Here is a 268,286-nt window from a genome sequence, read left to right as displayed (position 1 = left end):
GAAACATTTAGAAATAACATGTCCAAGAGAATACTGGCTAAATAAATAAATATGGTATGTTTGTGCAATGGTTTGATATAGTGGCATTTAAAAAGGAATAGGTGAGCATGTATTGATATGGAACAATCCCCAGAATTTAATAGATGAAAACAAAAAGCAGTGGGTTTGCTGTGATTAGTATCAATAACAGGAATATGTTTATACTTGGAATACTCATAGGAGGACACCCAAGAAATTAGAAACAGTGTTTGCCTCTGGGGAGGAGACCAAGTTGAGAGTGCTGCTCACTTTTTTACAATTTATTTTTATTTATTTATTTTTTAAGATTTTATTTATTCATGAGAGGCAGAGAGGCAGAGACACAGGCAGAGGGAGAAGCAGCAGAAGCCCAATGTCCCAGGGGCCTGAGCAGAAGGCAGACACTCAACCGCAGAGCCACCCAGGCATCCCACTTTTTACCATTTAAATACTCTTTTGTGTCTTTGGAATTTTTTGCTGCCTGCTTCCATTCCAAATAATTTTTTAAGTCAGTGGTTTCTGAACCACTTTGTCTTATAATAGATTAAAAGCATTGCTTTGAAAAAAAAAAAAAAGATTTTCTTTTTAAGTAATCTCTACGTAGACTCAACCTGTCAACCTGGGGCTCAAACTCACAACCCAAAGATTGAGTCGCCTGCTCTACTGACTGAGCCAGCCAAGTGCCCCCCAAAGCATTGCTTTTTAAAAAACAAATTGTGGTAAAATACATATACCATAAAACTTACCATGTTAACCATTTTTCATGTGCAGTCAGTAATAAATATATTCACATTGTTGTGCAACAGAACTCCAGAACTTTTCCATCTTACAAAATTGAAGCTCTATCCATTAAACAACTTCCCTTTCCCCCCTCCCCAGTCCCTGGCAACCACCATTCTACATTCTGTCCTGAGTTTGCTCTACATAATTCACATCTGTGAAATCGTACAGTATTTGTCTTCTGGTGGCTGGCTTCTTTCCCATAGCAGGATATCTTTGGGGTTCATCCACGTTGTAGCTTGTGTCCGAATGCCCCTTTTTAAGGTCCAGTAATACTCCATTGCATGTATATACCACAGTGGGTTTACCCATTCTGTTGGTGTCACATGTGTGTTGCTTTAATGGTTGGCTGTTGTGACTAATGCTGCTATTGTAAGGAAGGAACGAACAATTTAACTTTTTTCCTCTACCCTCTAAGGTTCTCTGGCGGGGGTCCTGCAAATTTAATTGACTCAAGATAGATTAATCAGGGAAAAATGGTTTCTTAGCAAGTGTGTACACACAGGAGAACTCAGTCATGAGGGACTCAAGGGGTGATTAGAACTCAGGCTTATATTGCATCTTAACAAAAGAACAATAAATTTTATAGAGATGAGACAAAACAAGGTGCTGGGACTGTGTGCTTCTAAGGGCCACAAACTATGGGAAGGTAAATATTTGGGGGAAAATAATAAAAGGTAGGTGCTGCTTAGTAGGTTGTTTTTATTGTTGTTTTGTTTTTTGTTTTTTGTTTTTAGATTTTATTTATTAGAGAGAGCACAAGCAGAGGAAGGGACAGAGATAGAGGGAGAAGCAGACTCCCGCTGAGCTGGGATCCTGATGCAGGGCTCTATCCCAGGATCCTGGGATCATGACCTGAGCCAAAGGCAGACAGATGCCCAACCAGCTGAGCCACCCAGGCACTCCATAGGGTTTGTTATGTGGAGTCCTCTGCACTATTCCTGAGCTAGAGTCTAGAGTTATCTCTGATGATAAAGAATTGTCCTTGGGGGTACCTGGGAGGCTCAGTCATTGGAGCACATGACTCTTGATCTCAAGGTTGTGGGTTCAAACCCCACATTGGGTGTAGAGATTGCTAAAAATAATAAATAACAGCAAAAAATTCTTATGCCAGAGAAGCATATTTTACAGTGTATATTCTGCACCCCTTCACTGTGAACATGGATGCACAAATACTTCTTCAAGACCCTGCTTTCAGTTCTGATTTACACCGAAGTAGAATCACTAGATCATATGGTAATTCTATTTTTAATATTTTGAGGAACTGCCAAGCTGTGTTACATTCCTACCAGCAGGACACAAGGGTGCCAGTTTCTCCACATCCTTGCCAACACTTGTTATTTTCTGGGTTTGGTTTTGTTTGGGGTTTTGTTAGTAGCCATTCTAGTAAGTATGAGGTGGTAATTCATTGTGGTTTTAATCTGAAAGGCATTGCTTTTTTAGTTCTGACTCCGGGCGGCAGCTCCTCCACTACCCCTCTGCTACAGTGCTCTCTCGGTTGCCCTCTGCTACAGTGCTCTCTTGGTTGGATTACGACAAAAGTCTAACAGTGCCCCAGCTTCTGTCCTTGCCCCCTGCAGTCCACTCTCCGCCTAGCAGATGGAGCGATCCTGTTACAAACAAATAAGACAAATTGCATCAGTCTTTTTTCAAACCTGTGTCCCTGTCACTTCACTCTTCCCGACCTCACTAGTGCTCGCCTGCTCTGTCTTGCTCTTACAGTTGTACACGTTATTCTTATTTTCTTCCTTCAGTTTCTTGGGGTTGGTCCTCAAATGTCACCTCAGTGAAGCCTTCCCTGACCTCCCTGCTACCCCTCTTCCGTGCCCACGATGGTACTCTCTAGTATCTTTCTCTCCTTCACTTCCCCCCCAGAAAACTGTTAACTATCCAACAATATAATCTTATTAATCTGTTAAGAGGGTTTTTGTCTCTCCATTTAAGCTCCATCAGGACAGAATCCTTGTGTTGTTCACTGCTTCCCTCCAAGCACTAGCTCAGTGCCTGGCACATGGCAGGTATTTATTTATTTATTTGTTGAATTAGTGAGGAGAACAGCCAGGGCCACGAGGTGAAGACACACACAGAGAGAGAGAGAGAGGCAGAGACACAGGCAGAGGAAGAAGCAGGCTCCATGCAGGGAGCCTGATGCGGAACTCGATCCCGGGTCTCCAGGATCAGGCCCTGGGCTGAAGGTGGCGCTAAACCGCTGAGCCACCCGGGCTGCCCCTTTATTTATTTATTTTTTTAAGATTTTATTTATTTATTCATGAGAGACCCAGAAAGGGAGGCAGAGACATAGGCAGAGGGAGAAGCGGGATCACCACAGGGAGCCCGATGTGGGACTTGATCCCAGAATACTGGGATCACGATCTGAGCCCAAGGCAGACGTTCAACTACTGAGCCTCCAGGTGCCCAAGAAAATGTTATTTGAAAAAAGCATATGAAGGCACCTGGCTGGCTTAGTTGGTAGAGCTTGCAGCTAACATGGGACTCAAACTTAAGATCCTGAGATCAAGAGTTGGAGCATGTGACTCTTGGTTGCTGGGTAGGTGAGTTTGAACTTCATGTTGGGCATAGAGCTTTTAAAAATAAAAATAAAACCTTTTTTAAAAAGCATAAGGAGGGATGCTTGGGTGGCTCAGTGGTTGAGGATCTACCTTTGGCTCAGGTCTTGATCCTTGAGTCCTGGGACCAATTCCCACATCAGGTTTCCCGCAGGGAGCCTGCTTCTCCCTCTACCCATGTCTCTGACTCTCTCTTTATGTCTCTTATGAATAAATAAATAAAAAATATATTTTCAAAAGCATAAGGAAGAGAAAATACAGTACTCTACTGTATTCATCAAAAAAAGCCGGGCAGCCCGGGTGGCTCAGCGGTTTAGCACCTGCCTTCAGCCCAGGGCATTATTCTGGAGACCTGGGATCGAGTCCCACGTTGGGCTCCCTGCATGGAGCCTGCTTCTCCCTCTGCCTGTGTCCCTGCCTCTCTCTCTCTGTGTCTCTCATGAATAAATAAATAAAATATTTTAAAAGAAAAAAACCCCACATATAAGTGGACCTGCGCAGTTCTGTTGTATAGGAGTCAACTGTGATACATTTCCCTTCTGTTAGAAGTTTAAGAAAAAAGTTTGATTTCTTCAATGTAAGTGACCTCGATGAACAAAGCATTTGTTTTCTACTCAAGCCAAGACACTGATCCCACTTGGTTTTCTTACTGAAAGGCTAGAATCCAGGGATCCCTGGGTGGCTCAGCAGTTGGGTGTCTGCCTTCGGCTCAGGGCCTGATCCCCCACCAGGGATCGAGTCCCACACGGGGCTCCCTGCGAGGAGTCTGCTTTTCCCTCTACCTGTGTCTCTGCCTCTCTCTCAGTGTCTCTCATAAATGAATAAATAAAACACTAAAAAAAAGAAAGAAAAAGAAAGGCTAGAATCCATGCACTTAACGGTTACTGGTGGTTGGGGCTAACCACCCGCCTGACTGGACCAGAGTGGCAATAGAAATGCAAAGAGATCTGTTAGGTGAGGCTGGCACCTCTGCATATAGACCTTTAGGATACTAGCTTCTGTCTTTATAAATGCTGACACTCACTCAAATGCAGGATATTTTGCTATTAGCTTGGAGCTGAGAAGTACTGGACTCTTGGTTACCTTCTGGGTCGAAATCACTTTGTTACAATGCATGTAATTTAACACATATCCCCTTGGATTTAGATTCAGTCTTCTGGCTGATAACCCTCAAATTTTTATCTCTAGCTCTGATACTCCCACAAATTCCCAGATTTTAATTTCTGCTGTCAAATTAACATCTCCAATTAACTCTCGACTTTAAAACACCCCAAATGGAACACATTTGTAACCCCTATCCTGGACTTCCTGGGGACTTGGCTCCCCCACTTCCCTTGCCCTCCCACATCCATCAGCAAGTCCTGTCCATCTGACCTAGAAAATATTTCCAAAGTGCCGCCTCCTCTCCATTTCCACTGCAGCCACCTTTCCACGCCTCCTCCATCTCTCACCCTCCTGTTGGAACAGCCCCTAGCCACCTGCCCACATTCACCCTGGCTTCTCTCCTGTCCTCTCCATAGCAATAAACATGATCCTGAAACATAAATCAGACTGGACTACACATGCCCTTTAATAAATCTGTACTGAAGGGTGGCACCTGGGTGGCTCAGTCAGTTGAGCTTCTGATTCTTGGTTTGGGCTCAGGTCATGATCTCAGGATCCTGGGATCAAGCCCTGCATCAAGCTCCTCAGCAGGGAGTCTGCTTGAGATTCTCTCCCTGAGGTGATCCCTCAAGGAAATAAATTAAAAAAAAAAAAAAAAAAACACCTGTGTTTGGTTAGCTCAGTCAGTAGACTGTGTGACTCTTGATCACGGAGTTTTGAGTTTCAGCCCCATGTTGGATGTAGAGATTGCTTTAAAAAAAGAAAAATAAGAAGCCTTTCTGGTATATTAAACACACCACAATGCAAAGGAACCTCGAAAACATTGTGCTGAGTGAAAGAAGCCAATCACAAAAGGCCATATAGTATGATTCTTTTTTTTTTTAAGATTTTATTTATTTATTTATTGATGAGAGAGAGAGAGATTGAGGCAGAGACACAGGCAGAGGGAGAAGCAGGCTCCATGCAGGGATCCTGATGTGGGACTCGATCCTGGGACTCCAGGATCATGCCCTGGGCCGAAGGCAGGGACTAAACTGCTGAGCCACCCAGGCGTCCCATATGATTCCATTTATATGAAACGTCCAAGACAGGTAAACCCATGACAGAGAGCAGATCAGTAGTTTCCAAAGGCCAGGGGGCAGGATGGGTTGAGAGAGGAATAGGAATACATGTTACAGGGGTGAACTTTATGTTATGTGAATTTTACCACAGTCTTTTTAAAAAAACCTACTATAGTGGTGCCTGGCTAGCTCAGTCAGTAGAGTCATGTTTTGGGGTCATGAGTTCAAGCCCCATATTGGGCATAGAGCTTGCTAAAAAGAAGTAAGATTAAGGAAAATTGGGTTCCCTGGGTGGCTTGATCCTGGAGACCTGGGATCAAGCCCCAAGTCGGGCTCCCGGCATGGGGCCTGCTTCTCCCTCTGCCTGTGTCTCTGCCTCTCTCTCTCTCTCTCTCTCTCTCTCATAAATAAATAAATAAAATATTTTTTTAAAAAAGATTAAGGAAAATTAAAAAGCTTACTGTAGGGGTGCGTGGCTGACTCAGAAGAGCATGTGATTCTTGATCTTGAGGTCATGAGTCCGAGCCTTACATTGGGCGTAGAGCTTGCATTTAAAACAATGCTGGAAAAATGAACTATTGGGACTTCATCAAGATAAGAAGCTTTTGCACAGCAAAGGATACAGTCAACAAAACTCAAAGACAACCTACAGAATGGGAGAAGATATTTGCAAATGACATATCAGATAAAGGGCTAGTTTCCAAAATCTATAAAGAACTTATTAAACTCAACACCAAAGAAACAAACAATCCAATCATGAAATGGGCAAAAGACATGAAGAGAAATCTCACAGAGGAAGACATGGACATGGCCAACAAGCACATGAGAAAATGCTCTGCATCACTTGCCATCAGGGAAATACAAATCAAAACCACAATGAGATACCACCTCACACCAGTGAGAATGGGGAAAATTAACAAGGCAGGAAACCACAAATGTTGGAGAGGATGTGGAGAAAAGGGAACCCTCCTGCACTGTTGGTGGGAATGTGAACTGGTGCAGCCACTCTGGAAAACTGTGTGGAGGTTCCTCAAAGAGTTAAAAATAGACCTGCCCTATGACCCAGCAATTGCACTGTTGGGGATTTACCCCAAAGATTCAGATGCAATGAAACGTCGGGACACCTGCACCCCGGTGTTTCTAGCAGCAATGGCCACAATAGCCAAACTGTGGAAGGAACCTCGGTGTCCATCGAAAGATGAATGGATAAAGAAGATGTGGTTTATGTATACAATGGAATATTACTCAGCAATTAGAAATAACAAATACCCACCATTTGCTTCAACGTGGATGGAACTGGAGGGTATTATGCTGAGTGAAATAAGTCAATCGGAGAAGGACAAACAGTGTATGTTCTCATTCATTTGGGGAATATAAATAATAGTGAAAGGGAATATAAAGGAAGGGAAAAGAAATGTTGGGAAATATCAGGAAGGGAGACAGAACATAAAGACTCCTAACTATGGGAAAAAACTAGGGGTGGTGGAAGGGGAGGAGGGCGGGTGTTGGAGGGGAATGGGTGACGGGCACTGAGGTGGACACTTGACGGGATGAGCACTGGGTGTTTTTTTGTATGTTGGTAAATTGAACACCAATAAAAATTAATTAAAAAATAAAAATAAAAGAAATAAAACAATGCTGGGATCCCTGGGTGGCGCAGCGGTTTAGCGCCTGCCTTTGGCCCAGGGCGCGATCCTGGAGACCCGGGATTGAATCCCACGTCGGGCTCCCGGTGCATGGAGCCTGCTTCTCCCTCTGCCTGTGTCTCTGCCTCTCTCTCTCTCTCAGTGTGCCTATCATAAGTAAATAAAAATTAAAAAATAAATAAATAAAAATAAAACAATGCTTATGGGACACCTGGGTGGCTTGGTGGTTAAGTGTCTGCCTTCGGCTCAGGGCATGATCCCTTGTCCCAGGATCAAGTCCCTCATAGGGCTCCCTGCATGGAGCCTGCTTCTCCCTCTGCCTCTGTGTCTCTCATGAATAAATAAATAAAATCTTTAAAAAATAATAATAAGTAAAACAATGCTTAGTATAGTCCTTACTACTATAGTCCATCAAGCCCTGCGTGCTTTGGCCTGTCTATCTCTCCTGTACTCTGAGCCTTACCTGCAGGCCCACTCTCCACAACCTGGCCAGCCCACCTCCAATCATCTGTGTTCAGGCTGTCCCCTCTACCTGTTGTTCTGTCTCCACCCCTACCACATGGTTGGCTTCTTGTTACTCTTTTGGTTTCCACCTTTGAGAGGCCTTTCCTGACCATTCTATCTCTGCATCGGCTCTTCACTTCCTTCCTAGCACTGGGCGCAACATTATTTCCTTACTTGTTTGCTTGGGTTTTCTGTTGGCCCTATTAAACTATGAGGGCAAGACCAAGTCTGTCCTGTATTCACAGAATCTAGATAGCACCTGCTAGTGCAGAGGGCCTCAAAATGTACAGAATGAGGGGCTCCCGGCTGGCTCAGTCCGAGGAACATGTGACTCTTGATCCCTGGATGGTGAGTTCAGGCCCCAGGTTGGGTATAGAATTTCCTTAAAAAAAAAAAAAAAAGTAATAAAAGAAATCTTTTGAAAGCTGTTGAAAAGACATGGTGTTCTTACCATGAGATAGCCTAGTTGACTGACTAGAAGTATTTCATCAAAGATACTGCCTTGTTACTAGGAAAGCACCTGGGTCTGTGCTGAGCCAGCTCCTTTGCAACCTTCCAACCTTATCTTTGGATAGTTCTTTAGTTCATCACCAACCTTCCATGCATTAGCTCATCTTGGCTTTGAATGAACTTCTCCAGGTGGGTATTTCTGTTATTTATACTTTGCAACTATGGAAACCAAGGCTCAGAGAGACCAAATGACTTGCCTAGCTCGGCTGCAGCACTAGAGCCAAATGTGTTCATCTTGTTTCACTTTGAGCAAGTTACTTGGTCTCACCAAGCTCCCTTTCCTGTGTCCCTCCAGTCCTTTCCCATCTACTGGGAATATGCAGCAAGAATCAATAATGCATGAAAATGCCTGGCTGCAATCTTATAAGCCTTTAATCAAGGTGTGCTATCGTAATTTTTCCATGTAATGTCAAGCTGACACTGCCCCGCCAAGGTGGCTTGGAGGGTACTGAGGGCCTCTTTTCTGCTCTCCCTGCAAGTTTCCTGAAAGGCCAGAGACTTGAGTGCTGGAGCTGCGGGCTGGGATCTCAGGGCCAGGAAAGCCACAAAGCCTGGGTCCTTCCAGCCTCTCCCTACATGCTCTTCATACCACACACGTGCTGACACACACAGATCCTCAGCGCAATGGAATTTCCAGCTTGGACAGGGAGAAAGGAATGTATATTGAGGCCCACAATAGCCAGAAAAATAATTCAGCCTGGCTCCATTCCCAGGGCCAGGCATCCCTCCTGTCATCCAGGCCAAAGTCCACACCCAGTCACTTCTGACCAACCACCCAGCCCAGCTGCTCTGTTGCTCTCCCAGAACCACCCTTGGGGCAGGATGTACATTGGCAAGACTCAAAGGGCAAGGGGTGAAAGGGCCAGAGAAGAGATGAGGGAAAGAAGGCCCTCTCCCTCCCCGTCTTCCCCGCCCACAGAGGCTCATCTCTGGGCCCACAGTGCTTCAACTAAGGCCATTTGGGGGCAGAAGCTCAGCTCATTCTACTCCCACGATAGCTAATGGGAAATTAGAGTAATTACGGACATAAAAGCAGTCCCTTAAACTCCTCTCTACGTTGTAGGTGAACTAGGATTGTCTCTGTCTCTTTGTGCAGCCATGGCAACCAGGTAACTTTAAATTTTCATGTTTCTGGAAGCCTTGAGCCCCTTAATAAAGAGCAGCTAATCTTTGTGGACTTTCATGCTCTTATCCATGCAGAACACTCTCTGCCCTGTGCCCCGATGTTTGCCCTTGCCGTTAACTATATATTGTGTTCTTACACATAAGATGTGCTCCGTGACTTTATTCTTCCTTTTAGACACCACGAATGAAAGAAGTAACTCTATAGATTTGAGATTGCTTAAAAACTGGTTTATTAAATTTAAAAACTATCTTAAGCAGGTATGCCTATGCACCTTAATATTACAATGCAATGCTATCTTTTTACTGATTACCGCCTTGCAAATGAATCCATGTTTGACTATAAAAGGGAGATAGAAAGTATGGATGATTTTCTTCTAATTGATACTGTTTTTCTTCAAGACCAACATATGATCTCAAGATAATTTTAATTTAGAGTCTTTAAAATATAATTTAGGTTTTCTAATACAAAATAAATTGTAAGAGTGTAGTGAAGAGGGGAAAAGGTAACCTCTAAAGAGACTTTTAAAAGATATCAGTCGATCTTAATATGGGAACCTTACTTGGATCTCAGTATGAACAAACCTAAAAAATATATAAGTATAAACAAAGAAGGTGGATTTCTGAATAGGTATTTGATGATAAGAGGAATAATTTTTATTGCATTTTAGCTGTTTTATATTGTTCAACAGGAAGTCCCTCTCTTTCAGAGATATATACTAAAATATAAAAGAAAGTATGTGATTTCTAGTAGCTTCAAAATATGGGAAGAGAGAAAAAGAGAGTTTAGATGAAATGTCCTTAGCCATGAATTCGATGATTGTTGAATCTGAAAATAAGTTCATGGGATTCATTATACTAGTCTCAACATTTTTATACATTTGAAATTAATTTTCCATAATGACTTATTTTTATTTACTTATTTTTAAAGATTTTATTTATTCATTCATGAGAGACACACAGAGAGAGGCAGAGACATAGGCAGAAGGAGAAGCAGGCTCCCTGCAGGAAGCCTGATGCAGAACTTGATCTGAGGACCCCAGGATCATGACCTGAGCCAAAGGCAGACGCTCAACCACTGAGCCACCTGGGTGCCCCTCCATAATGATTTTTTTTAAAGATGTATTTATTTATTTATTCATGATAGATGTAGAGAGAGAAAGAGAGAGGCAGAGACACAGGAGGAGGGAGAAGCAGGCTCCACACCGGGAGCCCAATGCGGGACTCGATCCCGGAACTCCAGGATTGCACCCTGGGCCAAAGGCAGGCGCCAAACCGCTAAGCCACCCAGGGATCCCCTCCATAAGGATTTAAAGAAATCGAATACGTACACTTTTATACACACATATTCAATCAATAGAAAAATACTCCTATTTGCATTTTTTTTAAGTAGGCTCTTTGCTCAAGGTGGGACTTGAACTCATGACCCTGAAATCAAGAGTTGCATTTTCTACAGACTGAGCCACCCAGGTGCTCCAGAATACTTTCTATTTTTTTTTTGAAGATTTTATTTATTTATTCATTAAAGAGACACAGAGAGAGGGGCAGAGACCACAGGCAGAGGGAGAAGCAGGCTCCATGCAGGGAGCCCGATGCAGGACTCGATCCTGGGACTCCAGGATCACGTGCTAAGCCGAAGGCAAATGTGTTCAACCACTAAGCCACCCAGGCGTCCCAAATACTTTCTAAACATAAGGTGTTCCTAGCTCATTCTAATGTACTTGTAAAGTCTGCTGAAATGGCCAGTTAGCCCTGTCCATAGCAGAGGATTGGAGCCTGTCAAAACTTAGTTAAAGGACAAGTTTTATTTTGTATTCTTAAGCTCATTACTCAGTCACATCTGAATATCTTATTTTTATGAATGTATAAAACTTTACTATAAATAGTGTTTAATGTCATCTGTTTTCCCCTGATATTCACAGTATCTCTGAGGAAGGTGGACACTAAAAACTCTATAAAGAGGTAAACAGGATGAGTTGAGTGACTTGTCCAAAGTAACACAACCCCAGGGGTGCACTGGGCTGGGCTGCTGATTTCATGGGGTCAACCTAGTGAGAAGAGACTCAGAAAACTGAATAACTGAAAATAGTAAAAGAGTGTACTTGGGCGCGCCTGGGTGGCTCAGTTGGTTAAGCATCTGCCTTCAGCTCAGATCCAGGTCCAAGGGTCCTGGGATGGAGACCTGATTCCAGCTCCCTGCTCATTTGGGGAGTCTGCTTCTCCCTCTCCTCTGCCTGCCAGAGGCTCCCCCTGCTTGTGCACTCTTTTTCTCTCTCTCTGTCAAAAAAAAAAAAAAAATATATATATATATATATATATATATATATATATATAGGAACAGGACCCAAGTTGTATGCCAGGAAACATGTGTTAACGGAAAGGCATTATGGGATGCCCCAGCCTTTCTTTGCAAACCCCAGTTCTTAGTCTCTATGGAACTTTAGGCAAATCAAACTCTAAGACCCAGTTTCCACATCTAGAAAGTGTGATAACAAGACTTGCCTTGCAGGTTGCTTTGAAGCCATCTAGTGAATGAACCCCCAGGGCACTGCAAGCTCTATGTGAGTGCCAGCTGTCATTCTCAATGTGATTAGGTGCTTGGAATTTAGACTACAGCCAGTGTTTTAAACGGTAGTTCTTTTTTTCCCTTTTCTTAAAGATTTTATTTATTCATGAGAGACACAGAGAGAGAGGCAGAGACACAGGCAGAGGGAGAAGCAGGCTCCATGCAGGGAGCCCAATGTGGGACTCGATCCCAGGACTCCAGGATCACGCCCTGGGCCGAAGGCAGGTGCTCAGCCACTGAGCCCCCTGGGCGACCCTTAAACAGTAGCTCTGATCCCAGCCTGTTTCTCATTGAGCACATATGAAGTGAATCCTTGCTTGTGCCAAGCATAGTTCTGGGTTCGGGGATACAACCAGTGAACAAAATAGGCATGGCCCTGGCTCCCACACAGCTTACAGACTAGAGGTCAGCCCACAGAAGCTTGCGTATCACAAGAGGACCTGAAGTAGAGCATCGACAGTATAGAACTGTTACCTCAGTTCTCCCTTGTCTTCATAGATGAGAGAGAAAATGCAGAGCCCATTCCTACTTCAATGACACGAGCACGTCTCACCTCTCCTTGTACTGCTGGGGCTGTCTCTTGGCTCCTGTGAGGGTGATATGGCCGGGAGCTCCATGGAGGACTGAGGACAAGTAGAGGGTATCAGAATGAGGGCAAAGGAAGTTGGATGAGGTACATTAGGGAAATCGATGGATACTCCTAGGTGAGCAGTTGGAAGGAGCTTGGTTTGGGAAAGAATCCTCCATCTAGAAAACAGGCTCACCCTCATGTGGATAGTGGGTGGGTTGGAGGTAAAATCCAAGGTAGTCACATCTCACAGTGACTTAGAGAAAGCAGTGATCCCTTGAATAATTGTCCTTGGAATGTCCTTGGAATTATCCTATGTATCATTCCTGTCATTGGGGAGACCCTGAGGGTGATTGGCAATGTCATCAATGAATATCAAGTCTGTCACATGGGACACCTGGGTGGCTCAGCAGTTGAGCATCTGCCTTCAGCTAAGGATGTGATCCCAGGATCCAGGATCAAGTCCCACATCAGGCTCCCTGCATGGAGCCTGCTTCTCCCTCTGCCTCTGTGTCTCTGCCCCCCCCCCCTCTCTCTGTGTGTCTCTCATGAATAAATAAATAAAAATCTTAAAAAAGAAAGTCTGTTACAAAGGTGTCATATGTGTTGGGGAGCCCACCTTCATGACACAGCCCTCTAAATTCTGCTCCCTAGGCACCCCCAGGTGGTCCTGGAGCTCCCAGAGATACTCCACATGGGTTTTCTTTCCTAGTCACACAAGACAACCTTAGTGAGCTGCTGGTGGGACTAAGGATCAAATAGTCCTAAAGTGTTTTTCATAGAGAACTCCCCCAGTGGGCCTTCACCCTCTAGACCCCTAGACTAGAAGGAATCATAGAACTCGTGATAAAGAATCTCTGAAAGGAATGATTATTTTTGCTGGAGTTACTTTCCTCTTAGAAACCTACTTCCTTCTCATTGCCAACAGGTTTTCCTTCTCACTCTCACTGAGCTAGGAGAAGCTGGATTTTGGGCCAGAAGAGAGGACCTACAGGTATTACTGACATAGGTAAGGACTTAAGGCAGGTCCAGGCAGATTCTCAGAGGACACTCGGTGTGAAGGAGCTAGGCCAAGGACTGGACAAGAATGAGGTCAAGACCACTGTAGCTCTTTAAAGAAGACACAATTTTGTGTTCATGGAACTGTGGTTGAAAACCAGGGAATTGGCCTAGATGTAGAAGCCAGGACCAATGGGACGCCTGGGTGGCTCAGCGGTTTGGCGCCTGCCTTTGGCCCAGGGCGTGAGCATGGAGACCTGGGATCAAGTCCCACGTCAGGCTCCCTGTATGGAGCCTGCTTCTCTCTCTGCCAGTGTCTCTGCCTCTCTCTCTGTATCTCTCATGAATAAATAAATTCTTTAAAAAAAATAAAAGAAGTCAGGACCAAGATGGAGTCAGATTCAAGAAAGAAGGAATCTTGGAAGGTGAGGTGCATCTAAAGGACTAATAGGGGGATGGTTCAGCAGTTGAACGTCTGCCTTTAACTCCGGGAGTGATCCCCTGGGTACGAGATTGAGTCCCACGTCGGGCTCCCTGCCTTGAGCCTGCTTCTCCCTCTGCCTGTGTCTCTGCCTCTCTCTCTCTCTCTCTGTGTCTCTCATGAATAAATAAATACAATCTTTTTAAAAAATAAAAATAAAATTTTATTTATTTATTGGGTGGCTCATTTGGTTAAATGTTTGACTCTGTTTCTGCTCAGGTCATGATCTCATGAATCATGGGATTGACCCCATGATAGGCTCTGTGCTTTATTTAAAAAATAATAAAGGGGCAGCCCGGTGGCCCAGCAGTTTAGCACCACATTCAGCCTGGGGTGTGATCTTGGAGACCCTGGATCGAGTCCCATGTCAGGCTCCCTGCATGGAGCCTGCTTCTCCCTCTGGTTGTGTCTCTGCCTCTCTCTCTCTCTCTCTGTCATGAATGAATAAATAAAATTTAAAAAAATAAAAATAAAAACAAAAACAGGGCAGCCCCAGTAGAGCAGCAGATTAGCGCCGCCTGCAGCCCCTCAGGGCATGATCCTGGAGACCTTGGATCGAGTCCCACGTCAGGCTCTCTGCATGGAGCCTGCTTCTCCCTCTGCCTGTGTCTCTGCCTCTCTCTCTCTCTCTCTCTCTCTCTGCATCTCTATGAATAAATAAATAAAAATCTTTAAAAAAATAAATAAATAAAAATAAATAAATAAAAAATAAATTAAAAATAATAAAGGACTAGGTTCCAGGATTTTTTTTACCATCTACACCTAGCAACCATTCACCTGGCAACTTTTACTGTCTTCTGTTCAGATGGAGTAATCATTAAAGCGTTTGGTGATTAGAACCTCCTGATATTAAGATAATGCTTTTCATTATTTATTGGATTGTTTGATTTGGAAGTCCTCTAAAGCTTTATTGTCTAAAGCAGGGTCAGCAGATCAGTGGTGGCAGCACCCTTGCAGGTTGCAAATGGAGAGTTGCTGTCCTCACTCCTGACCAACAAGCTCGGAATCTGCATTTTTAGGGGTGCCTAGCTAACTGAGTCCGTAGCGTATGAGATTCTCAATCTCCGGGTCATGAATTCAAGCTCCACATTGGGTATGGAGCGTACTTATTTAAAAAAAAAAAAAAGTGCATTTTTAACAATACTACCAGAATAAAATGGACAGATTTCTTCAGGGAGGCCTATGTGATTTACTGTTAGCATTTTGTTTTGTTTTGTTCTTTGTCACCCTACCCCATCCCAACTCAGCCCTTTCTCTGTTGTTGGCATTTTCTTTCTTTTTTTTTAAAGATTTATTTATTTATTTATTCATAGAGACACAGAGAGAGAGAGAGAGGCAGAGACACAGGCAGAGGGAGAAGCAGGCACCACGCAGAGAGCCCGACGTGGGATTCGATCCAGGGTCTCCAGGATCACGCCCTAGGCTGCAGGAGGCACTTAACCGCTGTGCCACTGGGGCTGCCCTTTGTTTTGTTTTGTTTTTTAATATTTTATTTATTTACTCAGGAGAGAGAGGGGCAGAGACACAGGCAGAGGGAGAAGCAGGCTCCATGCAGGGAGCCTGATGTGGGACTCGATCTCGGGACCCCAGGACCACAAGCTGAGCCAAAGGCGGATGCTCAACCGACTGAGCCACCCAGGCATCCCAGGTGTTGGCATTTTCATATGCTGTTGTTGTATAGTCTTTCTGGAGGACAGTTTATCAATATGCATCAGAAATCTTAAAATGAGGGATCCCTTGGTGGCTCAGTGGTTTGGTGCCTGCCTTTAGCCCAGGACGTGGTCCTGGAGTCCCGGGATTGAGTCCCACGTCAGGCTCTCTGCATGGAGCCTGCTTCTCCCTCTGCCTGTGTCTCTACCTCTCTGTCTCTCTGTTTCTCATGAATAAATAAATAAATAAAATCTTAAAAAAAAAAAACCCAAAACCTAAAATGAGACATAATGAGATGCCTGGGTGGTGAAGTCGGTTAAGCATCCACTCTTGGTTTCAGCTCAGGTTGTGATCTCAGGATGGTGACATTGAGCGCCCCCATCAGGCTTCATGCTCAGCACAGAGTCTGCTTAAGATTCTCTCTCTCCCTCTCCTTCTGCCCCTCCCGTTCATGCTCTCTCTCTGAAATAAATAAATCTAGCAAAACAAAACAAAATGTTGAATGTGCATCTCCGTTAACACAACAGTTACATTTCTAGGAATTTGTCGTAGACGTGTACAAAGACATGAAAAGAATGTTCATCATGGTGCTACTTACATAGCAAAAAGTGTAAGCAAGCTAAATAGCCAATGATAGAGGAGTCATTAAGTAATTCAGAAGAAAGAAATTCTACAGGGCATCTGGGTGACTCAGTTGGTTAAATATCTGCCTCAGCTCAGGTCATGATCTCAGGGTCCTCGGATCAAGACCTGCATTGGGCTCCAGGCTCACTGGGGTACCCACTCCTCCCTCTCCCTCTGCCCATCCCCCTGCCTGTACTCTCTCTCTCTCAAATAAATAAATAAAATCTTTTTAAAAAAGAAATTCTATGTGACCATTAATAAGCATGTCGTATAAGAACATTTCTTAGCATAGAAAAATATACATGAGATATTGAGTAAAAATAAATAGGCTTCAAACAGTTTATGGAGTGTGATACTGTTTATACAAAGAAAAACTGTATATGCATGGAAAAATACTCTAAATACTAATTATCTTTGATAGGTAGAATTATGGTGATTTTCTTTGTGCTTTTCTGTTTTCTACATGTTATACAGTGGGCAGTTGTTTCCTATTGTAATTAAGAAAACAACTATTTTCAGGGCCCATGGCTGACTTAGTTGATGGACCATGTGATTCTTGATCTCAGGGTTGTGAGGTCAAGCCCCATGTTGGGTGTAGAGATTACTTAAAAATAAATTCTTAAAAATAAACAACTATTCTCTATAAAAAAGGAAAAAGTGAAGGGAAGGAATGCAATTTACAACAAGGAAAAGTATTCCATTCATGTGGGAAGCAAAAGAAAATGAGAAAATGTTCTCTTTGGACAATTTGTCAGTTTCTTGCCATCATTTAGATATGGTGACATTGTTTCAGATTGAATTGTGTCCCCAAAAAGATTTGTTGAAGCCTTAGCCTCTAGTACCTGTGATTGTGAACTTATTTGGAATAAAGGTCTTTGCAAGTGTAATCAGGTTCAGGTGAGGTCATTCTGCATTAGAGTAGGTCCTAAATCCAGTCACAGGTGTCCTTATAAGAAGAGATGTAGGTACAGAAATCACTGAGAAGTCAAGTGAAGATGGAGGCAGATTTGGAGTGATAGGTCTAGCAGCTCCTTCTCTGCAATTTATTGAATGTCAGCCCTCGACAAAAGGGTTGCTTTTTGTTTGTTTGTTTGTTTGTTTGTTTTTAAAGATTATTTATTTATTTATTCATGAGAGACACAGAGAGAGAGAGAGGCACAGACACAGGCAGAGGGAGAAACAGGCTCCATGCAGGGAGCCTGACGCGGGACTCAATCCTGGGACTCCAGGATCACACCCCGGGCTGAAGGAGGTGGTAAACCGCTGAACCACCTGGGCTGCCCTCGACACAAAGGTTTGAAACAAAAAGAAGAAAGAAGAAAAAAATTAAAAAGGAATTTTAAAAAAAAGGATAAACGAAAAGAAAAAAAAAAATGGAGTGATGGGTCTACAAGCCAAGGATTGCTGGGTGCTGGAAGAGGCAAGGAAGGATCCTCCTCTGGAGCATTCAGAGAGGCCTGTCAACACCTTGATTTCAGACTTCTGGCCCCTAGAATTGTGAGATAAGTTTCTGTTGTTTTAACACCCGGTTCATAGTTCTTTGATGTGGCAACCCCGGGAAACCAATATAACCATATACTGAAGAAGAATAAAATCCTCTTCCATCATCCAATTTTCCCAGTAGTATGTACAATTGCGAATCACTTGTTCTATGAACTAGAAGAAAATCTCTTGAATCTGCAATCTTCATGTTGCTGACAACTCAGCCACAGAGTTTAGACCTCATCGTCACAAAGATTGGCTGAGAGATCAGAACCAGCATCCAGGTAGACTCATGGGCTTAATAAACTCTGGGTTCAAAAAAAAAAAAACTCTGGGTTCTAGAACGGAGAAGGGGACATCTGAGCGAGATTACAGAAATCAGAGTCTTGGGAATATCACACTTCCCAAGTCAGCTTGCTGAGGCTCCTCTGCCTCTACATTGTTAGTTAGTGTTTAGTCAACACTGGTGGAAGGACTGGCCACATTGACAGTTCAGCTTCCTAAACCCATGGCAGCACCCAAAGGCAACCCTCTGTTAGAAGAAGCCCAATAGGCACGAGTTTGACATTGAAGAAAAGACCTGGAGCCCTGGGAGGTCGCTGTCAACAGCAAACATTTATCGAATGATTTATGTACAAAGAGGCAAGGGAAAGCTGGATTTGACTTTCATCTCTGCCACTTGCTAGCTTCATATTTGGAGAACAACTTACCCCTTCCCTCGTTCCCCAAGTCTGGTTCCCCAGCAAGGCCTGGTGGCCCTCCTCCACAATATTATATCCATCAGCACCATATCCAAGCCACCACGACCTCTCTCCTGGACAACTGCAAACGCATCTCTATCAGAACCACCTATAAGTACCAAAGAACCCTAACATGGGGGCACCTGGCAGGCTCCGTCGGTAGAGCATGCGATTCTTGATCTCAGGATTGTGAGTTTGACCCCCGCGTTGGGTGTAGAGATTACTTAAAATCTTTAAAAACAAACAAACCCTATTACAGAAGATTAAATAAGGAACGGGTATTTTACTAATATGACAATAACTATGGAGAAAGACAGTCCAAGATCCCGTTTTATAGTCTGCAGTGTGTCAGCTCCCAGAGCCACATCTGTGCTCCAAAGGAAAAAAAGAGAAGGTCTAGGATACAAGCCTTCTCACTCGAGCTTTGTTCTTTATTCTGGAGGGAAACCCTTTCTCAAATATGTGTCACATGACATGGCCACACCAAGCTGCAAAGGAGCCTGGGAAAGTGAGGTTTGGCTTTACAGTCTGGATAGCAAGGGAAGACAAAGGAGAAGTGGTTGAGTAAGCTAATCTCTAGAATCTCCTTCCTGCCTCTCTGGGGCCATACTTCCTTCCACCAACGCATTTACCACCATCTTTTTAAAAGTCAAATCAAGGGGTGCCTGGATGGCTCAGTCAGTTAGGCATCTGCTTTAGCTCAGGTCATAATCCCAGGGTCCTGGGATCGAGCCCCACATCGAGCTCCTCAATCAGCAGGGAGCCTACTTCTCCCTCTCCTCCCTGCTTATGCTCTCTGTTGCTGTCTCTCTATCTCTCTCTCTCTCAAATAGGTAGAGTCAATAAATAAATAAATAAATAAATGTCAAATCAGACTGCATTAAGAATAGGATTGGTGGCCTACAAAACTGAATAATCTACTTCCAGCTTCCTGGCATTTCTTTCTCTCACAATCCCACAGTGCTCCAAGCATACAGGTCTTTCAGCCCCTTGAACATATCAAGCTTTTTTTCTACCACAGGGCCTTTGCACATAGCAATTCCCTCTGCCTGAACTGACTGGCTCCTTATTTCTCAGGCCTCAGGTTCACTGAGAAGTTTGTCCTGACCACTTTTTTTTTTTTTTAAGATTTTATTTATTTACTCATGAGAGACACAGAGAGAGAGAGAGGCAGAGACAGGCAGAGGGAGAAGCAAGCTCCATGTAGGGAGCCCGATGCGGAACTCCATCATGGGACTCCAGGATCACGCCCTGGGCTGAAGGCAGGCGCCAAACTGCTGAGCCACCCAGGGATCCCTGGTTTGCCTTTTCCTTACTTTATGTTGTACCACTTCAGCATCTTCTTCAATTCCTTTTTTGCTATGTATTGCTATTTACCATTTAAAAATTTTTATTTATTTAAACAATCTACACCCAACGTGGTGCTTGAACTCATGACTCCAGGATCAAGAGCCACATGCTCTACCAACTGAGCCAGTCAGGTGCCCCAACTATTTGCCATCATTTATTTGCTTCATCGGGTATGGATAATATCAGTATGAACGATATTTCTAGTACCTGACACAATGCCTAATACCTAGTAAGAGCTCAACAAATATTAGCTAAATTCTGTTTTGTTTTGTTGTTGTTGTTTTTTTAAGATTTATCTATCCATTTACTTGAGAGAGATAGATAGTGAATGAGCACACAGAGGGAGAGGGAGAAGCAGATTCCCTGCTGAGCATGGAGTATGAAGCAGGGCTCAATCCCAGGATCCCAGGATCATGACCTGAGCTAAAGGCAGATACTTAACTGACTGAGCCACCCAGATGCCCCTAGCTAAATTCTTAATGAATGAATGAATGAATGAATGAGGAATGGTGGCTATTGCATCCACAGCCTCAGGGGTCCAAGAACCAACCTAATTGTATTCTTTAAATCAAATCAACTTAAATCCTACTTCAAGCCTTTATTTCAACAGACTTATAGGAAATTGAATCTCAATCATGATTGGGTTTCCCTCGCCTTCCATTGCTACTAGGTTTATACGATACCAAAGATATGGTGAATGGTCAGTCCACCATGGTTTTTGACCAGACCCCCAAGGTCCTTGACGTTTCGCAGGTCTCTGTTTCTGTGCCATGTCTGGAATCCAGGAATTCTCACCATGGTGGGGGTGAGTACCCCGAGCCAAAGATCTAGACTCCTGGGGATGCCAGTAGGCCTTTCCCCTCTGAGCACTTGCCATTTCCCTGAAGCATGCCAAAGTGCAAACCTAGGGGCCCCTACCCTTTGGTACCAAAAGTTCTCCTTCCCTGTGTCCCTCCTTGTGGCCCTCAAAGTCACTGCCTCTCATTCCTCCTCCTTTTCAAACTGAAATGGTCGAGGCAGCCAGCTTCTGTAGTCTTCAACATAGCCACAGGAATGCGTCTTCCATTATTACAGAACTTGCTTTGTTTCAAGCTCTTTCTTTTTTCTCATGGCCAGCCAGAAAAGACAGACTCTTGGATTCATTAATAAACGTCTTCCTCTAAATTGCATTACCACAGGGAGAGAGGCAAGGGGTTCTTCGTCATTTCTGGAAGTAGAGTGGAATGGGGGAAAGAAGACTGATTTAAAGACACAGGATACTCATTTAAGCACCACCACTAACTTGACAAACGTGGGCAATTCACATCTCTGTGCCTTAATCCTCCATCTTCAGAGTAAGTGAAACCATCTTATTTCATTCATGGTACTGCTGTGATTATCAAAGGTGATTAACTTGCCAGCAGGTGCCTTATATGTAGTGTTAACTGCCATACACATGCAAGGTTTTCTTTTTACTGATTTATCTTAGTAACTCACTTAAACAGATTGATTTCTTTTTTTTTAAAGTTGTTATTTATTTGAGAGCCAGCAAAAGAGAGAAAGAGAGAGAGAGGATGGGGGGGAGGGAGGGTGGAGCTGCAGGCAGAGGGAGGGGGAGAAGCAGGCTCCCCTCTGAGCAGAGAGTCTATATGGAACTATTCCAGGACTTCGAGATCATGACCCTAACCCTTAATTGACTGAGCCACCCAGGCACCTCAATCAGACTGCTTTCTTTTTTTTTTTTTTTTTTTTTTTAAGATTTTATTTATTTATTCATAGAGATGCAGAGAGAGAGAGAGGCAGAGACACAGGCAGAGCGAGAAGCAGGCTCCATGCAGGGAACCCGACATGGGACTTGATCCCAGGTCTCCAGGATCATGCCCTGGGCTGAAGGCAGCGCTAAACCGCTGCACCACCAGGGCTGCCCTCAGACTGCTTTCTTAACACAGCAAAGCATGAGTGTTAAAGACACTTTGCTCTATGCAGCTATTTGACAAGTGCTCAAGGTACAGAAGGGGCAAGATTCTAAGTAGGGAACATTGACTGGACACAGTGCTTTGGTGTAGGGATGGGAGCTTATCTTAGGGGATCCAAAGCAAAGAGGAGAAAGAGGTAGCATAGATGTAATGGGACTCTTAAAATTTGGAGCTTGGGGACATTGCCACTAGTCAGTAAGAGGAGGATCGTTCTAATAAGGGAGTCAAAACAAGGCACAAGTCTTGAAGAGGTAGAGGCCAGGATGTAGAAGGAGTGGGGAACAGGATTGTAGAATCTCAGGCCCAGAGGACCTGGTTCAGGAGAGCCAAACATACTCAGGGTTGGCTCCCAGGGTTGAGTCTGCAGGTCAGGTTTAGACAGAGGGACTCAATGGTGGAGATCAAACCCCAGGCACAGAATGATCACTGAGCATAAATAATGGCGACTATTCTGCTCCACACTTCACATGCATCATCTCGGGTATAGACGAGAGCCCTGTGGAGACAGTGCTGCATCGCACAGCTGAGGAAACAGAGAGGTTCAGAGATGTGGTTACTCTGCTGAGTGGCTGAGCCCAGGACTGTCAGACTCCAATACCAGAGGAAATGGGCATCAGAGGTGGAGAGAGAGAGAGAGAGAGTGAGCCAGGGGTGTGGAGGGAGAAGTGCAAAGCTACGCTGACCTCATCCCTGCCCTCCCTTTCTGAAAGGGGCTCATGAAGGATAACCCTTGCTCACACATGGACAGGACTGACTCTCACAGAGCCAGACAGTTCCTGACACAAGAAACCACTTAGAACAAATCCCAACTCAGACACTCTTTTTGGCGCCTTTCCAGCAATGCTTAGGAAGTCAGCTGCTGGAAAATGCCAGTAAGCTGGAAATTTCTATAAGTAGAGGCTATTTTGCAAGAGGACTGGGTAATAGGGTGGAGAAACACTTATGATACAATGTTAGGAGACGCAGCACATAGGATTACTATTTGGTATAGAGGTGCATAGAGAAATATATCAGAAAGGTAATGGGTTGTTAGGTGCTAAGATTGGATATTTTTCAAAATTAGATTTTAAAATTTATATAATGTACTTGATTTTATTATTATTATTTAGATTTTATTTTCTTATTCATGAGAGACAGAGAGAGGCAGAGACATGGGCAGAGGGAGAAGCAGGCTCCCTGCGGGAGCCCTATGTCTGACTCCATCCCAGGACCCCAGGATCATGACCTGAGCCGAAGGGAGACACTCAACCACTGAACCACCCAGGTGCCCCTGTATTATATTTTAAAAGTACGAATCATGAAAAAAATGGTAATCATGAAGGTTATGTGAAAATGTGAATAATATTTATGAATCAGTTATGAGTCTGCCTTCTTAAACAGAATGTGTAATGGAATCAGGATTATTGTAATTTTTTAAAAATATTTTTATGTATTTCTTTGACAGAGAGAGAGCACAAGCAGGGGGAACAGCAGACAAAGGGAGAGGGAGAAGCAGACTCCCCCTGAGCAGGGGGCCCGACATGGGGCTCCATCCCAGAACCCTGGGATCATGACCTGAGCCAAAGGCAGACACTTAACCAACTGAGCCACCCAAGTGCCCCGAAATTTGCTTTCATACACTGGCTTCAAAAACCAAGAGAGATCTCTGGGTGGCTCAGGTTTAGCGGCGCCTTCAGCCCAGGGCGTGATCCTGGAGGTCCGGGATCAAGTCCCACATCGGGCTCCCTGCATGGAGCCTGCTTCTCCCTCTGCCTGTGTCTCTCATGAAGAAATAAATAAAATCTTTAAAAAGAAACAAAAAACCATGAAGAAACCACAGGGCCAATTCACTATACATAAAGAAGATACTCCAGCACACATTTTCAGAAGCACAGGCATCGGGGGATCCCTGGGTGGCTCAGCGGTTTAGCGCCTGCCTTTGGCCCAGGGCGCAATCCTGGAGTCCCGGGATCGAGTCCCATGTCGGGGATCCTGCAAGGAGCCTGCTTCTCCCTCTGCCTGTGTCTCTGCCTCTCTCTTCGCTCTCTCTGAATGAATAAATAAATAAATCTTAAAAAAAAAAAAATCTTTCTTCTGAGCAAGAGCTGATGGAGCATCTGGGGACGGAGCTCAGATGTTGTTACTTGGACACTTTAGACTGGATTTTGGAGGAGACAGAGGGTCTCAAGGGAGAATGGGGCCTGCTGGGAATGTGAGGGCCTCCAGGCAGAGAGTAGGCACAGGCTGGGCTGTGTGGCCGATGTGGAGTCCCCACAGACCCTGAGCATTCTAGAGACAGCCCTGAGGTACCTGGGACCTGGTTCCAGGAAACCTGACCTGCACAATGGTGTCAGACAAACTGGAGTCACCTGAGAGGCAATCTGCAGGGTGGAATCGGTGTCCTGAGAGGGTCTGGCAAGGGTGGAGTCCCCAGCCAGGACTGGTGGTATCTGACAGTTAAGACAAGCCTTGGTAGCACCATTCACATCTCTGAGCAGTGGCAGCACCAAGGGAGTGGCTTAGGAAGATCTGAATCCCCACCAAAATCTCCAGGAGTCCTCCCAACACCCAACACCCCCACCCCTCCCAGTAAGCCTGTGACTTCTCCTAGATAGGTTTCAAGACAAGCTGGCTTCCAGCCCCCTTCCAATCCACTTGCTGTTCCCAAACCCCTACTAAATGGACCTTTCAGAGCATCTCTGGCTCCAGAGAAAGCTCTGGAAAAAATGAGTTCCTATTGGATTCAAACCTTACATTTGGGAAGTTATCTACTCTCTCTGAGCATCAATTTTCCCATTGGTACATAGAGATCATATCATCTACATTTTTGGGGGCGTTACTGAGAGAACTAAGTAAAAGACCTATATTTCAGTGAGTCTAAGATACTCATTTTCTTCATATGTTCTCTCTGAAATCGGGACGTGCCTTACAACCGATGGCATCTTATATATATAAAACCAACTATCTTTTAGTTCCCCGACATCCCACCTCTGGAAGGGCCAGCAGCACCCCCTGCTGCCCCCACTGGCTCACTCCACCCTGCCCCAGTTTCCAGAGGCCCCTGGGGCTCTGCAGCAGTCAGTGGCTGCGGTTCATTTCACCTGAACTCATGGGACTAGAGGGAGGCAACCCCTCCAGCAGGTGAAGTGCTGATGTCCCCCTCCAGCCCATGACAATGTCTATCTATGTTGGTGTCATATGAACCTCGAGTATGAGCCTTATCCTGGACTTGACCTTAGAATTATGGCACCTTCCTCCCTTTTGAGCCCATGGGCCTACGAATGTTCTTGACATATCTGTTGACCTGATTCTATACCTTCTTGCTTCTTGAACCCACAGATCTTTTCTCAGCTAGTTCAGTGTGCGTCTGTCCCAGCTCCTGATCTCCTGATAATTGTTGCCCCTTCCAGCTGCCTCCAAAGCCAAAAGCAACCCAAGACTCTTTACCTCAGGCATATCCAGATACCCTGCTTCTAGCCCTAGCCCCTCTGCTCCCCTCACCTGGGCAAGCCCATCCTGCCCTCTAGGGCTTTTGAGTTCTTCATTCTTTCACATTCTTTCTTGTTCTTTTTTTTTTTTTTAAGATTTATTTATTTATTTATTCGAGAGAGAGAGAGAAGCAGAGACACAGGCAGAGGGAGAAGTAGGCTCCATGCAGGGACCCCGACATGGGACTCGATCCTGGGTCTCCAGGATCACGCCCTGGGCCGAAGGTGGCGCTAAACCGCTGAGCCACCCGGGCTGCCCTCTTTCTTGGTTTTGCAAAACATTTAGTATTCTTGGCCTCTGCTCCCAAAATGCCAACTGTGCCCCTAAGTCATTGAGACAAGCAAAGAAAAGCCCCCACATTTCTCTTACCCTCTAGGGGAACACTGATACACCTGCTTGAGAATTGCCAGAACAAAGAGAAACTATAAATAGAGTGTAATAGGGTGCCTGGGTGGCTCGGTGGTTGAGGGTCTGCCTTTGGCTCAGAGTGTGATCTTGGGGTCCTGGGATCTGGTACCTCATCGGGCTCCCCACAGGGAGTGTGTTTTTCCCTCTGCCTCTGTCTCTGTGTCTCTTGTGAATAAATAAATAAAATCTTAAAAGAAAAAAAAAAAGAGTGTAACACTAAAAAATGTCTTCCAGAGAGAGGAAGGCTCTACCTAAGTTCAGTATCCCAGTGTAATCTGTAGGCCAGACAGCATTTCTCTGCCCTTTCAGATGATTCTCCATCATTCTCTATCTGCCTTTCTAGCTAGAGGCTAACCTATATGGATCACTTAAAGAGCCTCTCATGTCCCTGGCTTCCGGTCAAGAGGAGCCCAGGCAAGACATCAGAGAAAGAAAACAAGTAAGATCAGCTCCTTCCTAAGGGGTCACCTTGCTCTGGCTGTCCCTCCACTGACAGGTGCTGGCAGAGGCAAACTTCTGTATGCAACTCTGTTTCCAGTTCTGGGAATCCTTCCCTCCTCTTGTCCCTTAAGCCCAGGAGAAGTGACAGTTGGGCTGTTACCAGCCCCAGGAGTACTGGACTGTCCCATGTGGTGTCCTTATGCTATGGCTCCCCTTGAATGAATAGGCTGTTTGTCAAACCTCCCTTTCATGGTCATAAATTTGAGTATGCCATCTGTTTCCTGCTGGAACTCAAGGCCTGTGTTTTTCTGCCCCACATTATTCTGGAACTGCAGATGGGGTCACATGGGGATTAACTGTATCATCTGGGTTCCTTCTTACACCTGCTGATGAGGAAGGACCTCCAGCCACCTCCAAGTCTCAGCCAGATATGTTCGAACATGCCCAGAGGGTATGCATACATGGTCACTGATAAGCTCTGACTTCTTCCTGGAAGCATCCACTGTTTCTTCCACCCTGGCTTCTTTCGGTCATGCTCACTACCAGTGAAGAAGGTGTGGGATCTCATCATGGCATTTTGTCTGAAACCCACAGTCAGGACAATAATACACGGGCACCACCATTTATACAAAATGCTTCACCCCTGCCTTTCTTGGGTGCTGCCCCTTCCGTGATATATCGATCAGGTTTCTACCAGAGAAACAGTACCAATAGGATGGATGGATAGATGGATGAATGGATGGCTTTAAAAAATTCATTGGGACGCCTGAGTGGCTCAGTGGTTGAGCATCTGCCTTCGGCTCAGGATGTGATCCTGGAGTCCTGGAACCAAGCTCCCTGCATGGAGCTTGCTTCTCCCTCTGCCTGTGTCTCTGCCTCTGTCTCTCATGTCTCTCATGAATAAATAAATAAATTCTTTAAAAAGAAAAAGAAAAAAGATTTATTGCCTGGCTCATTCAAAAGAGCATGCAACTCTTGATCTTGGGGTCATGAGTTTGAGCCCCATGTTGAGTGTGGAGATTACTTAAAAAAGAAAAGAAAATGATTTGTTGTAAGAAATTGGCTTATGTGATTGTGGGGGCTGACAAGTCTGAAACTTGGAAGGGCAGGCTAGGCTGGAAACCATTTTTTTTTTTTTTAACATTTCATCTTTTATTAAGGAAAGTTTGTGAAAAATACAGGCTGGAAATTCTTTTTTTTTTTTTTTTCAGGCTGGAAATTCTTGAGCAAGAAGCTCTATGGCGGGATGTTGACACTTCCGGGTGGGACCAGTGTGAGGTGGTTGAGCAGGGCCTGGTACCTCTGGTGGCAACTATGGCATATAATGGCCTTGCAGTGCCTCCCATTGTGATGAGCATGTTCTGGGGCTTCATCAGTGTCTGCGTGCCCTGGTTCATCCCTAAGGGTCCCAACTGGGGAGTCATCATCACCACGCTGGTAACCAGTTACATTTGCTGCTCTCTCTTTGGCTGGTTGCAATTCTGGCCCAAATCAACCCTCTCTTTGGACCACAGTTGAAAAATGAGACCATCTGGTACCTTAAGTATCACTGGCCTTGGGGAGGAAGACCTGCTCTCCAGCGCTCAGTTATCGAGGTCACGAAGAGAATTCCACTACATGCAAAATTAACTCCAAACCCAGACCACCTTCTTTGGCTCACCTATTTTGGCCATCAGCTGCCTCAAGCATTTCCACTACATTTGAATATCTTATTCTACAATACGGTATTTTTTTTTCCTGTCACCTGTTTTACATTTTGATGAATTATATGCCTACTTAACCTAAACTGTGCTGACTCTAATAAAATGTTTATGCACTCGTCTGAGATAGAAGGTGCTATTCTTCTGAGAAATACATTGCTCTCTCCTTAGAACCTGTGAATTTGAAGATGACTGCTGCCTGGTCACAACATGGGAGTCAGCAAAGTATTCAAAAACCGTCTCGGAAAAAAAAAAATCGTCTGGAGACAGTAAGGATTGGGTGGGGGCAATCAGTAGGAGAGCATGTTCAGAGGGAATATCTGTCCCAACAGAATTATACCAAAGAATATATATATATATATATATATGTATATATATATATATATAGTTCTTAAAGGGAAGAGCTATTGGTTTTTGTTGTTGTTTAAGATTTTATTTATTTATTCATGAGAGGCACAGAGAGAGGCAGAGACAGAGGCAGAGGGAGAAGCAGGCTCCATGCAGGGATTCCATCCTGGGACTGCAGGATCATGCCCTGGGCTGAAGGCAGACCCTCAGCCGCTAAGCCACCCAGGCATCCCCCAAAGTATATTTTCAGGATGACTTTCTTATTTCTGCCATCGACTAGAATAAATTATTTTTCAGCTTTCTGTGGGGAAAAAAAAAGAAAAGAAAAGAAAAAGAAACTCTATGGCCGATGCTATAGTCCATAGACAAATGTCTTTTTCCTTAGGCAAATCTCAATTCTGTTCTTAAAGTCTTTCAGCTGATTGAATGAGACCTACCCAGAGTATCAAGGATAATCTCCTTTACTTAAACTCAATTGACTGTAGATATTAATTGCAACACTTTGATTAGTGTTTGATTGAATAACTGGATATTATAGCTTAGCCAAGTTGACGCATTGAACTAATCATCGTGCTGAGGGGCCACCCATATTGATGAGCAGGAGGCAAAGCTGCCTCATGTTTTGTGGCAAACTCAGGGGTGCTGTCTTCTATGGCATGTCCATGTAGAAGTGGGGAGAAGACCACTCTCCCTACTTTACCAACATGCTTTGTCACATGGACAAAATGAAAGGGAATGTCATTATTTCCGGTCCTGTATAGACTTAGTACTAGAAATGGCTCTTTCAGATTTAGTTTGCATTTATAGCCTAGAGACTGAGACAGCTCAGACCAGCGATGCTGGCTTCCAGTTGGCTGGGTTGGGGACTAGACAGCTAAGAGGGACAAACACCGCATCACCCAATGCTTATTCTTTTTTTTTTTTTCTAAGACTTTATTTATTTATCCATGAGAGACACAGAGAAAGAGATAGATAGAGACACAGGCAGAGGGAGAAGCAGGCTCCCTGCAAGGGGCCCAATGTGGGACTTGATCCCCGAACCCAGGATCACGCCCTGGGCCAAAGCAGACGCTCAACCGCTGAGCCACCCAGGCATCCCGAGGCTTATTCTTAAGGCCAGGTTTGTCTGCCTGAACGTAGCTACTTCCCTTCGGATGCATTCTTCCCCAGGAGATAACCCGCTCCACAGGCGACTAGACTCCTGGCAGGGCTTGCCTGCCCAGGCTGCTCACATTCCAAGACCGCAGGGGTGCTTGTACCCCATGGAGTGCCGGGAAGCCCACCACAAAGGGGAAGGGAAGCTGAAAAGGAACTCCAAATGAAAACATCTCAAAAAAGGAAAGACTTGTAAAAAAGCATTAACCAGAGTATTTTTAATCAGAAAAGAAATACTAATGATGACAAGAGAGGCTATGCAACAATCCAGAAAGAATTACATGACAAAATGGCAAATGCTAACAAGGACCCAAAACACACAGCTATAGGGAAAGAGCAGAATTCTTGCAAAATAGCCCACAAATCAACAATGTTAATCCATTCAAATGTCCTACTGGCCGAGTCTCAAGCCGGGTCCTCCTAGGATGTGCCTGTGCTCCCCACCTCCCCACCCCACCCCCCCAAGTGTCCCACCTCTCATGAGGTGAATGCATTCTTTCCATCTGTTTCATGGTTTAAGAGACTAAAGAGTGCTGTTCATACCCGGAATCTTCACTTAACTGCTAAGTATTTGAATGATTACACTTAAAGACAGGTGTGAAAGGATGTATAATTAAGAATTTGTGCCTACCCACACACATCACATTCTCACATATACAATCACTTGTTTTTCTGGAGGGAAGCTCAAGAAACTGTCTTTAGGGAGAAGGACAGGTGGTAAGGAAGAAAGATGTTACTTTTCACTTAGCTATTATCTGTAAACTTTGAATTTTCAAACCTGCATATACATTGAATTTTTCAAAGTGCAAAACCAAGATGCCCTAACATAATTTAGTTTAATTAATTTCACTGACACAATTTAGTTTTAGTTACTACATTAGGAATGCTTGTCATAATTCTCTAAGGAGGAGGAGTAAGGTACATAAGAATTGAGAAGAAAGAGGCACCTGCATGGCTCAGTGGGTTGAGCATCTGCTGTCAGCTCAGGCCATGATCCCAGGGTCCTGGGATCTGGCCCCAAGTCAGACTCCCTGCAAAGTGGGGAGTCAGCTTCTTTCTCTCCCCCTTTCCCCATTGCTCCTGCTCTCTCTTCTCTCTCTGTCTCTCTCTCTCTCTCTCTCAATATCTCTCTCTCAATATCTCTCTCTCAAATAAATAAAATCTTAAAAAAAAAAATTGAGAGGAAAGGAGCACATCACTTTGGGCAGTCAAGATGTTTATATTTAGGAAAATCATCCTAAACGCTACTGGAGTTTGGCAGTGGCTTCAGCAAGATTTTAGATTGTAAGAATACAGCTGGAAAAACAGCTGGAAAATTTAGTGGGAAGGGAAAGATCCCATAGACAATAATAAATGCAAACCAACCAGTAAACATCTAGGAATTACCTTCACTTTGGACATACAAAAGCCACTCAAAGAAAATGCATATTTCTCAAATTTAGCCATTATAAACCAACACTGGGGAGATAGGGCATGTGACAATGATCCTAATTCTGTTTTATTTTTTATTTTTTTATTTTTTTTAAGATTTTATTTTTATTTATTTATTTATGAGAGCCAGAGAGAGAGAGAGAGAGAGAGAGAGAGAGGCAGAGACACAGGCAGAGGGAGAAGCAGGCTCCATGCTGGGAGCCTAACGTGGGACTCGATCCCAAGTCTCCAGGATCACACCCTGGACTGAAGGTGGGCGCCAAACCGCTGAGCCACCTAGGGATCCCTCTAATTCTTTTTTAAATTTTAAATATTTTATTTATTTCCTTATTTGAGAGACAGGGCATGAACAGAGGGAGAGGGATAAGCAGACTCCAAGCTGAGCATGGAGCCTGACACAGGGCTGAATCCCATGACCCCCCCCCCCCCCAAAAAAGAATCCCATGACCCCAAGATCATGAGCTGAAATCAAGAGTCAGATGCTCAATGGAATGAGCCATCCAGGTGCCCCACTGTGACTCTAATTCTTGAAATAATATGGAGCCACAGTATTTTTAAAATAGCAGAAACTTATTTTTTTTAAAGACTTATTCATTTACTTATTTATGATAGACAGACAGAGAGAGAGAGAGAGAGAGAGAGGCAGAGACACAGGAGGAGGGAGAAGTAGGCTCCATGCCTAGAGTCCGACATGGGACTCGATCCCGGAACTCCAGGATGGCGCTCTGGGCCGAAGGCAGGCGCTAAACCGCTGAGCCACCCAGGGATCCCCCAGAAACTTATTTCATATGAAGTTCTTCATATTCAGAAGCTTTATATATGGGATAGTGTCTATGTAATATATAAGAGTGGGCTGCCCTTGCAGGGAGCCTGCCTCTCCCTCTGCCTATGTCTCTGCCTCTCTCTCTCTCTGTGTCTCTCATGAATAAATAAATTTTAAAATATTTTTATAAAAAGCGGGGGACACCTGGGTGCCTCAGCGATTAAGCGTCTGCCTTCAGTTTGGGGTGTGATCCCCCGGAGTCCTGGGATTAAGTCCCACATGGGGCTCCCTGCATAGGTCCTGCTTCTCCCTCTGCCTATGTCTCTGCCTCTGTGTGTGTTGTGTTGCTCATGAATAAATGAATGAATGAATAAATAAATGAATTTAAAAAAAAAAAAAAAACAAGAAGAGTGAGTTGCCCTTGGACACACAGAGTGACCTTAGAGTCCCATCCTTTCAGTGCCTTTCCCCTAAAACATCTCCATGGAACACTGGTTAAAAGCCACTAATAAATATTATCTAACATTTGACCTCTTGCTCATGCGACTTTAAAACTACACTGAGATTAGGGGCACCTGAGTGGCTCAATCAGTTGGGTGTCTGCCTTCAGTTTAGGTTATGATTCTGGGATCCTGGGATTGAGCCCCAAGTCAGACTTCCTCCTCAGGAGGGAGTCTGCTTCTTCTTTGTCTGCCCCTCTCCTGGCTCATGCTCTCTCTCTCTCTTGAATAGATAAAATCTTAAAAAAAACAAAACACTACACTGAGATTAAACTGAAAAAGTCTGGGACACCTGGGTGGCTCAGTGGTCTTCGGCTCAGGGTGTGATCCCAGGGTCTGGGATCGAGTCCTGAATTGGGCTCCTTGTGGGGGGCCTGCTTCTCCCTCTACCTGTGTCTTTGCCTCTCTCTGTGTCTCTCATGAATAAATAAATAAAACCTTAAAAAAAATAAAAACAAATAAATAAACTGAAAAGGTCAGATCTACCATCAGTACCATTTACCTTTGCAGTTTTATAGTGAAATCAAAGCCAACAGCTTCTAGAGGTTTATTTCCAATTGTAGCAACGTGCTCTTTTCCATCATCCTCTGGTACATCTTGCTTTATTTACTTACTTATTTATCTTTTAAGTAATCTTTACACCAGCACGAGGCTTGAACTCATGACCTGAGATATGCTCCACCAACTGAGCCAGGCAGGTGCCCTCTCTCATGCATCTTATAATACACATTGCTTAGGAGTGGCAAATCTACAAGCAAAACCTACCCTGTTTGCAGGGATAAAAGATTCTTTGTGGTGCCTGACTGGCTCAGTCAGTAGAACATGTGACTCTTGATCTCTGGGTTGTGAGTTTGAGCCCCCTGTTGGGTGTAGAGATTACTTTAAAAAAAAATTCTCTTAGTGGATAACAGGAAAAGGGTGCAGAAGATGGAGAGGACTTTGACGCCCTCAAAGAAATCAATGGGAGCTAGCACAGTATTGTGAAGGTTCCCAGTCTATGTCTACTGAAAAATCAACAAAACCAGTTAAATAGAAAAAATAATGAGATTAAGGTTTTATTTATAACAAATATGACTAATCATAGTTATCACTCATGCTATATGAGAGTTGGCACAAATGTAACAAACCATAAACACTGGTACCTAATAGGTACCTCGAACAACTGTGAAATTAAACTCTGATCTTCTTCCCTAACCTGTTCTTCCCCTAGTCTTCCTCACATCAGCTCATGGCAGCTCTCCTTCTAGTTGTTCAGGCTAAAACTTTGGATCCATCCATTTGTGTTTCTTTTCTTTTCTTTCCTTTTTGTTTTAAGATTTTATTTATTTATTTGACAGCTCTTAAGGGAGAGCATAAACAGATGGAACAGCAGGCAGAGGGAAAAGCAGACTTCCCACTGAGCAGGGAACCTGATGTGGGGCTCAGTCCTGGGACCCCAGGATCATGACCTGAGCCACAGACAAATGCTTAACCCACTGAGCCACCCAGGTGCCCCAGTATTTCTTTTTTTTAAGAAATTGTGTTTTTTTTTTTTTTTTTTAAAGTAGGCTCCATGACCAGTGTGGAGCCCAACACAGGGCTTGAACTCAAAACTGTGAAATCAAGAGTCAGACACTTTTAACCAGCTGAGCCACCCAGGCACCTCTTAGAGTTATCCGTGAAAGCTCTCTTTCTCTTTCTTCTTATGTCATGTCCACTTGCAAATCCTGTCATCTGTATCTGCAATATATATCTAAACTCTGACTCCACTGCTGGTTTCACCGTGGGCGGCTGGCTCCAAATTATCACCATTTTCAGCCGGATTATTGAGTGGCCTCCTTGATAGTCTCTCTGCTTCTGCCAGCATGGCACCCTTAAAATATGTCACCTCAGGCCACTCCCTGGCTCAAAACCCTCCAGTGGCTCCCATCTTATTCTGAGCAAAATCCAAAGACTTACAAAGACCATCAAGGCCCCCCATGATCCGGTCCCGTCCCTTCCCCTTGCCTTGACTTCTCCCACCACTCAGGCAGTTCCACACACAGAGGTCAGCCTGTCCAGGTCTGATCCTACCTTGGTCCCTCTGCATTTGCTTCTCCCTTTGCCTGGAACGCCTTTCTCGCAGATAACCCATGAGGTTCATTTCTTCCCTTTTTCAGGTCTGTACTTGAATGTCACCTTCTTGGTGATGCCTTTATCAGAACATCTTTAAAATTTCATCTCTCCCCATTACTCTCTCTCTCTCCTTTCCCTGCTTTATTTCCCTCCACTGCATCAATCACCATCTGGCATACTCTCTATTTTCCTTAATTAGTCTGTTTAGAATGTAAGCTCCAGGGGCACCTTGGCAGGCTCAGCTGGTAGAGCATGCAGCTCTTAATCTCAGGGTTGTTAATTCAAGCCCTGATGTGGGTGTGGAGCTTACTTTTAAAATTTTTTAAAAAGGAAAAAAAGAATAGAAGTTCCATACGGGCAATCAAGAGTTTTATCTGGTTTCTTTGCTGCTATATCCCAAGTGCCCAGGGAAAGGTTTAGCGTTCTGTAGGTGATCAGTAATAATAATAATAACAAAAACAGTATATATATATTTTTTCTTTTTTTAAAGATCTTATTTATTTATTCATAGAGATACAGAGAGAGAGAGAGAGAGAGAGAGGCAGAGACACAGGCAGGGAGAGGAGCCTGACATGGGACTCGATCCAGGGTCTCCAGGTTCACGCCCTGGGCTGCAGGCGGCGCCAAACCGCTGCACCACAGGGGCTGCCCTTTTTTTTTTTTTTTTTTTTTTAAGACTTTATTTATTTGGCAGAGAGTGAGAGAACAAGCAGGGGGAGCTGCAGCGGGAGAAGGCGAAGCCAGCTCCCCACTGAGCAGGGAACCTGATGTGGGGCTCAGTCCCAGGACCCAGGATCATGACCGGACCCAAAGGCAGAGGCCTAAAAACTGAGCCACCCAGGCACCCCCCAAAGCAGCATTTTATTTTATTTTTTAAAACATTTTATTTATTTATTCATGAGAGACACAGAGAGAGAGGCAGAGACACAGGCAGAGGGAGAAGCAGGCTCCATGCAGGGAGCCGGATGTGGGACTCGATTCCTGGACTCCAGGATCATGCCCTGGGCCGAAGGCAGGTGCTCAGCCGCTGAGCCCCCCAGGCGTCCCCCAGAACATCATTTTAATAAGTGTTTCCTGGGAATCCCTGGATGGCTCAGTGGTTTAGCGCCTGCCTTTGGCCCAGGGCGTGATCCTGGAGCCCTGGGATTGAATCCCACATCCGGCTCCCTGCATGGAGCCTGCTTCTCCCTCTGCCTGTGTCTCTGCCTCTCTCTCTCCTCTGTGTCTTTCATGAATAAATAAATAAATAAAATCTTTAAAATAATAATAATAATAAGTGTTTCCTGAAGCTAGTCACTGTTCTGATCATTCTATATACATTACCTCATCCAATCCTCATAAAAAAACCTCGTAGGAGGTTTGCAACCAAACTTGCAAGGTAGGTGTTACCTATGTTTCTGAGATGAGGAGGTTAATGATATTGTTAAGTTAACATAGCTAGTAAGTACATAGACCAGGTTTTGTACCCAAGAATTCTGGCCTCAGGGCCTCCGCTCTCAATCCTTGCACTATACTAACTCTCATAATAAGAAGTAAATTTCTTTTGGGAGAATAAAGACATTCCTGCTACAACCATCCACATAAGTCTTTGTGCACATTTCTATATGATGGATGTAACCAATAACAGTTTGCCCTCCAAAATATATAAGGGAAGACTCATAAAATGGCTTTTTAAAAATTTTTTTTTCATAAAATGGCTTTTATCCAGACTTATAAAGTCATTATTTTTAACATATGGTTAAGAGAGATAAACCCAGGAAAACACAGCACATAAACTGTGAGAAAAGACTCAGCTTTTCCAGCAAAAAAACGTTTGAATACAACAACATTAAGGTATGCTTTAAAAAACGTAAGTTATAAAAACAAAATTTGGAGAAACAAGCTGCCTTACGCAATGGCTAGGTTGTCTTAGAGAGCATTTTCACAATCTATTTCAAGCATTTTAAAATCTTTTTATCCTGGGGCACCTGGGTGGCTCAGTGGTTGAGCATCTGCCTTGGACTCCAGTCATGATCCTGGAATCCTGGGATCAAGTCCTGTATTGGGCTCCCTAAAAGGACTCTACTTCTCCCTCTGCCTGTGTCTCTGCCTCTATGTGTCTCTCATGAATAAATAAATAAATAAATAAATAAATAAATAAATAAATAAATATTTTATTTTTTTAAAGATTTATTTATTCAGAGAGGGTGAGAGAGAGGCAGAGACACAGGCAGAGGGAGAAGCAGGCTCCATGCAGGGAGCCCGACGTGGGACTCGATCCCGGGTCTCCAGGATCACACCCCGGGCTGGAGGCAGCATTAAACCTCTGTGCCACCGGGGCTGCCCAAATAAAATCTTTTAAAAAGTAAAATAAAATAAATCTTTTTCTCCCTGGACCTATGTATTATTAGTCAGGACTCCTTTGGCTGTAGGTGACAGAAATCCAACACAGACTAGCTCAGGCAAAGGGAATTTATCCAGAAGAGTTGATCCTGGATCCAGGAGCTCAAAGTACTTCCCCAGCGATCTGAGCTCCTTGGCTCTCCCTGCCCCTGGCTTTGTTTTCCCTTGCTCTGCTGGGGAAGAAGCCCTGCCACCTCCATGTTAGCAAGCGCTGCATGGCTCTTGTCCTTAGGAAGACTCCCAGGATCCATTGCAATGCCCCAGAATAAATCTACCAAGGTTATATGCCCATTCTTGAGCAATCTCATGTTCAAATACGGGGTTTTCTAACTGGCAAAGACAATGCTGTGTGTTGACCACTGTTTTATTTCTTCCTGGGCACAGAAGACACCATTTCCCAGGCGGCCTCATATCCAGTGGAAGTGTGTGACTAATTCTGGCCAACCAAATATGGCAATGAGAGGTACAACTTCAGAGCTGCTGTACTCCCTCCCCCAGTCCTCCTACTCTCTGCTCCTTAATGGTTGATGCATGTACAGGTCTCATGGAAGGGCCCCAAAGAAGCTCTAAAGAACACTGAAGACACTAGAAGGAAGGAACTTCTATCTAAATTTCAGCTTATAGAAGGACCTTCCTGGGCAGCCAAGGTGGCTCAACAGTTTAGCGCCTCCTTCAGCCCAGGGTATGATCCTGGAGTCCCGGGATCGAGTCCCACATTGGGCTCCCTACATGGCAACTGCTTCTCCCTCTGCCTCTCTCTCTCTCTCTCTCTCTCTCTGTCTCTCATAAATAAATAAATAAAGTATTTAAAAAAAGAAATAGAAGGACCTCCCCATGTCCTGCCTCCTCTACTTCCCAAAAATCTTTATCAAGCAAGGATATAACCAAGAAATAAATTCTTTTTTTTTTTTTAAGATTTTATTCACTTATTTAGAAAGACATACACACACAGAAGCAGAGACACAAGCAGAGGGAGAAGCAGGCTCCACACAGGGAACCCGATGCAGGACTCGATCCCGGGATTCCAAGACCACACCCTGGGCCAAAGGCAGGCACTAAACCACTGAGCCACCCAGGGATCCCCCAAGAAATAAATTCTTAACTGTGTTAAACCACTGAGACTTGTGTTTTGTTGTTACCAATCTACCCTGAGCAAATTGGCTCACACACCTACCCTTGGGACAGGACAGGTGGGGACATTTGCTTGAAAGCACATCCAAACCATAAAGTGGAAGGGATGTTCCCAGTGGAAAGGGATGTGCATCAGACAAAAAAGGAACAGATGAATACCTCAATCTAATTATCTTTTGGTTGCAAATTAGTCCCAAGGAAATAACCCAAAAGGAAACTGAAGTCATTTTAATAAGGATGTTCATTGCAGAGATATTTATAATAGCAATAGATTGGCAATGTCCCAAAAGCTTAAAGCATAGATGCAACAAAACAAAATATGGTCAATCAGTATAATGGACCCCACTGACATAGGAAATAATGTGAAATGACAAATACCAGGGCCCCTGGCTGGCTCAGCTGGTAGGGCATGTGACTCTCGATCTTGGGGTTGTGCATTCAAGTCCCATATTGGGTATAGAGATTACTTAAAAATAAGTCTTGAAAAACGAAATGAGAAATCTCAAGCACAAAAGGATTTCATTCTCTCCTTACTCCTTATAGGGGTGCTGGGGCTTGGATCTTTTCTGACTCCTGATGGACGGGTGGAGTCCCCAGAACTGGGAGCCCAAATCAAGAAGTCCTCACTGAAGCTGGAGAGGAGGAGGATCCAAAAATTCTACTGGAGGCCTGGGGTTCCCACCTGCAAGAAGACACCTAGGAAAGAGCATGAGATCAAGGTTCCAAACTCGGAGGAGAGAAAAGTTTGAGCAGATGAGGATCAAGCTGCAGAAGTGGAGGCAGATACCCTGCGAGTGTCCGAAGATGTTCAGGGCTGGCTTTGGGGTCGGCTGGGCTGGCCAAGTGAAGGGCCAAAACTGGGGCAGGCACCAGACCCTTCCAAGTCCCCTAGACAGGGCACAGTGTCTCTTCACTTACCCGGTGGAATGTCTGAACTTCTTCAGAGGAGTTCTTGACAGAGAGATGGAGGCCAGTCATCTGTTGCCAACATAGCCTATTGTTAGTACCAAATGTTGGTCCCAAGGCCAGTGGGGATTCCATGTTTTCTGTATGCATGTCACACTTGCCCCTTCTGATTTGTCCAGGCTGGTTGTGGGGGTGTGGAGGGTGGTCTGGGGGTAGTAGGGAGCAGTTGAGGATGAGGTAGATCTACAGGAATGGGGAGCAGTGCCATGGCTTTGCAAGAACTGGCATTTCAATTTTCATCACGGCTGCATAGCACATATATGTCAGGAATCACAGTTCTTCCGGCTTACTCGGGGAGCCCCTTACAAGTGGGCAGAGCACTGTGGTAGGCAGAATAATGGCCCCCCAAAGATGTCCACATCCTGTGGCTATGTTATGTTCTAGAGCCAGGCAGGATTAACGCTGCAAATAGAAGTAAGGGTGCTAATCAGATGACCTTAAGACAAGAAAATGATCAGGGCACCTGAGTGGCTCGGTGGTGAGCATCCACCTTTGGTTCAGGTTGTGATCCCGGGGTTCTGGAATCGAGTCCCGCATCGTGCTCTCCACGGGGAGCCTGCTTCTGCCTCTGCCTGTGTCTCTGCCTCTCTCTCTGTGTCTCTCATGAATAAATAAATAAAATCTTAAAAACAAAAAACAAATTGATCCTGGATTATCTGGGTGGGCTCTGTGGAATCACAAGGGGACTTTAAATGTGAAAGAGGGAGGGCAGGAAAGTCAGAGTCAGTGAGAGATTTGAAGATGCTATGCTGCTGGCTTTGAAGGTGGAGGAAGTGGCCATGAGTCCAGAAAATGCTGGCAGCCTCTCGAAGCCGGAAGGGACAAGGAAATTGATGCTCTAGAGTCTCCGGAAGGAAGCAGCCTTCCAACACCTTGAATTTAGTTCAGTGACACCCATTCTGACTTTGGGCCTCCAGAACTGTGAGATAGTAAGTTTGTGTGATTTTAAACCATTATGCTTGTGATGTTTTGTTCCAGCAGTCACAGGAAACTCCTCTCCAGCCTCTAAGGTAAGTGCTGTGTGGCTCCGCTGCATGCTGTTCATGGAGACTCCTGAGCTGTTGGAGCCCAACGGGGTGCTTGTCAGAATCACCAGGGGACATTTATTTATTCTTCTGTTGTTTTTTTTTTTAAGATTTTATTTATTCACGAGAGACACACACAGAGAGAAAGAGAGAGAGAGGCAGGGACACAGGCAGAGGGAGAAGCGGGCTCCATGCAGGGAGCCCAAGGTGGGACTCCTGGGTCTCCATGGGCTGAAGGCGGTACTAAACCACTGGGCCACTGGGGCAGCCCTATTTATCTGTTAGTTAATGTATTTATTATGGAATATTTCAATAACAGAAATATGACAGATGTATAACAAACATCCACATATGTTTGTCACTGGAGAAACAAAAGATTGCCAATTTAGTTTTCCTATGGCCTCAAAAAAATGGAAAAAAATTCTTTAAAAATTGGAAAAAATTGTGTAGTAATTCCCGATATACCCACCATAAGATTCTATAATTTACATTGGACTCTTTATCATGCAACTGTTCATTTCTCCACCCATTTCTCCACCCATCAACCCACCTCGTTTTTTCATGCATTTCAAAGTAAATTACATTGGCCCTGAGTCAAGGCCAGCAGTTTGCTGAAGCTGTTGGTTTAAAGCAGGAGTCTCAAGAAATGTCTTTCTACTGGCTACGTCAGTTGGTAGAAAATGCAACTCTGGATCTCGGGGTCCTGAGTTCAGGGCAGCCCCATGTTGGGTGTAAAGTCTACTTAAAGGAAAACAAACAAACAAAGCTTCCCCAAACATTTCTGTGCAATTTTGTGTATGTGTGTGGTCCCATTTTCATTTCTCTTGGGTAAATACACAGGAATAGATGCACTGGGTCATAAGTAAGTTGTATGTTTATTTTTTTATTTTTATTTTTTTTAAGATTTTATTTATTCATGAGAGACACAGAAAGAGAGAGAGAGGCAGAGACACAGGCAGAGGGAGAAGCAGGCTCCACGCAGGGAGCCCGACGTGGGACTCGATCCCGGGTCTCCAGGATCACGCCCTGGGCCAAAGGCAGGCGCTGAACCGCTGAGCCATCCAGGGATCCCCTGTATGTTTAATCTTATGAAACTGTTACACATTTTCCCAAAGTTGTGCAATTTTTAAAAATTAATGAATTAGCTAATTCATTAATTTTTATTTTTAAAATGATTTTATTTATTTATTTGACAGAAAGAAAGAGAGCACAAGCAGAGCAAGCGGTAGGCAGAGGGAGAGGAAGAAGCAGGCTCCCTGCTTTACTGACAGCACCACCCAGGCACCTTTATTTATTTATTGGTTTATTTATTTATTTATTTATTTATTTATTTATTTATTTATTTATTTAAAATAATCTCTGCACCGAACATAGGGTTCAAACTCATGACTCCAAGATCAAGAGTCACGTGCTCTTCCAACTGAGCCAGCCAGGAGTGTTGTGCCACTTTAAACTTTCGCCAAAAATGTAGAGCTTTGGTTACTCTATATCCTCTTCAACATTTGGTGTCTTCAGTCTTGAGTTTTAGTCATTTTGTTGGCAGTGTAGAGGTAGCTCATTGTGATTTCAGCTTGCATTTCCCTGATGACCAAGTGATGGAGACCACTTTTTGTGTGCATATTGGCTATCCATCTGTCTTTGTGAAGTGTCTTTTCAAATCCTTTGCCTATTTTAAACATTGGATTGTTTTCATTATTGAGTTTTAAGGACTTTTTAAAAGATTTTATTTATGTATTCATGAGAGACAGAGAGAGGCAGAGGGAGAAGGAGGCTCCCTGTGGGGAGCCTGATGTGGGACTGGATCCCAGGATCCCAGGATCACAACCTGAGCCAAAGGCAGATGCTCAACGACTGAGCCATCCAGGTGCCCCAAGAATGTTTTTTATATCCTGGATACATTTTCTTGATCAGATACATATTTTGAGGGGATCCCTGGGTGGCGCAGCGGTTTGGCGCCTGCCTTTGGCCCAGGGCACAATCCTGGAGACCCGGGATCGAATCCCACGTCGGGCTCCCGGTGCATGGAGCCTGCTTCTCCCTCTGCCTGTGTCTCTGCCTCTTTCTCTCTCTGTGTGTGTGTGACTATCATAAATAAATAAAAAATTTTAAAAAAAGATACATATTTTGAGAATATTTTTACTCAGTCCATAGCAGAGTTAAAGTGGGTGGTACGGCTGTGTTTCTTGGTGAGCAGGGAGCAGCAGAGAGAGTTCTCTAGAGCTTGATTGATGTATTCCACCAGGAATCCAGAGGTAAGTTAGTTAGGGTACCTGCTTCCCACCATGATGATGTGATGGCCATGGGCATCAAGGCGACCATTGATCTTCAGCAGCACTGCTGTTTATTCTCAGTCAGAGTACCTGTGAGTCAAGAGCTGATGGACTTAAGTGGCAGTTTTCAGACCACAAGGTCACCAAAAGTCCCCTTGAATGGTCATGTTCAGGATTTTGAATGATCCTTAATGACACGCTGAGTGATGCCATGTCTGATCTCAACCCTGATGTGCAGTATCTTGCTGCCAGGGCATTGATGGCTGTTCAGGAGGAAGAGGATCCAGTTCATTCCTTACCTTTGGGTGGACTTGAATTTCAGCCAACTCGGTGATGGTCCTGCAGAATTGCTTAGACAAGCAGCAACAAAGCTGGCATGACTTCAAAGTTCTCAGGTCATGGGGCTTTGGAAATGGGGCTTTCCTGCCATCCTCAGCTAATATGACAGGATATCTGCTAGATAGTTTAGGCTGCTCAGCTAGCAAATGTGAATATCCAACTCTTTGAAGACTGATAAGGTAGGAGCTGAACCAAGTGAGTTCCAGGCACTGCTGGCTGCCAGGTGATAGGAACTACCCTCCCTAAAAATAACCTGGCTCAGTGGCAATGTCTCCCCTAGAAAGTCACATACATTAGCCATCACAGGATTTCTTCACACAGTGTCACATAGAAGTCACTTAGTCTGGGGACTTCTTGAGGCAGGCTGGATGGGATGGCTTTGAGGATGTAAAGTTATGCTGGTCTGGAGGAAGGCCAAGGACAAGTAAGAAATAAAGAGGAATCCCTGAAAGAAAACACACAGTGAGGCTGATACAGGAGGAATCCCATCTCTTTTCTGAGGTCACTTGGGGCAATCAGAGTGGGAAAGTAGATTCTTGATCACTAAGAAACCCCAGATTCTATTTTTTTTGAAACTCCAGATTCTAGAACTACCTGGGGTAAGGTATTCCTAACCCAGGAGTCCAGACCCTTTGCCCTTTATCTTGCAGATACACACTGCCTAGAATGAACATGTCCAGGAATATCAGTCTGGCTCACAAAACTACACTTCTCAGGATTGGCCTGGAGGTGGCGCCCCTGCTGTTGGTCTGGAACCACTAGACAGAGACTCAGGCGGGTCTGGCAAATGGATGAGGATGTCACCCAGTGGAAGATGCCCAGAGGGTCAGGCTATTTCCTTCTTTCTTTCTTTCTTTCTTTCTTTCTTTCTTTCTTTCTTTCTTTCTTTCTTTCTAGAGAAAGAGCGGGGTGGGGTGGGGTGGAGAGGTAGGCAGAGGGAGAGGGAAGCGGAGAATCCCATGCAGTCCACAGAAGCAGAACTCGATCTCATGACCCTGAGATCATGATCTGAGCCGAAATCAAGAGTCCCATGCTTAACTGATTGAACCTCCCAGGCACCCCAAGGCTAGTCTCTTTCATCAGCTCCTGGAAAAGAACAGGGACATTGCCCAAGCCTAAGACCCCTGCCATATCTTCCAACTGCTCAAGACTTATCTTGAAATCTGTTTTTAAATCCATCCCCTCAGATCCAGAGTGATCTGGGCTTTAAATACTACAACCCAATTTCTTTGCAAAACATTTCAAATATAGCCTTACCACGAATCCTTCCATGACACACCTTAAACATTCTCCTGATCAAGGGGTGACTGGCTGACTTAGTTGGAAGAACATGTGACTCCTGATTGTGTGGTTGTGAGTTGGAGTCCCACATCCGGTGTAGAGATTATTTAAATAAATATAACTTAAAGAAAAAAATTCTTCTGACCAAAATGCAGTCTGAGTGTTTAAAGAGCAAAGATACATGTGACATTCTCAAGGAAAGGATTGCAAGCAGGGCTAGAGGAGCCAGTAATCCCCTGGCCAGCCCCTTCCTCGTTATGTTGAGTCCAGGGTCCTCTAGTGGAGGGGTCAGGAAGGAGGCAGAGCTACAGGAACTCTGAGGCCCCTTCTTTGCTGAATGGGATTCAGTTTCTTCATCTCTGGGCCACTGTTCTGGCCAAGGGATCTGAGCTCTGCAAACAGGCTGAGGCATGTCTGCAAGACTGCCTTCCATTCCTTACCTCTGTGATCTGCTTCTAGTGTCTGAATGTGGAGAATCAGCAAAGCAAGGCACAGTCCCAAGTAGTGGCTACTTTGAGACTACAGTAGCCCTGGTTGAGGGCAGAGCCTATGACATGAGGTCCAGCCCTCAAGGGCAGTCCCTGGTGTGCATGTGCATGTGTGTATGTGTGTGTGTGCATGTGTGTTCCCAGGGCAGAGCCAAGCAGAGCCTTTCCTCCAGTCTCCATCCGTGGATACACCATCCCAGCTGAGGTGTGAGGAGTCCCCCCCACACACACCCCCGCCCAGGCCTTTTATTTATCCCTTCAGCATTAGCTGGTGATGAGTCCTATGTTCCATTTACCACCTTCCCTTCCCCTAAAAAAAGGTCACTCATTTTATAATCAAGCTAACGTACATTCACTGTTGAGGAAAGCAGATAAATGTTTAATAAAATCTGGAATCTCCTAAGAAGTTGGCTTTGTAGCTTCCTGGCTGAGAAAGCGGCATTCATAAGAGTGAGGAGATAACGAAAATGCTAAATAACTCGGGGTAGCTTTCGATGTCAGGAAAATCAAAATATTCCATTCTCGTATTGCTCGGTGAAAATGATCCGGCAGGAAGATTCACTGGGGCTTTGACGTACCCATACTTGCTCCACTTCGTATTTGCCCAGGCTTCCAGGGAGCAGTGAGGCCCAAAAGAGTGTGATGGAAAGAAACCCTGTTCAGAAAAAAAGCTTGTGGGTGGGCAGCCCCGGTGGCTTAGTGGTTTGGCGCCGCCTTCGGCCCAGGGCATGATCCTGGAGACCTAGGATCGAGTCCCACGTTGGGTTCCCTGCATGGAGCCTGCTTCTCCCTCTGCCTGTGTCTCTGCCTCTTTTTCTCTCTGTGTCTCTCACGAATAAATAAAATCATTAAAAAAAAAAAAAAAAAGCTTGAGGGTAACTGCCCCCTGGAAACTAAATTTGTCTTCTGCTGCCAGGCCAGCAAGGGCTGCGAATCCTTGAATGGTGTGCCCATGGAGGGGAGGATCAGAGGCGACACTGTCACTGTCCTAACACTTCGAAGAATGGCATCAGGTGTGGCTGCAGGCTGGCTGCAGGCTGGCTCCTCTAGGATGGTGTTCCCGGTGGCCTCGGAGGGCTAGGAAGGAAGGAATAGAAATCACTGTGAGTAGTTGAAAGCCTAAAGACTCTTTTCAAGCAAGCCATACAAGCTCGAAATCTGTGTCTCTTCCCAGCTTGTTTTATTCTTGCCCTTCGGGTTATTATTATTTTTTCTAATCTTTTCATTCCCTTCACTCAGAATGAGTGATTTCCTTATCAGGGTGCTGGGCAATACATTTTTCACAGGTTTCAGGGCACACTGCAAATCTGAAACCATTGTCTGGCCGGCGCAGCTCTCAGCCGTGATCATTTTTATCATCAAGGTAAACCTGATAGCATATGTTTTTGTTTTTTTTTTTCCTTAAATTTTATTCATAAGTGTTGTCTTTTACTGGTCAAATAAATGGTAGCATTTTTGTGACTGTGTTATCCAAAAATAAAAGAGAATTTTAACAATCATCAAAATAAAACCTGTTAGACCATTTCCAACAGTAATGAATTGGTTCCTGAAGATTTGATTAAAGACAAAACTAGGTCAATTTAAGCAGATTCCGAATGAGACAGAAAGAAAGCCCATGGGTTGGGGGGGAGGGGGGCAGGAAAGGAAGGTGTAGAATCATAGACACAGTAAAAGAAAAAATTCTAAAAGTATAAAAATCACAAAGAAAATCCACAAATCACCTTGCATATTTATTCTGTCTCTCTGTGTCTGTCTCTCTCTAAATGTTAGAAATGAAACTAGAAACCTTACTAATGTATAATAATAGTATCAGGGTTGCCTGGCTGTCTTAGTCCATAAAGGATGTGACTCTCAATCTCTGGGTGGTAAGTTCAAGCCCCACATTGGGAGTTGAGTTTACTTAAAATAAAATAAAATAAAATAAAATAAAATAAAATAAAATAAAATAAAATAAAATAAAATAAAATAAAATAAAAAATATATATATATCAGCTGAGAATAACTTTATTGCTGAAAGGCTGAGAAGAACTAGTCAAAGCAGGCTGGAGGCATGGGGACTGCTGGCTGGCTTGGTCCATAGAGCATGCAACCCTTGGTCACAGGGTTGTAAGTTTGAGCCCTACTCTGGATATAGAGGTCACTCAAAAAATAAATAAATAAATAGATAAATAAATAAATAAATAAATAAAATAATTCTTAAGAGATATTTATAATTATTTCCCCATTCCTTGTACTACTTATATATTTCTTTTTTTTTTTTTTTTAAAGATTTTTATTTATTTATCCATGAAAGGCAGAGAGAGAGAGAGAGAGAGAGGCAGAGACACAGGCAGAGGGAGAAGCAGGCTCCATGCAGGGAGCCTGATAGGGGACTTGATCCTGCGATTCTGGGATCACACCCTGGACCGAAGGCAGATGCTCAACCACTGAGCCACCCAGGCGCCCCTACTTATATATTTCTTACTAATTTTTATTGAGATGTAATTTCACATGCCATCACCTTTTTTAAAATTCACCTTTAGCCTTTTTTCCTCTTTCGGGGACGGCGTCCGTAGGCGTTTGACTGCCCTACAAAATACAGCCTCTAACAAAACTAGGCTGTCCCGAACCCCTGGCAATAGAATCGTTTACCTTTATACCAAGAATGTTGGGAAAGCGCCAAAGTCTGCATGTGGCGTGTGCCCTGGCCGACTTCGAGGAGTTCGTGCTGTGAGACCTAAAGTCCTTATGAGATTGTCTCAAACAAAAAAAAAAAACCGCCTACGGTGGTTCCATGTGTGCTAAGTGTGTTCGTGACAGGATCAAGCGTGCTTTCCTTATTGAGGAGCAGAAAATCGTTGTGAAAGTGTTGAAGGCAGAGTCAGAAAGCTAAATAAAAAAAAAAAAATGAGGATTTTTTTTTTTGAGTAATAAAAATCAAAGAGCTTGAAAAAAAATTCACCTTAAAAAAAAAAAAAAGATTTTATTTATTTGTTTGACCAAAAGAGAGAGAGCACAAGCAGGGGGACCAGCAGGCAGAGGGAGAGTGAGAAGCAGGCTCCCTGCTTAGTCCTGATGCAGGACTCAATCCCAGGACCCTGGGATCATGAACTGAACCAAAGGCAGGCTTAACTGACTGAGCCACCCAGGTGCCCTTAAAATTCACCTTTTTGAATAAGTGTACAATTTAGTGGGTTTTGGTGTATTCACAGGCATCACTGCTATCTCGTCCCAGAACATTTTTCAGCACCCCAAAAAGAAGGGTTGTGACCACTGGCAATCACTCTCCATTCTCCCTCTCCTATTTCTGGGCAACCACTAGCCTACTTCCTGTTTTTATGAATGTGCCTATTCTGGACATTTCATATAAATGTAATAATATAATATGTGGCTTTTTGTGATTGACTTTTTTAAAAGATTTTACTTATTTATTCATGAGAGACAGAGAGAGAGAGAGAGAGAGGCAGAAACACAGGCAGAGGGAGAAGCAGGCTCCATGCAGGGACCTGACGTGGGAATTGATTCCGGGTCTTCAGGATTAGGCTCTGGATGGAAGGCAGATGCTAAACCGCTGAGCCATCTGGGCTGCCCTTGTGATTGACTTCTTTCACTAAGCATACATTTTTTAATTGCGGAAAAATATACAAAACATAAAAGCCATATACCATTTTAGGCATTTTATTTATTTTTAAAGATTCATTTATTTATTTTAGAGAGAGCATGGAGGGGAGGGGTAGAGGGAGGGGGAGAACCACAAGCAGACTCCCCCACTGAGTATGGAGCCAGACTCAGGGCTCAATCTCATGACCCTGAGATCAAGATCCGAACCAAAATCAGGAGTTGGATGCCTAACTGACTAAGCCACCCACACACACTCCCCATTTTAGGCATTTTATTTTTATTTTTGTTCTTATTTTTATTTTCTGTGCCTTCTTTTATTTAATACTCATAACAACCCAGTGAAGTGGGTACTATAATCATTCCCGTTTCACATATGATGAAACAGGGATTAAGAAACCTGCCCAGGATCACAAAGTTGCCCCAATACACTCAGTCTTCCGCTTGCTTCCCAAATCTGTTGAGTCCACTATGTTCAGAATGTTCTTCTCCAGATCTTGACATAGATGGTTTCAATAACGTTCAGATTTGAGTTAGAATGTCATCTTTTCACAGAAGCCTTCCCTACCCACCCTGTTCAAAGTAGCACTGTAGGTACTATATGTGTAAAGTAGGTGCATAATAAATATTTACTGAGTAAGTGAAGGTGCCCCAAGGATATTCCCAGCCCCCTAGATTTGCTTCCCCCATTCCCACGGGCCAGGATAGCTTGTCTGCCTGGTTCGAGGCCTTTGCCCCAGTGATACCACCTTCTCTGAGCACATACAAGACAGCCCTCACACATTGAGCTGTTCCAGTCCCTTCAACCCTGAAATAGTCCTTCCCTTCCCTCTCAAGCTACCAACTGATGTCTCTTTTTGTACATTCAATAATGAGTCTGTCTTGTGTCTCTCCTCCGTCATGCTAGATATGCTGGAAGGGGATGAAGGAGATGCAGCTTTACTCTCAAGGGCCTTTCTCCACTTGCAGGGTGACCAGATGTGTGAACAAGCAAATACAACACAGTGGAGAAAGTGCAAAAGAGAGACACACATGATCACTTACACAACACATCATCAAAAATGAAGAGATGCAGGGTGCCTGGGTGGCTTAGTCGGTTAAGCCTCTAACTCCTGATTTCACCTCAGGTGATAATCTCAGGGTCATAGGATCGAGCCCTGCATCAGGCTCCATGATGAGCATGGAGCCTGCTTAAGACTTTCTCTCTCCCTCTCCCTCTGCCCTCCCCCCCCATCCACACTTTCTCTCCCAAAAAAATAAATAGATAAAATAAAGAGATGTATATGTAAGGCTCAAGGGAGCTCAGTAGAGCAAATGCAGGAAAGAGACAATGGGGCTCTGAACAAATCAAAATTAACCATCAACATATTTTAAAACATATGGTGTTGCTGGTTTCAAATTCTGGCTCCATGCACTAGCTATGTGACCTTGGCAAATATTATAACCCCTGAGATCTCATTTCTACCTAGGGAAAATAATACCTAGTCCAGAGCAGTGCTGTGAGGATTAAATGAGATAACATTTCCTAATGTATATACTTAATCAATGATACGTTTAAATTACCGTTGATAAAAATTCTAATTTGTTTTTTAAGTAAACTCTACCCCCAATATGGGGCTCAAACTCATAACCCCGAGATCAGGAGTTGCATGCTCCATTGACTGAGCCGGCCAGCCAGCTGCCCTAATAAACATTTTAAACACAGAAAGAAAAAAAAAAAAAAGCTTTTAGCACAAAGTTGTTTGTGAAATGCTGTTTATAATAGGAAAAATTTTGAAACAAGCAAAACCCTCTTGATGGAACATTCTGCAAGCCATTAAATTGTGAGAATGTATTGTAAAATCATAGATACAAATGCACTGGACAAAATGGTGTATATGGTGTTGTCTTGGCTATGTAAATACATCCCCAAAGTCCCTGGGCCTCTCCAGCCTGTGGGTTTAAATGAGGCTATGTTCACCTTGTACTCAAATTTCTCTGCCCCAATGCCCCCACCTGCTCCTGCAAACCTCTGCAAAGGCCCTAGGGGCCTCAGGAAGTAGCTAGAACATATTTGCTCCTTGTCCCACCACCTCAGTATTCAAAATGTAGGTACTTGATAGACATAGCTACTCTTTTCCAGGCCTTTGCCTTTGCCAACCTCACAAAGGACACCTCCCTATAGGATGACCAACCACCTGGTTTGCCTGGACCTGAGACATTTCCTAGGATGCCAGACTTTTAGTACCCAAACTGAGAAAATCCTTAGCAAATTGAGATAAATTAGCCACTCTACTTCACTGTAGAGGGGATTTCCAAAGTTGCAAAGTCTTTAGGTCCCCAAATAGGATTTATTTTCTCAGCTGGAGCTAGGCTGTATTCCCTCCCAAAATAAAGACTGATGGATTGCACAGAGAACTGGGTGAGCAGAATATTGAGGTTTGAATTCAGGGGACTTTTATCCCTGGTCCCAGGGAAGTAAGACAACTAATCAAAAGGTTACTTGATGGAATGCCTTGGTGGCCCAGTTGGTTAAGTGTTTGCCTTCAACTCAGGTAATGATCCCAGGGTCCTGGGATTAAGTCCTGCATCACATCACATCAGGCTCCCTGCTCAGAAGGAAGTCTGCTTCTCCCTCTGCTGCTCCCCCTGCTTGTGCGTGCTCTCTCACTCCCTCTCTCTCTCTCTCTTAAATAAATAAATAAATAAATAAATAAATAAATAAATAAATCTTCAAAAAAATAAATAAAACCTACAAAACAAAACAAAAGTTTGGTTGAGAAGCAAGTGATCCGACCACAGGTCTGGACAAGAGATGCTGGTCTGAGAACGTGAACTCATGGAGGCAACTGAAGTCATGGTAGTGACTAAGGGATCCAGGAGATCTCTAAGTAGGATAAAGCTTGAAAATAATGCGATTTGAGCCAATAGATGCAGGTACACAAGTCCACGAAAGAAATGAGGGGAGTGGCTAAAGAGATAGGAAGAAAAGTAGGGTTTGAGGTTCGCAGCTTTGGGGCACAGTTTCCTCAGTCACTCCTTGGTTTCCATTTGGCTGTGTCTTATACCAGAAAGAACCAGGGTTAGTACCATCAGATCATTCTACACTTCTTTTCCTTTCTTTCAGTTCCTGAAATGTAAGTGATTCTCCAAGTTCTGTGTCAGGTACTCTTTTCTCTCTATGCTCTCTTCAGTGATTTTTTTTTTTAGACTTCTTTATTTTAGAGAGAGAGAGAGAGAGCGGGAATGTACAAGCGAGCTGGGGTAGGGACAGAGGGGGAGAGAGAATCCTGAAGCCGTCTTTGAGCTGAGTGTGAAGTCTGATGTGGGGCTCAATCCCAGGACCCTCAGATCATTACCTGAGCCCAAACCAAGAGCCTACTGCTTAACCAACTGTGCCACCCAGATGCCCCCTTTCCATGACATTTTAATTTATCCACATGGCCACCATTTTCGTCTCAAAGAAGCTGGTTCTCAAATTATTCCTCTAGTATCAATTTCTCCTGAGCTTCAGTCCACATTTTAAATGATCTCCTGGACATTTTCACTTCATTTCCCCACCCACAAGCCAAATTCAGCCTGCCTAAGATGAAACATGGCAGGATCATAATCACAGACATTAGCATTAGAAAAAACCACAGAGGTGACCTAATCCAACCTGCCAAACCAAGGAGCTATGGCACACACTAGTGCACAGTGAATGAGATCTGGACAAGTGGAGATAGACAACCTCCCAGCCCTCAGAGTGGCAGGAACCTCTGGATCTTTTACCTCTGTCCACTATGGCCTCATCTTCTGATGGCCCTAAGGGAGTGGGGTCTGATAGTGAATAAAAGACCACCATTGGCAGTCAGATGCAGAGCACATCACTGCCTGCATAGAGATGGTGGAGGTGTTTGTATCTCAGGTGCCCAAGGATCCAGAGGAGCAATCAAGTGGAGAGGGAAGTATGAGTGAGTGTGTGTGTGTGTGTGTTGGGGGGCGTGGTGAGGATGTAGGGGGGTGGAGGTTCTGGTGCAGGCAGTTCAGAAACTGTCCCTTTGCATACTTTTGATATAAAAGTATAATTTTGTCTGTGACTGGTGTGGCACAAATAATGTCCAAGCTGTGAGGTGACCATTCTAAAAATGCCTGTGTGTTCTGCAAATTAGAGCCTCATTGTTATTTTGAAATACTAGCTATGAAAAAGTTTGATTCGGGGATCCCTGGGTGGCACAGTGGTTTAGCGCTTGCCTTTGGCCCAGGGTGCCATCCTGGAGACCTGGGATCGAATCCCACGTCGGGCTCCCGGTGCATGGAGCCTGCTTCTCCCTCTGCCTGTGTCTCTGCGCCTCTCTCTCTCTCTCTCTGTGTGACGATCATAAATAAATAAATTAATTAATTAAAAAAAAAGTTTGATTGGATCTAAAATCCACAAGAAATTTTATAAGCACATTTGTCAATGAAAGAAAAGGAAGAGCTTTAAATATAACTTAAAAATAATTTCTACTGTTGTAAATGTTCCAGTGGTTATAAAAGTCCTTTCAATTTTTTTTATCACCTGCTGCTGCAAACAGTTTCTTGTCAGTTAAAGAGATCACTGTTAAAGAGTCTGGATCAGGAATTGCATGAGCTATTTAAAACACAAAGCTGAGAATATAAAGTTAGGTACTAAGATTCAAGTTGAAGTTTCTCATTTAATAAAATAGGGCTTTGGGGGAAGTGTTGCAAATTCACTACTTAATATCTTCTCTAATGCCATATGTTTTATTTTAATTTTTATTATAATTATCTTTGTGAAGAGAATATATTTTTACCACATTCAGTTTACCCCTCAGACTCCCCTCTTTGTTTCTTAAACATGCTAATTTTTTTTTTTTCAATCTTAGAGTCAGGAGGGTTTTTTTTTTTTTTTTTTTTAGAGAGAGAGAGAGAGACAGAGACGGAGAGACAGAGAGCAAGCATGCATGCACAGGTGAGTGGTGGGAGGAGGGGCAGAGGGAGAGAGAGAATCCTAAGCAAGTTCCACAGTTAGCAAGGATCCCAATGTGGCTGGATCTCATGACCTTGACATCATGACCTGAGTCAAAATGAAGAGTTGGACATTTAAGCGACTGGGCCACCCAGTGCCTCTACCCTTTAGTTTCCAGTAGATGCTATAATTTGAAAGTGTTGGAAAGTACAGATCTAACCCAGCCCCTTCATTTATTTGTAGGGAAACTGGGGTTCCTTCAGGGTTGAGTGAGCTAAAGTCACTGATCACGTCCTTCCTAAACCAGCTCCTATGCCAACTTTCTGAGTCTTGACTGCAGGCCTGTGATCCATCACTTTCTGAGTCACTCAAGTCCAAGTCAACTCCTGTTGACTTCTCTTTCTGTGTGTCATATCTCAATTTATCTCCTCTCCCAGGTTGAACTCCTCCACATTGTGGAGTGAAACCCAGGTCCTCCCATCCTGGCCTTTCCCTGCGGTGAGACTGCACTCAGGCACATATACCTCAGCCTTGGAGCTGGAAGCTAGCAGTGCTATGGAGCAGTGCCCAGTGCCTAGTGTTGGTGTGTTACCAGGACAAGCTGGGCCGTGTGCCAGGCAGCAACAGCCGTGCTGTCTTCACTGGTTTAGTAGCCTGATTTTGTAGCACTTCCTGGCTGCAGAATCAGAGGCTGGTTCTTGGGCACTCCCAAAGACTCTATGAGCTTAAAGCAGACAGTGTTGGTTTCTGTTGCTTACAACCAAGAACCCAACTTGATAAATCTGAACCAGGCTAGTTGTAGGCCATAGACTTTCAGGAAAATGGGGTGGGGGTGGTCAGTGACCATATAGGCTTCAGAGGTGGATGGTAGAGAAAATGCATCTAATATTAAGGTTTGAGATTTAAACACCCCACAGCAACTAGTGGCAAAATAATTCAACAAAATACGTGTCACCTGGAATCAAAGGCAAGTCTTCAGACAAGTGAATGGCTGTAGCCATAGAACATGGAATGGATGTGAGAAATTTGACTGTGGGGTGTGGTGCTTTCTTCCAACAGTGCTGGATACTTGGCAGCTCTCTTAGATTTACAAGACTACATATATGCAAATATATACCACACTTGTATATATGCTGCTTTAACGCGTTTTCTAAATGACCCGAAAGCTTGCTAACATTGAGTAACAGCACAGAGCAAGAGAAGGTTCTTTAGCAGGTCCAGGCTATAGTGTAAGGATTTCTGCTAAGTGGTCCTCATGACCCAGCGGATCCCCTGGTGCTCTGTGTACAGCCACATGCTGGGATGCTCTACAGAATTTGTGGCAAGCCCCCCAAAGAGCATCACTATGTTGTGCTTGTGGTTTTGGAGCAAAGCTTTGCTCTCTTTGGCTAACAACTATTCTCCTTTTCAGAAACTGTTCTTCAATTTCTCCTCAGTCCTGGCAAGATTGACAGCCTGGCCTTGGAGTACCAGGTAACCTCTGTGGCTTATCATAACTGAATATCTGTCCCACCTGGCCATAAGGTGCCTAGTAATGTGCTGTTCCTCAAGAGGACGTGGAATATATAAAAGCAGGCTTGAGCATTTCTTGGAGAAGGCACAGTCATGCAGCTCCCAGTATGTTTACCCGAATTTTACTACCATCCTTCCCTCAATTCATGACCATGGCCTTATGGAAATCTTCGTGACCCAGGTGGCTAAGGAGGACATTTTACCTTTACAAATGGTATTGGCTGGGAGTGGCTGTTATAGTTGCACTTAAATGCAATGGCCTTAAAACAGGGTGACTGGGTGGCCTAGTAGATTAACCTAGTAGGTTAAGTCATGATCTCAGGGTCCTGGGATGGAGCCCCGCATTGGACTCCCTGCTCTGTAGGCAGCCTGCTCCTACAGCCTGCTCTTCTCCTTCTCCTTCTGCTTCTTCCTTCAGCTTGTGGTTTTTCTCTCTCAAATTGAAAGAAAGAGAAAGAAAGAAAGAAAGAAAGAAAGAAAGAAAGAAAGAAAGAAAGAAAGAAAGAAAAGAAAGAAGAAAGAAAGAAAGGAAGGAAGGAAAGAAGGAAGGAGGGAAGAAAATGGTCTTGAAAGGACAATGGCAAGAGGAAATTTCCCAGTGGGTAGAATTTTGAGTTGTATTCTTATGGTTCTCTTTGCCTTGAGAAAGACTCCATACCAATTCATGGGCCAAGTTGTCAGGGACTTTATTTGGTGACAAGGTTTGGGAGAGAGGACATAGATGAACCTCTTGGAGCAGATTGAGAAAGTAAGAGTATTTGCATCCTCTATGACTACTTATCAAAATGCCCCCACTGCTAAAGAAGCTTTAAATTACTGAACGAGAAGACTTACTATGTGGATGTAGGTCTGTTTATTGGGATCATAAGCTCAGGATGGGCTTCTCCTTGGAGAGGTTGACGAGGCTATTGCTATTGCTGAGTGCCGATTTTTCAAACAATTATAATGGATTCTTTCTATCATGGCGGGTGCAGTGAGTCCATCTCTTTGGGTATAGGTTAATATTGAGTTAAAAAAAATTTTTTTTTTTAATATTGAGTTTGGATATCAGAATCCAAAATAAATTTGTAATTTATTTACAAAAAGATTTGCTTTTCTCACCAGTGATGCTTTTACCATCACCATCCTCCTACATGGATTTAATGAAGACCTTATTTGCCATCACAGTATTTTTTTTTTTAAGATTTTATTTATTCATTTGAAAGAGAGAGAAGATGAGCAGGGGAAGGGGCAGAGGCAGAGGGAGATGCAGACTCCCCACTGAGCAGGGAGCTTAACCCCCTGGACTCCTGGATCATGACCTGAGCTGAAGGTAGATGCCCAACCATCTGAGACACCCAAGTGCTCCAGCCACCACAGTATCTTTTTTTTTTTTTTTAAGGTTTTATTTATTTATTCATGAGACACACACACAGAGAGGCAGACACACAGGCAGAGGGAGAAGCAGGCTCTATGCAGGGAGCCCGATGTGGGACTCAATCTAAGGACTCCAGGATCATGCCCTGGGCCAAAGGCAGGTGCCACACCGCTGAGCCACCAGGGCGTCCCTCTATCTTTTCAACAAATAAAATCTTAAGAAAAAAAACATGAATTTTGTGGGTATGCAAACATTAGGTCCATGACAGCATCTGAATAAGGAACTAACTTTACAGTGAAAGGAGTAGAGGAACTGGCTGTCCAGATTTGCTAGCCCTACTGTGGACCCCAATAGCTGAGAGCAGGAATGCTTATATAACACAGCTACTGAGCCAGCTGGAAGACAACAGTTTGAGAGCTTGTATTTTATTTATACTCGGACCCAGCAATTCTGGAGGCGTCTGTATCTTTCTCATGAGTTTCTTTCCTGTTTAAATGAGCCAGTTAGTTTCTGTTGCTTGCAACTAAAAAACCCCAAGTAATACAAAATTATCACTCTTGGGTGCCTGGCTGGCTCAGTTGGTAAGAGTTTACATACATACAAACAAAAATCTCCCTTTGTGCCATCCATTGTAATTTCTTTTCTTTTAGTTTTTTTTGTAAAATGTCTTCCTCCACTACTAGCTTGCAAACTCCAAAGGCTGTCACTAGTATCTTTGTATTCCCTATGGTATATAGAACTCTGTGCTTTTATTTTTTAAAACTTTTTATTTATTTATTAAAGATTTTATTTATTTATTCATAAGAGACAGAGAGAGAGAGAGAGAGAGAGAGAGAGGCAGAGACACAGACAGAGGGAGAAGCAGGCTCCATGCTGGGAACTCGACAGGGGACTTGATCCGGGGTCTCCAGCATCAGGCCCTGGGCTGAAGGCAGCGCTAAACCGCTGAGCCACCAGGGCTGCCCGAAAATTTTTTAAAAAAAGATTTTCTTTTGGAGATCCCTGAGTGGCTCAGCAGTTTAGCGCCTGCCGTCGTTTGGCCTAGGGCGTTATCCTGGAGTCCCAGGATCAAGTCCCACATCCGGCTCCCTGCATGGAGCCTGCTTCTCCCTCTGCCTGTGTCTCTGCTTCTCTCTCTCTCTGTGTCTCTCATGGATAAATAAATAAAATCCAAAAAAAAAATAAATAAATAAAAAATAATTTTGTTTTTAAGCACTCTCTATACCCAACATGGGGCTTGAACTCACAACTCAGAGACCAGGAGTCACAGGCTGTACCAACTGAGCCAGCTAGGCCCCTGGGATGCTGGGCTATAGACAGTGCAGGACACAGGCTGCAAACTTGTAGACTCTGAGCTGTATCAGAACTGCATTTACTTTGGCCAGTATGAAGTTTTGTTTGTTTTGTTTTTATTTTTGTTTTGTTTTGTTTTTAAACCGACACGGTCGCTATATAAAAACCAAGAGATTTCATATGAAATGCACATTCCCACCTTCTCTTGAAGGATTTGAAGACATGGTGATTTTACACCCGTATTCCCGGTGGCTGCCCTTCCTAAGCAAAACACAGGCCCTTCACCTTGACCACTTTATTTACTTTCCTTACTTACATGGTCCTCAAAGGCTTGTAAATTTGCCACTCTTGATGCAATCGAATTACACTGCGTTTACCTGGCAATTAGCGCTTGTATTTTCATTTTTTTCCGTCTCACTTGTGTTCTATCCTTCGAACTAGATTGTAACGAGCCACTTGGTGGACAGAATCCTGCTGACTGTCTTTTTTTCTAAATCGCTTTATTGGTCGTCATATATTCGACGCGTATTACTAGTAAGTCCATGAGACCTGTGAGCTGAATACCGGATTTGGTCCGGCCGCGCCTGACCTTTCATCATCACGATTCGTTCCCTGGGCTGAACCGAGACCTGGTGACTTCGCCAGGTAAAGACATGAAAATTATTTACCAATGGGGCGACCGAGAGGCAAACAACATTTCTAAGTAGATCTTTTTTTTTTTTTTAAGGTGGTAGAAAGTTATCCTTTCTACTGCTTATGGGACATCGGGAAAGTTCTTGCGGAACGGGGTGGAGTGGGACCCCGGGAAAGGTGGGGAAGCCTGGGATGCAGGTGCGGGGGCGTCCTGCAGGGTGTCTGAGGCTTTCCGGGTGCAGATCTTATCAGAGTGACTTTCCCTCGGGGTCTGGCAGCTCAGGGCGTGGTTCCTGGCACAGCTTCCGAGCAGTTGTCATTGGGATCGGCTTTGGGACTCTGGAGCACGGAGCCCTCGGGGCTTCACGTGGCCGGGGGTCGCCTCCGCGGCCCGAGTTGACTTCCCTCCGCGACATCCTCGGGCTCCCGCAGCATCAGTTTTGCCCCCAGCGGGCGGGAGGGGGCCGGGCAGGGGGCCGGTCCTGCCCTCCTCCCGGAGCCGGGCAAGAGGAGCCGCGCGGCAGGGAGGGAGGGAGGGAGGGTCGGCCTCGTCCGGGCTCCAGCGGGGCGGGGGGGGCTCTGCGGAGGCAGCTGTTTCCCATCCCCCCGCCCCCCACCTGTGTCCCAGGGGCCCTGCCCGAGCCGAGCGCCCCTCTCCCCCGCGCCGCCTCCGTGCGCCGTGCAGCCGAGCCGCGCCGCGGCGCCCGGCGCTCCCCGCCCCCGACCCGGCGCTCCCGCGCTCCCCCTAGCGGCCGCCGCGCGGCCTCGCTCCGTCCCAGGCTCGTCGGCGGCGCAGCTCACGTGACCGCGCTCCGGGCCTGCGGCCGCTGTCGGTTCCCCCAGTCACCGAGCGAGAGGGAAGAAACAAGATGGCGGCTGAAGGCGATCCGGAGTGGGGCCCCAGCAATTCGGATTGAGCCTTCTCCCTCCACCCGCTTCCGCCGGCCGGGCCCCTCCCGCCCGGCCCCGCGGGCCTCCCCACCCGGCCCCGGCGCCCCCCACCGCCACCCCGCCGCCCGCCCCTCCCCCCTCCGCTTTCCCTTCTCCCCCCGCCTCGGCTCCGACATGAGGGGCCGGCGGGGCAGGCCGCCCAAGCAGCCCGCGGCTCCCGCTGCGGAGCGCTGCACCCCGGCCCCGCCGCCGCCGCCGCCGCCGCCGCCGCCTCCTCCGCCCACGTCCGGACCCATCGGGGGGCTCCGCTCGCGGCACCGCGGCAGCAGCCGGGGCAGGTGGGCCGCCGCCCAGGCTGAGGTGGCGCCCAAGACGCGGCTGAGCTCGCCCAGGGGGGGCAGCAGCAGCCGGAGGAAGCCGCCGCCGCCGCCGCCGCCGCCGCCGGCCCCCCCCAGCACCAGCGCCCCGGGCCGGGGGGGGCGAGGAGGCGGGGGCGGCAGGACGGGGGGCGGGGGCGGCGGCGGCCACCTGGCCCGGACCACCCCGGCCCGGAGGGCCGTCAACAAAGTGGTGTACGATGACCACGAGAGCGAGGAGGAGGAGGAGGAGGAGGAGGACATGGTCTCCGAGGAGGAGGAGGAGGAGGAGGAGGAGGACGGCGACGCCGAGGAGACCCAAGATTCCGAGGACGACGAGGAGGATGAGATGGAGGAGGACGACGATGATTCCGATTATCCGGAGGAGATGGAAGACGACGACGACGACGCCAGTTACTGCACGGAAAGCAGCTTCAGGAGCCATAGCACCTACAGCAGCACTCCAGGTACCCACCCAGCCCAGTTGCTGCAGACTCCTTCCCCACCTCCTGTGCCCTCCCCCCTGGCTCGCTCCCTCTCTGGTCTCCCCCCTCCACCCCCCCTCCCCCCACCCCCGCCCCCCAAACCGAGGGGAAACGCGACGGCACATCAAGTGGCAAAAAACTAGATTTACAAGAGGAAAGAGGCGCATTGTTCAAAATGGAGATTGCATTGTTGCAGTTTGCAGGCCACACACTCGCTCTCTCTTTCTCTCTCCCCCCCCCCCACCCCCCACAACCCCCTCTTTTTCCTCTTCAGAATTTGTGCCAGTGCAGTGTCTCCACCGGGCAGGATTGAAACTTTGGCACACGCATATCCATTGCATTCGTTTTTCTCCCCTTGTTTTGGTTTGGTTTTTGGAATGAAAGAAGCCTCTTGTTTTGCAGACCTCTTTGCATTTCTAATGCGGTTTCTTTTAGATTTTTTTTTTTTTATTATATATCTGTTCCTTAAGAGGGAATTGAGGATTTTAGACAGATTGTGGCATACAGACACACGCAAAAACATCCTGCTCTTCACACCCCTCGCAGTGTGGTTTTTAAAATTGTGTTAAGGAAATGGATCAGTTGGGTTAGTAGGGGAGCCTTATCTGGTCCCTGCGTGTTTGTTTTTATTCCTGAGGGCTAATGGGCTCGTGCAACAGTTGCTGGTAAATGGCTGATTTAAAAAAAAAAAAAAAAAAAAGAAAGCAAAGTAGGAAACCAAAACAAAACAAATTTGGCAATTCATTGGATTCCAAATCATTTGGGTATAATACAAAAAAAAAAAAAAGTAAGAAACCGCAGCCACATGCGTCTTAACTAATTCGGCCCTTTGGCTTCGCCTGAGAAATACAGTTTCGTGTCACCTGTTGCAGAAGATGTATAGTTGATCGTGCAGACAGAATTGCTGAAAGTGAACTTTTGGACCAATTTCTTAGTCACACGGCAGAAATACACAGGTATTTATTACAGAATGACTTTTTTTTTTTCTTCATTCTGTTTCTAAGCATAAAAGTCTTCTCTGGATCTGTAATGAATTTCTCCAGGGTGACTTCTCTCCTGTTTTCTCACAGAAAGTTTCTCTAGGCTGGTGCCGAGATGCAATATTTTTCTTTTCTTTTTTTTTTAATATACAATTGCTGCTTTGTATTAAATACGTAGTTGCGGATTACTAAATTGTGGGAAAAAGTAACTTGTAGCAATAACCTACAAGATTTTTCCTTTATATTTTTGTTAATCTGGATTAACTAAATTAGATTTCAGTTTTAAGAGCATTTATAAAGTGAAGTTTATGAGGAAATAGGATCTTAAAAAAGTAGTTAAGGTGTGTCACTTGTTTTTAATAGAGACTAGGGTAGTAGAAAAGGTTAAATTTAAATGTTTCCATTTTTTATAAATGCTTAACTGTTTATGGAGAAGTGTATTAAGCCGGCCGAAGTCTCACTTACATTGTCCTAACAGCAAATGCAAAAGGTAATTTTCTTTTTTGCCTGACAGGATATCTGCCTGCCATTGCCCCGTGGTGGGGAGGAAGGGAGGCTGGCAGGAGAGCGAAGGGAATGAATCAAGTGTCAAGTATTTATGTCTTGTGTGTGGAAGGAACTGCACGCCACTTTCCATTTCTTGCCGACTTTTATAGTGATAGTTTTTAACTTAAGAAATCACACGTGGTTCTTGCTACCCAGAATTGAAAGACCCTTAGAGACTGAATTACGCTATCTGAGGATAGTGAAGTTTTTTGGGCTGGACAGAGCTGAGGCAGTTTGGCAGGTCAGTTCAGCTAACTTTAACCTCTTTGAGTGACTAGTGAATAAATAATACTGTGTATATGCTGACTTAAATTACAATTTGTGTTTAGGTTTTTTACAACACGCTTGTATATTTACGTACTTTCATGACGTTTTGTTATTAGTGGTACTTGTAGACTACTTTGTGTATACTTGAATTTAAGGATTATATATCCTTGTGTTAATCTTACATCCCCTGCACTTCCTAGTACAGTGTCTTGCACCTAGCAGCTGCTCATCAAAGATTGGTCAGATAGATGATTGTTGGGTGAGAGCTTGTAATAGATGAAGTTTTGATAATTCCCCAGTGGGTGCCATAGCTCCTAAATATTTTGGCTTTGGGAAACTAAAAATTGATCTTAATTAGATTTTGCTGGTTTGACGAGTGTTTTCAGTAGCAGAGTTAGTGTGTTTTGAGCTGTTCTTTCATATGACTTGCCAGGCATTTTCCCCTCTTTATTGGATGTGGTGTTAACTTGTTGGGTGTTTTACTTTATGAAACACATTATTCCTCAAGATCATGGTAAAAGGGATCATGCATTTTGTGTTCTAAACTTTGAGAATATGTCCACTTGCTAGGATGAGTAACAACAATGCATGACAGTGAGCTGTTGAGGCCAAGTACCAGTTTCATTGGTTTTATTGTCTGTACTTACAATAAAGGCTGGGGAGATGGCTGTCAGGTAAATGTGTATATGTCTGTATGTTTGGGAAGAAAAACCGTTCTGGGACTGATAACCCGGGAGCACAGAAAGAAATGTGATTGGTAGATTTGAATCCTGTACTGTCAAGGCTAAAAAAGGATTTTACTTTATTGGCAATTTAGAACAATTCGATTAATTTTTGTAGACTAGAACATTGGTTTAAGTACTGATATATTAAATTCCTACCATAAGAAATTATTTGAAAAAAGAAATTATTCGTTAGTCTGTTCATCTCTTGAGTGGTTCGTAGGTAATAGGACTTCGTGATGCAGAGATGTTGCTTAATATCATGAGCTTACTTCTCTAAAATCATAGATTTTTTAAAAGTTTATTTATTTATTTTAAAGATTTTATTTATTTATTCATGAGAGACACACACAGAGAGAGAGGCAGAGACATAGGCAGAGAGAGAAGCAGGCTCCATGTGGGGATTCGATTCCGGGGCTCCAGGATCATGCCCTGAACTGAAGGCAGATGCTCAACTGCTGAGCCACATAAAGTTTATGTTTTTAGTAATCTTTATATGCATCATGGGGCTCAAACTCATAACCCTGGGATCACGAGTCACATGCTCCTCAAGCCAGCTGGGTACCCCTAAAATCATAGATTTTAAAAAGTATTTTCTTTTTTTTTTTTTTTAATTTTTATTTATTTATGATAGTCACAGAGAGAGAGAGAGAGAGGCAGAGACACAGGCAGAGGGAAAAGCAGGCTCCATGCACCGGGAGCCCGACGTGGGATCCGATCCCGGGTCTCCAGGATCGCGCCCTGGGCCAAAGGCAGGCGCCAAACCGCTGCGCCACCCAGGGATCCCTAAAAAGTATTTTCATTGGAGATTAAATGTTTTCCTTTTACGGAGAAAAAATTTAAATGGGTTCATAATGTAGTCACAGGACAATAGAAATGACAGTTAATACAAAATTGAAATCATCTAGTTTTGCTTCAGCTAGTGGCATTTGGCTGAAAAAGGCTTTTTTTAATTTTTATTGTTTAACTTAGAGTTACTTCAGCATATAGGTCATATGACATATTTTTTAGGTTTTACTTATTTGAGAGAGTGGGTGTGGGCGTGAGTGGGGGGAGGGTCAGAGGCAGAGGGAGACAATCTCAAGCAGATTCCACACTAAGTGTGGAGCCTGACACAGGACTGGGTCTCAAGACCCGGAGATCATGACCTGAGCTAAAACCAAGAGTCCACACTTAACTGATGGAGCCACCCAGAGGCCCTGTTTTTATGATACACATTGTCAATACATTGTGAAAGATCACATAGAAAATCTGTTTCGAATAAGCATTTGGTGTTGTGACAGCACATTTGAAGTCAAGCACTTGCTAAATTAAAAAAATTAAATCATATTTCAAACTGAATAGTTTTTGCATTTAACTTGTGTGGGACTTCTGAGGTATATATTATACTTAGCTGAATTTTTTTTTAACTTAGCTGAAATTTTGAAATTTGGAACCTCTGATGACTTCAGAAAGCTAAAGTCCTGGGATCCCTGGGTGGCGCAGCGGTTTGGCGCCTGCCTTTGGCCCAGGGCGCGATCCTGGAGACCCGGGATCGAGTCCCACATCGGGCTCCCGGTACATGGAGCCTGCTTCTCCCTCTGCCTCTCTCTCTCTGTCTCTCTCTCTGTGTGTGTGTGTGTGTGTGTGTGACTATCATAAATTAAAAAAAAAAAAATTAAAAAAAAAAAAAAAAAAAGAAAGCTAAAGTCCTGATGTTTTCCTGGGAGAGTTAGTGATTTATGTCCTGTAAGGATTCTGACAGAGGAGAACAGTGGCATAGATGCCATGAATGAACTCTCGATTTATCTGAAGCAGAATTTTTTTCTAAAGATTTTATTCATTTATTCATGAGAGACAGAGAAAGAGAGGCAGAGACACAGGCAGAGGGAGAAGTAGGCTTCCTTCGGGAAGTCTGATGTGGGACTTGATCTCAGGACCCCGGGCTCACAAGCTGAGCCAAAGGTGGACGCTCAACCACTGAGCCACCCAGGCGCCCCTGAATTTGTTACTGGTTTGGTAGTATTTATTCCCTCCAATGTCAACCAAATGTCTTTTTGGTATTTGTGTGATGCCTGATTGCTCCAAGTGAAGGACAAAGTGCAGTAGAGTTAGAGATGGGCAATGGGGGAGTAGAAGGGGAGTTGGTGTGGGTATATGCTTCTTTGATGGCCATGGGCAAGGTGAGGATGGATAGATCAAGGGGAGCAGTATGAGCTTGAGGCACTGATATTTATTTATTTATTTATTATAAAAAAGATTTTGTTTGTTTATTCATGAGAGAGACACAGAGAGAGGCAGAGACATAGGCAGAGGGAGAAGCAGGCTCCCTGTGAGGAGCCCGATGCATTCGTTCATTCAGCATATATTCATTGCATACTTCCTGAAGCTGGACATAGGAGCTAGTAAGATAACTATTGCCTCTGACCTTACAGAGCTAATTGTCCCTCGAAGCCCTGGACATGTACATGGGCAATTATATAATACAGCAAAACTATATTATGGGAAGGAATAGGACTCTACAGGTGTTCAGAGGAGATCAAGATGATTAAATTCTTTAAAATATTAAAAATAAATTGATTTTGATTAAAAAAAAAAAAGGATCACAACCTGAGCCAAAGGCAGACACTCAACCACTGAGCCACCCAGGTGCCCCTGATTTTTTTTTTAAAGTTATATGTACACTTAGTGTGGAGTTTTAAAGTGTGGGCAATCTTAAGTTTCCTGGCTTAGCAAGAGCCTGAATATGTGACTAAGAAATAAGCTATAAAAGTCTGTAGTTGGGCAGTATCTAGAGAATCAGGCTATTACTTTCCGCTTCTCATCTGTAGGGTAAATATTGGGCTCAATCAGTGATCCTCGTTTTTCACTCCTGGGACACCCAAGGGATATGCTATATTCCCATTGGCAGCATGCTGGAGAATGAAACAAAACCAAATCAAATCATGGAGATGCTGTTAAGCCATCAGTGCAGCCAGCTTGCCATTTCCCCCAAATTGAGAGGATGACTGGAGGAGGTGTTTTCTGAAGCCCTCCCTCCCCCATCTATTTCAAACCTATATCATTTGTGAGTATTGGTGATCAATCAGAAGATCCAGAAACAAGTGGAATATAATTTCAGTGTGATGTTAACAAGTTTAGCATAGCTTCTGTACTGCATTATGGATTGGAAGAAGATGAGATAGCTAGTGGGCACCTGGATGGGTTTTGAAGCACTGAATGCAAGATCAACTTCCGCAGGTATTTCAGGTACCTGAGACCTTGACAACATCAGAAGTGTAGATGGAGAGATGAATGCTTAGGTATATGTATCTGAAGAGGTTAAACATGAGAATTGGAAGAAAGCACCTGGGTGGGCTCAGTTGGTTAAGTATCTGCCTTTAGCTCAGGTTATGATCCCAGGGTCCTGGGATTGAGGCTTCTTGTTCAGTGGGCAGTCTGTTTCTCCCTCTCCCCTGCTGGTGCTCTTTTTCACAATCTCTCTCTGTCTAAAGTAAGTAAATAAAATATTTATTTATTTATTAATATATACTTATTTATTTATGTGAGAGAGACAGAGGCAGAGACATAGGCAGAGGGAGAAGCAGGCTCCATACAGGGAGCCTGATACGGGACTCGATCCTGGATTCCAGGATCATGCCCTGAGCCGAAGGGAGATGCTCAACCACTAAGCCACCCAGGTGCCCCAATAAATAAAATCTTAAAAAAAAAAAAAAAGTTGTGCCTCATGATCTGTGAGGGGTAAAGAGATAAATCTGAGGTATGCCTGAGGTATGCAGTAATGAATAGTCTTGTGTACAGTTCATGTTCATCTTCTCTGGCATATATTTGGAGCTATATTGAAATGTGTATGCACAGCACCACTGAGGAAGTTGAAACTAAGAACTCTGATCTTTTCTGTTAGATTCTCCTTTCCTGTGTTCTTTGACTGCAGGAGGTGTGTAGGGAATGAGAAGGTGGTGGTTGTGGTGGGGGACCGATAATTTGGGTGACACGGACAGGAGCCAATCCTAGTAGATGCTGTCTTTGCATTGAATAGATTCCTCCCTTCTTGTTCCTTAGGATTTCCACTTCCCAGGAGTCATCTTCCCAGAAGTATTCCCAGAGTACGGTTGCTTTCCTTGTTTTTTTATTTTTTTATTTTTATTTTTTCTCTCGTTGAATCCTTGCTTATAGTTGTCATAGCCTAACTTTCATAATTGAGCACTAGTTTAGCACTGACCCTCATTCTAATTTTTTCATGCTTTCAGTTCTTTAAAATGAGAAGCTTCAGGAGGCAGGAGATATTTCTTAAAACAAACTTAAACTTGTAAAATGCACTTTAAGATTTTATTTTATTTTAAAGATTTTATTTATTTGAAAGAGAGAGAGTGCTCACATACAAGCAGGGGGAGCAGCAGAGGGAGAGGGAAAAACAGGCTGTCCACAGAGCAGGAAACCCAACTCGGTGCTCGATCCAGGATGCTAGAATCATGAACCTGGCCAAAGGCAGACACTTAACCAGCTGAGCTACCCAGGCATCCCTAAGATTTTATTTTTTTAAGTAATCTCTGTACCCAGCATGGAACTTGAACTCACAACCTTGAGATCAAAAGTTGCACACTCCACCGACTGAGCCAGCCAGGCATCCCTGCAAAATGCACTTTAATAGTTGGGAAATAAAATGGGATGCCTGGGTAGCTCAGTTTGTTAAGGGTCTCGCTCTTGATTTCAGCTCAGGTCTTGATCTCAGGATCGTGAATTCAAGCCCTGTACTTTAAAAAAAAAAAAAAAAAAAAAAGATGGAAAGTCAGATCATACAAAAGAATGAAAATGCATATAACTAAATGCAATTACATTTTGTTTATTGATATATATCAAATTATTTCATGTTTTTCTAGATCCTAAGTTATATTACTCAAATATTGTACCTTGACTGCTGAAAAATTTTTAAAAGTGGTAACAGTAATAGCTAACTTTTTTATTTTATTTTTTTAATTTTTATTTATTTACGATAGTCACACACAGAGAGAGAGAGAGGCAGAGACATAGGCAGAGGGAGAAGCAGGCTCCACGCACCGGGAGCCGGACGTGGGATTCGATCCCCGGTCTCCAGGATCGCGCCCTGGGCCAAAGGCAGGCACTAAACCGCTGCGCCACCCAGGGATCCCATAGCTAACATTTTTAGACATCAGAATTGCTGAGTAGCATTTGGGTGGCTGAGTCAGTAAAGTGTCTGACTCTTGATTTCAGCTCAGATAAATTTTTAAAAAATTTATTTATTTTATTTTTTAAAAAGATTTGTTTATTCATGAGAGACACAGAGAGAGAGAGAGAGAGAGAGACATAGAGGGAGAAGCAGGCTCTTTGCAGGAGAGAGAGAGAGAGAGAGAGAGAGAGAGAGACATAGGGGGAGAAGCAGGCTCTTTGCAGGAGCCGGATGTGGGACTCAATCTTGGATCCTGGGATCATGACCAGAGCAAAGGGAGCCGCTCAGCCCAACCACTGAGTCACAGAGGCGTCCCTCAGCTCAGGTCTTGATTTTAGGTTTGTGAGTTCAGGGTCTGAGTTGAGTTGCACATTGGGCATGGAGCTATTAAAAAAAAACAAAAACAAAAACAAAAAACCAAAGCTAAATAGTTAAATAATTCTCCAGCAGTATTTAATAATTCCATTTTATATTTTTATAAATTCCTTTTTTCTTTTAAATATTTTATTTATTTATTCATGAGAGAAAGAGAGAGAGGGGCAGAGACACAGGCTGAGGGAGAAGCAGGCTCCATGCAGGGAGCCTGACGTGGGACTGGATCCCAGATCTCCAGGATCAGGCCCTGGGCCGAAGGCGGCGCTAAACCGCTGAGCCACCCGGGCTGCCCTAATAATTCCATCTTAAAAATAGCTTTATTGAGGGGGTCCCTGAGTGGCTCAGTCAGTTAAGCATCTCACTTTGGCTTGGGTCATGATCTCAGGGTCCTGGGATTGAGCCCCATATCAGGCTCCCTGCTCAGTGGAGAGTCTGCTTCTCCCTTCCCCTCTGCCCCTCCCTTACCTGTGCACACTCACTTGCTCTCTTTCTCAAATAAATAAATTTTAAAAAGAGGCTTTATTGAGATATACAAACTGTAAATAAAATTCACCCCTTTTTAAAGTGTATAATTCAGTGGTTTTTTTTTTTTTTTTAAAGATTTTATTTATTCATGAGAGGCAGAGAGAGAGAGAGAAAGAAAAGAGAGAGAGGCAGAGACACAGGCAGAGGGAGAAGTAGGCTCCATGCAGGGAGCCTGATGTGGGACTTGATCCTGGGTCTCCAGGATCAGGCCCCAGACCGAAGGCGGCGCTAAACCTCTGGGCCACTGGGACTGCCCAATTCAGTGGTTTTTAATAAATTCACAGAATTGTGCAACCATCACCACTCCTGAATTTCAGACCATTTTTAAATCACCGCTCCCCGTCCAGGAACTCATACTTACAGCAATCACTTACTGTTCTCTCCTTCCCCCTTTGCCATTCCTTGGCAACCACTGCTTTCATTCATTATCTGTTGGTTTGCCTCTTCTGGATATTTCATATAAATGGAGTCATACAATATGTGGCTTCTTTCATTTAGCATGTTTTTTTTTTTTAAAGATTTTATTTATTTATTCATAGAGACACACACACACACAGAGAGAGAGAGAGAGAGGCAGAGAGAGGCAGAGACAGGCAGAGGGAGAAGCAGGCACCATGCGGGGAGCCTGATGTGGGACTCAGTCGCAGGTCTCCGGGATCAGGCCCTGGGCTGAAGGTGGTGCTAAACCACTGTGCCACCAGGGCTGCCTTTTTTTTTTTTTTAAAGATTTTATTTATTTAAGCATAATGTTTTCTTTTATTTATTTATTTATTTATTTATTTATTTATTTATTTATTTATTTATTTATTTATTTATGATAGTCACACAGAGAGAGAGAGAGAGAGAGAGAGAGAGAGAGAGAGGCAGAGACACAGGCAGGGGGAGAAGCAGGCTCCATGCACCGGGAGCCCGATGTGGGATTCGATCCCGGGTCTCCAGGATCACGCCCTGGGCCAAAGGCAGGCACTAAACCGCTGCGCCACCCAGGGATCCCAAGCATAATGTTTTCAAGGCTCATGCATGTTGTAGCATATATTAGTACTCTATTTGAGTAATATTCCACTATATGGATATACTGCATTTTGCTTACACATTTATCAGTTGATGGACATTTGAACTGTTTTTACTGTTTGGCTGTTGGGAATATTGCTCTTGTCAACATTTGTGTATAGGTTTTTGGCTGGCAATGTTTTCATTTCTCACAGGCATATTCTAGGAGTGGACTTGCTGGATCAATACAAGTACAGTTTTATTTTATTATTATTATTTTTAAAGTTATTTAAATGACCGTTACACCCAATATGGGGCTTGAACTCAACACTGAGATTAAGAGTCACATGTCTTCTGACTGAGCCAGCCAGGCACCCTGCAAATACAGGTTTCCCCCCCAATACAGTTTTTAAAAATAATTTTATTTAGATATTTGGTTATAATAGTTTTTTCTTTTTAAAATATTTTATTTATTTATTTGAGAGGAGAGTGCACATGGGGAGGGGCAGAGGGAGAGGGAGAAGAAGCGGACTCCCCTGCTGAGCAGGGATCCAGACACTCGATTCCAGGACTCCAGGATCATGACCTGAGCCATAGGCAGATGCCTAACCAACTGAGCCACCCCAGGAGCCTCTTGTTACAATAGTTTTTTTTTTTTTAATGTTTTATTTATTTATTCATGAGAGAGAGAGAGGCAGAGACATAGGCAGAGGGAGAAGCAGGCTCCATGCAGGGAGCCCGATGTGGGACTCTATCCTGGAACTCCAGGATCATGCCCTGGGCCGAAGGTGGTGCTAAACCGCTGAGCCACCGGGTTGCCCACAATAGTTTTCAAAACAGTTCTTGGGGCACCTGGGAAATCAACAGTATGACTTCACTTATACTAGTCCTTCTCTGACAAATCCTTCTGGAATAAATTCTGCAAACTGACCTAAGGCAATCCAGAAGTCAGAGATAATTTGGAAGACTTACAAACCAGATTTCATTCATTCTAAGAGAACTGTTTTGTTTTGTTTTTTAAGATTTTATTTATTTATTTGAGAGAGACAGATAGCAACAGAGATACCACGAGCAGGGAGGAGAGGGGACTGGTGGCAGACATTGGAGGCATCTGCATATGTTAATAAGCCCACCACAAAATTTTAGGCTATCATGATATATGAAAATCTGAGGAGTCTAGATAAATCTTTTGTGTGTGTCAAGGATCTAGAGGGATGGGCAGCCCCGGTGGCGCAGCGGTTTAGCGCTGCCTGCAGCCCAGGGTGTGATCCTGGAGACCTTGGATCGAGTCCCACATCAGGCTCTCTACATGGTGCCTGCTTCTCCTTCTGCCTGTGTCTCTCTCTCTCTCTCTCCTCTCTGTGACTCTATGAATAAATAAATAAAATCTTTAAAAAAAAATAAAGTGCATATAGTATAAAAAAAAAAAGGATCTAGAGGGGGTAGCATACAGCATAGATTTTTTTTTTTTTTTTTTTTAGGGGGCAGCCCAGGTGGCTCAGCAGTTTAGCGCCGCCTTTGGCTCAGGGCGTGATTCTGGGGACCCGGGATCAAGTCCCAAATCAAGCTCCCTGCATGGAGCCTGCTTCTCCCTCTGCCTATGTCTCTGCACCTCTCCCTGTGTCTCATGAATAAATAAATAAAGTTTTTTAAAAAAATTTAAAAAAATAAAGATATCTGTTTAAAAAAATTTTTTTTTTTAAAGATTTTATTTATTCATGAGAGACACAGAGAGGGAGAGAGGCAGAGACACAGGCAGAGAGAGAAGCAGGCTCCATACAGGGAGCCCAATGTGGGACTTGATCCTGGGACTCCAGGATCATGCCGTGGGAGGAAGGCAAGTGCTCAATTGCTGATCCACCCAAGCGTCCCCAGCATGGAAATTTAAAGTTGAGAATCTGGATAGGACTTCATGAGTTTAAATCTGGGCTCTGTGATGGTGGGCTCTTTGTTTAATATTCAGTGTCTCACTTTCCTCTTTTGTGAAATGGAGATATCATAGTACTTAATTCAGGGTGTCATGAGGGTTAAATGGTTTAATATTGCGAAATGCCAAAACAGTGCTTGCATGTGGTAAAGATTCAACAGGTATTAGCTATTATTATCTTTTGGTTTGTTCCTGATCTGAAGATGGAGAGTCTTTGAAGATATAGGGACCTCACTTCCAGTATAGTGAGATGTCATCTAGGGGCACCTGGGTGGCTCAGTCTGTTAAGCATTCTACTCTTAATCTCAGCTCAGGTCTTAATCTCAGAGTCATGAGTTCAAGCCACAAAAAAGACCTTTAAAAAAAAAATAAAAGGAGGTCATCTGACTCACAAGGTAGAAAAATATTTTGAGAACCACATGTAAGAAAAAAAAATGCATTACAACAGAGCTTTATTTTCCCCCTTTAAAAAGAAATATTAATTTACCCATTTAAAAAGTTTGATTTACCTATTCTCTGACTTACTCCGGAATTAAGGTAAATAATATATTTACTTCAGTTATTCACTGTCATCAGAGTAGAAAAAAGCACTCTTGATGCTTCTAAGTCTTGGTAGTTTGTGTTGCCTTTCTCTGCCTGTTCTTCAACACCAGTTTTCCAGGTTTTCAAATCTGCCCTCTCACTGTCTCCCTCCTTCTCCGGAGAGCTTATCTGTTTTCAAGTTTTTAAAAATTGCAATGAAAAATTATAAAAATAGCACAGATTTACTCTTTTGGGAAAATACACATAACACAAAGATGAAAATGAAAATCTGTAATCTCATCAACCAAAGATAAGTCCTGGGAATGTTTTTATACCATTTCCTGTAGTGTTTTTACCTATATATTTTTAAAAAGGTACAACTAGGGATGCCTGAGTGGCTCATTTGGTTGAGCGTCTGGCTCTTAGTTTTGGCTCAGGATCCTGAGATTGAGCCCCATGTCCAGCTCTGTGCTCATCGGGGAGTCTGGGGATTTTCTCTATCCTCCTCCCCACTTACATGTGTATGCACATGTACAAGCTCTTTCTCTCTCTCTCTCTCTCAAATATTTTTTTAAAGGTACAACTTAGGTTATATTAAGCAAACAGTGTTTTTACTTGATATTTAGGAAGATTTTGGTGTATCATTGTTTTTATCAAAGTGTAGTATATGAACATAGATGATATAAATTAAAATTGTGTTAAAGGCTCACAGAGAACAAAAGCAATTCCCTGCTGTACCTTGTTCTACCCAAGACCTCTCCAGAGGCAGTAGCTTTCAATTCTTGTAGCTGTTTTTCCCCCCACTTGGTATTTACCACAGTATTTTAAAGTAATATGATTATATTTGGTTTATCAGTTTTAGACATTTCTCTTTTGATTTGTTAATGGTAGATGAAGTTAGCCCATTATAATTACTTTTACTTTTTCCTTATCCTTTCATTATAGTTATAGCATGATTCTTGGATAAATGTAGAGGGATTGGTTCCTACCAAGGCTATGTAAATATTGACAATGGAACCAAATAACATGCTGTGATAATGATTATAATAACTAACACTTTTCCTGGAGTTATTGCCTTAGTTTTTCACTTCCTTAATGTTCTGCATATTGAGCCCAGTGCACTATCAAGTCTGTAAAATATCTTATCACTTAACTATTTTCCAAACTCTCACGTGTAACAATTCCATTTTTTTTCCTTGTTGGTCTCCCTTCTGCACCCTTCCCCATTTCTCTTTTCACCTGAATTGATTGCTCTGTAGATCTGTTGAACATTACAGTGGAACTTCTTTTTGCTGCTTCCCCATGTAGATTCTGTTTCTTGAGTCCTAGGTTTTTCCTAATTTACTTCTTTTTTTTCAGTACAACCTCTAGTTGTTTCCTAAGAATGGGTGCATCAGAAATAAACTTAAAAAAAAAAATCACTGTATGTTTGAAAATGCCCTTTGTGACCCTAATACTTGATAGACAGTTTGGCTGGGTATAGGATCCTAAATTAATTAATTAATTAATTTTAAAGATTTTATTTATTTGAGAGAGAGGGAGAAGGAGACTCCCTGCCAAGGAGCCCTGATGAAGGGCTTGATCCCAGGATCCTGGGATCATGACCCGAGGTGAAGGCAGACACCCAACCAACAGAGCCACTCAGGCACCCCTAGGATCCTTAATTAATTAAGTAAAAGATTTTATTTATTTTTTCATGAGAGAGAGAGGGGCGGGGGCAGAGACACAGGCAGAGGGATAAGCGGGCTCCATGCAGGGAGCCGTCCTGGGACTCGATCCGGGTCTCCAGGATCACACCATGGGCTGAAGGTGGCGCTAAACCACTGAGCCATCAGGGCTGCCCAGGATCCTAAACTTAAAAATCAGTTTCACTTGAAAGATTTGCTTTATTGTATTCCAGCATCTAGTGTTGCAGTTGAGAAGTCTAGGGTCTTTCTGATTACTTCTTTTATGTGTGACCTGTTTTTTTTCCTTTCTGAAGCATTTAGGCTCTTTTTATGGTCTCCAGTATGATGAAGTTTTGCAGTGATCATATCCCTTGATGTGGCTTTTTTTCCCTTTCATTGTGCTGAAGGAACAGCACAATGTTCCTTGGGGGCTCCCCCTTTTTAAATTAAAAATTTTTTTTTTTTAATTTTAAGTAAACTCACTGCTGCATGTGGGTCTCCGACTCATGACCCTGAGGTCAGGACTCTTACACTGCAATGACTAGACCAGCCAGTTGCCTCTTGGTGGGTCCTTTTAATATGGAGATTTGTGTTCTTTAGTTCTGAGAAATATTTTTCTATTATTTGCTCATTTTTCCCCAAATCTGCTCATTTCGCTTCTTGAATTTCTAGTTAGTTAGATGTTGGATCTTGTAGACTGATCTTACTAAATTTTTTGTCATTTAAAATTCTTGTCTTTTCTTTTGGTCTGCTTTCTGGGAGATTTCTTTCTCTTCCAAGCCTTCTGTTAAGTTTTTATTTCAGCTATTAGATAATTTCTAAAAGCTGCTTTCTTTGTTCCTTTTTCATAGCATCCTGTTTAATGATATATCTTCTTTTATTTCTTATTCTAATTTTAAAAATTATTGAAGTACACTGTACCTGTACAGTAAAATTCACTCTTTTAGTGGACAGTTTTGACTCTTAAATTTTGGCAAACACATACAGGCACATAACCACCACCACCACGAGTATGGAACATTATCTGGCCCCAATTCCCTTGTGTTCCTTTAGCCAACTCTTTCCCCTTCTTTTCACCCTGGGCCACCACTGATATATTTTCTGTTCTGTAGTTTTTCCCTTTTACTGAATATTATATAAATAGAATTGTATGCTACTTAGCCATTTGAGTCTGGCTTCTTTTACCTAGCATAATGAATTTGAGATTCATCCAAGATGCTGCTTTTATAAATAATTCATTCCTTTTTATCGCAGTTGGTTGTCCATTATGTGGATGTACCACACTTGGCTCACCAGTTCAAGAACATTTGAGTTGTTTTCAGGTTTTAGAGGTTTTAAATAAAGTTGCTGTAAATATTCACCTACAGGTTTTTGTGTAAATACTAGTTTTTATTTCTTTTGGGTAAATACCTAGGAGTGGAATTGCTAGGTTATATGCTATGTATATTTTAATCATATATGAAACTGCCAGGGGCACCAGGGTAGCTGTTGACTAAGTATCTACCTTTGGTTCAGGTCATGATCCTGGGCTCCTGGGATTGATTCCCACCTTGGGCTCCCTGCTTAGTGAGGAGTCTGCTTCTCTTTCCTCCTCTGCTCCCTGCCCCCCCTGCTTGTTCTCTTTTTCTCTCTCTCAAATAAATAAATAAATAAATAAATAAATAAAAAGAGGGTGGCCCAGGTGGCTTAGCGGTTTAGTGCTGCTTTCAGCCCAGGGCCTGATCCTGGAGACCCCGGGATGGAGTTGCACATTGGGCTCCCTGCATGGAGCCTGCTTCTCCCTCTGCCTGTGTCTCTGCCCCCGCCCCCGCCCCCGCCCGTCTCTGTCTCTCATTAATAAATAAGTAAAATCTTAAAAAAAAAAAAAAAAAGAAACTGCCAAACTGTTTTCCAAAGTAGTTTTACCATTTTTCATCCCCAGAAACAATGGGTGAGGATTTAGCCATTATAATATGTATATAGTGGTATGTTTCATTATGGTTTTAATTTGCATTTCCCTAATGATTACTGATGCTGAACATCTTTTCATGTGCTTATTTGCTTGTCTGTGAAGCAGATCTTTGGTGAAGTGTCTGTTGAAATATTCTGCCAAATTTTTAATTGGGTGTGTTTGTTTTCTTGTTCTTGAATTTAGAAAGTTAGCTAACAATAATTATTTATGTTATATAATTTCCCAGAGCTCTTTCCTCTGTTCCTTTTTCAGACCGTCCTCTTCTTGGACATGATGCCCTCTTTTATTTCTCTGAGGGCATTTATTACCTTTTTTTAAACATTATTTCTTTTGTTACCTTAGATTCCATTCTTTTGTTTTTATTTTTGTTTTGTTTGTTAAGTAGGCTCTATACCCAGGGTGGGGCTTGAACTCACAACCCTTAGATCAAGAGTCACATGCTCTACTGACTGAGCTAGCCACGGGCTCCAGATTCCATTCTTTTGTTTTAGTTCTAATAATGGAGGCGTTTTTTTTGAATATCTCATGATCCTTAGCTGTTCTTAGTTTTAGATGTGGAGTGAGATGCTGGATAGTGGGTGGCTGGGGTTTCCCAACTGGTAGGTTTCATTGTGAGGTTATTGGGCAGTGAGCCAACCTTTTCTTTGGTGGAACCCCAGTATTTGTTATTTTTGTGTGTTTTTGTTTTTTACACTTTTATTTTTCTCCTGTAAGTCTGTTTGTTGTCTTAAAGAAAGATGTCTTAAATCTCTTTCCTGTGGCTGGAACTTAGGGGTCTGAGAAAGAATGTATGCCCAGTACTTTGGGAAGGTAAGTGGAGGAAGGTAGCTAGGGCTCTGACCTTAGAGTACATGTCACTAAATTTCCCATTTAGGAACCCTGAGCCTTCTAAGCCCAATGGTCCAGGAGTCCTGGTGCCTCCAGATCATTACCTATATTGTTTCTCCCCTCTGCCTCTGAATGTTCTTAGAATGGAGACTTCTACAAAGTCAGACCTCTTCTCCCAGTTTCCACATTCCACAAATTTACTGAAAATTGCTATGTCTCCTCTCCTCTCTCTCTCTCTTTTGTGGACTTTTTCTCCTTTCTACCACTTTTATTGAGATATAATTGGCATATAAAATTATATTAGTTGTGTACAACATAATGATATAATATAGCAAAATGGTTTCTCTAATAAGTTAATATTCATCATTTAATATAGTTAAAACTTTTTTTCTTGTGATGAGAACTTATAAGATCAACTCTTTAAGATTTTTATTTATTAGAAAGAGTGTGTATAAGTAGGAGGAGGGGCCGAGAGAGAAGGGGAAGTAGACTCTGTTGAGCATGGTGCCCAACACGGGGCTCTATCCCGGGACCCTGGGATCATGACCTGAGCTGAAGGCAGATGCTTAACTTACTGAGCCACCCAAGGGCCTCTGTGATCTACTATTTTGGTTCTTTTTTTAAGATTATTTATGTATTTGACAGAAAGAGAGGGGGGCAAGCTGGGGGGAGTGGCAGGCAGAAGGAAAGGGAGAAGCAGACTCCCCATGGAGCAGGGAACCCAGTGCAGGACTTGATTCTAGGACCCTAGGTGATGATCTTGGGGTCGTGAGATCAAGCTTTGAGTTGAGCTCCGCATTGAGTGTGGAGTCTGCTCTAGATTCTCTCTCCCTCTTCCTCTGTCCCTCCCGCTTGTACATTCTCATTCTCTTTCTCTAAGATAAATAAATCTTAAAAAAAAAAACTTCAAAGAGATAGAGATGGATAAGAAATGGTCCTTTTTAGGGTGCCTGGGTGACACAGGCTTTTGACTCTTGGTTTCAGCTCAGGTTGGATCTCAGGGTTGGGCTCTGGGCTCTGCTGCGCGTCTGCTTGGAATTCTCCCTTTACCTCTGCCTCCTCCCCTGCCCCACTGCCACCCTGTTATGCACACACATGCTCTCTCTCAAATAAGTAAAGAAATCGTCAAAAAAAAATGGTCCTTGTTTTCAAGGTCTTTATTCTTTCGAAGAAGGAATAATAGCACAGTGCATCAGTAGCTCTAGCATAGGGTAGACTATGGGAAGTGCTGTATTTAAAAAGATAAATTAGGGAAAGAAGTTGTATTCTATTACTGGGAGATCAGAAGCAGAGTCTGGAAAAGATAGAGTTTTAGATGTTTTATAAGTTAGGTAGGTTTCTCCAAGTGGAGGTTGGCTAGGAAGAGAAAGGAGGATGTGAATTCTGACAGATGGATAGAGTGATGCATGTTGAGGGGCTACATGTTTGTGGTGTGAGTGTTGAGATAAGACTGTAGAGAAAGGGAGATTGTATTTTGGTGCAATTTGAATAAATGCCAGTCTGAGAAATTCGTACTTAGTTGACAGTTATTGTATGTTTTATTTTTTTATTTTTGTTTTTTTTTTTAAAGATTTATTTATTTATTCATGATAGACATAGGGAGAGAGAGAGAGGCAGAGACATAGGCAGAGGGAGAAACAGGCTCCATGCCGGGAGCCTGACACGGGACTCTATCTTGGGTCTCCAGGATCATGCCCTGGGCCAAAGGCAGGTGCTAAACCGCTGAGCCACCCAGGGATCTCTCCTCATTGAATGTTTTAAAACTGGAACATGTCATGATAAAGCTGATGACAGAAAAGTAATAATCTGGGTTTGGTGTATAGGACTTATTGTAGTAGGAGAAGGCTAATAGGACCTTTTTTTTTTAAAGTAGACTCTACACCCAGCCTGGAACTCCATGCAAAGCTTGAACTCACAACCCTGAGATCAAGACCTGAACTAAGATCTAGAGTCGGATGCTTAACTGAGCCACCCTAGCGCCCCTAGAATATGACTTTTAATAGCTATATAAGGTTCCATTCTAAGGCTTTACCAAAATAGTTAAGCTGCACTCTGTTGTTTGCTATGATTACCTTTAATGGCTGTTCTTTTAGATAAAACCGTGGTTCACATCCCTGATTTTTTTTTTTAAGGCTTCACTGTGTATCACTAATATGCATGCATACATTACATGTAACATACATAATATATAATTTATATAATATGCATATTTTATCTAACATGATGTATCAGTATATTATAAATACAGTAAACGTATTTTCACCAGCAGTATACAAATATATATTTCACCAGCTGTCATTTTGCCAGCACTGTTATTTATAAAGCATCTTTGGATTCAGTGGGTTAAAAGCTCTCTTGTTTGAATTTGTTTTTCTTTGCTAATAAAATATAAAACTTTCATGGCCTCTGATTTCCATATCTGTTTGTAGTCATGATTTCTTTCCTGTATTTAAGTCATTAATGGATGAATACTTCTTGAAGCCTTCCACTTAGATGTTCTATAGGCACATCACATCAAACATGTTCCAAATAGAATTCATACTTTAGTGACCACTCCCAACCTCCCATTTCCTTGCTTAGTGAATAATGACACCCACTGAATTGCCCAAGTCCGAAGTGAGGAAGTAACAAACTCCTCCCTGTGCCTCACCCTGCATATGCAGGAGTGTTACCAGATCCTATTCAGTTTACATATCTTTTAACTTTTTTGTTCTTTCATGCTAATGGTTCCCTAAATCAGGCCCTCTTCATCCCTCACTTGGACTCTTGAAGGAATCAGCTTGTCTGGCCTCCTTTCATTTATGTCCAGCCTTATTATCCTCTGTTGCTTCGTTGATTTGTTCATTTTTTTAAAAAACCAAAACAAAACCTATTGAGTACCTGCTGTGTTCCAGGCACTATCTGGAATGGAGCCGGGAATAAATCCGATAAACCCCTGCCCTGATGTAGCAGGGAAGGCAGCAAGTGTATCAGTAAGAGAAGTATTTTGAATGAGGGCATGTAAATTTGATCTAGTTTGTGAGGGTCAAAGAAAGGTTCCCTGAAGAGCTGACAATTAAGCTCAAAATTAGAGAGGAAAGAGGATTGTAGGCCTTAGGAACATCACGTGCAATGGACTGGTGGGAACACCATCAAGGATTTTATAACAAGTAATGTGATCAGACTGCTGTTTGTTTGTTTGTTTATTTATTTATTTATTTATTTATTTTCAGACTGCTGTTAAAGAGGTATCTTTGGCTATAGAGTGGAGAATGGATTAGAGTGGGATACAAATGGATGAAGGAAATTCCACTAATGAAGTAAACCACTTCTTGTGGTTTACACATCTTGTACTAGGTCGGTGTCAGTGGGAGTGAAGAGAAATAATTAAATAATAATAATTTAGGACTTAGAATGACCAATCTTAGTGAGATTGGTTAGGTGGGATGTAGTGAAGGACAGAAAGAGGTCAGGGATGAATTGACTTCTAAATTTCCCTTATTTCTCTTCTCTTTATTCACAACTTACTTATCTTCATCTTAAATTTGATCAAGTAGTACTGAACTCTTTGTAGTTTCCTCATATACCTTATAGTTAGTTCTTCACTGCTGCGATGATTAACTCTTAGTCACCCAGCCATCACCTTGTCCAGCTTTTACCTTCTCTGATCACTGTTTACTTTTCCCCAAGTAGGGCTAAGTTCTTTTATTTCTCCTTCACCCTGCAGAACCTTGTACACTTACATGTTGTTTAGTTTCCAAATGTTTGGGGATTTTCTAGGTATCTTTTTTTTTTTTAAGATTTTATTTAATTATTTATTTATTTATTTATTTATTTATTTATTTATTTATTTATTTAAGATTTGGGGAGCTAGGGTAGGGGCAGATGGAGAGGGAGAGAGAGAATCCCAAGCTGACTCCCTCCCGAGTGGGAAGCTCCATGTGGGGTGCAGTCTGAACATTCTGAGATCATGACTCGAGCCAAAATCAAGAGTTGAATGCTTAATGGACTGAGCCACCCGGGCAGCCCTCTAGATATCTTTCTGTTACTGATTTTTAATTTAATTCCATTGGGCAGCCCAGGTGGCTCAGCGGTTTAGCGCCGCCTTCAGCCCAGGTCGTGATCCTGGAGACCTGGGATCAAGTCCCATGTCAGGCTCCCTGCATGGAGCCTGCTTCTCCCTCTGCCTGTGTCTCTGCCTGCCTCTCTCTCTCTCTCTCTCTCTCTCTGTCTCTCATGAATAAATAAATAAAATCTTAAAAATAAAATATAAAAAAAAATAATTCCATTATGGTCAGATAATATACTTTGTATGAGTTTAATATTGTAAAACATTTTTAGAGACTTATTTTGTGCCCCAAAATATTGTTGTCTAGGTGAATGTTCCAAGTGTACTTGAAAAGAAGGTGTATTCTATTGCTGAGTGGAATGTTCTACAAATACCAGTTAGGTTAAATTGGTTGCAGTACTGTTAAGATCTGTATCCTTGCTGAGTTTTCATCTACTTGTATTGATTACTAAGAGGAGAGTGTTGAAATCTACAATTGTTGTTATGGAATTGCCTATTTCTCCTTGGAGTTCTATAATCTTCATATATTTTAAGGCTCTGTTATTAGATGCATAAACATTCAGGAGGGATTATTTTATCCTCTAGATTATTTGATCCCTTTATCATTATATCATTCGTTAAGATATTGTACTGAAATGGTTGTTGATTATCTGGTTGTTTTCTTCATGAGAACCTACATTAGGGCATAGTCTCATTCATCTCCTTCTTCCTTCGTGCCTGGCTCAATCTCCAGTATGCAGTAGGTAGCACAGGTACATGAGTATATGAGTTAGAGATAAGTCTCTGGATTCTTTCCACTCTTAACTTCTGTGCTGTCCATTATGGCAGCCACTAGCCACATGTGGCTATTTATTGATTGATTGATTAAAAAATTTTTTTAAATATTTTATTTTTCAGTAATTTCTTCACCCAGCATGGGGCTTGAATTTACAACCCTGAGATTAAGAGTTGAATGCTCTACAGATTGGGCCAGCCATAAGTGCCTCCAAGAACCACACACGGGGGTGCCTATTGTTAGGCATTTAATTATAAAACTAAATATTTAGAAGATCTCTGATAAAATTAAGCTAAGAGTTATAGATGTGGGACAGAAGGGAAAGAGGGGTTACAATTCAGAGGCTTTTGGTTGGGAAATTTAATTTAGTAATTTAAGAATATTCCAGTATTATAAAAGCTTAACAGTTGTCTATGGGATAACTTAAGAGATACCAGTGGAGGGGGAGGGGAAGGATACTGGTGTGTTCCAGTGTGTCTGTTCTCCTTCATAAAACCTCTTTTCAGGAATCTCTGATCAAATTATTTAGCTAATAGTTTTCAAGGAAACCACACACACACACACACACACACACACACACATTTTACACACACATATATATGTATGTATATATATATTTTTTGAGTAGAATTCTTTTGTTACTTAACTGATGTTAAATTGCAACTATGGGACCTCCTGAGATTTGCTAAGAAAGTGAGTGCTTAAGACTTCTCTACTCATGGATATTTTTTAGAACTCACACACTTGGGAGACTGCATGGCCAAGTGATTCATATCAAATGGCTGAGTTCAGTAGGTTCAGTTTCTATATTTTCCTGTCATGGCTTCCTGCTTGATTTCAGTATGTTAACATTGCCTCCTTTTGGGATCTGTTTATAGTATATTCTATTTATGGAACTTAAAAAGTATTTCAGAAATGCACATATTAATCTGTATGGAATTTCTCTTCTTGTCCTTATTCTTTGTAATGCTTTTGCACAGCGATATCAAGATTTGTCTGAGGAAATAGTCCAACATTTAAAATAGCTAGTAAAATTTTAGCACTTTCCATTAGTGCAATTTTAACTGTTCTTCTAGACATTGAAATAATTTCACATACTCCTTGAAGCCTTATTTAGCAAATTACCCCCTTCTCTGACTCATGAACATATTCTGCTTTCAAGGTGTTATGCAAATAATAAAAAATTTAAAAGGTAGTTTTACTATAATTTCAGATAAGTATATGGACTTTTTGGGCCAAAATTATCCAGGTTTAATGCCTTTGATTTCTGATTTTCTGTAAACATAGAAAATTATTTCCTTCCAGATGTATTATCCTTGTTTGAGTTGTGAATCTTCCCTCTGTCTTAGAAGAACTCTAACAGGGCAGCCCCGGTGGCGCAGCAGTTTAGTGCCGCCTGCAGCCCAGGGTGTGATCCTGGGGACCCAGGATCGAGTCCCACATCAGGCTCCTTGCATGGAGTCTGCTTCTCACTCTGCCTGTGTCTCTGCCTCTCTCTCTCTCTCTGTGTCTCTCATGAATAAATAAATAAAATCTTTAGTAAAAAAAAAAAAGAACTCTAACAGTGGAGATTGTTTATGGCAGGGGTCACCACCTCAAATGCCTACAGGGTTCAAGTATGTAAGCTAAAGACTTGAAATAGCGTTTTTTTTTTTTTTTAAATTAAAATATAACTGCATTTGTTGTTTAAATAGAGTCACCATATTGTACGTTATATCCCCAGGCTTATGTGATTTTTAAATTAATTTTTTTCTAGAATCTACCAAAATTTACCAAAGGCTTTTAGTAGGTGGTGGTAGATATGGATTAGGCCCCACATCCTCTTCTCATCATCTTACTGGTAAATATCTTGTGATTTGAGCTTCCAGACTGAGGTGCCGTGGGCTGATTTTTGTTTCGAGAATTTTCTGACTAGGTTAGAATGGAGTTCATTAATGTTTCTTTTTTTTAAAAGAGATCTCCTCCACCCAGTGTGGAGATCATGCCCTGAGATCATGACCAGAACCAAAATCAAGAGGGACACTTAACCCACTGAGCCACCCAGGCATCCTCTTTATTGCTTCTTAGTTTGAGTTTGACCTTAGAAAAGTCATTCTTCTGTGGGCCTCAGTTTTCACATCTGTAAACTGTTGGCTGGACTAGATGATCTAATGGGCAGGGGATTGGTAAACTTTCTTTTAAATTTTCAGTAAATATTTTACACTTTGTGAGTCAAACTCTGTTGCAGCTACTCAGCTCTGCTATTGTAGTGCAAAAGCAGCCATACATAGTAAACAAATGAGCATGGATGTGTTTGAATAAAACTATTTACAAAAACAAGGTGTGGCTGGTCATGGTTTGTCAACTGCCATTTGACCTCTTGGCATTCATTAATCTGAGATTTGGATAATTAGGATAGGAAGAAAGCTTTGAACTTTAACATAACACTTCTGAAAGTCTAGGAAGAACTTTATTTTTGCTTTTCCCATATATATTAGGAAAGAGAGAAAATTTTAAATTCAGAAAATTGCATGAATATTTTGGTCGCTCTTCTTTGGTAACCATCTTTTTTTTTTTTTTTTTTTTTTGGTAACCATCTTTATATGTTTGTGTATATATGGATAAATGTGTAGAAACATACATTGTTAGATTGTAATTGGTTTTGTAAATCTTTTATACAGTAGATTCTTACTATATCTAAATAAAATTGTCTACCAAAATATCTACTCTCATGGAACTTCTAGAGTGCCCGTGGATTTTATTTTTTATTTTTTATTTTTTTTTTAAGATTTTATTTATTTATTCATGAGAGACACACACACACACACACACACACACACACACACACACACACAGAGAGGCAGAGACACAGGCAGAGGGAGAAGCAGGCTCCATGCAAGGAGCCCGATGCGGGACTCGATCCCGGGTCTCCAGGATCACACCCTGGGCTGCAGGTGGCACCAAACCGCTGCGCCACTGGGGCTGCCCGCCCGTGGATTTTACAAGTTAGTTTTGTACTTATCTATCTATTTTTTTTTTGTATCTAATAACTTATTTGTTGATTGAGTTGAATTTTCTAGAAATAGTATCATCTGCAAACATGAGTCATATGCACAAATCTTTTCTTAATGTTTATATCTCCTTTTTTTTCTTTTTTCAAATTGCATTGTCTACTACCTCCAAAACAATGTTATAATGCTGGGCATCTTTGTGCTTTCCAAATTTAATGGATGGATGCTAATACATTTAATTATTATGCTGGCTAGTGGATTGAAACCTTTAATTGTGTTGAGTATATTCACCTGTTTCGCTTTGCTTTCTCTCTGAGATTATTATTATTATATTTTTTAAAGATTTTATTTATTTATTCATGAGAGACACAGAGAGAGAGAGAGGCTGAGACGCAGGCAGAGGGAGAAGCAGGCTCCGTGCAGGGAGCCTGATGTGGGACTCCATCCTGGTACTCCAGGACTACGCCCTGGGCCGAAGGCAGATGCTTAACCGCTGAGCCATCCAGGGATCCCCTGAGATTATTTTTTTAATTAGAAGTAGCTATTGTATTTTCTCAAATGTCTTCCTAGCTTCTTTTGAAATAATCATGTAATTTCTCATCACTATTTGTTCATTTTCTATTTTTTAATTTAGTTTTGGTGATTAAGTAATTTCCTAACAAACATTCCTTCACCCAGGATATACACTTTATTAGCATTCTTTTAATAATCTTTAAATTTTTTTTTTTTTAAATTTTTTATTTATTTATGATAGTCACAGAGAGAGAGAGAGAGGCAGAGACACAGGCGGAGGGAGAAACAGGCTCCATGCACCGGGAGCCTGATGTGGGATTCGATCCTGGGTCTCCAGGATCGCGCCCTGGGCCAAAGGCAGGCGCCAAACCGCTGCGCCACCCAGGGATCCCCTTTTAATAATCTTTGTACCTCTGGCAAATTCTCCTTTGTCATCACCAGTTTAATCTATTGTGCTCTGTCCTACTTCTTTCTCTTTTTATTCTTTTTAATTTTGATCCCAGTATAGTTAACATACAGTGTTGTAGTGGTTTCTGGTGTACATATAGTGATTTGCATACATCACCCAGTGCTCATCATGAGTATACTCCCTAATTTCCATCACCCATTTCATCTATCCCCTCACTTACCTTGCCTCATGTAATCATCAGTTCTCAATAGTTAATACTTTTTTTTTTTTTTTTTTTTTAGAGAAAGAGGAGAGGCAGAGGGAGAAGGGAGAGAAAGAATTTTTTTTTTTTTTTTTTTGGAGAGAAAGAATCTTAAGCAGACTCCACTCTGGTGGGTTTGGAGCTGACTCGGTACTTGATTTCACAACCCTGAGATCATGACCTGAACTGGAATCAGAAATCAGACACTAAATGGACTGAGCGACCCAGGCACCCCTCTTTTGTTTTGTTTCTTAAATTCTACATATGTGTGAAATCATAGGGTATTTGTCTTTATCTGACTGACTTATTTCACTTAACATTATAATCTCTAAATCCATCTGTATTGTTGCAAATGGCAAAATTTCATTACTTTTTATGGCTGAATAATATCCTACTTTTCTTGATCAGGTTAGTTCTAGTTTAAGTAGACCGTATAGATTACTTCTATTCTCTACTCACTCTTCTTGTACTTCCTCTTAGTACACTTTTGAATTTGCAACCTGCATTCCATGTAACTGTTTACTCAGTCTGCTAGATCTGTTAAGGACATAATGAAATGTCTTAAGTCTCCTGCTATAATTTTTTTCTGTCCATTTCTTCTTGGATTTCTTACAGTTTTGCTTTATATAGTTTGATGGCAACTTATTTGGTTTATGAATTCATAAAGCAACTTTTTTATAAAGATTTTAAAAATTATTTGTTTGACAGAAACAGAGTGAGAGAGAGCGCACAAGCAGGGAGAGTGGCAGGCATGGGGAGAGGGAGAAGTAGGCTCCTCCTGGAACTGGGAGCCAGATGTGGGACTTGATCCTAGGATGCTGAGATCATGATCTGAGCCAAAGGGAGATGATTAACTGACGGGGGCATCCAGCCCCGCCCCCCCCCCCCCCCGGCCTTTTTAAAGATTTTATTTATTTATTTATTTATTCATGAGAGACACAGAGAGAGGCAGAGACACAGGCAGAGGGAGAAGCAGGCTCCATGCAGGGAGCCCAATTTGGGACTCGATCCCAGGACTCCAGGATCACGCCCTGGGCCGAAGGCAGACACTCAACCACTGAGCCACCCAGGCATCCCCAGGTACCCCTTATTTAAGGTTTTATTTTTAAGTACTCTACATCCAGTGTGGGGCTTGAATTTACAACCTTGAGGTCAAGAGTGGCATGCGCTCCTGACTGAACCAGCCAGATGCCCCATGCAGCAACTATTTATTCAGTAATCTGCCTTGTGCCAGACATGGTAATAAGTACTAGGATCTGATAAGCAAAATGTAAATTATTCTGTCCATTGGGGAAGCTGCAGTCTAGCAGAAGCATATGTTAATTGAGTAAAAATATAAATATTAACAAAAAATATAAATATTGTAAATGTGTAAAATTCTATGAGGGTGGGATACCTGGGTGGCTCAGCGGTTGAGCATCTGCCTTTGGCTCAGGGCGTGATCCTGGGATCCGGGATCGAGTTCTGCATCAGGCTCCTTGCATGGAGCCTGCTTCTCTCTCTGCCTGTATCTCTGCCTCTCTCTCTCTGTGTCTCTCATGAATAAATAAATAACTTAAAAAAAAGAAGTCATTAATATTTTGGTGGTAATTGAGTCCACTGATAATTTAGGGGAAGTGAGACAATCTGGTGAGGACTAAACTTTGGGGAATGACCACATGTAAGAGGAGTATATGACAGAGGAACTCCTGGTCAAGAAAATTGAGACCTAGGTGGCAGTAGGAAGTTGAAGGATGTTGTGTCCCAGAGGTGTCAGATGTTTTCAGCAAGGCTAGGTGAATTATTATGGTAATTTATATCTCAAGTATCAATTGATGTTTTCAAGTTTTGTCAGTTTTTACAGTTAATAGAGTGTTTTTTTTGTTTGTTTGTTTTTGTTTTTTTTAAGTAGCCCAATTTGGAGCCCAGCACAGGGCTTAAATTCATGACCCTGAGGTCAAGACCTGAGTTGAGATCGAGAATTGGACGCTTAACCAACTAAGCCAGCCAGGTGCCTCTAGTATGCTTTATTTAATCTTGTTATGTATTCAGGCTGTTATCTATATATACTGAGAAAATTAAAACAGGTAATTGAAATAATTAAAAATAAACTTTAGAACAGTTTTTAAGTTTTTTTTTTTTTTTTAAGATTTTAGTACTTTACAAATATTTTATTTATTTATTTGACAGAGAGGGGACAAGCAAGGGGAGCAGCCAAGGAAGAGGGAGAAGCAGACTCCTGCTGAGCAGGGTGCCTGATGCAGGGCTTGATCCCAGGATAATGACCTGAGCTGAAGGCAGATGACTGAGCCATCCAGGCGCCCCCAAGTGTTTTTTTTTTTTTATTAAGTAATCTCTGTGTCCAACATGGGATTTGAAGTCAAAACCCCAAAATCAAGAGTTGAATGCTCTACTGACTGAGCCAGCCAGTGTCCCCTGTTCATTCGTTTTTAAATAATGTATGATATTTCATTATGTATTTCCATTCAATACTGATGAATATTTAGGTTATTTCCAGTTTTGAGGGGGGCTTCTTTAGAGCACATACCTCATGCTCTATCAATTCATACATTTATGTGTAAATATATGGATTTCTTTATTAGATGCTTACATTTTTTTTAAAGATTTAATTATTTATTTGACAGAGAAAGAGAGAGCCAGACAGCACAAGCAGGGGGAGCAGCAGAGGGAGAGGGAGAAGCAGACTCCCCACTGAGCAGGGAGCCTGATGTGGGGCTTGATCCCAGGATCCTGGGATCATGAGCTGAGCTGAAGGCAGATGCTTAACTGACTGAGCCACCCAGGTGCCCCTGATGCTTACATTTTTATTTCAGTTTTATTATTTTGTTGGAAATCCATAGAAAATGTTTTTAGTACTTTACAAATATTTTAAAGAGAGAGGGTACTACATATATTTTAATCTTGTGTTAATAACCTGGTACAGTGGTTATTTGAACTCCAGTCATTATACAGTAGTCCCTAAATGTATTTCTAGACCAAGGCTGTCCAGTAGAGCTTTCTGAGATGATGGAAATGTTCCTTATTTGTACTGTCCAGTGTAGTAGCCACTAGTCACTTGTGGCTATTAAGCACTTGAAATGTTGGGTCTTGTTAAAACTTTTGCTTCCAGGGCTTATATTTTCTTTTTTCTTTTTTTTTTTTTATTTTTTTTTTTAATTTTTATTTATTTATGATAGTCACAGAGAGATAGAGAGAGAGGCAGAGACACAGGCAGAGGGAGAAGCAGGCTCCATGCACCGGGAGCCCGACGTGGGATTCGATCCCGGGTCTCCAGGATCGCGCCCTGGGCCAAAGGCAGGCGCCAAACCACTGCGCCACCCAGGGATCCCCAGGGCTTATATTTTCTAATCTTGTCATTGATCTCCTTTATCTGCTGTTTCTCCCACCTGCACAAAGAGCATTTATTGTTTATTTATTTTTTAAAATAAAGTATTTGCCTGTTTTTTTTTAAAGATATTTATTTATTTATTCATTCATTCATTCATTCATGAGAGACACACAGAGAGAGAGGCAGAGACACAGGCAGAGGGAGAAGCAGGCTCCATGCGGGAGCCGATGTGGGACTCGATCCCTGGTCTCCAGGATCACACCCTGGGCCAAAGGCAGGCGTTAAACCCCTGAGACATCCAGGGATCCCAACTCAGGTGGTTTTTAATAAGGGGGAAGTCTAATGTAAAGAGCACAAGCTTAGGAGACCAGGTGGATTTGTGGGCTTTTTTTTTTTTTTTTTTTTAAGATTTTATTTACTTGAGAGAGTGTGAGTAGGGTAGGGGAGGAGCAGAAAGAGAGGGAAAAGCAGACTCTGCTGAGTGTGAAGCCCAATGTTGGGCTTAATCCTGTGACCCTGAGATCATGACCTGAGCTGAAATCAAGTCAGGTGTTTAACCGACTGAGCTACCAGGTGCCCCTAAGGTGGATTTATGTTTTAGTTTTATCTCTTAGTGATATTAGCTGTGTTACTTTAGACTAGTGATTTAGCCTATGTACATCTTTATTTTTTAATTATTTTTATTTTTATTAAAAATTTTAAATAATTTATTTAAAGTAATCTCTACACCCAGCATGGAGTTCAAACTCCCAGCCCTGAGACCAGGAGTCACATGCTTCACCAACTGAGTCAGCCAGGAGCCCCTCCATATTCATCTTTAAAAGGATAAATGTAGTACCTATTTTATGGAGTTGATCTGAAGATAAAATGAAATGATGCATTTAAATGTGCTTAGCACAATTCCTGGCATATTGGAAGCCCTTTGTGAAAACTAACTGCTGTTTTTCATATTATTACTGTCATGAAAGGATAGAGAATGGAGACAAATGGAATGTACTAATTGGAAGAGCACAACCTTGTGAATAATAACCTTGAAACTTGGTTGAGACACTATACCCACTGATGCTAGCCAGCTACCCCTCCACCCCCATTTTTTATTTATTTTTATTTATTTTTATTTTTTTTTTAATTTTTTTTTATTATTATTTATTTATGATAGTCACAGAGAGAGAGAGAGAGAGAGAGAGAGAGAGAGGCAGAGGCACAGGCAGATGGAGAAGCAGGCTCCATGCACCGGGAGCCCGATGTGGGATTCGATCCCGGGTCTCCAGGATCGCGCCCTGGGCCAGAGGCAGGCGCCGAACCGCTACGCCACCCAGGGATCCCTCCACCCCCATTTTTTAAAGTAAGGTCTACACCCAACATGGGGCTTGAACTCACAACCTCGAGATGGAAAGTCACATGCTCTACCAACTGAGCAAGAATAGGACACTATTCCAGATGAGAGGGGGAGTCCTTGTTGCTTGACAGATGAGTTTCTAATTTTAAAAGGATGACTATGAAAACGATCTCTTGGGGATCCCTGGGTGGCGCAGCGGTTTAGCGCCTGCCTTTGGCCCAGGGCGCGATCCTGGAGACCCGGGATCGAGTCCCACGTTGGGCTCCCCGTGCATGGAGCCTGCTTCTCCCTCTGCCTGTGTCTCTGCCTCTCTCTCTCTCTCTCTCTGTGACTATCATAAATAAATAAAAATTAAAAAAAAAAAAAGAAAGAAAACGATCTCTTTTTACCAATACTGAGTGTCCATCTTTCCCTCAGATATACTGAGACAATATTATATTTTTTTTCTCTAGAAACACGGATTGTACAGAGTGTTACGGGGTTTAAAAGTCTGAAAACACTCAATTTTTTCTTAGAATTAATATGATAAAAATTTATAAGCCAAATTTTGAAAAATTTACAGTGGCATTAGGGTTTTTGGTATGACTTTACCTCTGGACTTCCATCTTACGCAAGTAGTGTTCTGCTGGGTGTCATTAGTTGAACAATTACTTTTTAGTTACCATAATAACTTAAGACATGGTTTGTGCTCTAAGGAAGTTAACAAATGAGCTGGGGGCACATAAATGATCGCCTATAATATAAGTATACTGCAACTATAATGAAGAGCTATACAAAGTGCCAGAGAAACACAGTTCTAGGTGGCACAGGAGAGAAGAGGTGACATTTGATCAAGGCCTTATAAAAGATCAGGGATTTTTCACAACTTCAGCAAATTAAGGCATTTTCTGTTTAAAATCTATAGAGAAGGTGTGTGTGGGGTTATGTTTTTATTTATTTAATTTTTTAAAAAGATTTTATTTATTCATGAGAGACACAGAGACACACAGGCAGAAGGAGAAGCAGGCTCCATGCAGGGAGGCTGATGTGGGACTCATCCCAGGACTCCAGGATCATGCCCTGGGCCAAAGGGGAGGTGCTCAATTGCTAAGCCACCCAGGCATCCTTTGTTTTTGTTTTTGTTTTTATTTTATTTATTTTGTAAAGATTTTATTTTATCTTTTTTTTTAAGATTTTATCAATTTATTCATGAGAGACAGAGAGAGAGAGAGAGAGAGAGGCAGGCAGAGACAGGCAGAGGGAGAAGCAGGCTCCATGCAGGGAGCCCAACATGGGACTTGATCCCAGGTCTCCAGGATCAGACCCTGGGCTGAAGGGGACACTAAATTGCTCAGCCCCCCCCTCCCCTCGCCTGCCCTCTTTTTGTTTTTAGTTAAAAAAGAAATTAGGGTGGCTCAGCGGTTTGGCACCTGCCTTTGGCCCAGGGTGAGATCCTGGAGTCCTGGGATTGAGTCCCACATCTGGCTCCCTGCATGGAGCCTGCTTCTCCGTCTCTGTCTCTCTCTCTGTGTCTCTTGTGAATAAATAAATGAAATCTTAAAAAAAAAAAAAAATTAGAGGCACCTGTTTGGCTGAGTCGGGAGAGAATATGACTCTTGATCTTGGGGTTGTAAGTTCAAGCCCCATGTTGGGTGTGGAAATTACTTAAGAATAAAATCTTTTTAAAAAGAGAAATTAAACAAACAAATGCAGGTTGTGCCCACAGTGTGTATTTTAAAAACCCAGATATGTAGAAAAGGGCCCTAAGCAATAATTAACACTGAGTACTGTTGACCAGTTCTTCCAAAGCATTCGAAGAAGAGAACATCCCTCAGACTCAATAAGGTTAGACTTCTATTATGAAATACAAAAGAGTGGAAAATTTTGCAAGTGCCACGTCATTTTTTTTTTTTAAAGTATCTATACATAGTAACAGTTTTTCTATTCATGTAGTAACATATCTGATGGGCCAGAATCTGTGTTATCCAGTCAAGAAATTCTCTCCCTTGACAGTGCTGGAAATTCATTGACAAATTCTTGTTCTTGGTTCCCCTCCTGGCCCCGAATTCATGCAAACTGCTTTCCATCCTTACCATTTTCTTTTTTGGTAGGCTTTTTAATGTCTTTGATTAGGTTTCAGCTTTCTTTCACATCAGTCCTATTTTAGTCATGCCTCCTGAGACAACCCCTTAGTTTTCTTGCCTGAGTTTCTACGAAAGCTTTATTTACTTTCTGTTTGATAGGGGAAATATCCAGTTTCTCTAAAGCAGTAGTTTTCAAATATCCAATTTCTGTAAAGCAGTAGTTTTCAAACTTCATTGTACAAGGGAATTACCTGGGGAGAAAGATAAAAACAGAGATTATGGAGTTTAACCTGGAGTTCTGTAAATTTTGGTTGCTTATTGGCCCTCTACTTTTAACAGCTTATCATGTGACTTCTGCATCTCTAGTTTTATGTCGGACTGTTTCAGGCAGCTTCTCAAATTTGAATGATCATATGAATCACCTGATTTTGAGAAACTGCAAATCCTTATGTGGTAGACCTGTGGCCTGAGCTTCTGAATTTCTTGCAAGCATCATAGATGATGCCAATCACATTTTGAGTAGTAAGGTTTGAAGGTGCTTTTAGGGATTAGTGAATTTCATTTGGTGTATATTAATTATTGCTTGTCTGGCTCTCAGAGGGTGTAGCCTAAGTTCTAGGGCAGTGGTTCTTGAAGTGTAGCTTCACACAGCACAGTGAGCAGCATTTGGGAATTGTTAGAAAATGCACATTCTGAGACTCTATTCTAGACCTTTTATTAGTTTGATTTAAAAGTCCAGAATAGGGACTCGTGGGTGGCTCAGTGGTTTAGCTCCTGCCTTTGGCCCAGGGCGTGATCCTGGAGTCCCAGGATCAAGTCTTGCATCAGGCTCCCTGCATGGAGCCTGCCTCTTCACCTTTCTCTGTCTCTCATGAATAAATAAATAAAATCTTAAAAAATAATATTTTTAAATCAAACTGTTTTAATCAGAATCAGCTCTCCAGGTGATTCTGCTCTACAGAGTTTGAGGACCACTCTTTGAGGAGTTCTCATTGTAGTTCTCTATTTACTTACATAGGAGTAAAAGCACATTTCTAACATTTGCAAATAATGTAGAAACATAATTTTCTTTCTTTTTTTTTAAAATAGTGGTTGTGACCTACTAAATTTGCTTATTTTTTTAAATTTTTTATTTATTTATGATAGTCACAGAAAGAGAGAGAGAGAGGCAGAGACATAGGCAGAGGGAGAAGCAGGCTCCATGCACCAGGAGCCTGATGTGGGATTCGATCCAGGGTCTCCAGGATCACGCCCTGGGCCAAAGGCAGGCGCCAAACCGGTGCGCCACCCAGGGATCCCAAGACATAATTTTCTTACGTGATTGTGTGAGCTAGCACTTAAAAACTATTTTTTTCAATAAATAATTTCATGTACCTTACTAGGTGCCAGCCACTATTCATAGCAACAAAAAACACAGAGAAAACTCCCTACCTTTAAGGAGATTATATTCTTTTGGTTATGTTAAGTATAACCAGAAGAATATGTTAAGTAGGGATGCCTTAGTGGGTCAGTGGTAGAGTGCCTGCCTTTGGCCCAGGGCCTGATCCTGGAGTCTGGGATCGAGTCCCACATTGGACTCCTTGCAGGGAGCCTGCTTCTGTCTGCCTCTCTCTCTCTCTCTCTCTCTCTCTCTCTCTCTCGGTGTGTCTCTCATGAATAAATAAATAAAATCTTAAAAAAATATTTTAAGTATTACTTAATGTATATGTATGTATGTACATTTACATATCTCCCCATAAAAAATAGATGAAACTGTTTTGCATGGTTTCAAATTGTTTATCCTTTTGTAGCAATTTTTTTATTTCATGGTTTTCTGTTTTTAAGATTGATACATGCTGTCTTATGAAGCTCTAAATTACTCATGACTGCTCTGTAGAACCCTATCAAATGAATGTTCTACAATTTAATCTTTCCTCTATTGATGCATATTTTGGTCGTTTCTAGTTTAATTGGCTGTTTATTTCTGTTTTTTTAAAAGATTTTATTTATTTATTTGGCAGGGGCAGCACAAGCAGGGTGAGTGGCAGGCAGAAGAAGAGGGTGAAGCAGACTCTTTACTGAGCAGGGAGCCTGATATAGGTCTCAATCCCAGGACCCCAGGATCATGACCTGAGCCAAAGGCAGATGCTTAACTGACTGAGCCCCTTTTTTATTTACTTCTTAAACAATACTGAATATTCTGCATATACATGAGGAAAGTTTCTCTAGAGAAGTGATTTTCAAACTGTACTGCAAGTAGCATGTTTTAAAAACTAACAATAGAATAGAAGGTATTAGGATAGAAGAGTTGTTATAAGGCATATAGTAAGAGTGGTGTTTGGTAGAACTTTTGCTTTGGTATTGTGTATACTGGATTGGGATGTAAAATATATTTTTACTTTGGGCCATGAGCATAGAATTAGAATTTGTAAGCTTCTCTATGAGGCTTACATGCACAACCTTAACAGTGAATTACTCTCCAAAGTGGTAGTACCAGTTTGTAGTGCTGTATTGGTGTACTGGTGTTTCCATTATACTACATTCTTCCCAAAAGTGTGTTTAGTTGGATTTTAAAATTTTTGCCCATTGATGAGTATGAAACAATATTCCACGGTGATTTCCTTTTGCCTTGTCCTGATACCTAGTGAGGCTGATGTCAGTCCTTTTTTCACTACAGGAAAATTAATAAAATTTATCTGCTAGATATTAGATCAGTGTTGAAAATGATAATGAGTGTAACCATCAATGGCATATTATAAATACATTTTTATGAATAGTTGAAATGACTCACTATTACTAATGACTGACAGTTGAAGGGTTTATATGGTTTATTTATTTTTTTAAATGGATTTTTTTTTTTTTTTTTTTTTTTTTAATTTATGATAGACATAGAGAGAGAGGCAGAGACACAGGCAGAGGGAGAGGCAGGCTCCATGCTGGGAGCCTGACGTGGGACTCGATCCTGAGGCTCCAGGATCGCGCCCTGGGCCAAAGGCAGGCGCTAAACCACTGAGCCACCCAGGGATCCCCGGTTTATATGGTTTAATTTTAAGTTTTCTCTTTCTACACTCTAATCGGTGCTCAGTTCTGTAAACCTGAATCTTTGAATTTAATATAATGATTTTTTTTTTTAAAGATTTTATTTATTTATTCATGAGAGACAGAGAGAGAGAGAGAGAGGTAGAGACACAGGCAGAGGGAGAAGCAGGCTTCATGCAGGAAGCCCGACATGGGACTCAATCCCGGTTCTCCAGGATCGCAACCTGGACTGAAGGCAGCGCTAAACCGCTGAGCCACTCGGGCTGCCCTGATATAATGATCTTATATATGACCAGACCATCAGTAAGCCATTAGTAGCAGCATTTTATTGATTTGAATATTGTTTTATATATGTGCATAGATACCTGCCCGGTGATTTTCTTTTAAATTATTAAAATAAAAATACATGCACGTGATATTAAAAATACAAATAAGTTAAAAAATTAGGGTTTTTTTCCCTGTCCCCCAGTTCTCAAAAACAACTACTTTAAAAAGATTTTTAGGATTTATTTATTTATTTTAGAGAGAGAGAGGGTGTTTCTAATTTCTTTTCTCAATGGCATTCTTTTTTTCTTTTCTTTTCTTTTTTAATTAAGCTTTATGCCCAATGAGGGGCTTGAACTCACGACCCTAAGATCAAGAGTGTCACGCTCTACTGACTGAGCCAGTCAGATGCCCTTCAGTCCCATTCTATTCATTATTCTTTTTTCTCCATTGCTGGCTTTTTTCTTCACTTAATGTATCTTATGGATTTTTCATTTCAGCATATATGAATTTTACATTGTTCTTTTCAAATGTTAGATTCCATTGTGTAGTTGTCATAATTCATAATTCATTTAAATATCAATGTATATTTAGTTTAAAAAGAAAACACAAAATTTTGACTTTTATAAACTGTTGCATTAAATTTTTTTGTATGTACTTGAATGTGTATGTGCATATCTGTAGGATAAATTCTGGGAGGTACAATCTCTGGGTCAAAGAGTTATGCATTCAGATAGATTTTGCCAAATTGCCTTTTAAAAAATTGAGACAATTTATACTTTCCCAATAATGCTTCAGAGGGAACTGACCTATATTTAATATTAGCTTTCAGAAATGCTCACATTTTCAATATGTATATGATTATAGTCATATTCTGAATAGAAATTGTTTTGGGGTTTCCAACTAGATGTATAGAATGTAGAACTTATGGGCCTTTTTTTTTTTTTTTTTTGCCTCTTTTTCCTTTTACCTCTAATACTTGCAGAAAATGAACAGACTTTAGTTTATTAATACGAAGTTAAAATGAGCTGTTAAAAATCAGATCTGTACAATGGTTATCCAAAATCTTTCAGAATGTATGAAAGCTGATGCTTTAAAATTAGACATGAGGGGTCCATGGATGGCTCAGTGGGTTAAGTGTCCGACTATTCACCTCCGGTCATGATCTCAGAGTTATGAGATGGAGCTCTGTGTTGGGATCCGTGCTGGATGTGGAGCCTGCTTAAGATTCTCTCTTGGGAATCCCTGGGTGGCTCAGTGGTTTAGCGCCTGCCTTTGGCCCAGGGTGTGATCCTGGAGTCCCAGGATTGAGTTACACATTGGGCTCCCTGCATGGACCCTGCTTCTCCCTCTGCCTGTGTCTCTGCCTCTCTGTGTGTCTCATGAATAAATAAAATCTTTATTTTATTTTATTATTTTTTAAAAGATTTTATTTATTCATTCATAGAGGCGCACACACACACACACACACACGCAGAGAGAGAGAGAGAGAATGAGAGAGAGAGAGGCAGAGACACAGGCAGAGGGAGAAGCAGGCTCCATGCAAGGAACCCGATGTTGGACTCGATCCTGGGTCTCCAGGATCACACTCTGGGCTGCAGGTGGTGCCAAACTGCTATGCCACTGGGGCTGCCCATAAATAAAATCTTTAAAAAATAAGAAAAAAAGATTCTCTCCTTCTCTCTCTGCCACCCTTCCCCCCGTCTAAAAAAATAAAAAATAAAAAAAAATAAAAAAAAAAATAAAAAATAAAAAAAAATAAAAAAATAAAAAATAAAAAATTAGACATTAAATGAATTTAGACAGTATTTGTTACTGGTTTACAAATAGATTACTATTAGCAGTGTTTATACACACAGTTATATACACAATATAAACAGTTATTGTGTTTCTCATTTTAAAAAGCCTCCTGGATACAGAGTCGAATACTTTTTAATGAGTACTCCCTTATTTGCCAGTGATAGGAAACCAATGTGTTCGCTTAAGCACATGGGGAATAGTTTTGTTTTCTGTAGCTGGAAAACTGAAGGATATGCTCCCTCAAGGCCTCAATAATTATCAGTACTTTTTTTTTTTTTTAAGATTTTATTTATTTATTAGAGACACAGAGAGAGAGAGAGGCAGAGAGACACAGGCAGAGGGAGTAGCAGGCTCCATGCAGGGAGCCCGATGTGGGACTCGATCCAGGTCTCCAGGATCACACCCTGGGCTGAAGGAAGGCAGTGCTAAACCCCTGAGCCACTGGGGCTGCCCGAATTATCAGTACTTATATCTTACTTCTGCTTCTATTCATCATCCTTATTCCCTTCTTCCTTGAGGGAAGCAGAGATGGTTTAGTTCTGGACAGCTCTGGCCTCCTGCATAGGAAGAAAGGGCTTGAGAGAACTCTCACTTAACATCTGAATATAAAGTCCCAGGCAAAGAGTCTCACTGGCCTGCCTTGGGTCATATCTTCATGCTATTGATGAGAAGATGGACTATAGTGTAATTGGGGGCCTTATAGGGAAAGGAAATTCTCTATAAGAAATGATGCTGGGTAAATACTAATAAAATAAATATGTCAAATTCTCTTTAGCATAAGAGTTGGGTGTTCTCCTGGGGAGATGGAGTAGATACCATGAAAACATAATTATAATATGAACAAACATGGTTTGAAGAAGGCTACAGGAATTCAGAAGAGCCTGAGGAGATTAGAATCAGCTTTTGAAGGAAATGGTAACATACAGAGTTAAATCTCAAGGTGATGGTGGTCTGTTCTACACCTGTTGATTTCTTTCTTCATGAGGTCCCTTGTGTCTATCTTGTTGGTGTTCTCACAGCCAGACTCTGAATCCATGTCTTCCTCTTGTGGTTAATTGCAGAAGATGCCCTGCCTCTGCTCTGTTCCCCCTGTCCTTTTTATTCTATATAGTGAAGCCAGAGAAGTCTCTCTGGAACATTATTCTCTTGTCTGTGCCCTGCTTAGAAAACCTGTAGCAACCCTCATTATTGCCAGTATAAAGTACTGTACAGACTCCTAAACCTAACATTTAAGGTCGTCTACATTCTTCGGGTCCTCAAACCGCTTTCCTACCCAGCCTTTCCTTCTGTGATTCTTTACTTGAATGCTCTTTGACAGCTTTTTGCATAAAGATCTGAGAAGAATGCAAGAACTGTTTCTATAAGCGGGTTGGTTTCCTCAGCTGACTTGTGTTTCTTCTCTTATTCAAGGGAAGTTGAAGTTAGATCTTCCCTTTTACTACTTTCTCGTTTATATTTATGCAGATGAGTCCCAAGTAATTTCCAGGAGACCGTAATATAGACTGGATTTCCCATCATGATGCTTACTATCATGATGATTCTGTGATTTAATTGAATCTGTGAAAACTGGATTTGTGCAGATGGTGTCACTTTTGTGAGTTGTAGGCTCCTTTCTCAAGATATAGATTCACTAGCAGTGACTGGCCCAGGTGATCCCTTGGACTTTTTTCTGCAGAAAGTAATGGATATATTTTTACTTTCTTTTTTTTTTTAATTTTTTTTTTAATTTTTATTTATTTATGATAGTTACACAGAGAGAGAGAGAGAGGCAGAGACATAGGCAGAGGGAGAAGCAGGCTCCATGCACCGGGAGCCCGACGTGGGATTCGATCCCGGGTCTCCAGGATCGCGCCCTGGGCCAAAGGCAGGCACTAAACCGCTGCGCCACCCAGGGATCCCTGGATATATTTTTAGTTGGAAAATCTTTTTGGTGAATGAAGATTTGGGTGTGTATTGTGTAAGTTAAAATACCTTGCCTGTATATTATTTATTTATTCTTGAGATTTTATTTATTTAAATATTTTATTTATTTATTCTTGAGAGACAGAGAGGCAGAGACACTGACAGAGGGAGAAGCAGGCTCCCTGCAGGAATTCCGATGCCAGACTCGATCCCGGGACTCCGGGTTCACACCCTGAGCCAAAGGCAGATGTTCAACCTCTGAGCCACCCCAGGCATCCCAGCCCTTTTATATTTTTAAGCATACATTTTTCTCCTGATACCATATACACCCTTTTAGTTTGCAGATAATGAGACTAAGCTAGAAGTGAGGAGGGCTCAGGAATGGGGGAGGGAGCAGGCAGTTAAGAGTTTACCAGTAACTCAGAATCATGGTTGATAAAAGTTAATTATACAAAAGTGAATTTAGTGTTAATTGATCTTGTTAGAATTATTTACTATATTTAAAAAACTTACATTTCCTATTCTGTAAATATCATTGGAAAGTATGAGAATAATAATAGTAATACAGGCATAACAGTTTAGGAGAAACGTGTTTCTTTTGACAAGTTTTCTTATTTATATAGCAGGGCTTATTAAAATACCTCATAGATTAAGAATTTTTTTTTTAAGATTTTTTTTTTTTTTTAAAGATTTTATTTATTCACGAGAGACACACACAGAGAGAGAGGCAGAGACACAGGCAGAGGGAGAAGCAGGCTCCATGCAGGGAGCCTGACATGGGACTCGATCCCAGGTCTCCAGGATCACACCCTGAGCTGCAGGTGGCGCTAAACCGCTGCGCCCTGGGGGCTGCCCAAGAATTATTATTTTTAAAGATTCTATTTATTCATGAGAGATACAGAGATATAGGCAGAGGGAGAAGCAGGCTCCCTGTGGAGAGCCCGATGCAGGACTCCCACAACCCTGGGATCACGACCTGAGGCCAAAGGCAGACAGCCGCTAGATGACTGAGCCACCCAGGCATCCCAACTCACAGAATTAAGTAAGATCTTTATGCTTGGTACAGACCAGGGTCTCAAGTGTGCTATATATATATTGATACATTTATATACATACATATACATTCTTGGACATCACATCTTATAAATTGGGGAACAGGTGCTTGCAGTGGTTCAACTGACAACTAAAAAACACACACAGTCTTGTCTGTTTCCTCCCTAAGCCTCCCTTTTTCCTTCTCCCAGCACTGGGACTCTCCTCCTCTCTTATTTCCTCTTTCCTTTCTGTCTCAGCCCTAACTTTGTGCTTCACTGTGGAACCCCCCCCCCCCCCCCCCCCCTTGTGGCTCTCAGGAAGCATTTCTAGCAGAGGAAAATGGGTGCTTCACCAGAGAACTAACTTCCTGTCCAGTGTTGAGAGGCATTTCTGTATCGCAGCAGACACAGGATGGGCTCTTTTGTGTCTTTTTTCTTACATGGGGATTTTTTTTCACATTTATGTTCTTCTCAGAGCTTTCATTTTTTTTTTTTTTTTAAGATTTTACTTATTTATTCATGAGAGAGAGAAGGCAGAGACATAGGCAGAGGGAGAAGCAGGCTTCTCCCAGGGAGTCCGATGTGGGACTTGATCCCGAAACTCCTGGATCATGCCCTGAGCTGAAGGCCGACTCAACTGCTGAGCCACCTAGGCGTACCTTTTCAGAGGTTTAATTAATGCAGGTTTTTTTTTGGTTTTGTTTTGTTTTTTATCATGGTTGCCTCTACACCATTTATCCCCTCTAGATAATTCAGAGCTAATTATAATTGAAAATTTTTTACTTGTAGTTTTTAGTATAATGGAGAAACTTTGAATTTAGATTTTCTTTATTCATTTAAAAATTAAAGCTAAATCATTACTTATTGGTATTATTTTAACTTGACAGTTATTAGAAAAATAGAAGTATGCTTATCTGGTTTTTGAGGTATGTGTCGCAATAGGAAAAGCTAGAAAACTCTCAGTTTTTAGAAATTATGTACTGATTTGTGGGGTGCTTGGCTAGCTCAGTTGGAGGAGCATGTGACTCCTGATCTTGGGAGTCGAGAGTTCGAGCCCCACATTGGGTGTAGAGATTGCTTAACTAAAAAAAAATTTTTTTTTTTTTTTTTAAAAGATGAGGGATCCCTGGGTGGCGCAGCGGTTTAGCGCCTGCCTTTGGCCCAGGGCGCGATCCTGGAGACCCGGGATCGAATCCCATGTCGGGCTCCCGGTGCATGGAGCCTGCTTCTCCCTCTGCCTATGTCTCTGCCTTTCTCTCTCACTGTGTGCCTATCATAAATAAATAAAATAAAAATAAAAAATTTAAAAAAAGATGATGTACTGATTTGTAATTATGTCATTTCTTCCTTTATAGGTAGGCGAAAACCAAGGGTACATCGGCCTCGTTCTCCAATATTGGAAGAAAAAGACATCCCACCCCTTGAATTTCCCAAGTCCTCTGAGGATTTAATGGTGCCTAATGAGCATATAATGAATGTTATTGCCATTTATGAGGTACTGCGGAACTTTGGCACTGTTTTAAGGCTATCTCCTTTTCGCTTTGAGGACTTCTGTGCAGCTCTGGTGAGTCAAGAGCAGTGCACACTTATGGCAGAGATGCACGTTGTGCTTTTGAAAGCAGTTTTGCGTGAAGAAGACACTTCCAATACTACCTTTGGACCTGCTGATCTGAAAGATAGCGTTAATTCCACGCTGTATTTCATAGATGGGATGACGTGGCCAGAGGTGCTGCGGGTGTACTGTGAGAGTGATAAGGAATACCATCACGTTCTTCCTTACCAAGAAGCAGAGGACTATCCCTATGGACCAGTAGAGAACAAAATCAAAGTTCTGCAGTTCTTAGTTGACCAGTTTCTTACCACAAATATTGCTCGTGAGGAATTGATGTCTGAAGGGGTGATCCAGTATGATGACCATTGTCGGGTTTGTCACAAACTTGGGGATTTGCTTTGCTGTGAGACATGTTCAGCAGTATACCATTTGGAATGTGTGAAACCACCTCTTGAGGAGGTTCCGGAGGATGAATGGCAGTGTGAGGTCTGTGTAGCACATAAGGTGCCTGGTGTAACTGACTGTGTTGCTGAAATCCAAAAAAACAAACCATATATTCGACATGAACCTATTGGATATGACAGGAGTCGGAGGAAATACTGGTTCTTAAACCGAAGACTCATTATGTAAGTAAATCGGTCTTAATTTTTGTGTGTATTTAATATTAAGCCAGTTTCCATCATGACTGATATAACAGCTATGCTACTGCTGTAATAATAAACGTTTGTGATTTAATGAGTTATATAGTTATTTCCAACTTGAAGGAATATGTACATTAACAGTTTCTTAAATTACAAAGAAAGAAAAATGTATAGAAAAATGCAGATTGCACACAGTGTATTACTTGCCTGGGGTAGGAATTAGAATGTTACAAGGCATATGCCACTGTGGGCCCTTCCCTGGTTATGTTCCCTACAGCCTACCCTGAGGTAATCTTCACCCCAGTTTTGGTGTTAGGATTTTCTTGTTTCTCTTTTTAGTTTTGTTATGTCTATACGTAAAATGGACTGGCAAGAATAAACCAGCTGTCTTATGAAAGGTCAGTTTTGTCATTATTTGTTGTAGTCTTGCAGGAGAAGATGAGCTCAGCAGACTCAGTCATAGTCTGGCTTCTGCTTTTCTGAGGGTTTTCAAGAGGCTGTTCCAGGCAGGTCAGTGGGAAGGTCAGGAGGCAATCTGGAAAAGCAGAGTATTTACCTCAGTCACATGTTGGGCAGGGTTGTAGTGTGGACTTGGTTTTGACATTTTGTAGAAATATGATCAGAGGGAGTGGGCTTCTTTGTATTTTTTAGCTTCTGAAGTCTTCAAAGCCTTCTTTCAGCTCTTGGAATTAGGTCAAATCACAAAATCTGTGGTGGGATGAAATGAAACATCAGAGCAAGGCATGGAGAAGAGACCAGGAACTTCATCAATACCTGGGCAAGCCATGCTAGGGAGAGAGAAGAATCTTACTCGGGCTCACCTTTTTTTTTTTTCCCCTTAAGACTTTATTTATTCATGAGGGACACACAGAGAGAGGCAGAGACACAACATAGGCAGAGGGAGAAGCAGGCTCCAACCAGGGAGCCCGATGTGGGACTCAATCCTGGGACTCCAGGATCATGCCCTGGGCCAAAGGCAGGTGCTAAACCGCTGATCCACCTGGGCTGCCACTTGGGCTCACCTTTTGATTATAAAAATGGTAGATCCTCAGAGATCCTCAGAGTTTTGTGCAGTTGCCTTCTTGCAGTGTTGCTGTTGAGAAATCTGAATCCATTCATTGATTGTATGTGACCGGTATGTGACCAGTTTGGACTTATCTGGAAGCTTACAGAATTTTCTCTTTGCTTGTAGTGTTTTGCAGTTTTAAAGTGGTATGGCCTTTTGTGAGTCTTTTTATCCACTGGGTATGTGGTGGGCACTTTCAATCTGTCAGTTGAGAACTCTTGAAGACTTCCTCTTCTCCTTTTCCCTGCTATATTTACCTTGTGCTATTATTTTATTGAACACTAGACTTCCTATTTTGGTCTTCCGATTTTCTTATCTTTTTTCTCCAGTTTTCCTCTTTGTCTTTGTTCTTCTTTGGGATATAAGTGTGTGTGTGTGTGTGTGTGTGTGTGTGTGTGTGTGTGAGAGAGAGAGAGAGAGAGAGAGAGAGAGAGATGTGAGTATATGCGGTGTTCCTCGATTTTTCTAGAAGATTTCCTTATCTTAGTTTTCCAGCCTTACTATTTAACTTTTCTGCTATCATATTTTTATTTTCTAAGAACTCTTTTGTTCTTAGAATCTTCCTCCTTAAAAAAGTAGTAAAATCCTGTTTTTGTTTCATGGATGTAATAATTTTTTCTTTTTTTCTGAGCATATTAATGATACTTGTGTGTGTGTGAGTGTGGTTTTCCTCCCTCTGTGCATAATTTCTTCTAAGTTGCTTCTTCCTAGGATTTATTTTGGTCTCTTCCATCCTCAGATTGTTCATAATTATCTGGTCCCAATTAACATTATTGGATTATACAGCTGATTGGAAGCTCTGAGCAAGTGGGTAGGCCTTATCAATTTTGAGCTTAACCACTGGGTGATTTTCGTAACTTATTTTGTTGGGCATCACTGATGTCTTATTTTTAGCCCTTCTTCTTGAGCTGGTCAGATAGCCCAGAGGCCTTTGTTTATGTGCTTGAAACATAAAGCTCTGACTGGTGTAGCCACTCGGTGTTTGATTTTCTGTATAGTAGTATCTCGGTTCACACCTGAGTACAGAACTGATGTCCTCTAGTCCCAAGAACTTCAGTGTTACCTCCTTTAGAGATTAAACTTGTTAGTGGCTGAAGGGGACAGGTAGGGGTGATCTAGGGATCTGCTCTTTCCACAGCTGTCCAGCAGTTCTCTGCTGTAGCTACTCCCTTTTCCATTTTCAGTATCTTTTGGGGATTGTGATTATTGGTTCTTAGGATCACCATTTTGGTTTGGGATTGGGCTTTCTTGGCTCTGTTAACAGCAGTTATCTACTTGTCCTTTTGCTTTCCTGCTTCCAAATTGTGTTTGTTGTTTCTGCTAATTTTTCTATCCTTGAGTTTAATGTTTTAAAAAATATTTCTTTAGCAGATTTTTTTCTAAAGATTTTATTTATTTATTCATGAGAGACTGAGAGATAAAGGCAGACACACAGGCAGAGGGAGAAGCAGGCTCCATGCAGGGAGCCCGACATGGGACCCGATCCTGGGTCTCCAGGATCAGGCCCTGGGCTCAAGGTGGCACTAAACCACTGAGCCACCCGAGCTGCCCTTCTTTAGCAGATTTAAGAGGCTTTCAGGAGGGACCAAAATGAGATGTTTGGATTTAGTCTGTTATCTTAATTCAAAAACTGATAAGAGAAAGAGTATATGAAGTTTTAAAATGTATATTTTGCATCTTTTGATTTGGATCAGTTCTTTTTTAAAATTTGTGTCACTCTTTTCTTGCCCTCCGACTTCCCAAATACCTGGTCATGGTGTTTATTGTGCCGTCTTTTTGACCTCTTGCTAAGGAGATGGTAGCATGGAAGCTTTTGTTGGCAAGGTTATTAGAATTGGTGAGATAACTGTAACCATGTATTGGTTTGAAGGATAATGCTGTGTTTCATTTTAAGTGAAAAGTCAGTGACACTATCCATCAGGGAGCCTGATGCTTGTATTTCTCAGACATTCAGCAGTTAACAGGCCATATTCATACTTGGTCTCAAATGCCCTCTTGAAAGGGCTCAGAGTCCTTGGGATGGCTGTGAACAAATTAGGAAGTAAGTTAAATTTATTTTGTGCTCCAATTTTTCCTTCCTGTACTTCCCTTCCCTATCCCACCCTTCCTCATCCATTTATTTATTTATTTATTTATTTATTTATTTATTTATTTCCTCTCATCCTTTTAGATGTTCATTCTCCCTGCTTCTCACTTCTTTTTCTGTCCTGCCCTTTCGGGCCAGAAGGATACCAAAGGTGCTTTGTCCAAATATTCTAGGCCTTGACATCTGTAAGATTTATTACAATATAACTCTAAGATCTAGGCCTAGGTTTTAGGGACCCAAAGGTGGAACTACTAGTAGGTGATGAATAGCCAGCAACATTTACTGAGCACTTAATATATGCCTTATAGTGTTCTAAGCATTTTATGTTTTTTTCATTAATTCTCGCAACAACCCAATAATGTAAGTATTATTATTTTTTTGTAGGTATTATTTTTGTGTTCATTTTTTAAATGAAGAGACTAAAGCTCAGACAGGTTAAATAACTTGCCCAAGACACTGGCTATTAGTAAGTGGGACCTAGAGTTTTTTCTCAGAAGCTGTTTAGAAGAATATTTTCAGTAACTAATTTTATACTGTAGTCTAGTTTCCAGGGCATCATCTGGAGATGTCTGCAACTTGCATTTTTTTAGTTGTTAAAATCAATGTTTGTGACTGGGGTTCGGGGTGTGTGGAGATAGTATAATGACTTTTGCTGTGCCTGGACTGGGTATTTCTGAGATCTTTAGAAATTTCAGACAAAGGGATTTTTTGAAAATATTAGTGGCATTCCAAAAAAAGTTCTAACCGTGATAAATCAGTATTCATATTTAAAACAACACTTAGGCAAGTAGGAGAGAAAACTCTCTAAACGTAGATAAGTGTGTGTGAACCTTTGTAATTACATGAGTCAAAGGACTTAAGAAGTTAGTTACCTTTGAAACCCTGTGGATGGATTTTTGATACATTATTGATAAAATATTTTATAAATTGAACAGTAAAATTCCTAAAGTTCTGTATTTGGCAATACAACTATTCATTTCATTAAGTTTCTTTGAAAGCTTTACCCATAGTCCCTGAAATTGCCTTAAAAATAAAACATATTTTTTAAATTAAGTAAGCTCTGTGCCCAATGTGGGGCTTGAACTCATGACCTTAGTATGAAGAGTTGCATGCTGTACCTATTGAGCCAGTCGGTTGCCCCTGAAATTGCCGTTCTTAATGCATAATAAAGTACACTAAGTTTAGTGAAGATTTGAGACAAATAAGGATGCCTTTTTTCATGTTGTGATTTTTGACTATTTTTCTTACAAAGTCAAATACAAAATTTTAAATATCATTGTTAGTGGTAATTAAGTGTTCCTTGTCAATAATTTGATAGATCAGAAAGATTTAAATCTTTTTAAAAGTTAAATTACTAACAATTTCAGTTTGTTGCCCTCTTGTGGTAGATTACATGTGGACTCCTGGTGAAACTCTTGAAGTTACATAAATTGTTCAGTTGACAGTATGTAGAGATTTGATATATGCTTTCCCTGGAGGCTTAAAATGATGATGAGTCAGTGAACCTACTGCCCAAGGGAGGCATACCTAAAACAAAGTGTGGGGTAATGAACAAATTTTTAAAAAGATTTATGTATTTATGTGTGTGTTTGTGTGTGTGAGATATAGTGTGCATGTGTGCGCTTGGGAGAAGGAGCAGAGGAAGAGGGAGAGAGAAACTCGTGCAGCCTCTGCACTGAACACGGAGCCCAGCGCGGGGGTTGGTCTTACCACCCTGAGATCATAACCTGAGCTGAAACCAAGAGTCTAACGTTTAACCGGCTGTGGCACCCAGGTGCTTCTGTAGTGAACAATTAAAAAAAATATTTTTTTAAAATTTATTTATGATAGTCACAGAGAGAGAGAGAGAGAGAGAGAGGCAGAGACATAGGCAGAGGGAGAAGCAGGCTCCATGCACTGGGAGCCCGACGTGGGATTTGATCCCGGGTCTACAGGATCATGCCCTGGGCCAAAGGCAGGCGCTAAACCACTGCGCCAGCCAGGGATCCCTGTAGTGAACAATTTTTAATTGCAATGCTAGTAGTTTATAGAAACAAAGTTTTTATGTTGTTGCTTGCTTTATTTATTTATTAAAAAGATTTTATTTATTTGACAGAGAGAGAGAGAGAGTGCATGCACAAGCAGGGGGAGCAGCAGGTGGAGGGAGAGAGAGAGAGAAGCAGGCTTCCTAGTGGAGCAGGGAGCCTGATGCGGGGCTTTATCCCAGGACTCTGGGTTAATGACCTGAGCCGAAGGCAGAGGCTTAACTGACTGAGCCACCTAGGCACCCCCTTGATCCCCTTTTATTTGTTTACTACTCATTTATTTATTTTATTTTTAAAAAAGATCTTATTTATTTATTCATGAGAGAGAAAGAGAAAGAGAGGCAGAGACACAGGCAGAGGGAGAAGCAGGCTCCATGCAGGGAGCCCAACATGGGACTTGATCCCAGGTCTCCAGGATCACACCATGGGCTGAAGGCAGCGCTAAACCGCTGAGCCACCCAGGCTATCCATGTTTACTACTCATTTAAAAATATGCTATTTATATAGGTTAGTGAAGCATTTAATAAAATGAAAGGTTTTTACATGAATCTACATGAGAAACCAGAACGCTGAGCAATCAACTTAGTGATCAGTTTTTTTTCCTTTTTTTAAAAAAAATATTTATTTATTTATTTATATATTCATGATAGACACAGAGAGAGAGAGGGGCAGAGACATGGAGGAGGGAGAAGCAGGCTCCATGCCAGGAGCCCAACGCGGACTCGATCTCGGGACTCCAGGATCGCGCCTGGGCCAAAGTCAGGCTCTGCTGAGCCACCCAGGGATCCCCTAGTGATCAGTTCTAATCCAATATATGAGAAAGCCAATCTTTCTTAATTTTGCATTCATCCTATCAGTTCTTTGCTCTAAAATTGGGATTTAGTAAAAGAGGAACTGCCAAATTAGATTAGCACTTTTTCTTGTCACTCTTCATTCTGAATAAAATTACCTTGAACACAGCATTTAAAACTTTTTTTTTTTTCAGGGCACCTGGCACAGTCAGACTCTTGTTGATCTCAGGGTCATGAGTTTGAGCCTCACCTTGGGGGTAGAGATTACTTAAATAAATTCTGTATATCCCATAGTCTCCTGGACATATTCACATAACAGGCACCTCAAACACAGCTTGTCTAAAACTGAACTCCTCACCCTCTCCCCCCTTACCTGCCTTTCATCCATTGATCCCATCATAGTAAAAGCAGCTCAAGAAAAAACTCGGGAATAGGCTTTTGTCCTGTGTTGTTTGTTGTACCTTTTCATTATCTCTTAAATATTGAATCTGATTTTTTCCATTGTCACTATCTTTACGATAATACAAGCCAACATCATCTTGATGAGACTACTTCAGTAGCCTCCAAACTGATTTGTATGTAATTCCCCATTCCCCAGTTCTAGTCTCTGTTCCATAGCTGGATGATTTTTAAAACAGCAGTTTTGATTAGGTCTCTTTTTCCCTCAAGTAGCAAAACCTTCGAATTACTTCCATATGTTCTTTTTTTTTTTTTAAGATTTTATTTAAAAATATTTTATTTATTCATGAAAGACACAGAGGGAGAGGCAGAGACATAGGCAGAAGGAGAAGCAAGCAGGCTCCCTGCAGGGAGCCTGATACGGGATTCAATCCCAGGATCCCAGGATCATGACCTGAGCCAAAGACAGATGCTCAAACACCGAGCCACCCAGATGCCCCACTTCCATATGCTCTTAACAGAAAGTTCACAGTTCCCTAATTTTGTACATTTAATTCTCTTGCTTCCCACCACCAAAAATAAAGTAAAAACCAAATGCAAACATCCAAAACCTTTTTTGGCTAATTTAGCCTTCAAGTCTTGGCCTACATATGCCCTTTCCTAGGGCTTTCTTTCCCTAAACCACTCTCCCTCTTGCACCCTTGAAAGAATTTTCTTTTTAATGCATCTGTTGCACTTGTATTTATTTATTTATTTTTAAAGGTTTTCTTTATTTGTTTGAGAGAGAGAGAGTGAGTGAGAGAGAAGAGTACAAGCTCAAGGGAGAGGGAGAAGCAGACTCCCCCACTGAGCAGGGAGCCTGATGTGGGGCTTAATCCCAGGATCCTGGGATCATGACCTGAGCCAAAGGCAGACGTTTAACTGACAGCCACCTAGGTGCCCCTGTGTTTGTTTTAAGGTAGATATCACATACTTCATCAGATGAGGAAAATAATAGCAACTCTTCATATTGCACCCAGTAGGTGCTGGCAGTCTTTTAAGTGCTTTACCTATTTGAATTTACCTTAATCCTCACAACAGCATTTTGATACAAGTATTGTATCAACCCCATTTTTCAGATGGAGAAGTTGAAGCATAGAGACAATAATTTATTCAGTATCACACAATTAGTAGTAAGTAGCAGAATCAGGATTCAGTCTCAGGTATTCTGCCTCTAGAATGTGTAATAGTAACCCACTTGGACTGCCTGACCTCTCTGTTGCTTTAATTGCTAAATCCATGGCTGTATTAGCTTCTTGGGGCTGCAGTAACAGAGTATCACGAACTAGGTGGTATTTATTCTCTCATAGTTGTGGAGGTCAGAAGTCTGAATTCAGGGCATCAGAGGGGCCACTCTCCTTTTGGAGGCTCTAAGAAAGAATCGGTTCTTGCCTTTTCCAGCTTCTAGTGGCCCTAGTGTCCCTTGGCTTGTTAGCAGGATAATTCCAATCTCTGCCCATCTCTTGAAGGCAATTTAAGCCTTTTTAATCCAGTACCTCCAAATTCTTCCAGCCTTTTCCCATCACTCAGTTCCAAAGCCACATTCACATTCTTAGGTATTTGTTAGAGTAGCACTCCATTTCCCCAGCACCCAAATCTGAGTTTCCTAGGGCTGCTGTAACAAACTATCATAAACAGAATCACTTAAAACAACAGGAATTTGTTCTCTCACAGTTTTGAAGGCCACAAGTCTGAAACCTCAGTGTCAGCAGGATTGATTCTTTCGGGAGACTCTCAGGGAGACTGTTCCAAAGCTCTTGTGGTTGCTGGCTATCATTGACGTTACTTGGCTTATAGAGAGATGGATCACATGAATCTCTGCCTGCACCTTCACATCACCTTCCCTATGTGTCTGTGTGTCCTCCCTTCCACTTACAAGGATACCTGATTTCTTTTTTTAATTTTCTTTCTTTTTTTTTTTTTTTAAGATTTTATTTATTTATTCGTGAGAGAAACACAGAGAGAGACACAGGCAGAGGGAGAAGAAGGCTCCATGCAGGAAGCCCGATGTGGGACTCGATCCTGGGTTTCCGGGATCATACCCAGGGCTGAAGGCAGTGCTAAACCGCTGAGCCACCCGGGCTGCCCCTAATTTTCTTTTTAAAAAGATTTGTTTATTGATTTTAGAGAGTGTGTGGGGCAGCCTGGGTGGCTCAGCAGTTTAGCGCTGCCTTCAGCCTTGGGTATGATCCCGGAGACCCGGGATCGAGTCCCACATCGGGCTTCCGGCATGGAGCCTGCTTCTCCCTCTGCCTGTGTCTCTGCCTCTCTCTCTCTCATGAATGAATAAATAAAATCTTAAAAAAGAAAAGAGAGAGAGAGAGAGTGTGAATGGGGGTGGGGTGGAAGGAGAGAATTTCAAGCAGACTCCCTCCCTACTGAGCATGGAGCCGGAGGTGCTGGACTCGATCTCATGATGCTGAGATAATGGCCTCAAATGAGCTAAAACCAAGAGTCAAATGCTTAACCAACTGAGCTTTCTAGGCGCCTCAAGGATACCAGATATCATCTTAAGATCTTAATTACGCCTGCAGAGACCCTATTTCCAAATAAGGTCACATTCTAAGATTTCAGGTGGACGTAAATTTTGGAGGGATACTATATTCAGCCCACTAATAGTATTCTTTACTGTTAAGTTTCTGTGGGTTTTTTTAAAAATGAAATTTGAAACTTCTTGTTCGTCATTAACCTCCTACTTATCTTGCCTGAGTAAAAGCCAAACAAACTTTAAAATGGAGACCTATAATATTTATGTTTGTTCTTAATTATATTTTTGGTAAATGTTTTCATTCCACCCTATCTTCCTCTGTCACCCTGTGAGCTCCTTTGAGCTGATTAGTGTCTTTAGGAAAGCCAAGCCAGTTTGAGTGTACAGAAGGAATATTGTAGGCACCGTAGGGACAGAGCTTCTATTGAAACCCTATTCTATTTTTTTTTTTTTTTTTAAGATTTTATTTAGTGATGCCTGGGTGGCTCAGAGGTTGAGCATCTGCCTTTGGCCCCGGGCGTGATCCTGGAGTCCCTGGATCGAGTCTCACATCGGGCTCCCTGCATGGAGCCTGCTTCTCTCTCTGCCTATGTCTCTGCCTCTCTCTCTCTGTGTCTTTCATGAATAAATAAATAAAATCTTAAAAAAAAATAAAGATTTTATTTATTCATGCGAGACATACAGAGAGAGGCAGAGACATAGGCAGAGGGAGAAGCAGGCTCCCCATGGGGAGCCCGATTCAGGATTTGATCCCAGGACCTGGGGATCATGACCTGAGTCCAAGGCAGGTACTCAACCACTGACCCACCCAGGCGTGCCTAGAAACCCCATTCTAACTCCAAACCAAATATATATACAAATATATAAATATATATACACACACACACACACACAAATCAATGTTTATTTATGTAGGAAAGCTCTGGTCGCTTTTATGATTAAAGTAAATAATTTTTATTATTATAAACTATGTAAAATGTACCTAAGTCCACAAGTATTAGGACAGTTTTTCATGGGGGTACCTGGCTGGCTCAGTCAGTAGAGCATGTGACTCTTGGTCTCAGGGTCATGCATTTGAGCTCTTAAGTCGGGCATACATATTACTGAAAAAACAATAATAAAACAGCTCTTCTTTGAAAACATTAGCAGTTGTTCACTCTGTTTTGTTACTTATGCTTTTAATGAATTTATTCTTCTACAGCTTGAAGAAGGAGGAAATTGTCAGTGTTGTGTATTACCATTGATGAACAGAATAAAAAATAGTTTTCAGGTGCCACATTTGTAGAGGGACGTTGGGGGGAAGAATATTAGGGTTGTTACAACTGGAAAATGTGCTATAAGAAATGATTAAAGTATTGATCATGCTGGCCTGAAAAGAAAAATACTGAATAGGATTGTAGATGTAAAAGATTTGAAGGACTGTGTGTGGAGGAGGTATTAGGTTTATTTCACATAACTCCAGGAGGCAGAACCATGACTAATTGGTGGAAACGCTAGGTTTGTGTCGTCTCATTAAAAGGAAGAACTTTCTGGGCAACAGGATAGCTCAGTTGCTTAAGGGTCTGACTTTTGTTCTCACCTTATATCTTGGTCTCAGGGTCGTGAGTTCAAACCTCACAAGAACTTTTTTTTTTTTTTTTAAAGGAAGAACTTTCTAAAAGAACAATTCCAATCTAATATGTGAAGTCATGACTTTTTTTTTTTAAGATTAAAATTGAAATTAAGTATTTTCTGTTTAGATAGAAATTATGTAAGTGACAGTATAGATTAAGTCAGCTGTTAGGAACCCTTTCAATAGTATGTGAGTTACTTGAAAAAAGTGGCAAGACTGTTTAATTTTGTTCCCATACCATCTTATTTTCATGTTGAAATCATATGCTTGTAAATTATGTTTTCTACCCTAAAAGTGTTTTTATGTAGAATATTTTTCTTGTTTCGTTGAAATTTGTAGATAATTCTGAGTAAAGAAGAAAGAGCAAATAGTTAAAGAATTCAGCATCTTTTAACAAGTGAATCCTTAAGATAGATTTTTTAGAAAGTAGAGAACCAGACTGGGGCACCTGGGTGGCTTAGTGGTTGAGTGGTTTGCCTTTGGCTCAGGTTATGAGTGGCTGAGTTGTGGCTCAGGATGGGATTGAGTCCCGCAGGAGCCTGCTTTTCCCTCTGGCTATGTCTCTGCTGCTCTCTCTGTGTCTCTCATGAATAAATAAATAAAAAATCTTAAAAAGAAAATTCAAAATTAAAAAAAAAAAAAAGAACCAGGCTGTTCTGTAACTCTTAGCTCATTCAGTCAAAGCTCACTAAGTACTTTCTGATTTGATATTGTCACTTAATTAGATTTTTGATATAGCATTGCCTTTTAAAAGCATTTTATTAGTCTTTTTGATTAGAGGACTCTGACATCTTTAATGGTGTAAATTGGAATAAGACTACTGTCATCACTCAGTCATAAGTCAGTAGAAATAACCATTACAGAGTGAAACAGAAAGCAGATTAAAAAAGATTTTCAGTAATTTTTGTAAAAAGCTTTTAACACAGCAATATAATAATTTCATATATCACTAGATGCTGATTTGAAAGTGGGGAAAATGAGGAGTATCTGGCTGGCTCAGTGGGAAGTACATGCAACTCTTGATCTCAGGGTTGTGAGTTTGAGCCCCACATTGGAGATAGAGATTACTTAAATAAATAAAACTTTGAAAAAAAAAGCAAAGTGAGATAACATTAGTTCATCCTTTTTTTTTTTAAGTCTTTATTTATTTGAGAGAGTGAGTGAGAGAGAGAGAACACATGAGCAGGAGCAGAGGGAGAGGGAGAAGTAGGCTCCCCTGCAGAGCAGGGAGTCTTATATGGGGCTCCAGGACTCTGGGATCATGACCTGAGCCAAAGGCAGATGTTTAACCAACTGAGCCACCCAGGTGCTCCAACATTTGTTATTATTTTTTTCCTTTTTGATAATTTTGATAAGCTTAACCATGATTTAACATGTCCCTCCTTTCTTCAGAATTACTGAAAGACTCATTCCTGGATTTCTGCTGTTTTTATTTACTACCATATTTAGTAACAATAATATTTTATATTTATTCATTACTAGCAATGTGTCTAGGTGCTATAATCTATGCTTTGTTTATTTTAAAGATTTTATTTATCAGAGAGTGAGCACGAGTCGGGTGAGGGTAGAGGGAGAAGCAGACTCCCCACTGAGCAGGGAACCTAAGTGGGGCTCCATCCCGGGACTCCAAGATCATGACCTGAGCCAAAAGCAGATGCTTAATTGACTGAGCCACCCAGACGCCCCTATGCTTTATTTTTTTTATCATTATTTATTTATTTTTTTACAATCTGTGCCTTATTGCCTTTAATTGTTACAGTCACCCTGAAAGAGGTACCATTATCCCCACTTTATCAGCAAGATTAATAAAATAGCTCAGAGACTCAGAGGGGTTGTGTCTTGTCCACGTTTGTATATCTCATAAATACTAGAGCCCATTTTAAAGCCAGATCTTTCTTAAAGTCCAATTCTTTCAACTCTATGAGTTTGCTTTTGAGTAGACAGCAAAGTTAGACTCTCATCAGGTACCTCACACATGTTCCTGAATTAGTTGAATTAGTTTTGAACGAGAGAAGAAATATTGTCATACATATTTCTTTTTTTTTTTTTTAAGATTTTATTTATTTATTCATGAGAGACAGACAGAGGCAGAGACATGGGCAGAGGGAGAAACAGGCTCCATGCAGGGAGCCCAACGTGGGACTCTTCTCTCCAATGTGAATGTTGTCCATAAGAGAGGGAGAGAGAGGAGACATTGTCACTCATTGAGATGGCTTGTTCAAGGACCAGAATTTAGCAGAGCATTTATTTTTTTTTTAATATATTTTTTTAATTTTTATTTATTTATGATAGTCACAGAGAGAGAGAGAGGCATAGACACAGGTGGAGGGAGAAGCAGGCTCCATGCACCCGGGGCCCGATGTGGGATTCGATCCCGGGTCTCCAGGATCGTGCCCCGGGCCAAAGGCAGGCGCCAAACCGCTGCGCCACCCAGGGATCCCAGCAGAGCATTTATATCATGTTGATGGAGATGTTCTAAACTGAATTGTAGTGTTAACCTGCTCTGTACCTGCCATATACTGAACATAGTTTAATATTTCTGGTTAAAATTCCGTTCATATGGTTATAGCGATGATCTCAAAGTTGACTAAAGTATAACCAAGACTGTCCTCCACCAAGTACTAACAGCCTCTGAATTTTGAGGTCCTGTTTCTGTGTGTCATATTTTTAGATATCTTTTTTTTTTTTTAAAGACTAATTTATTTGAGAGAGAGTGTCTGTGTGTGCTAGTTGGGGGAGAGGCAGGGGAGATGGAGAGACTCCCTCCTGAGCACAGAGCCAGACACGGGGTTGGATCTCACAACCCTGAGATCATGACCTGAGCTGAAATTAAGAATTAGATACTCAACTGATTGAGCTGCCCAGGTGCCACCCTCCTCTGTTCCCACTATTAACTCACATCTTATTTTATCATAAGCTGCTGTGGGCTAGGAAGCCAAAATAATTAGAGATTGCTTAACTAAAATGTAAGTAACTTAAGTTTGAGTGAGACATGAGGGGATTTCTTGTGAGCAAATATACTGAGCTTTAATGGGTAGGCTTTTTTTTTTTTAACATATTTTAACTCTCACTGGATAGATGGAAATCATCATATTAGTGCTGTTATGTCTAACATAGAAAGTGTTTTTGTACTTCTTTTAAACAGAGAGGAAGATACAGAAAATGAAAATGAGAAGAAAATTTGGTACTACAGCACAAAGGTCCAACTTGCAGAATTAATTGACTGTCTAGATAAAGATTACTGGGAAGCAGAACTCTGCAAAATCCTGGAAGAAATGCGTGAAGAAATCCACCGGCACATGGACATAACTGAAGACTTGACCAATAAGGCTCGGGGCAGTAACAAATCCTTTCTGGCGGCAGCTAATGGTGAGAGGGAAATTTTGTCAATTTACTTGTTATTAAATTTGAGACAAACTCCTGGTATGAAACCACTACAAAAGAAAATATTAAAATTTCAATTTATATATATTTTAATTCTCTGTATTTTTGTTTTCCCAAGGAATCTTGTTCATCCCAGCCTAAATTAGGGGATTCTATGCATTTTAGCATTTTATCTATTGTCTAGGGCATTACTAATATTCCAGTTTTTTTCTTTAATTCCAGTATCTTATTATTGGTAGTCCTACTTTTAATTATGAGAAACAGTATTCTTTTATTTTTTTTATTTTTTTTTTTTATTTTTTATTTTTTTGAGAAACAGTATTCTTTTAAAAGATCCTCTTTTTTAAAAAATTTTTTTATTTATTTATTTATGATAGTCACAGAGAGAGAGAGGCAGAGACACAGGCAGAGGGAGAAGCAGGCTCCATGCACCGGGAGCCTGATGTGGGATTCGATCCCGGGTCTCCAGGATCGCGCCCTGGGCCAAAGGCAGGTGCCAAACCGCTGCGCCACCCAGGGATCCCCCTCTTTTTTTAAAATGAAACCTTTAATTTTAGAATAGTTTTATAGTTAGAAGTTGCTAAGATAGTACGGAGGTTCCATATATACCCTGCACCAGGTTTCCTAGTATCTTGCATTAGTGTGGTACATTTGTCATAAGTAGTGAGCCAGTATTGATATATTATGATACCTTAAGTGTATACTTTATTCAGATTTCCTTATTTTTACTGATAACCTTTTTCTGTCTCATGATTCCATCGAGGATACCACATTATATTTGTTGTGTCTCTTTAGGTTCCTCTGTCACAATTTCTGACTGTCACAATTTCTCAGACTTTTCATTCCCCCCCCCCCCCCCCCCACCTGACTTTTCATATTTTTGATGACTTTGACAGTGTATTTGTCCTCTCTGGGAACCAGAATCTGAGCTGTGATAGTTTAGGAGCATCCAGCCCAGGTGAATCCCTAGAATGATATCTAATTGTGTCCTTTAACTTGGGATTTTATGAGATGAAAACAGCAGAAACTACCACTGGGTTCCGAAATAGCCAGGAGTATTTTGCATTGTTGTGGCAGGGATTTCAGCGTTGCATCCCGTTCTAATGACTTGATATACCTAACCTTAAAAATAGCATAATCCTTGCAAATTTATTCCTCTGGGTTTTTTTTTTTTTTTAGATTTTATTTATTTATTAGAGAGAGAGAGGGAACATGAGTCGGGGCGGGGGGAGGGCAGAAGGAGAGAGAGAGAGGCAGACTCCCCGCTGAGCAGGGAGCCCAATGTGGGGCTTGAAGGCAGACCTTAACCGACTGAGCCACCCTAGTGCCCTTACAGATGGATTTTATTTTATTTTACTTTATTTTATTTTAGAAAGAGAGAAAGAGAATGCAGAGGGAGGGAGAATTTTATGCAGGTTCCATGCCCAGAACAGAGCCCAACATGAGGCTCAGTCTAACCACCCTGAAATCATGACATGAGCCAAAATCAGGAGTTGGATACTCAACCAACTGAGTCACCAAGTGCCTGGTAGTAGTAGTTTTTGTTTTGTTTTGTTTTTAATTTTTATTTTCATTGAATGGCACTAGGAAAATTGGGAGGAACATGCACTAGTGAGGTTAAGGAATGCTAGCACTTGGGGTGCCTAGCTGGTTCAGTCATTAGAGCAGATAACTCTTGATCCTTGGGGGTTGTGCGTTCAAGCCCCACATTGGGCATAAAGACTACTTGGGGAAAAAAAAGAAAGCTAAAAGAAGTGTTGGCGGTTGAAAATCAAACATAGTGGAGCTATGAAAGTGAGAAATAATATGGCTATAAGAAATAATATGGCTCCAATCAGTAAGTGATTGGAAACTAGATTTTCTAAATAAAAAGTTCTGGGATCCCTGGGTGGCGCAGCGGTTTGGCGCCTGCCTTTGGCCCGGGGCGCGATCCTGGAGACCCGGGATCGAATCCCACGTCGGGCTCCCGGTGCATGGAGCCTGCTTCTCCCTCTGCCTGTGTCTCTGCCTCTCTCTCTCTCTCTGTGACTATCATAAATAAATATTAAAAAAAAAAATTAAAAAAAAAAGTTCTTAAGAAAAAAAAGTGAGATACTTCCATTGATAAGTATAGTGTACTTAGCAAGGGTAACCATAGCTAAGGTAATTGAAATAAAAGCCATAGGTACAAAGATATGAGGAAATATGTACAAAAGAATCCTGGGATGAGTTGGATGATAAGGAGGACAGAAAGCTGGCATGCCTGGGTGGCTCAGTGGTTGAGTGTCTGCCTTTGGCTCAGGGTGTGATCCCGGGTCTGAGGATCGAGTCCTGCGTGGGACTCCCTGCGAGGACCCTCCTTCTCCCTCTGCCTGTGTCTTCTGCCTCTCTCTCTGACTCTCATGGATAAATAAAATCTTAAGAAAAAAAAAAGCAAGCTATTTGGAATTTCTTCCTTTTTTTTTTTTTTAAAAGATTTTATTTATTTATTCATGACACACACACACACAGAGAGAGAGAGGCAGAGACACAGGCAGAGGGGGAAGCAGGCTCTATTCAGGGAGCCTGACATGGGACTTGATCCTGGGTCTCCAGGATCACACCTGAGGCTGAAGGCGGCACTAAACCGCTAGGCCACTGGGGCTGCCCTGGAATTTCTTCAATATGAGATTGTCTTGTTGCTATCTTAGAAGTTCATATAATCATTGGCTCTGAATTCTTCTAGCAATTAGGAATAGAGAAGCTGGGCAGCCCCGGTGGCCCAGTGGTTTAGTGCCGCCTTCAGCCCAGAGCATGATCCTGGAGACCCGGGATCGAGTCCCACATTGGGTTCCCGGCACGGAGCCTGCTTCTTTTTCTTTCTCTCTCTCTGTCTCTCTCTCTCTCTCTCTCTCTTTCTCTCTGTCATAAATAAATAAAATTAAAAAAAAAAAAGAAAAAAGGAGTAGAGAAGGTGAGAGTGTGTAAGGAATTAACTCCAGCCGGCTCAAAGGTAATTATTTTAACAGAAAGATCAGTGTTTTCCAATGATGACTTCACAAGGTTTTTATAATCCTAGGAAACATTCTAGAGATCTACAATTTAAGAAATGCAGATATAGAAAATTTAAACAAAAGAAATGTAAATAAGGAAATTCAAAAATAAAAAAATACCATGATACGTGGCATTAAAAATTGTTTCTTCTTGTTTACAAACATTGTACTCTAGTTGGTAAATTTATTTCTCATGGGGTGCAGTTTAGCAGTTCTGAAATTACTATATATACTAAGGTTGACCAAATAAATAGATATAGATAATGAGAACCAGATTTCTCTTGTTAGAAGTTATAAAGAAGCAAAGGGGCAATGCTTGAATGAACTACACCAACCACCACACATACATAGATAGAGAAATAATATTGGTGTATATATACACAGATGTTAGTATACATATACATAACGTTTTCTAGCTGTTGGCTGAGAGGGTATAGAAATAGTGAAACCCTAATAGTGACAAGTATACCTAGAGTCCAAATCATGTCTTCTAAGTATCATTCTCCAATAAAAAAAAAAAAGAACGAAGACTCCTTACAGAGATGGTAGATTCTAGGATTGGGTCAGGGAAAATATGAGGTGAGCCTGGGGCATCTCGTAGTGCTAGAAAGTAAGGAAATGCTAAATGAATGAAGGAATGAACAAATGAATGACCGAAGTGTGTTCAAAGAATACAGGCTTCATTTGAAAAACCCCCTAGTGGCCAAAGCTGGCACAAATTGGAGCAACAAAATAAAAAATGATAGTATTGGATCAAAACCCAAAGAATGCCATTAATATCTAAGAGTCTGTATTGATATACCTTGTGTTCTACATCATGCTATATACTATCACTCTACCCAAATTGAAAGAGGATTAGAGCCCTTAGGGATTTATTGACTGTCAAAATAGGTATGGGACTTCAGAGAGAAATGTTTTTTCTAAATGGGACTTTGTTTTCTCATTTTACAGTGGAATTGTGTGGTAATAGCTTGCCTCTGGTAAGCCTAATAAACAGCTAATTCAAGTCAGATGTGCATTGGGTCATGGATACCTCGGTTTTGACCATTGTACCAAACTGCCTAGACTGTGGGTCTATGCAGCTTATAGTTTTCCTTGTATGATAGAAGAGATGACAGTAATCTCTATCAAATATCAATTTCAAAAGTTAGACTAATATTCTTTTTTCTTTATTTTTTTAATTTTCTTTTTTTTTTTAAGAAAGAAAGTAGTCATAATTACCATGTATCTTCTAGAAGTGAAGATAAACAAATTGGTTGAGTTCTGTAAGCATTAACATTGTATTGGTAATCTTAATCCTTATTTCATAGTTCTAATGTTTTAACATATTTAATAACTTGTATTGAAACTCTTAAGTGGGTTTGTAGTACTTATATTTTGGGTACATATGGAAACAAAATTTTTTGTTTTTATTATAGAAGAAATTTTGGAATCCATAAGAGCCAAAAAAGGAGACCTTGATATTGTTAAAAGCCCAGAAGAAATAGAAAAGGACAAGAATGAGACGGAGAATAATAACTCCAAAGATGTTGAGAAAAGCAGAGAGGAGTTTGAAGACCAGTCCCTTGAAAAAGACAGTGACGACAAAACACCAGATGATGATCCTGAGCAAGGAAAATCTGAGGGTAAAAAAATTACTTGGCTAGAAAGTAATATTTAATTATTGTTATTTATGAGAACTTCAGTTTTACTTTCAAAATGAAAATGAATCTCTTTATTACTAATATCTATTTAATTTTATATTTCTAAAGAAACCGGGGTATCTTTTCCCCTTGTAATGTATATAATCATTGTAATGATTTTTATGTATTGCTGGATTTGCTATAATATACCCATATCTCTATTTATACTTCCTAATAAGGTGCCAATTCCCTATGAGATTTGCTGATGAAATATCACTATTTTTATACCAGAATATACACTTTTGTATGTGATATGTTCATTTTTATATTAATTACTTAACCATTCTTAATATTTTAAATATTCTTAAATACTCTTTGGATTACTTACTGCAAAAATATCCCAGGTTCTAATTGCTTCAAAATGGCCATCAAATAAAAGCAGGTTTTCTTGGTGATCATTTTTTTAGTAGTTGATTGAATATGGCCATTTGTCCTAAAGCAATTTAAAAGGATATCTTTAAAGTTTTGTTGTGCATTTTACTGTAGAGCCAACAGAAGTTGGGGATAAAGGTAACTCTGTGTCAGCAAATCTTGGCGACAACACAACAAATGCTTCTTCAGAAGAAACTAGTCCCTCTGAAGGGAGGAGTCCCGTGGGGTGTCTCTCAGAAACCCACGATAGCAGCAACATGGCAGAGAAGAAGGTGGCATCTGAGCTCCCCCAGGATGTGCCAGGTACAGAGGGCAGTGTATCAATGCCTCTGTAATGGGGGGAGTCCTTCCCTTTTGTAGTAAAAGCTGAATGTCACCTGAAAATTTAAAGTATGTGTTCATTCATGCTGCTTGCTTACATAAGTGCCATCCCTGATTGCTAAATTGTCACCTAACATTTGAAGTTTGACACATGTTCTTGCAGTTAGTGCTTGAAACTCATCATAATCTCTTCATGCTTTTTAAAGTTCATTTAGCTGGTGTTGACTAATAGACTTATTTGTATAGTTTATCATCAGATCATAGTGGCAAATGTTTTGGTTTTAAGTACTTACATACTAATAGCTCAGTGTTGAATGATTTGACCATTCCAATTCTGTATGTACTAACAAATTAATTTATGTTTGCATGTGCTCGTGTAGTTTTTTTAAACATTTCAAACCATAATGTTATGATACAAAACCATTGTTACAAAACTTTTCTTGCAAGATACATTTTGACATAAAAATGTAAGTTAAACAATAATTCATATTTTAAGTTTTTTAAAATTAAAATTATACTTGAGGTAAGTTATATCACACACAAAAAATATCATGCCTTTTGCTTTTTCTCTTTTAAATGAAAAAGAATTTTTTTTTATTGGAGCTATGTTTATTAAAAAAAGCAAACTAGAAATTTAGATGAGCAAAACAAAGTAAACACTGGTAATCCCACCACAAATCAAGAATTGTAGCCAATACTTTGATGGAAATTTTTAACAGTTTTTTTCTCTATATTATAAGAATATCACATATTTTCCAACTTGTGGTACTGTCATTGTTACATTGTATACTGGGGATTTGATTCTAAGATGTTGGGAAGAAGACAGCATTAATTAGTAGTTGGAACACTTGATTCTAGATCTGCTTCTGCCATTAGGTTTAAATCATATTTAATCTTCCTGTTTTATAACTTGAAGGATTTTGATGACCAACAGTTCTCGTGTGACTACTTTCAACTGAGTGCTTATAAACAGTGCACTATTGCTGAAAACACCAGTATGACATTAGGTTACATGCAGAGATGTATGTATAGGGTCCAAAAAAAATCACAATAAGTTCACGATATATTGTACTTATGAGAAATTGGCTATTAAGATGAAGAAAAGTCTGGAAACAGTGTTATCTGGTGAAATAAATAAAGATAAGTTTTTGATCCTAGAAAAGAATAGACTTGGTATCAAGAGGAAGCTAGGTTGGAAATAATCTAATGGTCCTCTGAGAGGTTGGCCAGGGGACTTGACTTCTCTTTGAAATGTAGGATATTATGTCAAATAAGTAGAAATCATAGTATAGAGTATTATGAGTGAATATTAACAACTTCCTTAAAAGTAGTAATGTTGATATCTATCTGACCTATCAGAGATAATTTCAGTAAGAGTCCTTTATTGAGTAGACTAGAGATTCAGAGATCTATAATTCAGTATAATTCTATGGTTAGATCTCTGGGTCCTGTCCAGTTAAAATATTGCATTATTATGATTTTAACATCTTCATGAGCCAGAATTTGAAAGTAGAGTACTAGACCCCAAAAAAAGGTGAACAAAATTCCATTTTTATTGGAGTTATGATTACATCCTTAGTACGTACTTCTTAAAAAGGTTTTTGTGCTTTTAGATTGATTGATGTTTAATGTAAACCTCAGTCTTACTAGTGGGTTTATATAGTGGTTGGTTGTTTGTTTTTTAAACCAAACACAGTAGAATAACAACTATGCACAGATTTTAGCAGACATTTACTTTTTAGGTTATTTATTACCGGTTTATTAATGTCTCTGAGATGTTTGTTCTTTTGTTATTAGAATAGTTTAAGGGAGAAACTCTTACCTTTGTATCTGACATACACTTTTAAAGGATCCCAGATGAAATAATATGTATAAAAGACTTAGGGTGGACCTGACATGTTGACTCCTTAGTAAATGTTGGATATTATTGTTCTTGCTGTATTCAGTCCGGTCTTTGAAAGAGTGAGAGAAAGTCTAGCAAATAAAAAATAATAAAGTAGGTGAGTTGTATTATACATTTACTGATTCAATAGTAATTAACATAATACTTGGAAGTGAGATCTTTTGTATTTAAGCTTTGTATTCAACTGGTGGTTTTTTTAAAATTTTTTTTCAACTGGTTTTTTAAATGTGTAGGTCACGAAAAATTGATTTAGATGAGAACCTGAACAAGAAGTGTTAAGAAAGCTAGAATGGGAGGAAATAGTAATCATTAGTAGCTGTATCAGAGTGGATGGGGTTCATTAGCAGGATAAGAATGCCAAATAGCTGAAGATGCTATAAACGCAGAACCTGACCATTTAATAAATCATAATTCTCTTGTTGACTACAAAATGAAATCAAACCTAGAAACCTGATAGTCTCATACTTGTTTCCAAAACAATACGAATAGCATTTTTAAAGACATATATTAAACATACCATACCAGTTTTTAAAGAGGAGTTTGGTACACTTGAAATAGATCCCTCATTGTAAAACTTAGAACACTAGTGGGAATATATCAGTGACCAAAATAGACAAAATCAAGGTCCTTGAGGACTTTATTTTCCAGTGGGCGGTAGCCAGGCCTAACAGTAGAGCCCTGACCCTCAGAGAAGACTGTAATATGTCTCTGCTTCCTTCTATTTCTGTCTCTTTTTCTCTGCATTCATTTATTCAACAAATATTTATTGAGTATTTAAAATGGTGCCTGGCAGTGTGCTGGGTACTTTGTGGTATCCCTGAACCATTGTCTGTTCCCACTCTTGTCATTCTGTGGTCACTAGATGAGATATGGTGTTAGAGGAACTGGAGAAGGGGTATTATTCTAGGTAGATGAAAAACAATAACTGTGATAGAAGGCTACTCACTGGTTTTCTTTTCTAAACCTTCAGAATATATTTAGACACCTAATTTAATGACTCAAGCTTATCAGTAGAAGACAGATTGGGAAGCCTTTGGTATGAACAGATGTTTTTTTTTTTTTTTTTTAATTTTTTATTTATTTATGATAGTCACAGAGAGATAGAGAGAGAGGCAGAGACACAGGCAGAGGGAGAAGCAGGCTCCATGCACCGGGAGCCCGACGTGGGATTCGATCCCGGGTCTCCAGGATCGCGCCCTGGGCCGAAGGCAGGCGCCAAACCGCTGCGCCACCCAGGGATCCCGAACAGATGTTTTTTAGTAAACTTTTTCATTAAAGTATAACATAAGGTAAAGTCATAGTTATTAAGTAAAAGCTTGGTAGAGCACACCTGTATAACCACATCATGCCCCCTCTTAGCCACCACTGCTCCTACCCCAACAAAAGGCATTTACTATCTTGACTTCTATAACCATCAATTAGGATTGCCTTTAAAAAAGATAATAAAAAAAAAAGATAATAAATAGTACCATACAGTATGTGCTTTTTGATGTCCAATTTTTCTTACCTGAGCAATATATGAGAGCCATCCAAATGTTGCTTGTGATGGTAATGCATTTTGTTTTATTACAGTATGATATTTGATTATGTATATATATAATAGATTAATTATTAATTAGTCATTTTCTATGTTGATTGGCATTTGAATGGTTTCCAGTTTGGGACTATTGCGAATGATGCTACTATGAATGTTCTTTTACATGTTTTTTTTTATGCTCCTGTAGGTACATTTCTAGGGATATAAATCTAGTTGTGGACTTCCTGGGTCATTCAGTTTGTGTATGCCCATCTTTAACAGATATGTGTAGTTTTCTAGAATGGTTGTACAAGTTTATATTTCATCAGTAGTCTGTAAGAGTTCTAGCTCCTCTGCATTCTTGCTAATATAACACTTGGTATCATCGTCATTCAGTTTTTTCTTTTTCTTTTAGCCATTCTGATGGCATTGTAGGGATATCTTATTGTGGTTTGAACTTGTAGTTCCATGGTTACTAAGGATGCTAAGCACTTTTTCGTGTGTATGTGTGTCTGTGCATATATTTGTTAAATATATGTATATATAGGAAACTTAGTTACCTTTTTTTGGTAAACTACCTGTCAGTTCCTTTGTGTTCTCTTATGTGGTATCTTTTTTGTTTGTTATTATTATTTTTAAATATTTATTTATTTATTTATTCATTCATTCATTCATTCATTCATTCAGAGAGAGAGAGAGAGAGAGGCAGAGACACAGGCAGAGGGAGAAGCAGGCTCCATGCAAGGAGCCCGATGTGGGACTCGGTCCTGGGTCTCCGGGATCACACCCTGGGCTGAAGGCGGCACTAAACTGCTGAGCCACCTGGGCTGCCCTATTTTCATTCTTATATACTATTGCATCCAGTTTATTAATGTTTTGTTTAGGAGTTTGGATTAATGCGTGAGATTGGCTTGTAATTTTCTTTTTCTAATAATGTCCATGTCAGGCTTTGGTGTTTAGATTATGCGAGCCTCATAAAACAAGTTGGGACGACTTCCCACTTTTCCTGTTTTCTGCAGAAGTTTCTGTGAGTTATTTATTCTGTGTGTTATTTATTCCTTATATAAAGGCCTCCCCACCCTTCCCAAAGTCACTTGGTCTTGGAATTTTCATTGTGGGAAAGATTAATTTTAGATTTCATTTCTTTGATAGATGGACCCCTTCTTGGCCTTTTGGCTAAGATCAGGTGCATTTCTTTGATGGATAGTGGGCTATTCATATTTTCTGTTTTCTTATGTCAGGTTTAGTAAGTTGCATTTTTCTAATTACCTATTTCACTTAAATTTTATTGGTGTAATGGCATCATATCTTTTGGTATCTGCAGGATCTGTAGTGACGTTTTCTTTTTAAATTCAGAAATTGGTTATCTGTTCTCTCTTCATCTTCTTACAAAGCTGTTAACAAGTTTTATCTTTTTAAAAAAATAACTTTTTGCTTCGTTGTTCCTTTTTTATTGTATTTTTCTTCTAGTTTATGTTCATGGCTTTGTTTTTTCTTCTTTTCTTTGCATCTTTGTGGATTTTTTTTCCTGTTCCTGTTTTTTTTAAAAACTTTAATGAAGTTTAATTAACACATAAGAGGATGTACATATTAAATGTATGCCACCAGATAAGTTTGGAGATAAATATGCACTCATGAAACTGTTACCACAATCTATGGTATAAATATATTCATCACTCAGCTTTTTTCACCTGGTTTAAAAATTTTTCATTTTTATCATTGTCATTGGTTGCATTAAAAAAAAAATAGATCTCCTCAAAAGAGCATCCTAGTTGACACTAACTATTCTTCTACATTTAGATGAAAATATTATTTCTCCCCTGACTCCTTAAGATGGGTGCTTTGATGATTTTTAGTTTTTAGTTATTTTTTTCTATTCTGCTGTCAAGGATATAATTTTCCCTTTATGTACTGCTATAGCTGCATCCCACAAACTATTATATATTGTCTTTGTCATTCAGTTTAAAATATCTTCTGATTTTCCTTATGATGTAGTTTTCTTTTTAACCCATTCTATTTATCTTTTTTGTTATTGACTTTTAGCTTAACCCACTCTGATCAGAGTAATTGTTGAAGTTTTATGGTTCAGTGTATGGTTAATATTGATAAATGTCTTATGTACACTTGAAGAATATATGTATTTTTAGTTGTTCGGTGCAATATTGGACAATTAATTTTAAAGCTTTCTTTTAAAAAAATTTTTTTTTTAATTTATTTATTTATGAGAGAGACAGAGAGAGAAGCACAGACACAGGCAAAGGGAGAAGCAGGCTCCATGCAGGGAGCCCGATGTGGGACTCGATCCCTGGTCTCCAGGATCAGGCCCTGGGCTGAAGGCGGCGCTAAACCGCTGAGCCACCCGGGCTGCCCAATTTTAAAGCTTTCAAATCTGTATCCTTGCTATGTTTTTTTTTTTCTTCTTCTCTGTAGCTATTTTAAAATTATTATTATTATTATTATTATTAAGATTTTATTTATTTATTCATGAGAGACACACAGAGAGAGGCACAGAGACACAGGCAGAGGGGGAGAAGCAGGTTCCACACAGGGACCCCAATGTGGGACTCAGTCCCGGTTCCCCAGGATCACACCCTGGGCGGAAGGCGTCGCTAAACCACTGAGCCACCCAGGCTGCCCTTTAAAATTATTTTTAACTATTTACTGTGAAAACAAACAAACAAACAAACAAAAAAAAAACTATTTACTGTGGAGTTGCCTTTCTCTCTCTCTCTCTCTCTCTCTCTCTCTCTTTTTTAATTTTTTGCGTTAAATAGTTGGAGACTGTGTAATTAGGTGGACATAATCTTTATAGTTCTTATTGAATTAACTTTATCATTGTAAACTATCCTTTTAATTTTTTTTTTGAGACTCATTTAATAGGGCAGCCCCCGTGGCACAGCGGTTTAGTGCCGCCTGCAGCCCAGGGCGTGATCCTGGAGACCCTGGGTCAAGTCCCATGTCAGGCTCTGTATGATGCCTGCTTCTCCCTCTGCCTGTGTCTCTGCCTCTCTCTCTCTCTGTCTCTATGAATAAATAAATAAAATCTTTAAAAAAAAAAAGGCTCATTTAATAAATGAGAACATGCACGTAAGTGGGAGGAGGGTCAGAGGGAGCATATTCCTTGCTAAGAGTGGAGCCTGATGCATGGCTCAATCTCACAACCCTGAGATCATGAACTGAGCCGAAATCAAGAGTTGGATGCTCAACTCACTTAGCCACCTCATCACCCCATTAAGATGTTCTTTATTTTTAATAACATTTGTAAGCCACAATAGCTTGCTTTTGATTACTGTTTGTTTTGTGTATCTCTTCTAGAATAGGAAGGTTGTATTTTTTTTATAATAATCTAGGAATTTAGAATTTCTTCATCCAGAATATTTTTAGAAATACATCTACTTTCAGGGCACCATGGTGGCTCATTTAGTTGAGTGTCTGCCTTCAACTCAGTTTGTGATCTTGGGGTCCTGGATTGAAGCCTGACATTGGGCTCCCTGCTCAGCGGGGAATCTGCTTCTCCTTCTCCATCTGCACCTCCCCTCACCCATGTGCTCTCTCAGATAAATAAAATCTTAAGAAAAAAGAAATAAATTTACTTTCAGATTTCTTTAGAGGTAAATGTGTATTGGGGCACCTGGTAAATGTGTATTGGGGCACCTGGCTGGCTCAGTCAGTGGAGAGTGTAACTCTTGATCTTGGGATTGTGAGTTCAAGCCCTGTGTTGGGTGTAGAGATTATTTAAAAATGAAAACAATTGGGATCTCTGGGTGGCTCAGTGGTTTAGTGCATGCCTTTGGCCCAGGGTGTGAATCCTGGAGACCTGGGATTACGTCCCACGTTGGGCTCTCTGCATGGAACCTGCTTCTCCCTCTGCCTGTGTCTCTGCCTCTCTCACTCTCTCTGTGTGTGTCTCTCATGAATAAATAAATCTTAAAAAAAAAATTAGGACAGCCTAGGTGGCTCAACGGTTTAGCGCCTGCCTTGGACCCAGGGCATGATCCTGGAGACCTGGAGACCCAGGATCGAGTCCCGTGACGGGCTCACTGCATGGAGCCTGCTGCTCCCTCTGCTTCTCCCTCTGCGTCTCTCATGAATAAATAAATAAAATCTTAAAAAAAATTAAAACAATCTTCAAAAGAAAAGAAGTAATAAATGTATATTATTTCAAGCTATATCTTGACATAAAGTCTTGTCAGAGAACACCGTCATTTTTATGTAATATAATAAATGATATTATGCAAAAGAAAAATTACAACCTTATGTTCTAAAAATCTATGGGAGTGAGAACATGAGAAAAATGGGCAGATTTCATGATTTCATGTTGGATATGATCAGTAATCAGAAAGATTCCGAGTGGCAAATATTGAAGATTAAGCTGAAAAGTTGGCCCATATTTTAGGCAAGGTTAGTAGCCATCATTTAAAAAAAATAAATCTTTTAATATACCTATTCCTTAGATTTTTTTCTTGCATATCATATGTGTTCCAGACATTTCACTTTGGTTCATAGAAATGGTTATGTTTCCAAAAACATGTGGCAAGTGTGCTGTTTAGTATGACTTCTTTGTAGTTAACAAAAGTCTCTCAATTTCAGAATTACACTTTTGTTCTGGATTTTAGATTAGAAACTTTTTGTACCAGAATGTCGAGTTGTAAATTTAGAAGTGGAGAGAAGGATACATGACTTTCTAGCATCTTTTTTTTTTTTTTTAATTTATTTTTTTTTTATTTTTTCTTTTTTTTATTTTTTCTTTTTTTTCTTTTCTTTTTTTTTTTTCTAGCATCTTAAAGTCAAACCCATTATTGAGAATTTGTATTCCAACATAATGCAGACAGCATTGTTTTAAGTTAATGCCTGCAGATTTAATGCCTGGAATCAGTAATAGATAAAACTGGCTTTCTTTTCTTTTCTTTTCTTTTCTTTTCTTTTCTTTTCTTTTCTTTTCTTTTCTTTTCTTTTTTTCTTTTCTTTTTTTTCTTTTCTTTTCTTTTTTTTTTTTTTCTTTTCTTTTCTTTTTCTTTTCTTTTCTTTTTCTTTTTCTTTCTTTTCTTTTCTTTTCTTTTCTTTTTTTTCTTTTTTTTCTTTCTTGTCTTGTCTTGTCTTGTCTTTCTTTCTTTTTTTTTTTCCTGGAGACCCGGGATTCAGTCCCATGTTGGGCTCCCTGAATGTAGCCTGTTTCTCGCTCTGCCTATGTCTCTGCCTCTCTCTCTCTTTCTCTCTCTGTGTCTGTCATGAACTGGCTTTATTTCTATAACTATAATTGCTTTGAAAATGTTTCCATGGACATACTGAAACCTCTTAACAGCTATAAAGTTGAACTAAAAGAACATATTGATTTAACCTATTTCTAAACTTTTTGGGATAATGACATCTTAAAAGATAGGCACTTTAGTTTTGAATTTATAAGGAAAATCCAGTGTGGTGCCTGGGTGGCCCAGTCAGTTAAGTGTCATGCCTTCAGCTCACATCCTGATCTCAGGATCCTGGGATTGAGCCCCAAATCTGGCTCCCTTATCAGCAGGGAGCCTGTTTCTCCCCCTGCTTGTGCACTCTCTCTCTCTCTATGTCAAATAAATAAATAATATCTTGAAACAAAAAGCAATTGAAGATCAAGATCTGTATGTAATTTTAGTTTGAGAGATGACTATAAAACCTATCCTATTTTTACTCGTTTACAGTGTTTTTTGTGTCTAATGAAAAATAGTATTGTAAATACCAAAACTTATAATATTTGCCTTAGGGCTAGAACATTTGGACTTTGAGCAATAAAATGTACATGTTGATAGGTGATACCTTCTTGGTGGTGTTTTGTTTTTTGTTTTTAAGATTTTATTTATTCATATGAGAGGCAGAGACATGGGTAGAGGGAGAAGCAGACTCCCTGAGGGGAGCCTGATGTGAGACTCAATCTCAGGACCCTGAGATCAAGACCTGAGCCAAAAGCAGACACTCAATCACTAAGCCATCCAGGTGCCCCCTTGGTGTTTTAAAGCAGATGCTTCAGATTTCCTTAATTTATAGCCAAATGAAATAAAGAAGTGAAGAGTTCTAGAACAGTTACTTATTCATTCATTCATTCGAGACACACACAGAGAGGCAGAGACACGGGCAGAGGGGGAAGCAGTCTCCCCCCAGGGAATCCGATGTGGGACTCAATCCCAGGACCCTGGGACCACGACCTGAGCCAAAGGCAGATGCTCAACCACTGAGCATCCCTAGAACAGTTATTTAAAGTTTCTTTGCGGGATCCCTGAGTGGCACAGTGGTTTGGCGCCTGCCTTTGGCCCAGGGCGTGATCCTGGAGACCCGGGATCGAATCCCACGTCGGGCTCCCGGTGCATGGAGCCTGCTTCTCCCTCTGCCTGTGTCTCTGCCTCTCTCTATCTCTCTTTCTCTCTCTCTGTATGACTATCATAAATAAATTTAAAAAGAAAATTTTAAAAAAGAAAAGAAACGTCCAAGAGGGATCCCTGGGTGGCGCAGCGGTTTAGTGCCTCCCTTTGGCCCAGGGCGTGATCCTGGAGTCCCCAGATCCGAGTCCTACATCAGGCTCCCAGCATGGAGCCTGCTCCTCCCTCTGCCTGTGTCTCTGCCTCTCTCTCTCTCTCTCTCTCTCTCTCTCTGTGATGACTATCATAAATAAATAAATAAATAAAAATTAAAAAAAATAAAGTTTCTTTGCTTGTTTATTTCTTTTTTTTTTAATTTTTATTTTTTTATTTATGTATGATAGTCACACAGAGAGAGAGAGAGAGGCAGAGACACAGGCAGAGGGAGAAGCAGGCTCCATGCACCGGGAGCCCGATGTGGGATTCGATCCCGGGTCTCCAGGATCGCGCCCTGGGCCAAAGGCAGGCGCCAAACCGCTGCGCCACCCAGGGATCCCCTCTTGTTTATTTCTTATAGTAATCTTTACACCCAATGTGGGGCTCAAACCCACAACCCCAAGATCAAGAGTCAGATGCTCTTCTGACTGAGCTAGCCAGGCACCCCTAGAACAATTATTAAAAACAAAAAAACTGGAGCACTGAGTGGCTCAGGCAATTAAACATTGAACTCTGGATCTCCACTCAGGTCTTGGTCTTAGTGTCATGATTTCGAGCTCTGCGTTGGGCTCTATGCTGGGCGTTGAACCTACTTTAAAAAAAAACAAAAAACAAAAAACAACCCAAATCAGCATTCTAAATTGAAATGAAATGGAGGAAAAACACTTTTTTACTTAAGACAGGTTAACTTTGGACAAACAAAAAAGCTATATTTTATGAGTTTGTGATGGTCCTAAGCTTATCACCTTGAAAGTTTAAATGGATGGAATCTGAGCTAAGTTTGCTTTCAGTGGGTTATTGGCTTTTTTATATGAGAATACCTGGTAAGGGATTGATTGCCTATTCTTGTGTGAAGTACCATTATATCCCTAATAGCAGAAAAAAACTTCTCTAAAGTATTTTAAGATGTGTATAGTCAATCTCTTAAGTTCTTTTTTTTTTTATCTCTTAAGTTCTTATCCCAGATTATTTTTTCTTTTTTTCTTAAGATTTTATTTATTGATTAGTGAGAGAGAATGAGCAGTGGGGAGGGGCAGAGGGAGAGGGAGAGGGCAAGTGATAGAAGCAGACTCCCTTTCCTTTCCTGTTGAGCAGGAAACCTGCCTGCTGAGCAGGAAACCTGACTTCTGTCCTAGGATCCTGGGATCATGACCAGAGCCAAAGGCAGACACAGGAGACCCCCTCTGCCCCCCGAATTATTTTCTTGGTTAAAACCATACTTGGAGTATATTATGTGTAAAAATGTTTTTGTGGGCTGAGCTAGATTAATCACTTTTTTTATTCTATGAGAAAATGCACTCTGAGCTCATAAAGGAGGGAATATATTTATATATTGCTTCATTATTTGAGAAGATGATATTTAGGCCATTATAAATTAGGACTACTACACTTTACAAATCTAGATCTTACAGCTGTGAAAAGAATGGTTAGTGAAGAATTTGGTATTATTTTGAGAGACTTCTCTTGTTCCAAATTTTTCTGAGTTAGTTGATTGTATACTGGCTTGTAGCTAGCAGATGTTAAATTTGGCATTTTGAAATCCTTCATATAAATTTTTTTTACTATAAACATTTTGAAACATACATAAAAATTAAGAGAATAATATTATGACCATACCCACATTGCTATATATCTATCACTTATATAAAAAAATTATCAAGATTTTGTCATACTTGCTTCACCTATGATTTTTTTTAACTGGTTACTTTTTTTCTTTTTCTTTTCTTTTCTTTTCTTTTCTTTTCTTTTCTTTTCTTCTTTCTTTCTTTCTTTCTTTCTTTCTTTCTTTCTTTCTTTCTTTTTCTTTCTTTGCTCAAAAAATGTTTTAATCTTTGACCCTAGATGTACATTGTTAGATAAATCACCATCCTTAGTTGACTATATTCATCACTGGTCATTGGATAGTCCCCCTTAATTTATTCATCCAGGTTTTTTTTTTTTTTTAATTTTATTTATTCATGAGAGAGAGAGAGAGAGAGAGAGAGAGAGGGGCACAGAGACACAGGCAGAGACACAGACAGAGGGAGAAGCAGGCTCCATGCAGGGAGCCTGATGTGGGACTTGATCCCCGGTCTCCAGGATCACACTCTGGGCTGCCCTCATTCGGGTTTTAAGTTACTTAATAATGAAAATAAACACCTAGGCCTGTCACCCCAAACAAAAAGCTAAGTCCTGCTTTGAAACTAACCTACATCTATAATCAACTCCCCAGTCTGATCCTTTGCTTCCCTGTCCCCTACCTGAAGTAGTTGTCACTCTGACTCCTGTGGTTCACTAACATCTTCTTTTGTTTTATAAGGGATACACAGTAGAATCAAGATTGTTGATACCGGAGGTCAAAGTGATTTAACTCACATGCTCGTGCTTCATGGAGTAGACACACATGATTGGCTAAAAACTATATATTTCTTTTTTAGTTGTTTTAAACTTTATTGTAAATGTGTTAGGTTAAATATATATTATTAAGTATATTGTGTTTATGGAATTTGGTTTTTTCACTTTATATTACATTATTAATATAATGTTATGTATTGCTGGAATTCTTTCATATTAATTGCATTGTAATATTCTTCGGTGTAATAAGCTTCGGTGCAACAACCCAGTTGTTGTTTTTATCCCCTTTCTTGCTAATATGATTTTGGGTTGTTTCCTATCACATTATTTTACAGTATATCCCAGACATCATGTTATATCAGTCCTACTCACATCTAAGAAATATGAACATTTTCTTACATAATGACAGTGCAGTTGTCATTTTAATAAAATTGATGTCAGTTCCTTAATATCATGTACTGTTCAGGCAGTTTGAATTTCCTCACTTAAATTTTTCTTTTTTTAGATTGTGTTGTATTTGTATTAACTCCAAATAAGATTCCCATATGATGTGAAATTTGATTTTTTATGTCTCTTGAGTCTGTTGGTCTAGAGTAGTCTTTTCCCCGACTTTTTTCCTCTGTACACTGATGACTTGTTGAAGAATTGTAGTGTATCCTGCTATAGGATACCACATTGAGGATTTGTCTGTTCCCTTCCTTTTAGTGTTCTTTAATTTCTTCTAAAAGCTTGATTCAGTACATTTTTAACTGTTTTTGGTGAGAATATTCCATAAGCTGTGTGCTGGGTACTTCAGATGGTGTAGCATCAAAAGGCTCATGATTTCTGTTTAGTTTGCCTTTATAAATGCTGAAATTGATCAGAGTTCAGGTAGTGACATTGTGAAGTTTCCTGTTAACCTTTCATTTCATTGATGATCATTTCAGAATCAGTTGTTTGTGTGATTATAATATAGTGGTTTTTAATTCTTTTTTTCTATATTTGTTTAACTGAAATTCTCCTGTGACGAATTTTACCTTATTAACTGATGCTGTTTGAATACCTTGGAATGTAGTTAGAGCAGGAATAAATGCTTCATTATTTTTCAGAGTCAGGAGTTGGTATCCACTTATTTTCAGTGGTTCCTGAGTTATGGACTTTTACACAGGGGCATGGCTTTCTCATTTTATGTATCCTTTTGAACTTGTGCATCTCTATGTGTTCAATTTGTTTCAGTCAGTTGTAGTTATTCATTTTGCTTATATTGACCAAGTACCAACCTGTTCATGTTGACTTTTGAGTCCTTTTACCCTGGTAGTCTTCGATAGCTTTCCCTGCTTTTGCTTATGTATTTACCACATCAGACCTGGAATCAGTCATTCCTCCAAGAACTCCTGGTTCCTTTTAGTGGGGAATGATATTTAGAGACCACAATCTGGCTGTCATTGCCTGTTGGCTTTTTTGGTATTAGAAAATACGTATTTTAGAAAAGAAAAATATCAGTTCATGTTGACATTTCATCAGATTGAGGATTGCATACTTAGGTTTTTTTGTTTGTTTGTTTTTTGGTTTTAAACTTGTATCTCTCCCATACATTAAAAGCCTTAGTTCCTAAGAGTGGTAACTTAATTACACATTTACATTGTCCTGATACAGATGTCCATTAATAATAACATATTATTAATGTATGTATTAACATTTTGATGTACACGAATAAGAAATGATTATATATCATAGTAATTTTGTAATATCAATAGCTGACAGTAAGACCACTGAATAGCATTTAAGATTTTTTTTATAGTTCTTTATTTATCCTTATGCTGTATTTCCAGGAAGGCCATACAGTCAAAATACCATGTTCCAAAGTTGCTTAAAATAATTTTTTTCTCTGTGTGGTTATGCAAACAACTTGATATACAACTACGTTAATTTGTCTCAGTTTTCAGTTTTTAGGGATTGCATTTCTAACTTTAAGTTTTAGAAAAATGTACATTTACATGATTCCAAAATCAACTGTGTAAGTGTATACAGAGAGTTTTCACATCCTTTCCCTCTCTAGGTAATCCTTTCCCTTCCTTCCCTCATAGGTAGCCACATTTGTTAATTTTGGTTATTTTTCCAGTGTTTGAAAAATTTTCATAAATAAAGGGAAAATCTGCATATAAGTTTATATTTCTCTCCCCTTCTCACACAAAAGTTAGCATACTATACTACTATTCTGCACTTCTTACATTTAATCATTTATGTGTGGATCTGATGATTTCTCCAATCCTTTTTATGGTACATGATATTTCATTGTGTATATCACCTTTTATTCAACCAGTGCCCCATTGATGGACATTTTGTCCATGGTCTTTTGCCATTCTAAATAACACTGCAATGAATAGCTATATAAAAAAGTGATTTAGTATTTTTGCCAATGTGTTTTGGGATAGATTTCTGGACATGGGATTGGTAGGTTAAGAGCGCATGTGTATATATTGTCAGTTCCTTTGTATACACTTTGGCCCATTTCTCACTCCTGCTGTATTGTGTGGGGCGGTGCGTATTAACAGTTACCTCTTTACCTGAGTGTATTGTGAGTCTTGGATTTTTGCCAGCCCAATAGCTGGGAAGCTCCATATAGTTTTACTTTGCATTTCTTTTGGTTTGAATTAAGTGAGCATTTTCCTATATGTTTAAAGGCCATTTTCATTTCTTCTGTGATTGCTTATAGGTTTTTTCATTTTTCTATCAGGTTGTTAGGATTTTTTTCTTAAAAAAATGTAGGAGCTCTTTATACCTTTGAGATAGCCTTTGTGATATACCACCAACCACTTTGTAATTTAGGTGATTGATTGATTTAAGACAGAGAGAGAGAGAGAGAGAGGCAGGCAGAGACATAGGCAGAGGGAGAAGCAGGCTCCATGTAGGGAGCCTGACTTGGGACTCTATCCCAGGTCTCCAGGATCACACCCTCAGGCTAAAGGTGGCGCTAAACTGCTAAGCCACCAGGGCTGCCCTAATTTAGGTGATTTAAAGAATATCTTAGTGACAAAATGAAATATAGAGGGAAGGGGGCTCTTAATTTCTGAACTACCATGGAAAGATCTAGGCTTTCAGTTCATGGTAGTGTGCATTTTGATACACTTTTAGGAATAGTATACTTAGTGATAACTATTAAATTATTCTTTTTCCCCCCAACCCCCCCGACACCTATTAAATTATTCTTAAAATTTATAATGACTTTAGCATTACCTTCTAGTTAATTTGGGAGCATAGAATTCAAGCAGAAAAACTTAGAGATAAATAATCCTGTTTAATGCAGTTCCTAATATGTTTGACTATTATTTATTTTTTTGTTTTGTTTTTTTGCCTGCTTTTTTAAAAAGAAAATATAAATTTCAGATTTTGAAGGATTATTTCAAAACCATTTCTAAGTTTTGTGGGCTAGTTATATCACTTTAATTTTCTTCTTCAGCTGTGGGGTATCTGAAAGATTGTCTTCCTTATACTAGAAATTAAGATGATAAGAGTGAATTAGAATGAGTTAGACTTTTGAGAGGCTTCAAAAATAACTCTAGAGTGTTGCTTATTAATCTCAGACATTGCATTCTTCATAGATGAGCAGCTTCTCTTTTTTTAAACTCTAGCTTTGTAATGCAGTCCTCCATTAAATGTCTTTTCTGACAAAGTAGTTACTTTTCATGTGATTTCTAATCTAAAAATCAGATATTTTATTTTTCTAGAAGAACCTAACAAGACATGTGACAGCAGTAACACTAGTGCTACCACTACCTCCATCCAGCCTAATCTGGAAAACAGTAACAGCAGCAGTGAACTAAATTCTTCCCAGAGTGAATCTGCTAAGGCAGCTGATGAGCCTGAAAATGGAGAGAGAGAGTCTCATACACCTGTCTCTATTCAAGAAGAGATAGGTAAGAATACACTTCATCCATTAAAGCGAGCTTTTTAATTTTTTTAATTTTTAATTTTTTAAATAAAAGTTTGATGGGGTGGGAAGAATTATATTTTCTTTCTTTTTTTCTTTTTCTTTTTCTTTTTTGACTATAAATAGCACTTGTCATTGTTTTTATTTTAAAAAATGCAAAAGCACACAGGGAAAAATAAATCTTTTTAGTGCCCCCTCCCCAAAGGTAACCACCATCAACAGTTTGGTATGTAATATTTTCTGTCTTTCTCCATGTGGTTACATTAATATATGTATGTTTACCAAAAGGTTTTTTTTTTAATTACTTTTTTTACATAAATGGAATTATTCTGCATGCATTGTTCTGCATCTTGCTTTTTTTCCACTTAGTAATACATGTAGGGGATCTTTTCATGATATGAATTGAATTCATTCGTTTTTGTTTTTGTTTTTTGTTTGTTTTTTGTTTTTGTTTTTTTTTGTTAACTGCTGCATGCTACTCCACAGTATGGATGAACAGTAATTTATTTACTATTTCTTTGTTAGTGGACATATAAGCTGTTAATAGTTTTTTTTTTTTATTACAAATACTGGTGCTATTTTTTTGAACACCTTTAGCATATATCTCTGTGTACTTATGCAGGTATTTCTGGCAGTATAGGAACAGTAAGTGAAATTGGTGGGTCAAATGGTAGGTACATTTTTAAAATAGTGATGACTGCTGCTTAGTTGTAGAGTAAAAGGGATTTATACCAATAATTTACATACATATGTAGTTTTTCATACTCTCACCTAAATTCAACATCAGTCTCTTGGAGTTTTGCTAATGATGAAAAGTATTTCATTTAAAAATTTGCATATCTCTGCTTACTAATGTAGTTGAGTTTCCCTTTATGTGTTTGTTGAACTTTCAGTGAATTGCTTATTCGTATCTTTTGCTCATTTTTTCCTATTGAGTTTTGATAGTTTTTCTTAATGAGTTTTAGGAATGCTTTTGTATTATGGCTATTACTTTTGATTTTATGTATATACTTATATAGTAATTGCATGTTTTAACTCTTCTTGTTATCTTGTTACACAGAAATTTTAATATTTTTATATAGTTAAATTTATTAATCTTTTTCTTTAGGGTTTGTCTGGATTTTGTGTCTTACTAAGGAAGATCCTATTCCAAGCATATACATATGTTTTACAGTAATTTCACATAATACTTCTGTAACTTTGTTTTTAATCCTACTGTATAATTTTGTGTATGGTATGAGATGGAGATCTGTTTTAATTAGAACTTGTTTTCAGTTGCAAGCCACCAAACCAGCTTACAGTAGCTTAAGTGAAAAGGCAGATTAACTAGCTCATATAATTGGGAAGTCCAAACTATCATCAGGCATAACTGGACTCCCAGGTATCAAAGCTTTTCTGTCTTCCTCTCTTTCTCTCCACCTTTTGATGTGCAAATGTTTGTGTGTTAATTTCATTCTCTCCTAATACAGACAGGCTTTTTCCAAGTGGCAGGGAAGATGGCCATCAGCGGTTTGTATTCATATCTTTCCAAGGTCTGTGACCCAAAGGCAAGGCCCCTACTCCTGCTCCAAATCAAAAGCCCTTGAGGAAGGAATTTGAGTGGCCTATCTTGGACATATTGTTCCCACCCCTGTGGCCAGGGCAGGCAAGGTATTATAATTGATGGCTCCAGCAAAAGTGTATGATTGGAGTGGGGTAGGAATGGTTTTCAAACAAAGAGGAATGCTGCAAAGATAGGAAACGAATATCCACAGTTGTACCTTTTGATAGCTCAATACAAACATATTTACTCATTGAAAAGTGCTTCTGCCTAACATAATGCAAAGATCTCATTCACAACTGAAGATTTTTTTTCAAAAACTTCCCAAAATTACCTCTGGTAGTTGTAACTGTATTTAGAACTTCTGTGTGTTGTGTATTATCTTTGATTAGGTCTGGATGTAGCTTCTGTCAGTCTCACAGTCCATGAGTCAGATTATGAATTTAACTGCCTGTCACACTTGTTATCCCGATAGTGGAGGGATGTTCTATGATACATCTGGCTGCCCTTGGTTTTTTGGGAGGATGGCTGTGGATGAGTCGTGAGAAATATATGAGAAGACCTCCTCTGGAGGCCATTCTCTTTAGCAACCTAGTCCTTGCAGACCTACTCTCTGCAGTTGTCAGGAATGGGTTGCTGGGGATTGCTGTAGGTTTGAATGATCATCTGTCCCAGCTTGGCAGGTTTGGGCTTTTTTTCTGGCAGTAGCACTCCCTCACAGATTGCCTGGGTACCCAGCCTAGTACCTAATACCCTGAAACTCTGCTCAGGGTCTCTGAAGGTAGAGCCCCTCTATTTGCTCAGTTAGTCTGCTTTGTACACCCAGTTCTCTAGCCTTCAAAGGAATAAAGTCCTGCCGAGGCAGAATTCTGCCTCCTGCTGTCCTTAGATCTCCAGAGGCTGGGGGAAGGCAGCTCTGTCCTCTTCTCTGGGCTAGCACTGATTCACTCCTTTATAATAGGAGGAATGTGGCCTTTGGGCAGGAGGTGTTAGAGAAGCCTTGTTCCCTTTCTCTACTCTTTTAAGTCTTACCCCTGGGATGAATTTTCTGTCTCCTTTCCCTTATTTCCTTATTTGCAATGTCAGGGTGCCTAACTGGCTCTGTTGGAAGAGCATGGGACTCTTGATCTCTAGGCGGTGAGTTCAAGCCCCACTTTGAGGGTAGAGATTACATAAATAAATAAACTTAAAAAAAAAAAAAACCACCTTAGCAAATGTTCAAAGGATTGACTCTCAGCTCTAAATTGTAGGGCTTCTTTTAAGAAGCACTGTGCCTTCCCTTCTTGCTTTTAGGAAGTCCAGCCAAGATCAGATGCTATCTTAAAAGTCTTTATTATAGGACCGTATAGGTGGTTCCAGAAAGTAGCCACCATCGTTCAGTATCTTGGCATAAAGCTTTGGCATGGGTAGACTCAAGGTCTGAGACCCAAGAGAAAATTGTTAATGGTCTGAATAACTGCTTTGCTGTCATACATTGAAGGTTTCTACCTTTAAAGCCTGGGATGGAAAAATATCTGATACCCCTTATCCATCTTGATTTAGTCAGTGCTATATTTTGGGGTAAAAAAAAATCTTAAGATACTCTGGATTATTTATAATTTGTTGGTTGTAAGTGACGGAAATCCACCAGACTTCCTTAAAATAAGAGAATTTAATTGAGTACAATTGGGAAGTCTAGAGGTAGTGAGTCTCAGGTGCATTATTGGACCCTGAGAGCCAAATGAAGTTATCATGAATCTTCCTCTATCCTCACTCCTCCCCCTCCATGATGAGCTTATTGTCTCATATTACTAAGTTTTTCCCATGTTGTAGGATAAAAAGTAGACAGCCTCTAATCTTTACTCTTTCTGTTCACTAACACAAAAGCAAGACTGGGGTGCCTGGCTGGCTCAGTTGGAAGAGCATGTGACCCTTGGTCTTGGGATTGTGAGTTTAAGCCGCATGTTAGGTGTAGAGATTACTTAAATAGACAACTTAATTAAGAAAAAAAAAAAAAAGCAAGATCCTTTATCCATCTCCAGATTTTAAAAATTAGAGTAGTATTCAAATGGCTTGGGCCTCATAGCCAGATCTGGGACAGTTACCGTGGCCAGGTGGTGATGTGCTCTGTCTGGCTAAGAAGCTGGGTGACATTGTTCACCCAGTATGGTAGGGTATCTTGATTTGTAGCCCTTCCTGAATGATGTTTGAAGTGGAAGAAAAGCATCTTCCTAAAGGAAAGAAGGGGTGTTGGTCAGATAAAATTAAGAAATGTTTCCTGAATTGTCTTTCATATTTTTCAAAATTGCCTATTTTCCCAGTCTAATTCTTTTCTCTACTCAAAATACCATCTTTATATATGATAGAGTATATTTTATAATACAATAAATAAAATATAGTAAATTTTATGTTTGGCCTTTCATTTGACAGTGACAGAGAAATCTTGTTGGCCAATGGAAATTGGATAGTGATATGATAGTTTTAAGAATGTAGAGAAATTTTTAGTCAAAGTGAGGTTCATGGAAAAGCAGTAATTGCTCCTTGGCAGTGCAGTCTGTCACTTTAAAAAATTGTTATGAAAATTTGAGAGGCCTCTATTATATTAAAAAACTAAGTTAGTTGATTTTGCATGTATAATTATTTCCATACATGGATAATTCTAGGTTCCTTAGGTGAAAATTCGCTTGGCATTTGTATTTAAAAGCTTTAAACCATTAGGTATTTAAACAATTTCAAAGGAAATTTTTCTAAAATTAATTATACCCTTACTTTTTATACAGGATCCATATTAAATATATAAGGCAGTGTTTTATTTGTGTGCATTTTGAGTTATGATGTTTGTTACTTATATATTTGTAGTAGCCCTTCATGTTTTCTAGAAGATGAGCTTTGAAACAGATAACCTGGCATGTTTGAATTTTCTTTATATAAGTGACTCACATTAAAGTTGTCTTAAGTAAAACCCTTAAGAATTCATATATTTGCAATGGCTATTCAAAGACTTTTTGTTTACTTTCTGGATCTTAAATGTGCATCAAATAAGAGTTTTGTATGAATAAGATGTTGTTATAAATAACTTACTATTAGCAATTACTTTTGGCTTTTCATCTGATAACAGGTGATTTCAAATCAGAGAAGTCTAATGGGGAAATAAGTGAGTCTCCTGGAGCTGGAAGAGGGGCATCTGGGTCAACTCGAATTATCACCAGATTACGGAATCCAGACAGTAAACTTAGCCAGCTGAAGAGCCAACAGGTGGCAGCTGCAGCCCATGAAGCAAATAAATTATTTAAGGAGGGCAAAGAGGTATGTTGTTTCCATTTAAAACAAAAATCTCTGGAATGTGAAATAATTTTATTTATCATACCTGAAAAGTAGGGCTGGGTAGTTTGTAGACCATTTATTTATTTATTTAAAAGATTTTTATTTTATTTTTTTATGAGAGAGGCACAAAGAGAGGGAGGCAGAGACATAGAGGGAGAAGCAGGCTCCTTGCAGGGAGCCCGATGCTCCTCGCAGGGAGCCCAGTGCTCCGTCTCTAGACCCCGAATCACTCCCTGAGCCAAAGGCAGACACTCAACCACTGAACCACCCAGCCATCCCTGTAGACCTACTTTTGAATTGTATTTTTCTGTTTCCAAGAGTGTAGTGGATAGCAAGATTAAAAGTGGTTAGGTTTATAATACATGTAATACATATTTTGTACAATAGGTATAGTTGTGTACCCAAATTTCAGTTCTTGTGGGGAAATCTGTAATTGGATGGTATATTTTCTTACTATATGGTTAGTTTTATTATATATAATTCTAAAGAGAGGCTTTTTTTCCCCCACATATGGTAAAGAATACACTATTTGTGGGCTTTAATAAAGAGTTATAGATGTTTAAAGATTTTATTTATTTATAAGAGAGAGCACGAGCAAGAGAGGCTGCAGAGGGAGGGGGAGAAGCAGGGAAGCCCCATGCAGGTTCCAACCTAGGACCCTGAGAACATGACCCAAGCTGAAGCCAGACGCTTAAGAGTCACCCAGGCACTCTCCCCCCTTTTAAAAAGATTTATTTATTATTTTAGAGAGAGGGGGAGTATATATCAACATGGAGGAGGGCAGAAGGAGAAGGAGAGAAAGAATCTCAAGCAGACTCCCTGCTAAGCAGGAAGCCCAATGAAAGGCTCAATCTCAGAACCCTGAGATTATGACCTGAGCTGAAATGAAGAGTCAGACACTTAACCGACTGAGCCACCCAGGTGCTTCTAGTACTTCTATTTTTATTTTTTATTTCTTAAGAAGTAATCTCTACACACAACATGGGGCTCAAAGATCAAGAGTCATGCACTTTACTGACTGAGCCAGCTAACTAAGCTCCCTAGCTAGGCCTTACTGTTTCTATTCCCCAGCTATCCAGTGTAGCAGAATAATGCCACAGCTGTGTCTCCCATATTTAAGAATTATTTGCAAGGTAGATACACAAGAATATACAGTGTTCTTTTCTAAACATCATAGGAATTTCTTTAAAGCAGTAGCTTTCAGGCTGGTTTTTCACTCTGACCCTCAGTATGACATTTATTATAGCAACCCAGTACACACATTCAGATGTTTCCTGAAATGGTATTTTACCTTGTTATGCGGGAAGCACTCTGGTATTTTCTCTTCTAGTCTAGTTGATTGTGTTATATTTTGTTTTTTTTAAAAGTTGAATAAGATCCACTGTTGATTTCACAGTTCACTAAAAGATTGAGATAAACTGTTTGGAAACATAAAGTATCCGTGGACTCTTATACTAATGCTGGAATGATAAAAGGAGCAGAAGAAAAAAATATTTTTGGGAATATATTTTTTGGGGAATGAAACATGTGATACCTTTCTTTTTCCCTACCCTTTATATTATAATCTTGAAGTAATGATTGGTGAATGATGTGTACATGTAATTTTGTGTATATATTTGAGATGCATGAAAATACTTCATAATGTCTGACATATAATAGGCACTTAGTAGGGGTTCTTTTTATGGGAAGATCTTGGTTGTTTAATTATAAACAATTAGGTTTAGCTTTTAACTTCACTTAGAAATTTCAAAAGTTCAGTCATAAGATATACCTGAACTTTATATGGAATGATAAATTACAGATTTTTAAAAAATTTTATTCATGAGAGAGACAGAGAGAGAGGTAAAGTCACAGGCAGAGGGAGAAGGAGAAGCAGGCTCCCTGCGGGGATCACAACCTGAGCCAAAGGCAGACGCTCAAACACTGAGCCACCCAGGTGACCCTGGAATGATAAATTACAGATTATTGAAAGACAGTTGATCATGTTTACTTATTTGATATGAATAATTAGGCTTTTTATTTTCTTGGTCAGGTACTGGTAGTTAACTCTCAAGGAGAAATTTCACGGTTGAGCACCAAAAAGGAAGTGGTCATGAAAGGAAATATCAACAATTATTTTAAGTTGGGTCAAGAAGGGAAGTATCGTGTCTACCACAATCAGTACTCCACCAATTCATTTGCTTTGAATAAGCACCAGCACAGAGAAGATCATGATAAGAGAAGACATCTTGCACATAAATTCTGTCTGACTCCAGCAGGAGAGTTCAAATGGAATGGTTCTGTCCACGGGTCCAAAGTTCTTACCATATCTACTCTGAGACTAACTATCACCCAACTGGAAAACAATATCCCTTCATCCTTTCTTCATCCAAATTGGGCATCACACAGGTAAAGGAAACTAAAGTTCATTTGTTGCATGAATATACTAAATATTTGCGAAATGTTTATTCCAGTTGCTCACTTTTAACTTGTTACCAAGGAATTGAATGAAGTCATTTTAGTTAGCAAACACTGAAGACATTAGGGATGTGTATATATTTCTAAGTTACTGGACCAACATTAGCTTTTGAAAAATTTCTGGAAAGCAGAGTCTTCAAAGTTCCAGAACATTATAGAGGGTTTAAGGAGTTGGAAGACTAATCGACCTCTGGGATTCCTTGAGGTATTCAAAATCTGTGATTCTGTGAGGTAGGAACTTCCAGTAGCAGTATATTTAAACCTGCTTAGCCTAGAAACATGTATCCTATGAGATGGAGTCTGAAATTACAGCTTTTGTACTTTTAAGACCATCAAGTGAAATAACTTTTTCCCCCCTTCTTCTGAAATACAGGGCAAATTGGATCAAGGCAGTTCAGATGTGTAGCAAACCCAGAGAATTTGCATTGGCTTTAGCTATTTTGGAGTGTGCAGTTAAACCTGTTGTGATGCTGCCGATATGGCGAGAATCTTTAGGACATACCAGGTAAGTGACATCTGAGCCTTGTAAATGGTATACTGCACTCCCTTTTGGAATATTAATCTATTGGTAATGAAACTTACTGTATTTAAAAGACTATATTACATAATAAACTTAACTCTTCCTGGCCTCATTTTTCTCCTCTATAAGCTGTAACGTGAATAAATATTATTTCTTATTTTTTCAAGTAAAAAGCAGTTTTATTGAATAGAAAGAGCAATCACATATTTTGAATGTTCTAGAATGTTTCAGTTACTGTGTTAGGTACCTGATTTACTTAGCATTGAATGTTCAAACATCATTTAGCTGCTAAGTAGACCCAGAGTTGTGTGACTTCAGATGGTTAAAAAAATTGATAAATGGGGATCCCTGGGTGGCGCCGCGGTTTGGCGCCTGCCTTTGGCCCAGGGCACGATCCTGGAGACCTAGGATCGAATCCCACGTCGGGCTTCCGGTGCATGGAGCCTGCTTCTCCCTCTGCCTATGTCTCTGCCTCTCTCTCTCTCTCTCTCTCTCTGTGTGACTATCATAAATAGATAAAAAATTTAAAAAAAAAAATTGATAAATGCTGTGACTTAAATCTACTTTTTAACTTAAATGTATTTGTTTAACTATAGTTGTCTTTAAAATTATTACTATAAAAATTAATATAAGTTTATGGTAAAAAATTTACATTACTATTCAAGTGAAAAGAATCATTTTACTTCCCTGCTCCTCTAGGGAGTCCATTCTGAAGTTATAACACTGCTATTTTGTTAATATAAATATTGTGTTGCTTCCCAAATCTTTATTTTATAATGAAAAGTTTTTTTGTTTAGTTTAAGATTTTATTTATTTATTTATGAGAGAGACACAGAGAGAGGCAGAGACATAGGCAGAGGAGAAGCATGCTCCCCACAGCAAGCCTGATGCAAGACTTGATCTCAGGACCCTGGGATCATGACCTGAGCCAAAGGCAGACACTCAACCACTGAGCCACCCAGGTCCCCCATGAAAAGTTTTTTTTAAGAAAAGTAGTTTACATCTGCTAAATTTTCATCTGCTAAAGATTGCTCTCAGGGTTTTTATTTGCGTCCCTCCCCCCCTTAAGATTTTATTTTATTTATTTATTCATGAGAGACACACAGAGGCAGAGACATAGGTAGAGGGAGAAGCAGGCTCTATGCAGGGAACCGGGGATCCTGGGACCAGGATCACACCCTGAGCTGAAGGCAGACGCTCAACCACTGAGCCACACAGACGTCTCTTCTCTTCGTGTGTTTTCCTTACATCAGTCTTACAGATACTTTGTCTTCCCCTTTTCTCCCTCCTATTTTGAATGTTACTGTATCTACCGATAGAGGCTTCCACAAGTGGAATGGACTTAATTCTTCCTAGGGTAAAAAAAGGGTTAAGTTCCAGTGCTACAGACTGCACACTAGGAGAGGATAGCTGAGTGGCTGGCATATCTTTATTCTACTTCTTACTGATCTCTTTTGTCAAGGTAGACCAAGGAGAGAGTCAGAGGCAATTGTGAAGTAGTAGTCTTGAGTTTCTGTTGTTCCTTCTTGAATTTACCTCCAGACATACGCAAAACTATTCTGTCCCAACATTCTTCTGTTTAGTTATCATCCTAAAGTTAATGTTGGTGGGCCAAGCAGCTATGTCTCTGATGACATAGATAAATACATTGAGAACTGAAGCTTAGCTAAGTGTCAGCAAATAAACTCCAATATTCAAATTATATAAATTCATTTCTCAATTTTAAACATTCCAATAGAAAATGGAATATGGAATTCATCTTTTTTTTTTAAATTGAGGTTTGTTTGTTTTTTTTTCTTCCTGGCTTATCATTGTAACTGGCCTTCTAACTATGTTCCTTAAAGTTACAAAATTATATCATGAATTGCATTTGTATTAGTATGACACACCTGGTAATATATATGAAAGAACTCTTTTTAATATTATGAGATGAGATAAAGTAGAATGCTCTGAATTTTTTAAAAAATTAGAGACTATGACTCAGAAAAATTAGAGATTAATAATAGGATTCTAACATCTCTCAGTACGGATCAAAAACTTCCAGGTGACCAGTTTCTAAGACTTGATCCTAAGGAACTATTTACAAATTCAACCAGTTATTTTATTCATAAGATGGTTGAACAGTTGCAAAACATTTTAAAAATAGTAAATAAGGATTTTTTGGAGAAAATTATGAATTCTGTTGAAAAGCAACATGAGGTATAAAGGAATACCTAAATAGAAATTCAGCTCATGGGGACGCCTGGGCGTCTGCCTTTGGCTTAGGGCATGATCCCGGGGTCCTGGGATTGAGTCCCACATCAGGTTCCCTGTGTGGAGCCTGCTTCTCTCTCTGCCTATGTCTCTACCTCTCTATGTCTCTCATGAATAAATAAAATCTTAAAAAAAAAAATTTAGCTCATGTTCATGTATAGGAATACTCAGTGTCTTAACATTTTTTTTTTTTTTAAGGATGTGTCTTAACAGTGCTAAAAAGGGTGGGGGTTGGGGGAGACGACTGTTGGCTCAGTGGTGGAGCATCTGCCTTCAGTTCAGGGCGTGATCATGGAGTCCCAAAATCGAGTCCTGTATTGGGCTCCCTGCATAGAACCTGCTTCTCCCTCTGCCTATGTTTTTGCCTCTCTTTCTTTCTCTCTCTCTGTCTCTCATGAATAAATAAATAAAATCTTAAAAAAAAAAAAAACTAAAAAAAAAAAAAACCCAAAAAAACAGTGTGAATTTTCTTCACGTTGTTATGTAAGTTAATTTCAATAGCATGGGTAATTAAAAATTAAAAGTTTTTTATGGAAAAGGGAAATAATAGGGTTTACATTTAAAGGATGGGTCGGAAGACATGTCCTACCAGGTAATAAATCTTATTTGGTAGTTATAATAATACTGTGGTATAGATGCAAAGATAAATAGACCAGTGGTACAGAATAAACCATCCAGAAAGAGACCAGCCCATCTATAATGATGTAATAGATGATAGAGAATAATTTTAAAAAGGACGAATAAATAAATAAATAAATAAATAAATAAATAATAAGAAAGACGAACTCTTAAGTAGGAGGTGTGATGAGGCTATTTGAGTTATCTGTACAGTGGAATATTGGATCCCATTCTTTATATCATACACAGTAGTCAGTTCCAGGTAGAGTAAATCCTAAGTGCGAAAAGAAAAACTTCCAAGAAGAAAATATAAGAGATTATGACTTTGGAATGAATAAAATTTCTTCCTTTCTACCCTTCCTGTTTCCTCCACTTCATTCTCTTCTTCTATTTCCCTTTTCCCCTTGCCTCTCTGTGTCATCCATATTCTTTCCTTTGCCCTCCACTCCCTCCCATACTTTGTTCTTTTTCTTTTACTTTTTAAAAAAATTTTATTTATTTGTTTATGAGAGAAACCGAGATCCCAGGACCCCAGGGTCATGACCTGAGCCAAAGGCAAGACACTCAACCACTGAGTCACACAGGCATCCTTTCTCTTATTCTTGATTTTCTTTCCTTCCTGATTTATTATGTTCTGAATCGTACCAAAGTGTGACATTATTTCTTCCGTTAATAAGCTGTTATCTATCAGATAAGGTCGACTGTGCATATATGTGTCTGAGTGCTGTGACTACAGGTGACTTTCCTTATTTGTGTTAAATATCATGATACATATATAAGATGGTAATGTATAAGCAATAATGGGTCATAATAAAATAACACCTGTGAATTCATCAACCAGTTTAAAAGTAAGAACATTATCCCTATTGCATCTGCTTTCTGTTCACATTACCTTGCCTCCTCTGAGAGATAACCGTAATTTTATGTTTGTGTTTTATTCTACCCTTCCTTTGACTCTAGTTTTATCACATAAGTATAGATCGCATAAGTATAGATCACATAAGTATAGATTGTTTTCTGTTGTTTAAGTTTTATAGTAATGTGTCATCCTAAAAAACTAAGTCATAGACTGGTAAAGGTATTTTAAATTTTTTTATCATTCTATAATCAAAAAAGGGTTAGTATTCACAATATATTCAAGAACTTCTACAGCTCAATAAGAAAAAAAAACGAAACCATTTAGTAATAAGACCAAAGATACAAACATAATTCAAAGGAGACACAAATAGCCAAAACCATGAAAATTTCCCTGGTAAGGTGAGGTAAATGCACATTAAAACTAGAGAATAGGGATCCCTGGGTGGCGCAGCGGTTTGGCGCCTACCTTTGGCCCAGGGCACGATCCTGGAGACTCGGGATCGAATCCCACGTCAGGCTCCCGGCGCATGGAACCTGCTTCTCCCTCTGGCTGTGTCTCTGCCTCCCTCTCTCTCTCTCACTGTGTGCCTATCATAAATAAATAAAATAAAATTTAAAAAATAAAAAATAAAAAATAAAAAATAAAACTAGAGAATATTATTTCATGCCCATGGTATTGTTAAAATTTTTAAATATATTGGTAAATAGGTGATATAATAGAGAATTCTGGAACACTGCTGATAGAAGAGTAACTAGCAAAATGGTTGCTGCAACCATGTTAAAGAATCATTTGGTAAAAACAAAGTTGAAAATGCAATTGTATTCCTCACTCAGTACCCTAGAGAAATCTTACATGTGTACATGAGAAAGCATGAAGAAGTTTTTTTAAAAAGTTGATTCCATGGGAGCAGCCCGGGTGGCTCAGTGGTTTAGTGCCGCCTTCAGCCCAGGACCTACCTGATCCTGGAGATCCAGGATCGAGTCCCATGTCAGGCTTCCTGCAATAGAGCCTGCTTCTCCCTCTGCCTGTGTCTCTGCCTCTCTCTCTCTCTCTCATAAATAAATAAATAAATAAATAAATAAATAAATAAATAAATAAATAAAATCTTAAAAAAAAAAAAAAGAAAAGAAAAGGATCCATGCCCATCATGAAGCGCAGTGCAGAGCTTCAACTCACAACCCTGAGATCAAGACTTGAGGTGAGATCAAGAGTCAAATGCTAACCGACTGAGCCACCCAGGCATGCCAGAATGTTTCTTTTTTTTTTTTTTTTAAATATTTTTAAAAATTTTTTATTTATTTATGATAGTCACAGAGAGAGAGAAAGAGAGAGAGAGAGAGAGGCAGAGACATAGGCAGAGGGAGAAGCAGGCTCCATGTACCGGGAGCCCGACGTGGGATTCGATCCCGGGTCTCCAGGATCGCGCCCTGGGCCAAAGGCAGGCGCCAAACCGCTGCGCCACCCAGGGATCCCCCTGTTTCTTACAATACTTTGTAGTGGTGAAATTTGGTAACAGTTCCAAATGTCCATAATTAGGCACATTTAAGTTATGGTGTGGGGATGCCTGGGTGGCTCAGTGGTTGAGGCCTGCCTGCCTTAGGCCCAGGCATGATCCTGGAGTCCTGGGATCAAATCCCACATCAGACTTCCTGCATGGAGCTTGCTTCTCTCTCTACCTATGTCTCTGCCTCTCTCTGTGTATTTCTCATGAATAAATAAAATCTTAGAAAAAGAAAAAGTTATGTTGTGGTACTATAATGGGCTATTAATATTAACACAGCTGTGAACCTAGGGCAAGTGTCAAGATTGAATCTCATATATGTACAACAGAGTGAAAACAGTTTTCTACTTAAAAATAAATGTAGTGTGATTCTATTTATGTAAAATTTAAAAGCATGTAGGATAATATGTTAAAATATTGTTTGTGAATACAAACATTTGTGGTAAAAGTTTAAGGTAATTCAAGAGCTATATGCTTGAAATCTAAGAAATACACCTCTAAATAAATTACAAATGGTCAAAAAAAAAATGTAATGGAAACTAGAAAACACTTTGAATTGAGTGTTCATGAGAAAACTACATACATTGAAATTTTGTAGGCTGCCCCTAAAGAGTACCCAGGGGGAAATTGGTAGTCTTCAATGCTTACACTAGAAAAGAAGAACTACAAATTAATTGACTAGGCATATGTCTCAAGAAGTCCTTCTGAAGACAGGAAATACCAAGAACAATTGAATATTAAATATTTGATGAAATAGAAAACCTACCTTAGATCCCATTATAATTTACAAACCACTGATGAGCTTATCAGGAAAGAAAAAATAAAGGGGAAAACACAAATCACCAACATCAAAAATAGAAAAGGAGCCTTACCAATCAGTATTTTTGATTCACTCTCACTGGCACTAGGGATTTTAAACCTTCAGAGGGTCCACTAACATAGTATTCAGGCTTCCTCCATCCATAGATGAAGGGCCCACTGGGCTTCTAGTTTTGTATAGAAGGGCTGAGGAATAGGGTCTCCTACCCCCATCTCCATTATTGGACAGTAGGGAATAGGCCACACACTTTTCTCAGGCAGGAAGAGGATTTTGGTTCACTTTAAAGGGTATCACTGCACCTGTCAATAAGGAGGTGGGCAGGACCAGATGACTTCATAAGGAAGTTCTTCACATTTCAGGTAATAGATAAGTCTATTCAAATTCTTCTATAAAATAGAAAAAGAACGAAAGCTTGCAGATTATTATTTGTTAGTAGAACACTGTAATAAAACCTGATATATAGAAATGGACAGTAGATAGCTAGAAAATTATGGCCCTATTTCTTTTTATTAATATTTATAATTGGTTAATAATTAAATGGCAAATAGATGTGCATTCAGGTACTTTTAAAACATTAGTAAATATATTCAGGAGTAAATTTTAAAAATTATAAACCATGGATAATTGGCTTCCCCTAGGAATGGAAGACTTGTCCATTAATAAGACTAGATTATTAATATCATGCCATTTGAAGTCAAAGAGAAAACTTTGATCATCTAATTAGACACTAAGAAGATATAAGGTCATTAATTCTTGGTTTAAAAAAAGCTTAAATAGGAATAGAGAATAGTCTTTTTTTTGTCCACCCCTGCTGTCCACCTGCCCCCAAAAAGATGTATTCCAGACCAAACTATCATGCTTTCTTGATGCGTTCCCATTAACATTCAGGTGGAAGAAAATGAAAATGCCCCCTATCACTGCTGTCTTTTAACTTTTCCTAAAAGTATTAGCTAATGCAGTTTGTCAAGAGAAATAAAATCTACATACGTGTGTGTGTGTGTGCTTGTGTATGTATGTACGTGTTGGCAGATAAAGGCATAATTATTATATGTAGTTGACCTAATTAGATACTTAGAAACCCCAAGAAAATTAAAAAACCATCAGAAACAATCTGAAAACTTAATAAAGATTTTATTGACTAAATAAGTCAATAAATAAATGAGGGAGAGAACGCTGTGCGTGCCTGAGTGAGGAGAGGGGCAGAAGGAGAGGAACAAGCAGATTCTCTGCTGAGGCGCAATCAGATGCTTTGCTGACTGAGCCACCCAGGTGTCCGCTAAACAATACATTTTGTGTAACAGTAACTATGTAGAAAATACTGTGGGAGTTCTGGGTTAAAATAACAAATTGTATAAATACATTTATTTGTTCCCTGCTTAACTCCATGAAAACTATGGCAAGGGGATTTTTTAAAGCATAAACCCACAGAGAAAAGGGAAACAAACAGAGAATACAGCACCAATAAGGCCATGGAAGCAATAATACAGGTGGACAAATGGTAACCTGCCTAAGAGGGCCATATCCCGAGTCAGTGGGGGAAACAGAATTTTCATGAGTCACACCATAGAATCCTCAAAAGGCATAGAAGTAGGAAGTCCATAGCAGTTCACTTTGGATCATATCTGTGCAGTGTACCTGTACCTTTCACACATCCTGCCAGATAACCTTGAGTATGGTGAGCCCAGTATCTTCCAGGCCTCACTCAGACCCTCACCCTCACATTTCAGACCCAGGGACAAGTTTATTTTTTCCTGGGAACCTTTTTTTAATAGTAACAGTATTGGTCTTTGTTCATGCAGCTAGTTTTAGTCTTGCTACCGAGTTGTCAAAAGCCAGACTTTGGGGCACTTGGGTGGCTCAGTTGGGAAAGCATCTGCCTTCAGCCCAGGTCATGATCCCAGCGTTTTGGGATTAAGTCCCACATCGGGCTCCCTGCTCAGTGGGGAGCCTGCTTCTTTCTCTACCACTCCCCCTGCCGTCCTCTCTCTCAAATAAATACAATCTTAAAAAAAAAAAAAAAAAAAAGCCAGACTTTATACTGTTTGGGATATACATGAGTGATAGAACTATAAAGAAAAGTAAGGGGACAATAACCCCAAAGTCAGGATGATGACTGGGAATGGGACACACTAGATTCCGATGTATTTGGTTATTGCTACAAAGTTCTCTTTCCTAACCCAGTTACATCTTACATATTTTTAAAAATTGTAGTGAAAGAAAAGATCCCAATAACAACAAAAAACCCTCAAACAACTAGGAATAAATTTACCAAGGAAATAATTAGGATCATGTAAAGAAATCATTAAAGCTTTACTAAAGATAGAAAGGATACTCAGAAAATGAAGAAATAAAGATAGTTTAAATATGTATACTACATTTTCTAAAACCGTGCATTATGTTAATTATATTAATTTAATCTATCAAAATTAATACTTATTTGCATTATTAATAGAATTTTCCCTCCTTGGGGGGCAGACAGGCTTGATCAAAATGATATTAATATTTCAGCTAGAAAAATTAATTGCAAGAAATGGGAAGTAGGTATGAGAAAAAAGGGAATCAATATTAGAACATTTTTGAAGCTATAATAGAAAATAAGATTTAAGGTAGTGGGATAGAACAAAGAATCCAGAAATAGACCTAAGCACATATGAGCATCTACCAATGACAGCTTTGTATGTAAGAGAAAGAAAGAGGACATGTCTGGAGAAAATACCATCTAGATCCCTGCCTCAGCAAAAACATTCAGATCAATGAAGATTTTTTTTAAAAAACAAAAACTAAAAAACTTCAATAAGAAACTATGGATTAATTTATGTTTTTGTTGTGATACTTTCTTTTTAAACAGATGTAAAACCCAGATGCCATAGAGGAAAAAAGTGGATATATGTATTTAAAATTCTGAGTGGAAAAATAATATTATAATCAAACTCAAAAGACAGATGACAGACTGAGGAAAAATATTTGCAACACAAATGGGAAGTTACCTTAATTGACAAAGATCTTTTATAAATGAAAAGGACTAATAGTCCAGTACAAACAAGACAAAGGATTTGAACAGGCATTTTGCAGAAAAATAAATATGAAAGGCCAGTGGACATAAAAATGTTTACTTTTCTCGTAATTAAAGAAATGTCAATCAAAACTCTAGGATATAATTTTTTATCTCTCAGTTGGGCTAATAATTTAGAAGTTTGGTACTTGAGTGAAGGTGTGGGAAAGGGTGGCTTTATAATTGATGGCGGCATGAAGTGTACAATTCTGAAGAGCTTTATGGCTTTACTTGTCAGTGTAAGAACTTCTGGACTTAGCTACCCCACCCCTGAGGGTACTGGGGGTACTCTACAAGTTTACTAAGAAAGACACAAAGCATTTTTTCTTATAACTTTGTAACAGCAAAACAAGTACAACAAGACCCTGGGCACCACATGGAGATTGGGAGTGGAGCTGAGGCTTGGTGCCTACTCCTGGTCACATTCTCCATTGAACCATGGAGGTGTGGAAGAAACACCTGCCACCCAATGTGCCTGCCAGTATGGAGTGGCAGTTGGAAGCTGCACAATACCAGCACCATGGGGTTTCCTTCCTGGGGCATCTAGGCTGCCAGCAGTAGCCAAGGTTTCTGCCTATCCAAATGGAATTGCATTCCTTCAGAGCTCACCTTTTTTGCTTTCAAAACATAAAGATTGTCTTGGTGGCAGTGAAAACAATAGAATTTTCTCTGGAGTAGCTAACATCATAGATTAACTATAGTACTACCTCACTGGCCTGATATCCTCAGCAAAGTGAAGCCCTTGTACTTGGTGGTGACAATGTTTGTTTCCCATGTGAACACCAAGAGCACAGACTGAGCTCTCAGCCCAGTTGTGTTCTGCCCCGGTGGCCTCCCTGCACAGGGCTCTGTTCCTGGCTGTTGTCAGCGAAGATTGCTCAGTTGCTGTGTCAGACCTGAACTTTTGGAGACTTTTAAAGCTTAGCCCACAAAAGCTCTGTTGAAAAATACTACTTGATCCTGGCTCAGTGTAGTGGGTTGAAGCTATCAGGTTATCCACCACGCTGTGCCTACAGAGCATGCCCCACTCCCTTGGTCCCAAGAGTGGTAGCCGGTTGATGATACTTGAATAAGTTCATTCCTGGTGAGAATCTGCTCCTTTTCCCCTCCTCCCGTCAATTGTGAGAGAATGAAGAATGTTTGCTATAGTAGTGGTTGTGCACCTAATAGGCATTGAGCTCTCAGCCTGGCAAGACTGGATTCTAGGGTCTATATCATAGGACACAAAGCTTTCTTCAAAGTGGAGATAAATAGGGAGTTTTTAGTGGGAGGATAGAGATAAAAAGAATTAAACCCCTTTTCACATCTTTCCAGAACCTCCTCCTCCCCTAAGTTGACAAAAGATCTCTTTTTTCTTTTTTTTTCACATGGCTTTACATGCAAGATCGGCTACATCTGGGTAGGGTGTGATAGAGCAATTTTTTACCACTACAGCTCTTAGACTCCTCTCTTCATAGGTTTTAATCAGTGTCCTTGTTTATGGCAAATACTCCCATTCACAAAAATCCAGTCTAATCTTTTTTTTTAATTTTTAATTTTTCAGTCTAATCATCTTAATGTAGAGCCCCACCACAGGCCTGCCTGTCTCCTTACTGCTGGATGCAATGATACATTTTACATCCTGAAAAAGAGTGTGGCCTGTGCCCTGTGTTTAATGACTGGAGCTAATCAGTGTGGGTCCTTCTTTCCTAGCCCTTCCCCTCACCCAGGAGTGGGAGCTTCATGGGTCCTTTTCTCTATGGATGTAGAAAGCCTGAATTGTACATTTAGTGGAGCGTGTAATGACTTTAAAACCCCCAATGCTAGATAGAATTAGAAATATTGGTTAAAATAAAAGATTTTGGATTTCTTGGTCTTTTTGGTGAGAAGGAAATAATGTACTGTTTAATAGGGAACTGGTTGAGTAAATTATAGTATGTCCGTGCAGTGGGGTATATTATTTAATTATTTAAAAAAGATCTGTATCTTCTGGTATGAAAAGATCTTCTAGTGTAGTAATTCATTGAATACATGCTATGTAGTTGTGATTGTAATGTAGTATCTGTTTTGTGTAAATAGGATGTTGGTGTATAGATAGTTTTAGGAATAAGCCATAAGGGAATGTATTTCTTATAAGGACACATTTAGGAAGGATGGCATGTTTTTGCTTTTTTCTACTATTTGATTTTTCCTGTTATAGAATTGTACATCTAGTTATTTTTTGATTGAGGTTGTCTGGGTTGTGGGATTATAGCTAACCAGCCTTTGATTCTGTCCTCCTGATTTTCAGTACTGTATTTTTATCTTTTTTATTTTTCAAAGTTAAATGCAGTTCTGTCTTTCCATTCATATATTTTTAGGTTACACAGGATGACATCAATTGAAAGAGAAGAGAAGGAGAAAGTCAAGAAAAAAGAGAAAAAACAAGAAGAGGAAGAAACAATGCAACAAGCTACATGGGTAAAATATACATTTCCAGTTAAACATCAGGTAATTCTTATTATAGTCTTTTAAAATAGTGTTAACCATTTCTGAGACTTGTATTCTCCAACTTTGAATACTTAAATTTTGTTTTACTTTGACATAATCTTTTCTTTAATGTAGTTGGAACAAAGTAAATCTTTCTGGCAGTTTTGTAAGCATAGGTTTATCTTACTAGAATATAGGTGAGCTATTAGACTAATTTGTTGAAATTATTAGAAAACTGTAAAATTGTGTTACATTTTTCATATTAGAAAAGGGGATAGTTCACCTTGGAAAAACACAGGTTTGAACCGCATGGGTCTACTTACACATAGATTTTTTCCAATATAGGACAGTACTGTAAGTGTATTTTCCTTCCTTATGATTTTCTTTTTCTTTTGTTTAAAGATTTATTTATTTTAGAGAAAGATGGGGGTGGAGGGGCTGAGAGAGTCTTAAGCAGACTCCTCTCTCAGCATGAAGCCCAACAATGGGGCTCAGTCTCACGACCCTGAGATCATGACCTGAACAGGAACTAAGAGTCAGATGCTTAACTGACTGTACCACCCAAGCACCTGCTTCCTTATGATTTTCTTAATAACATTTTCTTCTCCCTAGCTTCCTCTATTGTAAAGAATGCAATATATAAATATGTATAGCATACAAAATATGTGTTAATCGACTGTTTATGTTATTGGTAAGACTTTGGCCAACAGTACGCTATTGGGAGTTAAATTTGGGGGGAATTAAAAGTTACACATGGATTTTTGACTGCGTGGGGAGGAGTCAACAAACCCCCATGTTCAAGGGTCAGCTGTATTCAGTTTTTCATAAATCTTTGATTCCTCTTGAAAATAAAATTGGTAAACTTATTTGCCTATTTTTCTTGTTTGGTAAAAATGTATAAAACCACATGTGCTTTATAAGCATTCTCATTCTTGTTTAATCAGAATGTTTTCATTTATACCAGGTTTGGAAACAAAAAGGAGAGGAATACAGAGTAACAGGATATGGTGGTTGGAGCTGGATTAGTAAAACTCATGTTTATAGGTTTGTTCCTAAGTTGCCAGGCAATACTAATGTGAATTACAGAAAATCATTAGAAGGAAGTAAGTAATTGAAGTTATTTTTTCTATATCATAACTTTTGATTTTGTGCTATTTCTTATAAATTTGTAGTGCATTGACCATATTTTGGATAAAAGTATTTTTCTGGAATTTTTAATAGAACATGCAAAACCACCAATGTAGTTTATTTATTAATAATAAGCTCAAATACTTTAAATTACTTTTTTTCTCAGGATTTTTATAACTAGGATTTCAATTAAAGAAAGATGATAGAATAGAACTTCCTAAAAAAAAAAAAAGAAAAAAGGCCTCAGCACCTAATTGTTTTTCTAAAATCTTAAATTCAAAAAAATAAAAATAAAAATAAAATAAAATCTTAAATTCAGTATTACTTGACTTCCTAAGGAACCACCTATCTGGTAATCTTGATGTTGTAGCACATTACAAAACCAGAAAGGAAGTGATAGAGACTTCTGTAAACACTTCCACATAAACGAGGGAGATATTAACTCCATTTGTGCTACTCGCTAACAACTAATATATTTAGAGTCACAGAATTCTAGAGGGGAACTGCCCTATTAAGACACCATCTGTTTTGAAACTCACATTCCATGAGTAGATTATTTCATGAAGATGTGAAGTTATGTACAGTTCACACAGATAGAACTCTGACTGGAATCTATGTCTCCTTGCTCCCACTGTCCTTTTTTGCACTCTACATTGCCATCACTTTTTTGTTACCTGATTATTTTCAAAAGCAGTTCTGCACACTGTGCAGTGTAATTTGCTAATGTATGGTGTGATGTGTTCTTTCCTATGAAGTCTATGCTGTAGTGAGTATTGTGTACATACCTAGCTAACTAATTTGGCTTCTTCGTAAATGGTTCTGCTGAATCCTGGACTGGTTGAGATATTTGAATTATTAATGTGATAAAGTTATCATTTTGGATTACCTTTTTAATGGGAAAATACTTATAAGGGTCACTGGAATTTATAGGGACTAGGAATGTCTTGCACATAATAGATGCTCAGTGAATTGTTCTATTTGTCAACTAGAACTATTCAATATTAAATTTTATTATTGTGATCTGATTATATTCAAGCCAAATGTCCACTATAATAAATTCTAAAAGATTAACATTTTTTATTGCCATTTTGTTGCTCCAGTTACCCACATAGCACGTAGAATTACAGAGAGCTTTTGTTTAATTATATCTGACTTATTTTGTCTTGTGTAATAAAATCCAGATTATCAATAAGCAAAATATTTAGATTTTTGCAGATTTATCTCATATCCACTTTCCTTAGCATACTGTTTCTATTGTCCAAATTCTGGGCCTTTATCCAGTCAGGTACCAAGTTGGTCTTACAACATCTTTTGAGCTTTTCCTTTCCGGTGGTAGCAATGCATGTGTTAGTATAGAATAAGAATTACAGTGAAGGCATTAGTATTAGTAACCACCAGTTAATAATCTCAGAACTATTGGCCCCTATAATAATGGTTAACCTAATCTTATCATATGACAGAGGCACAGATGTGCTGGAAAAAACAGAAATGCGTTTCAGGGAACCTTGACTTAGCATCAGAAGACTAGAGTGTTCAGCTTGTTTGCGTCACTTATTTCTAACCTCCATTCTAACTCAGACTGAATGCCTTAGCTTTGCATATTAGTTTACAAGTGTCAATAAAGGTACCGATGTGCAAGGATTAACAAAGGATATTAATTGTCTTTATGTCTAGAATATCTTTAATGGAGAAGACATCCCAAGTATTTTATAATTGTCTATTTTAAGCATCTGGGTTCTTAAAACTTTTAGGTGGGGCTACTACTATTATATAAAGCTCTTTTTGAGAAACTTGAAATCATTGAAAAAATATTGCCCAGTTGTTCTGAAATAACTGAAGAAGCATTGAATAAGGAGAGTATCAGTTTACTTTTTGTCCTTTTGTTACTTGTGAGGTCCAGACACATCCTATCACTGTTCTATGATTCGTTTCTTCTCTCCCCAGTATCCTACTGTCTTGACAGATACCAAGTTTGTTTTTTGCACTCTTTTCCCTTCCCTCAGCTAGATCTTTCTGGAAGGAGTAGGTACATGTTGCTAAGTCCTTGGGATATTTGGGATCAAGTGAAGAGAATAATAAAAGGTAGAAAATGCCTGTAAGGCCCAAGAAAATTCACCTGGACAATAGTTCTGTATCATGGGCTTAATTTTTTTTTTCCTTATGGAAAATTTTAAACTACACGAAAGTAAAAAAGCATCATCTTTCTGTCATTCTCCTATTAGTTGTAATAATCTACTTTTTTTCTGGAGTTTTTTCCCCCCTATGTATTTAGAGCAAATTCCAGAAATTATGTTATCTACCAGTTCAGCATATATCTCTGATTGGAGTGGTCATTCCATAAATTATGCCATTACCATTCAACACACTTAACAATATTTAACATGTCCATCTTGAGATTCTCAGTTACTATTCTAGCTACCCCAGTTGTGCCAGAGATGCCCTTTTAATGGTGGTGGTAAATCAGGTCCAGACAAGGCCAAATATTGCATTTGGTTATTTCTCTGAAGTCTCTCTTAATCTATGATAAATACAGTGATTCCCTACCCAGAAAAAAAAAAGTATACAAACAAACCTTTGTAATTAATTTCACTGGCTCTTAGATAGCCTTGAAGTCTATCCACGGACTCTGGGTAAAAAATACTTAAGTGTTTATTTTCCTAATATGGTTCTTTAATATAAAGTATGTTAGAAACACTGATGTAGACTTTGTGGAGTCATTGAGCAGCTGAAATAGTGTCATATATGAAAGATCCTGAAGTACATCTAAAATGTGCTCATTCCTCTTATGCTTTAGGTCAGTTGAGCATGTTAGGAAAGTATATACTATCTTCAAGCTTTATATTTTTTAAATAGAAAACAGTATAGATTGCTAGAAATATAATTTCCACTAAACTAGATTTGTTAAAGCAGATTGCTAATGTTCAGAATACCTTTAATTATATATATATACACACACTCAATTCTTTTTAGCCAAAAATGTGGATGAAAATATGGATGAATCAGATAGACGAAAAAGTCCACGGAGTCCAAAAAAAATAAAAACAGAGCCTGATTCTGAGAAAGGCGAGGTAAAAGATTCAGATGCTGCAAAAGGGGCAGACCAAAATGAAATGGACGTTTCCAAGATTACTGAGAAGAAGGACCAAGGTAAGGAGAGTCAGGTGTGGAGGGCAGCCTGGGGGTGATAAGATTGTATTGGATCTGGTTTGCATAGCAGGAGAGGTACTGCCTTATATTTCTTTGATAGCAGCCTTATTGAATCGCAGCTCATTTACTATATAACTAATCCATTTAGAATATACAGTGGTTTTTAGTATTTCACAGAGCTGTTCAGCTGTCACCACAGTCCATTTTAGAACATTTTCACCACCCCGAAAATAAACATCATACTCCTTAGTACCCAGTTTCTAATCCTCCCTAAATCCCCCCAGCCTACTAGTCTACTTACTATCTCTATGGATTGGCCCTATTTTGGATATTCTGTATGAATGGAATCACGTAATACATGGTCTTTTGTGACTTGGTGTAATGTTTTCAAGATTCACCCATGTTATCGCATATGTCAGCATTTTATCATTCCTTTTTAGTTCTGAATAATAGTGCATTGTATGGATGTGCCACATTTTGTTTATCCATTCATCAATTGATGGACATTTGGGTTGTTTCTACTTTTTGGCTATTATGAATACTGATAAGGACATCCTTGTATAAGTTCTTATGTAGACATATGTTTTCATCCCTCTTGGGTAAAGACCTAGTAGTGGAATCCTAGGTCATGAGCTGATATCTCTGTGTCCAGCCTTCTGAGGAACCTATACTGTCTTTTGTGAAAAGTCATTCTTTAAAAACTAGGTAAGCTAGATAATGTATAAGCCTTAAGATATTTTATGACTATGAAATATCTTACATAAAATTTTCCATGAAGGTACTGGCGTATGGGGTAACTGTCACATGCTAAGTAATTTTTCATTGTAACATTACAACTTCAGATACTAAAAATCAGAGTATTTAAATATTTACAAAATGTCTGTTTTTTAACCTTTTATAAAGTTTAGCCCTGTCCATTGACCTATCTTAATCATGTTTCAAGAGCTTTCAAATATGTATATTTTTGAAGCCCCGTGAGTGAAATGAAAATAAACATTGGTGGTTTTTAAAATAAAAATATTGTGAATTCCACATTTGAGACTAAAAGTTAACATTTACATAAATGTGTTTGTTTCACAGATGTTCAAGAAATTTTAGATTCTGACAATGAGAAACCCTTTAAGGAAGAACCAATGGAGATAGATGATGATGTGAAAACAGAGCCGCATATAAACTGTCAGGAAGGTTCTCAAGTAGATGTGGTCAATGTCAGTGAGGGCTTCCATCTAAGGACTAGTTATAAAAAGAAAATTAAATCATCCAAACTAGATGGACTTCTTGAAAGGAGAGTTAAACAGTTTACACTGGAAGAAAAACAGCGCCTTGAGAAAATGAAGTTGGAGGGTGGAATTAAGGGTATAGGGAAGACGTGTACAAGTTCTTTAAAAAGCCTTTCTGAGTCCTCAGTAATAACAAAAGCAAAAGAAGGGTGTCAAAGTGACTCGCTTAGACAAGAACAAAGCCCTAACACAAGTAATGGTAAATCTGAAGATGTGATTCGAGGATGTTCACAAAGCGATTCCTCAATTCTTAGAATCAATGATCCTGATCATACAACAAACAGACTTTATCCAAAAGATCAAATGTTAGATGACATCTCCATTCAGAGCCCAGAGACAAACTGTCAAAAACAGAATTCTGTTGGAAATGACATAGATGAGAGTCTCTCTCAACCTACCAGTCAAGGCCAGGAACTTAATAAGGTTAAAACAAGAGGAAGTGACTTTCTCATTGATGACTCCAAACTAGCTAGTGCAGATGGAATTGGTACTTTGATCTATAAGAACAAAAAAACACTCATACAGGAGGATAATGACACCATTGTTTCTCCTTCCCAGAGCCCTTCACTTCCATCAGTACCTAAAAGTACTGATGATAGAGATCTCCCATCTCTGTCAAAAGCAGTGGACTTTGAAGGAAAACTAGGATGTATCTCTGAATATAACAGCACTTTGGAAAATAGTTCTGATACTATGTCTATTCAGGACAGCAGTGAAGAAGATATGATTGTTCAGAATAGCAATGAAAGTCTTTCTGAGCAATTTGTAACTCAAGAACAAGGTATTGAAGGCTTGGAACCATTGAAACGTGAGTTTGTTCCAGATAAGTCCACTAGCAACTATAAGAGACCACAGGGTAAGGTAACTGAAGCAAATGGTAGGAAGCCAAGTCAAGAACAGAAATTAGAGGAGAGATCAGTTAATAAATGTATTGATCAAATCAATCTAAAAAGTAGCACTGACAGAAAGAATAATGAAAATCGAGAGTCTGAAAAGAAAGGACAGAAAGCAAGTACTTATCAAATAAATGGAAAAGATAATAAACCCAAAACATATTTAAAAGGGGAATCCTTGAAAGAAATCTCTGCGAGTAAAGTAGCAAGTGGTGATCTTGAATCAAAGCTTAATAATATAAATAAAATAATTCCTGAAAATGATATTAAGTCATTGACTGTTAAAGAATCTGCTGTAAAGCCATTCATGAATGGCGATGTCATCATGGAAGATTTTAATGAAAAAAACAACTTGGAAACAAAATCACGTTTACTGAGATCTTCAGATGCTGCAGGCGACTACCAAGATGGCCTAGACACCCTGCCATCAACCAAAGAGTCTGAGACCATGCCTCCACTGTCTTGTCCAGAAAGCAGTTCAACAAATCAGGTAGAAGATATGGAAATTGAAACCTCAGAAGTTAAGAAAGTTACTCCCTCACCTGTTACTTCGGGAGAGGAATCTAACCTCAGTAATGATTTCGTTGATGAAAATGGTCTGCCCACCAACAGAGATGAAAATATCAACGGAGAGTCTAAGAGGAAAACAGTTATCACAGAAGTCACAACCATGACATCCACGGTGGCCACAGAATCAAAAACTGTAATCAAAGTAGCAAAAGGGGATAAGCAGACTGTGGTCTCTTCCACAGAAAATTGTGCCAAGTCCACTGTCACAACCACCACTACAACAGTCACAAAGCTATCCACACCCTCCACAGGCAGCAGTGTGGACATCATCTCTGTGAAGGAGCAGAGCAAAACTGTGGTCACCACAACAGTGACAGATTCGCTGACCACTGCAGGGGGCACTCTAGTGACATCTATGACCGTGAGCAAAGAGTATTCCACAAGAGATAAAGTGAAACTCATGAAATTTTCAAGACCCAAGAAGACTCGTTCAGGTACAGCTCTGCCATCGTATAGAAAGTTTATCACCAAGAGCAGCAAGAAGAGCATATTTGTTTTACCTAATGATGACTTAAAAAAGTTGGCCAGGAAAGGAGGAATCCGAGAAGTCCCTTATTTTAATTACAATGCAAAACCTGCCTTGGACATATGGCCTTATCCTTCTCCTAGACCAACCTTTGGTATCACTTGGAGGTATGTACTTTAAAATGTATTTGGGGAAGGGAGAAACTCTTAAAAGCATTTTTGAGTAAGCATATCTCATTTTTTACAGAAAAAAAAATGAGATAATAAGAGACAGGGAAGCAGAAATTTAATGGGCCAGGTTAGTAATGGAAATAAGATAACAGAGAATCTTGAATTTGGCTGGCTGGGAGGTACTCAAGTTTACTTAGGGTAAAACTTTAGGGAAAAATGTTAAGAGACTTGAAAAGGTCTAAATCTTTAAAATGAAATTCAGTTTTACTTTCCTCAAGACAGAAGAAACATGTCAAACATAGTTGGTTTTGTGGTTTAACTTTCTGAGTTATTGCCATGTGTTTGCCTTGGGAATGAGAATAAGAGACTTGGATAGTCCACTTTCTGGAATGTTTGTATTTTATTTCTATTAGGTAATTCATAGAAACATAAGACATAGGAAACATGCCTGTGAATCACACCGAGTTCATCATAATGTGGAAATCTTCCTAAAATAATTTATTTGCATGATAAACATTTGTTTTGGAGTTCTCTGTTATTTATGTGAGAAGAGGTCTGTGAGATTCCTTAGGGATTTTTTAAAACCCAGAAATAGTCTTAATTTAAAATTTTCTGGGCATTAAGCTTTGGGGATGAGTCATAAGTACATAGTGTTGGCAGTTGTAAGATCATGTAGTTTCATTTTGGGAAAGGATCTTAGAAATTCTTATCTTTTATAGATGTGTAATAAGTTACCTCTGGCCACAGAGGGACAGAGTTAGGAATAGTGCCCAGTTTTCCTAAATCCCCAGTCCAGTACTGTATCTGCTATATCACATTTCACATATCTGTCCTTGCTTTGTCCTTTTTCATGTCCTTGTCTTTTTATCTTTTCACCCTCACAACTCGAAAGGATGGAGGAACATAAACACTGAAAACATAAGAGTTCTGTGGGGCAAGCTTGCGAGTCAGGAACAGTCTTGATGGCTGCTAGATTTTGATAGGAAGCTGCAGTTACTTCAAGTGACTGAACAGATTCCATTTCACTTTAAGCTTCGTTTCTGTGTGTCTTTACTATGGTTCCAGTTTTTAGTTTTTTTTAAGTTAAAACCATGCCTTTTTTTTGTTTCTTTTATATTATAATTAGCCAGTATTATAAAACAAAACCAAAACAAAGTGTAAATGAGTACTCTCTCTAAAGGAGTTAACTTATTAATACGACCAGTCACAATTGGTTTGACCAAGGTTTTTATAACTCATCTTTTGATTTGAATTAAAATATCATCACTCCATTACACATTCAATAGAGACAGCTGAAAAGTACAATTTCTCTGCAGGGCCTGCAATGAAGGATTTGCAGAATCCTGCAGGGAATCAAGGAACTCTTCATTACAGTTCATGGATTTATAGGATTACTCTGCACTTTTCTGCTTTCTTCATTGAGAGCGGTCCCAAAGTGTATCCTTGACTGTCCTGCAGGTAACTTCTTTCCCACTGGAAAAGTTACTATGTACAAATACTTTAACTAAAATGACCTGGCAGTGGTGGAGGCCAACCTTTCTGTGCTTTCCTTTTCTGAAGTGGAAGGTAGGCTCAACTGGGAAGCACTTTTCTCTGAACCAGTTCCGATCAAGTGTTGCCCAGGGCCCTTTTCTGCACGGCTGGGTTTCAGGAGCCTTGGATTGTTATGTTTTAATATGCACTGTGGGCACAGTTGGTATCTGTTTAGTTAATTTCTCATTTTTCAATGGAAGGAGATACCTTCCTGTACATTTTAAACAGATATTGCTGTCAAATACGTGCTAACGTCTTAATCTGCTGAAGTTTAGGGAAACATAATCCCTTGTATCTAACAGGGGCATGGGTAAATAATGTAAAGTATTCTTGATTTAGAATGCATTTTTTAAAAGTGTATTGCTGTAAAAACCATGCATGTGAAATGCATTTTTATATTCACACTTGAAAATTTAAAAATCTGTCTGATGCTTAGAGTAGAAGCTAAGAATGCCAGGAGGTGCATGTTTGATATTTATTAATTTAATGTTAAGGCTGAGCAGTAGTGAAAAGTGAAACTTGTCTTGTCAATCCATTAGGCCTCTCTTTTCCTCCACACTGTCCATTCCCTTACTTCCTTTTTCCTGGGCCCTGATTCTGTGTTTCATTATCACTTTGAACCAATAGTTGTCTCACAGTGCTGGCCACATAATCCTCCTAAAAGTCAAATCTATCCTGTGAATGTTCTGATGGAGCAGAGCAAGCCTTCAAAGTGTGAACTACAACTGCAGGCCTGGGAGGAGGAGAGCGTCTCACCTGTGCACCGTGTCTCTGAGAAGTATTTCCCTTTACAACTCATCCTATTCTGGATAAGTCTCAGAGGCCTTAATGCAGATCGCCTTTAACGCTCTTCTTTTATCCTTCCATTTGGTGCTGCACACTCTGCCTCTGCCCTCCTCTCATGGCAGCTTCGTCTCTTGCTGCGCTTCCTCATCCCTGCCCTGCAGTCAGAGCATACCAGATGTGGTTTCTGGGAAGAGGTGTGTACTGTTGTACACTTTCCTTCTGAGCGTGTGTGTGCCCCTGGCTACCCCCACAATCTTTGTCCTCTTAGACTCTGGCAAAGCTCTGATCCCCATCCCAGAGCCAAGTCAGGTGCTCCTCATGCTTCTCTGACAGCTCCTGAGGATATAAGAGCAGATTATAATTCATTTCCCTGCCTCCAGCTCCTTTCAGTTAGTCTGACACATATAGAAGGCACTCAAGTATTTTTTGAATGAATACATGAACGAATAGGCTTTTGGTGTATTCCCCACCTGGTGGTGTTTCCATTGCAAAACAAAGATGCATTGAAGTTGCTGTTCGGCTGTAGTGAGTGTTCTGAGGAAGGGAGAGAATGAGAAACATTTCTCTTCCAAAATACATATCCATTTGGCATTCAGAGTTCCCTAGGCATTTCTATGGGGTGTGGTCTGAACATGACACATACTTTTCCCCCTTCCTGGGACATCTCTGCACTGGATAACATTGACCCTCCCATTTAAGAACTGTACTCCAGGTCAGAGGATTCACAGGGCGACAGCACGACAAAGGAAATCTTGGTGTCACAGGTGGAGATGGGGATTTCAAAAGCAGCTGCAATTTTCTGGCTGGAGCATTCCCTTTCTCCCATTGTTCATTTTCCCAGCTTAATGTTTAGAATAGAAAGCATTGCCTCTCAAATACAGATTATCTTAAGGTTTACCTTCTACCTCTGTTAGGGGAGGAAATTATTTTAGTTTTATAGATTTTCTGTATCTGTAAACAAGTGTGTTTATTTAAGTACGTAGAAATGTCAACAGAGTGTTTAATTACACAAAGATGACACTAAAAGAGAATTGATACCCTAGGGTTTCTTTACATTGTTTTATAGTTCTGTCTTGGGACATAATATTCATTACAGTTGTAAATTTGAGATGTATCTTTAATATTATTTTTAAAAGAATATCTAAAATGTTCGATAATTTTACACCTAATGCTTAGGAAAAAACGGAACACAGAGATTCCTTTGTCTCCTGATCAGTAACTGATAGAGTATTGTCCTTTTTGTTACTCATTGTATTGTAAAATTCTAAAACTATATTAATGTGGTTAAAAGTGTTCGTTAATAATACCAGGTATTCATCATCCAATAGTTCATGTTTTACAGAGCCACCATTTGGAAGCAAAATTTCTGTCCATTTGGAAAGGTCTTGTTGGATATACAGGGGGGTCTTTTTTTTGTTTTGCATTTTGAGAAAATTTAAACAATTTGTTTGTTTCAGCTAAGTCAGTTAAGATTTTATCCTTTTTCTCAAAACTCTTATCATCTTTAGTAACACAATTATATTTCTATTATCTTTCATAATTTCTCTAACATATATTTTGGAATTAGGCTAAATGTATAAAATTAACATAAATTCTTGCCACGACAGTATTAAAATGAAAGAAACATGCTCATTTTATAAATTTATGTGGCATTTGAAGTGACTACAAACCCTTTTTTAAGTTGTTAGATGCATGTTATGCCTAGGGAAAAAAGTTATTAAGGGATGTATAATAGTCAAAGTGCTTACAGAATCGTATTATAATTATTAAAATAATGGAAGCAAGAAATAGTTCTTCAGTCTAATAATAGAATGTGTGTGTGTGTGTGTGTGTACACATATGTACACAATACATATGTAGTTTTTCTTGGGTTTTTCATTCAGGTATAGACTTCAGACTGTAAAGTCCTTAGCTGGAGTGAGCCTTATGTTACGGTTACTGTGGGCAAGCCTGAGATGGGATGACATGGCAGCCAAGGCTCCTCCAGGAGGAGGGACTACACGGACAGGTAAGGGTTTTTTATTTGCTAGTTTAAGTTGAAAAGAATAGTTCACTTAATTTTAAGCATTTCTGTTATTTATTAAAATATAATGCTTGTGTTTTAAAAATATAGCTTTGCTAATACAGCTTTGCTAAAGTTAGGCAGCACATGTTATAAAATCTTGGGGGTTGAGGGGGGCTCAAATTATAAGGTGAGTCACTTATATGTGAACGAGTCTGAATTTTTTTTTTTTTTTTTTCCGAGTCTGAATTTTTAAAAGATCTTCATTGGGGCACCTGAGTGGCTCAGTTGGTTGAGTGTCCGACTTGATTTTGACTTACTGGTCAAAAGGTCATGATCTCAGGGTCACGTAGTTGAGCCCCACATCAGGGCTCCATGCTCAGCGCAGAGTCTACATGAGATTCTCTCCCCACACCCCTGCACGCTCACTCCCTTGCACATGCATTTTCATTCTCTCTCTTTCTCTTTCTGTCTCTCACTTTTGCCTTCCCCAACCCCCCACCCAAAATAAATGAATCTTTACCAAAAAAGGGGAGGGTCACCAGGGTAGTTCAGTGGTTGAGCATCTGCCTTTGGCTCAGGTAGTGATCCCAGGGTCCTGAGATTGAATCCCACATCAGGCTCCCTGCAGGGAGTCTACTTCTCCCTCTTCCTGTGTCTCGAGAGCCTCTCTCCGTGTCTTTTATGAATAAATAAATAAAATCTTTATTATTGTATGGTATAGATCAGTTAAACTGAACCCTATGCTTGCTGCATCTCTCTTCTTTTATTATTTTGACTGTTTTGCCACCAGAAATTAAGCTGCCCCCAAACAGTGTTTTGCTCAGTTTAGAAATTTTCAGTGAGGAAGAAACTCAGTATTCTTGCACTCCAGCAATGGTCCTGAAATTATTAATTAATCAAATGTTTTTAAAAGTTTATTCCACATATGTCTCCTTTTTAAAGCACCAGATGTTGTACCTTTTTAGTCTCTGAATATTTTAGGTACTTATTAATACTGTGTGGATTAAATCACCATAGAAACATCTGAAACTGAAATCACAACAACAGAGATAATTAAGAGGCGAGATGTTGGTCCTTATGGCATTCGATCTGAATATTGTATCCGGAAAATCATTTGCCCCATTGGAGTTCCAGAAGCACCAAAAGGTAAGAAATAGAAATAATTCTATTTTTTTGTTATTGACCTGTTAGCCATGTCTTTTACAGATTAAAATTTGAGGGGATCCCTGGGTGGCTCAGTGGTTTAGAGCCTGCCTTCGGCCCAGGGCATGATCCTGGAGTCCCGGGATCGAGTTCTGCATCAGGTTCCCTGCATGGAGCCTGTTTCTCTCTCTCTCTCTCTCTCTCTCTCTCTCTCTCTCTCTGTCTCTGTCTCTCACGAATAAATAAATAAAATATTTTTAAAAAAATTAAAATTTGAGGGCAGCCCCGGTGGCACAGCAGTTTAGCGCTGCCTGCAGCCTGGAGTGTGATCCTGGAGACCGAGGATCGAGTCCCGCATCGGGCTCCCTGCATGGATCCTGCTTCTCCCTCTGCCTGTGTCTCTGCCTCTCTCTCTCTTTGTGTCTTTCATGAATAAATAAATAAAATCTTTAAAAAAAAATTAAAATTTGATTATAATCATTTCCTAATTCTTTTTTTTAATGATTTTATTTATTCATGAGAAACAGAGAGAGAGAGAGAGAGGCAGAGACACATAGGCAGAGGAAAAAACAGGCTCCATGCAGGGAGCCCGCCATTGGACTTGATTCCCCAGGCTCCCGGATCACACCCTGGGCTGAAGGTGGCGCTAAACCGCTGAGCCACCTGGGCTGCCCTCATTTCCTAATTATTTATTCCACTTTTGAAAAAGATGTATTTTCAATACAATCTATTATATTTTTTAAAATGATATTTAAGCAATAAACATAACAAGATTTCATTAGACACAAATTGATACCTATAGGCATTTTTCCAAGCATAGGGAGGGTACAGAGAACTATAATCATACCTCTTACAGGGGTTCTAGGGGGCCTGGTCGGTTGAGCCTCCGACTTGGTTTCAGCTCATCATGATTTCATGGGTTGTGGAATTGAGCCCCACGTCAAGCTCCTCACTCAGAGGGAAGTCTTCTTTCTTGAAAGATTCTCTCCTTCTGCCCTTCCACCTGCTCATGCTCTTGTGCATACTCTCTCTCTCAAAATAATACATAAGTCTTAAATAATAATACCTCTTATAATTAAGATGTAGAGCGGTGATTGACACCAGACCATCAGCTCCAAGAGGGCAACTACCAAGTCTGTCTAGTTTGTTGTAGTCCTGACACCTGCTGCTGAAATCTGACACATAAGTGGTCCCTGAACATTTGTTGATTCAAGGGTTAAAACTGTTGTGAAATACTTCAGTTCTCAGGGTAGAAATAATCTAAGAGGCATATAAAGAGTGATTCAGGAAACGTTTATAGAGCAACCAAATGATAAGCATGGGACAGCAAATACATGGAAGAATGAGATTCAACCAAAGAAGAGGTTATAATATTATAATTCTATAACATGAGAATCTCAAAACTGTTAATGCTAAAAGGAGTTCAGTGAGGTGACCAGATTCAAGAGACATAAATAGATTAAAATCAATAATTTAATTTCATATATGCAATAAAAACATTTAGGATAAAAACCTGTTACAAAATGGGTAAAGAGATTACTCTGCTTAGAAATATACTATTTATTAATAAAAATAATTGTCCCCCAATGTATAAATTTAAATTTTGAAATTTGATTGAATTAATTAAAAGTTCAGGACACCTTGGGTGGCTCAGTGGTTGAGCATCTGCCTTTGGCTCAGGGCATGATTCTACAGTCCCAGGATCCAGCCCCGCATTGGGCTCCCCAAAGAGAGCCTGCTTCTTCATCTGCCTATGTCTCTGCCTTTCTCTGTGTGTCTCTCATGAATAAATAAATAAAATCTTAAAAAAAAAAAAGTTCAAAAGTTCATCTTGGAGAATAAATGAGAGTAGCTTTTTTAAAAAGAACTTTAATAAAGTGTAGCCATCCTAGCAGATGGTGAAAATTAGCATAATTTAAAACAGTGTTGTGGAACTGAGACATCTCAGTTGATGAGCAGAGAAACAGATGAACAGGTGGTTTCTGACCAGTCTTCCATTATTGACCCCAGAGCTTTCAAACAACCAGCCTTCTTGGGTCACTTTTCTTTGCCTCCTAATACTTTGGATAACCCAGGTCCTACTTGCTGTTTCTGTTTTCTTTGGCTGCTTCATTGTTCCCTGAATGAATGGGACAGTTCAGTGCTTGCCTTTCCCTACTTTTTATTTTTAAATGTTACCATTAGGAGATTTTACCTGTACTTACTTGTTCAGATCCGTTTTTTACGTGAGCAATTTTAAAGTCCTCGATTCTCATTGCTGTGATGGAAAATACACATTGCCAGAGTTGTATATGCCAGGGTCACCCAGCCTGACTTGTGGTAGGAACATAGTATGCTTCTTGAAGGATGTGTATCCATGTCAGGGTCTGAAGGATATATAGGTGGTAGTCAAGTGATGGGGATGGAGGCTAGAAATAGTGTTACAGGCAGATGGAACAAACTGTGTGTAAAGACTCCTAGGACTTTTATATCAGGGGCCAGAAAACCTGGCCCATGAGCTTTGACCCACCATTTGCTTTTGTTAATAAAGTTTGATGGGAACACAGCCATACATACTCACCTATGTATTGTTTCTGGCTTTTTTCATGATACAAAGGTGCAGTTGAATAGTTGTAACAGAGACCATCTGGCCCGTGTAGTGTAAGGTATTTACCATCTGGCTCTTTAAGAGAAAGTTTGGCAACTCCTGTTTTTCATGATGTAAGAGGAGATTCTAGAAGTACTGTAATTTTAGAAGCTATATTGCTTAAAATATTCTGATTTCTTTTCCAAAGAAACACCTACACCTCAGAGGAAAGGCCTTCGATCAAGTGCATTGCGGCCAAAGAGACCAGAAACGCCCAAGCAAACTGGCCCTGTTATTATTGAGACTTGGGTAGCAGAAGAAGAGTTGGAATTGTGGGAGATCAGGGCGTTTGCTGAAAGGTAAGAAAATGGTTAACATGTAATCAGATATTTGGAGCTTTTACCATTTCAGAATTACAGAATTACCACATTACCACATTAATTTATTCAGGATATCCAAGTTAATTTTGCTTCACCTTTTGATTTTTAAGTGCAAGCTATAGATTATTTGTTAAAAGTCCTTTTTCTAATTTCAATGTGTTCTATCCATTTGTCAGTTTCTAATTACCTTAAATTTAACATTTATTTTAAATTGAACTGATTTCATAATATTTAAGTCAACCAGATTTTGCTTAATATTTCATACCAAAAAAAATATTTCATACCAGATGCCTAATAGTGTAGTGTCTGATAAAGTTCTTCTTTTGTTTTTCCTTCTGCAGAGTGGAGAAAGAAAAGGCACAAGCAGTTGAGCAACAGGCTAAGGTTAGTGAACAGAAGAAGGCAGAGGACTTCAAGGCCCAAATGGAGGCTCACCTCAGACAGCAGCGCTTGGCTGTCCAGCAGGTGGGGGAGTTGGTACTAGTCCCACCTGGCAGTGAATTGACATTGTTAGTCAAATTCATGCACACCAAAAGCACAATAGTGGTATATTATTGTGCATGTACAATGGTATATTCATGTGGTTTTATTTATTATCTCTAGAATTCAATGGGTAAGTTTTTGTTGTTACTGAAGTATACTTGACACACAATGTTACATTAGCTTGAGGTGTTGGTGAGTAATTTGCAAATTCCAGTGTGTACCATCTCTGTTCGGCTATGAAAAAGCAAGTTGTACTAAAACTCTATGAGTTGTTATAATTGAGGATCATAAAGCTACTGATGGTTTCTTTGCATTTCCACGCTATACATAATGTACTGTATGTGCCTGAATATTAGGAGCCAACATAAAGGATGATTACCCCTATTTTCTCTTGAGAAAATACCATAAAACTTTTTAACCACCTTAATATGTAAACTTTTAGGGTGTAGGTGAAATTGATAAAGGTCTATTTACAATATCATTAACTTAGCTACCCATAGTATTTAAAAATTACATATCAACCAAATATAAATTACTTATTATATCAACCAAAGTATTCATTTCAAACTACTTCTTTCCTTTCACATTTTATAAAACATTTTTTTTTAAGATTTTATTTATTTATTCATGAGAGACACACACAGAGAGAAAGAGAAGCGGAGACACAGGCAGAAGGAGAATCAGGCTCCATGCAGGAAGCCCGACGTGGGACTAGATCCCCAGGCTCCAGGATCACACCCTGGGCTGAAGGTGGCTCTAAACCGCTGAGCCACCTGGTCTGCTCTTTATAAAACATTCTTTTAAATCTTTATACATCAAAAAAAATTTTTTTTAAATAAATTTTTATACATCTTTAAAAAATAAATAAATAAATTTTTATACATCTTCTACATCAGTTTACTATAGGTTAATGTCTTCCCTTATATCAAAGTTTGCGATAACTTTTGGATTTTTTTCATGTCTATCTGTCCATTCATAGAAAAACTAGCTTAATGGTTTTTTCATTTTATGGTTGTGTTTTGTCATCTCTCTAGTGAAACCTAATGTTTTACTTTTTAAAATTTATTTTAGGGATGCCTGGGTGGCTCAGCGGTTTGAGCGCCCACCTTCGGCACAGGGTGTGATCCTGAAGTCCCAGGATCGAGTCCCACATCGGGCTTCCTGCGTGGAGCCTGCTTCTCCCTCTGCCTGTGTCTCTGCCTCTCTGTGTCTCTCATGAATAAATAAAACCTTTTAAAAATAAATAAATAAATAAAATAAAATTTATTTTAAATGGTTATTTACAAAAACAGTCAACCTTTCCAGTTTTGAATGCATACCCTCAGGAAATAGCTACTAAATATATGTTCCATTCCTTTTTTTTTTTTTTTTAACTGATTCAATCAGATAACATCTCTAAGTATCCAAACTAAACTTTTCTTCTGAGGAATGAGAGGCTTTGTGAAGTATCTCAACATTATATTCAGGTGTGGGATGTGTACAAAAGCAATTATATATGGATTGACCGTGATGTCACTGGTGAGCAGTTTCCAGTGGCAAGAGACAGTTCACCATTACAGTTTTATCTTAGTACACCTCTCAAACCCATGAATAACCAGCTCTGCCCAGGCCAGGTACACAATCTCTGAGTCTCAGTTTGTCATCTGTAAGTTACAATACCAGCAACTGTATTGGGTTGGTCTGAGCAGTAAATAAGACGATGATAAAGTATTCACCACCAGATTTAAAATCAATGCCGCCTCTTGTTCTTACATGTGGAAGCTTATATTGTCATGTTGGTAAGGTCCAGAAATGTTAGCAATTTATGATAAAAGATATACAAAGTGTCTTTAAAAACCCTATAGTCTGATCAGATTATACCTCTCTTCATAAAATAGTCTAAAATATTTTTTCAGTAAAAATGTTTGAACTGAGTAGTATAAGAAGTTTGGAAAAGATATTTCATTAATAATTTTCAGCTTGCTTGCTTACCTGTTTGTCAACTTGAATAGTGATTATTTAAGTATTGACATGTTTTTTTTATATTTGGATAAGTTAGTCTTGTAGTAAACAAAAACCTTTTACAGTTCCCATCATTTGCTCTATGCTCTAAATTCCACCACTGAGTAGCAAAGTATTCTTGTCTCCAATAAGATCACCCATGTCTCTTTTATTTGCACTCTGAAAGCTTGCACATTTGTACAGGCTGGAAAAATTTGGTTGTTCTTGGTTTTTAATGAAAGACTTATTACTTTGAATAAGATATATGTGATTTAGAGCCATAAAAATATTGCCTTCTCCAGGAAGTTAAATTTAAAGGCAAATTTATAAGGACATATTTTCGGGAATAAAATATTTTAGCAATTTGGTGCAGTTCTTTAGATTTGGAGAAATTGTGGCTGGACTAGTTGCAGAATGGTATTGTTTTTATTTAGAACTATTTTGGTTCATGTTTTCTCTCCCTAACTTTTCTAGAAACGATTGGAACAGCAGAAACCTTCAGTAATTGCAGCTTCTACCACTTCCCCAACAAATAGTACAACTAGTACCATTTCTCCAGCACAGAAAGTTATGGTGGCCCCCATAAGTGGCTCAGTTACAACTGGAACGAAAATGGTACTCACCACTAAAGTTGGATCTCCAGCTACAGTAACATTCCAGCAAAATAAGAACTTCCATCAGACTTTTGCTACGTGGGTTAAGCAAGGCCAGTCAAATTCAGGTATACAACTGTTATTAAAGAAAAGATTACTTTCATTCAAGGAAAAGAAATTTCATTCCTTTAACCTACTGAAATGAAACATTTCTTTAGAAAATTGTTTTTCTTCTGCAACTAATTGAGCAAACAAACTGCAACAGTTGGTTTGTTACAAATAATAATCATAATTACTACATTAGCAAAACTCCTCTCACATTTTTTCACTTTCAACATTTACATAGTTCACTTTGAGTGGAGAGGAATGTTTGTCTTAAAAATACAAAATGAGCCACATTTCATGCATTGGTGCCCTTCCTAGAAGTCACTACGTTGCTGGTTATTTTAAATCTAAAGCTTATTAAATGTCTTATACCCCATTAGCCACCAGCACAGCTGCCACATCTGCTACAACCATTGCCAGCACAGGTCAGACGTTCCAAATTACAGGCAATCCAGTCACTATGGCAGGAAAAGTAATTACCAAACTGCCACTTCCTGCAAACAGCAAGATTGTCGCTGTAAATGTGCCAGCAACACAAGGAGGTAAGGGAAATGTGAAGAGTTTTAATTCACATTTGCCAGATCATACTGTCGCCATTATTTTTCATTTCCTTTTCACTGATTTCAGTCCTCGGATCTCACATTCTATGTAGCCCACTATAAAACCCTACCACACATAGTTTCTCCTCAGAAACCCAGCAACACCTGATACTTTTTATTAAAGGGGCAGTTGTCAATGACATCTTCATCTTTTTTTAAGGCGTTGTTCAAGTACAGCAGAAAGTCCTGGGTATCATTCCATCAAGTACAGGTACAAGTCAGCAGACCTTTACTTCATTCCAGCCCAGGACAGCAACAGTCACAATTAGACCCAACACATCAGGCTCTGGAGGAACCACAAGCACTTCACAAGTAAGAGTTCTTTACAGGTTTATTTTGTTTTTACGTGTTAACCACAGCAGGTTGACATCTTTAGAATGGTCTCTTCCAGGATTAATCCAGCTTCTAATTTTCTTTTGCCTTTTAATCTGTGATAAAGTACTGATTTAAAAAAACTCTATTTCTAAGCATAAATCATATATGAAATGTTAATTTTTAACAGTTAATAGCATACTAGTATACATTATGAATCATAATAAAAATGCTTTCTAGGGTTTTGTAAAGAAAATTCCTTCATATGAAACAAGGGGCAGCATCAGAGCCCCCAGGGAAACTTGCTGTGCAACTAAGAAATAGAATGAAAATAGAATCCATGACATTCTAACTAGTTTGTTATCAGCTGATAGGCACACCTATTTGATACATCATTTCTTTGCCTCTGGTATCATGGAAAAGACTTGAAAGTGTTCTGAACCAAACTATAAAACTGAAAATAATATGCTCTGTAGTCTGTCTTCTAAAACTGTGAAAGAACATTTGGCTTCCAATCTTACTATTATAGTCTGTGGGTGACAGATATGTATTAGATATCAGGGAAAAACAGGACTCAGTATTTTCCTGTGAGCAGTCATGGTGGTTATAGAACAGAGCTTCAGTGGGTCTTGTTCTAGTTTGTAAAGCTGTACTTAGTATCAGTGACAAGGAATTTCATATGACCTCATTTGAATGAAGTTTTCCCTCCTCAAAATTCCATCTTTATTCTGATGCTTAATGTAATTTAAAATGTAATATCCAGAACCTTTGTCATTTCATTTTAATTCATTGTCCTTTGTGTCATTTATAGGTAATTACAGGGCCTCAGATCCGCCCTGGTATGACGGTGATTAGAACACCACTCCAACAGTCAACACTAGGAAAGGCAATTATTCGAACTCCTGTGATGGTACAGCCAGGTATTCATCCCTCCAGCATTTTCATCTTATATCTAAACAATCTGTCTAGGAAGTCTGTAATACTCTATGTTTGGCACTCTACATACTAAAAACCACCAATTTGAATGAGTACTTCAGAGCATACTAAATTTCTAATCCATTGTGGGATATATCCATGGGTATTATTTCGTTTTTGGTGTTATGAATAGAAAAAAAATAGACCCCAATATGCTTGATAAAAATGTTTTAAATATCTCTACTAAATGGAATATATATTAGTTCAAATCATTGGAATAAAGAGAATGAACAAAGACAGTAATCTGTGTGGCAAAGACATAAAATCAAGGAAACAAGAAGCATTTAAACAGAAGGCATAAAAAAAGATTACAAAGGCATTATTAGCCCTTCATTAATGTGAATAGGTTCAAGTTCCCATATTAAAAATTGAATAGTGTATGGATGTTCCCGTGATTCAGTGGTTGAGCATCTGCCTTTGGCTAAGGGCATGATGGTGGCGTGGGGAGGGGAGGAGGAGATCGAGTCCCAGTCTTGAATCAGGGCTCCCCACCGTGGGCCTGCCTCTTCCTCTGCCTCTGCCTATGTCTGTGCCCCTCTCTCTCTCTCTCTCTCTCTCTGTGTCTCATGAATAAATAAATAAAATCTTTAAAAATAGAAAAATAAAAGTTGAATAGTATAAAGATAGAACTAAAAAATCCAACTGTATATTAATGAGAAACATATCTAAAGTTGAATTACCACAAAAGTAAATAATAGATAAGCAAAGATACATGAAAGAAAGGCCAAAAAAAAAGAAAGTAAGAAAGAAGGGAGATGGAGTGTGGGTGGGGAAGACAAGGATTATCCTACTAATATTGAACACAGTACAAGTCAATGATTTATTCATTGTTTTAAAGATGAAAACTTGCAATGAAGATGCAGTTTAAGATCTTTAGGAACCAAATAAGGGGCACCTGCCTGGCTCAATTGGTAGAGCATACGACTCCTGGTCTTGGGGTTGTAGGTTCAAGCCCTACACTATATGTAGAGATTAGTTAAAACTAAAAAATATGTATATTTTTAAAAAGAAACAATAAGATTTTATTGGAGTATTTAAAGCAAAAACTATTTGATATCAACGAGAGATTAACAGAAGCATAATAGGCCAGAGCAGACTGTATCAACTGTTTAACCTTCAGGGATACACATTGGTTTTAAATATATATGGGCTGTTTGTTTAAAAAAAAAAAAAGTCATATAATGAATCATAGGTAAAACCTGATGAATTCCAAAAAATAGAATGTGTATAGTCCACATTCTATGTAGTAAAGTTAGAAGTTAAGATTAAGCTATACTACTAGTTTATACTTGCTTGAAATTTTTATTTTTTATTTAAAAAATTTTTTAAGATTTTATTTATTTATTTATCAGAGACACAGGCAGAGGGAGAAGCAGGCTCTATACAGGGAGCCCGATATGGGACTCGATCCCAGGACTCTAGGATCATGACCTGAGCCGAAGGCAGACGTTCAATCACTGAGCCACCCAGGTGTCCCTGCTTGAAATTTTAAAATGTATATTCTCATAAGTAACTTTTGAGTTAAGGGAACATCAAACGCAAAGATTCAAGCAGATTATCAAGTAGCGACTAAGTCGTGCTGTCGAAGCTGGACTCAGAGGCAAATTTATTCAGTAAATATTTGAGCACCTACCTTAGGCAGTTGAAATACACTGGAAGAGAAAATTGACCAAAAACACACATGAAGTCTTAATCAGTAGTTAGAAAAATATATAAAATAAACCTTAAAGAAAACAGGAGAATGTAAAATAAAAATACAAGTAATAATTAGAAAAGAGAAAAAGGCAGGCATCTGGCTGGATTGGTCAGGAGAGCATGCTATTCTTGATCTGGGGATTGAGAGTTCAAGCCACATGTTCAGTGTAGAGATTACTTAAAAATAAAATCTTGGGAGCACTGGATGACTCAGTGGTTGAGTGTCTGCCTTTGGCTCAGGGCATGATCCCGGGGTCCTGAGATTGAGTCCCACGTCATGTTCCCACAGGGAGCCTGCTTCTCACTGTACCTGTGTCTCTGCCTCTCTTTGTGTGTCTTCCATGAATAAATAAAATAAAGTAAAATAAAATAAATAAAATCTTTAAAAAAAGAGAAAGAGAAAAGGAAAAAAATTTTTTTTTAAGATTTATTTATTTATTCTTGAGACACACAGATTGAGAGGAGAGGCAGAGACATAGGCAGAGGGAGAAGCAGGCTCCTCGCAGGGAGCCCGACACGGAACTCGATCCCGGATCCGGGGATCACGACCTGAGCCAAAGGCAGGCGCCCAACCGCTGAGCCACGCAGGTGTCCCAGAAAAGGAAAAATTACTAATCCATTCTTTTAGAAGTCTGATCTTTGAGAAATGGGAACAAAATGCTAGTTTACAGCATTAGTAATAAAAAAGTGCTATAAAAATAATGAACTTTTTTTTTAAGATTTTATTTATTTTTGAGAGAGAGAGAACATGAGCAGAGAGAGTGATAGAGGGAGAGGGACAAGCATACTCCCCACTGTGTGGGGAGCCTGACTCAGGGCTAGATCCATGACCCTGAGATTATGACCTGAGCCAAAGTCAAATGCTAAACCACCTGAGAGCCAGCTAGTCATTTCTAGAATGAATTTTTTTTAATCAAAAGAAAATCATATATAGGAATTCTTATAGTAAGACCTTGGAGAATTCTCACTTCCCATACTCAGGAATTAAATTTATTTGAATAATGAGGTATAAGTATATACTATGCTTATAAATTTCAAGTCTCAATGACTCATATCAAGGAAAGAAGTTTGGAAATTTGCCATAGTATTTCCTACAAAAAATTCCAGACCTCATGGTTTTATGGGTAAAATCCTTTGAAATGATTAGAAAGCAATTTCCTTCTTAGAAAAAAAGTTCTAGGGCATAAGGCAAAGAAAATATTAAATCTTTTCCATTCATTTTACAATTTTAGACAGTTCTAATATGAAATAAAGCATTGTTTTTTGTTTTTGTTTTTGCTTTTGTTTAAATGCAATTTTCTAAAGCTTAAACATGATTTACCCCAGGAAAGAAAGTATGATTCATTAATTCACTCAAAGCTGCAGGGACAGTTGATAAAATTTAGTATCTATTACTGTTTTAAAAAAGCTGTCAGAGAACTAAAGGAAACACTAAAGGTAAAGCAGAAAAAAATTACAGATGACAAAAGGTAATATACCTACAAAAAATTTGGTGATTACAAGATATATAGAGCTTCAGTTCCTTGTTCCTTGTTGAAAAAATTTGGTGATTACAAGATATATAGAGCTTCAGTTCCTTGTTGTTGCCTTTCGTAGCTTGAGTTATGTGTTTGACTTGCACACGTGAGTCCATAGTTACACATATTAGTGTTTCTCACGTGTCAAGGAAAAACAAGGTGGCCAGTGGTCCGTCCGGCCAATGAGAGTGAGGAAGTATCCTAGGTGGAGGGGGTGGATATGCTTAGTGTGTCTCTCTATGTGTAGATTTATCCTCTTCCTACCACCATACTAGCCTTCCTGAAAATGGAACCCACAGACTCCTTAGATGTAATAAAGATTTTTTTTTTTTAATTTTTGAATTTACATTTTGGTGATAATCACAAAGTAAACTAACAGGTACATATTAGGGATCATCTGAATGACCAGCACCAGCCCTTTATCCATCTGTGTTTGTGATAGCATCATATCAGTACCGGGAGTCAGCTAAAGTAGTTTTTCATGCATTATTCCTCAGATTGCAGTACAAGGACATAATGTGGAGTCCAGTTCTCAAATTAAAGCATTTGACTTCATATGATGTGTGAAGGTAAACCAAAGGTTTACCTTAAGAATAAATGGGAGAGATTAATCAAGAAAAGTTTAGAAGACAGAGTAATGATGAAAACATGCACTGCTAGTTGTTAGAGCATATTATACACCACCAGAATTAGCACCATGATACCAAAGGAAACCAGACCAAAGAAGACCATTAAAGAGGCATTATATGTGAGAATTTGCAGTGTGACAGAAGTGTCATTTTGAATCAGGACGAAAGACTAGACAAATGATACTGGAATAATCAGTTTAGAGTTTCAGTGGGGGGTAGACCTCTGCCAACATATACCATGACTAAGAACATCCTTGGGAAGGTATATCTGATGAGAGAATGCAGGAAAACTTTAAAAGAAATAGTTAAAGCCAGAATAAGAAAACACACACATACTGAAAGAAAAGAGAACACTTTGAGTTTTAAAAATAAAAATAAAGGGATCCCTGGGTGGCACAGCGGTTTGTGCCTGCCTTTGGCCCAGGGTGTGATCCTGGAGACCCGGGATCGAATCCCATGTCGGGCTTCCGGTGCATGGAGCCTACTTCTCCCTCTGCCTGTGTCTCTGCCTCTCTCTCTCTCTCTCTCTCTCTCTCTCTCTGTGTGTGACTATCATAAATAAATTTTAAAAAATAATAATAAAATAAAAATAAAAATAAAAAATAAAAATAAAAAAGACACCTGCGTGGCTCAGTGGTTGAGCAGCTGCCTTTGGCTCAGGGCATGATCATGGGGTTCTGGGATCGAGTCCCACATTGGGCTCCCCGAAGGGAGCTTGCTTCATCTTTTGCCTATGTCTCTGCCTCTCTCTGTGTCTTTCAAGAATAAAAAAATAAAACCTTTAAAAATAAAAAATAAGAAAAGGCAGAATGCAAAGTAGGAAGAATCCATAGTTGTAATTTGTATCTTTAACCTATAAAAAGCAACTATAAATAAGTAGGAAAAAAAAAGAAATGGGACGAGTGTGGAGAGAGTTCACAGATGAAGCATAATGACTTGACAGGGATTTAAATGCTGATTCTCTATAGTAATTGAATTAATTCAGAGACCATGATGCTCTCATACCATTTCTGATTGCTGGAATATTATATTTAGTGATGGTACCTACGGTTGGCAAAAGTTTAGTGAGATAGGAACTCAGTGACGGAGTGTGAGTTGGTATCTAAAATTCAATTTAGTATTGCACTCCTACTTGAAACCCAGTAATATTGGTGGGGGTATATTTTAAGGAAATAAGTAGAAGCACATAAAAATTTATAAACAGGGATTTCACCATAGCACTATTTTAAAAAGATAAAGGAGACAGTAATTCTGAATGTCAAAAGACTTTCAATGTAATACATGTACAATGTTATACATAAATGTGTATGTTCAGAAATCTATCATATTCAGCAATGGAAAAAAGACCGGAAATGAATAAAACCTCAGAAGTGTGATGGTATTCACTAATAATGAATTAGGACATTGTAAATGTAAAATTAGCTACCAAATAATTACTCTTAGCAACTGCTCCACATGGGAAAAATTTATTCTAGTTTCAGCAAGTTAAATGAGAAATGAAAGTTTTTAGAAGACTAGAGCCATTCCAACTTAAACTCATTCATTTGTTCAGTAGATATTGAACAGTGAACTATGGAAGCATTCTTTGAGCATTTTGCCCTGGTACTGAGGATAAAGTGATCCTACACCTCATGGTTGTCCCAAACTATCTTTGAAGAGCCTTAAGAAAAGCTCATTTATAAAAATAATTGGTTCAGAATAGCCCTATACTCTATTTATTATGTTTAAAATTCATATGAATTCAATATATATACATTTTAAGATTTTAGTTAATTCATGAGAGACACAGGCAGAGGGAGAGAAGCAGGCTCCATGCAGGGAGCCCCATGTGGGACTCAATCCTGGGACTCCAGGAACATGCCCTGGGCCGAAGGCAGACGCTTAACCGCTGATCCACCCAGGTGTCCCGATTCATTATATATTAGATTATCTTACTCTATATTCCTAAAGAAAGGCAGCTTTATAAAATGGCTCTTTATAGTATATTTTTCTTCAGTCTTCCCTATTGTCATTTTAGCATTAGACTCACAGGAAGAATATTGATTGTTTTCAACTGCAAATAGCAAGAACTGGGGAGTGGTCGTCAGTGACCAAGCAAAAACAGGTACACTGACAACCAGGTGGGACTCGGTGTATATATATGTCTGAGTGCATCCTTGGCTCATAGCATCAATAGAGCTTTTTGAAAATCGAAAAGAATACATTCATCTGATGTGTTGAACAATATTTCAACTCAGAATACTGCTTAAGGACATATAAACATTCATAGCATTTTGCTGTGTGTGTAGGTGCTCCTCAACAAGTGGTGACTCAGATCATTAGAGGGCAGCCTGTCTCCACCGCAATCTCTGCCCCTAGTGCAGTTTCCTCGACACCTGCACAGAAAGGATTAACTTCGGGAACATCCAGTACAAATCTGCAGTCTTCAACCTCACAATCCCCTCGCCCACAACAGGGACAGGTGAAGCTTACCATGGCTCAGCTCACTCAGTTAACACAGGGCCACGTAAGTAATGCAACTTCATTTTAACATTTTAACTTTTATTAAAAGTTTTTTAATTCCACTTAGGTAACATTCTTAACTTTACAGGCGATCATTTATTTATTCTTGCAATAAGTTTAAAAGCATGTACTTAGGATGTCCAACTCTTAGTTTTGGCTTAGGTCACAATCTGAGTGATGAGATCGATCCTGCATCAGGCTTCACGCTCACCAGGGAGTCAACTTCCGATTTCCCTCCCTCTACTCCTCCTCCTACTTTCTCTCTTTCAAATATATTTAAAAAACAAAATAAAACCAAAATCATGTACTTATTCTCAAAAGTTTTATAATGCACTTTTTTTTTAAAAAAAGATATCTTTTATTTATTTATTCATGTGAGAAAGAGAGAGAGAGGCAGAGGGAGAAGCAGGCTCCATGCAGGGAGCCCGACGTGGGACTTGATCCTAGGACTCTAAGATCATGCCCTGGGCCGAAGGCAGCAGCCAAACTGCTGAGCCACCTGGGAATCCCCTATAATGCACTTTTTAAAGAAATAGCTGCTTCTTAGAGTTGAAGAAGAGATGTAATAAATTTCAGTTATCTAAAGTCCTTAGATTGTGAGCTAAAACAGTCAGATAATCTTTTTAATTACCAAAACATTACTAGATGACCAATTTCCATGGGAAAAATGAAAGTTGCTTCCCTGCAAGACTCATTATTGCTATTAGCTCTTCAAGTAGTAATCAATAGATTAAATACAGTTCTATAAAAACACCAGGAGGTTTTTTTACGGAACTTGACAGGCTGATTTTTAAAAGTTTATGTGGAAGTGCAAAAGCAGAAAGAAAAGCTATAACACTTTTGAAGAACAGGAGGCTCTGCCCTATGTGATAACCTGATAACCAAAACTTCTTACAATGCCTCACTTATTAATAATGCAGAAAGTGACCCATGTATATGTGGACACTTGTTTCATGATAGAGGTGTCATTGCAGGTCACTGAGAAAAGAACAGACTGTTTAGTAAATGGTGTTGAGACAATTGAGTTTATATGGGAAGCTATGAAAGTAGGCCACTACTTCACTCATAAACTCAATTCCAAGAGGATAAAAGTCCCACCTATGAAAAGTAAAGCTGTAAACTTTCAGAAGGTAAGCTAGAAGAAAAGTTTCATAACCTTAAGGTAGGAAAAGAAAGGCTTTCTTAGTTAAGAAAAAACATACACAAGGAAAATATTTATAAATTCAACTACATCAAAAATAACTTAAATTTGGCAAACAAAATGAAAATGAAAAGAGATGTAAATACAGTCAAAGAAGGACTATTATCCAAAATACATAAACAATTAACTAAAAATCAAGAAGACAAGAAGACAAAAAGGCAAAGCTCAGTTAATAAAAAAAGGCAAACTAACTCGAAGGGGGAAAAAGGAAATCTAATTGTCTAAAATAAAAAAAGTACTGAACTCTCTTAGTAATATGGGAAATGCATATTAAAACCATGTATAGGGCAGCCCCAGTGGCTCAGTGGTTTGGTGCCACCTTCAGCCCAGGGCCTGATCCTGGAGACCCGTGATGGAATCCCACGTCAGGCTCCCTGCATGGAGCCTGCTTCTCCCTCTGCCTCTTTCTCTCTCTTTCTCTCTCTGTCTCATGAATAAATGAATAAAATCTTTAAAAAAAAAAAAAAAACATGTACATAAGAGCTCGGTATAAATTAAAATGTCAGGATCATGAATTGGCAAAGACATGAAACAAAATGAACTTTTACGCACAACTGGTGGTAGTATAAATTGTGGTTTAGTCATTTGGAAAACTCCTAGACATTTTCTAGCAATGTCAAGGATATGTACATATGTCTGGGAGTTCTCCTAGGTGTATTCCCTATTGGAAGTTCTTGTTCACGTGAGCATCCTCAGGATAATGGACATGAGTGTTCATAGCACGGTTCACAGGAGTAAAAAACTGGTAACAACCCAAATGTCTACATACTATCAATTAGGTAAATTGAGGTACATTACTTATAGCAACAAAAATGAAAAACTGCAGCCACACAGAACCAGATCGTTGAGCTAAAAGAGCAAGTAACAAACTTCTATTATGATTCTATTTGCATAAAATTCAGAAGTGGACAAAACTAGCTGTATTGTACAGGGATACAGGGCTACATTGCCTACCCAGAGGGGCATCATTCCCATCATGTTCTCCATGGATGATGCTCTTGAAGTTGTGAATCTGTAGCCCTATAAAAATCCATAACTGGGGCCTGGGTGCTCAGTCAGTTAAGTGTCCGACTCTTGATTTTGGCTCCGATCATAATCTTGGGATCATGAGATTGAGCCCTGCACTCTGTGGGGAATCGACTTGAGATTCTTTTACTTCCTCTGCCCCTTCCCCACCCCCGCCATACATGTGTAGACTCTCTCTCTCTCTTCCCTAAGATAAATAAATCTTAGAAACACAAATCAAAAATTGTAGGGTGCTTGGGTGATTGTCAGTAGAGCGTCCCAACTCTTGGTTTTGGCTCAGGTCGTGAGATCGTGCCCCATAATGGGCTTCATGCTTAGCAGGGAGTTTGCTCCAGATTCTCTCTCTCCCTGTCTTCCTCCTTCCCAAACTCTCTGAAGATAAATAAATAAATAATACCAAAAGAAATAGATCAATACCTAAACAGGAGCACTATGAAGATGTGCTGTCTTACGGTAACAGTGAGCATAGGGATTACCTCCAGGAGAAAAGAAGGGAATGGAGATCAGAGTAGATCACAGTGGGGGCTTCTTGCATAATGGTAATGGTGACCTGAATGCTGATTTTATAGATGTTTGTTTGTTTATTTATTTATAGATGTTTACTTTATAATTATTTCCTAAACTATACATGAATTTTGTGTGTCAGTTTTGGCTGTTGGGAATTTGGGGTGGGTTGTTTTTACTTTGCTTCTAACTCTCCACCATGTCCCTGGTAGTTAAGGTCACTGGATTAATAAGTCCTGAACAGAAGAGACAGTACATACAGAGCTTTTACTTCCTCGTCCCCATTTTGATAACTGTGTGGGCATTAGCAACCTTGTTGACTAAATATTTGTATTCCCTGTCTAAACCCTGCGCTTTTTACACTTGAGCGTGCACCATGGGTAATCTGGTGCATGTTGAAAAACTGAGACCAAGAGACCTGGCTCCTCATTTTATCTCACCTTTAACTTGGTCTCTAACATTGGGCAAGTGACTTGGACTTTCTAATACTGATTTCTAATTAGTGATAAGATAATAGTAATATTTTTTCTCCTTATTCCACAAAGTCACAAGTCCATTGTGAGGATCAAACAAGATAGTATGTATAAAGATGCTTTGAAAATTATAAAAAAGGGGATCCCTGGGTGGCTCAGCAGTTAAGCCCCTGCCCTTGGCCCAGAACATGATCCTGGAGTCCTGGGATCGACTCCCACATCGGGCTCCCCGCATGGAGCCTGCTTCTCCATCTGTGTCTCTGCCTCTCTCTCTCTCTCTCTCTCTCTCTCTGTGTGTGTGTGTGTGTGTGTGTGTGTGTGTCTCATAAATAAGTAAATAAAGTCTTTTTTAAAAATGAAAATTATAAAATAACATGAGTATAAGATGGCTTAAAATCAGAATCTTGTGGTGGCATTAGTCATTCACGTCAATCTTCTTGTTTTATAGATTAGGGAAACTTAGCTATGGAGGGGTAATGCTACTTGTAGACAGATCCCTGACTGTCTATTTGGAGAGTCTGCACTGGAACTCTGGGTTATTAGTTCACATTTTTTTCATTCTACAACATTTTTGTCTTTCCAAATAAATACTTTTATTTTAGCTTATGTGAATTCCTTCTGATGCTATTCTGTAAACATTCAAGTATATATTTTCACTACATTAAAGGATCTTCCCAAGTAAAAGTGTAATACTTATAGATTGATGCTGTGAACGCTGTTTACATGTTGTCTGTTGTTTTCCATAGGGTGGCAATCAAGGTTTGACAGTAGTAATTCAAGGACAAGGTCAGACTACTGGACAGTTGCAGTTGATACCTCAAGGGGTGACTATACTTCCGGGTCCAGGACAGCAGCTGATGCAAGCTGCCATGCCGAATGGTACTGTTCAGCGGTTCCTCTTTACGCCTCTGGCAACAACAGCCACAGCAGCCAGCACCACCACCACTACTGTTTCCACTACAGCAGCAGGTAGAACTTGGGGTTATCAGAAATGCACATTATTACTTGAGTTGCTGGGATAATAGAGGGATAGGAGGCCCACTGCTTCCCCTTGGAAGGATATGCCTCAAGCCAGTGAGCTTAAGATGACTGGTCATCCTCACAGTATCTCTTGTTCCTACAGACTCCTTGTCATCTCCAACCCCCCGCCCCCTAAAAAAATAGAATTGGGATGGGGAGCAAAAAATAATGGCTATCATGGTAATTGTGCCTAGACTTGCTTCTTGCCCTGCCTTGTAAGCACTGATTGAGCCATACAGATAATCTCAGGGAAGGTGGATCTATCCAGCTCATAGCCTACATTTGAGAGCTGCAGGTCCAGAACCACTTTGTTAGCCTCTTACTGCAAGCTACCCTCACCATGCCGTAGGAGAAAAATGAGGGTTTAGCGTTAGCCTGTACCAGAAGTCATGGCTAATTTCCAGAGACTGTGCCTTGCTTTAGGAGCCAGTGCTCAGGAGGCTTAGCAGCATGTGCAGAGGGCAGCCATGAAACAGAACCTGGATCCCCAGTTAGGAGAGTCCTAACTCAAGTGTGTCTATGGAACATTTCTAAGGTATCAGTGTTACTGAAATTGAGAATTCTCGCCTTTAGAAAACTCCCTTCAAATTCTTCTTTTACCATGGTCCTATGTTCTAGTGTAATAGAAATATTTAGTCCTTTTTTTTCCCCCACAGGTACAAGTGAACAAAGACAGAGTAAATTATCACCCCCAACACAGGTGCAACAAGCCAAAACCTTGCCAGCAGCTCAGTCATCAAGTGTGAGTCCTCCAGAAGCCCAGCCACAGACTGCTCAGCCTTCAGCTCAGCCCCAGTCCCAAACCCAGCCCCAATCCCCAGCTCAGCCTGAAGTTCAGACTCAGCCTGAAGTTCAGACCCAAACAACTGTTGCATCCCATGTCCCTTCTGAAGCACAACCCACCCAGGCACAGTCATCCAAACCCCAAGTCGCAGTACAGTGTCAGCCTCAAAGTAATGTCCAAGGACAGTCTCCTGCTCGCGTCCAAAGTCCACCACAGACTCGAATACGTCCATCGACTCCATCCCAAGTGTCTCCTGGACAGCAATCCCAGGTTCAGACTACAACCTCACAACCGATTCCAATTCAACCACATACATCTCTTCAGATACCTTCCCAGGGCCAGCCACAATCACAACCCCAGGTACAGTCTCCAACTCAAACTCTTTCATCAGGACAGACGTTAAGTCAAGTTACTGTTTCATCCCCATCCCGTCCTCAGCTACAGATACAGCAGCCACAGCCCCAAGTCATTGCTGTGCCTCAGCTGCAACAACAAGTCCAGGTTCTCTCTCAGATCCAGTCGCAGGTTGTGGCTCAGATACAGGCTCAGCAAGGTGGTGTGCCCCAGCAAATCAAACTCCAGTTACCTATTCAAATTCAGCAAAGCAGTCCTGTGCAGACTCACCAGATTCAGAATGTGGTTACAGTGCAGGCAGCCAGTGTGCAAGAGCAGTTGCAAAGGGTTCAGCAACTCAGGGAGCAGCAGCAAAAGAAGAAGCAGCAACAGATAGAAATTAAGCGGGAACACACTCTCCAAGCTTCTAATCAAAGTGAAATCATTCAGAAACAGGTAAAGTTATTAAGTAAAAAAGCAGCATGTTCAGTAGCTTGAATTATTGTGCTGTGCAGTAGACTTAGTGTTGGTTGTGTTAGGTTTCCTACGTGAGACAAAAGTCATTGATGCTTCAATTTAGAAGCAGCACTGGATTGACAAAAAAATAACAAAAGACTACCAAGGCTTGGAACTCTGTATTGGATGAAAACAATCAGTGCTTATTAAAAAAAACTACCTGTATTTTGGGAGAACGAAGATGGAAAGAATGGAGTTAGGAGTTTAAGTGCCATTAATGCAAAACTGAAAGGTTTAAGTTGAAAGCCACTTCAGGCGCCATAGTACTTTCTTTGAAGTTATTTGCAATGGTCATTCCTTAGTTTGCTGGGAAACTAAGCAAATTATAAACAGTTGAAACCTATTTGCATTTCTAGCCACACCTTTGTAAAAGGTTGAAATTCTACTCCAGAGTTTAAATAAAAAGTGGCATCCTGTAGTAGCATCTTAGTGAAGTAAGGCAATTTAGAGGAATTAGAATTATTCTACTTAAAATGAAGTCACACATATAAGATCCTGTAGCATCATTAGAGAAAACTGTCTTTGCATCAACAACATACACCATTCAGCATTAGTCAGGAGTTTGTGTGTGGATTTCAAGTGTTCCCAAGTCACGAGACCTGCATCCAGTTCCAAGGTCTCCCCTTCACAGTCTCTGAAACTCCTCTCTCTACCCTGAGCTCTATATCTTCATTAATACTCCCTCTCTTTCCAGCCATACAAGATTATTGTAATGATTGAAAGAGGTCATGTATGTAGAAGCACTTTTTATTTTTTATTGGGATATGTTCAACATACAGTGTTGTATAAATTTAAGGTGTACCACATGTTGATTTGATTCATTGAAATTTGGAACATGATGGCTCTTGTAGCAATAGTACTTCTATCACATCATATGAGCATTTCTTTTTAGGTAGAAATAATTAAGATAGTGTCTCTTAGCACATTTGAGGGTTCTAATGCAACATTGCTAGAAGCACTTTTTTTTAAACAGCAAAGAGATTTTAAAGGTGTATGGTAATACTCTTATAAATCGATGTCATGTATATGTTCAAATGCATCATTACCCAGCTTTTAGTACTGTGTAAATTGAGAATTATTACAATGTCTGTCTTTATCCTAATCTCCATGCAAAGTGGGATGGGAAGGAGGGGAAATATTTGAAATGAATGTCTAGGAAGAGAGTGTAATGCTAAAAAAAAATGGCTATTGGAGAATGATAGCTGAGTTAAAGTTACAGCTTATAGTACTCATTTAATCTCAAGTAAGTGAGTTACGTTTTATATGTCTGAGAATCTCTTTTATAAAATTAGCCCTTTCAGCGTTGTTATGAGGAATAATTGAGGTATTGTTAAGTGTTTACTTAGTACAGTGCCCAGTACATGGTAAGCTCCCAAGCCATATTTTTGTAGCTCTAATTTTATTTGTATTATGATATAAAATTTTTAGTTTCTTTGAAAAACATACATGTGCTCATATTTCTACTGTTGTTATCTGTATACCAACTTGTAGTCGTTATAAAATATGCACTTTGGGATTTTGTTCTGTCCTGAAGGTGGTGATGAAGCATAATGCTGTAATAGAACATTTAAAGCAGAAAAAGACCATGACTCCAGCTGAAAGAGAAGAGAATCAAAGGTAGGGAGAAATGTTTGTACCCCAGGAACACAGGGACTCGTTGTATACCAGCCTTTCCTCTTTAGTGTCCACACACACACAGGACATTGGGGTTTCCTTTTTTTGTTTGTTTGTTTTTTAATTTTGCCTGAAGTTCATTAAATGAGAACACTTGGCACTACTAGCTGCTCATAACTGGTTTGAATCACTCTTTGAAGCTTTCTAGTCATAGAAAGTTTGTGTATCAACTGTAAAGACATAGAAAAATTATTTCTTAAGCCTTTCAGGATTACATGGATTGTGTATTTCTCTCTAGAATGATTGTCTGTAACCAGGTGATGAAGTATATTTTGGATAAGATAGATAAAGAAGAAAAGCAGGCAGCAAAGAAACGGAAGCGTGAAGAGAGTGTGGAACAGAAACGTAGCAAGCAGAATGCCACCAAGCTCTCTGCGCTGCTCTTCAAACACAAGGAACAACTCAAAGCTGAAATACTAAAAAAGAGAGCACTCCTGGACAAAGACCTACAGATTGAAGTGCAGGTAAGAAGGTATTTCCCTTCCTTCTGTGTCCAGTGTTTAGCACTTTATTCTTTTTTTTTTTTTCCTTTGCAACTTCGGCTAAGCTGTAAATATCATCTTGTTTATAGAACTTACATTTTTGTACATAGACTAAGAACAGTGGGACACATGTCTTTTGAAATAGGACAGAGGCTTTATATCTGGAAGTATATTGTAATCTCTAACATAGCCACACTAAGAGATCAGTCTATTGATTTAAATAAAAACATTTTGAGAACCCTCTCGGGAATAGCTTTTATTGTCTTTGACATAGTCTTGCTAAGTTTCATGACAAAGGTAGACCACGAGCTGCAAAACAGTGTCGAAGGATAGGAAATAAAGAGTTGCCCATTAAATAAGACACATTCCTCCTTGAGTTGTAACTGATCCTACAGGCATTGCTAATTCTTCGCTTGCTTGGGGAGTTCATTGAAAAATGAAAAAGGACATCTATTCACACATATTTGAACAGCTTCTTAAGAGAAAAGTAGGTTATCTGAATCATTCCTGGAAGTATTTTGTATATTTTAAGATGAGAATTTTAAAAATTGATCAGCCCAGCAACTGACATTACACAACTCTGAAACATGAGGGATCTTCTCACCAAAGTCAGAAACTAGATGACAATGCCAAAAACTCTGAAAATTATTTATCACTAGCTACTATCTTAAATAAGATAAAATTCTGGAGTGCCTGGGTGGCTCATTCGGTTAAGTGTCTGACTTGGGCTCAGGTCATGATCCTGGGATCCTGGGATTGAGCCCTGTGTCAGCTCTCTGCTCGTGGGGAGCCCGCTTCTCCCTCTCCCTCTGTGATCTCTCTCATTCTTGCTCTCTCTCAAATAAATAAAATTCTTTTTAAAAAGGATAAAATTCTTATTGTATGATATTATTATGTCAAAACCCCAAAAGAAAAATTTTATTTATGAGAAATTTCAGGGAGGTGGTCACACACTAGATACATGTTGAGACTATAAGCATTGTGAAAGTGTTATAAACAGAATCAATTCACAGTAGCAAATATTCCCTCTCACCTTAAGATCCACTTCAGATAAAAAATTATTTTTTTTTGTAAGATTTTTTTATTTATTCATGGGAGACACAGAGAGAGAGAGGTAGACACAGGCAGAGGGAGAAGCAGGCTCCATGCAGGGAGCCCGACTTCGGACTCGATCCCAGGTCTCCAGGATCACGCCCTGGGCTGAAGGCGGCGCTAAACCACTGAGCCACCCAGGCTGCCCAATATAAAAAATTATAATGTGAAAAAGGAAACCACAAAAATATAGAAGAAAACAACATGGTCATTTTTGTAATCTTAGAGTGGGGAAAACCACTCCTGCACATTACAAATTTCAAATGTCAAGAAGGAAAGAGATTTTATGAAAAGAAAATGTATATAGGAAGAAAGAAAATACCATAAGCAATATTGAAAAACCCGGGGATCCCTGGGTGGTGCAGCGGTTTGGCACCTGCATTTGGCCCAGGGCGCGATCGGAGACCCGGGATTGAATCCCACGTCGGGCTCCCAGTGCATGGAGCCTGCTTCTCCCTCTGCCTATGTCTCTGCCTCTCTCTCTCTCCCTCTCTGTGTGTGTGACTATCATAAAAAATAAAAAATTAATTAATTAATTTAAAAAAATATTGAAAAACCGGTATCAAACAGGAAAAAATGTTCTGACATTAATGACAGAATTAGTAATCATAAAATTTAAAGAGCTCTTAAGTCAGTAAGGAAAAGGTGAACATTAAAATAAGAAAGAATAAATAGTTAGATAATGGAAATCCTATCACAATATATACATATATCAAGTCTCTACAATGTATACTTTAAATACCTTGCAGTTTTGTCAGTGATCCCTCAGTTATGATGAAATTAAAAAAAAAAACTAGTACAAGAATGTGTAAGACATACAAGCAGTTTTCAAATTTAAAAATGCCAAATGCCCATAAACATAAAAAGATAGTCAACCTAAATACTAAGGAGTGAAATGAAAATACTGGTTTTTTTCTAGATAAAATATCATATATTTCTAGAGAACATTGTATCAGTGTCTATCAGAAGACTCTAAAATGTGGACATTCTGATCCATAATTTCACTTCTAGAAACTCATGTAAGAAACAGGATATATGAGCAAGGACATAATGAATGTTTATAATAACAAAAATTTGGAACCCGCCTGACATTTGCAGAGATTGGTAATCAGTGTCTCTCAACAAAAGCACTTTGGGCCCTTTAAACAGGCCAGGTATTTACACACTGTAAGAAGTATAGCATTGGGTACTAAATGCTAGTATCATTACTTTCAACCCAAAAAATGACTTTGTCCTCTCCACCTATGTTCTCAAATACTCGGAGTATTAGCACCACCCTCCACTGGAATCACTGGATTAAATACATTTGGGCATGTCCACACAATGGACTGCCATTTTACCAAAATTATGTGTGTAGGATTGGTCCTTTTTGTTTTTAACTCTTCGGAGAAATTCTCAATGATAAATGCTTGGATGAAAAATTCATGTTGCAGAACAGTATATATAATGTGACTTATCCATTCAGTTCACTCACCAGGTATTTATTTAATATCCAGCATGTGTCATATGCTATTCTCACTCCATATTCTGCACACAGTGGAAGAAATTTAATAGTCTATATTCTGAACATATAAATAATTTGGACATATGCATTCAGTTGTCTTTCCAAGTAATTACCTTGGCCAACAAATAAATATAATATGTAAGTCAATGTCACTCCCCCAAATATTACCATTTTAAAATAATTTTAGAATATATCTTATATATATTATTTTTAATATATGTATTCATCTGTAAACATAATTTATACAGAAGTGGAATCACACTGGAGAGACAACATATACTGAACATTTTTCTGCATTCTATGCAGTCATTTTAAAAAAAATTAAGATTTCATTTTATTTATTTGAGAGAGTGAGAGAGAAAGGGCATAGGCACAGGGAGCTGCAAGCCGAAGGAGAGGGAAAAACAGACTCCCCTCTGAGCAGGGAGCCCGATGCAGGGCTGTATCCCAGGACCCTGGAATTATGGCCCAAGCCAAAAGCAGAGGCTTACCTGACTGAGCCACCCAGGTGCCCCTAAAAATATTTCTGCTGTAAACATCTTACAGGTGGTCTTCTTGACAGTATATTATGTAATCTAATAAGAAAGAAAATGTATTTATACTTTGTAAGAAAGATGATGTCCAGCACTATTTTAACTAGTAGAATTTATAGCTAAAATACTTTGCTTTGAAGGGCAATATTCAAATCTTTGTGTACTAGCATATTTTTAAAATAATTTTTGGGATGCCTGGGTGGCTCAGTGGTTGAGCTGTCTGCCTTTGGCTCACAGCGTGATCCCAGGATCTGGGATTGAGTCCCACATCAGGCTCCCCTCAAGGAGCCTGATTCTCCCTCTGCCTGTGTCTCTGCTTCTCTCTCTGTGTCTCTCATGAATAAATAAATAAAATCTTTAAAAATAAAATAATTTTTAATTATAATGTTCTTTTTAAGATACGTGATTGATCCTTTATGTTCTTGTATGATTTCTACTTGTCTCTCTTCTTGGTTAAATGGGTTATTTTTTAGAGCAGTTTTACATTTACAGAAAATGTTTACATTTACAGAAAATATGCAGGAAGAGTTCTTGTATACTGTTCCTCTCACCCACCCCAACACCCCAGTCTCCTCTGTTACCATCTTGAATTAGTGTGGCCATGTGTTAAAATTGATGAGCCATTAATGCTTTTTTTTTTCTTTGAGACAGTGTATGTGAGCAGAGTAGATGTGGGGTGCAGAGGGAGAGAGGGAATCTTAAGCAGGCTTCACCCCAGCACAGAGCCCAATGCAGGGTTCCATCTCAAAACCCTGAGATCACGACCTGCATTGAAAACAACTCAAAAAAAATAAAAAAGAAAACAAGAGTCAGATGCAACTTACTAAGCTGTCCAGGTGCCCGGATTCAGTTATTGATTCTGTTGGTTGTCTTTTTTCATGTCACATGTTTTCATTTGGTTTGCATTTGGCATTTAAGTGAGAGGAGTTTTGTTTTTATTTCTATTCTGGAGGCGCAGTGTAGACCAGCCAACCCTTATATCAAGCAGAGAGCCTATTCTTGTGGCCCACTCCCATGAAGCATACTGAGTCCCCTCTCCCTGCAGAAATTGGTTTATTGTTGGGCTACCACTCCTAGTTCTGAATCTCGAGTCCCACAGGCCTGCATTTTTTGTGCACAGTTTTGTGTTTCCATTTTATAGAGACATTTATATCTAATTCAAGCATGATTCTATCTTTTCAGTTTTCTTTGTTTTATATTTTACTGTCATTGTTATGTTCTTGAAGTGGATCAGTGTCTAACCACTATACCATCTTTTTTTTTTTTTTAAGTGGCCTTTATGCCCAACATGGGCCTCAAACTCATAACCCTGAGATCGAGAGCTGCATGCTCTACCAACTGAGCCAGCCAGACACCCCACCCTACTATATCATCTTGATCTTTCTAAAATCTGTTTCATTATGTTATAAACACATCATATTAACTAGGAAAATGACACCCAACGTTTACTTTCTTCCCTCAGAAGAAGTTTAGACTTTCTTTTTAGAGAAGGGTTGCTGAATAGTTGTACAGCTTACCTTCTCACTTACAAGACTATCTGGAGGGTAGATAGAAAAATTAGACTCGTTAAACCACTAGACCATTCAGGTTTATTAGAATTTTTGTGATGTTGACAGTACTCCTGACTGGCTCAGTTAGAGTATGCGACTCGATCTCGGAGTCAAGTTCGAGCCCCACGTTGGACGTAGAGATTGCTTAAAACTTTTTTTGGTGTGTAATTTTAAAAGCTCAGTGATTGGGGATGTCTAGGTGGCTCAGCGGTTTAGCGCCTGACTTTGGCCCAGGGCGCGATCCTGGAGTCCCGGGATCGAGTTCCACGTCGGGTTCCCGGCATGGAGCCTGCTTTTCCCTCCTCCTGTGTCTCTGCTTCTCTCTCTCTCTCTCTCTCTCTCTCTCTGTCTATCATAAATAAATTTGAAAAAAATTTAAAAAAAAGCTCAGTGATTTATTTATACCAAATTTGGACATGGATGCCAATGACAATGGCTTTTTTTCCTCTAGGGAAATAATCATCATTTCAAAGAATAAGTTGTGGCACTAGATAACAAAGGTGTGTCTATAAAGTATTTCACATGAAGAGATGTAAGGATTTTAATTTATGTCAAAATGTATATTGATAAAATAGCTTTCCCTGCATTCTAAATTCTAGACATAGGAGCATAGTAAGCAAGGCAAATCTGTCTCTCATTCAGCTTTTTTTTTTTTTTTTTTTTTTAAGATTTTATTTATTCATGAGAGACACAGAGAGAGAGAGAAAGAGAGGCAGATACACAGCCAGAGGGAGAAGCATGCTCCATGCAGGGTGCCCAACGTGGGACTTGATCCTGGGTCACCAGGGTCATGCCCTGGGCTGAAGGCGGCGCTAAACCGCTGAGCTACCCAGACTGCCCTCATTGAGCTTTTGGCTGATCAGAACACATCTTGAGTATCATGTTCAGTTCATGTTGGGTCTCACTCTAAGGACACAGACAGAGAGCAGCCAGAGGAAAGCAGCCAGTGGGTGAGGACACTTGAAACCCCATTCTGAGCAACAACTGAAATAACCAGGACACAGCATGGGCAAGCCAAGTGAGGGCACTGTTTTCTGAAACTTGGTCATCTTTCTGTCAGATCTTCTTTGAAGATAGCTAGAGGCTTTTATTTATTAAATAATCTTCACCTTATATTTCTAGTTGTTTTGATTGGGTATAGTTAGGATGCTACGATTACTAACCTCCCTCACACTAGGCTGGACTGTGCAGCTGCTCAGACAAGGGTGGTAAGGTCAGAAGGAAGGTCATGTAAAGTCCTTTGGCCAAGTCATGCCTTTACAGAAGTTGAATGACAGTCTTGTCTTGTCTTTAATTGACAACAGGAAGAGCTCAAGAGAGACTTGAAAATTAAGAAAGAAAAAGACATGGTGCAGGCCACAGCAGTAGCGGCTACATCGCCTGCAGCACCACCTGCGCCTCCAGCCCCTCCGCCTTCACCCCCGCCTCCGCCTCCCCCGCAGCACACAGGTCCTCTGTCCACGGCCACAGCCACAGCCACGGCCACACTGCCTGTGGCTTCCCAGAAGAGGAAGCGAGAAGAAGAAAGAGACTCAAGCTCCAAGTCCAAGAAGAAGAAAATGATCTCTACTACCTCAAAGGAAACTAAGAAGGACACAAAGCTTTACTGTATCTGTAAAACGCCTTACGATGAATCTAAGTGAGTAGATCTTTTTGGGCTCTAGTTTATTTTCTTAAATGTTTAGCTGTTAAATTTCCAGTTGTGAAGAAAATGAGTGTATTGGTAGCAATGTCAATGAAAGTAGTTGAAAGTAAGGGTAATGATGTTCCTTTGTGGTCTTGTATCTGATGTTCTTAAACTCGACCCTAGAGAAGTCAAAATTTTGTATTTTATGTGTTCATGATTCATGTTTGTTCATCATATTCTTTTCTGTCAAAAACAAGCTTTCTGTTGCTCTTTTGCTTTTTCCTCTTCTCTCTGGATTAATTCCAAATCAATCAGTAATCCTGTCTAGAGAAGGAGGTATATTATCGCTGCCCAAAGTTGAAAGCATCTTTTCTGGAATCTGTTCACAACCTTATGATTACATCAAAAACTTAGAGACTGTCTGACTATGAATGGTGCACAAGGTTTCAAATTTGAGTGGTTTTGTTTTTTATTGTTTAATTTTAAGCAGTTCTGTGTTTTTTGTATTGGGATACTGAAATTTAATACTATTTTTGTCAAAGTTCCCACTTTCTTTTTGGGGACAAAAGCCAGAGTGCTCTTTTCAGTCTTCAAGAATGGCACTGAAATGTGTGATAATAAAGCATGGCAGCTGGAGGCTGTTTTTGACTGTTGTGACTTGTATTTGGTGATATATACAAGATTTGAGAAACACTAATCCATTAATGCAGTTTCATTTTTTTATCATTATCATTCAACAAAGTATTAAGCTTTCATTTTGAGCATTTAAATGTAGGCCAGCTTTTTAAAGCCAAGGTTAACTACAGTGTTTTTTGCAGTACCAAAAAGTTTGATTGTGCTAAACACGTATGATTAGAGTTAGCCGTGCTTAATATCTGCCTTCAGTGGATGCCTAAAAAGTTTATAAAATAAAATTGTGATCTCTTCAATGACATTTTAAGTTGCAACATTGAAGCTGCTTTGGCAGTGCTATTTAAAATTATAACCAGGTGCTCGATCAACATTCTTTGTTGCTAGATTTAGCGGTGTGTTGAATTAAACACTTCAGTTTTAGCATCTTCCCTTTTCGTTGTCTTTATTGGAAATGATAGATAATGTGCAGAGTGGGGCCCTGCTAAATGATTTTCCCCTTAGTCTAATACACACGCCTCCCTTTAAGCAAAAGAATATTTAATTATTTATAGAACAAAACAGAACATGATTTACTTGCTTTACAAAAGTATCTGTTTATGGACTTTAAAAAATTAGACTTCTTTGGCTTATTTAAAATATTCAGATCACAGAAATTTATTTCACACACAATATTTTTGTCATACTTAAGCTGCATAAAATGAGGTACACGTGAACATATGTTGCAACTTTTACTGCATTTTACTGCAACTGCCTCATTTTCCTGTGGGTATTTCATATTTTTCATGTTGTTACTGAAATTTCAGTATACCAGGTTCATTCACTCCCTGTCTAGTTAGGATGAATTAGTGTATTTTAGGAGTATTTTGTGATCTCTTGTACCAAACTAGGCTGGTTTGGGAATCTAGTGAGAATGACTACAACTTGAAATTCGAGCCCTGAGCTTATGTCCAGAACACATAGCCCGCCATCTGTTGAAGGCAACATACGGAAACACCTTGAGGGCCCAACCCCACCTGTGGCAGTGAAAATCATGCAGGAATCCAAATTCAAAAGAAAAAAATTAATGGGAATAGGATGAAGTATACAATCATATATTATTCCCTACATTCATATGACAGGTTAGTTTGAGGACTACATCCATTTCTCTAGGTCAGTCTACCAAGAAACACTTTGATAGAACCATGTCAGAAAGGCCAGTCTGATCCTTTGTGATTCACACTAATTCTTGCTATGATTTTTATATGACATTCCTACATAGCTCCTGTCAGCACTTTTATATACACTCTGTGTTTGTCATAGAGACATTTTTTCATCCGTTCTGTCATTTGGGATCTTATATTACAAAAGCCATGAGTGTTAACTAGATGTGATTACCCTCAGTAATTACTGCACTTGTACAGCCCTACCTCGCCAATTACAGTGGAACGTCTTGCTGTTTTTGCTACCAATTCTTATATTGCACTCCACGCTGTGTATCCCCCATTTTGAATTGAAGCAGTTCCTTACCAATTAATTAATCTGGTCACGCTCCACATTGTCACATACATTACATTGAAAAACTGGCCCATGTCATAATCTGTTAAAATTAGATTAAATTCCCATGTTAATTTAGAAAACTTAGAAATTGAATTACTACATCTACCTTTCTTAGATTTCTTCTTCATATCATATTTTGACCATTTATCTTCTACATCTGGCTGACCTGCATGTTCCTTGTAGTGTAACTTTTACTTGGTGTTTGCGCTTTGCTTTGTTTTCAATTTAAACTGTGAGATACATTTTCAAACCTATCTAAGAAATAGCCCTGAATTTGAAATGGCTTCTGTGGCATAGGTTTGACAGATGTAAGTCTTTGATTCTTTGGCTTTGGTTTTTGTGCCTGTTCCAGTTTTATACACATTCATTAAGAGGGAGACATCACCATCAGTGTGTTGTTTATTTTTTCAAATTTCAGTATGTTTTTAAAGATCCATATTTCACTAAACAGTGTATTTGTTGAAATTGATGTGAGTGATTTTATGTTTCCACACTTGATACAGTGTCAGATGCTGTAGTTTGCCAAGGATAGAAAGGTTGGATGCAGGATGTTTAGCTGACTCATTGCAGAAAGTTATCCTGTAAGAAAGCGAATCAGGACAGGGAAGACAGATTTAAGTATCATGCAGCTCAAAATGACAATTACATTGTCATTTTCATTGTGAATACTTTTAGGTTCTATATTGGCTGTGATCTTTGTACTAACTGGTATCATGGAGAATGTGTTGGCATCACAGAAAAGGAGGCTAAGAAAATGGATGTGTACATCTGTAATGATTGTAAACGGGCACAAGAGGGCAGCAGTGAGGAATTGTACTGTATCTGCAGAACACCTTATGATGAGTCACAGTGAGTTCTGATAAGAGCATCATATTTAATAATTTAGGAAGCCAAATTGCTCTGACTGGTTATTTATTTTAAAATAAAAAGCAAGATATTTTTCTGCATATATTATACACTTACATTCCAAATTCCTTTCCAATTTTTTTTCTCTTTTTTCCCTCTTTACCTTCCCTTCAAAATTTATGTTGCTTCATAGTGAATGTTTGAGATGCATTGGGAAAAAAAAATATGGTTTAATGGTAGACTTGATTCTTCAATATGTAACATAGAAATTAATGAGATTAAAATAGCCTGACTTGTTTGGACTTTATCAGTGTTTGAAATGGTGCTTTATTGTAGGTTAGGGGGAAAAAAATCACTAATTCGGTATAAGTTCTGAGACTCTGTTATTAGCTTATAGGATTTTGAACACCTGGTTGGGTGGCCAATACGAGCTTCCCATTTGATACAGTACTAGTTGAAAGATTTTTGGCTTTATTTCGTTTTGAACTCTAAAGACAATTAAATGTTTTGCATTTTTCTTCAGATTAGTTCTCCAATATTCCACAGTGTTCTTAATAAACTTTTAATGCTTGTTCTTAACATCAGAAACACTAAATTAACACATTTGAATGTCAATCTGCAAAAGTATTAAAACGATTGTAATACTAAACTGTTTTATACCCAGAGTTAGAATCTTTTCAGGTGCATGTTTTATCACTTTTTAAAGTAAATTATAAGCAATGTGATCCCATCTGTTTTGAACTCACATTTCCATTTCGGATCTTGCAGATTTTATATTGGCTGTGATCGGTGTCAGAATTGGTACCATGGGCGCTGCGTTGGCATCTTGCAAAGTGAGGCAGAGCTCATTGACGAGTATGTCTGTCCACAGTGCCAGTCAACAGAGGATGCCATGACAGTGCTCACACCGCTAACGGAGAAAGACTATGAGGGTTTAAAAAGGGTGCTTCGTTCTTTACAGGTGAGAAACCTCTCTGTGTGTCGTGTTTGAAGAGGAAGTCAAGCAGCGTGACTTTGGATTCATTTCTAGGGTTTGAACCTTCCAGTCTCAGAGTCTGTGATTATTTCTTGACTCCCGATGAGGCTAGTGAAGTCTCGAGACTCTTGTCCTTCACATGACAGTATCATGAGGTTAACCGTATTCACACAGGAGCTCACTTGTTCCTAAGCTAACCTTTGTATTTAAAATTACTCACTTTTTAAACCTAGATTTAATTTTTAAAGAAAAGTTTACCTCACCACTATAAATTGAACAGTTTGATTAAACTTTAGTGAGGGGACGCCCAGCTGGCTCAGTAAGAAGAGCAGGCAACTCCTGATCTTGGAATTGAGTCCGAGCCTGCATTGGGTGTAGAGATTACTTAAAAATAAAATCTTGAAGAGAAAAAAAAAATTTTTTTTTAAAGAACTGAAAAGAGAACAGTGGTCTCCATATGTGGGTCAAGTTACTTAATTGCATGTCTCTGCCACCTCATTATCATTAGTCAGTAGTGGTAACCATTCCACACTTTGAACTTATTCCACTCCACTTTTATAGGTAGCAGGTTGTCATGTTAGGGATAAGAATACAGATTTCGGACTTCTAAGTAGTGCTTCACTGCCCCAGCGGAGGTCCTCAGACCACTCTTTGAGAATCATTAGTGCAAAGTATGCTCACCTGAGATGATTTATGTCTAGAGCAAAACTCCTCTAAGTATAAAATAATTTCATCTCTCAGGTTTAAAACTGACTTCTGGAGTTAAGGGTTGATTGATACAATAACTCAGTTGGGAAACATAAATGAAATTTGTATTTCTACCTGACAATAATGTTGTTTTCTGCCCCCAATATAGGCCCATAAGATGGCCTGGCCTTTCCTTGAACCAGTGGATCCTAATGATGCACCAGATTATTACGGTGTTATTAAGGAACCTATGGGTAGGTACTTGAGTTGAGTATGGAGTATCTTCAGATCTCAGCAGATATTTGCCATCCATGAGACTGATCTGTTGTAAGGATGTGTTGAGCGAGGCTGGTGGAAGAATAAATTAGTGTGGTAACTTGTAGGATAAATTGAGAGTGTGTATTAACATTTAACTCTGCATTCCCTTGCACTGGGATCAAGTCCTGTGTCAGGTTCTCTGCTCAGCGGGGAGTCTGCTTCTTCCTCTCACTCTGTGTTCTCCCTCTCTCTCAAATAAATAAAAATCTTAAAAAAAAAAAATTTCAAAGCTAAGCATTTTTTAAATGAGAAAGTTTTTTTTTTAAGATTTTTATTTGTTTATTCATGGGAGACACACAAAGAGGCAGAGACATAGGTAGAGGGAGAAGCAGGCTCCCTGTGGGGAGCCCGGTGTAGGATTCGATCCCAGGACCCCAAAATCACAACCTGAGCCAAAGGCAGATGCTCAACCACTGAGCCACCCAGGTGCTCCAAAATGAAGAGAATTTTATAGTGTATTTAGAAGTTGCTAAGAGAGCTACCTGAAAAATTCTCATCACAAGGAAAACAATTTTTTACTATACGTGGTTGGTGATAGATGTTAATTAAACTTCTTGGGTAATCACTTTGCAGTATATACGTATGTCAAATAATTATGTGGTACACCTAAAACTGATGCAATGTTGTATGTCAGTTATATCTCAGTGTTTTTTTTTTTTTAAGATTTATTTTTATTTATTTATGATAGACATAGAGAGAGAGGCAGAGACACAGGCAGAGGGAGAAGCAGGCTCCATGCCAGGAGCCGGATGCGGGACTCGATCCTGGGACTCCAGGATCACACCCTGGGCCAAAGGCAGGCACGAAACCACTGAGCCACCCAGGGATCCCCAATATCTCAGTTTTTAAAAATAAGAATGGTTTGTGTTTGATGGCAACTTCAAAGAGGGGGAAAAACACGAAGGGGAGATAAGTGAGGGCTTAGTTAAAGCTATCTGAAAAATAACCAAGTAGCCATTACCTCTGTTCTGATGTTGAAAGTAGAAGCTAATCCTCCTACATATTTTAGATTTGTATAATCTATTTTGAGAAAGTATGTGGGGATATTTATTTAAATAGATAATTCTACTTCTAAACATAATGGAATTGTAGAAAATCTAGGAAATAAAAAAGTAAGAAAAGATAAAATGTACCTTTATCTTTTCCTCACTGAATCCCATTTTGGTGTGCAGTGTATATGTGTGTCTGTCTGTCTGTGTTAAAATTGAGATCATATGATAATCTGTTTGAGGGGTGCCTGGCTGGCTCAGTCAGGGGAGCATGTGACTCTTGATCTTGGGGTTGGGAGTTCGAGCCCCATGTTGGGTATAGAAACTACCAAAATAAGTAAATTTAAAAATATATTTATATAATCATCTGTTTGACAAACATGTTCCTGTGTCATTAACCTTCAATAACATGACTTTAAGGGCTTTTTATAGTCTGTGAATTGAATATACCTTACTTATTTAACCGAAATTCTTTCTGGTCTTTTTCTTTTCTTCTTTTTTTTATACCACCAAGGTAAACATCCTCTTATGTAGTAGGTATGTACAGGAAGATAATACAGATTTCCAAGACATACTGTTGAAAGAAGAATCAAAGTTACAGAAAAATACCTAGGTTTCAAACAGCAAACAGCTGTGTATTTTCTTAGTATATGTACTGCTGAAGCAAGCACACAGTTCTGTATTTTCTAAGGGAACATAAATATATTTAGAAATGCATAAAAGAGGTCTACAAAGATACAGACTAAATTGAAAATAGTAGTTTCTCTTCAGGGAATGAAGGAGCCAACAAGATGAGGAGCTTTATAAATTTTCTTAAGCAGAAATGGTTATGAATAAACCATGTTTTATAGTATACTTTATAAACCTGTCAGTACCTTTTTCATACCATGTGAAAATATATGGTATAGACCTACATCATTGTAAGCATATGCCATTAAGATAATCACCCCAATTAATGGGTTTTTCACTGTGGAGTTTTTGCTGCTATAAGCAACACTTCTGTGAACATCTTTGTTTATGAATCTGCCTGCACTTGTTTGTTTTCTGAGGAGAAATTCCTAGAATTAGAATTTCTGGGTCAGGGATCCTTGGGTGGCTCAGTGGTTTAGCACCTGCCTTTGGCCCAGGGCATGATCCTAGAGACCCGGGATCGAGTCCCATGTCGGGCTCCCTGCATGGAGTCTGCCTCTCCCTCTCTCTCTTTTTCATAAATAAATAAATAAAATCTTTAAAAAAAATTTCTCTTCCTCTCTCTCTTTTTCATAAATAAATAAATAAAATCTTTAAAAAAATTTCTGGGTCAAAGGATATATATATATATACTTTTTAGCCTTTTGGTTTTTTTTTTTTTCCTTTTAGCTTTTTGATAAATATTTTCAAATTGCACTTCTGCACATTGAACCAGTTTCCAGTAATAGTGTATATATGTATCCTTCCCTCTCTTCTCTTGAAAACACTGTTATCATACTTTTTATTTCAAAATATTATGGTGTACAGATTTTACAGAGGTGTAGAGTGTGAGTATAAAATGTACTACCACTCATACTCTGTCTTGGAGGTAATCATTGAAAATAGGCTGATGTGTTATTTTTATTTTTTGCTAATTTGTATGAAGAAAGTGGTTCTTTGGCTTTGCATGACTTCAGTAACTAGTGATATATGCTTATTGTTTGAATTTTTTGTGAGTTTCCTATTTATGTATTTTACCCATTTTTCTCTTGTGATATTTCATATTGTTGTCAGTGTTCCTTAAGGTCTCTTTATATACCAAGGACCTGGGTGACTCAGTGGGTTGGACATCTGACTCTATTTCAGCTCAGGTCTTAATCTCAGGGTCATAAATTTAGGCCTTGAATTGGGCTCCACACTGGGCATGGAGCCTACTTTAAAATAAAACAAAGTTTTATACTGATTTGGGGGGGGGGGGGCATGTGATTTTTTCTTTTTAATTTTAGAGAGGGAGAAAGAGTGTGCAAGCAGGGGGGATGAGCAGAGGGAAGGGTACAAGCAGACTCTGCTGAGTGCAGAGCCTAATGCAGGGTTCAGTTCCACAACCCTGAAATCATGACCTGAGCTGAAATCGAGAGTCAGACACAACCTACTGAGCCATCCAGGCTCCCTGGCATAAGATCTTTTTAAATGTTTTTGGATTTAAATCTGTTTATCATTATAAATTCTGCCTGTGGAATCATATTTCAGTCCTTTGTCCTTCCCCAGATTTATAAATATTCACTTATACGTTCTCCTAGGGGTTTAAAAAAAAATGTTTATTTGAAAAAGAAAGAGAACAAGTACACAAGAAGGAGATACAGGGAGAGGGAGAGGGCATCTCAAGCAGACTCCACCCTGAGTGCTGAGCCTGATGTGGGGCTCTGCCCTGCAATCCTGAGATCACAACTGTGCCATTCAGGTGCCTCCCTAGTACTTTCTTTCTAAGGGATATCTAATTAAGTTGGAATCACAAAATATGGGATCCCTGGGTAGCTCAGTGGTTTAGTGCCTACCTGCTGCCCAGGGCGTGATCCTGGAGTCCTGGGACCGAGTCCCACGTCGGGCTCCCTGCGTGGAGCCTGCTTCTCCCTCTGCCTGCGTCTCTGCCTCTCTCTCACTGTGCCTCTCATGAGTAAATAAAATCTTTAAAAAAATTAAAAAGGAATCACGAATTGTTCGTGTACATTATTAAAATTATCTAGGCAGTAGGTACCCAGAACTTAAGTGCAAAAACGATGTGCTGTGTTAAGTGTTTACTCTTTCCTGTATAGCTCACTGGACCTACACACAGCAGATGTGTGCAAGTCTTGCTTGAAGTTTCATCAAGCATGTTGGCTTAAGTTTTTCCCGTTATTTACATAAACTGGAACCATCAAAAATGCGTGTGTACATGTGTCAAGATATATATAACATGGGTGCCTGGGTGGCTCAGTTGGTTTATCATCTGATTCTTGATTTCAGCTCAGGTCATGATCTCAGAGTTGTAAGATGGAGCCCCATGTCAGGCTACATGCTCAGCATTTCTCTGCTTCTTTCTCCTGCTTCTTGCTCCTCCCCCTGCTGGCACTCTCTCACTCTCTTTCCTTCTCTCAAATAAATAAGTAAATCTTTAATATAAATATACATATATATTATTTAATATCCACGATTCAGTGTTTAATTACACTCACAATGTTGTATCTTTTAGTACTTTTTATGGTTTTCATTGCTGTCCTTAAGTTTCATTTATTTATTTATTTATTTATTTATTTATTTTTTCTTAAGTTTTAATTTACCCAGAATTTGTTTGGCATTAGTGTGAGGTAGAATTTTTTTCTTCAGGTATGTGGGCAATTGCTTCAACCCAATTTATTAATGAATTTTTTTTTCTGCGTATTAGAAAAGACATCTTCAACTTATATAAAATTCTTATACTGAACACAGTTAAGTCTGTGTCCTATTTTGAGTATAGTTCTGTTACGGTTTGTGTCATCCTGCACAGTGCCATACTTTTCCATTATCACAGCTTTATAATATTTAATGTCTGATAGATTAAACTCTCTCCTATTACTTCTATTTTTAATTGTTTCTTAGAGGGGCCCCTGGGTGGCTCAGTTGGTGAAGCATCTAGCTGCCTTTGGCTCAGGTCATGATCCCAGGGTCCTGGGATCAAGCCTCACGTTGCTCTTCCTGCTTCTCCCTCTTCCTCTGCCTCCTGCTCCCCCTACTTGAGCTCTCTTTCTACCAAATAAATAGATAAAATAAGGGAAAAAAAATAAATGCTGCTTAAGATATTCTTGGACTTGAAAATCATTTTCTCAGGGTGCCTGGGTGGCGCAGTCAGGTAAAGTGGCCAACTCTTGATTCGGCTCAGGTCATGATATCAAGGTCCTGGGATCAAGCCCTGTGTCGAGCTCCACTCTCAGTGGGGCGTCTGCTTGAGGATTCTCTCTCCTTCTGTCTCTCCCACTTGTATACTCTCTCTCTCTCTCTCTCTAAAATAAGTAAATAAATCTTTTTAAAAAATAATTTTCTCAAATTCTAAAATAATCATTGAGATTTTGTTTGGAATTGTGCTATTAGTCTGTCAATCCTACATCACCAGCTTTTTACTCTCCCAGGTTTTTATGTGAAATTGTATATGAATTTTCCTTTAAACGCAGCTTACTCCGAGGACTTAATGTTATTTCAGGTCGATTTAGCTCAGTGTATTCCAAAGCACTTACCTATTTACCACCTGAATTATTGGTCATTTCTGCATACTGCCTGTACTATTAACATACCAATATTTTTATTCATATCAGCCAGTATTGTCCCTTTTAGTAGACACTTTATGTCCTTGCCACCGTTAAGTTTTAAGTCAGTATTACTTGTGTCCAATATAAGGTAACAATAAAAATTAATAAAGGAAACAAAATGATGTTATTAAAGTCTAATACAGGTATCACAAAACCACAAAGATTATTTTGTTCATAATTTTGGATTCTCTCCTCTTTGTACATGTAATATAAATCCATAATTGTTTGCATGTAAAAATGTATTGTACTTAGATGTATATTGATGGTGTTGATGTAGCTTCTTTTATTTCAACCCAACTGAATAAAGAGCTATTCTCTGTAGTTAACTGAAAATAAAAGTGCCTTCATAACACTAGCCAAGATTTATATTTTAGACTCCTCCAATCAAAACCAGAATTGGAGAAGTGCTCCCATTTTCTTCATGAATTGCTTTATAAATAGTCTCCAGTGGTCAATCAGCTTGGTTCAAGGACTGTTTGAGCAGGAAATATATTTTCTTATTAATCAGGACTGTGATCAATATTCACATTGGAGCTGCCTTAAAACTTTGAAAATGTTTTACATTTTGTGTTTTTAAGACCTTGCCACCATGGAAGAAAGAGTACAAAGACGATATTATGAAAAGCTGACGGAATTTGTGGCAGATATGACCAAAATTTTTGATAACTGTCGTTACTACAATCCGAGTGACTCGCCTTTTTACCAGTGTGCAGAAGTTCTTGAGTCCTTCTTTGTACAGAAATTGAAAGGATTCAAGGCTAGCAGGTGAGCAAAAATGTGTTCAGTGTTCTAAATTAATCTAGCTCCTTAAACTCTTTATACTGTTTTGTCTAGGGAATCAGCCAGTGCTGTTTATGGCCAGTTTGATCCTTGGAATCAAGAATCTTTTAAAAAAAAATCAAGACTCTAGCATTATGATATTCCACCAAGGGCAAGAAGACAGACTCAGTAATGAAAAAATGTTGAGTTTGTGATCTGCTTAAAATTAAAGTTATTTTTTAAAATAAGAAAGCACTTACCAGATGCTTACAGAAGGTAAGATGCTATCTTAAATGCCATGGCTAGGGGGCCTGGCTGGCTCAGTCGACTCTTGATCTCAGGGTCATGAGTTTCAGCCCCATGTTGGGAATAGTTTACTTAATTTAAAAAAAAAAAAAAAAATATATATATATATATATATAATACATAAATACATATTTTATATTATTTATATATATTTTATATATTATATATACATATATTTTTTCTTTAAAATGTATATATAAATAAATAATGTAAAATATGTATATATGTATATAAAATATATATATATATATATTTTAAATGTATGTGCCATGGGGCACATACAAAAGTAGTAGTAAGACCGAACTCTTGCCTGTTGAGGTTACAAAAGCAAGAAAAAAATGACTGTTTGATAGGGTAGAGTTAGAGGAAGACCAGGAGGAGAGATTTAAGTACCTTTCCTTAATTTGTTTGCTAGATCTTTGAAATCATAAAATGTTTTATTTTTCTGCATATTTTTCCTGTGGGCAGAACTAGGCTTTAAATCCACAGACCTTTCTGTTGAACCTCCAGTAACATAGAAGCATTGAGCAACTTGACATGATATTCCGATGTAGCACCTTCTGCCTTTGTGTCTGTACTTCAGTCCCCACTTCCCAAGCCCATGACTTTCTTCCTTCCAACAGAAGCCTGTTCTCCTTTCCAACTGCCACCACTTTGTACCTCTGAGATTCACTACTCACCATCCCCCCCATTCACCAACTTGCATGCTTGATCCTCTCTAGATATTCAGATTGGGTTGGTCTTGGCTGGTTCAGGATCTGGGCACCTCTATTATCTAGTGAACTCTGCTTATTAAAACATAAGAATCAGTGCTCTGTTTATTTTCCTCTGAGGATAGTCCATGGGGTGTTGTCTCTCTCCTTGTCCTGCAACAAGGTAGATCAAGAATTACGTTTTAGAATCACTTTACATAAACTAATGGTGAGGGTCAAGCCCAGGAATCAAAAAGTATAGGCAAGGAAGAAAGGAAACCAGGTGGGTAGGCAAACTCTAGACCAAGAATGAGAGAGTTTACAGAATCTCTGAAACCGTCCCATTTGTATCATCTCCTTTCTGTTAACCCATTAGCTGTAAAACCTAAAATGAAAAAAGATTTACTCAGTATGATGAAGTTCCTAGTAAAATAATAATAAAGGGATAAAAAGAAATAAACTCAGAATATGAAAAGAATACAGTGAAAGTTAGCTGATGAAATTTTAACAGATTCTAGAATACAGAAAGCAGATAAAAGAAGATTGGCTGACAGAGCAGGGACACCACTGCCCAGACACCTCCTACAGTGCTCTTTAGAAGAGATAACAGGTTGCTGACCAGTAGAACCACTGAGAGCCTCCAACATATAATAGAAGGCGAGAGAGGAGTTAACTGAAGATCTGTATATGGGCTAGTCACCCTTCCTAACCTGAGTACGGACCTGTGTCGAAAGCCCAAAGAACTCAGAGGTCTGGTCTAGAAGGTTCTTCCCTTAAGAAATGGAATAAACTGTCTATAGAGAACTAGAGTAGACAAAAGAGACTTGGACCCAGAATAAAGACCCCTGGTTTCTAAGAGTTGGTTGCATCCACAGTCCTGTCACCTTTAAGTTGTGGCTCTCCATGGGGATAATTTGCACATACACCCCGCCACGGGCTATTTAGCAATGCCTGGAGACATTTGGCTGTCATACTTAAGAGGTAGCAAGTAGTGCTGGCATCTAAGAGTTAGAGTCAGAGATGCTGCTAATCATCCTCAATGCACAAGACAGCCCCCCCCCCATCAACAAAGAATTATCCGGCCCCAAAATGTCAATAGTATTGAGATTGAGGAACCCTGATCTAAGGCAACACTGGCCAGTCAGCCCTACACACATACATTGGGCTCTGCGGGCACCTGTCAAGTCCTTTAACTTACTCTTAAGTTTGAACAGACAGCCAGGGATAGCCAGATATGTAAGAAAAGCTTGGCAGTGTAAAAGAGAAAAGTCAAGGTATAGCAGAATAAATTCCAGAGAAAACAAAAGAGAATTTGTAAAAAAACAAAGCAAGCCTCGGATGTGGGTGGCATCCTACCAGAGGCCACAGGGCTCCCTCTCCTGGCCATCTCTCTCCTTAGGGCCCTGCTTGTGCCAAGTTGATGGGGGTTATTTTTTTTCCCCATAAAGGGCCTGTAGGCCTCCCATGCTGCTGAGACCCCAGGGCAAGAAGGGAAAAAAAGGTTTTCCAAAAAAATGCATCTAAATCATGTCCCAAGAGAAATTTTAGAAGATAATTGAATCTAGGGGTGCCTGGCTGGCTCCATTGGTAGAGCGTGCAATTCTTGGTCTTGGGGTTGAGCCCCACATTGAGGGTAGAGTTTACTTAAAAAAAATCTTGAATCTACAAAATGGTGAACTGGATATTAGGAATAAAGAATGATCATGATCAGGAAGGGGCGCCTGGGTGGCTCACTCAGGTGGTTAAGTGTCTGCTTTTAGCTCACAAGTCCCTCTCTGCTGAGCAGAGAGTCTGTTTCTCCTTTCCCCCTCTGCCCACTTGTGCTCACTCTCTCCTAAGTAAATAAAATCTTTCAACAACAACAACAAAACCAGGAAGAGTGGCTAGAAAAAAAATCTAAACTTACTATAAGCAGTGAAAGTTAAAATCAAGGACTTTCTCAGTGTAAAGGACAAGAAGACAAGTAGAAAAAAAAATATGAGAGGAAAAAATGTACTACAGCATATCCAGTATTCACTTAATGGAAATTCCAGAAAGGAAGAATAGAGAAGACTGAGGAGAGGAAATTATCAAAAGACTAATGTGAGAAAATCTCCCTGAGCTGGTGAGAGGCAGAAGACTTGAAATCCAGGGAAAACAAATTCATTCATTCAGCAAATTGAGACCTTGCTGTATGTCTTATATATTGAATCCTTGTGGAGCTTACATTCTTATGGAATAAGGGGATGGAGTGGGGTATGAAATGATGAGGACAGTTTATAAACATAATAAGTCAGCTGGACAAATGGGGAAAAAAAAGGCCATTCCGCATATACATCACTGTAAAAACCCCAGATGCCAAGGATAAAAGAAGCTCTTCTCAGAATTTCTAAAGAAATGTGCAACAACTTTTAAAGTAACAAGAATTAGACTGGTATCAGACTTTTCTCTAACAATATGGAATGCTGGAGGGCTTTGGAAGAATGAATCTAAAAGTTTGAGGTGGGATCCCTGGGTGGCTCAGCGGTTAAGTGTCTGCCTTCAGTCCAGGGCATGATCCTGTAGTCCCGGGATCAAGTCCTGCATCGGGCTCCCTACATGGAGCCTGCTTCTCCCTCTGCCTGTGTCTCTGCCTCTCTGTGTCTCTCATGAATAAATCAATAAAATCTTTAAATAAAAGTTTGAGGAAATAATTTCAGCCTAAAATTCTGTGTCCAACCAAACAATCAAATGCAGGAGCAGAAAAATACATCTTCAGTCATGGAAGGACTCATAAAGGGGCTCCTTCCCATGCAGCCTTTCTTAGCAAGTTATTTTAAGATGTGCACTAACAAAATAAAGAAGCAAATAAGAAAACAAAAGATCTTGGGTCCAAGAAACAAGAGGTTCAAGAAAACAATATGAATTACTGTGACCCAGGATGACAATTGCAAGGCAGGCCAGTGCAGCAAGCAGTCCAAACAGGAGCAGGAGAATGGAACACTCCCAGAAGGAAGGTGTCTGGGGGGAGAAATGATTCTTACATTAGATAATTAGCTTAAGAATGTTAGTGAGGAAAAAATGAAAGGCAATTCAAGATTCCATGAAAAACATAAAATTGTATAGGAATGCTAAGAATGCCCTCTCAGCAAAGGAGCAGGTGCCACAAGGAGAAAAGATATTTACACAGTCCTCATAATGTAAACAATACATTGATTTTCAACTTTTAGAATCAACCTATAGACAAAGCACAAAAAGATTTAATTTAAAATTAGAAGTAAAACTTAGATTCAAGAAGAGAAGCAGGAAAATGGTTATGTGAGCTTTGTTCTCATTTGCCGTAACAAGATTTAAGTAATATAAAGTTGATAAAACAAGAAATAATATAAGAAATCTACCTACCCAAGAACTGAAGTTCAAAGTAATTGATCCTAGGGAGCCTGGACTTCAGGTTGAGTAAAGTTTCAGGCAGAGGACCACAACTTACTTTAAATCTCTCCCTGTTTTCTGTTTATACCTCAGGCAATTCTTCTTCCTCCAGTTAAATTTCTGAAATGGGTTTTTTAAATTGGAAAGGCTTTAGTCTTTGGTGGAAGCCGGGGGGCTTGAATCCCACCCTGCTACCAGGCTTGCAGGCAGAACCCAGAGTGGGGATGAGAGCAGCTGCCCAAGGAGAGGAAAGCAGTCCTGTGGCCAAAGGAATCGGGGAAAGGAGAGGAGGCCCAGGGGCAGGGTCTGCACAGTACAGGGGCCACTGAGGAGAGCCTGTCACCTAGATAGTTTTTGTAGCTTTTTATTTTTTTTTAATTTACATAATTTTCATTAAGAAACGTATGAGCAAATTGAAAAGTTTGCTCAATTCTATGATATGAAATAAAATGTGAGGAGATTTTAGGGAAGTTTTGTTGATTTCCAGGTTTAAGGCAGAATGAAACCTTAAGCAGCCATTCATTGAAATTTGATTGATTTATGGGTTTCCAGTATTTCCATTGCCATATTTTCCCCATTTTTAATTTATGGTCTCCAGCATTGTTTACACATTATTTTCATTACTGTACTTTGTTATAATTCATCATTTATACCATCCATGTTCTTTCTTTTCTTACAGATTCTGATATCTTTAGTCTGAATTTTTAACTGGAATCAGAACTGGATGTTGGGGTCACTCTTTCTTTTATTGCACCACGTGATTACCTAATTCAAAATTGCCCCCCAAAAGTTCATATTAGTAATATAATTTTTTAATGTTGAAAATATATGTATAGTAGTAAACCGTTTATTCTAGCAGCCATGTTGAACAATGTATTTAAGAATTGTAAACTCTTGGAATACTGTATTTATATACACTATTGCAATAGACCATACTTTGACATAGCTCTGGTAACTGTACAGTAATTTGGTTTTACTAACAAAAGTTGTGAATAAAACTGTGAAACTAGAAAGGAGACTTTCTGGGCTTTAATAGAAAAATGTGATTTTAATACTGCTATTTCTTTTTTTAATATAATTTTTTCTTCATATTCCCCAAATCAATGTAAATAAGCATGCACACACACATACACACACGCGTGCGCACACACCTTTACCACAATGGTAATGCTTCTGTAAATGTTTCTATCTGTCCCTCTGGCTAAAAGTGTGTAATCTTTATTAGATGAAAAAAATATATATATATATATATTTTTTAATAATGGCCTTTTCCAGTGAACTATCATGTTTCAGTGTACAGTGAAAATTTCTATTTTAGTTTAAAAATTTCTTACTTGCTCTCATACATTTGCTTGCCAAGGGTGAATGAAAGAACATGGCTGCTTCCCCCAGACAGACCGACCTTGGCATCCGCATAAAGCATCATTGTTTTCAAAAATGAAGGGTGCTTAATTGTTCCCTTTTTTCTGTATTCTGTAGGTCTCATAACAACAAACTGCAGTCTACAGCTTCTTAAAGTTCAGCGTGTTAACCTAACATAAAACACGGCAAGAATCTGGTTGTCTGAACTATTTTAAATTAAGGAGCCAGATGTTTTTAGTCAGGTTATCCTGACAAGACTTGACCTAAACTTCGTTTTTATTGGTCATAACAGTCCAATTATATTCTTGGCCAATTTTGTCCAACGGACAAGGGAAAAGCAAAGTCAACGACACCATTATCTTGTCAAGATCAAATGGTTTTACTATTGTGGCAGAAGCGGGAAAACTTTGTTTATTGAAAAAAAAAAGAAAAAAGAAAGCAAGAAAAAAAGATAATATGGGGTCAAGTGTAACTCCATGGAAATGCCACGTCTGCTCTTCAGTGAAGAAGCTGGTTTAGAGTCTCACAGAAAACTTTTGACTGTATTTATTTATTGTTGCAAAAAAGACGCTTTTTTATTGCTGCCCTCATTTGTCAGCTAATTATTTTTTCTTATAAAATCCAGCCCCGGTTACACGTAATCCATTCTGTATCTTATCATGATTCCTGTAGGTAAAAGTACAAGACGACCTCTAGATGTCTTTTCTTTCTATGAAAGGAGCTGCTATGTACACATGTGCACACACACACATACACACACACACACAACTGGGAATCAACAATGAGTTTATTGTTCATGGTAGATAAAAATTAAGCTTGCATAAAGGTTGGGCTAAGTGGTCCCGGACTACAGACTCTGTTGCCTTGAATATAACAGTACAATTTGTCATTTACTCTGCACCAGGCTAAACTGAGTAAAAAATCTATTTGAAGGTATCTTGTTTGTAAACATTTGTCAGATTCTAATTTTTTTCTTTTTGTATTAAAATTCAACTATGGATGTATATGAAACAAAATAAATGGAGATCATTTTTCTCCCACAGATGGTGTCTTTGAATGTGCGCTAATGATTATCTGTAAGCCTCTGAGGGGACAGGGGAGGGCTGTAAGGTAAAGAAAAGGCTGAAGAATCTAACCATACCTGGGTTTCACCTGAGTTTCTCCAGGACAGTAAGGGCCCTTCACTTTACAATTCCCAGCCCACTGTCATCACATCAGAGAAGACTCTTCAGGGGTGCTAATCCTGTTGCATCAATTGATCGTACTAATAAAAACAGTAATGTGGCAAAATACACATTGCCTTCATCTGTCCATTATACCAGGCAAATTATCAGTTACAGACAGCTACTTATATTTTATGAAGGGCATTTTTTAAGTTACTTCATCCATTTTGTATTTTTTTGTTGGTTAAGTTGTTTGGGGTTTTTTTTTCCCCCCACATGAGAAAAAATGGCGTGAGCAGTAGGAGAAAAATGGAAACAACAGAGGAAGGTGTATTTTGCATGTTTTTCCTTTAGGTGTTCTAACCTTACACATTGTATTGACTGCATTGTAATAATAGCTTCTGTAAGATCTGCCATAGTTGGTTTATGCAGCTTTGCAAAAGTTTTACTAGATTTTGCACTAATTCATATTAGCTTTGTCCTACCAATTTCTGGAGTTTGTCAAATCATGTTTTTTTTTTTTAAAGTTTCCTTCTGTTTAGTATCACCCTGCTATGCAAAACCTTCCCCAGACCTTAGTTTCTTGAAAGAAAGATGTTGCTCCAATTCCCAGTTCTTCCTTATCACAGACTCAGGTGTGCAGGTTATTCTGGGTTAATTTTATCTCATGAAGCCCATTACTTTTTGTACATAAAACGTCACTTATAAACCTCTGCTTACAAACTTAAAGAGACTAACTGCTCAATGTGAGAACATGAAGACAAAGTTTTTGCTTAAAATACTAACATGGAAGTAGTCAAATGCAGGTTATTTTGTCCTTTTACTTTTAAAAAATGTTACCTATTGTATGCACTGTGCTGATGCAAGAATCCTACATTTTAATGAATTATAAAATCATTCTGCATCTCGTCACATCACAGTATTTCTGTACTATTTATTCATATATATAGAGAGAGATATAGATATATATGGGCTTAATCATTTACAACTTGTTGCGGCAAGAACTTTCCTACCTGTAGGCAATAGATTGCTATGTTTTTAAAAGATTGTGGCAAATTCTAAACAGCAATTCTTTTTGTACGTAATAGGACATTTCATCCTAGAAAAATAAAGTAATGTTTTTGACATTGGATCTGGTGCAGTTTCTAATGAAACAGTGGTTTGGTTGGTTAATATATTTTCTGTAGCCGTTGGCATTGCTGAATTGTACCAAAAAGGTAAATTTTATGGGAATCCTCAGATTAGGAAAATATTAATTTCATATGTATATTTAATAGTATAAAGCCTTTTGCAATTTCTATCACCAAATAGACATTTTATAGTTTTATCAACTACAGAGATTTAGTCTTTCAGAAGTAATTTTTGAAAAACATACATTCTTATAACACATAATGAGCTTCAAAGCTGCTTTTCTAGGAGTATTCTTTGACAACCTCCTGCTATTCAGTAAGATACACATATTGACAGCAATTTTCCTTTGAATAATCCAAGTAGTAGAATGCACATTTGTGATATGCAGTTAGGATTTTTCTACCCAGACTTTGGGCTTGTAAATACATGTAATTTGCATCAGTAGATTTCCTTGACTAAAAGTATTATCGGTGCTTGTTATGTTCCATCTGCCAAGTTCACAATCCTTGAAAACTTTTCATAATAACTATTTTCATAATACTGGGAAAGCTTTTTTCTCCCAGTCTCCAGAGTCTGGAGGATTTGTATTTTAGTTAATGTCCTGCAGTAGGTTAAAAAAAAAATTGTGAACTTTCAGAGATCTTTTCTAAAGTAAAACAACTGTCTTTATATTTCAGATGACCTGGAGTGTTATTTAGAGACCCTGACATTTGCTATTTGTAATCTACCTTCCCAGAATCTGCAAATTGAGGTTCTTTCCCTATTTGTATTCATCTGTTTTTTTTTTTGTTTTTTTTTTTAATATTAAAGAGTCAGCCTGGTGGTGACCTTTTAAACGTGCACAGTCGGGCTGAGCTAGATAGAGCTCCAGGATTATTGCAGCTCCCACTCTGCAAGGTGATTGAGGCTGTTCCCTGGAAGCCTCCAGTTTCTCGTCCTGAAAGAGAGAATGGTGCTATCTCATGGGCAGAGCGTCTTGTGTTTGAGGGGAAAGAGGCAGCTGAGAGGTATTTTTAATCACCTGAAATATCTTGGGGGTACTCCTGGGTACTTCAAGCTACTGAAAAAGACATTTATTATAAGATCACACCCCATTTGATCCAATTTGGACCAAATTCAACTAAAGAACAGCTTTAAATGAAAAGTTCTGAACCTGAAATTGGGTCACAGTTGCTGGGTCCGGTTTGAGGTGTTTGCATATATGTGTGTTTGATCAACCTTAAAAAATGATTGAAGGGAAATATAAACAAACAGTGCCAAGGGATACCTTTAAAAACTTTTAAGTAAAAAGTACCAAATAAAGGTATATATATTTTTATGGACCTAAAAGCAAGACAGGTAATTTTATTTTCTTGAGTTCTAACAGCTTAATTCAAAGGAGGGGTGCTACTTGAGTTCTGGAAGGCAATGGAGTATTTTACTGATGAGGGGCTATTACATGTGCACAGATTAGTCTTTGGAGCACAAATCCACAGGCTAAGAAAAAATCTATCAGTAGGAGAAAAGGATTAGGAACTACAATGAATTTGCTACTTAAAAATTTCCATAAAATACAGATTGCATCCAAGGTACTGACTGAATGTTGAAAATGAGATTCTTAACCTTTTCTGCCTAGCCTGGGAATATCAGTTTGCCCCCTACTCCCTGTGCACGTGCGCGCCTCGCCTCTCACCGCAATCTGATTCTTGAACGATGGCCATAACTCTGATGGGGCGGTTTCTAAAAAGCTGGCCTGCCGGTGTGTACATGCTGTTTGACCTCCAGCTATCACACAGATCACACAATTTTGTCACCGTGTACTTCCAAAACTCCTCAGAAGCAGTATTGTCAGGTTGGTCTAAACAAACCGTAACCCTCAGGCTTTGAGTAAAAGTGATTTCGCCCCCTCCTTTTTCAACCAAAGCTATTTATATAACTTTTAATGTTTTAACTTGCGACCATCCAACCAATAATTTATCTATTTGGCCATTTTGCAGTTTTCCTCACTGTGTTATTCAAGATCACCACTTAGTCTTTTCACATTTAAAGATTTGGCTTTGGTTTTTGTGACTGGTGCTACGTATGTCTTAGTTCATGTTTATCCTCAAGAAAGCTAAGCCAGAAGCTCTTCAATCTCTGCTTATCTCCTGCCAGATAATTCACATTATAGTTAATGCAGTCGATTCATTGCTGAGAAACAATTGTAGCATGACTTTTATTAAGTGTGGGCAAGACTCATTTTTGGAAAATTCTCTAAAAATCCCTCAGTAATTCTTTACCACAGAATAATCAGAATCTCTCAAATGTTTAAAAAAAAAAACAGTGTCAAATTTTTTTTTACGTTTTTGCCCCATTTGGGGCAAATAAGGTGACAGTATCTCCCATCACACTTGGATGTTCTGTCTTAGGCTACTGCTACTAGCTTCCTTGTGGATGCTCTATGGTCCTGTCCTAAACATCCCTTAGGTATACAGTGCTTCTGTGTGGCCATTAAAGACTAATGTTCTAAAGAACACATCTTGAGCTCCCTGAGCACATCTCTGAGACCAGAATAGGCTGGGTTTTTTTCTTCTTTGGTGCAGTTCCTGTTTATCTTTCCATAGGCAGTGATCTCCAATCATGGATTATCTGTGTCTCTATTCACGTGTTTCAGCTTAACTGATCTACAGCTTAAGTCTTCTGGGGAAAAAAAAAAAACCTGTTAATGTCTTTGGGGACTCAAGTATAAAATCAATATTAAATTCAGCTAGTGATTAAACCTTTTCCAAACCAACTGGAAAATGTTTAAAATTCACATACTTGCAAGCTGTCATTGCATATTGGTTTCAGAGTTTTTGGAGTATGTTTGAGGAAGGCTTTTTCCCAAACCTTTAGAGCTCAGTGAGGCTAAAAAAACCAGGTGCATCCAAGATCTGATTTCAAGGCAAGATTTACTACTTTACAAACACAAACACGATACTTGGTCTTAATAGAAAAATGACATCAGATACACCCAGAATATCTTTAGCATTGGGATAGTTGCCAGTCTGGCACAAAACATACGTTTTTAGGAGCAGGGAGGCATGAAAATAAACCATTTATCACATTTTGGTACATCAGGAACACTTGTTTGAATATTTTGCTTGAATTAAGCCCGTTAGTACTCTAAGTGTAAAACTTTAATACTTGTCTTGAGTTCTGACCCTAGTGTTTGATCTAAATGACATTTCAATACATGTCTTTTGAATAGTGCACTGTCTGTACAGAATTTAAAATGTGATGGTTTTAGTATGAAACTTGGGTTTGATACGTGATAGAACCTATTCAAAGTTGTATATTTAAAATCAAGGAAATGTTTTTTGTGAACTATTTCTACTGAAGAATGTATTTAAATTAAAATAATTAAACAACATGAAGCAGTGATGTGTTAACTGGACAGGTCAGTTATCTGAGCCGCGTGAATAACTGCCACGAGAGCTGAATAGCTTTGCCAGGGAGCTCTGAAGCGTACCATCGAAGAGGCATCTTGTAAATAAGTGGCAACTTGAAGATTAGAGTTGGAATGACACAATCAGTTCCAGAAGGAGCTATGGGCCCTACTCCACAGGAAGACCCCATTACGTGGAGACAGGCCCTTCCCCATCTTGTTGCTGAATGCCAAGTCTCTCCCAAAAGCCCAAGGATAGGACGTTTCAGATGCACTGGGTGTGAACTGCATCTTGCACTTGCCCGTCCCTTTTTCGATTAAATCTCTTCACATAGCTGCTGCTGCTCCTGAGCAGTCCATCTCCGGGTCGGAGCCGTCCTCTCAGGACCTGGAGCAGAGCCGTAGGGAGCTGGCGTCTCTTATGGTAGATGTGGCCCATCACGATATACCTGCTGCCTGGGGAGGGGGGAAAAAAAAGTAACCAGAAAGTACATTCATAGTGTCTTTTAAATGCCAAGAAGCAGTAAGAGATTGCGAAGCCGTCAAGGAATGCGTAAGCTTGCAACTACTGCTGCACATGTTGAAACTCAGACATTTCACCCTCCAACAAGCGGTGGAAACAGTCTAGTGACCTTTAGAAGACAACCACATAATCAGCCTGTGTAACCAGCCAACGTTACAAAACAAAGGTCCTAATCACGAGGTGTCAGGAGGATTTTCCAGAGCACACCTCTAGAAAATGTGGGAGTGGGTTCCCCCCTCCCCCCTCCAAAAAATGACCGCTCTAAACTTTTTTCTAAAAGCCTGTTCTGTGGCTCTCTGGCTACTCTGCTTCGTCACTCCATATGTCAACACGCATCTGAGGGCCTGCTTTGTGCCAGTCCGAGCTGTTCCCCACCTTTCACCAGAGGCGCGGGGAGGCTGATGGCGCGTAAATCAGAGTGACAGAAACAATACCTGTCGTCTAAATTCTATTCATTTTTAGAATACTCCATCCCTCCCCCCGCAAAACAAACAAACAAAAAAAAAAAAAAAAAAACACCACCACCCGGGCCGTGGCATCCGAGTTACAAGCATAAAGTCCGTATATTAGGTGGTGGGGTCAGCGTCAATACCAGGTTTAAATTCTGGACACGGCTTATTGCAGCTGGAGTCGTCCAGGGCCAATATGTGGACTCGGAAGAAAAACCCGTCCGGAGTGATGTACAGGCGGCTCATCTTGTACAAGCCGTCCCGGTCCACCAGCAGGGTCACCAGCCGGATCCCGGTGCCGAGCACGTCCACGTCATGCACGATCCCGTTCACTGCTGCTCTTCAAAAAAACAAAGAGTTTGGAGAAACGCACAGCGCTCACGTCCCCGCTCTCCCCACTTGAGTCTGCACATCACGGGCCCGTCCGCGCGGGCGAGGGGGCTGCAGGGTGCAGCGGGCGGGTCCCTCCGGGGCGCGCCCTCGGGGAGGCTCGGGCAGGCTCGGGCAGGCTCGCCTGGGCGGGGCTCACCGAACTCGCTCGCGCAGTAGGACTCGCGCTCGTCCAGGTCCACCCTGCAGGCGCGCGCGCAGGGCTGGGCGCCGGGCTCCGCGTCCCTCTGCGGCGGGCCGAGGCGCGGCGGCGGCGGGGGCGCGGGCGCGGGCGCGGGCTCCGGCTCCGGGGGCGGCGCGGCGGCGCGCGGCCGGTTGGGGTGGGCGGGGCCGGCGGGGGCCTCGGCGGCGCGCGCGGGCGGCCGCACGGCCGGGAAGCGCAGGGCCCGGGCGCGGGCTCGCCGCGGGGCGTCCTCCAGCGCGGGCGCGCGGCGCGGCGAGGCGCGGTTCTCCGCCTGCGCGAGGCGCGGGCTCGGCGGGCCGGCGGGCGCGCGCGCGGCCTCCCGGAAGCCGGCGCGGTTCTCGGCGGGCGGCGGGGGCTTCCGGCGTCGCGGGTCGGGCCAAGCGCGGGGAGCGGCCTCGGCCGCGCGTGGCCGCCGCGGGGCCTCGGGGACCGGCGGCGCTCGGGGCCCCGGCGTCTCCTCCGCGCTCGGGCCGCCGCCGGGGTCGGGCTTCCTGCCGTGGGGCGGCGAGGCTGCAGGGGAAAAAAGAGGGGAGGCCGGGGAGGCCGTCAGGAGGGCGCCCCCGTGGAGAGGGCAGGGGAGGAGCGGGGGTCGGAGGGGCCGGCGGGGGCGCGCGGGAGGGCAGACTCGCCGGGGGGCGATGCAAGCCCAGCAGGCACCTGCGGGAGGAGCAGGCGTGGGGGGCGCTGGAGGTGCAGGTTAGGGAGCGCGAGGGCAGAGGGCGCCCCGGGGGTGAGACCGACGGCAGGGTCTTGCCCCCGGAGAACCAGGCCAACCAGGAAAAATGTTCTCCCCGCATGGGAACGTTTCATTTCCTTAAGGAACCTTCTCAAACCTATAGCTTTTAAAAATTGCAACAACCTATTTGTTCTAGGACTAAACACAACTGTCAACTGTGGTTTAAATAACAACCCCTTTTTTTTCTGCCGTTTCTTTAATATATGTATAAACATCCGCCTTTTTGCTATGTACAGTTTGTTGAGAAAGTACCAAGAGCAAACCCCAGGGGGAAAGGTCTCATATTACAGGTTCTCCTAATTGTTTAAGCGCCCCTGACAACAGAACTATTTGGTTTTCCCATCCGTGTTTACACTGTCATCTTGGTCTCTGAGTGGATTTTTATCCGGCTTCTTGGACACCACTTACTAGTAAACCACAGCTAAGAAAGATCTTTAAAGCATGGCTGGGAGGCCGAGGCCCCTTGGTTGAGTATAAAAGCACACACACAGCCCACTTGCATCCCCCCTTTCCCTGGTGGAGAAAAATCTCTTAAATGATATGGCGTGAAAACAATTTTTTAAAAAAATTATGAATGATTCCACCCCCCCTCCCCAGCTCTGCAGACAGGTTAGTGAGCAAACTTCAGCCAGCTTGGAAGCTGGGCAACTTTCCATGCCCAGTTACACAATATCACCTCCCCGTTTGCCTGGGTCCCAGTGCCCTCCAAAGCGGCACAAGAATCTGTCTTTATTTTTCTTTTTCTGTTGTCTCAAGGGCTCGTTTTCCGCATTTCTCTCCTCTTGCCTCGAAGAGCCTGGTGTGCCCCCTTCGCAGCTCTCGCAACGCTGCATTAAAAGTGCCTTATCTTGCCCAATCGGCAATCTCCTTTAAAAATCAGCGTTCACCCAGCCCTAATAGCCGGTTATGGTTCATGTTTTTGCAGAGAGGTTGATTCTGACTCATTATGTCCAACGTCGTCCCATACACAGCTGAATAAAGTCCTGGTGGATATCCAATTCCTGACTGTCGACTGTTGACCTCACAACTGCTTCCCCATTGATATCACCATCTGTTGTCATGGGAAAGATTGTCTGATATTTGGGTTAAATGCCACTGAAGTCATTCAGTTTCCATGTGGAAAAATAACCCAAAGTCAATTGCCCTGCGAGGTGCGGAAGCCGTTTTTCCCAGAGATAGTGAATCGAACAGAACATCCAAATAAAAGCAAAACAAAAACGTCTCCCCGCTGAGAATCCCTTATTTCATTTCCCCCCAGTAACTTCTTTTCAGCTCATGCATGAAATTGCGTGCGTTAGAGACGCAGGTATCCTCCGCCGCCGCCGCCAGCGCCACCCACCCCCACCCCCGCCCCGGGGCCGGTGTCCGCCCGGGGCTCCCCGTGGCCCTCAGCCGCGCGGGGCGCCCCCAGCGCCTCGGATCGCCCGCGGGACCCGGGCCCGGGGCGCAGGGCGCACCCCGCGCTCCCCGGGGCGCCCGCCGCCCGCCGCGTCCTGCGAGCCCGGCCCGCGCGGCGCCCGAAAGGCACGGCCGCGACCCCTTGTGACACTTTCCCTCCTCCGTGATGGAGCAACTACTTAACATGCAAAGTTTTCTCCAGCCTGCCCGGCTCGCTCGAGATCATTTCAGCAGCTGAACTGGCTTCTTTCCGAAAAGGCTGCCAGGACACACAAAATCTTGGGGACACGGTCTGCTCCTTTCGAACACGAACACGGACCCGGGGTCCCCTCTCCTGCAAACTCCGACCCCCTCCTCGTCCCGCCCTTCAGCGCGCCCTCTCCCCGGTCCTCCCCCCGCCCAGCACCACCACCACGACCCCCCCGCCCACCCCACCCCTGCTGCTCCGCGGGGACTCTGCATTTCACCGATCTTACCTTTTCTGTCCGCCACTGGGGCTTCGGGAGATGATCCAACGATCAAACAGAGGAGCCAGAGAGCTCTAGCTGTCATTTTCGTAGACACGGTTCCCAGGCTCTAAAACTGAGCCTGGGCTTTTGCTCTTTCTCTCCCCCCACCCCTTCTCCACACCCCCACCCCCGTTCATGCTAATGAGGGGCAGCCTTTGGGGAAACGGGAATCACTCACTGAGCAGACCATTGGAACAAAACCGAGCTGCAGGGATTTCTCCCACTTCCTCAGGGGGACAAGCACATGGCCTCGCAAAGTTGTCCCTGCGAGCGTCGGTGGGCAGTGACAGCATCAGATCCCCAAACCTGAACCCCCATGTGGGTTTCCGGACCCGGGGAGGGGGAGGGGAGGGGAGGGTGGGGCGAGTGGCAGAAGAAGGGTGTTGAGGGGCTGAGGGACAGGGTGGGGGCCAAGGAGTGATAGGAAGTGTTTTCCAGATTAAGTCAACAACAAACAGGCAGATTAGTGCTCAAGACACTTGGGCTTGTGGAAGGGATTCAAGATGACAGGAAAATCCGCCGGGGAGTGTGTCAGGGGTTCTGAGGGAAGCCAAGCCTAGGTTTGGGTAAACCACTTTACTGTATGTGCCATTTTTATGTTCTAGAACCAGAAGGAAAACAGCCTTGAGCAAATAGGCTCTCTCTTCTCCCTCCCTTCCTTCCTTCCTTCCTTCCTTCCTTCCTTCCTTCCTTCCTTCCTTCCTCTTTCTTCCTTCCTTCCTTTCTTTTCTTTTCTTTTTCTTTCTTTCTTTCTTCTTTCTTTCTCTTTCTTTTCTTTTCTTTTCTTTTCTTTCTTTTTCTTTCTTTTCTTTCTTTCTTTTTCTTTCTCTTTCTTTCTTTTGCTTTTCTCTCTCCCAATTGAAATTAGTATCTCCTTCACTAGATTCATCAAGCCCATGCTGAGTGCCTTTTACCCAGCCAGGTGCTAGGAGATAAAAATGAGAAAAACACCTTCCCAGCTCTCTAGTGATGGCTTCTCTCCTACAGAAAGGTAGATCTTCTTTTTCTCTTTCTCTCTTTCTTTCTAAGAAAAACTCATTCACTGCTTAGGTCTGAATTCTGTATATGAGTCCTGAGCTAAGGGCCCTCTTCCTCAGATTGAACAGAAATAGCATTCACCAAGGGGGGGGGGGGCAAGCTCACCACAGTAAACCCACAGCCTTACTAATGTGTATCTCATTTCAACAGCTTCAAATCCGAAGGGAAGGGGAAATGCACTGAGGTGAAGGCATTTTATCTGAAGCATATGAGCCAACAGTGAGATGCAGCTGCTAAAAGAAATAACAAACTTTTTGCTGCACCAATATCTTATGTCTCAAAAATAATAATGCTAGTGGACTGACTAGATTCGGCGGGGGTGGGGTGGAGTGGGGAATCATGTTTTAAAGAAAGACACTGGGAAACTAGGAGAACAATAGGGGAATAAGAAGGCTTAGTTCCATCAGCAAGTTCCTTCACAGGAACTGAGGCTATGCAGCCTAGGCACCTAAAAACATTTGTATTATTTTGTCAAAGAACCAGTAGGTAGAAGTTATAAGGTGACATATTCAATTTCCAATTTAAGGAAAGATATTCTAACAACTAAGATCTCCAAGAAAGCAGACTGACTGCTTTGAAGGGTTATGACAGTGGGGCCATAGGGGGTACCCAAAGAGAATGCCATTCAAGGATACTGCAGAGCGGGAGCACCTGGCTGACTCACTCAGAGGAGCACGCAACTTTTGACCTCCGGGTGCGAGTTTGAGCCCCATCTTGAGTGTAGAGATTACTAAAAATAAATAAACTTAAAAAAAAAAAAAAGGTACTGTAGAACAGCCTCCCGAATTAGATGTGCTGTGATTTGAGGGATACATTGAAGTATATATGTTCATCTAGAGAGGAGTTGGCTGGCTGGCCACAGGCTGACAATATGTTGGAAGGGGTCGCTATCTTCTTATCTTCTGTAGTCTGATCCTCAACTTCCCTTAGCTTGAAACTCAATGCATCAGCTTTGTGGGACTGACTCAAAGTAAACAAACTTATAAGAGGAAGATGTATAAACCAGAACATCATTTATTAATTTTTAATGGAGAGGATATAGTGAAGATGAGTCACCAATCTAATTATTAACCAGAAGTTTGCTTGTTGAGTACCAGATTGAATTGCAGCTCGTGGTGGGTTCATCTTCCTCATTCTGGTTTTAGAGGACTGACTTCTCTCTTTCCTCCAAAAGAGTAAATCTCTCCAGTCACTACAAGGCCTGTGTGCACCAGAGTCAGTGTCTCCAGCCTCTGGAGGCTTGTGTTCTTGAGGCCCAGGTCACAGATGTCCTCAGATCCCCTTCTTTCACATGCTCTTTCTTTAAGTCAAGTGGAATAAAATTAATTAGGCTTAAGCGTTCTCCTTTACAACCACATCTCAGACATACCTGCTTGCTTGAGATTATATTCAAGTCACCCAGATCCAATTTGGGGTGTTCCCGAAACTCTTCTGTTGCAGGAATGTTGTGAATGCCCTGAAGCCCACACCCTGAAATGTAGAGGCAGAGAGCCGGCTGGATGGCTCCCACGGGCTCTTAGAGGCTTCCGGGGTGGCACCAGCCTGGAAGGACTTGCCAGAGTCCAGGGTTGCGTCTTGGGCTGCATGTGGTTCGGAAACTACTCTAGTGGAGTGTGGAAGGCGGAAAGGGCTCAAAGAGACTGCTCCATGGAAGCCAGAATGCCACTTAACTAATTTACAACGAGAAGTTGACTCAGGCAGACGTGCATGCTCATGTCAGCCTGGCTAGCATTGTCTTTCTATAAACAAGTCACACGGGAAGTCAAATTATCATCAGGGTGCTTGGTAATATAAACCAGAGCAAGGGGGAGCTTGTCATAGGATTGGAATGTTTAACGGTATTGGTTTTTTGTAGCCTAATGTGTCTGTCTTCATAATAAGTATATACACTTGTCAGGTGGAAAAATCTAAGAGCCTAAGTGCCTTTCTCTCCCCTGCCAATTTCTGGTATTTTTAGTGTATCTTTCCGCTTAGCAAATATTTATTGAGTGTCTACTATGTGTTGTATAATAAAGAATTTGTGCCAGGTTCCTGGCACGGGGCTTCTAAAACCCTTGGAATTTTCCTGGTGATAGAAGTGTGGTAGTTATTCGTGAGCTTCCTGGATCCCACCTGTGTTTGTGCTAATGAGGTGACTCTTGGAGGGCTCCCCGATAGCTTCAGGATGGGAGCTGGTCACCAGGAAGACCAACCATAGGATTAGAGGGTCAGAACCTTGAGTCTGCCTGACCTCCCGGGAGGGGAGAGAGGCTGCAGATTGGGTTCAGTTGGATGGCCAAGGATTTAATCCATCGGCCTATGTAATGAAACCCCATAGAAAACTCAGTGGAGGGGCACCTCGGTGGCTCAGTCAGTTGAGTGGCTGCCTTTGGCTCAGGTCATGATCCCCGGGCTCCCAGGATCGAACCCCCCTCAACCAAGTTGGGCTCTTGCTCAGTGGGGAGCCTGCTTCTCCTGCTCCCTCTGCCTGCCCCTCCCCTGTGGCAGAGGGTTTGTGCGTGGCCCCCCCCTCAAAAAAGTGGGTAAAATCTCTAAAAAGAAAACTCAGAGGAGCTTCCTGGTTGGTGCTGTGCTAGGAGAGTGGTGCTCCCTAATCCGTGGAAAGAGAACCGAAGCTATGCATTTGGGGCCCTTCCAGATCTCACCCTATGTGTCTATTTGTGTAGCTGGTCCTGATTTGTATCCTGTAGAATAAAATCGCAATCAGAAGTATAGTGCTTTCCTGAATTCTGCGAGTTGTAACAGAAAATTATCACACCTGAGGGGGATCGTGAGAAGCCCCAGATCCAGCCAATTGGTCCGAAATAGGAGCAGTGTTGTTGTGGACCATGCCCTTTATTTTCTGTTTTTAAAGGAATATTTTATTTATTTGACAGAGAGATAGATAGAGCCAGAGAGCACAAGCAGGGAGAGCAAGAGGCAGAGGGAGAAGCAGGCTCCCCCCACTGAGCAGGGAGCCCAACATAGGGCTCGATTCCAGGACCCTGGGATCATGACCTGAGCCAAAGGCAGATGCTGAGCCACCACTGAGCCACCCAGGTGCCTGTGGACCATGCCCTTTAAACAGTGGGGTCTGCACTAACTCTGGGTGGTCGGTGCAGCCAGCGTTGAATTATAGTCCACTCCTCAGTATCAAAATACTATGTTCCAGGCACTGTTGTAGAAAACCAGAAATATCAGTCATAATCATTCTTCAAAAAGAGTACAAAAAAAAAAAAAGAGTACAATATTTGCTTTGGTTTCCATCAGGTAAATTATGGTCACGCTCTAGTTCTTTGATTTCAGTCCAGGGTCTCCCCCAAATTCTTCAGACTTTCAAGGACAACCCCTAGCTTTATTCCCACAGGTGTCCAGAAAGATCCTGGGATATTCAGACCTAAATCCTCCCCTCACCTGGCTCACAGACCACTGTGGAAAATAACCTATTCCACTTGAGCGTCAAGTGCCATACTGAAAAGCTGTACCTGTTAGAGAGAAAAGAATGGTTAACAGAATGTGGAGGCCAAGTAAAGGTGGCTGGAGATGCCACGTAAACTCTGGTTTGAAAAATGACTGGGGAGAAAAAAAAAAAAGAAAAATGACTGGGGTTTACCGCCCTCCCCCTCCCCGGCCTGGGAGCATGGGGGTGCACCAGGGGACAACCCTCAGTGGGAGAAGGGGCTGGAGACCTCAATACCCCGTGGACAAACTCTCCCACGGACACTGGTGGGAGAGGCTGGAAGTAGCTGTTTTCTTTTTTAACTCTGTTGTATTTTCCTATCCCTTTACATTATTAAAAAGGAAAATTTGGAAAATAAAAACCGAGTAGCCAAAAAAAAAAAAAAACCGAGTAGCCAAAAGAACTGCAAAATATAGGCCTCGCTTCACTACCACTACACCCCACAATCTTTGCAACATCTCCAGGTGTTTCTTTCCAGCCTCCTTCTTGGATATCATCTTTTTTTTTTTTAAGATGTTATTTATTTATTTATTTATTTATTTATTTGAGAGAGTGAGAGAGCACAAACAGGGGGAAAAGAAGAGGGAGAGAAAGAAGCAGCTTCCCCGCCGAGCAGGGAGGGACTCTGGACTCCATCCCAGGACCCTGGGATCATGACCTGAGCCAAAGGCAGACGCCTAACCCACTAAGCCACCCAGGCACCCCTTGGATATCACTCTTACACAGGGGTGGGCAGAGTGTCTACAGTATTTTGGATTCTGTGTTGTTCTCATGACACCATGACAGAAATGCTTCCCTGTTTTGTGGGTACAATTTAGAATCCAGCTTTTATCCAATTAAAATTGTTCAAAATACTATTACAAACTCCTTTTTTTTAAGTTGGATTTATTTATTTATTTTTAAAGATTTCATTTATTTATTCATGAGAGACACAGAGAGAAAGACAGAGAGAGACAGAGGCAGAGACACAGGCAGAGGGCGAAGCAGGCTCCATGAGGGGAGCCTGATGTGGGACTCGATCCTGGAACCCCAGGATCATGCACTGGGTCGAAGGCAGAAGCTCAACTGCTGAGTCACCTGGGTGTCCCCATAAACTCTTTATAAAAGTGAAATCTCATACCTACATAATATGTTCTCATTTGGACCAACCATAATTTGTGAATATTTCAGGCTGTTTACAATTTTTACTACTGTAAAACTTTCTGTGTCCCCATCATTAGAGGAATGGATATCTTGTGACATACTGGAATACGATAGAGCAGGGTTGCGGTTTTTGTTGTTTTTAAATGTTTTATTTTTAAGTAATCTCTGCACCCACCACGGGGCTTGAATTTGCAATCCAGAGAGATCAACTGAGACCAACTGAGCCAGCCAGACGCCCCTAGAGCAGGGTTTCTTAACCTCAGAACGATTAACATTTAGGCCAAGATAATTCTTTACTCTGCACTGCAGGATTTTGACCAGTCTCCCTGGCCTGATCCCTTGGATACCAGTAGTGCCCCCCACCTCCAGTTATGACATCTAAACTGTCTCCAGACAATGCCAAATGGCTCCTGGGGACAACATTGTGAACCACATTTGTTGCTATAAACCAATGAAAACGGGGGCGCCTGAGTGGCTCCATGGGTTAAGCGGCTGCCTTCAGCTCAGGTCATGATCCCAGGGTCCTGGAATCAAGCCCCACATCTGGCTCCCTCCTTGGTAAGGAGCCTGCTTCTCCCTCACCCTCTACTGTTGCCCCTGCTTATACTCTCTCTCTGTCAAATAAATAAATAAAATCTTAAAAAAAAACCCAATGAAAATAAATGAGCCACAATCACAAAAGCAAAATATAGATCAATCTCGTAAATAAACATAATCTCAAGTAAAAGCAGTCTGACACAAAGCACTATATACTATGTAATTTCATTTCTGTAAGGTTCATAAATAGACAAAACTAATACAAGTTTCAAAAAGTCAGGGTATTCTTGGGAGCAGGTGCTGGAAAGACAACGACAGGGATGGGGTGGTTGTTTCTGAGGTGTTGAAGTGATCTATTGATGGACCTAATAATTTTTGATATTACATAAGACATGTTACTAGCTTATATAGTCAAATCTGTTAGCTGTCTTTTTGTGATATCCTCCATCCCTTCATAAAAGCCTTTAAAATGTATATAAGTAATACATATTCTTGCAGAATAGATAATACAAAGGAAAAAAAATCAATGACAATCTTATTTCCTAGAAATAACTACTATAGGTATTTTGATTTATCGATTTCCAGACTTTCTTCTACACATCTATGTGCATGTAAATGTTATATAATTTCTTCACATAAAAGTGGAATCATGGTACGTACTTTATAGCATGATTTTTAAAATGTTAATAAGGGGCACCTAGGTGGCTCAAGCAGTTAAGCCAACTCAGGTCATGATCTTAGGGTTTTCCCTGCTCAGTAGGGAGCCTGCTGCTCCCTCTCCTTTTGCTTGTTGCTCCCCCCTGCTTGTGTGCTCTCTCTCTCTCTCTCTCTTTCTCTGTCAAATAAATAAATAAATAAATAGAGGGTTTCTGGAATGCCTGGCTGGCTCAGTCAGAGTATACCATGCTTGATATCTGGGTTGTGTTCGAGCCCCACACTGGGCGTCGAGATTACTTGAAAAATAAAATCTTTAAAAAATAAAGAAAAAGATTTCTCTTTATTTTAATTTGTATTTTTTTGTTTGCTGGTAATATTGTAGATTTTCTCATGGATTTATTGGCCATTTAGATTTCTTCTTTGGCTAAGCACTTGTTCTTTGTCTAATTATTAGAATATTCATTTTCTTTTATGATTTTGAGAGCTATTTCTAGCTGAAGAATTTTAAATTTTTTTTAAATTTTTATTTATTTATGATAGTCACAGAGAGAGAAAGAGAGAGAGGCAGAGATACAGGCACGGGGAGAAGCAGGGTCCATGCACCGGGAGCCCGATATGGGATTCGATCCCGGGTCTCCAGGATCGCGCCCTGGGCCAAAGGCAGGCGCCAAACCGCTGCGCCACCCAGGGATCCCTAGCCGAAGAATTTTAACTCTTTGTCCACTATATATATTGAGAATATTTCCCCACAAAATTTTGTTTATTTTTTAACCTGTTAGTGATTTATTGGTAATCAAATTTTTAACTTTTGTACAGAAAAATCTATCAGTCTTTTGTTTAACAATGTCCCTGGTGTCTTTTGTGTCATGCTTAGACCTTCTCCAACTCAAAATTACACATATATCAGCCTTTGTTTTTCTAGTGCTTGTAGTTAAATTTTGATTCCATCTGGAATTTATTTGGATATATAGTATGAGGTAAGAATCTAATTTTATTTTTTTCTAAAATAACTAGAAAGTTGTCTAACCCAATTGACAAATAAATCCATCCTTTTCTAAATTTGAGATGTCACCTTTAACACAGAGAATATTAACTTCTAATAAATTTAGGTCTATTTCTAGATTTTCTGTTACTCCCTCTGTCTACTCCCATGCTTATATGCCCATATTGGGACATTGTTATAATTATAGTGATATTATAACATATTTTTTTAAGATTTAATTTATTTATTCATGAGAGACACACAGAAAGAAGCAGAGACATAGGCATAGGGAAAAGCAGGCTCCTTGTGGAGACCCCGATATGGCCCTTGATCCAGGACCCTGGGATCATGACCTGAGCCAAACGCAGACACTCAACCACTGAGCTACCCAGGTGCCACCATAACACATTTTTCTTTTCAAAAATTGTCTAACACAGTGTTTTGTTTTCCCAAGTGTACTCTGCTAAATTTTAAAAATTCCGTTGGACTTTTTGAATTTGCATTAAGTGGATAGATTCATTTGTAAAGGAATTGACAGTTGTCCAATATTGTCTTTCTGCCCATGAAAATGGCATATCTCTATATTTCTTTGAGTCTTCTTTCCCCCATTATCATTTTCATCATCTAAGCTCTAAACACATCTTTATGTTAAATTTATTTCCTGGATATTTTGTATTTTTGATGTAATGTGGAAAAGATCTTTTTGTCTTTTATATATTTTCTGCTTTTGGTAGACGTAAATAAAAGCTACTAATTTGTATATCTGTACATTTTGTATACCCCAATTTGCATAGATCCAAAGATATTCCAAACTATTTTCCTTTTTTCTTTCTTAAATTTTTTTTTTATTATTTATTTATGTAGTCATACAGAGAGAGAGAGAGAGGCAGAGACACAGGCAGAGGGAGAAGCAGGCTCCATGCACCGGGAGCCCGACGTGGGATTCGATCCCGGGCCTCCAGGATCGCGCCCTGGGCCAAAGGCAGGCGCCAAACCGCTGCGCCACCCAGGGATCCCTCCTTTTTTCTTTCTTTTCTTCTTTCTTTCTTTCTTTCTTTCTTTCTTTCTTTCTTTCTTTCTTTCTTTCTTTCGTTTTTAGTTTTTATTTATTCACTTATTTTAAGTAATCTCTACACCCACCATGGTGCTTCAACTCATGTCCCTGAGAATAAGAGCCACATGCTCTTCCAACTGAGCCAGCCAGGCAACCCCCAGACTATTTTCAATTGATTTCCTTGGGTTTTCCCAATGGAAACCATGTAATCTAAAAAACATTTTGCCTCCTCTTCTCAAATCTTTAACTTTTTTATTGCATTGATGAGAACCTTCCAAACTTTGTTGAATAATCACAGTCATCATGTTTGTTTTGTTGATATTTCCTCATGTATAGAGAATACCTCAAATATTTAACTTTCTTTTTTAAAGATTTTATTTATTTATTTGAGAGAGAGCACAAGAGCGAGGGGAGCGAGAAGCAGGGCTTAATCCCAGAGTGCTAGGATCACAACCTGAGCTGAAAGCTGTTGCTCAACTGACTGAGCCACCCAGGCAGGCCAAATGTTTCACTTTTAAGAGGCTAAACACTCGATTTTGCTTCAAGTGCATTGAGCTGTTTTTATCTGTGCACCTACACCATTTTCACCTTAAGAATCTTTCAGATACTCCTGTTCTTTTGTGTCTTCCTTAATATTGGTCTTCTTTGTAAAATCTACACCCAGGGTGGGGCTGGAACTCACAACATTAAGATCAAGAGTCATATGCTTTGCCACTGAGCCAGCCAGGCAGGCACCCCTTAATCATAATTTTCTGATTATGTCTTCTATATATTTTATCTTCTCCATCATCATTTTACTTTTTTAAAAGATTTTATTTATTTATTCATGAGACACACACACTCACACACACACAGAGGCAGAGACACAGACAGAGATAGAAGCAGACTCCATGCAGGGAGCCTGATGTGAGACTCGATTCTGGGACTCCAAGATCACGCCCTTGGCCCAAGGCAGGCGCTCAACCACTGAGCCACCCAGGCATCCCATACTTTTTCTTTTTTAAGATTTTATTTATTTCAGAGAGAGAAAGCACAAGCAGGGGGAGGGGCAGAGGGAGAAGGAGGAGAAGGAGAAGCAGTCTCTCCACTGAGTATGGGAGGCTGACGTGAGGCTCGATCCCAAGACCCTGGGATCATGACCTGAGCAAAAGCAGATGTTTAATAACTAGCCACCCAGATGCCCCTTCATCATCATTTCAATCTCTCTTTCCTTTTTAAAAAACATTTTTTTTTAGTTTATTAGGTTTTTTTCTAAAGTAATCTCTATACCCAACGTGGGGCTGAAACCTATAACCCTGAGATCAAGAGTCACACACTCCTCTGACTGACCCAGCCAAGTGTCCCTTTTTCCTTTTCATTCTAGGAGGCTTTCTTGACTCTGCACATCATGTCACTGATTTCATGTTCAGTACTGTGTACTCTGCTCTTGGCTCCTTCCAACAGGATTTTAAATCTAAGGAATTCTTATTTGTTAGCTTTTTTGGTTCATCTTATTGTTCTTTCATCTCAGTCTACTCTCTTTTTATAATTTCCTGATTATAAGGATCATGGCTTCTTGTATTTTTCTGAGAATGCCTACCTGTTTCTTGAAATTGTCTTCACGAGTCTTTGTCATCATTATTTGAGGTGTCCTCTTCCCCAGCCTTTTTTTTAGATTTCTAAAAATTTATTTATTTGAAAGAGAGAGAGTAAGAGAGAGCATGAGCTGGGTGAGAGGCAGTGGGAGGAGAGACTCCCAGCTGAGCAAGGAGACTGATGTGGGGCTCAATCCCAGGACCTTGATATCATGACCTGAGCTAAAGGCAGGTGTTTAACAAATTGAGCCACTCAGATGCCCTTAAACATTTAATTTTAAAATAATTATAAATATAGTTGGTGTCCACAATGGCTGGCCCCTAATGATCCCCACTTCCTGGTATTCACACCCTGTGTGGTCCCCTCTCACATTGTAGCAGGACTGGTCTGAGTCACCCATAGCATGTGGAAGAAGTGATAATACGCACTTTCAAGATTAGGTTACAAAAAGTCTGAACTCTTATCTCAAGTATGCATTCTCTCTTTCTTCTAGATCATTTACTCTGGGGAAAGCCAGCTGCTAAGTTGGGAGGACACTCAGGCAAGCTATGAGAGGCTCATGTGACAAGGAACTGATAGCCAGTTCCAATATTGGCTTCACCAATAGCCAGTAAGAAACTGCAGCCTGCCAAGAGCCAAAGAAGTGAGCTTGAAAGCAGACCCTTCCCACTTGAGTCTTCAAATGAGACTGCAGCTCCAACCCCAATTTGACTGAAACTTTTAAGAGATCCAAGCAGAATCACCCAGCTAAACCGCTGCCAGATTTCTGGGCCACAAAAAGTGTGATTAATAATGCTTATTATGGGGACACCTGGGTGGCTCAGCGGTTGGGCATCTGCCTTTGGCTCAGGGCATGATCCCGGAGTCCTGGGATCGAGTCCCATCAGGCTCCCTGCATGGAGCCTCCTTCTCTCTCTGCCTATGTCTCTGCCTCTCTCTCTGTGTCTTTCATGAATAAATAAATAAAATCTTTTTTTAAAAAAAACATGAAGCTCATTATGTTAAGCTGCTAAATTTAGGGGTAATTTGTTTTGCAGCAATGGACAACCACTACCCAGTTGAAGCCCCTTATGCCCTCCCAGGTACAATTTCCTTTCCTTCCTAGAAATAATCATTATGCTGAACTTGGAGTTTCTACCATTCTCTTGGATGTTTTCTCCTATTATGACTATAGCAACTATTATTGTCACCAAAAAAAGCTTATGAATTAATTTGGAAGGTTTTAAAAAATTCTAATTCCAAGTTTTGGAACATCTGATATAAACATGTACTTGTAATTCAATAAATAATCTTTTATTTTTTTTAAAGATTTATTTATTCATAAGAGACACAGATAGAGGCAGAGCCATAGGCAGAGGGAGAAGTAGGCTCCCTCTGGGGAGCCTGATGCAGGATTTGATCCCAGGACCCCGGGATCATGACTTAAGCCAAAGGCAGACGCTCAACCACTGAGCCACCCAGGTATCCCAATAAATAATCTTTTAAATTAATAATAATAAAATTGGGAAATTTTTCCATTCTTAATTTGGGGACTTCCTTGTCTAATGTTACAATGAAATGAAAAAGAATATCTGTTGTTAATAATAATGATGATTATAATAATAGCTGGCACCTGTTGAGCACTGGTCTAAGCATTACATCTTTACATCAACCTAGGAGCTCTTACTTTTATTACCCTAGTTTTACAGATGAATAACTAAGGCATGTAAAGGCTAAGCAGCTTGCTCAAGGTTATACAGCTAGTAATCAAGTGATACCAAAATCATTAGCTACTACTGGTGCTCTTTATATAAGGCAGAAAGAAAAAAGAAGGAAAAAGAGCAAATGAACATAAAGCATACTGTCTGAAGTCTCCTCTACAAGTGGCCATAATAGTTGCCTTCTTCTATTACTTATTCATGTACCCCTTACCCACAACTGAGCAGAGCCCTATGCCTGGTAGGGGGGCCCAAAACTTTTTTCTTTTTTAAGTAACTGGGTTTTTTTTAATATTTTATTTATTATTTGAGAGAGTGTGAGAGAGAGCACCAGCCACGGAAGGGGCAAAAGAGAGTGAGGAGAAGGCTATTCACCGAGCAGGGAGCCTGATATGGGACTTGATCCCAGGGCCCTGGGATCATGACCTGAGCTGAAGGCAGACACTTAACCAACTGAGCCACCCAGGCACCCTGGGGGACCCAAAACTTTCTTCCTGTAGGACCTGAGTTCTTGGCAGTCTTGTCTTTATCAGGTTGCTGTACTTTCCATTAACCAGGTTTTTGGAAGAAGGGCATATTAAGATGTGCCCCTGCTAAATCCTTGGGTTCTAGACATTGTCTAGCAGAGATGGCTTAAACACGAGACATTTATTTTTCATAGTTCTGCAGTTCTGAGGCTGAATGTCTGAGACCAGGGTGCCAGAATAGTTGGGGTTCTGATGAAAGCTCTCTTCCTGGCTTGCAGAAGCCTCCTGCTGTATCCGTGAGACAGAGAGGGAGAGGAAGAAAGAGAGAGACTCCACCCTCATGACCCCATCTAAATCTAATTGCTTCCCAAAGGCCCCCCTCCTAATACCATAACATTGTGGGTCAGGACATCACTATATAGATTTTGGGGTGACAGAAACATTCAGCCTATAACAGTGACTCCTTTGTTTTCAGCAGCAGGAGGAATCCCAAATGGCCAAGGGGCAGTCTCAGCTTTCAAATGAATGGACCCATGATGCTGTTTCCCGGTCTAGACATTTCTCCCTTGGGCACAAGGCCTTTGGACCCACTGAGTCCCAAGGAGTCTCCTTTGCAATGAGAGTAAAAAATTCTTCCAGTGAGTTTTTAGGGGTCATAGTGGGAGGGACCACTCCCATCTCTCCTTGGTTTCTGGACCAGTGACTCCTGGCAATGTCTACGTCCAGAAACGTTGGTGCTAGTGGAAGCCCTGCAGGCGAGGAAGGCAACTCCATACCCAGAACACGGATCTGTCCCTGTGAGGACAAGGCGCTGTCCACACACCCCAGTCTTGTCATTGTGAACAAGGGATTATTGTTTTGCCTCTTGAGTTTGGACCCTTCCCTTGGAGACGCGCCCTCTGCTGGTCCTTCCTAATATCTGCGGCCCTGAGCATCCTCGGATCCCCTGCCGGTTGGTTTCTCTGCGTTCGGTAGCTCTTCCTCTTTTCTTTTGAAGAGTTTCAGACGTCTCCTAGTGTCATTGATGATGTTGTTTGTGGTTCTGCTTCTCATTCCTCTTGTTGCTTTTGTAGGGCTTCCAAGAGGAGTAGAGAAAAATGTCAACTTTACTGTAGGTTTAATCCCGGAATCTGGCAAATTGCAAAGTATGATAATTCTGAATGTTAATATTTTTGGATTGCATGTTAATATTAATTCTGGCACTTATTCTGACGTTCTTAAATGAATTTTGAAAATTTGGACTGATATAATACTAATAAACATCTGTATTTAGTCAAACCTTTGAAAATCAAAATTCCAAAGTGATCCAGTGTAAAAAGAGGCACAGCTAACCAACACTGTTAGAAATAAGGGTATTGGGGCGCCTGAGTGGCTCAGTTGGTTGAGCATCTGCCTTCAGGTCGGGTTGTGGTCCCTGGGTCCCTGGGTCCCTGGGCCCTGGGATTGAGCCCTGCCTCAAGTTCCCTGCTTGGTGTGGAGCCTACTTCTCCCTTTTCCACTCCCCTTGTTGTGCACTCTCTCTTTCTGTCAAATTAATTAATTAATTAATTAATTAAAAAATAAAAAGTAAAGAAGGGTACTGATCACCGGGGTGGAGGTAGTGATTGGAAGGGAACAAGGGTCAGAGGAGGGGACTTCTGCAGTGAGTAAGATCCCCTTTCTTGATCTGTGTGATGGTTATACAAGTCTCTTCAGTTTGTGAACATAATTGAACTGTATGCTTATGATACCTGATTTTTCTGTATGTATGTTACATGTTGATAATTATTTTTTTAAGATTTTATTTATTTATTCATGAGAGACAGAGAGAGAGAGAGAGAGAGAGAAAGAGGCAGAAACACAGGCAGAGGGAGAAGCAGGCTCCATGCAGGGAGCCTGATGTGGGACTCGATCCCAGGACTCCAGGATCACGCCCTGGGCCAAAGGCAGGCGCTAAACCGCTGAGCCACCCAAGAATTCCCGGAAAGGGAGAATTTTATGCAAAAAGTTCAAATATCTGAATTTTGTCATATCCTTCAATTTATTAAGGATGCTATACTTTTTAAAAATTTAATTCAATTTGCCAGCATATAGTATAACACCCAGGGCTCATCTCATCATATGCCCTCCTTAATGCCCATCACCCAGCTTCCCCTTCCCCCATCCGCCTCCCCTAGGATGCTATCTTTGATCATAAGTATAATATATCTTTCCTGTGGGGAAAATGGTTTTCTCCAAATAACTAGGTCCATGGTAATACAATGCTAGTGGGAACAAATACCCCAGCTTATACACTGTACTACGAATTCCAGCGTAGGGGGTTCTTGCCATCGTCTCCTCACATGTCAGCCTGGCTCCTGTGGTGAGGCTAGGGCTCCAGAATCAGGCACTCGACTCAACAAAGGCCTCAGTGAGGGCAGCTTTACACCCAGCTTACTGTGAGCATCCCTAGATGATGTATGTTTGTGGTGGTTTTTGTCGTTGTTGTTTGTTTGTTTTAAGTAGGTTCCCAGCGTAGAATGCAGGGCTTGAACTCAGGACCATGCGATCAAGACCTGAGCTGAGATCAGTTGGACACTTAACCAACTGAGCCACGCGGGCACCCCCTAAGTGTCCATTTGGTGGTACCCTTTGACCTACTCCTCAGTGTGTCCCTGAGGCTGCTTGGGCGACAAAGGAAAAATGACAGAAACAGGGACAGTTAACAAGGCCCTGAAATGTTTTTCTTGAGGCTCATCAATAATATATTCAGACCATCTCTATTTGTCAGGCCTTTAAGGGAGTTCTTAGATTTGGGCAATATTGACATTTGGGGCCAGATTATTTTTTGTATAATGTCAAGGACACACATTTTATGTACTGAAATGTGAGAGTCTGTGATCCTTAAAAATTCACAATCTAGGTTTTGTTTTGGGGTTTTTTTTTTGCAACAGGTCTGCTGCCAGGAAATGGGGGTCCTGAAATCCACCGCCAAATCTAGGCCACAATGAGAAAGGAAAAGACATCACCATCACCATCATTGGACATGGAGATTTGGGCAGGTGTACCTGATCTTCAAATGCAGTGGGATACACAAAAGAGCCACTGAAAAATTTTGAGACAAAGACTGCTGAGATGGGAATGGAGTCCTTCAGTTGTGCCCGGGTTGTCGATAAACTGGAAGCTGATGTGAGTGTGGTATCGCCTTTGAGATATCTGCCTGTGGAAATTCGAGAACAGCAGGCATTACCATCGCTAATGCCCCAGGACACAGAGACTTTATTAAAACACCACCACAGCCCATTATCTCATGGGCTGACTCTGCTGCCCTGATTGCTGCTGCTGGGGTTGGTGAATTTGAACCAGGTGTTTCCAAGAATGAGCAGCCCCATGCACATGCTCTTCTGGATTACACATGGGGTGCAAAAGAACTAATTGCTGGTGTTAAAAACTGAATTCTCTTGGAGCCTCCCTACAGCCAGAAGAAGTATGAGGAAAACATTAAGGAAATCTGCACCTACATTAAGAAAATTGGTTCTAACCCTAACACAGTGGCATTTGTGCCAAGTTCTAGTTGGAATAGTGACAGCCTGCTGGAGCCAAGTGCTAACATGCTTTGGTTCAAGGGATGGAAAGCCACCCGTATATAAGGCAATGCCTGTGGAACCATGCTGCTTGAAGCTCCAGATTGCATCCTGTCATCAACTTGTCCAAATGACAAGCCCTCAGGACATCTACAAAATTGGTGGTATTGGTACTGTCCCTGTGGGCTGTATGGATATTGGTGTTTTCAGACCTGGCATGTTCCTCCTTTGCTCCAGTCAATGCTACAAGTGATGTGAGTATAAGTGAAATGAAACAGTTGAGATGCTCCTTGAAGGTTTGGGTGGATCTCTTTCTGGGGACAATGTGGGCTTCAAAGTCAAGAAAGTGTCTGTCAGGAGCGCCTGGGTGGCGCAGTCAGTTGAGCATCCAATTTTTGATTTCAGCTCACATCATGATCTCAAGGTCATGAGATCAAGCCCGGTGTTAGTCTCTGCGCTGAGCATGGAGCCTGCTTCTGATTCTCTCTCTCCCTCTCCTCTGCCCCTCCCCTCCACCCCGCTCACCTGCTTGCATTCTCTCCATCTCTCTCTAGAAAAAAAAAGAAGGTATCTGTTAAAGATGTTCATCGTGGCAGTGTGGCTGGTGACAGCAAAAATGACCCACCCATGGAAGCAGCTGGTTTCATGGCTCAGGTGATTCTCCTGAACCATCCAGGCCTAATTAGTGCCGGTTAGTCATATGGCTCGCATTGTTCACATGCTTGTAGAGCTGAAGGAGGTTGTCTTTCCTGGGAAAACTGGAAGGTGGCCCCAAATTCTTGAAATCTGGTGATGCTGCCATCACTAATACAGTCCCTGGCAAGGCCATGTGTATTAAGAATTTCTCTGACCAGGGGGCCCTGGGTAGCTCAGTGGTTGAGCATCTGCCTTTGGCTCAGGTCGTGATCCCACAGTCCTGAGACTGAGTCCCACATTGGGCTCCCCGTGGGGACCCTGCCTCTCCCTCTGATTATGTCTCTGCCTCTCTCTCTCTCTGTGTGTCTCTCGTGAATAAATAAATGAAATCTTAAAAAAAAAAAAAAAAAAAAGAACTTCTCTGACTATACTTGCCCAGGCCGTTTTGCTGTTCATAACATAAGACAAGTGGTTGCTGTGTCATCAAAGCAGTAGACAGGAAGGCTGGACCTGGGAAGGTCACAAGTCTGCCTAGAGGTCCAGAAGGCTAAATGGATATTATCCCCAACACCTACCACCCTAGTATTAATCAGTGGCGAAAGAATGGTCTCAGAACTCAATGTCTCAATTGCCCATTTCAGTTTAAAGTTAAAAGACTAGTTAATAATAACTAGTTAATGATAGTTAAACATCATAAAACCTTCAGAAGGAAAGGACAATTTGTGTGTGTGTATTAGTTTTAAGTTATTAGTTTTTAAAATCTGTAATTTTTTTTTTAACCAATGCAGGGCTCAATATTGTGACCCTGAGATCACGATCTGAGCTGAAATCAAGAGTCAAATGCTTCACCCGCTGAGCCACTCAGGCAGCAAGAAAGTCAGTAATTCTTAATGGAAATATCTTGACCAAAAATCTGCCACAAAATTTTGAGACTCATTTAAATGGTTCAATGAGAAAAAAAAATTCCTGGTCTACATCCCCTGAAATCAACAGTAGTAGTAGACCAATGAATATGGATTATTTAGAACAAATGTACCAAATTCGTGCTGAGGAAAGGTGTTTGTGTGTCAATGGCTAGCTAGCATGCATGCCTCTTTTTACTTTTAAGGAATTACCTCTCCAGCTCAAGGGAAGAATTGGTGGGAGGGTAATTGCTCTTTGGCCCCATGGATTAACAGGAGAAAGGTCCTTGATCCAAGCTGGGCAATTCTAAGCATTTCGTTGAAAACTTGATTCCAGAGCAAGTGGCCCGAGGATGAAGAGAACTGTCAGAAGCACTTACTGCAGCTCTAGCTGCGTGACGAGTGCCAATGATGACAGCAGTGGCAGCCTCCCAACCAGGCATTTCTGGCTATGAGAGTCGCTGTACTTTCAGCTTCTTGATTTTGGGGGGGGTGGGCATTGGTTGTCCTTGATTTCTTGCCGGTTCCTGAGCCTGATTGCCCGACTATTTAATGAGTGCTCCCCTTCCCCCATGTCTTTCCAACGAATTATTATTTGCTTTGCTTAGGTTGAGCTGGTTTGTTTCCATTGTTGGCACCTAGAGAGAACTAGCAAAGGAGATTGAAAAGAAGTTGTTTGGAGAACTGAGGATATGGGCTTTTCTGGAAGCCTGGGAAAAGAGTCTTTCAAGAAGGAAGGCCTGGTGGGGCACCTGGCCGTCTCAGTCAGTAGAGCATGCCAAGGCTGTGAGTTCAAGCCCCACATTATGCAAATAACTTACTTAAAAAAAAAACCCTCATATTTTCAAAAAGGTTGAAGTGGGCACCTGGGTAGTTGAGTCAGTTAAGCATCTGCCTTTGCCTCAGATCATGATCCTGGGATATGTCCTGGGATTGAGTCACAGCTGGGGCTCTCTGCTTGGTGGGGGAGTCCACTTCTCCCTCTGCCTCTACCCTTTCCCCCTGCTTGTGTTCTCTTATGCTCTCTCTCTCAAATAAATTATAAAATTTTTTAAAAATAAAAAAATAAAAGGAAGGACTGGTCAGGAACTTCAATCTTCAGAGTAATGTTAAGCAAGATAAGGACTGGAAAGGTGTGTCTTAAATTTACCATTCGAGAGGTACCTGGGTGGCTCAGTCAGGTTAAGCCTATGACTTCAGTGGGGATATGATTCTGGGGTCGTAGGATCAGGTCCAGTGGGGAGTTTGCTTCTCTTCTCACTCTCCCCATGTCCCTCCCTCTGCTTGTCCTGTCTGTCTCTCAAATGAATAAATCAAATCTATTAAAAAAAAAAATACAAGGCAGCCCGGTGGCTCAGCAGTTTCAGCCCAGGGCCTGATCCTGGAGACCTGGGACCGAGTCCCTCTTTGGGCTCCCTGCATGGAGCCTGCTTCTCCCTCTGCCTGTGTCTCTGCCTCTCTCCCTCTCTGTTTATCATGAATAAATAAATTAAATATTTAAAAAAAATACAGCACTACATTCCTAATCTTAAAAAAGTGGGTAAGAATATCAGTCCTGTTTCTCCACTGGTTCTTTGGTTTTTAATAAAATTTTAATTTGGGGAGCACCTGGCTGGGCTGGCACAGTCGGTTAAGCACTCAACTCTTGATTTCAGCTCAAGTCATGATTCCAGGGTCATGAAATGGAGCCCCTAATCGGGCTCCACGCTGGGCAGCGAGTCTGCTTGAGATTCTCTCTCCCTCTCTCTCTGCCCCTCCTGCTTGTACTCCCATGCTTTCTCTCTCTCTCTCTCTCAAATAAATAAATAAATACTTTTTTTTAATTAAAAAAATAAACTAAAGTTTTAATTTTGGAATAATGTCAGATTTACAGAGAAGTTGCAAAGACAGAACAGAGGGCTCCTACACCCGTCAGCCAGTTTGCACTGATGTTAACGTCACCATGTACATTTGACGTAAGAAGAACTGCGTGTTGGCATATCTAACTAAGCTCCAGACTGTTTCTCCCCACTAACGTCCTTTTTCTGTTTGAGGTTCAAATCCAGGGTAGCATATTGCATTTTGTACTTAGTTGTTTCTAAAGAGTAGAAGTAACCCGCTGGTACTCCTCTTGTACGAGTGTTGCAAGAAGAGTTTAAACTTTTCAAGACGGCCAACTGAACTGGTCTGAAAAGCTGAAAGTCTGTATTTCTTTTATTACATGAATTTGCAAATGAAACATACACCGACACATACCCCCAAACCACACATCCATCCATTCTAAGTACAGTCGGTTGTTCATAATGCTTGGGAATAGAAACCACAAAATGCGTTTACTATCAACCTGTCCGTTGCAACAGCACGTGGCTTCCCTATAAACTGTCCTTAGTGCTGCAAGGGAATCTGTTCGGAGCCAGCGCGTCGGGAGGGCTCCCACACCCCTGACGGTGGGGAGGGGGGGGGAGCTCTGCACGTGTGGCTGCCCACCGTGAAGCTATGCTAGAGAAGGTGGACCAAAGGGGGGGGGATGCCATCTGTCTAGTCGGCAGGTCTTGCTCCCTAAGGATTTTTTTCTTAAAAAAAAAAAAAAAAAAAAGCTCAATGCAAGTGCCCCCGTTCTGTGCCAAGCCTCAGCCTTCAGCTGCAAAGTCTCAGCGGCAGGGTCTTTAACGCGCGGACGCGCAGTGCCTAACCTGTAGGTACAGCGGTTCTCTAGATCGCTGTCAGAGACGCGAAAGGATCACAGATCAAAATCTACTTCCCCGCCATCAGCCCCCACGACCGCCTCCCTCTCCACCAAAACTAATTTCCGTGCGACCCAGATGGGACTCGAACCCACAATCCCCAGCTCCGGAGGCTGATGCCTTATCCATTAGGCCACTGGGTCACCACAGGATCCGGGTTCTCACACCGTCTCCTTACGCGATGCCATCATCGCGCCCCGCCCCGCGCTCCGCGGCCCCGCGCCAGGCGCCGCCCCCAGAGACGGTAGCGCGCGCCTGCGCCCCCTGCGCCCTCCTGCAGCCCCCGTGCGCCTGCGCGTAGCCCTCCCGGCTCCCTGGGCCCGGCGGCTGCGTGGCCGGCACGCGGGCGGCTGAGAGCTGCTGTCCGCAGCGGGCTCCTCGGAAGGTTCCCCGTCCTGGCTGCGCGTCACGCGCGCTGGGGGAAACAGACGAAGTTCCAGTGCCTGTGCTAATTGTGCTAATTGTGTGTGGCTGGATGAGCCCGCGCGTCTGCGTTTTACAAAGTTCCTGGGCCCGCGACGGTGCCGCCTCCCGCGGAGCTGGACCTGCACGCCCCGGCCCGCACCTGCACGCCCGGCCCGCACCTGCACGGCCCGCAACCTTCCCGTCCCGTCCTGCCGCTCCTTTCCTCTCTTGCCCGCGGTCAGCCTGTAGCTGTATCATAAACTGGGATGTCCTGGGGACTCTTGGGGGATTCCAGCAGGAACAGCCTTTTTAAAAGTTTAAAAAAATTTTTTGTTTTTTTTTACAAATATGCATTTCTCCCTCGATTAAATTCATTTTTCTCCCCTTTCTCTGCTTACAAGGTCCATTAATATAATATGGATTTGCTTTTGTATTTATTATTATTAATTTTTTTATCCTATCCTAGGTCTTGGATAAGATTCAGAGACTTTTTGGTGCCACGCGCAGTATGTCTATGCTTGTTGCACGTGAAGATGCGGCTTTCGTGGTTTTTAAAAATAGATAATTTCGTTTTTCTCCTTAGACACCTAACGCCTGTTCATTGTAGAATTGTATGAAGTATGGGTGAACCAAATAATGAAAATGGAAATTGACCAAAATTCTACCATGTGGAGCTTACCACGATTAACACCTCAGTGTGTATCTTTGAAATCTTACGTGTCTGTGTGTCATATGTCACTGTTTTATTCCCTGTGGACCCTGAGTCATTAAGGAAATGCTTTTGATGAAAACTAGGACATTATTAGTAAATGATAATTCACTTATTCATGGTACAAAAAAAGACAACCACTTCTAGCACATACCAAAATACAATGGTTGTCTTTTTTTTTTTTTTCACTTTTTAAAAACATTTCATTTTTAGGTAATCTCTACCCCAAACGTGGGGATGGAACTCAGAACCCTGAGATCAAGAGTCGCAAGTTCAGGGGACTGAGCCAGCGAGTCACCCCTCAGTGGTTGTCTTTTGAGGGGAAAAAATGTTTGATGTTTCAGTTGCAAGCTAAACTAACTGCTTTTTTCAGTGGAAAATGGTTTTTACTTGAAACAATGACTGACAGACAAACTACAATTATTTAGCCTTAGGCACACTTGGATTTGCTTCTCTGAAAGCAGCAGAGTTTCAGGCTCACACTAGCACACCCAGTCCTGTGAAAGAGAGAGGCTGTCTTATGCCCAAAGGCCTCAATAAACATTTTATTGCATTGTGTTATCTTCACCATCAAACCAATCCCCTGTCTGGGGATGGAATGTACTGGTTGGCCTAGGCCAGACAAGGCCCTCTCCTGAACCTCCATCCAAAGTATAATAGCTAAGAGTAGAGGGTGTATGGTACCCCCAGGGCAACGTTTTACCTTTCAAAGGAAACTTTTGACATCATATTTCTGTTTCAGACTGTTTTCAGGTGAGGGTACAGAACAGTGGTTGAGCAAGGCCGTCTGGGTCTGAATCCTGTTGGCCATTTACCAGCTTTGTGAACCTGGACAAGCTACTTAATCACTCTTAATTCAGTCTTCTGTGAAATGGTACAGGTAATAATAATCATACTACAACGCAGAGTTGTGAGATTAGATGTATTAATATATGTAAAACAGAACACTTCTGGGCACATAGTACTCCATATTTTCAAGCAAAAGAAAACCCAATATAACTGGCTTAAACAACAAAGGAAGTGTGTCAGGTGACATAATTGCAAAGTTATGTAATTGCAACCTTCTGAGGTAGGGCAAGCTGTTGATCAGAGCTTTCATGGTTTCTCTACAATTGTCCTATTCAAATTTCTAGGACTCACATCCCCCAGTTCAGAAGAACAGAGCCTGCTTTCCCATCACCAGTCATTAAACAAAAGGCATAGGCTTCCCAACTGAATGAATTTAGGTCATATGCCTGCATCTGAACCATTCACAGTAGCCAAGAGAATCCCTTGCAGTGACTGGTTTAGGGGTGAATTCCTTCCACATTTTGCACTTAGGGGGATGGGATCATACTGATTGAATTGGGAGGCGTAGAATCAACTGCTAATGAAGCACATGGCTGCTACACAATGAATGAGGCTGGCAAAAATGCCTGCAAGAATGGATAAAGTTCAATGTTTGAATTTCTTTATAGTAAAATAAATAAGCCAATACAACATTTCTAAAAATGCCCTTTTTAGAATGCAGAAAAAATTGCACAAAGAAAACAAAAAGGTCTTTAATTCTGATGCTCTGTAACCATTTGTGATGCAAGAAAATGCAAATATTTTATTCAGAAAAGTGTAAAATACAGCATAGAACATATTGGAACAATTGTCAGAACTTGAACACGCTACATAATACATGATAGCATCAAAATTCAGTTGTGTTGGGATCCCTCCTGGCTCAGTTGGTAGAGCATGCCACTGTTGATCTTGGGCCATGAGTTTGAGCCTCATGATGGGTGTAGAGATTACTTAAAAAAAAAAAATCCTAAAACAAAACCAGAAAAAGTTCATTTGTCCTGAATTTGATAACTGTGGTGTAGTCATATAAAAGAATGTTACCAGAAGATACAAAATGAAGTATTTAGTGGTTAAGGGACATAATTTCTGAAATGCTTACAATTGGCTCAGAAATGCATACGTGGCTTTTACATATTACTTTTACACACATATGTGTGTGTGCATGTGTACATAGAGAAATAGCAAATGTGGCAAAATGTTAATATTCGGCCAATCTGGGTATGGATTTGCAATTCTTCTGTATTTGAATTTATTTATTTATTTATTTATTGTATTTGAAATTATTTAAAAGTAAAAGACTGGAGAAATAGGTGTAAGAAACCTTCTGTTTCCATGTTTGTGGCTTCTATGCAGTCTTTTCTGACACACGTTAAAAAAATAAAAACTAAAAAATGCAGCCCGAACCTGCCTTATCCTTTCCTTCCATAGTGGCCAGAAACCCCTGCCAAGTTCCTACTGTGTCCCATCAAGGAAAAACCTCATAGCAATATGTTTCTATATCAAATTTTTTTTTCTTCTTTTTTTCTTTTTTTTACCCACCTTCTCTCTATCAAGAATTTTAAAGAGCATTATTTTGGAAATCAGTTGTGGTGTTTGGGTTAAAGCAGCTGCCCAGGCAAACGACCTGGGAGCAACCTCACTAGCATGAACCCCCTGCAGAGCCCCTAGATCGAGGCCAAAGTCCAGCGCACTGGCCCGCTGCACGCCGGGATCTGGAGTCTGTCTTCATCCACCTGCAAAGCGCTCTGGGATTGCCTGGCCTCTCCCATATCTCGCGATGCTCTCTTCTCTCCTTCTTAGCCCTATGACCCCCCCAAATCAACGTGTTTTTCAAATCCGCCAATGGGAGCGCAGCGTAGGCTCGAACCAGCCAATCGGAATGCGGGGACACCGGGAAATTTAAATCGCGCCGGCCGGCAGCACGAGCCACACCGTCTCTGGGCTGGTCCGCGGTGGACGTTTTGAGGGCCGCTGACCCGCAGCCTGCGCGCCCCGCACCGCCTCCCGTGGAAGCCTGAGCCGGCCGTGGAGGTACGACTGAGGCCAGAGCCCGGCCCGAGCGGCAACGGCAGGCTGGCAGGCCGCGCCCCGCTTGTGGTGGCGGGAGGGGCGGCCCGGAGTCCACGCCCGACCTGGCTGTGGCCTCCGTCGTTGACGAGGCCTGGGGGCGTCGTTCGTTGAGGAGGCGGCCGTGTCGCGGTGCGATTGCTTGGGTTTGGGGGCCGCTGAGGCTCTGCGGACCGCGGCGGGAGCTGCGGCGCGTCGCGGCCCAGAAGATCGCTGAGGCCCGGAGGCGGCCCGGGAGGCGGCCCGGGCGGCGCTGGCCCCTCTGGCCCCGCCTCCGCCCGTTCCCCGCTGCATCTTCCCGGGTGGGGGGCAGGGGAAGGGCTTGGAGACGGGGCGGGGGGGCGGTGGCAGTTGGAAGAACTGTCTCTTAACACGTAGGCCCAGGGCCGGCTGTGACACAGCGTCGGCAAGGAACCTCACGGAATGGAAGACCGCACGTTGCCAGGAGGACTTGTACTTTTGTCCTCCTTTGGCGATCGCTCTGAAAGAGCTCTGTTGGAAGGAAGCGGGGTTAGTAGCCGCCTAACTGAGAGCATTTCTTGGGAACGAAAGTGTTTGCCGGGTGCTGAGGATGCAGAATTGGGTCTCGAGGTCTCGGTGTTGACACGCAGGGTTATGGAAGCCTCCGTAACGCGATGATGTGCCACATACTCCTTTAATTTTCAAGTGTGGAGAATGGACCTGTTTTGGCCATTGGGAGAGCCTCCGGAATATGGATTTGTGGCCCGTTAGGACGTAGGTTTTAACTGTGAGCTCAGTTCGCCCTACTCTGTGTTCAGTTGGTCCTAGCTGCACTGTCCAGTGTGGTGTGTGAGTCCTCAAACCGATGTGGCTAGCCCGGAGTGAGCTGTGCTGAAAGCCCCAAGCACGCACATGATTTCCGAGTATTAGTATGAAAAGTGTAAAATCTATCTAGCTCGAAATATGAGAATGTGTGGAAAGGAGAGTATAGCGGACGTGTTGGGCCGGAGAAAATAGATTTGAAATTCATTTCACCCGTTTCTTTTTGCGTTTTTGAAAAATGTAGTTGCCAGGAATTTTCAATTTATGCAGCTTGCTTTCTCTTTTTGATGGACAGCACTGTTCCAGGAAGTCTCAGCCTTTCGGAGAGGAGGGGACTAATACTGTTGGGCCAGTTCAGTATTTCATAGTGCTGAAAAAGGAAGTTAGTCCTCTACTATACAAGTGTGGGTCCAGTATATGCTTGGTAATTCTATTAATGCTCTTCCTATTGACAAAGCAAAATGATAAATGGGAAACTTCTTTCTCTTCCTCCATCTTACAGCTTTCTCCCTTTGTCTCATAACCATGTCCACCAACGAGAATGCTAATTCACCAGCTGCCCGCCTTAACAGATTCAAGAACAAGGGGAAAGACAGTACGGTGAGTATCTTCTGTTGCTTTCCTATGCTGTTTTTTAAATGGAAAGATATTTGGGAAGTGATCAGAACTTCGAGGAAATTTGAAATAAATATCCTCACTTAGCAACAAAAATTGATATAGTGGGTGAAGTGGGTTCATCTTCTTCCAAGGAAATGAGGCGGCGCCGAATAGAAGTTAATGTGGAGCTGAGGAAAGCGAAGAAGGATGACCAGATGCTGAAAAGGAGAAATGTAAGCTCATTTCCTGATGACGCTACCTCTCCACTGCAGGAAAACCGCAACAACCAGGTAAATATATATTTTAGATTGTGAATTCTGGCAAACCCACAAAATCAATATGGTGCTTTTCTTAGAAATTTAAGCGAGGAGTCCCTGGGTGGCTCAGTCGCTTAGGCATCTGACTCTATTTCACCTCAGGTCTTGATCTCAGCATTGTGAGACTGAGCCCCACATTGGGCTCCACACTGGGCACGGAGCCTACTTAAAGAAAGAAAGGAAGAAATAATGTTCCTAGCCTAATGGTTTTAATTGTCAACTCTGTTAATGATCTTTTTTTTTTTTTTCCTCCCAGTCAGTAATTCTGTTGGGTTTTCTTCTTTCCTGGTCTCCGTAATGTACTGAAACAGATTCCGAAGTCTCCTTTAGCTCTGAACTCCCTTCAGATTTCCCTGCATTTCTAGCCACCAGTTCAGGACCTTGACTGGCCATTCCAGTGTTAACAGAAAGTTGGTGTGTCTAGAACCAATCACTTTCTGGCTTCTTTGGATGTTCCCTATTTTTTGTATTTGTCACCAGCTTTGTTCAGATCTTCTTTTCCCTCCTGAAATATTTTAGGTGGTCTTCTAATTTATCTTTCCCTTCATTCTGTGCCACATACTATTTACCTAAACATAGTCTTAAGAATACTGCTTTAGACCTGTTCTTTCTCTGTTAAAAATTTTGGTAGTTTTAAATCCATATTCTTTAAAGTTTTTTTTTTAATTAGATCAATCTTAGGTTTTCAGATTTATCTTTTTGTATCTTTCAAAGATACTGAGAACCTTTAGTAGTTCAAAAAATTGTTTTTTACTGAATAGTTAATACATATGTGTTATTTCTAGAGTACTATATTCAAATCCCATCTTCTTACAGCACTCCTTGGTCAGCCTAGCAGGGAAAATGTCTCCTTTTTAGAATTCCCATAGCATCTCAGATGTGCACTAAAAATGGAGAGTAAATGCTAACACAACATAAATATTCACCATTTGTTTTATGGTTGTCTGTTTTTCACATTTTCCTTCTTAAGCTATAAGCACCTGTGGGAACAGGGGTGTTGTCTTTTTGAGCTAACTATAGCACTGGTTCTCAAACCGTTCTGCTATGATCACAACATGAAACATTTCTGTAGCCCTGTACTATGGAAATGCATAGATTATAAGCTTACATATGAAAATCTCCAGCACACTGCCTATATAACTCCATCCCTTTCTCCCTAACAGCATATCTAAATGCAAGTGATTGAGACTGTAGGAACAGTCTTCAGACTGCTTGAATTTCATTTATTAAATTGTTTGCAGTCTCCTTTTAGTGATGAGATGCTGGGATGATACTCCACAACTGGAGATTCCAGTAAGTCATACACCAAGTTTGAGCACTGTTCTGCATACAAAACCATGAATAATTGATTGATAGCCAAAATTAAATGTAAGGCTAAACTTTTAGTACCTGATTATAAATCTAAAAATGTTTTCACAATGGCAAGTAAGGATTTTATTGCTTATATTTAATCTTAAAAGAGATAATTTGAAATTAATCACACTCTCCTTGCAGGGCACTGTAAATTGGTCTGTTGATGACATTGTCAAAGGCATAAATAGCAACAATTTGGAAAGCCAGCTCCAGGCTACTCAAGCTGCTAGGTAAGTCTTTTCTGCTATAGCATGGGTAACCTAAGATATCAGCCCTTTAGGATTTTTTTGGTGGGAAAGAGACAGACAGATGGCACAATAAAATGAAGGTTAAGTTGGTCATAAGGCTGTTTGCATTAGAATCTTCCCTTAGGTGAAAGTATGATTTTTCTATAATTGCCTGAAGTCCTACTCACCCCCGCAGTGATAATTGCTATTAACCTTTTGGTGTACTTTTTGAGTAAATTAACAGTTTTTGTCAAGGTGGCACCAACTAAGGTTGGTATGAGAGAAAGGAGGAATTACTTAGTAAATGGGATTGGCACATCCATGGGCCCAAACACATGGGTGTGCTTACTCTTAACTTTTATCAAATACAAATATTTGTGACATCCATTAACAGAAAGAATGACTAATTTCTGTATTTTGACAGTGTGCTAAAAAACAATCCAAGTGACAAACAACGAAGGAAAAGATGTTTAACCTCACTAGTAGATAAGAAAACACAAATAAAGAATGGCAGTGTAATTCTGTCAGTTTTAAAGTGAAAAGATCTAAAGTAGTTTCTGGGGATACAGAGAGGAGGCTAATTTCCATTATTGGTAATATTTCATTTTGGGGAAAAAACGTAATTAAAGACACCATATGTGGTCGTACTATGCAACCAGTCTGTTCATCTCTCTTAAGTTCCAGGATATGTCAACATATAGTGCATTAGCTCTAAACTCTTAAGTTGCATTTTAAATTGATTTTTACACAAACTACTTTTGTTAATCATTTTCAACTTTTGTTTCTTTTTTTGTTTACCCTTAGGAAACTACTTTCTAGGGAAAAACAGCCCCCCATAGACAACATAATCCGGGCTGGTTTGATTCCAAAATTTGTGTCCTTCTTGGGCAGAACTGATTGTAGTCCTATTCAGTTTGAATCTGCTTGGGCCCTCACTAACATTGCTTCTGGGACATCAGAACAGACCAAGGCTGTGGTCGATGGAGGTGCTATCCCAGCATTCATTTCTCTTTTGGCATCTTCCCATGCCCACATCAGTGAACAAGCTGTATGGGCTCTAGGAAACATTGCAGGTACTTGGATTTAAAATTCTTTGGACTGGGATCCCTGGGTGGCTGAGTGGTTTAGCACCTGCCTTTGGCCCAGGGAGTGATCCTGGATTCCCAGGATCGATTCCCACATCAGGCTCCCTGCCTTGAGCCTGCTTCTCCCTCTGCCTACGTCTCTGCCTCTCTCTGTCTCTCATGAATAAGTAAAGTCTTTTTAAAAAAATAAATAAATAAAATTCTTTGGACTATCTCTGATCATACTGAGGATGGGAGAAGTACCTTGTCAATAAGTAAGAGTGACCTGTGTGTTAAGATTTAAACTTGTTTGCTTCCAGTGCTTATCAGGGCTGCTAATGGCATATAAGTAAGTTAGGGAGTTTCCGAGAGTATTGTGTTTGTGTTAGGACACTGGTGCACTCAGTCATTGAATATTGATGGTGCTAGACAAGTAGGTTATAATTAACCTTGCCTTTTTTTTAGGTGATGGTTCAGTTTTTCGAGACTTGGTTATCAAGTATGGTGCAGTTGACCCACTGTTGGCTCTCCTTGCAGTTCCTGATATGTCATCTTTAGCAGTAAGTTACTAATAAGTTAGTTTACTTACTTCTTGATTCTAATTTTTTCCCACCCCCTGAAAATACACAGGAGTTCTCACTGCATTTTTCTTTCCCCTCAGTGTGGTTACTTACGTAACCTTACTTGGACACTCTCAAACCTTTGTCGCAACAAGAATCCAGCACCCCCGTTAGATGCTGTTGAGCAGATTCTTCCTACCTTAGTTCGTCTCCTGCATCATGATGATCCAGAAGTATTAGCAGATACCTGCTGGGCCATTTCCTACCTTACTGATGGTCCAAATGAACGGATTGAAATGGTTGTGAAAACAGGAGTTGTGCCCCAACTTGTGAAGCTTCTAGGAGCTACTGAATTACCCATTGTGGTAAGTTTTTAACTTTTAGCTAAGAATATTAAACCTTAAGCATGGTCAGTTGATACTAACAATTGACATTGCCTATTTTAGGCCATGATGGGCCTCTGATTTGTCAAAACCTTTATAGAGTTTTTGAGCAGTGCTGGAAAAAATAAAAGATAACCACTGGCATCAACTTTTTTTTCTTTTCTTTTTCTTTTCAGACTCCTGCACTAAGAGCCATAGGAAATATTGTCACTGGGACAGATGAACAGACTCAGGTTGTAATAGATGCAGGAGCACTTGCTGTCTTTCCCAGCCTGCTAACGAACCCCAAAACTAATATTCAGAAGGAAGCTACATGGACAATGTCAAACATCACAGCTGGTCGCCAGGACCAGATACAGCAAGTTGTGAATCATGGATTAGTCCCATTCCTCGTTGGTGTTCTCTCTAAGGTAATGAAGTCTTAGTATTTAGTCAAAGAATGTTTAGTATTTATGGATGGACATTTGGTAGAGCTGTGCTTGATAAGATTCTTAATGTGCCAGTATTGGATTCTACCTAGAGTCCTTTTACTAAATAGTGGCCAGTAACCTCCTTCACTTAAGATTAGATGGAATCTGTTGGTAGAGTTGTTTTTCTATAACCATACTTTTGGGATCCTATTTTTACAATTGTTCTGAAGTAAACTTGTTTCCTTATGCTTATTAGGCAGACTTTAAGACACAAAAGGAAGCTGTATGGGCTGTGACCAACTATACAAGTGGTGGAACAGTTGAACAAATTGTATACCTCGTTCATTGTGGCATAATAGAACCATTGATGAACCTCTTAACTGCAAAAGATACCAAAATTATTCTGGTTATTCTAGATGCCATTTCAAACATCTTTCAGGTAAGTTATAAGGTAGCATTTGAATTTGGACTTGATGGTAATGGATGGTATTTAAACCCACGGGAGGGCAGCTAAGTTTGCTCAGTAGGCCACAGAATTAGAAAGGCTGCTTATGTGGGCCACACTCTTGGTAAGACGTGACAAGGGATTATAAGAGATTTTAAAGGAGATGACAGGGGGATGACCTGAATTTAAATCAATCCATATGTGGACACAATTCATTCCTATCTATTTTGTCAGAAATCTTTAATTCTTCAATGTCCTACTGAATTATGCTGAAATTAAATTTTGATGACTTAGTTATCCATTTTACTTTTTTTCTGATTCCCTTCCTAATTGACCCAAGCATGGTAGCATATCTTTGTCACAGTGGTTGGGGGTAGGTAGGTCCTACCTAATGACTTAAAACTTCTGATTATGGAAATTCTACCTAGAAGAGTCTAGAATAATGATGCTTGGTGTATCTGTCACCCAGCATAAATAAATTGTCAACATTTGGCCTATTTTTCTACTCCTTCTTACCTAAACCTTCTAAATTATTTTGAAGCAAATAAATTATTTAATCTATGAAGATTTATGTATCCTAAAATTTGAAGACTTTAAAACCACAATGTCATTTTTATACCTAATAAATTCGTGATTATCAGTAAGTAATCCAATCAGGGATGTTTATTGTTATACACCTTAGGCCATCTTTGTCCTTAGACGATGGTTCTCTACCTTGACTATACTTTGATGTTATCAGAGGTGCTTTTTAAAAAAGATTTTTTCATTCATTCATTCATTCATTCATTCATTCATTTATGAACCTGAGCATGTGTGGCAGGGGCAAAGGGGGAGGGAGAGAGAATCTCAGCAGACTCCATGCTGAGAGTGAGCCCAGTGGGGCTCAGTCCCACAACCCCTGAGATCATGACCTGAGCTGAAACCAAGAGTCAGATGCTTAACTGGCTTGAGCTACCCAGGCACCCCTGAGGTGCTTTTATAAAACAGTAATATTCTGTTCCCATCAAAGACCAAACTTGGTTATGGTAACATTTTTATTTTTTAATTTTCTTTATTTTCTTTATATTTTATTTTATTTTATTTTGTTTTATTTTATTTTATTTTATTTATTTTATTTTTTATTTTATTTTATTTTATTTTATTTTATTTTATTTTATTTTATTTTATTTTATTATTTTTTATTTATTGAGAGAGAGAGAATGGCTGGGACACAGGCAGAGGGAGAAGCAGGCTCCATGCAGGGAACCTGACGTGGGACTCAATCCCGGATTTCCAGGATCACACCCCAGGCTGCAGGCGGCGCTAAACCGCTGCACCACCAGGGCTGCCCGGTTATGGTAACATTTTTAAAGTTGCCCAGGTGATTGTGATTCATCTAGACCTGTAAGGTCTAGCTGAGAGCTACAGAAGTAGTTGTTAAGAACAAGTATAGATCTGATCACCTTGAATTTTTTGAAAATGTAAACTGGAAATAAAACCATTTCATAGGGTTGTTGAAGGAACTTTAAAGTGGTTGTCTGAGATACATCAATACCCAAACATAAACACGGTTTTCATTAAAATAGAACATTCAGTATATTCCACTAAACTTGGATATTTTTTTTAGGCTGCTGAGAAACTAGGTGAAACTGAGAAACTTAGCATAATGATTGAAGAATGTGGGGGTTTGGACAAAATTGAAGCTCTACAAAACCATGAAAATGAGTCTGTGTACAAAGCTTCATTAAACTTGATTGAGAAGTATTTCTCTGTAGAGGTGAGTAACATGGTAAAGTTAACAAGAATTTGGAAAATACACAAAGTCAAGCCCCTAAGATTTTTTTTCCTTATACTTTTTAAATGAGCCCTGTGACCTTGTTAAATATGGCAAAATACCAGTGTGAGTAGGACATAATGTATGTATATATTTTGCTTCTTAAATATTTGGCTTGATGATCATATAATCTTTAACTAGAAATTTAAAATTTTTTTAAAAAATTACCCCTCTTACTTTAGAATGAACAGTCTTAAGGACTTTAGAGTATCTGGAGAGTAAGTTTGTATAGGAGCTGATGGAAAAGTGGGCCAACCCCACTGCCATCTTCTGGGGCTAATAGGCCATCTTCCCATTTCCTACTGAAAAGTGACAGGTGAGGAAGAAAGTCCGCTGTGGTAGCATTCCTTAGTCCATTCAGAATCTTAATCTCCCAGGCGCTCCTGAATTGGCAAGTTTTCAGCAGCTTTCTCTCCATTATTTGAAATACCGAAATATGGTATGGCATTGATTAGTATCATATGCAGATGAAGACCTTAAGAGTAAATAGAGACTTCTAGGCAGGCTACTTCCTAGAAATGTGCTATGTGTGTGGAATTATATTGTTTGGTTTTGTTTTTTAATACTTCCAGGAAGAGGAAGATCAGAATGTTGTGCCCGAAACTACCTCTGAAGGCTATACATTCCAAGTTCAGGATGGCACTCCTGGGACCTTTAACTTTTAGGTTGTACAGCTGAGACAGAAAGTTGTTTGTTGTGTACTGTTTGGTAGAAGTTTGTCTTACTGTTTCTCTACTAAGAACTCTTTTTAAATGTGTTTTGTTATTGTAGCACTTTTTACAATGAAACTATACTTGACCAGTTCTGAACTGTACAAACTGTATGAAGCTCCTCCTCTCAGTGGGTTGCTTATTTCTATGTGGAATCTTCTATCTTACAGTGTCCTGTAAATAAAGATTAAATTCCACCCTTTTCTTTACCTCACCGTTCCTATGCATTACTTTGTAATTTGGAGTTCTTAAGATTGCAGATGAAGAGTGACAGAACCAAACCAATGTGACCAACCATAGGTGTAATTCTGGTGGCAGGTGACATTTGATATCAGGTTTGTGATGTCCTCACAAATACAGGAGTCATAACTCTTCCTGCCCACTTCTGAGCTCTGGGTTTGCTCTAGGCTGCTTCCATTCTTTGTCAGTAATGGCTGTTGGCACTTGCAGCTTCATATCCACTATACTCCAGCCAGAATAGAATTTTTCAGAAGTTTGCACAAGAAAATGAACAGAATTTCCCAGAAGGCTTCAGCCAATATCTCCTTTAAATCTCACTGGCCAGGGAGGTTGGGCTCCTTGCATGGAGCCTGCTTCTCCCTCTGCCTGTGTCTCTCATGAATAAATAAAATTTAAAAATATATATATATACATATATACACACATATTATATATGTATGTGTGTGTATATATGCATATTAATCATAAGTAGGATAAGTTTATATATACGTGTATGTGTGTGTGTATATATATATATATATATATAAAATTAGAAGTCTCAAGCTACAAGTAGAATTCATTCCTCCCAAACTTCAAGGCTGAACATGGTTTCAAAGCTGTTGGCATCACCTGGAAAGTTTACCCACAAATTCTATTTAATTGCTAAGGGGTGGGGTCCCAGTATCTGATGTTTTAATTTTAATCCCCATACGTTCTTCCTGTACAGTCAGGTTGGAAGGCACTAATCTAAGGAATAGTTACTATTAGCAGCATAGGAAATGGGCTTGGGGGAGGGAGAAGGGAGGGTTAACTAAGGAGCCCCACTAGTCCTAAGGATAAATGAAATGCACCTTAAAAGCACTACTGTCTTTTTCCTTTGATTCATGGAAAAGTAATGAGCCAAGCCTCCACTGCTGAAATTGGACAGCTTTGCCTGGTTGTTTTGCCATAGACGATGTAGAGCTGACATGATGGGGGTGGGCATTTGGGTTGAAGACTCAAAGTGTGATAGGACCACAAAGGGCTACTATATTCAGTTTTAAAAATAAGCTAGTTTTGCAAATCCGTATAACGCAACAGATTTCCATTTACTTAGTCTCAGTGGATATGAATGAACATGATATTCTTAACCCCTCAGTTCATCAACCTGTACATATGTAACGTTTTGCCTTTTGCAGAGAATAGGCTTAAAGTTCCTGCTATGAAGTAATATTTAATGCTTATTTATGTATAGAAATAGCAAATACTTCAGCTAATACTTATCTAAAGCACCTCCTGCAGCCAAGTTTTTTTTTAAATTTTTATTTATTTATAATAGTCACATAGAGAGAGAGAGAGAGAGGCAGAGACACAGGCAGAGGGAGAAGCAGGCTTCCATGCACCGGGAGCCCGATGTGGGATTCGATCCTGGGTCTCCAGGATCGCGCCCTGGGCCAAAGGCAGGCACCAAACCGCTCGCCACCCAGGGATCCCTGCAGCCAAGTTTTTGATTTGGAACACCGAGGCATGTTACATCCGGTCCTCCTGAGCTTAGGGTGTCCTGTTGGGAGCCCTGGTCATTTTCTCGGCTTTTTTTATGCAAAGGCTTCCATAGAGGAGAGGCAGAAGTCACGAAACTGCACAGACTGCCTTCCTGCTCCCATCTACTTGCTCCACTGCCCTTTTTTTCCTACCCTTGCTCTAAGGTAATTCCCTAAGATCCTGGACCCAAAAGTCTTAAATGTGAGAAAAAACTTGGAAGTAAAGCTGGACACCATAGGTTTTTGTTTTAAGAGAGCTGAGGCTTAGTGGGCTCAGAGGGACCAGTGGAATACACACTGGTAAGAAGCATAAGGTCTGTTGTTTTTAGAGGGAAAACATGACCCAATATTGAAGTAATGGACAGGAGACAGCTGATTGCCAGAAATACATTTTCATATTTTAGATAGCATTTTTAGCACGCTAGCTCCTTAGAGTTAAAATCCATAGATAACATTTTTAGCAAGCATGCTGGTTTCCTTAGAGTTCAAATCCATTTCTATGTTTTTTTTGAACTTGATAAGATTTTCTAAGAAGGAGTTTTCATATTCAGCTTGATTTTTGAATGTGATAAAATTTTATATAGCCACCAACATTTTCCTTTTTCACAGTGTTGTCTAGCTTCTTAATGCACTGCTAAACTTTGTAGCTCCTTTGACTTTTTTTTTAAGTAATGCCATGCCCTTTTTTTTTTTTTTAAGATTTTATTTATTTATTCCTTGAAGACCCAGAGAGAGAGGCAGAGACACAGGCAGAGGGAGAAGCAGGCTCCATGCAGGGAACCTGACATGGGACTCGATCCTGGATCTCCAGGATCACACCCCAGGCTGCAGACACCCCAGGCTGCAGGCGGCGCTAAACCACTGCGCCACCGGGGCTGCCCTCTTCTTTTGACTTTTAAATCCCATTCAAGACTTTAATAAATTCTCTTTGCCCATAATTTTCAGTTTGTGTAAATTTGCAGTAAGGTAATTAGAGGTGGGAAGTAACAATTTTCATGAGGCAAATATCACGGGAAAAACTAACACTGTGCTCCTTGTAAAAATCCTTAGGGTTACACTGTAGTTAGAGGTTGAACATCAGTGTTAAACATTGTACCAGGCATTGCTTTAAATCCTTATCAAGCTACTATTTTTGGAACAAAATAGGAAATATTCCATTTCTTAAGGTTGTTGGATTATTCCCTCACCCTTAAGATTTCTGTGGCTGCATCATCACTGGAAAGATAAAAACTGGATAATTGGGATCCCTGGGTGCACGGCAGTTTAGTGCCTGCCTTCCGCCCAGGGCCTGATCCTGGAGACCCGGGATCGAGTCCCGCATCGGGCTCCCTGCATGGAGCCTGCTTCTCTCTCTGCCTCTGTGTGTGTGTGTGTGTGTCATTAATAAATCAATAAAATATTTTTTTAAAAAACTGGATAATTTCTTGTTATATAGTAGATCTTCAGTGTTAAAGTTTGCTTCAGTATTTGGCCTCAAAGCCTTTTTTTTTTTTTTTTTTTTTTTAGCTTCCAAGAACCAGGTCAATTAAAACCAAAATGGTATTCATCATGGTATGTTCCTTTTTATCCTACCAATAATTCTAGGAGCAAAATCTTCAACTTGTTGGGCCGTCAGAACCCTTGTGAGATAACAGTACCCCAAATTCAGAAAGCCATTAAGGAAAGCGAAGCTGGCTACTCCTTGCCTCCCCTCCACCCTGCTGATGCTTGCCAAAACCCAGCTGGCTGATTTTGGAAAGCCCTTGAAACATGTCATTAATGGTGCTTTCTTTTGAGATCAGGCTGTTGACCTAATTTGTGATTAACAAAACCTGGCCAAATCCTGCAGCGCCCCTCTCCCCCAGGGGAACATGTAGTGAAAAGTGTTTAGCAACATCACTGAGTTAAGTCTCATAACCCCAGCTAATAAAGATGATAAAAAACACTCAAGCTATCAAGTAGGGGTTTTTTTTGAGGGCAGAAGAGCAATTTAATTTTGAGCATTTGTATGTTAAATGGCATGTTGCTGGCATAATTTGAAAGCATTATTCTGGTGTCTTGCAAACGCCCAGTTCCTCCTAAATATTTGGGACCATTTCCTAACGCTGTGTAGGAGTTGGATGTGCCAAACTTTCTCCTATTGATCAGTTCGTGCATTCCTACCAGGCTCTTCACCAAGAATGTCCTTCCCCATCCTAGTTCTGGGTAGTGCAGTGGAAAGGACTGGTAATTAGGAGTCAGACCTTCCTGAGTTCAAATGCTGCCTCTTCCATATGTTAGTGACCCTTGGACCATCAAAATAGCACAATCCCTGGTATAAAATAAATTCTCTACAGGTAATAAATACTATATTAATATTGCTATCTCAGGTAGTATTCTAGCCACAGAACAGATTTTACCTTTCAGGCTAAGTTTACTATTTTTTTTTTAAGATTTTATTTTTAAGTAATCTCTATATCCAGCCTGGGGCTCAAACTTAAAACCCCGAGATCAAGATTACATGCTGTACAGACCGAGCCCATGGGGTGCCTTTTTCTTTTGTTCTTCAAATCATTCACAACTGTACGATAACAGGAGCCCCCTGTTGGATTGTCTGTACTCAATGATAGGATTCAATACAAAAATTGGATGTTCCAGAAGCCTTTCGGCCTTTCAAAGGCTGGCCTTCGCTTTGTGAACGGTGCTTCTCACCCAAGGGGAGCCCTTATAGCCTCCTCAGGGAGAGCTCTGTGTTCTCTTTCTGCACCCACTATTTCCCTTTCTCTTAATTCTGGTGGACAGAGTGTTTGGAGCACCTCCTCATTTAACTTCTCGCTGGCCATGAGAACAGCCACCTGAGCCACCCTAGTCCAACTTGGCAATGGTTTGCTTGGCAGCTTGTCACTGCAAACAACAGATGGGCCTTCTTTCCTGGTGATGTGAAGCTCCTTGAATGTACTAAGGCAGCAAAACAAAACTGTATTTTCTTCTCTGAACAAGTCTTGATGTTTAGAATGAACAGGTTCAGGCAGAAATATTGGAAGCTTACCCATAAAAACAAGGGAAGACGAAGGACTGGATGAATAAGAAAACTGAATTAACTCAAAATGAGTAAGTCAAGGTCTGATATGTAGATGGTAGTTCCTGATTGTAGCTACAAAAAAACCCCACATACCATTTTGGGTGCACAACTGTTGGAATATGGAAGAAATGTGGGAAAACGTAGAAACTAGAAAACAGGGCCACCTGGTGGCTCAGTGGTTGAGCGTCTGCCTTTGGCTCAGGGTGTGATCCCAGAGTCCTGGGATTGAGACCCTCATGGGGCTCCCCCCAGGGAGTCTGCTTCTCCCTCTGACTGTGTCTCTGCCTCTCTCTGTGTCTCTCATGAATAAACAAATAAAATCGTAAAACAAAACAAAACAACCAGAAAACATGTAGAATTAAACTTTGATTTAGACCGAAGTTTTAGGTGACTAGTGACTGTCCCGGCATCCTTGCTGCCCATCCTCTCAACCAACTGTCTCTGTCACTTAGGGGAAACATCAATTTAGTGAATATGAAGCATTTTTCCTTTTATTTCTTTTTGGTAACTTTGTAAAATAATGTTTCCTGGTTACAAAAGTAATAACTAATTTTAGAAAATTTAGAACTACAGAATACCAGAAAGATTAAAATAATAGCCTAAAATCTCACCATTTATTTGTACATTTTTTCATAGATAGGAATCCTTAACCTGAGATGCAGGATAGGCCTTAATGGGACCCATGAACCCCCAAAATTGTATGTAATACATGCTCGTGAGCTTTTTGGGGGAAAGGAGCTCACAGTCTGATGAAAATTAGGTTCTAAGAGGTGCAACCACCTTCAAAATACTACAGACTTGAGGTATAGATTTTTCCAATTTACTTTTTACACACTGTGATTTTTTTTTTTAAAGATTTGATTTATTTACTTGAGAGAGCACAGAGGGAGAGGGAGAAGCAGACTCCCCACTGAACAGGGAGCCGGATGTGAGGCCTGATCCCAGGACCCTGGGACATGACCTGAACCGAAGGCAGAGGCTTAACACTGAGCCACCCAGGTGGCCCCTCCCCACTTTTTAATGTCACCATCTGAGTTCGCTTCATGCCGTAGTTTTTATTCTTGGTTTTTTTTTTTTCCCCTTAATATTTACATCCAAAGTGGGGCTCAAACTCCTGACCTTGAGATCAAGAGTGCTCTAAGGACTGAGGCAGCCGGGTGCCCCGATCCATACAGTAGTTTTAAGACTTCAGACCAACGACGTTAGCTGTGATTTGACTACAGGACTCTGGTGGAACGGGAGTGCTAAGTGCTGTCCTGAAAAGATGGCATTTGGTTGACGTTCATTCCAAAAGCATGATGAAGGGCACTAAGAATGTGGTGCCTCTGTTCCCGGAGACAGAAGATGGCAGGCAGGGCTTTGGATTTCTCCCTTTGGCCTCACGTCCAGCTTCCCTGCAGGCCCCAGAGGGTGGGCGGTGTCAACAGGACGTGTTTGGCTCCTCATCCTCCTGCTGACAGCCAGGTCTCTGAAAGGCAAATCACACACTTCCCAAGTGTTGGATCCCAGGCTGCGCTGCCGCTGGGGGAATGGTTCCTAACTGCTATTAGGAAGCAGGGAACTTGCCTGGCCTTTCACAGCATAATCAGATCTGTCATTCTCTTCAGGAGTTGGCTTCCTTTCTAGGCCTTGTTCCTTGCTCTGGAGGTAACAACTGTCATTTTCTGCTGGTATTTCTGCTGTGGTAATCACGTCTGCCCTTCTCATAGGAGACCAGGGGAATTTGCTCGCCAAAGTCACAGCTGGCTCCCAGATGGCTCTCGTACCGTGACCCCACCAGCATCCCAAAGTGGATGTGCTGGGGAGGCTTAAACTTGGCCTGCTGGGCCGGGAGGCCCGTGGACCCCCACCCTGGGAGATTTATGGGCCCCGGCCTCGGAGAGGGCAAGTCTCTAGAGGTGGGATGGGGCTGATCAGTTTCCTTTCGTTGTGAGTTCTAGAATGATGCCTAAAACAGAAGAGGTTGACCTCATCCTTACCCCACCCGAAGATTGAGTGGGGATAAGTAGATAACTAGCAAGCTATTCCTGACATTGCTAAATTACCTGGCAAAGGAAGTTCTTCATATTCTCTCTGTCTGTCTCTCTCCACACACACACACATACCAGAAGATTCTCTTCCAGGGTATGTTCTTTAGGTCGCTGGATACGACATCCAAATAAGCTAAGAAGGTTATAGTCTTCCCTTCCCAGAGCGAGTATCCATCCCATCCAGGTGAAAACGGGCAGCAGAGCTCAGTTTCTTGTTGCAAAGAAATTCTTCAGCGTCTATTTCCTGGAGATAATGTAGAGAACGCTAGCAGGTTTCTAACATACTTCAGCTGTTCAGGAAACACTTTACATAATTTCCTGCTCTAGAGAATAGGAGGAGGCCCAGAAAGTTGGAAAGTATTACTCTCTTTCTTTGTGGTCTCAAATGCACTTCACAAGGCCCCGTTCACTACTCGCACACACGCTCCTTCCTATAAGCTCTGTGCTGGCTCACGCAGCCCTTTCATGCGGGAAGGTTCTTTTTAAGAGCGTGGCGAGAATCCTAATAACTCGGACTTCCCATAGCATCCTGGCCTGAGCTTCATAAGGAACTTCACAAAGAAGAGCTAATGAAGCTTGGAAAGCCCCTGGAGAGCGCTCCCAGCCGGCCCTGAAACGCAGCCAGCTCTGAGGTGGACCGGCCCTGTCTCTGCCCGGCCCAGCAAGCCCAGCCGCAGCGCAGACAGGAGAGCCGGGCAGCGGGCGCCTCGCGTAACTGAAACTGCAAGGAGAAAGCGAGTTAGACACCACGTAACGAACCCCCCTTTCATCTGCCTTTTTGCCACTTCCAGTGGGGTTCAGATCCTGGCATTTCAATTGAGTTATCTAGGCTTTTATTTTTTTAAGATTTTTTTTTTTTTTAATATCACGAGAGACACAGAGAAAGAGGCAGAGACACAAGCAGAGGGAGAAGCAGGCTCCCGTGGGGACCCCGATGTGGGACTCGATCCCAGGACCCTGAGATCATGACCTGAGCCAAAGGCAGATGCTCAACCGCTGAGCCATGCGGGTGCCCTGGGTCATTTAGACTTTTGAGCAAAATTTCGGGTAATAGCAAAAAGAAAGCAAGTCTAAGATTAATCCTTATCTAGGGGTGCCTAGGTGGTGCAGTCGGTTAAGCATCTGACTCTTGGTTTCGTCTCAGGTCATGATCTCAGGGTAGTGAGATCGAGCCCCACATTGAGCTCTGCACTCAGTGGGGAGTCTGCTTGAGGATTCAATCTCTCTCTCTGCCCCTGCCTCTGCTCATGCTCTCTTCCCCAAATAAATATAAATCTTAGATACACACACACACACACACACACACATATACATATATAATTTTTAAAAAATCTAAAGTAATGTGTCTCTGCCTCTCTCTCTCTCTCTCTCTCTCTCTCTCTGTGACTATCATAAATAAATTTTTAAAAATTTAAAAAAAATCTAAAGTAATAGTTCTCAGTCAAGGGCAGTTTTGGCCCTCAAGGGGACATCAACAGTGGAGACGTTCCTGGTTGTCACATCTTGGGGAGAGGCTGCTACCAGCATCTAAGTGGGTAGGGAGCAGGAATACTGCTAAACCTCCTGTAATGGACAGAACAGACCCCCACCATAAAGGATTACCTGGTGCAAAACGTCAATAGTGCTGAGATTGAAAACCTCTGGTCTAAAGTATCAAAGTGATTCCCTGTTGGTTTGTGTTCTTTCTCTCGGCCCTGAATCTTATGTTGGTGACCTTTTAGTCCATTCAAATCAGGATCCAAGCTCCTGGGAACACCGCGGGTTCCTGGCCCAGCCCCGCTGTGGATGCGCCTGCAGGTGATGACGTTCTCCTAAGCTGTGGGGTGTGGGAGAGACGCTTGTCACCACCCCATAGCTCCCCGGGCATCGGATGCGTTGTGCATCCCCCGAAAGAGGAACCGCTGTTCGCATAGTTCCCAGTTGGGCCCCAGAGCTCTGGGGTAATCTGATGTTCCATTTTCCCTTCCGTGAAGAGTGAGGTGTTCCTTGTCTCCGGCAGGGCTGACTCGGTGAGCAGCTGTTCATTTCCTCTCCTCGAGGCCTGACTGCCAGGGAGACCCCAGGCCACGGCCGTTTGTCCAGCCATCAGCAGCAGGCAGCCACAGCGGGATTCAGCCAATAGAAAGATACCAGGGAACTTCATTTCAACCTTTCCTTCTGCAAACTTAAAAACTGTCTTTTCTGGAAAAAAAAAGAGAGAGAGAGAAAACAAAACAAAAAACAAAACCCTAGGAAACTTTCCTCTCACCCAGGAAGCCCCCCAGACACCCCTCTGCAGCCTCTCCTTCCCTTCTGCCACGCTCTTCCACCTTGGCTCCTCTGAGTCTTCGTGGCCCCTGGGTGAACCTGGGGTCCAGCCCCAGGCACTGGCCCACCCTGCACCCCTGGTAGACATTTAAAACGAGAAAGTCCACCCAGATCTCATCTAATCAGGGCTGTGGATCCCTGAAAACTTGCTCCGAAAGCCAGGCAGCCTGTGGTTCCCTGGAGAAGGAGCTCTTTCCCCGGGCGGCTGTCCTGGTGTGTCACCTGCTATTTATTAATCAAGTCAAAAGGGCTCCTTTTTTTTTTTTTCTTTTTTTTTCAAAAGGGCTCCTAACCATGACCTGGCAGGTGCATTCTTTTCCTGGGGCTGCCGTAATGAAGTGCCACAGACCAATGGCTGCAGTAACAGTCATTTATGGTCTCAGGTCTGGAGACTCCAGATCTGAGATCAAGGGGTAGGCGGGTTCCTTTTGAGGCTGGCAGGGGAGGATCTGTCCCAAGCCTCTCCCTCTGGCTTCTAGACAGCCACCCTCTACCTGTGTCTCTTCACGTTGTTGTCTGCCCTCTTGTGCATTCTCTGTGCCCAGTTGTCCTTTGTTTGTTTGTTTGTTTTAAGATTTTATTTATTTATTCATGAGAGACACAGAGAGAGAGACATAGAGAGAGGCAGAGACACAGGCAGAGGGAGAAGCAGGCTCCATGCAGGGAGCCCGACGTGGGACTCAATCCCCGGTCTCCAGGATCACACCCTAGACTGAAGGCAGCACTAAACCTCTGAGCCACCCGGGCTGCCCCAGTTGTCCCTTTCTATAAGGACATTGGTCATATTGGATTAGTGCCCACTCTATCAATCAATTTTAACTTGATTACTTCCGCAAGACCTCATCTCCAAATGAAGTCACATGCAGAGTGTCCTAGGGGTTAGGACTTCAACATGACTTTTGGAAGAGGAACAATTCAACCCTATAGCAACAGCTAAATGCAGTCCATGATCTGGAATTGGATCCTTGACTGAGAAAAAAAAATGGCATTAAAGAGATTATTGAGACAATTAGCAAAATTTGAATACAAACTCTATGTTAGATAATATCATTATATCAGCATTAAATCTCTTGTTTGGAAATTATAAATGTGTATAGAAAAGTCTTCTTGCCCTTAGGAGACAACATGGAAGTGTTTAGGTATAAAGGAGTCTGCATCTCACACCCTAAAATAATTCAGAGATAAAGTGTTAAAATTATAAATATGTATAGGGGTGCCTGGCCAGCTCAGTCAGTAGCTGAACCTCGGCTCTTGATCTTGGGGTTGTGAGTTCCAGCCTCATATTGGGTGTAGACATTACTTAAACAAATTTTTAAAATTTTTTATTTAATTTTTTAATTTTTTAAAAGTTTCTATTCATTTACTTGTCAGAGAGGGAGAGAGAGAGCATACAAGCAGGGGGAGCAGTAGAGAGGGGAGAAGCAGGCTCTCCACTGAGCAAGGGGCCTGAGGCAGAACCCAATCCCAGGACCCTGGGACCATGGCCTGAGCCAAAGGC

The 268,286-nt window shown here is 40.6% G+C and overlaps 3 protein-coding genes, 2 non-coding genes and 1 pseudogene across 19 annotated transcripts; 4 read left to right on the top strand and 2 right to left on the bottom strand.

The window, feature by feature from the left end:
- The first annotated feature begins 27,358 nt into the window (after positions 1–27,358).
- On the top strand, positions 27,359–44,998 carry LOC121474017 (annotated as a pseudogene).
- LOC121474353 lies at positions 40,123–40,224 on the top strand. Its single transcript, XR_005983363.1, has one exon. It is a non-coding gene; the product is annotated as a small nucleolar RNA SNORA2/SNORA34 family (small nucleolar RNA).
- Positions 44,999–57,948: 12,950 nt separating the features above from the next.
- BPTF (bromodomain PHD finger transcription factor) lies at positions 57,949–217,034 on the top strand. 12 transcript variants are annotated; one of them, XM_041724345.1, is made up of 32 exons: positions 57,949–58,953; positions 100,518–101,340; positions 115,006–115,229; positions 119,674–119,880; positions 120,424–120,612; positions 136,633–136,821; positions 141,473–141,660; positions 143,711–144,066; positions 144,509–144,640; positions 156,098–156,227; positions 157,171–157,309; positions 160,305–160,481; positions 161,562–163,857; positions 168,063–168,187; positions 169,202–169,330; positions 172,102–172,252; positions 172,615–172,657; positions 175,211–175,457; positions 175,815–175,976; positions 176,194–176,345; positions 177,157–177,265; positions 183,450–183,667; positions 187,614–187,836; positions 188,544–189,460; positions 191,055–191,137; positions 191,433–191,658; positions 197,660–197,994; positions 200,827–201,000; positions 201,766–201,958; positions 202,830–202,914; positions 208,814–209,000; positions 214,859–217,034. In XM_041724345.1, exons 1-32 carry the CDS (start codon positions 58,305–58,307, stop codon positions 214,893–214,895), a joined length of 9,495 nt encoding a protein of 3,164 aa, XP_041580279.1. In that variant the 5' UTR covers positions 57,949–58,304; the 3' UTR covers positions 214,896–217,034. The 12 variants fall into 12 exon arrangements, with proteins under 12 accessions (XP_041580279.1, XP_041580277.1, XP_041580278.1 ...); XM_041724343.1 differs by having other exon boundaries at positions 172,615–172,738; XM_041724344.1 differs by having other exon boundaries at positions 172,615–172,738; positions 214,059–217,034.
- Positions 217,035–219,927: 2,893 nt separating this feature from the next.
- On the bottom strand, positions 219,928–224,926 carry C12H17orf58 (chromosome 12 C17orf58 homolog). 2 transcript variants are annotated; one of them, XM_041724356.1, is made up of 4 exons: positions 224,577–224,926; positions 221,922–222,476; positions 221,536–221,727; positions 219,928–220,876 (listed from the first exon to the last, which is right to left on the bottom strand). In XM_041724356.1, exons 1-4 carry the CDS (start codon positions 224,650–224,652, stop codon positions 220,686–220,688), a joined length of 1,014 nt encoding a protein of 337 aa, XP_041580290.1. In that variant the 5' UTR covers positions 224,653–224,926; the 3' UTR covers positions 219,928–220,685. The 2 variants fall into 2 exon arrangements, with proteins under 2 accessions (XP_041580290.1, XP_041580291.1); XM_041724357.1 differs by lacking the exon at positions 221,922–222,476 and having other exon boundaries at positions 224,577–224,903.
- A 20,145-nt stretch (positions 224,927–245,071) lies between these two features.
- Positions 245,072–245,144, bottom strand: TRNAR-CCG. The gene has a single exon. It is a non-coding gene; the product is annotated as a tRNA-Arg (tRNA).
- Positions 245,145–248,816: 3,672 nt separating this feature from the next.
- KPNA2 (karyopherin subunit alpha 2) lies at positions 248,817–257,881 on the top strand. Of its 3 annotated transcripts, none has more exons than XM_041723824.1 (11): positions 248,817–248,974; positions 250,296–250,393; positions 250,543–250,680; positions 252,202–252,290; positions 253,092–253,360; positions 253,817–253,911; positions 254,013–254,276; positions 254,471–254,704; positions 254,961–255,143; positions 256,756–256,905; positions 257,535–257,881. In XM_041723824.1, exons 2-11 carry the CDS (start codon positions 250,319–250,321, stop codon positions 257,625–257,627), a joined length of 1,590 nt encoding a protein of 529 aa, XP_041579758.1. In that variant the 5' UTR covers positions 248,817–248,974; positions 250,296–250,318; the 3' UTR covers positions 257,628–257,881. The 3 variants fall into 3 exon arrangements, with proteins under 3 accessions (XP_041579758.1, XP_041579760.1, XP_041579759.1); XM_041723826.1 differs by having other exon boundaries at positions 248,867–249,019; XM_041723825.1 differs by lacking the exon at positions 248,817–248,974 and adding an exon at positions 249,210–249,520.
- Positions 257,882–268,286: the final 10,405 nt, after the last annotated feature.

Source organism: Vulpes lagopus, chromosome 12 (genome assembly GCF_018345385.1).
Source record: "Vulpes lagopus strain Blue_001 chromosome 12, ASM1834538v1, whole genome shotgun sequence".
NCBI lineage: Eukaryota > Metazoa > Chordata > Mammalia > Carnivora > Canidae > Vulpes > Vulpes lagopus.
Note: the sequence above shows the minus strand (reverse complement) of the source record. Positions and strands in the feature narration are given on the sequence as shown.

Excerpts from the sequence above, each read along its gene's own strand:
- BPTF (XM_041724343.1), top strand. The coding sequence starts at position 58,305 with ATGAGGGGCCGGCGGGGCAGGCCGCCCAAGCAGCCCGCGGCTCCCGCT. Across the intron at positions 58,954-100,517 it reads CACCTACAGCAGCACTCCAG|GTAGGCGAAAACCAAGGGTA; the intron begins GTACCCACCCAG and ends CTTCCTTTATAG. Across the intron at positions 191,659-197,659 it reads ACCTACAGATTGAAGTGCAG|GAAGAGCTCAAGAGAGACTT; the intron begins GTAAGAAGGTAT and ends AATTGACAACAG.
- C12H17orf58 (XM_041724356.1), bottom strand. The coding sequence starts at position 224,652 with ATGACAGCTAGAGCTCTCTGGCTCCTCTGTTTGATCGTTGGATCATCT. Across the intron at positions 221,728-221,921 it reads CTACTGCGCGAGCGAGTTCG|CAGTGAACGGGATCGTGCAT; the intron begins GTGAGCCCCGCC and ends TTTGAAGAGCAG. Across the intron at positions 220,877-221,535 it reads GTGTCCAGAATTTAAACCTG|GCAGCAGGTATATCGTGATG; the intron begins GTATTGACGCTG and ends CCCCCTCCCCAG.
- KPNA2 (XM_041723824.1), top strand. The coding sequence starts at position 250,319 with ATGTCCACCAACGAGAATGCTAATTCACCAGCTGCCCGCCTTAACAGA. Across the intron at positions 250,394-250,542 it reads ACAAGGGGAAAGACAGTACG|GAAATGAGGCGGCGCCGAAT; the intron begins GTGAGTATCTTC and ends TCTTCTTCCAAG. Across the intron at positions 255,144-256,755 it reads CCATTTCAAACATCTTTCAG|GCTGCTGAGAAACTAGGTGA; the intron begins GTAAGTTATAAG and ends TATTTTTTTTAG.